Source organism: Denticeps clupeoides, chromosome 16 (genome assembly GCF_900700375.1).
Source record: "Denticeps clupeoides chromosome 16, fDenClu1.1, whole genome shotgun sequence".
In the NCBI taxonomy this organism is placed as follows: Eukaryota; Metazoa; Chordata; class Actinopteri; order Clupeiformes; family Denticipitidae; genus Denticeps; species Denticeps clupeoides.
In genome coordinates, this window is record NC_041722.1 from 7,846,019 (window position 1) to 8,134,376 (window position 288,358).

At 43.4% G+C, this 288,358-nt stretch overlaps 9 protein-coding genes and 3 non-coding genes across 27 annotated transcripts; 4 read left to right on the forward strand and 8 right to left on the reverse strand.

Annotated features, from left to right (window-relative positions):
* The first annotated feature begins 6,669 nt into the window (after nt 1-6,669).
* On the forward strand, nt 6,670-22,170 carry secisbp2l (SECIS binding protein 2-like). The gene is made up of 18 exons (XM_028957165.1): nt 6,670-6,847; nt 12,205-12,392; nt 12,982-13,306; nt 13,608-13,737; nt 14,151-14,380; nt 14,634-14,658; nt 14,778-14,881; nt 14,986-15,120; nt 15,846-15,935; nt 16,024-16,191; nt 16,279-16,420; nt 16,522-16,691; nt 16,905-17,037; nt 17,128-17,290; nt 17,874-18,094; nt 18,457-18,611; nt 19,208-19,427; nt 19,534-22,170. The coding sequence occupies exons 1-18, from the start codon at nt 6,827-6,829 to the stop codon at nt 20,151-20,153; spliced, it is 3,240 nt and encodes a 1,079-aa protein (XP_028812998.1). The 5' UTR covers nt 6,670-6,826; the 3' UTR covers nt 20,154-22,170.
* Nucleotides 22,171-23,917: 1,747 nt separating this feature from the next.
* Nucleotides 23,918-32,325, forward strand: LOC114766021 (SHC-transforming protein 4-like). Of its 2 annotated transcripts, XM_028956614.1 has the most exons (12): nt 23,918-23,989; nt 24,192-24,723; nt 26,196-26,266; nt 27,824-27,887; nt 28,137-28,256; nt 28,464-28,517; nt 29,682-29,733; nt 29,819-29,945; nt 30,503-30,671; nt 30,760-30,832; nt 30,962-31,230; nt 31,452-32,325. In XM_028956614.1, exons 2-12 carry the CDS (start codon nt 24,250-24,252, stop codon nt 31,578-31,580), a joined length of 1,602 nt encoding a protein of 533 aa, XP_028812447.1. In that variant the 5' UTR covers nt 23,918-23,989; nt 24,192-24,249; the 3' UTR covers nt 31,581-32,325. The 2 variants fall into 2 exon arrangements, with proteins under 2 accessions (XP_028812447.1, XP_028812448.1); XM_028956615.1 differs by lacking the exon at nt 28,464-28,517.
* An 11,958-nt stretch (nt 32,326-44,283) lies between these two features.
* On the forward strand, nt 44,284-97,804 carry fbn1 (fibrillin 1). 3 transcript variants are annotated; one of them, XM_028955676.1, is made up of 66 exons: nt 44,284-44,348; nt 44,471-44,698; nt 46,191-46,273; nt 47,093-47,191; nt 47,882-47,977; nt 48,172-48,267; nt 52,362-52,559; nt 56,013-56,138; nt 56,824-56,949; nt 58,451-58,603; nt 58,736-58,939; nt 59,137-59,277; nt 59,419-59,538; nt 60,094-60,219; nt 60,500-60,622; nt 61,055-61,177; nt 61,583-61,735; nt 62,430-62,483; nt 62,595-62,720; nt 62,888-63,013; nt 63,109-63,228; nt 63,435-63,572; nt 63,720-63,770; nt 63,913-64,038; nt 64,345-64,572; nt 65,105-65,230; nt 65,374-65,502; nt 66,242-66,367; nt 68,310-68,435; nt 68,513-68,635; nt 69,076-69,201; nt 69,482-69,607; nt 74,735-74,857; nt 75,481-75,603; nt 75,679-75,804; nt 76,619-76,741; nt 77,438-77,560; nt 77,758-77,925; nt 78,070-78,138; nt 78,271-78,396; nt 78,914-79,036; nt 79,737-79,895; nt 79,984-80,055; nt 80,132-80,257; nt 80,592-80,714; nt 82,835-82,960; nt 83,061-83,177; nt 83,306-83,431; nt 84,126-84,245; nt 85,038-85,157; nt 86,683-86,835; nt 87,342-87,404; nt 87,505-87,630; nt 87,874-87,993; nt 88,097-88,219; nt 89,134-89,265; nt 89,518-89,643; nt 89,739-89,945; nt 90,050-90,175; nt 90,316-90,438; nt 91,659-91,775; nt 92,292-92,420; nt 92,648-92,767; nt 92,948-93,179; nt 93,657-93,837; nt 96,527-97,804. In XM_028955676.1, the coding sequence occupies exons 2-66, from the start codon at nt 44,532-44,534 to the stop codon at nt 96,911-96,913; spliced, it is 8,643 nt and encodes a 2,880-aa protein (XP_028811509.1). In that variant the 5' UTR covers nt 44,284-44,348; nt 44,471-44,531; the 3' UTR covers nt 96,914-97,804. The 3 variants fall into 3 exon arrangements, with proteins under 3 accessions (XP_028811509.1, XP_028811508.1, XP_028811510.1); XM_028955675.1 differs by having other exon boundaries at nt 44,310-44,698; XM_028955677.1 differs by lacking the exons at nt 44,284-44,348; nt 44,471-44,698; nt 46,191-46,273; ... (7 more) ...; nt 58,736-58,939; nt 59,137-59,277 and having other exon boundaries at nt 60,505-60,622.
* Nucleotides 94,499-94,554, reverse strand: LOC114766468 (U7 small nuclear RNA). The gene has a single exon (XR_003742800.1). It is a non-coding gene; the product is annotated as a U7 small nuclear RNA (small nuclear RNA).
* On the reverse strand, nt 94,941-94,994 carry LOC114766469 (U7 small nuclear RNA). Its single transcript, XR_003742801.1, has one exon. It is a non-coding gene; the product is annotated as a U7 small nuclear RNA (small nuclear RNA).
* Nucleotides 96,271-96,326, reverse strand: LOC114766467 (U7 small nuclear RNA). The gene has a single exon (XR_003742799.1). It is a non-coding gene; the product is annotated as a U7 small nuclear RNA (small nuclear RNA).
* Nucleotides 97,805-99,286: 1,482 nt separating the features above from the next.
* dut (deoxyuridine triphosphatase) lies at nt 99,287-103,132 on the reverse strand. Of its 3 annotated transcripts, XM_028955681.1 has the most exons (8): nt 102,831-102,950; nt 102,074-102,231; nt 101,237-101,393; nt 100,966-101,057; nt 100,836-100,880; nt 100,649-100,723; nt 100,190-100,260; nt 99,287-99,811 (listed from the first exon to the last, which is right to left on the reverse strand). In XM_028955681.1, the coding sequence occupies exons 2-8, from the start codon at nt 102,183-102,185 to the stop codon at nt 99,755-99,757; spliced, it is 609 nt and encodes a 202-aa protein (XP_028811514.1). In that variant the 5' UTR covers nt 102,186-102,231; nt 102,831-102,950; the 3' UTR covers nt 99,287-99,754. The 3 variants fall into 3 exon arrangements, with proteins under 3 accessions (XP_028811514.1, XP_028811512.1, XP_028811513.1); XM_028955679.1 differs by lacking the exon at nt 102,074-102,231 and having other exon boundaries at nt 102,831-103,132; XM_028955680.1 differs by lacking the exon at nt 102,831-102,950 and having other exon boundaries at nt 102,074-102,816.
* A 567-nt stretch (nt 103,133-103,699) lies between these two features.
* On the reverse strand, nt 103,700-114,400 carry slc12a1 (solute carrier family 12 member 1). The gene is made up of 26 exons (XM_028955856.1): nt 113,939-114,400; nt 112,880-113,017; nt 112,626-112,701; nt 111,629-111,724; nt 111,402-111,541; nt 111,200-111,310; nt 110,962-111,073; nt 110,488-110,615; nt 109,872-109,956; nt 109,501-109,652; nt 109,261-109,368; nt 109,038-109,161; nt 108,433-108,534; nt 108,188-108,343; nt 108,017-108,116; nt 107,833-107,944; nt 107,567-107,707; nt 107,347-107,453; nt 107,163-107,245; nt 106,060-106,179; nt 105,505-105,633; nt 104,853-104,964; nt 104,688-104,774; nt 104,463-104,598; nt 104,158-104,225; nt 103,700-104,064 (listed from the first exon to the last, which is right to left on the reverse strand). Exons 1-26 carry the CDS (start codon nt 114,206-114,208, stop codon nt 103,929-103,931), a joined length of 3,129 nt encoding a protein of 1,042 aa, XP_028811689.1. The 5' UTR covers nt 114,209-114,400; the 3' UTR covers nt 103,700-103,928.
* A 1,537-nt stretch (nt 114,401-115,937) lies between these two features.
* On the reverse strand, nt 115,938-119,030 carry ctxn2 (cortexin 2). Of its 3 annotated transcripts, none has more exons than XM_028956864.1 (2): nt 118,144-119,030; nt 115,938-117,461 (listed from the first exon to the last, which is right to left on the reverse strand). In XM_028956864.1, exon 2 carries the CDS (start codon nt 117,393-117,395, stop codon nt 117,150-117,152), a length of 246 nt encoding a protein of 81 aa, XP_028812697.1. In that variant the 5' UTR covers nt 117,396-117,461; nt 118,144-119,030; the 3' UTR covers nt 115,938-117,149. The 3 variants fall into 3 exon arrangements, with proteins under 3 accessions (XP_028812697.1, XP_028812698.1, XP_028812699.1); XM_028956865.1 differs by lacking the exon at nt 118,144-119,030 and adding an exon at nt 117,896-118,117; XM_028956866.1 differs by lacking the exon at nt 118,144-119,030 and adding an exon at nt 117,673-117,838.
* Nucleotides 119,031-120,286: 1,256 nt separating this feature from the next.
* On the forward strand, nt 120,287-127,529 carry myef2 (myelin expression factor 2). Of its 2 annotated transcripts, XM_028957019.1 has the most exons (17): nt 120,287-120,483; nt 121,093-121,298; nt 121,953-122,005; nt 122,820-122,827; nt 122,908-123,001; nt 123,081-123,272; nt 123,413-123,566; nt 123,686-123,735; nt 123,893-123,953; nt 124,026-124,121; nt 124,304-124,345; nt 124,485-124,574; nt 124,643-124,738; nt 126,551-126,619; nt 126,731-126,909; nt 126,990-127,041; nt 127,123-127,529. In XM_028957019.1, the coding sequence occupies exons 1-17, from the start codon at nt 120,374-120,376 to the stop codon at nt 127,284-127,286; spliced, it is 1,716 nt and encodes a 571-aa protein (XP_028812852.1). In that variant the 5' UTR covers nt 120,287-120,373; the 3' UTR covers nt 127,287-127,529. The 2 variants fall into 2 exon arrangements, with proteins under 2 accessions (XP_028812852.1, XP_028812853.1); XM_028957020.1 differs by lacking the exon at nt 126,551-126,619.
* Nucleotides 127,530-127,948: 419 nt separating this feature from the next.
* On the reverse strand, nt 127,949-131,383 carry slc24a5 (solute carrier family 24 member 5). The gene is made up of 9 exons (XM_028956742.1): nt 131,126-131,383; nt 130,834-131,013; nt 130,670-130,753; nt 130,416-130,519; nt 130,238-130,338; nt 129,905-130,170; nt 129,625-129,828; nt 129,151-129,252; nt 127,949-128,385 (listed from the first exon to the last, which is right to left on the reverse strand). Exons 1-9 carry the CDS (start codon nt 131,283-131,285, stop codon nt 128,063-128,065), a joined length of 1,524 nt encoding a protein of 507 aa, XP_028812575.1. The 5' UTR covers nt 131,286-131,383; the 3' UTR covers nt 127,949-128,062.
* Nucleotides 131,384-144,250: 12,867 nt separating this feature from the next.
* Nucleotides 144,251-205,849, reverse strand: sema6d (semaphorin 6D). Of its 8 annotated transcripts, XM_028956406.1 has the most exons (21): nt 205,619-205,844; nt 187,882-187,956; nt 173,357-173,386; nt 154,871-155,033; nt 154,165-154,276; nt 153,942-154,002; nt 153,762-153,824; nt 153,566-153,667; nt 153,374-153,464; nt 152,989-153,108; nt 152,561-152,649; nt 151,779-151,996; nt 151,555-151,686; nt 151,318-151,473; nt 151,065-151,238; nt 150,822-150,962; nt 150,631-150,708; nt 150,493-150,551; nt 149,665-149,721; nt 148,912-149,079; nt 144,251-147,857 (listed from the first exon to the last, which is right to left on the reverse strand). In XM_028956406.1, exons 4-21 carry the CDS (start codon nt 154,980-154,982, stop codon nt 146,560-146,562), a joined length of 3,231 nt encoding a protein of 1,076 aa, XP_028812239.1. In that variant the 5' UTR covers nt 154,983-155,033; nt 173,357-173,386; nt 187,882-187,956; nt 205,619-205,844; the 3' UTR covers nt 144,251-146,559. The 8 variants fall into 8 exon arrangements, with proteins under 8 accessions (XP_028812239.1, XP_028812242.1, XP_028812243.1 ...); XM_028956409.1 differs by lacking the exon at nt 149,665-149,721; XM_028956410.1 differs by lacking the exon at nt 148,912-149,079.
* Nucleotides 205,850-288,358: the final 82,509 nt, after the last annotated feature.

The window sequence follows — 288,358 nt, forward strand, 5'->3', positions numbered from 1 at the left end:
TTGGGCACAGAAGTAAAAGGTTTTAGTGATTATAGCCCTTTCTATAATTCAACCATAGAAATTTAAACATCAATTTGTTAATTGATTCACACTAAATCTGGGTGATTCTATTTGTATCTTTATTTTGTCTGTTTCCTAAGCAGAAATACTGCAGCCTGGTTTTATTAACCACACACCCCTGCGTCAGAGTAAAATCATAAAAATATTCTGTTTTTACTGTTTACTTTGGGCAGCTGCTGTGCTTTTTTAAACTTTGTACCAAAGACCTAAAAAACAAAAATTTTATTTCAAAAATCATCACAGACAGAAATATTAAAGAAACGTGCCACACAGACACTGGAACGGAGACAGCTCAAACCTGAGCTGCAGACATTATATGCTCCACCTGCACTGGATTGGCCCGCCAGTGTCACATCTGGGGTGGTAAAACTATCAGTGCACCGGGGTCAAGGTAAACTGGATTGCAGCCAGTCCTGTCAGGGCGCCACACGCCATGGAACTCACACGCGCAGACACACGCAATGCTTATATAGATTATGTATGCGTGTGTGTTTCTATGTGCAAGTTAATTCTTGGCATGTGCAAATATCTTGGGAGTTCAGCTCCAAAGGGTGTATAAAAAATAACCCACAGACAACCCACAAAAACTCAAAATGTCTTGTCACGCATCCTCTACAAGTTAAGAGGTCTGAGTGTAAGTGCAGACGGCATATGAGGAGATGACCCACAGCAAGTCCTGGCAAGGCTCCTAGGAGGCAGCACCCTTTCCGTGAGTACTTTATTAGAGAAACACATTTTGGGGAGCATAAAATCAAGCGGCATGCTGCTAAAAGTGCACAAGATCGCTCTCGCCAAATGCCAAGCTGGAGACCTATGAAAATCTCTGGTAATGTTTAAGTAACTGTCAGAAACAGGATTACACAGACTGTATTATGGTCATGAAGCTCAGCATAAAACATTTTTTGGCAAACCAAAATTAAACGACTGATAAAGCTTTGTGTACATTTATGACAGGGGAGTAATATTAATGTTTTTGCATTTGTGAAATGAATCAGCAATAAGTCTGAAGCTTCTTAGTGCTGTTTACAACTTGCTTCTCTGCAGTTAAAACTTAAGTATGGCAATTGATCCCAATGGTCCGCGTATTTATCACTTCGAACATGGTAATGCCACAGTGTTTTTTTTGTATGGCATTAGCCTCAGTATAAGTCCAGATGAATTAATACCTTCTGAGAGCTCTAGACATTGTGGATTTAGTTTGCGAGAGTTACAGACAAACAGCAGCATGATATTTTAGATCACTCCACCCAAGAACAGACATTGTTCCAGCATCTTCATCTTTTTTTATGGCAAAAAAACTGAGGAGATGACACAGGGCATCACTGTTCTCCTATGGGCAGGCTGACCCAACCTGGTCCTGCGTCTAATACTGCGACATTGCTTGTCTCCATAGTCGGATTGTTTGTCACACTGGCAGCTCCGTCTCCCTCCGGCCTCAGCTGCTCTGGAGGAATGATCCAACAGACCTAATACAGGTTAACACCACCAGTTGCCCCTCCTCCTGGGTCAATAATGAATAGATCATATAATAAATCACACAGAAAACAAAAAACCCAACAATATTTTCAAGCATATGTTATGTTCTGAACTGCTAAAAAGCCTTACACCAAAACCTTCAAACACCCCCAGTGATGGTAACAGCCATACACCTTGTTGGGCAGTGGTGGCCTAGCGGTTAAGGAAGCGGCCCCGTAATCAGAAGGTTGCCGGTTCGAATCCCGATCTGCCAAGGTGCCACTGAGGTGCCACTGAGCAAAGCACCGTCCCCACACACTGCTCCCCGGGCGCCTGTCATTGCTGCCCACTGCTCACTCAGGGTGACTGGTTAAATGCAGAGGGCAAATTTCACTGTGGGCACCATGTGCTATGCTGCTGTGTATCACATGTGACAATCACTTCACTTTATTATTATTACACTGTTAATAATCAGGGAAACTTGGTTGTGACACCCAGCAGCATCATGCAGCTTCATAAGGCCACCTGCTTACTGTGCGAGCACCACGACTAACTCTGTGACAAATGCGAACCTAAAGAAAAAAGTCAGCACAGAAGTAATGGAATAAAAATATATGACTATATTACTTTGAAAATTGTCATCTAATGGATTTATTGCAGAGTAGCGGAGGTGACTGACACAGAGCATCACTGTTCTTGTGTTTTGTAATATCAATTCCGAACCTGAACAGGTTAATCATAACCATGTGACATGTTATATATAATACAAATATAATACTGTAATGAAATAATGATTGTTGTATAGTATATAACTATAATGTGCTCATTCCTGAGAATGCTATCTCTTTATAGATATATGCTGATCAGAGCACTGGCCAGTCACAAATATGTCACAAAATCTTTGGGTCTAATGCATTATAAACCGAAACCAAGTTTATGTTTGTAAACCCAAAAGTCTTATTTGACTATTGCAACATTTACAAGCACCCCTTTGCCCCGATTTACTGCTGTTGCAGCGCTGCCCCTAGCCTGTAGGCCTTTGTAGGTCCTACCTGGAACTAATGTGGATCTAGTTAGAGGTACTTGAAGCAAATGTAAGAATTTATGTGACTATAAATCGTAGCTGGAAATATCTAGGTCACTGACTAAATATCTAGGTCAATTTTGTGTCATCTTCATACTGACTGACTGACTCACTCATTCACTATGCATACATTTTTATGGATGTATTTTTATTGTACCAAACTTTTATTTAACTCAGTTTTCCTGATAGGACGATAAGCAACAGAGATCTGCTGATGAGCTGTGTTTCATGGTGTCTGAAAAGATTTCTCTGATATTTGTAGTTGTTTCTTTTTGGTGTATATAGATAAGAATCAGTTTATTATTCATTTGGGGTACAAACACCAGCTTTTGGACTCTTACTTCTTGCACCTGTAACTTCTTTTAAATGTCTTGTGCAAACATATTTTTGTTACATAATGTTGGACACACATGTTTTTGTTAAATAATCCCAGTGTAAGATCTTAAATTGTAACCATTAACTGGAACAGATTAGAGCTGAAAAGACAAAGCGTCCAGCATTCGAGCATGGCTGCCGAAGAGTTAAATATCACTTTAAACTAAACCTGATCTGAATTGTCTGAGTCAATTTTGACTCTGAGCTATGTCACGCAATGTTTCATAACCTCTTTCACTGCTTATAAAATATTATTAAAGTTTAGGAAAACATACATTACATCTCAGTCAATGGAGAATGTGTACAAATGAAGAATTCACGGAAACAAGAATTAATACAGATTGAATTTCTTTCAATGTTATATATTTTGTTAAGAAAATTATTTTGTTAATTTGTTGAAATTTGTGATAAAGAATGCTGGCTCAAGGAGTTTGTGACAAAAACTGAAGATTTCAAAAGTGATATGTTAGTGCCATCTATGGGAAATAGCATGTAACTGCACTGTGGAACAATACAAACAATAATATTCTGTGTATCCATAATCCTTCATTAGCACTTTCCGCAGCACTCGGATCATAAATATGTTGTAAAGCTGAATTATTTTTCTAATCATAATGAAAATGGAGCCATAAAAGACAATATAAAAAAATATAATTATAGAAATGTCTATTTGAGGAAATGAACTGTTACTGATTGCAGCTTTTTCTTGAATTTTATGACTCTGTGGTGGCCTCAGCCATCTTTTATGGTGTGGTCTGCTGGGGAGGTAGCATCTCTGCTGTGGACAGGAAGAGACTGAACAGGCTGATCCAGAGGGCCAGCCCTGTTCTGGGTGGCTGAGCTATCATCCTTGCTGGACAACATCTCCCAACAGCCCTGAGCAGCTCCTTCAGTGGCAGGCTGTGGCACCCACGATGTGGGACGGAGAGATTCAGAAGGTCTTTCCTGCCAACCACTGTCAGGCTCTACAACAGCTAACCACACATAGAGAGGCTACATAACAAACACACACACACAGTACACCACTTCCATTTTCCTTATGTGCAGTATGTGTATATATACCCACTCTGTACATATGTACAATTTCACAAATATATCTATTTTTATGTATATACTGATTTTTTTTAGTTTTACAACTCACATTCCCTGTTTTTCTTTCCTAGGACTATTATTTGCTTATTTGTACATTGAACTTTTTTGCTGTGACAATGTAAATTTCCCACTAGTGGGACTAATAAAGGATCATCTTATCTGACCTAACTCGATAGCACGCCTGGTTACGGTGTCAGGAATATTCAGGAATATTCCCAGCCCAGTTGCTCATGATGTTGATCAGGTTTCGGTGTCTCTTGCGGTTTGATTCCCCCCCTGTAATTTTTGTTTCCTTGCATGACGTGTGTTTTCTCACGACAGTCGCCCCATTTTTAGGAAAGAATGGATTGTTTAGTTTGACCAGCCCATTATTTCAGGAATGTTTTGAATACATCCCAATCTATGGGTTATTTTCTTCCCAACGCCTACCAGAGAGGTGACATCACAAAAACAACACTGAAAATGTGACAAAAGTTTAAAAAAAAAAAGGGTCATTCAGGAAGCAGGAAAAAGGGCGTCTGTCCTGTAGCAGATTTTTCTAACTGTCAAATGGTTTTATGCATTATAGATGGTGCAAATAAAACGAAGACAATCAAGCGACTTTTTGAATCTGATGGTCAGAAAGAGGAGGGGCCAAATGGACACCAATCGACAAAAGAAAGGAAGGGATGTGTCAGGTCACGAGAGGTCGCTTTGCTGATGCCTTTTCTAAAACCACCTTCACTGAAAGACCCCACAGGATGAAAGCTGCATAAACATGTTGGCTAAAAATGCTTCATGGGACAGTGGTGGCCTAGTGGTTAAGGAAGCGGCCCCGTAATCAGAAGGTTGCTGGTTCGAATCCCGATCTGCCAAGGTACCACTGAGGTGCCACTGAGCAAAGCACCGTCCCCACACACTGCTCCCCGGGCGCTTGTCATGGCTGCCCACTGCTCACTCAGGGTGATGGGTTAAATGCAGAGGACAAATTTCACTGTGTGCACTGTGTGCTGTGCTGCTGTGTATCACGTGTGACAATCACTTCACTTTCACTTTTCTCTGACTACCTCTCTGTTTCTCGAAATATTGTGCTAACCTTGAGGTCATTCCAGTTTGCCAGAAATTGCCACAAAAAATGTTTCAGTTTAGGCCAATGACCTACTCATAAACTTTTTTTTGAAGATCAATCACATTCACACACATACTTGTGCTGTAAGCCATAATCAGACTTTGCAGATTTATTATACTTATATTCTATAGAATTACATACTATCATTAACACATTGACCCAGACACACAAATTCATTAGCATGTAAATCTATGAAAGTAGAAGGAAACTGAATTTTAAGTTGTGGTGATAGTTTTCTGAACACACACTCCATGGCCATATCAGCATCATTCTAGATTTCAGCTATAAAAAAACAATGCAGGGAGTGTCCTGGACTGCAATTCAGATTGTGTCTCCATGTCACCTGATATGTAGGACTCAGCACAGGGACACGTGGAATGGGGACAGCTGCCTGTCCGAATGCATTGTGGCCATGTGGCTGCAGTTGTCCCCAGTCAGGCCAATGGCACAACTGTTGGCCATAATCAACAACGTCTGACCAACAGAGGCTGGTCTCGGAGTACAAAATAAGGCCAACAGGCCAACTGTGTCACCCAGCGTCCAAACATTGGCCACATGAACTTCGGTGGTGTCCTGTTCTCCGGTGTACACAATCCCCATCGCCAATAACAATAACAACAATAGAAAAAAACCCTCTGTTTGGAGCCCACTGCAATGTCCCCACTTCATCCAGTTGTTACCTAGATACCTGCTGGTGCAGCCACTGTGGAAATAAAACATGCTGCTTTCTGCGGCATGACTGCAGAGTTTCTGTGCAAATACACTCCCTGCGGTGAGAAGGACAAGAAATCTCGAGGAAATGTTCTGAAGCAAAGAAGTAAACGGAAATACTTTGTTATTAACTGGGCAGTATGCTGATACAGGAAATTGGTAGTGCTGTTTGCCATTCAACCGCACATTTGATCTCCTCTTCCTGAACGTGTTTTGAATCTCATTGTGAGACACAATATGCAGCTTTTATCATGATTAACAATAATGCATCATTAATATATTTTTTTTCAGACAGACTTTGTTCCGATGACATTTTAGTGAAGCCTCTCAGCAAGCTCCGGAGAGACTAATTTCTTGAAAAACGGCATTCCACTTAATTCGAAAAGTCCTGGAGAAACTGGGAAGCATGGCATTTCCTTGTTGCATGGTTTTATTAAAATCTGTTAAACGAAATCTAATTTTCCTGGGGAAAAAATTACACTTTTTTTGTATACCATAAGGTCAATTAGGCCAAAAAAATGTTAACATCTTCTTTTATATATTAATTGATATTTCATAAAAAAAACTGGCGATTGGGTTTAACCACATGAATGAAACTTTGTAATCTTGAGTTCATTAATAGCCAAATCTTCAGAACTTTGACATTTTTTGGGCGTTTTACGCGACGTTTATAGTCGTGAAGACAAAAACGAAAACGAGTTGTTGTGCGTCCAATTTGCATACAAATGAAACGCGTTTCTTTTGACGCCCCGCGGCCTCCGTACCAGATGACTCCCGCGTTGACGTTGCCCAGTAGCCGTGCACAGACAGCCCAGCGCAGGGCGGCCAGCGACGGGGAGACCTGGAGCCTGTCGAGCGTGCGGACGGGGTGTGTTTCACAATGGAAGAATAACACGGCGACGCGTGACCAATGCGGCTCCACACGGGCGCCTGGGAGCGAGATGGACGCCGGCGGTAACAAGGTAAACAAGGCGCTCCCCGCTCCTGTCGATGCGCGCAGTTCGGGTGACGGGAGGGTAGGCCCGAAACTACGCGAAGAAATGTGACGGAGACGAGCCGATCTCGCCCCCCCAGACAGTCGTGTGCTGCGACTGTGCCACTGAGGTGGCGCGTAAATGTCCCCCCTGTCGCTCTTCCAGCGTGACATCGACGCTAAGTCGTCGGGCGGCTTAAGGGCTTAGCTAGATCGCCAGGCTAACGCTAGCATGCTGCATATTTCCTGACGGATCTTCCGCCGTATCGCCTGCTTTTCTGTCATTCCGTGTGGGCCAGCCGCCCTGATTAATTCTCTCGTTGCGGTTTTTTTTGGTGACCCTGTCGGACAGCCAGCTCGATCATTTATGGCACGAACCAAAACAAATGCCGCCTTCTCTTTTCTTTCCATGTTGTGTGTGTGTGTGTGTGTGTGTGTTTTCTGTTGTTGTAAAACTAGTAAAGAAACAGTATGTAGTGAGATACACTTCAACCGTAAATTCCTGTAGTATTAAAAACTGCGAGCTTCTGTATACCGACATTGGTGGATCGATCACAAGTTTATTGTCATGTAGATCATTTTTTTGCTGTATATTTCTGTATACTTGTACTTCAGGACAGGAGCTAGTAATGGGTCCGTCACCTGTAGTAACCCAGCAGTGAGCATCGTCGCCTCTGTGCCATTGGCAGCCCGGTTACTGGCAGAGTTCACCATCTGGTTTTTCTGCATTTGTAGAATTCCATCTCGGCGACAAAACATTTACCTGCTTTGTTCTTAAGTGACGAGAAGGGGGGACGAGAAATGTACGAAAACCCTTGGAATGTTCATGTTGTAGGTTGTTGTCTTGCTTGTTTTAAACGATGACCCTGAAATTCGGACAGTTTCTGCGCTACTCTACTGTACCAGCACAACAACAGAGCTTCTGTCTTCCAAGAAAGTTGAGATAATGATGGTCAGACAAAGGAGTGAAAGGACAATCAGCCGGAGCGCCCGCCCTCTGTTCCCCATCGGTGTCAGCCCAGCCCAGCCCAGCTCCTGCACATCTGGGCTCTGACTTCAGTGACAATCACCCCTTTGCTCCTAGGCAGAGATGTCCTCCCCGGAACAGACTCTCAACAATCAAAAGTTCTAACGCACGGCCTGACCGAGCAGTGAGGGCAGATCAAAGGCTTTGTTCTGTAGGCGCGCGCACCTTCGGTTTCTTTAATTGTTCGCTTCTCTGCATGCCCCACATACACACAAAAAAAACGAATCTTGCTTTTGCGCGACATTATGTAATTAGCTTATCCTCGGTGGCTGTCCTTACACCACTTAGCTCTTCACTTAATCCACTAACAACCTTGTATAAGGACCCTGTGATGTTCATATAAATGACACTTTCATTCAGGACTGGGATGGCGTGAGGAGTTTGTGCTGAGATGAATATACATTTTGAGTGACGTCCAACAGCCTGATCGACCTTGGGGCCAAACGGCACAGTGGACGAGAAGCGTGCGGCCTACACGCGGCGGCACTTGCGAACAATGGCAGCCTGTTTGTGCTCTGCATTGCGGATCCATTATGCATTCACATTAAGAACAGGAGAAAAAAAGTCTTTTTGTGCTTTTTGAACTTGGTCAACTCGAACGTAGGTTGAGCTGGTGCTGGGGTTGCTGTAGAGTTTGGCCGCAGCAGCCCTGCAGTTGAGTTTTTGTTGATAGGTAAGGCTCACTGTTTTGCTTTCACCACACCCCATTTGGCATCTTTTTGGTTTCGCTTGTGTTCATTTTAGGGGCGAAAAGTGTTTTTTGAGCAGTCACATTTTCATTTTATTTTCTCGTGTTACTCTTGTCATCATTTGAGGCCTGGTTGTCAACCAGAAATGCATGTTGCTAAAAAAAAAAAATGGCCTAAAATAAAATCACATCACATGGCCTGAAAACAGTGATGTATGTCATTTGTGTTTTTACCGAGCAGTCACATGCTGCATGGTGATTCTTACATAGCTGTGGAATGGAACACGGAAACTGCGCTCAGCCACACTGACCAGGAAGGAGAGTCTCTGAAACTGATCAAATGTTATTGGGTATTGGTTCAAAACTGACTAAAATTGCTTTGCTGTTTTTTTTTTTGAACATGCGTACATAGTACCTTACCAAACATGCACACAGTGCTTTTATTCAAGAATTCTCATTCTCATTAATAGAACAGACCATAACTTGCAGTGGTGGACGAAGTACACAGGTTAAAATTTTACTCCAGTAAAAGTAATTGTCCTCCATTTAAATTTCTACTTGAGTAAAATACAAAAGTATTTGCCTTCAAATGTACTTAAGTACAGTGATTTATTGTGGCTCTAATGTCTTCAATTTACTGGTTAAATCAATAAACTTCTAGTATCAATTTTAGTGAAATGCCATTAATTACTCTGCCACTGATAACTATTAAAATGATCATATATGTACCTTTACGACATTTATCAGATGCCCTTATTCAGAACGTCTTACAATAAGCATTGACAGGGACTGTCACCCTGGAGACACTCAGGGTTAAATGTCTTGTTCAGGAACTGTGGCTTTATATTTAAAATGTCTTTGGAAGCTGAATCTGTGAAAACTGTAGGACTGAATGCTTAGTACTGAGTGAGTTTTAAATGGATTTTTTTTTCCATCCACTACTGTATTTACAATATCATTGTTTTGGGTTATCATTATACCATATAACTGCTTGAATTGTATAATATTGGATTTGTCACTTCCCCGTCTAGGGGTTGGGAAACGTGACTATGAAGGTGGCAGTAGCCTAGTGGGTAACACACTCGTATATGAACCAGAAGACCCAGGTTCAAATCCCCATTGTGTCCCTGAGCAAGACACTTAACCCTAAGTGTCTCCAGGGGGACTGTCCCTGGAGACTCTGGATAAGGGTGTCTGATAAATGCCGTAAATGTAAGGAGAGGGATGTGTGAGGCAGGAATACACACATACCAGGCTGAAGTGAAAAATTGATTTACAGTGGGTCGTGACCAACCAACCAAAACCTAGAGTGCTGTACATAACACACACACACACACACACAAGGAGATACTATATACAGTTCACACGAAAAAGCACAACACTGACTACACTAACACTCTAGCTTTTCTCCAACACTCCCAAACTCTCCTCTCTGTCCTCCTCCGGCTCCGCAACAAGGGCCCCGTCTGGTGGCTGGAGTTGTCCTTAAATGCTCTTGTCCAATGAGTTGATTGGCAGACTGATGAGGGAATAGATAGGTGGAACCATCAATCCCAAACTCCATGCAACACACAGCCTGAAAGGGAAACACACAGCAAACACCGAGCACCCGACCACTCTACGGCCCAAGGGACATAACAGATTACAGATGTGGTCTATGCATGTGAAAAGACTGTACATACGATCATCTAAATCTATTTTGACTTGGTAATGCAGCACACAAAAAAATACACAAAGCAACTCCAGAGTCTGTGCGAAATAAAAAAGGTTTTGGTTTTGTTTGGTGGAGCTGGGTACGCGCAGTCGTCTCATGTGCAGTTTACAGCCACTCAATGCACGATGTAACAGATAGGTATCAAACTCACGACCCGTGGGCCACATCCAGCCCGGCGCGTACAATTACACCCGACTTGTGAGATCATTTAATATAGATCTATTATTATGGCCTGTCTAGCTAACTTTGTTGAGAAACTAGCCATTACAAAATTTACATCTTGTACCTCTACCTGTTTCCTTGGATTAAATGGTGAAATCTTGTAAAATGAAATCGTATGGGGCTGAGGCAGGCACAGAAGGCATTTGAAAATGAAAGAGTCTGTAATCCGATTGGTGTGCTTATCCTTCGTATCCTTCTGAGGCATTGTGAGTAAACAGTAAGATTTTTGACATTGAAATGTAAATTTGTGAAGAGTAAATGTAAAAAGGATATGCACAAAAATCTACTTAATTATAGTAACGAATTACATTAATTTAGTTACTTTCCAACACTGTTAACCTGAGATTAAATTGAACTGAGTCGGTTTCAGAAAGTTATCATTTTTTTTTTTTTTTGGCTTCTTTACTGCCTGTTTCTTGCAATCACTAATTTGATACTGAACCCTGGCCAATGGTGTCCAGTCTTATCCAGAAAAGACCAGGATTTAATTAGTTTACCAATTAGTGGCTTGGTTTGCCTTAGTACTTGAACATTTGACCTAGTAGCAGGATTCTTACAATCAGTAATTTCAGAGAACATAAGATCTTGAAAATTTGCCTTTGAGTAATTGAAAAGTCATGGAAATGCTTCTGTAAAAATGTGTAAGAACCCGGTAGTTTCCAGAAACGTGCGTGCACTCTGGCCTTATGTTGATAAGATTGAACAGCCTTGTTCTAGGTTAAATGTTCTGGCTCACTGCAGCACATCTTTTTTTCTAGAACTGGTCCAGCTACCCTATTACTTCATCTATGTACAGGAGGAAGAAAATAATGGTAGTGACTTGCCCAATTGTGCACTTAATATATTACATTCTCATTATTTTCTCGTTTTTTTTGTATTGTTGAAGGAATGGTAGTTTCCTTGTGTCTAAAACACCAGAGTGCTTGTCACGTTTGTGTGTTTGTAGCCAAATTTTGTTCAGAGTGGAAGGATAGGTGTCATGTCGTCATTGTTCAACTTAACGGCAAGAAACAGACGTGACCGAGATTACGAGTAGTTACGTATGTTGGCTCTGCTTTCCGGTGGACCTGACAAGGTGCAGAGTTATGCCTCTGGTCTTTGAACTGTAATTGCCTTGTTACGTAAATTATTGTCCTGCTCTCGTTGACGTATGAAGGTGTCTGCTTATGAAAGTTATAATTTGACCTGGGTACATTTTCACTCGAGACCTATGCCATGCTTTGTGTGAGATTATCTCTCTGTGATTCCACGGAGCGCAGTCGTGTATTAATTGCCCAATGTAACATTTATAAAACGCAAGCGTCATTGTTCGGTTTATGTAGCACTGAAACTGCAGCATTATTATCTTCATTCATGGTGAAGTTGTTTCCATTCCAGATATCTGATCTTAGTCAACAAGATATAAAAATTGCCATTATATTTAAAAAGTGTCTTTTATTATGAGGCTAGATGTTTGAAAAGAAGGAATGTTTACTATATCCAGTCTCCTATCATGTGTGACCTCTTTTGCCACCTTCTGTGTCGTATCTGATGTCAAAGTTTATGCTTGTTCGCGAAAGGATGACGTGAACACACCATTCATTATGTGTCAGCTTCATATTTCTATTCTTATGTACTAAATAGCTGAAAGGATCTTTTTTTCTTTTGGGATCCAAATTGATAATTAAGGCTATTTTGAACATTGTGTTTTCTCAGGATGTGAAACTTTCTGCCGAAGTGGAACCATTCACACCCCAGAAGAAAGGTCTTGACACTGCCCTGGTGACGATGAGCCTTTCAGGAGAGGGAGGAGGCGGTGGTGGAGGAAGTGGGGTAGACCCTTCCCCCATACCTAGTTACCTAATCACCTGCTACCCCTTTGTCCAAGAAAATCAGCCCAACAGGTAAGGATTCAGATAAGATGGAGCATTTTAAGACATTGTGAATGGAAGTAGTCTAGTTAACACACACCACAACACCTGTGTAGATTTCCACTGGAAAGGAAAATCCCTATGCGGGTTTCCTTATGCCAACCCCCATTTGTATAGGAAACTTGTGGCGCTTTGACAATGTAACAATGGCTATTTGTGTCATCAGATTTATGCCAGAGTTTATGAGTTGCCTCACTCAAGTGAAAACCGAACGCCTGTCCTTCTCTGATGATGTTACATCCTGACTAGATCTGGCTTACCCTTTATTTCCTTCCCACTTTGAATAGCAGGAAATGGCCACTATAGAAAGTTGGCTGTAAAAGGCAAGTGTCTGGACTTTAATGAGAACAAGAGCAAAGACATTTGCTTTTTATTGTTGTTTAAAACATTTCCCGCCTCAACGATCATCTCGAATTATGTTGGATGTTTGGCCAATTTTCAAATGTACATTTTTAGGATTTATACTGACTTTGAATAGTGGAGCAGTAGGTTATTTTGGCCACGAAATTCGTGCATGTGCAAGCAAGCCTGTGTAAATGTACTGATTGTGTGTTTGTTACAGGCAGCTTCCCATGTACAACAGTGACATGCGATGGCAGCAGCCCAATCCCAGCCCTGGAGGTCCCTACCTGGCCTACCCCATCCTGTCCTCCCCACAGCCACCCGTTTCCAGCGACTACGCTTACTACCAGTTCATGCCGACCCCTTGCCCAACCATGATGGGCTTCTATCAGCCCTTTCCAGCAGCCTACGCTGGGCCGGTGCAGGCAGGTGTAATGAGTCCAGTCTCCACTGACTGCAGTGACCGCTCCCTGCCGCCAGGCCAGCCTTATGGAGTGGCCGGACAGAGAGGCAGGGGCCTGACCCGAGCTGCACCCTTGCAGAAGGTAAAAGTCTTTTAAGGGTACACTTTATGACAGCAGTCTTTGGCCTTTAATATGTTTGTGAACACACATAGTACCATCTAATTAGCAAAACAGTACTTTAAAGTAATTTGCCTTCACCTTGCATCTGCTGGAACAGTCCTGTGTTTTTTAGATATACAATAAAATAGTATTGCTGCACAGATAAAGAAAAAGTGGTTCATGTAAAATAATTTAAATTTGACAAAATAAAAGGATTTTATTCGCAGCAATTGCTGCATAGATCCATAGATTATTCTTCTTTTTTTTTTTTTGCTTATAACAGTCAGTGCTTCAGCCAGCGAGGACCAAAAAGCCTCCTACGAGAAGCGTTGCGGTCCAAAAAGAAGTGGGAGCTTCTGGGCCCGATGGCCGGTCAAGAACAGTGCTGCTGGTCGATGCTGCTCAGCAGACAGGTGAGATTTCTGTGCTTTAGTATGGTGACAACACAACACCGAAGTTAAGAACCAGCAGCTCCTAACCGGGCAATTCTGCTTCTGATAAATGTGTCATTTTGTGTTCTCTGTATCCTGGATGATACCGTTATTAATTAAATGCATAACGATTATATCGTTATGCATTTAATTAGAAATGCCGCCAATAAAACAGGCATTGCTGTGCTAGTTTAAGAACAAATGATGTATTTTTTGAATGTATTTGACTGTTTAGTGAGAACTATCTAGGACATGGCTCTATTCAGAACCAGTGTAAAGTTTTCAGGAAGGGGCAGGGTGCCAAACATGCAGTCAGGAAACCTTTGCTGGAATGCAGCTGTTCTGGCTTGGTGTGTGGTGGTGTTGACATGCGACTGCCTCCTCTACCACATCAGATTTTCCAGGTGAGATGTGCAACAGGTCCCTGTCGGACCGCACCAGCCCGCAGCCGTGGAAGAACAAAGCTCGGAGAAGGCGCACGTCGCACCCTGCTGAGTCATCCAGCGAGCATGGCACCAGTGAGGCCGACATCGATAGTGATAGTGGCTACTGCAGCCCCAAACACAACCAGGGTGCTGCCGGCGCTGTCACCACCTCACGACCCAGTGACCCTACAGCCCCATTGGTGTGCAAATCCGAGTCCTTATTTCTTTATTGTTATTTCTGACGATTAATTCTATTTATCTATCAATTTATTTAATAGGTCATGTCAAATGTGTGTAATTGAAGAAAGTATTGAAAGTATTTTTTATGTATCCCCAAAGAAAGTAACACAGTGTATTGCCATGTCATCTTTTCCCCACCCCTTGTGGTTAGTGACAGTGCTGTTTGTCATAGTTGGAATTTATGTACTCATTGAAGTTGTTTCCCTTTTACAGGCTGTTGAAGCTGGTGTGATGACAGGTAACGTGTTTTCATTCTTTCACATAGCTGTGCACAAACAAGCATGTTATACATACCGGGTCATCGATTTGTCAAAATAATTTCTGTAATATATTGCATATTGTTTTCTGTTTTGTTAGCTGTGAGCTGGGTGAATGTAGCCTCTCAAGCTACACAGAAACCTTGGACAGAGAGAACTTTCCATAGAACAGTAAAGCCACCTGAGCAGAGAAACTACATACAAGTAAGAGTCCTATAGAGTATGCTGGTATTTAATACCAGTTTTTAAATGTTATCAGTGGTATGATATTTTTATTTACTTTGTGCCTTCAACCGTTTTGTCCGCAGGACTCAGGTTTTCTTGGCCATAGCTTGGTTATTGGTGGCCCTGCTGACAGAACTGTGTGTGGTCCAAGGAGCACGATGGTGCTACACTCTCAGGTCCCTGCAACCAGTATTGCTCCAGAGCCCCTTTACTTTGAGGTAGAGTTTATGCCATAAACATTATAGGTGCCAACCTTCACTGGTCTCATGATTCAATTTGATTACAATTTTCAATGCCTCGATTGTGAATGCACAGTTTTCAACATTCCTTTACATGATGCAAGAGTTAAGGTCCACCCTTGTGGATGCTTTGATTTGCTGCATTAATAGAAAAATTGTTTGCGGTCAGTCCGCGCTCACATGATGAATGCCAGAAAGCACCTGGTTCAGACATCTACGGCATCAGCTAAGCGTGGACTGAATGCTGACAGTTTTTCTACTCATTGGAGCAAACCTAAAGCCGCTTTCAGGCCAAATCTGGCACGTGATTTGCTCGCCGCGAGGCTTGCACTGCACTTGCTTATCACAAAAAATTGTGTGGTCTTCTAAACTACCGGTAAGACAAAATAATGTTATGTTGTAGATCTCTGGACACTCAGAGACTGATAAGATCAGCTTTTCCTCCATTCCCGCTTTGTGTGTGTGTTTCGAAGTGGCAGAGCACATGATTTTTGGATTCTGCCGCAGCCAGAAAATCACCAAGCAAAGTTATTATGATATAATTGATTATGTTCTGCACTGCATCGATGCAGAATGGCCCACGTCTGCATGGCGATGCATTGATAAGAAGATTAATTTAAACACCCCTAATAAACATTCCTGCTAGATGATGTCAGTTATGATGAATGAATATGGTACAGTGATCCTGTTTGCTGGTTGTGAAGGATGAAGATGAGTTTCCTGAACTGTCTGCTGGAGGGACAGCTGCACGGAATAAACCAGAACAAATCCAGCCCAAACTGCCCAAAACACTGGTGAGTGTTGTAAGAAAGTTGCGTCCTGACAGATCGTCTGCTGTAACGAAAACGGACAAATAGAAATGCATCCTTTCCTCTGCCTCAGCTGGACAACCTGCCAGATAATTCACCAATCAGCATCGTTCAGACGCCCATACCAATCACCACATCCGTCCCAAAGAGAGCCAAGAGCCAGAGGAAGAAGGCTCTGGCTGCTGCCCTAGCTACAGCTCAGGAGTACTCCGAGATAAGCATGGAGCAGAAGAAACTGCAGGTGATATAAAAAGAACATCCTCTGGCTTGGACATTTGTGCTTACAGAGTGAAGTCTTGAATTAAGTCATGAATGTATCCACCTACAGGAGGCATTGACCAAGGCTGCAGGGAAAAAGAGCAAGACACCAGTACAGCTGGACTTAGGTGACATGCTGGCAGCATTGGAGAAGCAGCAACAGGCGATGAAGGCCAGGCAGCTCACCAACACAAAGCCTCTCTCCTACACAGGTACACATTCAATATCTGAGAACATGTGATGTTGACCAGAGAGTCTTTTGGGGTTGAAGTGTTGGAAGACTCATTATGCCTCCTTTTCTGCTTTCCATCAGTTGGCACCACAACCCCGTTTCACGGCAAGGAGTCGCCCAGCAAGACTGCTGTGCTGAAAGCACAGCCATACGCTGCCCCTCACAACATTCTGGACTCGACTGCCCCTCGGATTAAGAGGGGAAAGGAGCGTGAGATCCCCAAAGTTAAGAGACCAACAGCTTTGAAGAAGGTGAATTGACATTAATTAATGTTCTGGAGAAACCTAGAAACAACATATACATTAATCATGTGCAAATCTCCACAGTTAATTTCCCTCTGCCCTTTAGTTTTGTATACTCATATTTTAGCATTGCTAAGTAGTACAAATTGGTACCAGTCGGTGCTAACTGTGCTTTCAAGACATCTGTGTGCCAAATTCACCCCATATTGTGTTGATCATTAGATTATCCTGAAGGAGAGGGAGGTGAAGAAAGGCAAATTTTCTGTAGCCCAGGGTGGCACAGGTTCAGAGGAACAAGGGGATGATGAGCTTTACTTCACGGAAGACCTGTCTCGGGACGGGGTGTCCCAAGATGGTAAGAGCTTGCTAATGTGTTTTTTTTTTATTTTTTTTATGCAAAACATTTTTGGTGTGGGTGTAATTCTCTCAAATCTAAACTTTGCAGAGAATGGCCTGAGCATGCCCAGCGATGCCTCACTGTCACCAGCCAGTCAGAACTCGCCGTACAGCATCACGCCGGTTTCTCAAGGCTCCCCTGCCAGCTCAGGCATCGGAAGCCCCATGGCTTCTTCTGCCATCACCAAGATCCACAGCCGTAGATTTAGAGAGTGAGTGATGATATATATATATATATATATATCATAAACACCACACAAGAAATCATACATGTTTACAGCAGAACTGTTTTATTTTAATATAAACATTAGTTTGTGGTTTAGAATTGTCGCTTAACCATTTTGAAGATTGTTCCTGTGACTATCATTTTGCACTCACCAGAAAAGTCACCAAAATTCTTTGAATGCCTAAATTAAGTTTGTACCACGGAGGGGCATCGTTGCCAAAGTTTTTCCAAATGTTAATGGGTTCTTTTAAAGAAGCGCCATACAATGCTGAATTGTGCAGTGTATGGCTCAGATGCATGGCACATTCCCCCCTCATCAGCACAATGTATGCCACGCTTTCTAAATGCTGCTTTGTCTCCGGAAAGGGCCTGCTGCATGGAGCCTATTGTGTTTGCCAGCCCCAGTCTTACAGATCCTGCATTTTATCAATTGCAAAACTCCCACAGCCTCTATAGCAGTTGCCCTTTAGCTTTTGCTTAAGTTTAACAAGATCATTCAGACCTTCTGGTACATTCATGAAGTAGTAAAATCTCATCTGGATTATTAATTTATTTTTCAATACATGCAGGTATTGTAACCAAGTGCTGAATAAGGAGATTGATGAGAGTGTTACCCTCCTCCTGCAAGAGCTGGTTCGGTTTCAGGAACGCGTTTACCAGAAGGATCCTACAAAGGCCAAGGCCAAGCGTAGACTTGTCATGGGTCTTAGGGAGGTCACAAAGCACATGAAGCTCCATAAGATCAAGTGTGTCATCATCTCCCCCAACTGTGAGAAGATCCAGTCCAAAGGTAAGACTAAATGCTTTCTCTACTGTTCATATTTTTCATTCTTTTTTGCCTTTAGTCAAATTTTGATAGCAAGAAAGAAAGAAAGAATTCCTTCACAGTATAATACACTTATATCCCTGTATAACAGCAATGTATATGTTTTTATATATGTGTGTGTGTGTATATAAAATAAAGGTTTGACTGTAATTTTATATTCTGCTAGCACCTTATAATACTTTCCACAAGAGGGCAGTGTGGTCTTACTACAGAAAATGAAGAAATATGCACTAGACGCTGACTGATTTATAGACACTTGTCTATAAATTTAAAATTATTGTGAATGATTATGAAGACTTTAATGGCATGTTATTCTGTTGTAATAGGTGGCCTGGATGAAGCGCTGTATAATGTCATTGCAATGGCAAGAGAGCAGGAGATCCCATTTGTGTTTGCCCTGGGTCGGAAAGCACTCGGCCGTTGTGTCAACAAACTCGTCCCTGTTAGTGTGGTGGGAATTTTTAACTTCTCTGGAGCTGAGGTACGTTCATGTCTTTTATTATCAAGCACAGAGACACAATGTTCCTGTGTTCTAAATAATCTAAATGGATTTATACTTATAGGTCCCCGCACATGAAAATTTCACTTTGTGAGATTAGCCTGTCTATGGTCCTGCAGTGGCTAGAAATGGCGATTGGCGTGAAGTGTGCTTTGGCCAATCTGCTTGAATGTTCAGAGGGTGGCAGCTCAGACAGAATTTACCCCTTTATGTCATCACAAGGGGGGGAAAATCTGGGGAAAAAACGCAAACACAATTTCCTGTCTGCACCAAACATTGTGGTTGGTGAATGGTGTTGATGACGTCATTTCAGTGAATGTCCCCTCAACTTGTTTAGGCCACTCTCCTCCTTGTCCCGTTCTGACATGAAAACAGCATGTCCTGGGGAAATCTTATTGTGCGATAGGGTAAAAGTGGCTCTAATTCCGCACCACATCTGAATTTCGGAAAGAGACTTCAGATACCACAAAATGCAGGACCACAAAAATTTCATGCCAAGGGACCTTTTAATTCATACCTTACCAAAGGTATAAATGCGTTGCAGCATGTGTTTCTAAGAAGCTACTCTGTCTGCTTAGGCTTTGTTCAACAGACTGGTGTCTTTGACTGAAGAAGCCAGGAAAGCCTACAAGGACATGGTTTCAGCCCTGGAACAGGAGCAGGCGGAGGAGGCCCTAAAGAACGTGAAGAAGGTCTCTCACCACATGGGCCACTCCCGCAACCCCTCTGCTGCCAGCGCCATATCCTTCTGCAGTGTCATCTCAGAGCCCATCTCTGAGGTTAATGAGAAGGAATACGGTATGACCCGTTTTATTGTCTACTTAGAGGACCAATTTCACTATTGCTCTAATATATATGTGCAAGACTGATTTGACATTTTTTTTGTTTATGTAATTTTTCTTAGAAACCAACTGGCGAAACATGGTGGAGACCTCCGATGGATTGGAGCCCCCAGACAATGAGCCAAGCAGCAGAACGTGCGCCAACGTTGCTGTGTCCAAGAACAACGAGAAGCCCACCACTGTCCTGCAGGTGAGGCTTGGCCCTGTGTCTGTGTCCACAACGTCTCAGCTCAGTCGAGGAGGAGGACCATCAGAGGGTCCACGAGAGGAGGGGGTGAAGCCTGACGACCGCCTGGAATGGGCATCTCAACAGAGCACCGAGACCGGCTCCCTGGATGGCAGCTGCCGGGACCTGCTCAACTCTTCCATCACCAGCACCACTAGCACCTTGGTGCCAGGAATGCTGGAGGAAGCTAAGGAGTTAGACGAGGAAGAGGACGACTACACGCCTGAGCCCATCTCTGTGGAGGTTCCTCCTCTTAGCTGCAGTAGGATCGAGACCTGGGTCTCCACCACACTGGAGAATATGCAGTTGGGCAAAAGCCAGGAGAGTACAGAGGAGGAGGAAGAGGAGGTGGATGAGGATGGAGGACACAGTGACGATGAAGAGCTGGACTCCTCTGAGCTCACAGAGCCTGCGTTAGATGATAAGGAGCATCTTGAATCAAAGGATTTGGACTGATGGACTGATCTCCCATACCCCCCAAAGGAGGGTACACACACACACACCTCCTGTTTTCTCCCATCATCCCACCAGCAACTACAAAAGCAACGACTCCATCTCCACCAACCCGATCTCAGGAAATGGGCAGACATCGACCAGTCCACAGTACAAAACCAAACACGCACCACGGCTTACACACTCCCTCTTACACAACAGACGAGCCGAGTTCACAGGGACCTCATTGTTCCACACCTCCACCATACTTGAATTACCTTGTACTGACTGACGCTCCCGGCGATGTCTTTTCAAAGGGAAATACGTCCTTTCAGGCCTCTCCCGAGTGTCACACCAGATGCTTTTGAACGTGGCCCTAAAGGGATTTCTATGAAGGAGTTCTTGTTTACTGACTCAGAGGCTGAACTCTGTTTGATTGTCGTCTGTGCTCCTGTCTGTAGCTTTAAAAGGAGAATTAGTTCAGTGTGTAGTTTATTCGATTTGACAAATTTGATTCAATTATCCTCGGCAGGAGTAATCTTAATGAGTTGCTGGCCTAAATTATTTAAGTAATTTTTGGGAGACTCATTTATTTTAAATAACGTTGGTCAGCTTTGCCGAAGTCAGTGGCCCCATAAATCGTCTGATTTGTCCAATTCAGTTGAAATTGCACCGTGTTCTGTGGAAATGCCTAATTCACATTATTTCCTAATCTGTCCTCGTCACAGTGGTTCCAGGATGGTGACGTCTACTAAAATTTTAATACAACTACAAATCCTGATGTACATATATGTATAGAAGGTTCTAGTAGTCCTTAATCTGTTATATTTATCTTACTTGGACAGAATGCAGTTTGGGATTTTTTTAATTTTTTTCCTGTGTGGATTTGTTTTAAGCCGTTGATGAATTGTAGCCTTTTATTACTGGTTTGGTTCTACTTGGTACTGATACATTTTCATGTAAATGTGTTATACCCCTAACTATATAATAGTTAATTAATTATTTGTGTGCAGTGAAAATAAGAGATTAAATGGCACCCCTTTCTTTAATCCTGTCTTTGTCTCATGTTGAAATGAAACAGGAAGACTGGACAGAGCTGGCACTGCAGTTGCAGTTGCAGTTGCACCCACTCTTGACTGTTTCACAGCACGAGTGTAGCAGCAGTCCCAGCACCAGATCCACCCGTTATCCTCCTCAATGAAGACTGTCCTTTCAGAATAATTCACTTGACAGTTTTTTATTTTTGTGAATGAGTGCTCTTAGAAGTTTACCCCGACACGGAGTGAGCATGTTGTTAGATGTGCTTTCAGATCACATGTTGTCACTGTTGTATGCATAAAGACGTGGTTTGAGACCATTCTGCATATGTAATAATGACATCATAGTTGGTCAGCTTATTATCATTTTTTTTTTTTATTGTACTATAGAGTTTTCTGGATCAGAAATCATGGATACGTTGTAATGTTTATTCAGAAGAATTCATCTGATCAATCATCTAGTTGACCTTTGAGTGGGATCTTGTTTAACAAATGACAGCCTATATGCCGTTCCTTGATGTCTTGTATATACATTGTGGGAAGAAAATGTTTATTTGAGAACATCTCTTAAAAATCCATTTGATCTAATGCCCCCAAGTTTTAAGAGTATAGATGGAAAAATGGAACAATGAATTAATTTCACATTGAATTAATTAGACATACTGTATGTGTGCCAGTGACTAGTGAAGGTTTGTTTGATGAAAGGTACTGCGTGTTTCGGCTTTTTGTCAACTCTGCTCTTTTGTTACTGTGTGTCTGAAGAATAAGATAGCAAACGTGTTTCTTTGCACTATGTACATAATTAAAGAAAAAAAAAAACTCTTGTAACTAATGTGAAAAAATGGTTATATGAAGTAACTTTTCCCGTGTGTGACGTCTTTATATTAATATTTAAGAGTTTCTCTTTAAAGACTAGTATCATGTACATGCTTCTCTTACCATAACTGTATTTTAATTCGCCCTCTGACTCATCGTTATTAAAAATGTTGTTTAAGAACTCTTTCTATGGTTTCCTTTGGCCTCTTTCATTCTTTTTCGGGTACACATGGTGCTGTGAAGTCAACATTGTCCCTGCCGAGACGGGAGAGTGACGTTTTTCTCAGCTCAGGCGGACATGCAAATCGCTATTTACTTCCTCTGCCTCCCTTTTCCCTGCAGTTTTCTATTTGAATATCAGGCGAGCCCCCTGCCCGGGTGCGGTCGATCTGCTTGATCTATAATGGGCAGCTGGCTTCAGAAAAATCCAGATCGGGCCAGCTGAGGTTGGATGGCAATAATCAAGCATTTGCTTTTTGTCTGAGTTTGTGCACGTTGGTCTCATTCATAAAAATGTTGCTGATCAATCATGAATGCATCACCATTGTTCTTTGCACTCATCATGACAATTTTTAGTCCAGAGAATAGTATATTTTCGTATTATTTCAGAAAAGGTTCCTAATTTGAGGAAGTGGATGTGTAGGACATTGGAATTGGGAGATCATTTCTTGATATTCCATTAGGTGGTGTGTAATAGTTACAACTTTAGATGTGTTTAAATTTAGGAAGTAGAACAATTAAAGTGCCACAGGAATGTAAAATTGCATTTAGACTTGTGATTTAATGTGATTTAACATGTGTCTCATTGTACGAAATGACTTGTTCCACACCCTCTTCCCCCAGCCAAACCCTAATGTTAGGCGTGAGTGACAAATTCCAACCTGCTCGATATTTGCCACTCCCAAACAATCAATCTTTTTTAAAAGCCTGTATTGAACATTTTATGTGAGATGTAAATTAATCATAATTTCATTTCTTTGATCAACAAATAAAACGTGCATTAGTTCAGTTATACGTGAGCCTGCACCATGCAGGACAGGAGAGCCCTACAGAGGGTGGTTCAATCATCTGTACCAAGCTCCCTGACCTTCAATCAATCTACAGCAAGCGGTGCTGTACCAGGGCCAGGAAGATTGTGAAGGACCTCAGCCACCCCAACAATGGACTGTTCTCTCTGCTGCGATCAGGGAAGCGCTTCCGCTCCCTGAAGGCCAACACAGAGGAAAGAAGCTCTCAACCACAACACTACACAGGACAGAACACTAATACACTCCAACACTTTCAATCACTTCTGGACCCCAGAATTTTGCACAAATTTTCATTTTACTTTCACTTTACTTTACACATTTGCACACCTTTCACCCTACGTGTTACACATATTTTATGTTTCAAAACATAAAATTGAAATAATTGGTTATGTTTGCAATATTTGCATATTGGTTCCACTTGAATACTTGCCATATTTGCAATATTGAGGTCTATAGCAGTCGCAAAAGCACTTCACTGCATATCATACCGTGTATGACTGTGTACGTGACAAATAAAATGTGAATTTGAATTTGAATGTTACGCATGTGTAAAGTGTCCGAATTCCGCGGGGAAACGCCGCACCTGGCAACCCGCCGATGGCGCATGAGTCATTCGGTCGAGCGGGGAAAAGCTCGCGGGACCGTCAATCAATTACAGGCGCCGTCCCACCCATTCAGGCGCCGCTGGGCATGCGCAGTGCGAGGGGGCAGCTCATTCATTAAAAAAAAAGTTCATTCATGAAAACTGGCACCGCGGCGGCGCAGACGGGATACGGGAGACAGAGACGGATAGTTCCTCTGTCCACACGCAGGTACGGGCGCTCGGAGGAGGGCGCCAGAAGTGGGCTTGGGGATTTGCTGGGACCTTTTTCTTTCTTTTTTTTTTTTTTTTTTTTTTGCCATGATCGGACTGCTGTGGAACATTATCCTCATCCGCAGGGATGCAGCTAGATAACAGTCCTGGAAATGTCTTATGTAGGTAAGTGGGTGCTTTCTAGAATATTTAGATTAGATATCAGTCTATTATTAGTATAGATATTTTAAATGAGTTGCACTAGTAGCCATAGGAAACAATGATCGGCTGCGGAAAACTGCTCTTTTGAGTTGAAGTGGGGCGTATAGTGTGGAGTGAAAGTTGAAAAGAATTGAAATGTGCCACTATGTCGTGCCTTTCCCCCCAGGTCACCAAACTCTTGCTGAGCATTTGTGCCGGGCTCCCTCGCCTGGACCTCTCTGGATATGAGAGAACGTAAAGTTTGTGGCAACACAGGTCTCTTTGTACAGAAAGGCATGCTGTACCGGTCCAAGTACAGCCGACTCCGCAACGACTCCGTCACCTCGCTGGAGGACAGTCCACAGAGTGGGGTGTCCCTGAAGGTCGGCACCAAGGCCCCCGAGCCGCCCAAGAGCCTGGCACCTCTGGACGACCTGAGCCCTCCGGCACAGGAGACCTCGTCCATCTTGTGCGCCTTCATCCCCAGGATGGCCAACATGAAAATATCCAGCCCCGCTTCCCTGCTGGGACTGAGACTTACTGCCAGACAGACGCCACCGAATCCTGCCGGGCCGGGCTGTTGTGCCAGCGAGCATCACGGCATTTCCTGTCCCTTGGCACATAACACGGAGTGCTTGTCGTCCCGATGCAAGGTTGACATGGAGATTGAGTGGTGCCGACTGGCCAATCCGGAGTGTGGTGTGTCTTTCCAGATAAAGGTATCAGTAATGTTAATCTCTGCCGTCCTGTCCTTTGTGTGGCTCTAGTTGATGCATCACGTTGCGTGTAGTTGTGCACAGTTGCAATTTTAAGTCGTTTGAGTCAAGTTTGATTGCACTGCCCCTAAATAAAGACTAGTATGGTATTTAACTTCTTTGGAATATTGACTACTCATTGCACATCTGGGTTCAAATGTTTAGAGTTGTATTCTTTACATGCATAGCCAGAGCTTTAGAATTCATTGTAACAAATGCATAGTAACTTTTTTGTATTAATTGAGCTGCATTATTGATTGTACTGACGACTTTCCTGCACACCACCCTGCAATGCACCTTTTGTGTGTCTGCCTCTGCTTTTGCTGCTCCCCATTCGTTTCGGGAGGTGTCGAGCTTGTGAAGCCACACGCTCAGTGTGATGCTGAAAAGGTGTTTTTATGCAATCGGATCGCAAAGCCACGGGTTTATATAACTCGCGTGAGTGATAAGGCCCATTCATTCTCATTCATCGCCACCCCGGCTCCGGCTTTGAACTCTGATAAGCAAATTGCGTGCCGACACAAATTTCAACATGAGACAAAAGCCTGCGAGCTCGGCCGCAGGTCAAATGTGGACCCAGCGGGCGGAGATGTCCCCCTCCCTCGCCGAAAGTGCCATGACCCCCGGTCTGTTCACGGGGGAAGAGGAGAGCAAGGAGAAAGGGGAGAAGTGGAGGAAGGAGTGAGCGTACCCAGCACTCCCCCGCACTCACACCGCCACCCCCTCCCTCGCAGGCATGCAGCGCTTCCTGTGCTTGCAGGAATGACTCATCCTTCTCTCTTCCCTTCTCTCTCTCTCGCTCTCTCTCTCGCTCTCTTTCCTTCACTTTTCCACTTTGGATGGGGTACAATAACGCGTGGGGTCTGTCTATGAAGCACGCCTCCTGGATTGACAGAGGGAGTGGACAGGACATGGCGGGGACTGAGATAGTGGCTCAACTTCAGCTGTGACGGAGCATCGGTGAAAATGAAGATTTTATCGAATCTGGACCCAAATCGATCTGGTCAAACTGGTCCAATTTTACAGCCTCGCAGACTTGGACTCGCTCACTGTGGTGTGAGGCTGGCAGAGTGAGTCACCTGCCCCCTCCGAGTCCTCTGCTCCATCATCGGTGGAGGAGTATCAACACATTTCTACATCCTGCCCAGCCGCCCGAGTGGGCGGATTCGCTTCCTTACCGAAGCTGCCGTCTGCACCGACAAATGCACACTCGTACACTGAGCCTGCGGCAGATGCTCATTCTCACACTCGTCGCTCACCGCTCCTCCTCATTCACGCCAAGCGCCTTATTTGAAGAAAAAAAAAGAAACCTAATTAAACGAAATGCTCCCTTTTTGCACGTATCAAATGAACAAGTAAGGGACAACATGGTGAAGGTTCATGGTTGCACACGTCCTTCCATTCACACCGTGTGCATTATTGTGTTTGTTCCACAGTACATGGGCTGTCTGGAGGTGGTCCGGTCAATGAGGGCTTTGGACTTTGAGACGAGAACGCAAGTCACACGGTACGGTTCTCCGCAGCAGACAATGCAGGCCACAGGCGCTGAGACAGTGGCTGTCTTCTGTCCTCCGGTTCTCGGGGGGGACTAGAGGTTTGGTCACACCAATCGAGGCACAAACTCGTCTCCGGCTATTTTTCCTGTGTTTTTGTTTACTGCGAATGCTTCCTAGAAAAAAGAAGAACGAGATCTGAAAATTAGTGGTACGTTGTGCGGGTTTTTTTTTTTTTTTTTTTTTTTGAGCCGAGACACCATGGTTTGATTGCAGCAGCGCGGGGCTGGGACCAGCTCCTGGTCTGGCCAGAACAGAGCAACCTCTGTTCGTGTCACCGCCGCAGCTCAAAGAATAATGCACAAGAAAATTCAATTTGGCTGAATTTCCTCCTAATCATGTCTTGGATTTTAAAGAAGTTGAGAGATAGTCCGCCGATTGTAATTTTGTTTTCGGCTGGAAAATGCCAGTTTTGTTTTAGCCGTGACCAAAAGGAAACGAGGATGTTTTAGTTGACCCCTTTTGAGAGGGTTCTATATACCTAATTGCAAATTGTAATTAGTCCACAGTTTTGTGAGGATTAAGTGTGTATCCTGTCCACTCAAGCACCTTCAAACCGGCAGCTTATACAGATGTGGCAGCAGAATTGCGCTTTTCGAGTGTCGTGACTGCAAGAAAGTGGCGCATCACCTGACCTCGGCTTCTGCCGCGGAGGGAGGCGTGGGCGTCCTCGCCCTCTTCTGTCAGCGGATGTTAGCGAGCGATGGCTGGATGCGACCCCGGTGGCCTGAGTGGGCGCATCTTCGACAGAGAATCTCCAGCCTGCTATTGATTCCTTTGTTCGGCTCTCGGCCCTCGGCGCTCAGGGGCCCGAGACGTTTTGGCGATGCCGGCCTCATGCATATGCAGCCCATTCAGAAACTAACTGTGGATATTCCCTGCCTTCAGTGCTCTACGAAAACACATTTCTCTCCACTCCTTTCTTATTATTCTTATAATAAGTTGGAACCAGTCATTATTTATCCCTACAGGACAGACCTCATCCTCAGCTCCAGACACCAGAAACTTGTAGTGCAAGCATTATAGCACACCAATCTTATTAAAGTAACCCTTAAATGGTTATATTTGGTTAATTTAAAGGTTGTGGTGCATCATTACCACGAAGAGTGGTCTTCATTCTTGTTTGTGGTTGTGTGTGATGCAATAAATCACCACATAATAACTTCCAGGTTTTGCTTCCTGCGTGAGTCATTATCAATGCGAGAGCTATTACACAATAGTGGCTTTCGTGTGTCATCCTTTCTGTCAATGAAATCAGACATTAGAGCTGGATGATGGTCCCCTTGACCATGCTTCCTTTCAAAATTCACATTTTGCCACCAGAAAAAAATACACTGCACTTGCGGCTTGTGGTTAGTGTTTGAATGAGAGCATGTTCATCACTGGAGAAGGTCAGTGTGACAGCAGAGCGCTGGATAAATATCATATTCAGGCCAGAGTGGTTACATAATGTGTGTCAGCAGCATCACAGCGCTGATTTTTCATATCGCATCTGACCCTTGTTTTTTCAGGGAGGCCATATGCCGTCTGTGTGATAGTGTACAAAGGGACAAGTTAGCGGTGAAACGAAAAAGAGTAAGTATATACACACCCACACAGTCTATGCATAATGATTACATAGATTTTTCTTTCTTATGTCACATGACACATACAAAAAAATACCAGGACCACAAATACCAAGAGGTGTGTTCCTGTAATATTGCACCATTCCCATTTTCAGTTGCTGCATGTCTATATATTTGTAATACAACAAAAGTAATATGTGTGTTGTTTTATCTCACATTTTATTAAAAATAAACGTTTTTGTATTGCATATTTTAAAAGACGTACAACAAAAGCTTATCAAGTATCTTGGGGAAGAGTAACCTACAATTTTCCGGAAAGAGCATCAAGTTGAACATCACCACCAACAGTTTGGAATTAACATCTCTTGACTCTTTTCAGGTAAAGTACTTATTTCCTGGAGACAGTGCACTGTGAACATTGATGTCTTAAACATTATCCAATATTAAATATTATCAAATTATTAATATGACATAGTACCAACTGCAAATTGAACTGTAAATTGTTTTGAATGTAAATGTATTATATTTATTACATGGTTTAGAATTAAGTTTTTTTCACTTTATCTCTTTTTTATTTTCCATTTAGACTATTGCCCATCATCCCATGCAGTCTATCTCCTTTGCCTCTGGTGGAGATTCTGTTAGTATGAATCTTTATTTTATGAATGGCACTGATTAATTTTTACAAATGCATATATTTTCCTGTAAAGTGCTCGTTTTGATTACATTTTGAAATGTACTCAGATAAACAGAACAAGTTCAGTTGGGTTAATAAATATTTTCATCTGCAAATTCATCAGCAAGCATTATTTTCTTAAATTTACATTTACATTTAACAGTCCCCCTGGAGCAATTTAGGGTTAAGTGTCTTACTCAGGGACACAATGGTAGTAAGTAGGATTTGAACCTGGGTCTAGGTTCAAATGGGACACATAGGTGTGTCACCCACTAGGATACTACTAGGCTACTACCACCACAACACAATTATCTTTTAGGACCGTCTGTAAAAGCATTTGAAAGTAAAATGGTTCCAGTCTATTCAAGGGCCGTGTTTGGAGTCCTTATCAACTCAGTAAATTAGTTGTCAGTGCTGTGAGATATTAGGAAATCCTTATCTGGGCACCTGCTGTTTCCGTTTCTACCTTTCAGGATGCCTGGGCGCACCATGCGTGAGCGGCACTCACTCTGAACATCATAAAAATATTTTTAAAGCCACTTTCTGACGATAAGCCAGTGATTCATAAAGATTGTGTGCTGGAGCGTGTGATGTAATGCAGCGAGGGGAAATAGAGTGAGCTTGATACGCGCTCGCTGATTCAATTAATGTGACAGTCACTAGATCCACTTCCTGGTTCTCATCTTGTAATCAAAATGTGCTCCGCCACATGTGGTGCACTGTGTAATCAAATTACTTCTAATTACACGTTTGTGACCAGTTGTAAGGGGGAGATTGTTTCCTGTCTCACCACATGGTATAGAGTATTAACATTTATCTTACTAGCACTGGTGAGCGCATGGCCCCACTAAAATGTAGGCCATGTGCAGTGTTTTAACAGTCCCCCTCTTTGATTGAAGATATTGATTATTGACATCATGTAATACTGATAATGTTACATCAATGCAAAAATATTAGGTGTGACAGATTGCTTAATTTTTTTTTAAATGTAGCCATTGTTCACTTTTTACAATGCACTCTAATGGCTGTCTTAAACTAAGAGAAGCTGTATAGCCCGCATTATACCCTCCTGTATACACCTCATGTGTTCTTCACTATTGTTGTTTGTATGTTTTTGTCCCATTGTAGGACACAGCAGATTATGTCGCTTACGTTGCCAAAGATTCTGTGAACAAAAGAGGTGGGTATTTCAGTAGAACAACAGTTATTGATTGATTATAGCATTTGATCTCAATGAATTAACTGTCTGGCGTGTTGTTTTCTAGCTTGTCACATATTAGAGTGTCCGGAGGGTTTGGCGCAAGATGTGATCAACACAATAGGACAGGCCTTTGAAAAACGCTTCCGGCAGCTCCTAAGAAATCCTTTGTCCCTCATGGCTCCCAAGGAAAGGTCAGTATATTGTGAAGAGTGTTGCTCTAATTATCGGACTCGACCCTGATTAAGTCACCTTTATGACATCACATGCCGACGTAGCAGGGGTGACTCAGCTCTTGTAAGGGCCCGGCCCCCACCCATCCTCAGCAGAGTCTGTGCCGTCAGGAAACCCGTCAACCCTTCGACGATGGAAGTGGAAAGCATAAATGACACGCTGTTATTATGTGCCATTGGGTGCACTCATTTTGATTTGGTGCTGCTGAGTGTAACCACCATGAGTTCAGTTGTGAGTCATTTTTAGATTCCCTTTTTAAAAATTTGGATTTAGATGAAGGGACCATTTCATTTAATCATATTTCATTTCATATTGAGTATCACCGAATTCCCTCTAACCAAGGCCCTGTATTTCTGCTGTTACAATACAATACAAAAATATAATGATGATGATTTCATCTTTTTTTTTTTTCTGAGTAATTCCTTTCTTCTTATTTTGCCACATCCCCTGTGATCAAAATCACCTTTGCTCTGCTCTGTCATTCTATCGATTGCTTCCTGATGCGATATGGCCACAGGCAGGAAGAGGTTTGCTGTAGCCACGCTGCCGACAAATGCTGCGCTGTGGAGAGGGCAGAGAGCCACAACTACTACAACGAAATCCCAGGCAAGCCTCCACCCCGAGGAGGGCTACAGGACATGCGGCTCAGAGCGGAGGAGCTTCGGGAGGCTGAGGCGCAGGAGAGGGTAGGGCTCGTCCATCTCGCTTTTCATCAGCACCAGAGATGCCACTTCCTGGATGACTCATCCGCCCGTTGTTTGTGTTGGCTTGCAGACAGGCTCCCTGCTGCGAGCAGGCCAGTACGAAAACTGCCCGCTCTCACAGAGCCAGCTTGCGCCACCTGGAGGTGAGTTATGGGCCATGTTGCAAGCCAATGTAAAATACTTTGTATACATGTATCGGTTACTGTAAATCAGCATTAATTCATTGCTTTTTCCCAATAAAAATCCACGTTGGTTTATGTGAACTGTCTAAGATTCAGAGAACGCAGGGCACAAATCGTGTGAGGTTGAGGTGGAGGCAGGTGGAATCTCTATGCCAAGTACATCCGTGCCCATGCGCAAGCCCCTGGCAGAGGAGGCCTGGTACCACGGCAAACTGAGCCGGCAGGAAGCCGAGAGCCGCCTGGCAGACAGCGGTGACTTCCTGGTGCGGGAGAGCTGCTCCTCACCCGGCCAGTATGTGCTGAGTGGGCTGCAGGGGGACACTGCCAAGCACCTGCTGCTCGTGGACCCAGAGGGAATGGTGCGCTGCCTTATTCGCTCACTTATTACATATTGCCCATGATGCATTCGGCCATCTGTCCTGTGAATAATGCTTGGTCCGCCCACTTGCTCAATTCACCCTCTTTCTTCTTCTGCTGCACTTTTCTTCTGGTCCACCCTAAAATGACCTCATTGAATATTCTTCTTTATGTCACCCAGAGGAATTGGTACTAATATGCAACCTCTCTAACCTCCTTTAAGGTGAGAACGAAGGACCATGTGTTCCACAGTGTTGGACATCTTATTCGCTATCATATGGACAATCACCGGCCGATAGTTTCCTGTGGAAGTGAGTTATGTCTGAAACAGCCAGTCTTGCAGAACTACTGACACTGAGAAGTTATCTGCTCAGCTCTCATGGCTCTCGTATTTTGATAGTACATTTCCGGATATCTGTTTTGCATGGCCGTCATACTTCATACAGTGAATAGGAGCTTTGTTCTTCATTTTATGTGTGTGCAAAACATTGGACTTTAACAACAATGAGACTATTTAACTGTTATTGTCCCATAGTCTTAAAGCACAGAAGGATAAAAAGCTTCCTGCAATGTTTGTGTTGATAAAAACTTTTCTTTATATTGTTTTAGTTAGAAATTGTGCCTTGTTAGAAATAAAACTTAAATTAATGTTTCATTATTTTATTCTGCATAAGCTTAATTTCTGTGGATTTAGTCATTCATTCTGTGGTCTTTTTAGGAACACAACTTTTGCAATTGTGGACTTACATAAAACAGGCAGCTTGAAATGTATCATTCTGGAGTAGAAACTGAGTCCTGAAATATGCAAAGTGTTATGTAAATGTTTTTATGTTATGCTAATGTTTATAATACTTTGGAATATGCATGAGTGCAACATTTTGCAAATATTTTAAAGTGACCCAATTTTTTGTTGTTTAATTTTTATTTTTATTGGAATTAGACTTGTATGAAGTATTACTAATTAAGATTTTTCACAAATATTAAGAAATAAAGGATGTAACATAATATGTAACAGTAATTGTATTGTTTTTAAACATAAGTCATAAATTAAAATATTACTTTGAAATATACATCCTATATGTATGTATGTTAAAATAAACAGGGGTGCTTTATACAATGTCTTTGAAGTCTGAGAATTAATTAATGTAGTTCCAGTCCCTAACCACAAGATGACAGTGTTGTATTAAACTTGTCACCACAGTCCAAAAAGGATGTGATAGTAATGACTCAATGTAAATCTCAAAGGTAGGATCTGTTGGTTGTGGCAATTTGGTTTACATATCAATTTTATACCCCAGTGCTGTAAAACAGTGTTGTGTGCTCTCAGGAAAATCAAAGAAATCTCAGTTATGTGTCTTTGGGTGAATATGGTAAAGCTAATGTACTGCAATAAGTCTACAAACCACATCACTTAGCATGTCACTCATTTTGACAAAAGAGTGTACACGCCTGATGTGCTTCATTTGAAAAGGTTAACACAGTCAGGTTCACTATTCACATGTTCACAGATTCACTATTAACCTTACTGTACAGGAAGGGCTGGGACCTTGAGTGGGCTGCTTCCAGGAGAAACAAGATCTTCCTAAGCAGGTCATCCTGAAGTGAGATCAAATTTATCATAACATGAAGCACCACAGTCAAAGTTAAATATGCATTATAAAAGACTGAAAACACCACATTGCTTTGATTATGCTGCAACATTAATTAATTAATTAATAAAGTTTTTTATATATAATTTGTGGGAAGTCCAAATAATGTAACTATCAGATAGACTTTTCAGATAGACAGATAGATAGTTGTATCTCTGCAGATACACAATCCCACACATTTTAGAAGTCTCTGTGTGTGTGTGTTTTCGTAGTGCTCTTGACAGCATGACCGAGCCTTGATGAAACAATGGGCACTGCTCTAAGAGGCTGCAACAGTTCATGTACAACATTCCGGGGTGCAGGGAGAAGTGACCAAGATCATTAATAACATTCAGGAATTACACACTTCTGCCCAATCTGTTGCCTGTTGCTGAAGATCAAAAACAACTGGACGACTGTATTCTGTAGGTAGGGGTCATCAAATGCTGGAGCTGCTGAGAATGATGTGTGTTGCATTTCACTTCTCTCTGTTAGTCACCTCAGCGTGGCCTCTTACTCCTGATTCATGCATCTTGTTCAGGGCCTACAACTCAGTAGTCAGTCTACCTGGACCTGACCTTGATCTGATCAACTCAAGGTTCCACACCAGTTCGGCCAGGCATCCTGGGCAAAACAGGAATGTTTAACCCAGTCTGACCATTTGACGCCAGTTGAAAGTCAAGGATAGTAGACTCTCGAGGGGAGGGGAACCCATCTTTGATCAAAAATCTTACAATACATCTGCCCACAAAGCATTTTGGGTCTGAAAACCTAGAATTGTGGGTTTGGAGGATGCCATGGATGCCCAGCAAGCTGAAACCCAGCTCACTTCTCACTCTGGGACCTCACCTCTCAACCTGAGCATTGTGCACCCTAAAATTAATATAGAAGATCTTCTGGTGGCCCACCATGAGTGAAAACGTGAGAGACTTTGTATCAACCTGTCGGGTCTCCACTGCCCCCAAAGCATGACCATATGGTACAGCCAGGCATTCTGCTCTCTCTGTCAGGCCCTTATATCAGGCAGATAGATCAGTGAACCTCACTGAAAGCCCATAATCATTGTGATGTAGACTCAAACGAAGCAACTTGTTTTGTTTCCCTAAAGTTGCATCTAGGAAGCTGTGCAGCAAGGTCTTAGAATCAGCATCAGTCGTGGGGATGTGTCACCACCTATTGTACAGTGATTACTGAATTGCCCCTGACAATAGTATATGGACTGCATCTTTCTTTGCCAATGACAAAAGGTAATCTACGCCCTGGGGGTGCAGCACCATGGAGACCCAGAGGAGCTGCTTTCTGACCAAGGGCATTGGTTTGTTTGCATATTCTAGTGGGTGTCCTGGCAGAAGCTGGAGGTTACTGTTGGGGCCAACCTCCAGATACTACCCCTAGTTAGAAGGCCAGATGGAGCGCATCAACCAAAAATGGGAGGCTTACCTCAGAAGGTACACCTTAGCCAACCCCACAACATGGTCGCCTCCCCTGCTTTGGAAAAAAATCCATTTCATTCATCCTCATCCAGCCTCTACAGACGTGTTTTCTTTTCAGGACCAGTGCAGCTAACCTCACATCTTAATGCTGACCAGAAACAATCAGAAGGGTCCAGGAAGTCAGTGCGGTTGTGGAGATCTGGTGAAGGGTCTGACCTGCACTGAGCAACTGGCAGATGACAAAAGAACCTTGGTGTCCCCAAACACTGCTAATCCTAACCGTGCCAATAATACATCCATACCATTAATAGTCCTGTATCTCTGTGTGCTGCCAGAGTTGTTCCATCAAGTGTCATACGGAGGGCCTATATTATTCCAGTAGTAAAATATTGCAACCACATTCTCCTGGCAACCACAAATACGGATTTGCTGCCAAGCATGTTGCCAGTGTTATTAGAAATCATAAAACAGAACCGTTCAAATTAGATTATCATCCATACATTATGAGATAAATTCTCCACCGTGGCATGTCTATATTAAGATCATAATTTCAGGATTATTTTGTGACACCACAAAAGCTATAAATCTAAAACACCCTCAAATGTCACTTTAAAAACTAAGAGAAGCCAGTCTTATGTTAGCCATCAAGCACAGCGTACTTTGCCAGACCTTTTGTAAAAACAAACAGACAGTTAAACACAGCAGCATAAATGGTGCAATTTTACCAGCGCCTTGGGACAGCTATCACTCCAGGGATCAAACAACAGCCTAAAATGTGACACATTAGTAAAAGTATGTTGTTGACTCTTGGAACTGTGGTCTTGTGTCCCATGGAGGGATGCATTTGGAGAGATTGGAGTCACATAAATCTTTATGCCTTCACGGCAGTGTTTGTCAGATTGAGGTCAAAAAAGACTGAAGACTTGGGGTGAAAACAAATTTCCTGCAGCTGTAAACATAACATTGCTCCACTTCTCAGAGTTGAACTTGGGAGTCAAACTTTTCCACCATTCACTCATCTGAAACTGTTTAATCAATATTCAGCAAAATTTGATTTTAAGAACTGGTTTTAGTAACCACAGCGTGTTTAATATGCAACATTAGGGAGTAACAAGGTACATGCAGTGGTGTTACTGTAGTTGTACTGTATTCTGTTCTGTGTCATTATTGACAGATTAATTATAAATTTTTTTAAATACATTTTAATATTGTACATAGAATCTTGCTGATTTGTATAGTAATAGTATTACTCTTGCTTTGCTTGTCTTCTATGCAAAATATTCTCCTTTGCTATTTCCCTTCACATGTCATGACAAAGGAAGACGAGAAGGACCCAGGCACGGATTAGTACCACAAATTTTTTCTTTTACATCGGACAAACATAGGGCTCTACTTTGGGACTTGGAAACGCTTACGTATATACATATATATACAAGTACTAAATACTGCAAGTAGTGGGATGAATGAATTAATCAATGAATAAATTAAAGTAAATCTGTCATGTAATCATCAGTTTTTTTCTGGGGTATCTTCTGAGGTTGAGTCATGCTCCTGAAATGATTTGAGATTTTCTGCTTTTTGCCAAACTTCTGTTTATCTTTTTTAGACAGTGCAACTGTGCACGTTGGTGTGTTATCTGAACACATGGTGATTAATGCATATGTTCTGAAATATTTGACCATGTTGGGAATATAAAACATTAAGTTCACTTCACTCCTGGGTAGTCCATCCATTGGTGACACATGCTGCAAAGATTCATATATTAGCTGTCAACTGTCCTTATTCTCACATGTGTCTAAAGGCAGGATTCAATGAAAGTAATTTTGTACAGTAGTATTTCAGAAAGAACTTAGCAGGTAGCAGAGTTTATGTGGAACCCTGATGGACAGATGGTAGAAAACAGAACCATTTCAATATCTCAGTGCGGCTTACATCTGTCTTAACCACAGACTTTTTTCACCAACAAATGATCTTAGAATCCACTCACTCAGGCATCTCAGGCTGAATCAACACATTTCTGATTTAATCATCTGTGCAATACAATGCCACATCTTGATAAAATAGTTTTATATAGTTACCTTGGCAACATTGCAAATGCACACATGATTTTTGCTGATCAGAAACTGACCTAGTTTTGCTGAGGAAAAAGCTTGAGGGGCACACTCAGGAGCACAATATCCTTGAAGCCATGAGGTTGCCATTTCCTCTAGTCAGTCTTGCAGTGTGGGAAAGCACTGGGAATGTGCAATGAGAGCAGGTCCAGCCCAGCAGTGAACAGCACCACCGGTCCTCTCCCAAAATCTGGCCAGGAGAGAGAGGGAGACCAGCCAGCAGCAGAACACCACAATGTCCCCTGTGGGATTCCACACCCAAGCCAGTCATGTCCAGGTCATCTCAACAGCCCAGGGCCGTAACTTGCTCAGTCACATGCACTACATTGGGCCAGTATACCTAGAGTGGAGATTCCAAGCTCTGATTACTCTGGATTTATGAATTAGTTTCGTTAACTAAGCTTGTTTTCAGTCGTAAAACCACACAGTTGAACCAGGGTGTCTAGTGTGTGAAGTTTTTCTAGATTTATGGTCATTTAGCATATCCTGCTGATTGATTGTGATACGTAGAAATAAATTCAATACAATCCCAAAATTAGACCCTTTGTTTGTTTTTTTTTAATGAACAAAAAGCATTCAAACATTCAATAATATAATACACTGCACAATAAATGCAATATCATATTGGTAGTTTAGCTTAAAAAAATGACAAAAACCCATCTGTGGTTCATGTAGCAAGATTATGATGGATTTAAAGCAGGTCATGTCCAGGTTTAATAAATGTTAAATGTCTGCATGCCTTACTCATTTAAAGATTCATTGTTTAATTTATAATAGCTGGGTTGTTTTTTAGTTTGGAGTTTATGTTAGTCAAATTTCTAGTAGTTCAGGGTCATCATCTTGACAAAAACTATGCAAATTGTGTTGTTTACTGCTTCCTAAGAAGAAGAGGCATCACCACAGGCTTCTCTCTGTGTTTTGACTCTAATAGTAAGAACCAGTGGCCTTGATGAGCAGACATGTCTTATTTCTTTTAGAAATCCCACAAAGATAAATGAAATGAGAATTTGACAAAAGTTGTGAGATGTTTTTGTGCAGTTGTATACAGTGATGATGGCCTCCATCGCAGTCATGAAAAATCCCCCCTCCACATCATCAGATAGAGCCTGGAGCATTGGCTTGTTTTCGGGAAGTTTACCGGAGCCAGCTGCTTTCTCTTTAATCAATGTGGCGTCTGGACTCAAAAAAGCCAGTCCCCAGATTTTCTTCAGGATATTTGAACCCATTCAAGAATGGGACGTGAGTAGGTGTGTGAACCGAATATGTGTATGGGGTGTCAATGGGGCACTGCAAATGGTCTTGATTTGGGCAAAGAGAATGGCCACCTCATGCTCTTCTTCAGCTCTGCACACATGGCAGCGGTCGACACGGCAAATGGTGTGTTCTCAGCTGCAGGCATTTTGCTCCTTTTTGGAACTGGAAATTATTCCCCATGACCTGAAGAATTCTCTCCCCAAAAAACGCCCAGCGTACAGATATGTTTTGCTGCATCTGTTTCCACTCTACATCCCACAGGAAATGATGCGTTCAGATCTGTCATGCCTTACCTCAAACCATGAGTGTGCTTGGCACACCGAGGAACCTGCACTTGTGTGCATTGTTTTCAGCCCACAACAAACAAGCAAGAAGCAGCTCATTACTCACCCAAGTGAGCATCCTCTGAAGAAGATCTGCTGCTGTGATGGCGCCAACGGTCTGCTTGTACTGGTTTTGAGTGCTTCAGGTGTTTAGACATTACCTTAGACCCACCTCTCAGGAACTGCCATCCCTATGGTGGGATGTTGATTTCATTTTGCTGCCAGGAGGCATGATTTCATGCAGCAGGTTTACATCACAGGCAATTGTCAAGCGAAAACCCATTAGAATAAAGAAGAGGGTTCTTGGGGCTGCAGATTACAGCTCCATTGCAATGTGCAATGCTTTTCATGACCTCATACAGTAGGTCATTATTTTTCTTGGGCAAATGGTCTTGGGTGAGGCAGATTTGAGTCAGTAAGAGAATTACCTAATGCAAGTGTGCTAATGATGTGGGTGAGATGTTCTGAGTCCAAAAGGAAATACTGCTGCTTTATGTATATGTATCAACAGTGTTGGGAAGATTACTTTGGAAATGTAATTTGTTACTATTACAATTTTCCCTATTTAAAATGTAATAGTACAGTAACTATTCCAATCACTGTAATTGTAATGTAAACTAATTACATTTTATTTCTTTTTAATTTATTTTCTACATTATGAATGACTATTCTTAACTGTTAACAATTTTGAAATTTTGTGACCTGGCAGTGTTTACCTTATAATTTGTACTAAACATTGACTGCTGTCAAACTCCTTTCAATATATGAATTAACATTGTATTTGATCAATTTGATAAAGATTATAGACATGAAAGGATAGCCAATCAGAAGCATTAGAATATTATGACACTTTCATCTGTGGTGTCACGGTGGAGCCACACCTCATGGCGATTCCCGGAGCTCTGATTGCAGGCCACACCTCCTTGATAGTGTGGCTGCATCAGTGCTCTGAGTTCTGGTACTGAACCAAACCACTCGAGTGAAGGGAGATGTGTTTTGTTTTGAAGAAAGTCTTGGTTTGGGTCTTTGTTAGAGGTGGTGTGACTCTGGAGTATATATATAATGTATGTATGTATGTATGTGTGTATATGTGTGTGTGTGTGTGTGTGTGTGTATACACGTATATACACTCATTCAATGTGTTTTCTTTATTTTCATGATCATTTACGTTGGTAGATTCTCACTGAAGGCATCAAAACTATGAATGAACACATGTGGAGTTATGTACGTCACAAAAAAAAGTGAAATAACTGAAAACATGTTTTATATTCTAGTTTCTTCAAAAAATATTTGTTGCCTAGAAAAGAGAACAAATCCTATTACAAATCCTAGTCTTACAGCACTGGGGTAAAAGCAGTTCCTAAATCGCGCTGTACGATTTGTGTGTGTATTGTCTCCTGCCAGATGGCAGAAAAGTGAAATGGTGGTTACAGTCCTCCATTTGTTCATATGTATCAGTTTTTGCACCTACTTGGCAATATCATCTCGGCCCCTGCTAAATCAGCTGTTTACAGCAGGGCAAAAAACGGACTTAACCATGGAATCCAGTTGCTTGATGGATGAGTCAGAGCTCGTAGTTGTCTCCTAAAAAGTCTTTTCCACTTCGTCTTGAGTCTGGAACTTGATCTATTTTTAAAACCCACCTGTTCTTTCTGTCTTCCTAAAGTGGAAAAGCGGGAGCAGATGTGAAGTAAAATTTAGGGACATTTTTATTGTGCGTTAAAATGTTTAAAATAATTCTTGGACAAGGTTGTTTGTGACACTGATCCACCATGGACCATAATGAATTATCAAGTTGGTTTTGGAGCAGCACTGCTTTATACTATTTAAAAAGTTGCCTGTAGGTGCTCTGATAAAACTCAGGAGGGAAAAAATTTAGTTGACTGACAACAATTCGCCAAAAACAGTATGTTGACCACCATGATCAACCATGGACCATGATGAATTATCAAGTTGGTTTTAGAGCAGCACCGCTTGATACTATTTAAAAAGTTGTAGATTATCTGATAGTCCTCAGGAGGGAAAACTATTTAGTTGACTGAAAATAATTCTCCAAAAAAAACCTCCACTCTGTTTTACAAAAAATGTTAAATGTTAACAGACAAATAACTCTTTTCAATGTTGATATCATTCTTCATTTTATGCTAGTAACTACAATTTCTGAATACATTATTTATTAATTTTTGAGAACATTTACTTCATTTAAAAACAGTCAGCATGTCTCTGCAGCCTTACAGCCTGTTGTGCAGTATATACAATTTTTATACAAGTCACACATACATTTTCACAGAGACCCTTATTCACGATGACATGTTTACATTTTTTGCAACGCCAAACACCTTTTTAATTACAAACAATTTACAGTTCTCTCGTATTGATATGCAGTGTCATCTGTGCTCCATCTCATTTTCCTGAAGCATTTGGCAGGAATGTTGGCAGCCATCCTGTCACTAAAGACAGGAGGAAATGAAATAAGACATCCAATGTGGTGCCAAAGATAATAAATAGTGTGAGAAAGTTTGAGAAAAGCAACTGTGAGAATTAGGAGGAACACTAATCCCATTAATCTTAATCTCAGCAATTAGCATGACTTTTGTAAAAAGAGGATGGGGCTGCCATAATGTATCTTTTAAAACAGCATAGGCAGATTGTAAGTAGGTCACTTGTTTAGCTCTCCAACATCTGTTTTATTCATAGTGAATTATGAAAATTTTAGGAACAGGGAAAACTGTGCATGTCGGAGGCTATAAAACACACAGTAGTTGCTTTTTGTTTTGTCATACCATCTAACCATTCATAACACAATAAACAGAGAAAAGTGGTCTTTTAATTAAGCAAATTAAATAAAAAGTCAGATTATTGAAGCCATTAAACAACACTGTTGGCTCTGACATGCTCACAACACTTCATCCCTGTTATGAGAAATATGGAAAGAATGTTGCATAGCACTTACATTTACAGCATTTATCAGACGCCTTTATCCTGAGCGACTTATAATCAGTAGTTACTGGGACAGTCCCCCTGGAGACACTCAGGGTTTAGACTCAATGGTAGTAAGTGGGATTTGATCCTAGGTCTTCTAGTTCATAGGCGAGTGTCTTACCCACTTAGGCATTTCAACACAGGTAATTGTTATGAATAAAAGCCTTATGCCTTCAGAAATCCAGAAATCACATTCCTGGTTAGAGAAATACAGAATAAAACGCTCCACCCGCCCAAACAGCAGATTTGTTTGATTTTAATGCGCTCGTCATGAAGTTGTGGGAAATGGTTCGAATGTGGCTCAGCACCACTGCTGGTACCTCACTACTGTTTGCTCTGGACAGAGTTCGGAAACCTAATGCTATTCCCCTCATCTGGAGGGGAGAGAGGGAGAACTACTGGCCTTTCACCACACCAAGGCCTAGCTCAGAGGATCAGCTCTCACTAGTTGCAAAATGTGTTCTTTCATTGGATGGGTGTGCCCCACAAAAGAAAAAAAAAACTGTTAAAAATGACTTAAGTGAACAGATCACTGAACAACATAAAGTTGTAAAGCATTTTTATTTCCACCATTCCACCAGGTACAAAAAAAAATGAAGCTGAAGCAAAAGTTTGGGTACCCGACATGGTCAGTATCCATGGTCAGAGCCTAATACCGGTTATTGCCCCTTTGTTCTTGCAAAAGGCATGTAATTCTCCAATATTCTTTGGCTTGTAAGATATCTATGCATACATCTTCTGAATTTAAATGATGTTCAGGTCATATCAAAACCTTCAACTTGTAGCATTGTAGATATTGAGGTGTGTATTGTATCTCGTCATGGGACCTATCCTCAAACACATCCTTCCCTCTAGCAGCCGAAATTGTTCCTGTGCCATTGACAACAACACCTAAAACCTAAACATGATCCCTTTTTTGCTGGAGATGTGTACATCTCTGCAAATTTTAAACTTCAGGCGACTTTTTTTGTGTCTCATTAAAGAATTTCTTCTGCTGACTCGACCATGAATGTCACACTTACAGGTGTTCAGGTTTTGCATGCCACTCTAACCAAAGGTTCCCTAACATAAAATGTCCTTTGGTCAGACCCACACTAATCTTCTACCAGAATATTCAGGTTTCATCCATAAGCGCAATTTGTTATCCTATTTGTCACAATAATTTGTGGAATCCCAAAGGTTTCATTCATTATGAAGCAAGAAGCATTATGCCAACACCAACTATCCACTAATGTTCTGTCTCCTTCTTTTAAACAATGAACAACAAAAAAATGTAACAAATTAATTTCTGTCACTTTGTGATACACAGCTAGTACAGCACACGGGACCTAAGTGGCACCACGCAACTCTTCAGTTATGAGTCCGCTTCCTTATCCGCTAGGTCACCAAATATTTTTGGATATAACCATTTTTGAGACTATTTTCAGTGCTAACATGGTTTCACCTCCTTTTAGAAACACAGTGCATGAAATAAGGGAAAACCGGTAAGAAGAAATTGTCATCAATTTAACGTATAATTGTAGAAAAGCTAGCTATTTATTTAGCTAGTGAACTGATCTTTAGTTTCTTGGTTTTATGATTAAGTCACATTTTATTTTCAATATTATGAACAGCCGTTGAGTTCCATTCTGCAGACGTCTGGTGCCACTTTTCCTGGAAAATCATACATGATTGATGGTGCAGCATATGAAGCACTTAATGAGGTATAAGTGAATATCCTGATGTACATCCCGGGTCCTAGTGGGGATGCAACCAGTGAAGCCCTGCGCCTCTTGGGAAGGCTGTAGCCATTTTGAATTGTTAAATGAAATGGTCCAGCCTGCTGGTAATTACTCAAAATTTCTCCAGATCACATTACAAACTATTTAAATCCAGCATTTCATCTTTTTTTAGTGAGGGAACATGCAATTTTAAAGTGTGTTCCTTGGCTGCCTCTTAATGCAGCCTTTATAGATTTGTTACATCACATCTGGTGGCCAAACGCATCCTACCAAAGACCACAAATTGAGACGTACCCTAAGTCAACATAAATTTGCTGACACTTGAGAAAATGATCCAAAATCACGTTGTGATGTGCTTGTTTGTTCCGCTTTTCTGTTGGTGTTGACATCTTGATGTTCCCATGTTGCAGTCTGCCGTTGTTGATATGTGAAAGGTTTGTATTGTCACGAGCCAGAAATGACAGAAGCCATCACAATTGTAGTAAACAGTAGTTGGAAACCAACACCTATTTCCATTTGCCTTGAGGTTAAATGCATGGAATGATCAGACAGTTTCATACCGTTTGTAATGAGATTTGAGTTTTACTTTTTTCAGTAAGGACAGTGCTGGGGCAGTGGTATAATCTCATGCGGGTTGATCTGGACTACTTCTGGAGTAGTTGGAGAGGAAAAAAGTAATAAATTCTCATACACCGAACACTCCAAGTTCAATGTCAGATTCCAAATAGCGCCGGGGTGGTGAGTCGGTTCTACATCGTTCTACACAGCCGTCCCATCACTGCATGACTCAGGGTTCTGCTATGGGCCGTCAAAGTGAAAGCAGACAAGCAAAACGTGCCTTGGGACAAAGACAAGAGATGATGCTTTAAAGTCACTGGACAGGGCACACTGGTGCACAATGATTTGATAGTAGATCATTTTTCGATACTGATGTTTGTAGGTGTTTTTTTTTTAAACAAAAGGAATTTGAACATCTGCATTCGGTATTACAAATGATCTAAGTGCATCCGTCTGTCGCTGATGATTTTTGGGTATCGCGAGAACAGCGGAGAAAGGGGAGGGAGAGAGAGGGAGGGAGAGCCAGGGAGAGAGAGTGAGAGAGAGAGAGAGGGAGTGAGAGAGATGGGGGAGAGAGAGAGCGAGGGAGAGAGAGGGAGGGAGAGCGAGGGAGAGTGAGAGAGAGGGAGAGAGAGATGGGGGAGAGAGAGTGAGGGAGAGAGAGGGAGGGAGAGCGAGGGAGAGAGAGAGAGAGGGAGTGAGAGAGATGGGGGGAGAGAGAGGGAGGGAGGGAGAGAGAGAGGGCGAGAAATCGAGGGAGAGAGAGGGAGAGAGGGAGAGAGAGAGGGGGCGAAAGTTTCTCGGGAAAGTCGAGGGCTGGAGATGAGAGCGAGTTCAGCAGAGAGGCTGAGAAGGAGGGAAGGATTACCGTCCATCATCCCCGTGAATGGCCGGACCGCGTCTCTCCTCCATCACGCTTCCCGCCGCACTGGGTCCCGCCGGAGCTCAGAATGATTGACACCTGAACGGCGACGTCGTCAGATTGTCACGTTGCTATTTTCCTTCATCGCGTCTGTTTTTTTTTTTTTTTTTTTTGCAGATTTAAAACACACATTTTGGCGCATAATTCCCCCCCCCTTTAGTTCAGGATTTTCTCCGTTTGGAGAAAAGGTACCGGTTCTCCAGCTGACTAAAGTTACTCAAAGTTACTTTCTAGTTTAATGGGAGGAAACTGTGTTCCAGGTCCAGACGCAGCTCGGGGGCATTTCCTGTAAATAACTGTTGTCCCTCAGTCGCCAGACGCTCCAGGCTCCAGGCGCGACTCCCCTGCGGACCCAGCAGGACCCGGGCAGTATGTGGCAGGGGCGGCTGCTGAGCTTCGCCCTGGGACTTGTCGCGGTGCTGTCGCCTTTGGCCGAGTCCGCAGCGGGCGGCGGCGGGGACGGCAAGCCCGCCAGGCCCTCCGAGCCCCGGGCGAGCCGGGCGAAGCGGAGAGGGGGCGGCCAGGACGTCCTGAAGGGGTGAGGACGCGTCCCCTCCTTCCATTTAGAACCCGGACCTGGACATTTGCAGGAGTGCAGGATGGGCTGTCAGGCTGGCAGGAGAGTTTGGTAATTAAATACTTGGGGACAAGCAGCATTCCTGCAGCGCCGAAGCTGTTTTATAGCCAGGGGTCCGCAAAGGGTCCGAGGCGTTTTAGACCTCTTGTTATTAACACAACCGACGCCACGTTGGCTGCGATATTTATTCTCGTATAGAAATGAACTGTACGAAACCACGCAGGTATGTTTAGGGGCAAAGCCCACGGAGGTCTTGACAGTGGCGTTTTTGCCCCACTGTCCAATAGGTTGTGCTATTTCCTTTTCCCCTCTGTTTTACATTGAAGTCTGAACCGAGCTGTCACGATGGGTGAAAGTCACGGCTCGCCTCTTTATGTTATAAGAAATGTACCTTTTTTTTTTGTCCAATCTAAAATATGCATTTATAGTGATTTTTTATTTGGCCAATATGTTTCTTCAGGCTGGAAACGGCATAGGCATGTCACAAAAGATGGTAAGACGTTGCATCAGAGATATTAATGAGGGGCAAAGCCTTGCCATTACAGCTACGAAACAATCATTAGAATTGCCGATTTGCTTTTTTGTCTTTTGCAATGGTCCGCAGGTCTTTGAGACAGACAGACTTGCCATTACTTTGGCCTTTAATTCCCCCCACAGTCTCTTGGTTTTCACCATTTCTTGCCCACTTCAGCTGTATGTTTTGGAGTATTATCACTGACCAAGTCCAAATGTTTCTTTCTGTTAAACTTTCTCCAGAACTTTTATGTCATCCTCTTTTTGCACAATGTAGTTTACTTTGACAAGGCTGTCAAATCTTTCTCCCCCCATCATGCTTGACACTGTGGTGTTCTTGGCGTTGAATGCGTCTTCTTTCTTTCACCGGATGAAAGCTGCATCCCTGTGTTCAAACAACTTCATTTTCATCTCATCTGACCACAGAATTGATGACCAGAAGCTTTCTTCCTTGTCCAGCTGTGCTGTTGCACAGGCTACACTTTGTGCTTGTGTGTCTGCCTTTGGGAACACTTTTCGATTGCCATCCACGAAGGCCATGTTTGAGTTGGTGTTGGTACCAGAGTTGCTCAGTATGACCTTGGTAGTGATTCTTCGTGGCACTTTTGTACTGTGGCCAGTGGCACGTCTTTGCAGCCCACACACGCACATGCACAAACCAGATACTGAGCTTTGTGGTTTTAGCCATAACTTTAAGTAGGCTACTTGAATAGTTTTGGACATGGCATAGTTGAAAATTCTGTACATAGTAATAAACATCTCTGCCGCAATGTCTTACCATCTTTTGTTATTTGCTTATGCCATCTGCATTGATAATAAACCCCATGAAGGAATAAAAATGATCTATAAATGGCATGGGTATGAATACTTTTGTGCACACTGACATGTTTAATTCAGTGCAATGGCAATGGCTTTTCCTCTTGTTTATATTCCACCGCAGGCCAAATGTGTGTGGATCACGTTTCAACTCTTACTGTTGCCCGGGGTGGAAGACTCTTAGCGGGGGAAACCAGTGCATTGTTCGTAAGTCAGTTTATCTGATCTCTCTATTTGGTGTGATCTAATCACCTGTAATTATTCCTTTTAGTTTGATTTTTATGAATGGACCGATGGGATGGGACCGCAAGTTTGAATTCCAGCTGTGTCTTTGTTAGTCCTCTGGCTCGGTGCCTCTAAGAAAGAGATGTTTGGGGGTGGTTGGGGGGGGGGGGGGGGGGGGGGGCATTGCTACAGGTACTTCTGCTACCCCCTCCAGTAAAGAGTCCTAGGAAAGCTCATCTGATTTCAGATATTTCATAGGAGGCCTGTCATTTCCACGTATATGGATAATAACTGGGAAAAAAATACTCTTTACTCAACATTTGTGTGTACTTGTACTTGTTTGGGCTAAAAAGTCAAGTGTAAGCTCAAGCTCAAGTTTGGCTTTTGGTACAGGTCCTCTCTCCACACTATTTTCTTACTTTGAACGAACAGAAAGCGGCTATTTCCCACACGTGACGACTCAGGAAGCCTGCCCTTTTTCTGTGATTGCAGTCTGGCTGTCTGCCTTCTTTTGGACAGGGTCATGATATTGTTAACAGTTGAAACCAAGGAAGTTGGGTCACGCTCGACGTTTAGCCTGATTGATCTTAACGTTGCATTACCTTGCCAGCTCGAGTCCCTTGGGAAGCACATTGCAATGAGCACATTGCCATTCTCCTGCATTTCATGCGACGACCCAAACACCCTGGCCCAGGGCTGTGTCTCTTTTTGTGTGACATGTGATAAACAGCTGTCCCTCTTTGTTTAGACTGGCCTGAGCTGTCTCATTCGGCACGGCTTTGATGTGTTTGTTATCCTCAGCTATTTGCCGAAGCTCTTGTGGTGATGGGTTCTGCTCCAGGCCCAACATGTGCACCTGCCCCAATGGTCAGATTGCACCCTCCTGTGGCTCAAAATCAGGTAGTGCTGGTGAATTTATGTTTTCTGCATTAGCTTAAACTACATGTAAAATAAAATCTTTTTAGAAGGTCTAATGTCCTTGTCACTGTTAATGTTGATGGTTGAATGAAAATTCCCCATTTTGTTGCAATGGGCTTTTGTGTTTTTAGCACAACGTATTCTGATTGAAATAATATGCTTTTTTCCACCTGCTTCATGCATGATGTTATTTCCTGACCCTTCTGTGTGTCTCAGAGCCCACATTGCAGCTGTGTCGCCCATAAGTAGCTTGTTAAAACTCACTTAAAACATGACGTATCATGTAGCTTTCCTTAAACCGTCTGTGATTCACTTTGCACTCTCAGAACATAGTCACAAAGGCTCTCAAAACCAAACTGCCCCATCTGCATTGTGCAGAATGGGTGTGCTCTTTGGAAACGATCCACAGCCAACAAATGCTCCATGTCAAACTGGAGGCAACAGAGCAGTGATTTACACAGTGTGGTAATCTGTTTTTATACAATAAAATCTTCTCTAGCAAATATTTGGAGGGAACAATAGAAAAATATGTATATTAAAATAAATGCCACACTCGATTAGCATGTTATGTTCATTAATCAAGTGCTCTAAATGTACCTATGTGGAATGGCATTCTTGTTTGATTGCAGATCCCTTTGCCCCTAAAACCATCTCTTCTTAATGGTTCAATAGTTCAGAACTGCAACATCCGGTGCATGAATGGGGGAACCTGTATGGAGGATAGCTGTGCCTGCCACAAAGGCTTCAGTGGAGCTCACTGTGGACAACGTCAGTATTCACATTTTCATCTGTATGCATATTTTGGCAAACCTTTTGTGTTCCTCTGAACCTTTTGTCATGTGACACCATTTGCTGGTCAACATCAATACTTTGCTTTGTTTTCATTAAAGAGTCCGACACCAGCCACCCAGAAGCAGGGTGTTTCCTCCCTTAATGCCTTCTCTTTCTCTGTTTTCTTGCAGCTGTGTGTGAGAGTGGATGTCTGAATGGTGGGCGGTGTGTGGCTCCAAACCGCTGTGTCTGCACGTACGGTTTCACAGGCGCCCAGTGTGAACGAGGTAAAAGGCACCAACACCGCTCTTTTCTGCCTTCTCCAGACAACATACTTTTCTGTCATGTTTGCCATCAGTGCAGCATTTTGTTTGTACAAAATAAGAATTGCTTAGCTTCATCAGTCCATATAGACTTCAGGGAAGGAGATGTCATACTTTTGCTGCGTGATGTGGAAAATTAATCTATAAATGGCTCTCTTCAGTATGAACTTCTGCAGGGCGTGATGCTTTAAGACATGTTATAACATCTCCTAAGAAAAGATGTAAGAATGATGCATGCCAAGTGATCAAGCACAACTGGAATCGATAGCGTTTGGTGTTTTGGTGATTGAGCCTTGAGCCTCAAAGCCGCAGTCACTAAATTCGAGCTCACGAAATTATACATTTGCACGCTGAGCTGTTTCACTGATTGAGTTCACGGATTGTTTCCATTTAGTGGAGAAGTAACTATCCCTTCAGAAGGGGCTTTTCTTGGAAACCTTTCAATTTGGATCCTCATATATAGAGACCAACACAGAGCTGTTTCCCCAATAAGCCCCAAGTCTCATCGGAGAGGCAGTCACACTTATGTCAGTGGCTGGTACAAAGCATTTTGTTTCTGTCAAGGAAATGTTTGGTGGGCCCGCCGTCTTGATATTAGAACCACAGATTAGCTCTTCATTTTGTGCTCATGTGTGCGGCACAGTCATCTGTTTATCATGTTGTTTTTGTCCTTTGCATTTGGTAAGACTGTATTTTGGAATCGATCAGCCATTGAGGTCTTGTCCATCATTACAGAGAATATTTAACACAGATGTTTAGGATATTGTGATTACTGGAACAGATTGTGTGAAACAAGGCAATGTATTTCAAAGCCTAAATTTATGATAATATCTAAGAACACTTCAAAAATGTCGACAGCCTTCAAGTTAGACATAACAGTGTAATTACCAAAGACTTACTGACCAGATTTCCAGTCAGCTTGTAAAGCATTTAGTTTTGAGCTCACATGGCAGCTAGAAGATTTTCTTGGTCGCACGGATTTTAGTGCTAGACTGCGCTGGGTAAGTGGGGACAATCCAAGGCGCACGTGGAGCAAAGGGAATGAAGTCATGACTTGGACTCCGAACTGACTCAGTGTGCAGAAAAAGTTGGAAGTGTAACGAGAAATTGGTTGAGGAGTGTGGGTGTCAAGAGAGTGCAACCAAACCTCATTTCACTGGTAACCGCTTCATGTCCTCTAGGGATGGTGACTTCAACCTTTGTCCTTTTTACCTTCATGTAAGACACTTGCTTCAGACTTCTCTGCTAAGTACCACCCGGTTCTGGAGTTGTGTCAGGAGTGATGGAACAGGGAAAGATCTAAGCTGTGTTGGAGTATCAGCATTCTCGAAAGTGATTTAATAATTTGCAGAAAGAGATTAATACAAACGCTCAGTGGTTTATCAGCTTTCTTCACATATGACTGTTTGTTGACAACACTGGCATATTTATTATTATCTACACGCCTACAAGTGCAACCTTTTTGCCGTCGTGCCATTTTATTGTGAAAGTCAGTGAAATTAACATGATTGATTATGGATATCCGGGAATAAAAGCTCCCAAAATGTTCCCACCCAAAAACTCTGTAAACCCAAGACAATTACAGAGCAGGCTGGTGTATTAGCTCACCCAGCTCATAGCCAAGGAAGGCTTTGACATGCCTGAGCAGTGAAGGCAGTCCTGGAAAAAGAAGAAGAAAGGGTGGGCTTAAGTTGGAAAAATTGGAGGTGGGAAAAATGGTGGGTGACATTTTGGTATAAACACGTTTTCTGGTCTCTCTCCATTAAGAGAGGTGACCTAATTCATTGTGTGTCGTGTGCTTTTAATCCACGTTCTAATAAAATAGCAAAGAGAGGACTTGCAGTATGCAGTATAGAGACAATTTCTATAATAACAATAATAATAATAAAATAATAATGTCCAAAATGCTGACCTGTAAAAAGACTAAAAAGGTCATCATTTGCTTGAGTGATAGTGTATTAAAAATAAAACACATAATTTGAGGTTACTTCCAGTGTTTGCTCATTTGCCTTGCCTGTGCACAAGGCCTGCTGTGACCCGCCACAGGGGAGACTGCAGAGCTGTTTGCAGGCCGGATTGTTCCCAGATGTCTGCAGACACTGGGAGTATCCCACAGCTGTGCTTGGACGAACAGCAGGGCCGAACTCTGGAATGACACTAGAGTTTCCCTTAGCACAGAAACTCCCAGTCGGTATCTGAGAGCCCTAGGATTGAGCAGATCGAGCCTTGTCTTGGAATATAATCTCACCCACAGTTATACTTTGAATTGGTTTACTTGCACAGAAAAGGATTGCATGGTCAACCAGACCTGTAAAAGTACTTAAGAGGATACTTTATGGAGAAGGATGACCTAGAACACTTGATATGCCAGAAAGAGGATAGGGAGGGTGCACTTGGACAGAGGTGCACACGACACGTTATGCGCATTTACATTTACAGCATTTATCAGACGCCCTTATCCAGAGCGACTTACAATCAATAGTTACAGGGACAGTCCCCCTGGAGCAACTTAGGGTTAAGTGTCTTGCTCAGGGACACAATAGTAGTAAGTGGGATTCTTCTGGTTTATAGGCGAGTGTGTTACCCACTAGGCTACTACCACCCTTTTCTAGATGTGAGAATGGTGTGTGAGTGCAGTTACAAGGGAGCCTGATCATCATATGTACATAAGCTATAGGTAGGCTACTCGCATTTCCAACACAGCAATGCTTTATTGTTAATGAAATAATAATTTCTGGGTGCCAGTCTGGGAAATGATACTGAGACTAATGAAACCAAGACTGATATAAAGACCGTACTTGTTTTGGGGCACAACGGTGATATTCTGTTTTTTTTTTGGTCATAATGTTTTGGGGAAGCTTCTTTTCTCTCTGTTGAGAACATGCAGCACCAAAAGACTCAATGTTCCGTTTGTTTTAAACGAGGGTTCGGCTTGGAACAAGGCAGTTTTGTGCTCTTTCCTTCCTCACGGTGACCGTTGTCTGTTGTAAAAATGTGGGAATGATTTTTGTCTCTGGAGCGCTGCCAGTCACCATTTCGAGCAGCAAAGCGCTCACACTGGTGATATGGATCTCTCTCCAGTTTAGACTTCTTTCCAATGGCATGTTGGGCAGGGGCAGAAAAAGGATCCAAAAGTTGCGGGGCCAAACATCCCCGAATAACACCATATTAAATAGAGCAGTAAATCTGTCAAGATGAACTCTGACAGGTAAACTAAGGGTTAATGTGCATGAAAAAAGTAAAATATTACATTCTGTTACACATGTATGTGTATTTGTGTGATGTCAGCTGCAACGTGATTGCAACCTTATGCACATGACAGTAAAAGAGTTGGCAGTGTATTCCCATCAGTATGTTCCCTGTGTATTCCCATCAACATCCACGTCAAAAAAAGGTTGGAGGTTTTCACTGCTTTGTGGACATTTCCAGTACCTTTACCTCATCCTTCCGTATTAAAATTTGAAGTGGCTTCAGTGATGGCGTACTAGTGATGCATGGAAAAGAGGTTCAGAACAGAGGTCTTGAAATGGCAAAGTTAATGAAAAGTAGGTGACCCCACATTTGCTGATGCATACTGTACCGTTGTGAATTTGGCCAGTTTTATGGCTTCTTTAATCAGTGCAACTAATTTCAGCTCTACTTAGATCATTGCAAAGGGTTTTCTAGTAAACAAGGTTCATGTAAAGATACAGATTTGATTTAATGAACACAGCATCAAACACACAACTAAAAATTAGCCTACAGTTCACTTTTGGTGTGTTGCGTCTTTAAGCCTCTGAGAAGAAAATCACCCTTCCAAACCATTAGTCGCAAGTCTGCTTTTTCTTTGGCCCACCCTACCCATATCATTCACTTCAGTAAAACACACTAGCTCAGCTCACCTTCAAGTTCGCCAAGTCCTGATTAAAAAAGTACTGCCCAGACAATGCTCTCTCTATGCTCTGCAACGAAACCAGCACCTCTTCTCAAATGCCTTTGTGTCTGCATATGTGCGTATGTGTGTATAGTTGTATGTGTGTTTATGCCATTTATGCGTTTTTGTGTGTCTGCATATACAGATTACAGAACTGGGCCTTGCTTTGCCTCCATCAGTAACCAGATGTGCCAAGGCCAGCTGAGTGGGATTGTCTGCACTAAGACGCTGTGCTGTGCAACCGTGGGCCGTGCCTGGGGGCACCCATGTGAGATGTGCCCCGCCCAGCCCCACCCCTGTCGCCGCGGCTTCATTCCGAACCATCGGACGGGCGCTTGTCAAGGTAACCTGTCACGTTGATGTCCCCCTTTCCAAGGGATTAGCCATAATTGAGTTAAATTGGTTTCGGTCCCCCCTGTCTCAGGAATGCCGTCGGACGCGCAGTCTGAGAACGCTGTCAGAAGGGAGAATTTGCGCTTGGCTGCTTGTGCCAAGCAGAGGCACATTCATTAGGATGAGGCCGAGCTCTCCGGCCAGACTCTGTTGCCAGTACTGTTGAACAAATTGTGAGGTTGAGCTAGCATTGAAATGCTAGGTATCTGTAGTCTTTTGCTGACTTGCTTCCACTATTTGGCCATAGAATTGTGCAGCAAGATCCTACAGCTCCCATCGGCAGTACTAAAAATTAGGTGGGGCTATGCAATATTGAGAAACAGCACATTGTACTATTTTACTTTTTCTGCATCTAATGTTTTTTAGAACTTTTAGTACTTTGTTGACAACATTTAACACATTAAAACCTGATTTTAGAGCTATAGAAAATTACTTTATACTATACTTTTACTTTAAATACCTATTAAATATTAAAGGTCCCCTGACATGAACATTTTTTTACTTTTATATCAGTCTTAGCAGTCCACTAATACTGTATCCGAAGTTCAGCCTTGGTGCAGAAGTACAGTCACTTTTAGCCAGTCCCACAATGAGATTTGCTCAGGACGCACCGTTTCGGTGTGTCAATGAGAAGGGGATAAAGAGGAGAGCGGCCTATAGAAGTGAGGGGGCATTCATGGAAATGGCATTCACCAACTACAATGTGTGGTGCAGACAGGACGTTGTGTAACCTTTCCCCTTATGACAACAGGGGGCAGAAATCCAACTGTCTAAGCTGCCGCTCTATGAATGGTGAAGCAGAATGGCAGAAGCACTCTTCACACCTATTAAATTATGCCATATCCACTGCAGGACCATAGACAGACTAGAGGAACTCATATTCATTGTTTAGTAGTCTCACCACGTGATATTTTCATGATAGGGCACCTTTAAGAATGGTTTCTTTTGTATATCATTTCTTTTCATAACATGACTAATTCAGCCTAATTCTGACTACTGCATGTGAGAGATGAATCATCTGGTATTTGATGTGAAGCGCGTCTCAGTTGTCATGAAGACCTTTGCCTTTTAGCTTTTCTGAATGAGAACATGTGTCCATCAGTAGAATTCTCAGTGGAGCTTTTGTGGCCACTCCTGTATTTCACTGCTGAAAACTACACTGGAAGCACCTGCAGGTTGAGACATGCAACATGGATAAAAATATACAGGCTGGGTGACACAGATGTGTCCATGCTGCATCTCATCTCAGTCAAGTCAGAAAACTGGTTAATATAACATTGCAACTTTTACAGTGACACAAAGTAGTTGCAAAGTCACGTAATGCAACATACTTGACCCGAAGAGTTGCCAGTAAAGCACCTATTTCAACAACATCTTAAATGTTAACCATTGTTAGAAATGTTTATTGTTAAGGTGGTGGTTACAAAAAGCGAGAGTCCTGCCCTGTAAACAAGATAATATAAAATAAGATGATCCTTTATTAGTCCCACAAGTGAGAAATTTACAACAGTGTTAATTTGTCAGGATAAGACAAGTAATTTAGCCCACCTAATTGTCTAATATACCCACTATTGTAAGTGAAGTAACCACCTAAATATTTATCTTAAATGATCTGAATCATGAAAGGTATTTAAGATGGTATTGTTTAATATTTACCTGACATAAGCATTAAACAACACAAAATAATTCTTAAAATATGAATAGATTGACCTGATTGAAACACTCTACTTTTTGCATTTGTGCACCTAACTTTTCATTTAGATTTTTATGTGAATGAATAATGTAATTAAAAATAGAAGGAAATAAAAGCTCAAAATCTCTGTTATTCCTGAAAAGTAAAAAAAGCCAGATGAAAAACGATCACAAACTAAAAGTATTTTCTTGCATATTGGTATCAGCAGAAGATCTATTTTCATGACAAGTCCATTTGACAGATTGCCACTTCGGCTGCAGCTGACTGTAGGATGGGCTTTTTCTTTTCTTTGGAGGTCTCACTATCTTTGAGATTTTGGGCTCAGATTACTGTCTGTCTAAGGAAGCCCTCCTCTACCCCTGTTGTCATCAAGCTGATATTAAGAAGTAGTGCCTGCACACACTGTCCCTATTGTTCACTCAGTGCAAGTGCACCGCTGGCGAGCCCCACATAGCGTTCTAAAAACACCTGAGTGTTGGATGGTATCACGTCCACTTTGTCAGTTGTGTTCCAGTGAATGCCTTCTTTGCAGCGGTTGGCGCTCTGTCTTCTTTCTCCAGCTGTAAATTCCCAGATCGTCTGGTCGTCCGTGGGATATGTGGGAAATCCGGGGGACGTAGCTGCTCCCCTTCACACCGTGATTTACATCTTACTGTTTCACTCAGCATGTACCTTTTTTTTTGTATGCGAGTGCATGTGTGTCTGTTATTGTGTGTTTGAGTGAATTTGTCATGGTGTGTAAGCTTGTGAATGTATTTGTGTGTGCATGCTTGTGTGTATTTGTGTGTGACTGTACATTCCTGTCTCATGCACTGTGTCTATGTAGGTTATTTTTCCTCCCTGTGGCAGGCCTTGGGTTTAGTGCACTCGAGAGGCTGTGCGTCTCTCAGTGCAGAAAACAAATCATTAAAACACTCACCACTATCCCGGCTCTCACGCACATACCCATCGGCTACCCAAACATATACATACGTGTTCATGCATTACTTCATATGGGAGGACCCCATTTGGATGGGGAAATAGAATTGGATTACCTATAACTGAAGGCAACACTGAAGGGAGAGTGATGCTATTTTTCACACTAATTTTTGATGTTGTTTGTGGGAGCACTTTTGAGTTCAGTATTCATGAAAAACTTCTGTGCAGATTATAATGCTAATGTTGCTTATGTAAATATTTCTGTATAAGCATTGAAGTATTTTTTTTTCATTTGCACAGCTTCATTTTTGCACATTTGCACATCTTCAACAACACAACTAATATTTTACTAAAAATGTACTCATTACATATAATTTATGATTAAAAACATAAAGTAGTAATATTTGTTTATATTTGCATATTTGTAATAATGAGGTCAACAGCAGTCTCACAAGCATTTCACTGCATATCATATTGTGTATATGTGACAAATAAAAATTTGAATTTGATTTGAATTCATGTGCATGGGCCAGTTGTTGGAAATACTATTGGTGATTCATGGAATAAAGCACTTTTTTCTGGCAGTTGTCTTTAGGGAATCTACATAGAGATATAAATGTCACTGTAGATTTTTTTCACATTTTTGCTTGTGAATACAATCATAAAATTGTTTATTTGTCACAATTTTCTGTTTTGCCTCATTTTGCTTTTTGCCTCTGTGTATTGACTTCCTTGTGAACAAATGACTTGTAAATGCTGTTTTTCCGCTAAGGACTTGTTTTTCCTCTGCAGATGTGGATGAATGCCAGGCCATCCCTGGACTCTGTCAAGGAGGAAATTGTTTAAACACAATAGGATCTTTTGAGTGCAAATGCCCTGCTGGACACAAGTTTAGTGAAACCACACAGAAATGTGAAGGTAAATTGTCAGTCAAGGGATATGTGTGTCCGTATGCACACTGAAAAAAGTGAACACTTGCTAAACTTAAAAAAATTGTATTAATCTGTCACAACTAATATTTTTTTTAATGTGAAATACAGCAATGTGAACAAACCTGCTGTCAAAAGTGACATATTAAAGTAAAAAAAATTCTCATAAGCAGAAATTAGGCAACTTAGTTTAAAAGAGCAAACTAATATTTTTGTAACAGTTGTAATGAAAAGAAACACATTAAACAAACAACAGCTACAGTTTACGTTTTCAGTGCATCCATACACTGTAAAAAGTATACACAGGCTTCTAAGTAATCTGTCACACCAAATATTTTAGCATTGCAGTTTTGCCAGTGTTCACTTTTTTCAGTGCATTATGTCATAGTTAATATTTAAAACCAAACCTAGCAAACAGACCAATTTCCCATCCATATTAAAGTTCATTATACTATAGCCACAACTGGTGTACAAGTTATTAAGAGAAAAGCAATGTCTGGTAAACTGTGTGTCCACTCTTAAACAGCTCTTAATTATCCTGTCATAGCATTTTATATGCAATGTTATTAATGAGCTATGCATTACACTCTAGAGAACAAACACTATGCTACTACACTGTGCAGAATTGTAATATAAAGCATACCATGTGATCCTGTGCTTGTCTCTTCTGGTAGACATTGATGAGTGTAGCACCATCCCTGGTTTGTGCCGGGGAGGTGAATGCTCCAACACTATTGGCAGCTACTTCTGCCGATGTCCGCAAGGCTTCGACACAGCTATTGATGGATCCCAATGCATAGGTAAGCGCTGTCCATTGTCTCGTCTGTAGTGGCATGTTATATACTTCATAAAAAATATGAAGGAATGGAGACTAGTTAAATGTGAATTTTGGCAATTTGTTGACCAGTAGTCTAATAATATCCTGAAGAGGAATTTCTATTCAAGAGTAGCACTTGCAAGCCTGAAAATGGACAAGTTTTCTTGTACTCTTAATATACTATGAACGCTTAATTTGCTCCATTTAAATTATCAACCAATCTCATTCAGTATGGCAAGGGAAGGGAAAGACTCGGTTTGGCCCACGGCATTCCAGTTGTTTGGAGCAGTAAGTGAGTTGGCTTTGCAGTTGTGGAGGAGGCGAATGTCGAGAAGAGGGCTTGAAATCTGTCCAAAAAACTCCCAGCAGTCTGAATTTAGGTCAGTAGTCGCTCGCTCATAATTCTGCAACAATGAGCTGCTTTCTAGCACGGGGGAGCGAAGGCGTGGGGGGAGGGAGCACAAGGCGCAGCGTCATGCTGGGCGTACCTGCATGTCTCTGTCTCCATCTCTCCACTCATTAGGGCTGGGGCTGACTGCAACCTTTTCTCCGCAGGGGGAGGCTAAGTGCTGCCTTTCTCCCCAGTTCTGGCACTCTGGGTCCCATGCAGGTGACAAATGGTTTCGTGGCCTAGGTTTATGTAAATTGTTGCACGTTGTCATTCATTATGTAATTCCTGAAAATAATTATGGGCTACATTTATTAATACTAAAAAAAAGTCTGGCTGGATGGGAGATGTCTGTATTGTAAAAATAAAGTAAGCAACTGGCTTGTTAAGTTTTCATTTTTTGCATTGTGGACAAGGGACAAGTTTTGGTTCCACGTCTGCTCAGATCTTCTTGCGTCATTGTTAGTGTAGCGAAAAGCCTGTTATTTCACTCTTCTGGGTTCCTTGTCATGGAAGTAGTCATAGTGGGAAATTGAGGAAAGATGGAGGCAAAAATGCACACCAGCTGTTTTGCGCAAATGCAAACAACCTCTTCTGACCATTTTCATATATGGGTTCTACCTCATTATTCAATGTTTAGTTGTTTTCATTTGTTTGGACCCAACATACATCAGCCATGTTGTGGGTGTATGGTGATGAACATCTGTACAAGGTGCATCTTCAGAGTCTACATATGAATGTGGAGCTTCGCTTGAATACCTCTCTAATCAGGCTAGACTGGTCTCTACAGAGGTCTAAGATATCAGCACAGCGGAAGAGAATGGGTCACAGAAGCTCGACTGATGTACACACACCAGCCCCATCCATCCAGGAGGATGTTTGTCCCCAAGGAATGTCCGCTACGAAGCGATCCCTTTTTCCCCAAGTTGTGTACTGATGTTAAAACTTGCATGCAGGAATGTTTAGATGCCTCCTTTCAGCTTGTTTGACATGTCTGGAGGAGTTTATGTGTGGTAAATGAGAGCAACTGTACGTAGGTTAAGTTAAAGTGACCCATTTGCACATTCAGTGCTGGTGATTCTGTTTTTCTTGGCAGATGCCCGTGGAGGATTCTGCTATGCTAATATCCAAAATGGCCACTGCACTAACCCCAACTCCCAGACTATGACCAAGTTCCAGTGCTGCTGTGACAGTGGCCGGTGTTGGTCCAGCTCGGCCATTCCTGAAATGTGCCCCATTCGTGGGACAGGTTTGCATTTAATTGATTAAAATAGTTCAACTATTTATTTTATACATTACATATTTATCTGAGTGACTTTTATCTAAATGATTTGATGATCAGAGTCTAGAGCAATTACTGATACCAGGTTTCTCCTCCCAGATGAGTACCAGCGCCTTTGCAGCCAAGTTCACATTACTGCTCCGTTCCGTCCAGTTGGGCCAATTGGGCCAGGTGATCCTGATGGGCCAGGTCGACCGGTTCAACCAGTCGCACCTATTCGACCACTTCAACCAGTTCAACCGGTTCAGCCAGTTCAGCCGGTCCAGCCAATTCAACCGGTTCGACCAGTGATAGATCCCTTTGGTCAGTACCACTTGACGTGTCGGTGCTCATGATTTATTGCAACATAAATGAGAAACAAAGCAGTGCAGGTCATCTTCTCAGTTCAGGGAGTTTATGAACACAGCACCATCAGTTAATGACCTCAGTTGAACTTTGATTAATTGAATCTTTGTCAGATCAATAATTAACATATTAGCAATAACTAGCCTATTTTTTAGTTGTGGTCCCGCAGAACATCACCAACATGTGTGAGGCTTTCCGAAACCTGTGCATCAATGGACGCTGTGTTCCAATACCTGGAAGCTACCGCTGTGACTGTTACATGGGCTTTCACTTGGACACACGTGGGGAGTGCATTGGTGAGTGGAGTAGATTTTGCTTGCACACCATAATGCATTTGAAGTCTCTGTATTGCTTCTTTTAAAATGCTTGTGGCATGAAGAGTGTGATAATTGCCCCTGTAAGGCTGTGCGTGCAGCTGTCTTTTCTCTGCCTTGCAGATGATGATGAGTGTGAGAGGACGCCGTGTCGTCATGGTGAGTGTGTGAATACCGCGGGCTCATACTTCTGCCAGTGCCCTCCAGGCTTCCAGAGCACTTCCACCAGGACAGAGTGCAAAGGTACCTTAATGTTGACAAATGAACAGTACATTTACACCTAACACATTGCCACACACTCGCCTATGAACCAGAAGACCCAGGTTCAAATCCCGCTTACTACCGTTGTGTCCCTGAGCAAGACACTTAACCCTAAGTTGCTCCAGGGAGACTGTCCCCTGAAACTACTGATTGTAAGTCGCTCTGGATAAGGGCGTCTGATAAATGCCGTAAATGTAAATGTAAATGCACATTGCCACCTGGGGCAGTGGTGGCCTGGTGGTTAAGGAAGTGGACCCCGTAATCAGAAGATTGCCGGTTCGAATCCCGATCCACCAAGGTGCCACTGAGATGCCACTGAGCAAAGCACCATCCCCACACACTGCTCCCTGGGCGCCTGTCATGGCTGCCCACTGCTCACCAAGGGCAATTAAAAGCAGAGAACACATTTCATTGTGGCATTGTGTGCTGTGCTGTGTTTCACAATGACAATCACTTCACTTTCCCTTTACTTAAAATGACACATAGTGGCACATTATACATGGCAAGCCATACTATAACCCATGATCTGTTGCACAGATTTGGATGAGTGTGTGGCTAATGGTCGCATCTGTAACAATGGCCGATGTGTGAACACTGAGGGTAGTTTCCACTGCGTTTGCAACGCTGGATTTGAGATTTCCACAGATGGGAAGAACTGTCAAGGTCAGTGAACTTCATCAGCTACACCTTCTGTACACCTTTTATAATTGCTGTTCCTGACCCAGGTCGGCGGTTGTAAAATTTTACTGTTTCATTAAGATGACAGAACAAATATATATTACCATTACTAGAGGACAAATTCAGTGTACTTATCAAGTAATAAAGCACATGTTTTTATTTGAGCATTGGGGATTTGTATTTAATTTGCATTGTTGATGACATTAAATCATGTCCAAGAGTAATGGTAGATGGAAACATTCCCACATGGCTTCTTTTTTCTCAGATCAGGATGAGTGCCTCATCAGGAACATGTGCCTCAATGGCATGTGCATAAATGAAGATGGCAGTTTCAAGTGCATCTGCAAGCCTGGCTTCTACCTGGATCCTACTGGCCGCTTCTGCCTTGGTGTGCTGTCTTCATTACCAGGCATTCAAGGCTGCAGGCTTGATGAACAGGCTCATTAATGATATGTATAGTCTAGGGAAAGGCGGAAACCTCCCCCTTGTCTGCATTAGCGTAAACTGATCTCTCAGCCCACTGAGTTCAGTCATAATACCAAAACAAAGCATATCATGTTTGGATTCCTTTATCAGACGTCTCATAGCACGCAGCTTTTGCCATATTAAGAGTTCATTGGCCTAAATCTCAAAAATTATTTTTGTTGGAAAGATATTTAATATGCTTTTTCCAAAATGCATAAAAGGGCTCCCACAGGGTAATACTAAATGACACTTCTTCACTAATACTAATGACACTATCTTTCTGTAGAATGCAAGTATTAGAATGAACATGTGAAATGTCTCTTTTTTTATGTACTTCACTCTTTTGGTGCATTAGACATAAACGAGTGTGAGACCCCGGGTATGTGCATGAACGGCCGCTGTGTGAACACAGAAGGTTCCTTCAAGTGTGAGTGCTTGCCTGGCCTTGCCGTGGGTCTAGATGGTCGTGTCTGTGTAGGTGAGTGGTGTTAAAATTTGGTGAAAGTGCCGTCATAAGGTCCTGTTCAAATTAAGCTTTTCTTTATGTTAGATGTGGCTGGGACACTTGATGTCATACTATTGTAATACAGTACATCAGTGTCAGGCTTTTCAAAATATATATTCATGCCATCCAGTTGTTTTCATTCTGCTTGTTCCAGAAAGTGTTGAAATGCTGCCATGCTGTGTCATTTGTGCATGGCCGATAAGTTTTTATCATGTGTAAGATTTCATCAACGCATGGCTTTCTTTATCCCACAGACAGGAACTGCAATTTAGTTTTCCTGTCTTTGTTTACATTGATCAAGAGGTCTCTCTCTCTCTCTTTCTCTCTGTCTCTCTTGCTCTGTTTTCCTCTCTCTATTCTTTCCTATTTGGCAACCAGACACGCATATGCGCAGCACATGTTATGGGGGTTACAAGCGAGGACAGTGTGTAAAGCCCTTCTTTGGTGCCGTCACCAAGTCCGAATGCTGCTGTGCCGACCAGGATTATGCCTTCGGTGAGCCGTGCCAGCCATGCCCACCACTGAATTCAGGTACGGCCTCTTGAGTAGCCATGATGTTAAATAAGTAATAAAAGATACAATGAATAAAGTTGTTTCATATTAGAGCATACCTATAATGTCAAGTCATACAAATGGAGACTGTTCGCTTATATAAAGTTTTAAAAAAGCCACTGGTCTAGAAAAACGTACATGTATTTTGGCTTGCAGTGGCATGGAAATGCCAGAACCCCCCCCAAAAAAAAAAAAAAACATTTTTTAGGGCAAGTTCATGTGAGCCAGGGTGTGCACAGTTTGTTTTGTGATTTAAATCTTGGTGCCACTTTGGTCTGTTTATAATTTGTCTTCTGGATTTAGTTTGGATATTTTGTATTTCTTAGTGTGATTTCTTGTTTTTCCTGTGTGAAAAGTCTTTTGGTCCTGAAAGGTTGAACATAACGATGTGAAAAGTGTTCAGCTGATGGCTTTTTAAGATGTCCGCTGTGGCAAATGTTTTAAAAGAGTTCCTCGTTAGTTTTCCCCATTAAAGTTTCAATATTAAAAAAAGCCTTACCACATTAAGCCAACCGTGTGCTATACATGAAGCTCAAATGACAGCACAAAAATGCATAATAACATGGTATATAATAACCTTCTCAGAGATTTGTGGATTTTTGCTCAAGTCATATTTTTATGGCATTACTGGCTGTGGGATTGAGTGAGGCTGCTGTGTGTGTTTGTCTTTTAGCTGAGTTTCAGGCTCTGTGCAGTCATGGCCCTGGATCTACTACCGATGGAAGGGGTATGGCATGCAAAAAATGTTTCATTTACCAAAAAAGAAATGGAGCAAACTTTTCAACCAGACACAATACAGTGTATTTTTAAAGAGAAACATGATTACACCTGTTTCCAGATATCAACGAGTGTGCACTGAATCCTGACATTTGCCCAAATGGGGTATGTGAGAATGTGCTCAGGACTTACAAATGCAACTGCAATACTGGATTTGAAGTGGATTCCACAGGCAAAAATTGCATTGGTAGGTGCCCTTGTTTTGGATGCATTCCAGTACGTAATTACTGTACTTTGCAAACAATAAGCCCTGGTTTAAAGACAAATATATCTGCATTACTTGATGGATTTATATTGAATGGTACTTTGTGTGCTGTTGTTGCGCTGTAGCTCTAATCAGTCACCTCCCTCCAGATATCGATGAGTGCATTGTGAGTGGTCATCTGTGTGATAATGGCCTCTGCAGAAACACTCCGGGTAGCTTCACCTGCCACTGCCCCAAGGGCTTTGTCTTCAACTCAGACAGCGATGTGTGTGAAGGTACGGTACGCCTTCTCTGGACTTGTTGATCATACACAATCGTCTGGCATAACAGGATTGTTTGATTCCCTTGAGTGATTGATTTCTCGTTGCAGACGTTAATGAGTGTGACTCAAGCCCCTGTGTGAATGGCGAGTGCAAGAACAATCCGGGGTCTTTCTCGTGTGAGTGCTCACCAGGCAGTACTCTGGACAGTTCTGGACTGCAGTGTGTGGGTATGTGAGCATGGAAAGGAATGGCAAAACAAAACAGTAATGGGGGAAAAAATGTCAGTATGTATCTGTGAAATCGCTCACACTGTCAAACAGTTGGAAAAGCACTTTTGAATATTCTGAATATGTGGATTTCTTAAACTACCACGAAATTGCTATCCTGTTATTCAGCCGAATTAGTCTGTAATTTCCTTTCGCCACCTTGACAGAGACCAGCAAAGGGACATGCTGGCTCAAAGTAATCAATGGCCACTGCGAGGTCAACATCAATGGAGCCACTCTGAAGTCCCACTGTTGCGCCACGCTTGGGGCAGCTTGGGGAAGTCCCTGTTCCAGGTGTGAGCCAGGTGAGGAGGGTAATCAATGGACAGTGACTTGTAATATGCAGCACGTGTAACTGGAGTAAAAGTTGTGCTGTTCTGCAAAAAGGATATAAATGTAGACACGTAAGTAGTCTGCCATCATAATGAGTGGCACCTGCCTCTGCATTTCAGATCCTTTCTGTTCAAAGGGATATGCCAGAGTTAAGGGGTCAGTGTGTGAAGGTGAGATTGGCTCTGTGCAAGACATTACATACTATCTTAGTAGGTTTCCATGTTGTATATTTAAAACTAAAGGAATATTTTTTAGGACTAACATACTTGCAAATGTTCAGATTGTGCTGCTGACCCTTGTTTCTGTTGATAGATGTGAATGAATGTGAAGTGTTTCCTGGCGTTTGCATCAACGGAAAGTGTGTAAATACAGTGGGATCTTTTATTTGTCAGTGCCCCACTGGAATGACTGTGGATGCTTCTGGTAGAACGTGCATTGGTAAGTGCCTTTCTTGGCTCATGCGTCACACAGTTTCAGGAACAGTTTATCATCAGACACATGATTAAAAATGGTGTTCTTGTCCATTGAAAGTAATTTGTGGTACAATCACATCAATGTCTGCATTCCATCAGCTACTCAGTCAGATTAAACAGAGTGTAATGGATTCCAAATGCCTCGAAAACATAGAAACAGAAATGTTTTAATCATGTAATCTATGTAATGTAAATTCCATATAGTTAATGACATGTTATGAAGTCATTCCCCTGAGTGTGTTTGGCCTGATGCCGGCTTTGTTTTGATCAGATCTGCGCACAGAGCAGTGCTTCTTGTCCCATGACGATGAACGCTGTGGAGCCCCCATTTCTGGGAGACACCGTGTGGATGCCTGCTGCTGCTCGGTGGGCATGGCTTGGGGCCCAGAGTGTGACGATTGCCCTGAAAAGGGCACCCCAGAGTTCACTCTGCTCTGTCCAAGGGGCCCCGGTTTCTCACACAGAGGGGACTTCATCAACGGGAAGCCCTTTCTCAAAGGTTTACAGTATTATACTGACTGAATACTGAAAAAAATGGGATTACTGGGAGTTATAGGGAATAAAACTTTTTTAAAAGTATGATATTATAACTTATCATGGTATACTGTGTTAGTTAAGGCTACTGAGACGGTGTATTTTATGTCTTCAATGCAAAGACCACCATTAGGCTATGTTTTAAATGACTTTAATGATGCAATGTCAAGTTCACAATCAAATGTGAACATATTGAAATTTGTGCATTTATGGTCACCTTAACTTGATAAATGCCATAAATGTCAACTTTTCACAGAATAAAATTGAAAAATACATAAATAAAGTTATAGGTCAAATTTCTAATATGGTTATTTCACCATAATCCTGTGCTGCTTATCTCCACATCTGCTATTGATACAGAGTAGCAATAGTACAAAAACATATGATATAACTGCTATATGATAAACATATGAGTGAAATTAGCCAGTTGCACTGCTGTGTGGTGAACCTTGGCAGGATAATGCACTGAAATGCTCCCTTGCTGTCTTGTTCCTCAGATATAAATGAATGCAAGATGATCCACAGCCTGTGCACCAACGGACGCTGCCGAAACACGGTTGGCAGTTTTCGCTGTAAGTGTGATAATGGCTTTGCCTTGGACTCGGACGAAAGGAATTGTACAGGTGAGTCATATTCAGGACTTCCATCCAGCATGGCAATTTCCTGGAGACTCCGGTCTTCTGAGAGCGCCACAGAACCCTCTTAAATCCTGCAAGTCTTGGTGTCCCCCTGTGTGGAATCTGGGTTTGATGTGAACTATGTGCAGATATCGACGAGTGCCGGATCTCCCCTGACGTCTGCGGCCACGGCACCTGTGTGAACACCGCAGGAGACTTTGAGTGCGAGTGCTTTGAGGGCTACGAGAGCGGCTTCATGATGATGAAGAACTGCATGGGTGAGTGGACGTCTTTCAGCCAAGTCTCCTGCGCCGAGGGTTTTTATGTGTAGCCCCCCATTACTACATCAGGTCTATGTCAACCCAATGTAAACACTGAGCCCTAACTAGGTGACTCTGTGGTGCTCCCATGCAGAGAGTTTCATTCACGTGGTATATCCACAAATCTTTGAACAGGATGAGGGCGCAGTCTGCCAGCCACCCATCTTTATGCACCACAGTGTAATTTAAACGCTGTTTTTTTCCCCCCCCACTTTTTTAAAACTCGAAATGAACAAGTCGACAAAATGATTGGCCCAGCTCATAATAGAACTTGTGCTTGGAAGGCTGCTTGGGCAATTTCCTTGAAAGGGTCTGCGCAGCGTGTTGAATCAGCTTTATGGGAATCACAGTCGTGCACTTAAAAGCCCTCCCTGTATTCTCAGCTGCGACGGAGCAGAGCGCTGCTCCCTGCCAGGTCTCCCCTTCCATTAGAGAAACACGCCAGCGTTTAGTGGCCCTCCTCAACTATTTTTACACACAATTATCCCTCCTCACATCCTGCCATCTGTGGAAATGTTTGTTGATTCATCTCTCTCCTCTGTTTCGGTATTAATTTAGATTTTTTTTTTTGTTCACCAGTCTCCATTCCTGCTGAATTCACAACTTCATTCGGGGAGCCAGTGATACAGTTAAAGTGATAGGGAGATACGGACAGGAGACAGAACTCAGCTGTTTGTGTCTGTCCTTCCTTCTGCAGACATTGACGAGTGTGAACGGAACCCTCTGCTGTGCCGTGGTGGGGACTGTGTGAACACTGAAGGCAGTTTCCACTGTGAGTGTCCGGATGGCCACACTGTTGCCACCGATGGCTCCGCCTGTCTAGGTGAGTGGTGTCTATTAAGCTGGTTGTGAGCCAGATGTAAAGTTTCATCATCGCAGCTTCAGGACTCAATAGGATTTGCCAGCTTCATTTTCAAGTTTCAAAAACATATGTTCTTGCCAATCAAGTAAGAACCCATCAAGCACAGCAGTACTGGGCTATATAACTGTCATGATTTTCATTTATATGTACCACTGTTTATGAAAGTGCATGATAGCTTTGAATTGATTCAAGCTCTGACACTATTTTAGAAATGTTGATGCTTTCGTCTCCTGCTGTATTGTATATGGCTTTATACAGAAACAGAATTTAAAAATACTAAACACAGTAACATGAACAACTAGATGCTATACATTTAAACACATTCATTTAGGACTTTATATTCCCTAAGTCTCTAATTAGGAGCGATTTCCGCTAATCATGGAGTCTGGCTAAATTAAATGAGACGTTCTGACCCCAGTGTCACACAGTGTGAAGTAGTCCATGTGTTGGTCTGAGTGGGTGTGTGGTCTCCCTGCTCTGCTTGACGAATGTGTTAATAGGGATTTGTGATAACAGAGAAATGCAGTCTTTTTTTCCTGGGGTGGCTGTGATGTCTGGTGTCTGGGGGTGTAGGCTGTGTGAAAGTGTCTGCTTGTCTGTGTGTATGTGTGTGGTTTATCTTTATTGAAGGGTGTGTTGAGGGTGAGGTGAAGGCTCTCTGTGTGACAGCTGTAGGACAGTGTACAGTACACTATGTCCTGACAGTTCCTATTACTTCACTACTGGGCATTTTGCTGTCATGACGTACAACAAAGCATATTGTTGAGTTATCCACTCAGAACCTATTTTTCAGCCATGCCAAGTTTTCTTTGTGTAATAACCATTAACATAAACATGCTTTAGTTTATACTACTGTTTCAAGTAGATTTTTACAATTTTGCTGTGCTGTGGTTGACTCTACTTTGCCTTGTTTTGCTTTTTGGGTTGTCTGTGCCAGAATTGACATTACTCTGCTCTGTTGTGCTCTGCATACCTATGCTGTGATAAGTGTTGTTATGCTGTGTTGCACTGTCTTGAGCTGTGCTTTACTTTCCTGTGTTGTCTAATTGTTTTGTGTGAGTTGCTGTTGTGCTGGGATGTGATGTGTTGTGTTCATTGTGCTTTGCCTGGCATTTTTTGTTTTTGCCCGGACTGTGTTGGGCTGTGCTTTACTTTCCTGGATTGTGTTATTGTTTTGTGTGAGTTGCTGTTGTGCTGGGATGTAATGTGTTGTGTTCGTTGTGCTTTGCCTGGCATTTTTTGCTTTTGCCCGGACTGTGTTGGGCTGTGCTGTACCTTTCTGTATTGTTTAATTTTTTTGTGTGTGTTGCTGTTGTGCTGGGATGTGATGTGTTCACTGTGCTTCTCCTGGCATTTTTTGTTTTTGCCCACTGTGTTGGGCTGTGCTGTACTTTCCTGTATTGTATTGTATAATTGTTTTTTGTGTGTGTGTTGCTGTTGTGCTGGGCTGTGTAGTGTTGCCCTGCATGGCGCTCTGTTGCGCTTCATGCTCCGTAACGGCAGATGGAAAGCACTCATTTCCAGTTAAGTCCTTCACCATGTCCTCTCCCACATGAAAAGATAAATACACACTGCCGAAAAGCAGCACCCAGCTGTATCCAATCACATTAATGCCTCCATAAGAGCATGGCTCTCATGACTTCCACTCGGTGTCTTAGCAAGCAAGTTTGTGCCAGTGATCTGAATATAATGGGGTGATTATATTTTCTGAAGTGAAATATTCATCATTTTGTCTGGAACCCATGTGTGTGAAGGCCTTTGTGGTTGACTTCATAGATGTTAATTATTTGTGTTGTGAATGTTTTTAAAGCACTGTTGTAAGGCAGAATCATGAGAACAGGGACGCAGAAAAGATTGTGATTTTATTAATGTTATTTGCTCTTTCTTTATTTTCCCTTCATAGATATTAATGAGTGCGAACTGAGTGACAAACTGTGCAGAAATGGCCGGTGTGTGAACATGATTGGACGCTACCAGTGTGCCTGTAACACAGGATACAAATCCACAGAAGATGGGTTGTCTTGTACAGGTGAGAAAAGTACATTGCACAGTGTAATTTTATTACAAAACGTTCATTTTTCACAATCGAAACTTTTTTTTGGACAGACATTGATGAGTGCACCATCCAAAACGGTGGCTGTGAAACGTTCTGCACCAACTCAGAGGGCAGCTATGAGTGCAGCTGCCACACTGGCTATGCCCTCATGCCTGACCAGCGGAGCTGTACTGGTAAGGTCCTCTTCCACTCGTCCAGGATCAGCTGCTTGCTCTAGACAGAGCTGCAGCCTCCTGTGCAGCTTCTGCGTGGGAAAAACCTGAAGGAGGGCTGTATGAACTCATCCTCTTGATTGTCTGTGGTTTGTGGGTATAAAATGGGCTGATTTGATAAAGGTCTCATGACTTGACAGTCTGCCCAATACCCTAGTCCTCACGCTGGTTAAACAAAACAGTTGTGTCTCAAGAACTAGAAGCACAAATTCAAATGTCTTCCACTAAATCAAAGGCATTGCTATGTTTCTCAGTAACTGTGGTGGTGCTGCAAATAGAGCCCGATTATCAAATCCAATTAAAAAGCTTTTGTTGCACCACACAAATTGGATGAACTAGGGCACACATGGAAAGCTGTGTTCCCACCATTTCATTTCTGTGTTCTTTTTTTGTCCCTGCAGACATTGATGAGTGCGAGGACAAGCCAGACATATGCGATGGAGGTCAATGTGCAAACATCCCTGGTGAATACCAGTGCTTGTGCTTTGACGGGTTCATGTCCTCTGAAGATATGAAGACTTGCCTGGGTGAATATGGCTCTTCATTTTATTTTGGTTTATTCATCCATTTACTGCCATTTTTATTATTACCAGAATTAATGCAATGTAAGTAGTTTGTGGGCCATCTTAAAAATGCTTGTTGGTTGGGAATGTCATATTTCAAAGAAACCCGACAAAAGCCACTGGCAGGATTTAAAGCAGTCCCTACTCTGGCTCAGCTCAACCCAGCTGGTCCTTTTTTGGTTAGAATAAATAGCTGTTATTTTTAGGTTGTGAAACGTTTCTCCCTGCTCGCCATGTTTTAAAGATGTCGACGAGTGTGCTCTCAACCCAAACATCTGCCTGAGCGGGAGCTGCGAGAATACCAAAGGCTCCTTCATCTGTCACTGCGATATGGGCTACTCAGTTCGGAAAGGCACCACTGGCTGCACAGGTAATATTTACACCTGATCAGAGTGAGAAAGAACCTATATGTACACATTTTTTTGAAGATGACAGCTTAGGTGTGTAGATGTAAACTTTCAAAAGTTGCAGTTTTGCTCAAAACTAAAGCAACATAGTTGAAATCGCAAAATGACTGTTTCCGTTTGGTGAAGTTATGCGACAAAAATGTTTCTATTCTCTTGTAATAGTTTGTACTTCCTGCTCTCAGTGGAGGCGGACGCATCAATTTTTCTCTCCCTCCCTCCCCTGTTTTCCTGCGTGCTCCTTCGTTGCGTCTATAGTTTCAGTCCTTGAGAAACTCTCCCAGCCCCTGCTCTCCGGAGGGTGAGGGCTTCATACCCCCAGCATGGACGGGCGGGTCTGTTGACCAGCGCCTCCAGTGGCTGCAGGACCAGATGGCTGTTTGTTTATGCTGGAATAGCCCCACCTTCTCATTCCCCTCCTCTGTTGCGAGTAACTTTTTTTGTTGTGTAGTATGTGCTTATGTTGCCGAAGTGTTTTTTTTTTTTAGTTCCTACAATGTACTCCCTACTGGAGCACAGTCTATGCGATGTTTTTATTCTCCTTATCATCAGAACCCTCTAGGTTTATTTCTATTGCCAAAATCATACTTGATGTCATTATTTCTAATAGAATGCAACACCGCCATGTTATTTAAGCTGTTTGGAAAGGCAATCCTATTATAGGTTGCAGGGACAACATATATGGAATTTCCTGGAGGTTACAGAGGAACTGTGAGTTCAGAATCACAGGATGAGCCACTTGTCCTTGTCGTGCCCAAGGGAGCCAAATTAGTCTTTATTTAGAATCTTTGCTGTGTCCATGTTTGTAGTTTGCAGGTTCATGGACACATGACTACAGTTTAAGGTCAGACATCACAGAGCTGAAGGGGTTTAAAAGGTTAACCTTGACAGAGGAACAACACAACATGCAGACTTCAATATTTGTGTAGGTCATTGTAATTGTGAAATGTTATTAGGAGGAGGAACGTAAATTGAATTAGGAGCTGGTCGCTGTTGGTATGAAAGCTATCTTTCTTGTGAGCGACTGAAGCTGTGGATTGGGACAGAGATCTTCTGCTAAGGAATGCGTTGCTAAGAAATAAGCAAGATGCCATGCAGGGTGAAACACTCAGTGAGTCAAGAGGAGGCTGCCTTTAATTTAAAAGGCAGGAATTGTGAAGCTGTGAGGTAACAACAAATATTGTTAGCCAATTTCATGTACCTTGACTGCTTTATTTTGTTTCATTCATTGTGCTTCAACCTCATAATATACAGCTTTGCGTTGAATGATTGAAGCTCATTCACAACATCACTTGAATGGAGATGAAGCCCCAGACCTGTCTTGACTTACTGTAGCTTGGAGTGTTTCAGAAGGAGAAGAAGCTGACATTAGGATGAAATGGCTGACCAGATCCGGCCCAGGCTTTTGGCTTCTTTTCCCAGGCTCCCGTGAGCTGAGGGCCTGAGAGCTGTTGCTGTGGACTGTGAGCTCATAGACATCTCGTGTAAGATTGTTTGGAGATTGCCACATGCGTCAAATTACACGTTATTTGTTCCTTTGTTATCCTTTCATTAACTTTATTTAAACATTACGTTATAGCTTGGTCATTTCAATAAAAAAAGACGAGCACAAAACAAATAGATTTGGTCTATCAGCAGGAATGGGAGTTTTTTTCTGGAACTTCTATCACATCATTCATGTTTTTAGTGAAATTTTAATGGCCGCGTGAGGATGTTGGAGGTCATGAGAGTGAAAGCCCTCAGGGCTCCGAACATGGCATGCCATTAGTGATAAGTAAGCAAAAAAAAAGAAAAAAGCCTGAATCAAAGAGATGAATGGACATCTGCTGGAGTTCCTGCTCTGTGACCAGCCACATCTACCAGATGTCAGGGTGTAGATATGTGCCATGTTTCACTATGTGGCTGTTTATATGTGAACGCATGTGCATGGGACACTGGTGCAGATGTTTTAGCTGAAAGCTAAAACTCCAGCGGGTGAGATCACTTTTATTCATTTGAAAGGAAGTGGAGCAGAATCACCCAGCACGGGGGCTAATGGGGTCTTGACCCGCAGAAAGAGAAAGTCGCACCGAGCAGAGAGCAGCAGACGCTGGGCTTGGATGACGGCTGGCTGTTTGGCAGACAGACGGCGAAGAAAGTCCATAAGACAATCGTCATGGGATCGCGCGTGAAGCTAGCGGGAGAGCGAGCGGGGGATTCACGTGCATGCGACGTCTTGGCTGCCAACTGGAGGCCTCTCTGGGTTTTATTAGCGCGCCGTCTGAATGACTCAGCTGGCCTGTCATCACCGATTGTTTCCAGTGTGACAAACAAACAAGTGGGTCCAAATCATGAAACAACCTTGGGAGAATCCTCCACGCCTGCTTTCGGGCTCTGAGAGCATTCCTGTCCCACACAGATGCTTCTTTTTTCTTCTTCTTGTTTTCAGCAAAGCATATTGCAGAAAACCTGGAGGAAAAACACACACCATGTTCTGATTTGCTCAGCTGGAATTTAGACCTTTCAGTGGAATTTACAGTCCTACCAAAGCAAGCGAAGAAGTCAGGAATGTTAAAAGTGCAAGCAGCACATGGGATATTAATTTTTTTTTTAAATAAATAACATTTGTTACCGCCTAAACGCTCTTATTTCCCAGAATGGACTGATGTGCCACATTTTCCTTCCTTGTGGAGAACTCTACCAGACCATTAGCCTGTTACCTGATGTTATGCTTGCCACCTTCCCTCTGAGAAAGTGTGCTTTAACATATTCCACATCTGTCGCAAAACATTGCATTCATAGCGGTCCGTGCGGAAAAGTAACTGGTATCGCAAGACGGGAGTGATCATAAACACGTGGAGTGTTTTCAGAGGCACGCGCATTCTTGGCTTTTCAGTTTTAGGACCTTTAATGAGATTCCGTGAGAGTCTCCACGTTGCCTTTCAACGTGCTTTGTAGAGAGCTATATCAGAAAGCGCTAGATTTTTATTTCAGCTCCTCGTTATTTTACTGGGCCTTTTGTCACACATCAGTTAAGCATGACTATAAATGCGTTCCACTTGAAAATATTTTGAAACAAAGACGTTGAGGGCTGGGCCGCGGTTTGACCATATTATCTGGAATTTTCCTCCTGTCTCTGGCTTGATACAGCTATAAATGATCAGCCCTCAGGAATAATTTCCTCATTTTTTCGCCCTCACTGCTGCACACATAAAGATGGGGTGGGAACCTCAGGGATTTACAAGCTTAGGAGTGGCCCTCCTTTATGAAATCAGCCGCTTAGGGGACGTCTTTGTGGTTCCTGCGGGATGTCCACTGCGTGTGACAGCCTGGTCCAAAATCACAGGGCGGTCTGAAGTCATATCTCCTCCTTGCATTAAAGATAAACCATTTCTTTCCACCTCCATATGTAACCATCCATGGCAACAGCAGCTTGCAATTGCCCCTAGACCCCAAATCGCACCGTGCAACTGTGACACAGATCTCCTCCTCCTTGATTTAAGCTTCTGCTTGCATTTTTACTGGTGGAGTTTTCTACATTCTTGGCACGTTGCAGTTGTTTTCATGAGGTTTTTTTTTCCCTGCTTACTTTCAAAGGTTCACAGGAAGTATCTCTGATCTTTTCAATAATATCAAGGCGTCCTGTAATCACTTTTTAATGTCAGCCCTTACGTATATTTTTTTTTTGGGGGGGTGACCTCAAATTAAAAAGAGCGAAATTAGGCACGCTCCTCTCTACTTAGAAACTGAAGTGATTATGAAGCCCTGCTCTCCTTTATTGGAGAGCCTTGAGTGACTAATTTGCAAAAATGAAGCGCAGAAGTAGACGGGCACTCTGAGAAATCTGAAATCTTGGTGTGGCAGCTCAAGGCTTCCACCCATTCTTTTTGCATGAAGCCTGCATCTACAGTTACAGCAGGCCGTCAGCCAGGTATTGTTTCTCTCGAAAGTTTCCAGATGCTGGAAATCAATATGCGTCTTTGCGTTCCTTTCCCAGAGCTTTCTCTGTAAAACTTCAATAGCTGCTTTGGGTTGAAATGCATGTGAAATACTTGGCAGAGCAACTGACGTGGACTAGTCGGAATAATAGTCTGGCATAATGGAATCAAAGAAAACAATAAAATACACATGAACCAAGTGTGAAAAAATTATGTTTCGTAACTGAATTGTGCAGCAGAAGGATCTTCTTGAATAGGAATATAATAATAAAATAATTTGCCTTGAGGTGGTTTATATGTCTAAGCAGGTTCTCACCTGTACAGAGAATGTGGTTTTGGAATGTGGGGGATTGTGGATAAGCTCTTAGAAGGGATAGACCATATTCAGAAAAGCCCATCTAACAATGAACCTCAGCAAGTTTCCCCTAGTGTATAAATATATTGAATTTCTATAATGTTTATATCCTTCTATCAACATATTTAATATTGATCTAATTATCACATCTTCCACTAGCCAGTGTTTAATAGAAAGTCATTAGTGTGGGCATGCCATTCTCCAATAGCATTTTCAGTAGATGAAGTTTCCAGCCAGAGGCTCGGGCCGGAAAATATATCAGCTATTAGCATTAACTGCAGACTCCAAATCAACACAATTGGATTCTGCCAGTGTTTGTCTATACTCACTTTCATGACTGTCTTATTAACTGAAGATTTTTCACGTTTTTTACATTTTCCACCCTGCATCTTTCTTATTGACCTTTTACATCTTCTAAAGCTAAATACAGATTTACAAAAAATACTGACCAATTAGGACCCGGGTGGCTGAATTCCACAGAGGACCTAATGCGTCTCTGGGTATTCCGTGTCTTGGCCACTCCAGGAAACTGCTCCAGTTGGAAATATGTTTGTTGTGTGCTTCAGGGATTAGATTTGCTCTATTTAATCACATCTTTGGTCAGGGGCCTTGATCGCAAGCCAAGAGAAACCATTTTTTTTATCCTTGTTGCACGCTGCCCTTTAATTTTTTTTGTTACTGGAATATAGAATTGCCAGTAAAAAAATTATCTCAGATAAACTGACCTCAGATGTCACATGGTCCACATTCCTGAAGCCATTAGTGGCATGACAAATGTGACTCAAATGTTTGACTGTGTTTTTTTCTGCTTTTTTTCACAGACATTAATGAGTGTGAGATTGGTGCCCACAACTGTGACAGACATGCTACCTGCACTAACACAGCAGGCAGCTTTAAATGCAGCTGTGCACCTGGTTGGATTGGCAATGGTGTGAAATGCACAGGTAAGGCTCATACTTCACAGTTTTATGCATCACCTTAAGCTATACCCATGAAGGTAGATAAGTAAACAAAGACATGAGTACGGCCACGGCCAGACAAAAATACACATCCTCATTCATGTCTTTGCTGATCTTCACAGTTATGATGTTGATCCTACTCAAAGCACAGTACATTCATGAAAAAACAAGCTTCTTCTTTGATGTTTGCTAATGGTTGATAAATCAGTGTAGAGGTGCTTTACTGCCACCATCTGGACTGGAGTGTGGAATGGGAGATTAGAAGAGTTCATAATTATTATGCATTATTATTATGTTTATCTAGATTATCAACACTGCAGTCTATACATTAATAACTTGTGGAGAATAAATAGATTCACTTGACCATTTCTCAACCCGAAGAATTAGGTCAAATTTACAAAATTGTATTCTATACAAGTTGATCATACATGTACCAGATTTGAAACATGGAAACTACATGCTATAGCATGTTGCATGAAATGTTACAAATACCTGTAAGGGAAGTCTACTATTGTTCTATTGTGTTGTTCATGATGGAAACATCCGAAGGATGTGAAATTGTGCATGGAAACTGAACTAGTGGAGAATGCGGCATATTTATGTTTCAGATTTGGACGAGTGCTCAAACGGTACCCACACATGCAGCTACAATGCAGACTGCATGAACACCATGGGCTCCTACCGCTGCGTCTGCAAGGAGGGCTATTCTGGGGACGGTTTCTACTGCTCAGGTCCTTGTGACTCCTCGCTGGCCTGATCACTTTAGGACATCAGTGCAGTACCTAACCCATGATTCTCTCTTGCAGATGAGGATGAGTGTGCTGAAAATGTGAATCTGTGTGAGAGTGGGCACTGTCTGAACTTGCCAGGCGGGTATCGGTGTGAGTGTGACATGGGTTTCATCACAACTCCTGACGGCAAAGCCTGTGAGGGTAAGGAGATGGACACAGGAATGTCAGTGTACCAGATTATATTACATTCAGCATTTTGTAGGCATGTAGCTCTCACCAGAACTTGTATTTAAAATAAACCTAATTCTCTGTTCCTTGATTTATGAATTTAACAAAACCACTGATTTGCACATGTATAATATAACAAATATATTTTTTATGCTGTCTTTTTTTAACTGCTTCAGGTGTAGTAAATTTTAAATAAAATATTATTTAAATAAATTGCTGAAAAGAATGCTGTGAAGATCTTTCATATAAAACAGATTTTGGCAGCTGCAGCTAAGTTTAGGTTTTTGGAAATCCATTAAGCAGGTTTCAGCACTTCTTTTGCAATAATAAGCTAGTAATCGAAACTTATCAGCCTTTGGTGTACATGTGTGTTTGTAGGTAGCATGATTTTGTCACAATATTCTAGATAGATGGATAAATTTTTCATTATTTATTGTGTAGTTCAGAATTCAAAAGAAAACTTTTATATATGTGTGCCAATTTCTATACCTTACTTCTGAAAATGATGAGCAGAAAACCGGAATTGAGGGGAAATAAAAAGTCTATTACGTTTCTCCAGTTTTGGTTACAGTATAAATGTTTAAATCGTGCTAATAATGTACTTTTGGGTGGTGCACAGTGAATTCCTCTCTGTACAATGTCTGTCAGTGTGACCATGAACCTGCCCCAGAACTGTCACTCTGGTGTGAAGTTCACACATCCACGGTTTCCTGCGTTCTGCTCATTTTTCCTTCTGCCTCATGATCTGTTAATCTTCAACAGCTGGGCTTCCTCTGTCTCCCCGCAGACATAGACGAGTGCACCTTCGCAGATATCTGTGTCAATGGAAGGTGCCAGAACATTCCAGGTCTTTTCAGATGCCAGTGTCACATTGGCTACGAACTGGACCGAAGTGGAGGCAATTGCACAGGTGGATGACCTCAGCTCTTATCAAAACAGAGGAACACCGTGAAGACGTGATTCGTTTTTAGTCTGGGATGTATTCATTTCTGACAAAGGGATAGTCATAAAAAAATAATTACTGCTTTAGGGGCATTTGTGTTAGACGTTTTAAGGGCCACCGAGGACTGAGCAGACTGAGCAGTGTGATCTCCGTAATGAAGTGCTAATGACTGACTTCGTGCTCATGATGAACACTGTTCTACGTTTGTGTTAATGGGCGACACGCCAGCGCTCCAGCTCCACACCAGGGGAGTCTGCTCCTGCATGCAGGGGAGTCGGCTCCCCTCGCACGCGGCACATGGAAAGAGTGATCGCAGTCAAGCGCTCCACCACTGTGCTGTCAGGGAGAATGAGCCCTCACATAAATAACAAGAGTCGTTGCACTATAAAACACCACAATCCCACATACAGCCAGCTGCGGTCATGAGTTACAATATGTTGCTGATATTCACACACAAACACAACAGAAATCCCGACAGGCCGACTGTATTATTAAAACAAGTCGCCTGGACCTTGTTGTGCATCGGATTACATTTTACAGTGGCAGTTACGATGGGCGTGTGGTTTTACTGTAGCCAAACTGAGGCTACATGCTATGGCTACATGTCTGCACCTACAAACACAGCAAAGCTGGCTTACCGACCTTATTCGTCTTATTTGACAGATGTCAATGAATGTGCTGATCCCACGCACTGCATCAATGGAATATGCGTCAACACGGCTGGTAGCTACATCTGCAACTGTCTGCCAGACTTCCAGCTCAACCCAACGGGCGTCGGCTGTGTAGGTGAGCTTCACTTGGTTGTCCTCCATCATCGATGGCCCTTTGCTCCAGCTGTGCTTTATGGTTCACTTAATGCATTTATTTTTCGAAAGGTCACTTAAGCAAATTATTGTCAAATTAAGATCATAAAAGATGATCATAGCCAGTCCAGCCAAAAGTGTAGCTCGATCAGTTTCATTTGTGCTCTGGCATGCCTCTAGACATTCGAGCTGGCAGCTGCTACCTGGATGTGAGATCTCGCGGCGATGCTTCCGAAGACCTGGACTGCTCCAATGAAATTGGACACGAGGTGTCTAAGGCCTCCTGCTGCTGTTCGTTGGGTCAGGCCTGGGGGACACCCTGTGAGCTTTGTCCCTCTGTTAACTCATGTAAGTCACACAGCCGTTCAGCATAAATATAAAGAACACTTGCACTGCTTTCTTTCTATAAGCTTGATTAAAAGCATGAAACTGAATAGCTGATGTCTGACTGGCTTAAAGACTTTTTGGGGGTGATGGTGTGACCTTTTTCAGCGGATTATAAAATGCTCTGCCCTGGAGGAGAAGGTTTTCGGCCCAATCCTATCACCGTAATCCTGGAGGGTATGTCACACTGCCATATAAAACAAACCTATCCAAAATGGCATTTTTGGACATTTTAGGCTGATTTAGTTTGTGTACCATGGTGAATGTCATTGTTAACTTTCTGTCTTCTCTTTGTCCTTCCTATTCCAGACATCAATGAATGTATAGAGCTTCCTGGCTTGTGCCAAGGAGGAAATTGCATCAATACATTCGGGAGCTTTCAGTGTGAATGCCCGCGGGGCTTCGCACTGAACGAGGACACCAGAGTCTGTGAAGGTACAGGAAGAGAAAAAATCTCTCCCTTCAGGACAGGATCCTGAAATATTTTATGCAGAAAGGAAATTCAGACCAGGCATGTGGCTTCCTAGGACAAAAAGGACAAAAAAACAACAACAAATGGCTGCAGTGCAATATTTTTTGTTTGGATTATTTGTTTGTTTGGTTCTGTGCTTTCATGCATTTGAGCATAATCTCCTCCAGAAGTCATGTGCAGCAGTCACAGCTCTCTTGTGTTGTGGTCTATTTCATCCTCAGGACACAGAACACTTTGTAGCACAGGGTCCCACTGAGACCCTGTTCATGACGTTGCACAGGAACATGTGCTTAATGGCATTTTAACTGAGCCTATGTCCATTGGTGTCTGATTGTGTCTGGAATCTGCAAGCATCAATATATTTTTTAGAGAAGCTTCTTTGTTCTACTAGAAGATGGATTTTTCTCTCAACTCTCTACCTCTACTCGCTCAGTATGTTTCCTAATGAAATGTCCCCTTCTGTCTCCTGTCCTGTTTCAGATGTGGATGAATGCGAGCGTCCGGGGATCTGTGGTCCAGGCCGATGCTATAATACCATTGGCAATTACACCTGCATCTGTCCAGCAGATTACATGCAAGTCAATGGTGGAAATAACTGCATGGGTATGCCTACATCTTTTAAAGGATACTTGCAATAATAATTTGCTGAAAGCAAAACATAATTGTTATATTTAATGGGTGTAGTCAACATAAAATAATTCAATGCAAAATATAATAGAGAATCTTCTAACGAAGCATAATATCTGTGTTTGATTAATCAGTGCAGTTATGCATTAGGGCACTATTTTCAAACACATTCTAAGTGCAGCGCTATATGCTGACCTTGGGACTTGTTCTCTAGATTAGAGGCATCCTCAGGATTTATATAAATAGATTAAACAAGAAAGAAGCATGGTAGTTATCTGTATCTTGAATAAGACAAATCTAACTAATTGGGGTGTAATTATTTCTGTCACCTAGAACACATACTTTAATGATGCTTTTTAAAATGGGAGGAGCATAATGATTTACAGCTCTCACACACACTTCTTCTGGCTCATTTAAACCTGCGCCATCCACATGTTGCATGCACACACATCTGTATGTAAATCATGAGGACAACTTTGACCTTGTACTTGCACTTTTGATAATATATTTTGGTTTTAGTATTCATTTTAGCACAGTAAAATCATAATGATATAGTGTATCTTGGAAAATTATATTTTAAAATATAGCCTTTGTTAGCACAGGGTAAATCTTTTGGTTTTGTAGGTCAGGATAATTAATTATAAGTAATGACTACTGGTTTGCCCTTCACCATCAGATATGAGACGGAGCTTTTGCTACAGGAACTATTACTCAGACAACGCTACTTGTGATGGAGAGTTCAACTTCAATGTGACCAAAAAGATGTGCTGCTGTTCCTACAACATTGGCCGGGGCTGGAACAAGCCCTGTGAACAGTGTCCCGTTCCCAGCACTGGTACTTAGCAAAGCCTGTAAACATATCATGACTTCATCAAAAACCTGTCTGGTAATTACCTTGATTTTTAATATTGTTTTTGCTTCAGATGAATTTGCCATCCTTTGTGGTAGTGAGAGGCCAGGATATTATATTGATATTTACACCGGGCTGGTTGTAGGTAAGTGAAACCAAATAGAGGCTGAAGCCAGTTCTGGGTTTCTCACTCATTAATAACAACTTTTCCACTGTTGTAGATATTGATGAGTGCAGGGAGATTCCTGGGGTGTGTGAGAATGGGGTGTGTATCAACATGATTGGCAGCTTCAGGTGTGAGTGTCCCGTGGGATTTGTCTACAATGACAAGCTTCTCATCTGCGAAGGTTAGTGTCTGGTGTTTTTTTGCCTCTTGAAGACGGCACTTTCTACATCAACTCGGCTTTATTAAAATAACTTTAGCTGCATTCTAATGTTCTGAAGAAAGGAGGCTGGAGCAAAGCTGAAGATATTGGATAAATGAGTAATTAGAATGTATTAAAATGTATACAAATATTAAAATATGTCATTGTGTAAAACAGTAATTCCTTTTGTGATGAATCCACCCTGTCCTGATCCAATAATATTACAGTTTGTTGAAAATGGACACTCATGATACCGCTTACAAACCCCGTGGTCTTTGAGATGACTTCTGATGTGTGAGTGCTGTGCTTTATGCAGATATTGATGAATGTCAGAATGGGCCGATATGCCAGCAGAATGCGGTTTGTCTGAACTTGGCTGGGAGCTACCGCTGTGATTGTAAACCTGGTTACCGCTTCACTTCCACCGGACAGTGCCTGGGTAAGTGTTTATCAGCTAGCTAGTATGAGTGTCTGAGAGGTTTTTTTTATACTGTGTTATTAGAAAACAAGGCCATTCAACTATAGATGAAAGTGATACTGAAGTGATTGCAATGTAATGCACAGCAAACACAGCACATGGTGCATGCAACAAAATGTGTCTTCTGCATTTAACCCATCACCCTTAGCCATGAAACGTGCCTGGGGAGCACCCGATATAATAATATAATATTATAATATATATTATAAGTCCACTTCCTTACCTGCTAGGACAACACTGCCCCTTACTGCAGTTTTGCATGTTCAGTGAATACACCCCAAAAATAAAAGGGATATATGAACTCATGAGCACAAAGAGTTGATATTCGTAAAAATATTTGTGACGCAGGGTTAGCTTGATGGCGACTTTCAATTCTCAGTTTGTTAAACAGGAAAACTGTTTAGAACTCACAGAGCTTTGTTTCGGAGCAGTCACATGGCTAAAGGGTCCATTTTGTCACATTTACATTTACATTTAAGCCATTTTGCAGACACTCTTATCCAGAGCAACCTACAACGTGCTTTCAAGTTACCATCGATGAAGTGATCAGTTCTGGTTCATTAGGACCCTCAACTATGAATACAATATTTTTATTAATTCTTGGTGTGGATTCTGTACATAAGTTAGACAATAAGAAGGTTACAAGTTAATCTAAATATTCTCTAAAGAGGAAGGTCTTGAGCTCCCATTTGAAAATACTCAGTGACTGAGCTGTTCTGACCTCAAGGGGAAGTTCATTCCACCACCGAGGGTCCAAGCTGGAGAAGAGTCTAGATGAGTGTCTTCCTTTTACCTTTAGCAATGGAGGGACCAGGCGAGCAGTACAGGAGGTTCGGAGTATATGAGGTGCAGTGTGAGGTGTAATAAGGGCTGTGAGGTAGGATGGTGCTACTCCATGTTTGGCTTTGTAGGCCAGCATCAGTATTTTGAATCTGATGTGTGCAGCTACTGGGAGCCAGTGGAGGGAACGTAGCAGAGGGGTGGTGAGGGAGAACTTGGGAGGGAGAAGGTTGAAGATCAGTCGTGCTGCTGCATTTTGTATGAGTTGTAGAGGTCGGTTGGTGCATAGTGGTAGACCAGCTAGAAGGGAGTTACAGTAGTCAAGTCGTGAGATTCCCCTCCAATCGCACCAGGGTTCCTAATTTTTTTCCCACACGTGTTCACTTTTTGGTCCTGCGCAGGTGCCATGATACATTTCAGTAACAACTTTGTCACCGCTGTTATGTTAATAAAGAGAGTCACTTTCACAAATCATTTCCAAAAAGCATCCCCAAATTATTTTGACGTTTAAATTATAAATATGTTCAAGTAATGTTTCCTGAAATATAAAAACTATGCATTCTGACATTGATGGTTATGCATGTTTCTTTCTGGGCACAGTACATTTTGCCTACCTAAACATTTAACTGTAGAGGATTATTATAGTGCCTTGTTTAAGATTTTCCGCATAAAATTTATGTAAACAACTGTTCTGCATTTATGAACAAGCACTTTACGTGTGCTAAAACTGCTAACTGTTAACAGGTTTATCCCAATGCGAATAAAGAAACAACTAGTGAGTAGTGAGGTCTGCAGTATATTCATTTAATATTGCTGCCTGTTTCATGAGGCTCATCTTTTTAGCAGTTGTCCTGCTGTATGACTGATTATGTGAATTGAACCCCAAAGAGTAACAGTTCGGAGGTACAGCTTTTCATGAAAGGAAACATGAGCGATGCTGGATGCTGGCAGGAGCTATTTTGAGGGCTGGACCAGGATAATCCATCATGAGGGTTCGGCCGCGCTCGTTGTGGATCCAGCACTGTTATGGGGGCTTTGCGCAAAGGCACACACAGGATGACTCAGGGTCTGGGAATGCTTAGCTCTCCGGCTTCCCACCAGTTCGGCTGGGCTTGTGTTTGTGCAGTGGCACAGCCTGCTGTGGGTGTGTACTGCCAAAAGTCAGAGAGAATGAGGATGATGGTGGTGACTGATGAGAATGGCGATGAAGAAGAGAAAGAAAGTGCTGTTGTACTCATCGTGTTGATGATGTCCTGCTCTTGTGAAGCCATAAACTTCTTTCTCCTTCTCTTTTTGCACAGACCGTAATGAGTGTAATGAAACTCCCAATATCTGCAGACCAGGGACCTGTGTCGACACACTGGGCAGCTATCGCTGCATTTGCCCCAATGGATTCAAGGCCACTCTAGACGAATCAATGTGTATAGGTATAAATTGCTGCATCTTTTTCTTTGAGAAGACCTTTTTCAGTGGTATACCTTAAAGAATGTACCTTGAAAGTGGGATTGTCTGTGTATTTTTCACTAGACGTGGATGAATGCGAGAGGCAACCGTGTGGAAATGGGACTTGTAAGAACACAGTGGGCTCCTACAACTGCATCTGTTACCCTGGTTTCCAGCTTTCCCACAACGATGATTGTATCGGTAAGCGTGGCACTTCATCACACTTTATACTGTGCCAGTTAAGACGAACAAAAGAAAGACATGACATCACATGACCTATATTCACTGCACAGTTACTGTAACAGGAGTCTTGATGTTTACTGTTTCAGATACGGACGAGTGCAGCACACAGCGAGGACTGTGTCGTAACGGAGATTGCATAAACACTGTGGGCTCTTTCACATGCACATGCATTGAGGGCTATGAGCTCTCACCCGATGGAAGGGTGTGTGTTGGTAAGGAAACAACACATGTGCCTCACTCCAAATCAGCATGACAAAGCTCCCTCATAAAGAAGGGACGGGCATTTTAAAGAATTTCTATAGGCCTGTCATGTAGCCAATATGCCAAAACTTTTGCATAAGTTCTATTCATATAAAAATATTTTAATGAGTAGCATGTGTCCAATATTAAAAAATGCAAATGTGAGTTATTCTCTGGGTGATCTACTAACAGTATGCAAATGAATGGCAATATGTAAATTAATCATATGCAATTCAGTAATGAATAGCCAGGCAAGTTAAAGTATATTCACAAATATGCAGACCTAATGATTGCCTGGGTGTCGCATCATTTAACACATTTAATTAAGATAGTTTGTAGTTATTTTTATTGTCTTTGATTTCCATAAGCAAATTATGAATAAAGTGCCTAGGCACTTTATACATTCTGATAACATCTTCCCTCTGCCATTTCAAACATAAGTGGTAAAAATTCCTTCTCTTATGCCTCATGTCTCTGCATCACCGCAGCTATTGCAGCAATTTCAAGCAACAGAATAAAAAAATGGCAAATTCATATGCAGTTAAGTTCATCGTGCCTTTCAAGTTTTCAGTGTAGTTTTTGATTGGAACGAAATACGTTTTATCCAAATGTTTTTCACAGATGATGATTAGATGATTAAAAAAGATACCGTGTGTTATTTTTCAGACATCAACGAGTGCCTTGTCAACCCTGGAACATGCAGTCCTGGAACGTGCCAGAATTTAGATGGCGACTACAGATGCCTGTGTCCTAAAGGATACCAACTCACTAACAAGAGGTGTGAAGGTACAGATACACACAAAATGTTTTAATTTATGAACACATTTAAAGAAAATATCAAACATGCATTAAAACTTTCTGTGTACTTATATGTCTTTGTGTCTGTAGAATATATGTTGTGAATCAGTCTGAATAGTCCTGACATTAATTGCAGGAAACCACTGTTGTCTGGTTTTATAATGGAATTTGTTTGCCATAATGTTTGGTTGATTTCCAGATATTAATCTGGCATGTAATTTTAAATGGATTTATTTTCAGCTTTTGATGTTAACTGAAATGGAATGAAACAGATCTGAAAATACTTGAACATTTATTTCAGCTGTGAAGAGAAATCTTGTGACTCTCTTACAAATGTGATTTGACATTTGCTGACAGACCTAAAGTTTAATATATTAACTGCAGGCACTCAAATTTGCACTGCACCTGTTCACACAGAGCCTAGATCCAAAGTGCTGTGGTTTGTAATGCTCAGGGCAGATCAAACTACTACAAAGCGTTCACAGATGAGCCTGCTCAGCTTGACAGGAAGCCCAATGAAGCAATGAAATAAATATATGAAAAATGAAAGCCTCCTGGGAGGATTATATTTGTTTATCAAAAACTGCAGATGAGCTAACACAAGCATTTCACTGTAAAAATGTCACAATAGTAATGGTGTCTTTCTTGCTTTTCTGTTTTGTAAATTATCCTGTGGACAACTGTGTTGAATTCTTTTCAGATCATCAACTGTAATATGGGTTCAGAGATCTTTATCATTATTAAACCCTCAGACTTTTTTTGTTCTGTGTCTTGTGGTAGACACTGATGAGTGCACAGAGGATGCATGCGTCCTTGGTACGTGTGTTAACACCCTGGGCAGTTTCAAGTGTGAGTGTCCAAACGGCTTCCAGCTTTCCTCTAATGGACTCCGATGTCTGGGTGAGTTCTGAAAAGGTTTTTTTCTTTTGACACCAAATGCATTTGCTGCTGCCTTGAGACATTTACATTTACATTTGCAGCATTTATCAGACGCCCTTATCCAGAGCAACTTACAATCAGTAGTTACAGGGACAGTCTTCCTGGAGCAACTTAAGGTTAAGTGTCTTGCTCAGGGAAGTGGGATTTGAACCTTGGTCTTCTGGTTCATTGGCAACTGTGTTACCCACTAGGCTACTACTACCAAAACCAAAAGCATAAGCAAGCATTAAGATGCATTCATCCTGATTGTTAGCATACAAACAAACATATTTTGTTTTAATGTGTTGATGGAATACAAATTTGCATACAAAACATGGTTCGAACACCTTCTCAGTTCTAAGAACTGAATGCAGATATATAAATTATGCCAGGCTACCTGTATCAGAGTGACCTAATTTTTTTCTTTATTTTCATAGCAGTTGTTCATATACAGTTAAAGAACTAGCTAAAACCACAATTAGTTCCAACCTGGCACTGTGAATAAGTGGGAGAAATCCTATTGAAATTAACCCTCTAACACATTGTTCAAATCAGTGGTTTATAACTCAATCAAATGAGCCACCTCCAAAAATATGTGTCTCTCTAAGTACCACCTTGATGTCCTGCATAAAATACAATAGTATTGACTTGTGTTCAATATACTTATTATTTACTGTTATCCACTGCAATACTGTATATTCAAACACAGTATATAAAGTAGTGGGGGTCCTGCTATACTGTGTTACCAGCATAGTTAAAAATGCTGTTCTCAGAACAGAAGAATGCATATTTAAGTGTTTTAAGTGCTATGTTTCCAAAAAGTTATGCTGGAGGCTCAACATAAGGCCCCTCATGCTTTAGTGGTCATCACAAGGTCATCCATGATGACAGCTATGTTATTCATGTAATCTTCTGTAGAGAAGGAACATGTTAGGGCGTTCCTCAGTGCAAATGCTGACGACATCAGTTTGAAAGAAAACGAAAAATTCCCTCTCACATTCTCTATGGGAAATAGCCTAAAGGTGTACAGAAATCAGAAACAGGCCTTGGTAATAAATTTACTTACACACAAACGTTCTTTTGTTCTGTTCTTTTGACTGCTTTGTGGCCTCTTTGGACATCAGTCTGTTGTGGTTGCATATGGAAATTATGGGCAGGGGCTGCTTCATATGTGTTCATAAGTTCTAATTCATAATACAAAAAAGACAAAGTTCATCGGGAGAGCACAAGGTGCTCTCATCACTTTCTTCCAGAGATTTTTTGGTCAGGTGGGTGTATGTTCTATAAGGGCCAGATGGATTATTTGTGCTAAGTGAGGGAAAGCCAGTACAAACATTCTGGAGACCACATCTCTGCCGTCAGATTTTCATTAGCAGCTGAGGTGAAAGAAAAACAGGTCTCTCAATGGTATTTGGTGAATAAGTGCAGCTCTATAAATGCAGTAAATCCAAATGAGGCTAAAATCTAATGTCTAATGTTTCTTAACCTCTCCACTCTGTTATTTTAGATATGCGTGTGCATTACTGCTACAGAGATTTTGTGGATGGAACCTGCAGGTCACCCAAAACCCTCAATACCACAAAGATGCAGTGCTGCTGCAGCATGATGCCAGGCCAGGGCTGGGGGAACCCCTGTGAGATCTGCCCAAGGAAGGATGAAGGTAGAGAGCCTACTGCACACTTCTCACTATACTTCTCTGTACCCTCAATATAGCAACCAGAAGAAAACACGGTTACAGTGACCTAAGCTCTCGTTAATAATAGACATACCTGACAAGTATAAAAAGAAAATCACGTGTGCATTTTTCAGTATATTCACAGAATGTTAAGTTTTAATGATAAATGCAATCAAGCCCAATTGGCACTGCGAGTTTTCCAATTTGTGAAAGATGGATTTTGAGGCATTTTTTAACCCTGGTACTGGGAATAATGCACTCATTTTTGTCTGACATTTTGTATTCTGTAGTCAGTTTTGTATAACTACAGTCATAATTGTTGAAAATGACTGAAAATATTTAGATTTACTTCTATGCTCAACAGGATTTGACAATACAGCTTATTATGCTTCTTTTAGAATGGTCACTGGAACCTTAACTGCACATGCTTTGTACATTCTGTCAGTTGTGTTTATGTAGAAAGCTTGCATTGCATTGTGATTTTTTTCCAGATGCTTTCACTAAGCTGTGTCCATACCTTGGCAGAGAAAATGGGATGGATGGCAACCCTATTGGTAAGTTAGACTGGATTTCAATTGGACATTTACATTCTTCTGTGGTGACAGCACAATCCGGCAGTGACTGGTGGCTTTATTTAATCATATTTTGGGACAGATATTGATGAGTGCACAGCTGACCCTACCCTCTGCAAGAATGGACAGTGCATCAACACAGATGGAAGTTTCCGTTGCGAGTGCCCGTTTGGCTTCAGCCTAGACTACACTGGAACTACCTGTCAAGGTGAGCATCTGTGACCTTAGTCTCCTCTCTCAAATGCTCATCTGCACCAAAAAATACAGACAGATTATCTTTCTGCTGCTCTCTTACTGTGCAAAATATCAAGAAACTGTATTATACAGAGTTGTGGAATGTATACATAACAAGTTGCTAGTTGCTGCTCATCCTCTTCTGAAGAAAACATCTGTGGAACACTGAGATGAGGTCAATGTAACAGAAAGTATAATCTGCTGTATTTTCCCCTAGATACTGATGAATGTGATTTAGGAAGTCCATGTGGCAATGGGACCTGTACTAACACCATCGGCGGTTTTGAGTGCAGCTGCAGTGACGGCTTTGAGCCAGGACCCATGATAACATGTGAAGGTAGGTTATTAGATCATTTGTCAGACATAGCTATTTCCCTCCCACTCTCGATAGTTGGGTGTGACATATACATAGATATGATAAATTATTTCTGTCCATGCAGATGTGAACGAGTGTACCCAGAATCCTCTCCTCTGTGCCTTCCGCTGTGTGAACACATTTGGCTCCTATGAGTGTAGGTGCCCGAGTGGCTACATCCTCAGAGAGGACCGCAGAATGTGCAAAGGTGAGGTCAACTTTCAGTGTGGCACTGGATAACTGAATTCAGGTAGGAGTGTTAGTAGGAGTTTAGGTACGAATTCAGGCAGGAATCCTCAACAGGGTAGTTGTGGTAGGGAAATGGACCCATAATCGGAAGGGTGCCTGTTCGAATCCTGAGCCGCCACTGAGTTACACTTGATCAAGGCAGCCCACTGCTCACTAAGAGTGATGGTCACATGAGGACACATTTAGTTACTTACAATCAGTAGTTACAGGGACAGTCTCCCTGGAGCGACATAGGGTTAAGTGTCTTGCTCAGGGACACAATGGTAGTAAGTGGGATTTGAACCTGGGTCTTCTGGTTCATAGGCGAGTGTGTTATCCACTAGGCTACTACCACCCCATGATATGTGTAGATATGTGCACAACCATGCTGAAATCATTGAGTTATTAAAACCAAAAAATATCTATTTAGGATATTCATGGAATGTACTGAAGCCTTGTTTAAAAGAAGAACAACTCATGTTGACAGTATGTGGTTTAAATATTATTCTTGATGTAAATCTAATTTTGAGTTACATAACAGCAGACCATTTATGAGGTGGAAAATCAAGCTGGGTTACAGCAGACTCTAAAGTGCAATAGACAAGAACCTTTCCAAGTATAAACTCTGAGCAGGCTGGATCTCTCAGTCTCTTGGGCTATATGATTAATGTATTTACATTACTTTTATAAACAGAGATTTAGCTCCCTTTTCAGACTCACGGCAGGGTGGAGCACTGACATAAGAGTGGATTACATTACTCTCAGCCTTCACTGAGTGTGTGACATAATGCTTTCAAATCCTAATTGCATAAGAAGAGTTCATAGCCTTTGAATTTGAAAAAGCCACACACGAACTACAGCATCCTAACTACAACATTCTTGTCAACGTTTCAGACCATAATGAATGCGAGGATGGTATTGATGACTGTGCAACGCGTGGAATGATGTGCAAGAATCTGATAGGCACATTCATGTGCATCTGCCCTCCCGGACAAGTGCGGCATCCCAATGGAGAGGCTTGCATCGGTGAGAGACCCTCAGCAAGGAGAAAAACATTTCCTAATGAAACTCTGTAACTAGATGCTTCCTCGTCACTTATGCTTTCTACAACCCATTCAAAAATGTTCATCATTACTTCAAGATATATTATTCAGGATCTTAGAAATCCTTGAATTGTGATTCCAAATATTTCCTTTGTTGTCTTGTGCCTCATTTGACACTCTTGTTACTGAACACAGGCTAAAAAGCTATTCTTTTTTTTGCCGTTTCTGTACCCAGATTTGAATGAGTGTAGCACTAAACCAGGCATTTGTAAGAATGGACGCTGTGAGAACACTGTGGGCAGTTACCGCTGTAAGTGCGATGAGGGCTTTGTTCCCAGCTCCACCCAAACAGAGTGTCTAGGTAAGATTAATGTTTGTTCAATTTGATGTGCGTAGTATTGGTTAACATGTTCCATAGACTCATAGAATCTAAATTAATTTTTACTCTGCTTGAAGACAACAGACAAGGTTTCTGCTTCACTGAGGTCCTTCAGACGCTGTGTCAGATGACCTCCAGTAGCCGCAACAGTGTCACCAAGTCTGAATGCTGCTGTGATGGCGGCCGCGGGTGGGGACCCAACTGTGAACTTTGCCCTCTGCCAGGCACCACCCAATATAAGAAGATGTGCCCACGTGGCCCTGGCTACACAACTGATGGCAGTGGTACAGATTGCCTTTGATTTGAATTAGAATGTGATACGACCAATACTGATGCATTAAGGGGGTGTTTAGAGGAGGCAGCTATTGATTTTTTTCCCTTTGTTTAGACATTGACGAATGCCGTGTTATGGGCAATTTGTGCAAGAATGGGCAGTGCGTGAACACCTTGGGGTCCTACAAATGTATATGCAAACCTGGATACACAACTGATATCACAGGAACTGTATGTGTTGGTAAGTTATAGTACTGTAAGTTAACCGGGACATAGTGTAATCTACTTGGTGGGCTTGCAATATAAATGTTAACTTTGTGAAGCCATGACTTCTGTAAAGATTGTACATTGAGTTTTTTTCCTCATGAAATGCCCTCACAGACGTTGATGAGTGTGCACAAGCCCCGAAGCCCTGCAACTTCATCTGTAAGAACACAGAAGGTGGATACTTATGCTCCTGTCCTCGAGGATACATCCTACAAGAAGATGGAAAGAGTTGCAAAGGTGATGCCCTCATCTTTACAGGACAAAGTTGAATAGATTAAATGTTTTCATTACATTTTTCCATAGAACATTTGACCATGTCACATTTTCTTATGTTTTTTATTTGTAGAAGGTTATTTGAAGTTAAGATAAAGGGAAGTGAAGTGAAATTAAATTAAATGAAGTCACACAGCGAAATGTGTCCACTGCTTTTAACTATCACCATTAAAGAGCAGTGGGCAGCCATGACAGGCACCCCGGGAGCAGTGTGTCGGGACGGTACTTTGCTCAGTGGCACCTCAGTGGTACCTTGGCGGTTACAATTACGGGTCCACTTCCTTACCCGTTAGGCCACTGCCCCAATTTGCACTGAACATGAAACAGCTCATGGTTAACAAACTACAGACAAAAAGTTAATTACTTTTTTATTGAAAGGTCACCTGCCATTTCCTTACAACTGATACCAAACCAAAGAGCCATTTCATGTTTTCTTCTTCTCCATTGGCCAAGATTTTTGTTTGGTATATTGAGGTTGTGATCCATCTCATCCTGCCAGAAATGCTCTTTCCCTGGTTGGCGTTTCCTCATAAACAAACTTTAGCCCGCAAACGTGCATGGCGGTCATTATTTTGTCATCCTTTACCCTTATTTAGAACTGCAGATTTGAATCTCTGTTTCTGGAGGCCAGTTCATCCGCAGGTCATTGACTCTTTGTTGTTGGGGTAATATACAATTAACAATGTGCCTCCAAACAAATAGAAATATGTACACACACACATGCATTCAGTGAATAGCATGGACTAAATGCTGGCTGGAAAACTGGGTTTTACCTTTAGCTTAATCTTATTCTGTCTTCTTTTTGTCTGGGGGCTGTTTCAGATGAGAATAATACCATATTCTTTCATAAATTGCATACAACAATCTCTACTCTTACAGATTATTTTTGTAACTTTTAGCTGCAGCACCGCTCTGTTCCCTGTTCATTTTGTAAATGTGATATTTCAACTGCACATGTAATAATTTTTACCTCGCTGTTTACTTAGACCACTAAACCTGCAAAAACTCTGCATAAGACTGAATTTTTGGCTGATGTTATATAATGTAACTGTTGTGAAGAATTACAAGTCTGTAATTTGACAGCCAGCTAGATGATGATGACAGGTTGAATGGTATCGGTTTTAACCAAAAGCATTTTCAGATGCTGACCGTTCTAATTCTCATGTTTTCTCTCTTTTCCTCAGACTTGGACGAGTGCTCCACCAAACAGCACAACTGCCAGTTCTTGTGTGTCAACACCATTGGAGGCTTCACTTGCAAATGTCCCCCGGGATTCACACAGCACCACACTGCTTGCATAGGTGATACGAGCACACACACTTGCAACACAGCTGCCAAGATGTAAAATGTTGCTCTATATCTTTTATTATTTTTGTGTGTTTAATGTCTTAAAAATCAAATTAATCTTGAAAGTTTATAGCCACACTTATCAATTAATTGTTGTGGAACATTTTGTGAACTAGTTGCTATGGATACAATCATGCTTGCAATGACCTCAGTTGTGAGCGGTTGAAATATGGTGAACTATAGTCCAGTTCACAGTCTATTAATAGCTCAGTGGCCAAAAAGTACACAGAAAACTAATTGTCTGAGTGCATTCCCGTTAAACTCATTTGTCTGAAACTCATTCTACTGGATGAATGCAATAACTAATGCCTTGAAGTCCATTGCCTAATAGCTTTAAAACATGCCTTTCTTTGTAAAGTGTGGGAATGTTGTAGTCCCACACTCATATACAACATTATGGGTGTTTTGGGTTTTTTTTTAACACCTACTGATCAAGAATGCCAATATAATTGAGTGTCCTTTTTTGACAGATAATAATGAGTGTGCCTCTGAACCTGGTCTTTGTGGCTCCAATGGCATCTGCCAGAACAGCCCGGGAAGCTTTAACTGCGAGTGCCAGCGTGGCTTCTCTCTGGACCAAAATGGACAGAGCTGTGAAGGTCAGCAAAATATATTTGGAACAATATACTGGAACTTAAAATGTATACATAGTATTACTATGATCACGCGGTCATTGTTTATAATCTGGCTAGTAGTAGCCTAGTGGGTAACACACCTTGAGCAAGATGTGTCCCTAAGTTGCTCCGGGGGGGGGGCTGTCCCTGTAACTGTGGGCATCTGATAAATGCTGTAAATGTAATGTAAATGTAAATGATTGAATTGGCAGACATGGATGAATGTGAAGGGAGTCACAGGTGCCAACATGGCTGTCAGAACCTTGTGGGTGGATACCGGTGCAGCTGTCCACAAGGCTACCTTCAACATTACCAGTGGAATCAGTGTGTGGGTGAGGAGTTATAATTGTGTATGTTTACAGAGACTTCAAATAATAGCTCCACTTCATATCTCAAACATTACATATGCATGTCTAAGTTTATCTAAGGACTGCTGCAGGGATATAATGTCAATGTGTGAAACTGTTAAATTGTTAAAAAACGTTTTTTTTTTTTCCTGCTATGGTTTATAGACGAGAATGAGTGCCAGAACAGTCAGATCTGTGGTGGGGCATCGTGCCACAACACTCTGGGGAGCTACCGCTGCCTGTGCCCAACGGGCTTCAACTACGAGCAGCTGAGTGGTGGTTGCCAAGATATCAACGAATGCAGCTCCTCCCAGAACCCCTGCACATTTGGATGCGCCAACACCGATGGAGGCTACCTGTGTGGATGCCCTCCTGGATACTTTAGAGCAGGACAAGGGTAAATATCAAAATGATCACATGCATAATAATTACAAACAGTATGTAACATAGCTTAAAATGCAGAATGCAGATTGGTGGGTTTTTTACATACTCACTAAAAACTCTGTTTAGCTTCTGCAATTTAATTAGAAGATGCCAGCATCCTGCATATTATTATGCTACATGTTCCATTAACAATAAGTCAAATCCCACTTACTACCATTGTGTCCCTAAGCAAGACACTAAGTTGCTTCAGTCCTTTTCTGATTGTAAATCGCTGTGGATTAAGGGCATCTGATAAATTATGTAAATGTAAAAAGCAATAAGCTTTGCAGTCAGTACAATTTTAGTTAATACAGCCAATACAGTAATACTGTCAATATTCCTGTGTTTGGTTTGCCCCGGATGTTCATGTACTTTGTAACTTTTCAGCTTTGTAGATCAACAATGTACATGCTTCATTGGTGATGTGGTTAAAAATGTGGCTGTGCTCCAGGCACTGTGTATCCGGTGTTGGCTTTGGCAGTGGAGCCTCATCAAGTCAGGGAGGAGAAGGGGATGACAACTCTCTGTCTCCGGAAGCCTGCTATGAATGCAAGATCAATGGCTATCCCAGGAAAGGCAGGAAACGCAGGAGCACAAATGGTACTCTGGATGAAACCCTGGGTGACTCACAGGTAATACAGAAATTAAGAAAAATAAACTACTAAAGAAACAGGATATTTCGCTCAGTAGGATATTATCCAAGTGAAAATAACCTCCTATCAAAAGAATTTGTAATAGCAAAATTGTAATAATGTCTTTATACTATATTTTAGATTAAGGGTAAGTGCAATTATTTAGTACCCAATACTTGGGTAATCTGTTATTTTTGCACAAAAAGGGTGGGCATCTATTTATAAAATGCCTACTGGACAAATACAAAAAAGCGATTATTCCGTTGAAGTGAACAGTTACAGGGCAGGACTAGTGGTGTACTGCTAATGTCCACAACTACGGTGGGAAGTGTCTGCATAAAGTGGGTGGAGTCTATGTTAATTAGTTGTGTTTTGTTGCTGTGATTATGCAGCAGTGTTAACTTGTTCCAGATTCACTGTTCAATATAATAACTAGAAGTAATACATAAAGTAAATAACATAAAGTAAATAACATCTACTACAAACAATCAGATCAGTACGATAGTATCCAAGTTGAAATAACCTCAGACACAAATATTTGAAAAATGTATAACATCAAAATATAATCATCAATTTTACAATATTTTAGACTAAGTATAAGTGCAATTATTTGATACTAAATAATTATGTAATTTCTTAATGTTGCTTTTGAACATAAAGGGTGGGCATCTATTTATAAGATGCCTGCTGGACAAATACAAAAAAGCGATTATTCTGTTGAAGTGAACAGTTACAGGGCAGGACTAGTGGTGTACTGCTAATGTCCACAACTACGGTGGGAAGTGTCTGCATAAAGTGGGTGGAGTCTATGTTAATTAGTTGTGTTTTGTTGCTGTGATTATGCAGCAGTGTTTACTTGTTCTAGATTCACTGTTCAATATAATAACTAGAAGTAATACATAAAGTAAATAACATCTACTACAAACAAATCAGATCAGTACGATAGTATCCAAGTTGAAATAACCTCAGACACAAATATTTGAAAAATGTATAACATCAAAATACAATCATCTATTTATACAATATTTTAGACTAAGTATAAGTGCAATTATTTGATACTAAATAATTATGTAATTTCTTAATGTTGCTTTTGAACATAAAGGGTGGGCATCTATTTATAAGATGCCTGCTGGACAAATACAAAAAAGCGATTATTCAGTTGAAGTGAACAGTTACAGGGCAGGACTAGTGGTGTACTGCTAATGTCCACAACTACGGTGGGAACTGTCTGCACTAAGTGGGTGGAGCCTATGTTAATTAGTTGTGTTTTGTTGCTGTGATTATGCAGCAGTGTTTACTTGTTTTAGATTCACTGTTCAATATAATAACTAGAAGTAATACATAAAGTAAATAACATAAAGTAAATAACATCTACTACAAACAATCAGATCAGTACGATAGTATCCAAGTTGAAATAACCTCCTACACAAATATTTGAAAAATGTATAACATCAAAATACAATCATCTATTTATACTATATTTTAGACTAAGTATAAGTGCAATTATTTGATACTAAATAATTATGTAATGTGTTAATGTTGCTTTTGAACATAAAGGGTGGGCATCTATTTATAAAATGCCTGCTGGACAATTACAAAAAAGCGATTATTCAGTTGAAGTGAACAGTTACAGGGCAGGACTAGTGGTGTATAACAAAGCAATGTGTGTTGGGACTATGTAAATGATTGTAGTTGCATTTACTTGTTTAGGTCGGTCATGTCACAGTTCATTCAATAAAGCAAATTCTTTCCCCAAGCATTCAGAGCTCTCATCACCAGAACACTGTTAAACTCAACAACAATACACTTCCAGCCTTATGCACCTGATTTTTGCACATCTCTGCTCATTTTGCATGTTTGTCTTGTCTTGAGTGTCCTGTTTGAAATATCCAACATATCCACTTACAAGCATCCTACATGATGTTGGCCCATTCTACCTGTTCATTGTACAGAAAAGAGATCTGTACAGTATTTAAGTTTTAGTTAGTATAGTTTAGTTTAGTGTGTATATGGTAGTAGCCTAGTGGATAGTAGTAGGATGGTTGTGGCCTAGTGGGTAACACACCCAGGCTCAAATCCCACTTTTTACTGTTGTACTGACAATAAACCAATCTTGAATCTTGAATGAGCATAGATTCCCTACATTTTAACTTTTCATCAAAAGCACCTTTTTGCTTTTAAACAATAGCAGCAGCCTGTCCTTATTTTATAATGCCTCCATATACTTTTACTTTACTTTATTTAGCAGACGCTTTTATCCAAAGCAACTTACAAGAGGAAGACACCAGCAATTGTCATTTGATTTCTATAGCATATTGAGTTTACAAACTAAGAGCCCTGATAAGGCTCAACTTGACCATGGTATCCCCATAATCAGAAATTTTCTGGTTGTTAACAAAGAAAATCTGTTATTTTTACTTTTGAACAAAAAAGGAGGGCATCTTTTTATAAAATGCCTACTAGACAAATACAAAAAAGCGATTATTCCATTGCAATGAGTAGTTACAGGGCAGGACTAGTGGTTTAGTGCTAATGTTGACAACTACGGTGGACAGTGTGTGTATGGAGTGGGTGGATATTAATAGCTATGTTAATTAGTTGTCAAGGAATTGTACTACTTAATTTACTCTTAGTACTGCCTCTTTTTAAAACATTTTGCAAACATTTAAACTGTTCTTTTAACCAACAGAATGACAGTGAAGAACCAGTCAGCCTGGCCAGCCTGGACACTGATGACACCCTCCTCGTCAAACTGAACATCAGCGAATTGAAATCCAAGGAGCACATTTTGGAGTTCATCCCGGCACTGTCCACCCTCACCAATCACATACGCTACAGTATTGACTTCGGCAATGAGGAGGGCCTCTTCAGAATCCACCAGAAAGAGGGAATAAGCTATCTCCATTTAGCCACGAAGAAAGCAGTGTTCCCGGGCGCATACTTCTTACAAGTCAGCAGTGTGCCCGTGTACAGAAAGAAGGAACTGGCTCGGATGGAAGACATGAATGACAAAGACTACCTCACGGGACAGCTGGGGGACACACTGAAAATGAAAGTACAGATTGTCCTTCATTAACGTGGACAACTGAATGGCTTACAACCAAAGCAAAATAAAAGGGGGACTACTGCATTATAATTCCCAAAGATGATTCCATTTATCATAGGTAGTTTCTTAGCATCTCAATAAGATTTGCCACCACTTGACAGTTAAAGTGACTGAAATGGACCCCACCCCCCCACGAAACCACTTTGAACAAAATTTGAATGTCTTCAAAAAACATTTCTGAATTATATGTCATATTGGACGACAATCAACGGGATATATAAACTACAGGAAGGCATCGATGTTGAGAAGTTTCACAACTTGGCTGACATCAGAAGGGTATTCTGTGAAAGTCTGAGCTTGAAGGACTACAATATTGCGCTTTGTCCCATCTTCTCTACTGACTAGATTGTCCTTAATCATATTTACTGGTGCTAGCAACAAGTCAGAGTAGATTTATGAATGCACTGTAACTCGCCACGAGTGCAGTGGCCATAATTCAATTTGGCCAATGTCTGACTATTTCAACTGTCTTCTGCAGCTCAATAGCCTTTCTGTCCTCAGTATATGCCTATACTATGTGTAAATTAAGTGTGTTTATACTGTAATCATGCCACTCTTTAATCTCAGAAGCATTTGTAAACTAGGTGAAGCCCTAAATTGAAATAGGGTTTCCTTGTGGTGCTTATAATGACCAGCTGTTTTTTAAACTGTGTACACCGCTCCAGTGATGCAATATCTGTGACTTCGAAATGATGCACTGAGGTCCTCACGGCCACACACATTTGCGCAAGTACAATCAGTGCTGTCGTCCTCCATAACGACGATACCATCTTTTTAAAAGTACCAGTTTCTGTTCTGTTCACTTCGGCGAGGGTTTGGGAGTTCACAATAAACAAACAAAAATATCCTGGTTTTAAGGGCTTCAGTCGTGGATCCCTAAGTGAATCATCTTGTAGTTAAACAGTTTAATGCCACTAAATGGATTGGGACATTCAGTGGAATGTAAATGAATAGAGAAGTCAGGGAAAAGTAATGATGATCATTTATTTTCATGTTTGGTTAATAATAGAATCATAAATGCTAATATACACAGCTCAAAAATGGAACACTTTTAAACAACACAGTATAACTCCAATTCAATCACACATTTGTGAAATCAAACTGTCCACTTAGGAAGGAACGCTGACAATCAATTTCACATGCTGCTGTGCAAATGGAATAGACAACAGATGGAAATTACAGGCAGTTAGCAAGACGTCCCCAATAAAGGAGTGACCACTTCTCAGTTGATATGCTTTATGGCTGATGTGTCGGTCACTTTTGAATACTGGCGGTGCTAAGCATGAGATAGAGTCTACAACCCACACAAGTGGTTCAGGTAGTGCAGCTCATCCAGGATGGCACATCAATGTGAGCTGTGGCAAGAACGTTTGCTGTGTCTGTCAGCGTAGTGTCCAGAGCATGGAGGCCCAACCAGGAGATGAGGAGGCACAACCCAGCAGCAGGACCGCTACCTCCGCCTTTGTGCAAGGAGGAACTGGAGGAGCACTGCCAGAGTTCTGCAAAATGACCTCCAGCAGGCTACAAATGTGCATGCGTCTGCTCAATCGGTCAGAGACTCCATGAAGGTGGTATGAGGGCCCGACGTCCACAGGTGGGGGTTGTGGTTACAGCCCAACATCGTGCAGCACGTTTGCCGTTTGCCAGGGAACAAGATGGGCAAATTCACCACCGGTGCCCTGTGCTCTTCACAGATGAAAGCAGGTTCACACCGAGCACATGTGATAGAGAACATTCTGCTGCCTGCAACATCCTCCAGCACGACTGGTTTGGCAGTAATGGTGTGGGTGTCATCTCACCCACACACACACTTTGACTTGGTTTAAGGACATTACATCAAAATTGGATGAGCCTGTAGTATGTTTTTCTACTCTACTTTTGAGTGTGACTCCAAATTGCCATTGATTAATTTTTGTGTTATTTTTGTCAGCACTTTCAACCATGTTAAGAATAAGAATATTACATTCAGTCAGATCTAGGATGTCTTAATTTGGGGTCCCATTTTTGAGCAGTGTATATGAGCAGTGTACACATGACTGGTGTACAACCAGTCATGAAGTGCCAATGATTTGCTTATTTCCCCCCACTTATTTAACTTCATTATTCATGTTAACTAGGTAGCTTGCATTAACACAAGCAATTTGCTAATTTATGATTATAGCCTGGAGGACAAACTGCATTTTCAAAGTTATGAAATAATTAATGGTCAGATGAGATGACAGAACTGCTTAACATGACTATGTTATGTGAATGGCTCTCAACAAAAACTTAATCATATCTGTAGAATATGATACACGACAGGCAAATTTGGATTACAATAAAAATAAGTCCAAGAAACTTAAATTAGTTCAGTTGAATTAATTTAATATTGACCAAAAACAAAAAACAATCATCACAAAAAGTAGGAGATTGATTCTTTAAAAGAACATCCATCCTTATAACTACGACACTAGAGCACCTCCCAGCGGCAGAAACCTACATGGCATACAGAAACAAACCCTGTACGAGGAAAGGATGGAAGGAAGAATAAGTTTCACATTACAGGATATTCACTGCTGGATTCCTCCAGGTAGCTTATAAAAACTATAATAATTGGTACAAAACTAGACTAATTCCAACTGCATCCTTAAAACGGTCTTATGTGTGAACTTACGAATGTAACTCAGTTGGACAAAAGCACATTACTGGTAGTGATGGAGCTGTTTCACAAATACAAGCACCTATAACGTGCGATTGAAACCAAAATATAACAATATAAAACGTTTTTATTACACAATACAGTAAATCACATTCAAATTTAATTTTTTAGGTTTAATTTCTTCCTGTTGAACCAAAGCCTCCATCTCCCCGTGTCGTCTCATCTAGGGTCTGCAAAAAACAAACAAAAAAAGTTATATATATAATTTTTTTTTTCTCAAGGTCAACATCTTATGTTAAGATCAATCTGGTTAACACATTCCATGGACAGGGCTGTGATGAAAATGTTTTTAATATCAAAAGTGCTTTTCCAAGAGCCTCGCTATAGTTCTGCCTTAAGGAGAAGTCCCATGGAAATTTGCCAGATGATTGAAATGTTGCATTAGATGCTCAACTCTTGCAAATGTTTTCCATTCGAAGACATAAAAACAATATTTTAGACTAAGTATAAGTGCAATTATTTGGTACCCAATAATTGTGTAATCTGTTAATATTGCTTTTGAACAAAGTCTGATGCCCCTATGCAACAAATAAATCCAGCGAGATTACCTCTAACTGCAGCAGGTCTGGGTAACAGATTCTCTCACAGATCAGCTGGGCAACTCTGTCTCCTTTTTTCACTGAAAACCAGAAACATTCCATTTAAAAACCACATTAACACATCACAAAGACAGACATACACACTAGGGCTGTGCGATATGCCATTTCAAATGCTGAATTCAAGTGTGAAATTGCTCAATGTAAACAGACTTACACATGTAGCTTGACCCCAGCCGAAAGGCACTATATTAATGTATATTAAATAATTCCCCATCTTTCTATTTGGAACCTATTCCACATACAATCAATAGTTCAGCGAGAGCCTTAAAATCGGAAGAGTGGCTGAACAGAAGACTGAAGAACCAATGTGTGTGTGTAGGTTGAGAGATATACATGACTTTGAAAGTGGAGAGTTTCAGGTTTTCGTTTGATTAAGAGAAAATCCAGCAAATATCTGGAGGCACATACCTTCAAATGTTTCTTTGCTGAAGTTGAACAGCACAACCCCAACATTTCCTCTGTAGTCCTCATCAACAACACCAGCTTCAGAAAAATACAAGGCCCAGAAACTCAATTTAAAGACTGAAATATTAAAAATAATAATAACAAGCAGGGAAGGAAAGAGAAGGAAAAAAAAAAAAAACAAAAACCTCACCTCCCACATCTATGAAGTATTTAGCAGCCAGTCCAGACCGTGGTGCTATACAAATATAACCGATATGATTATTTATAATCCAAAAATAAAACAGGTAAGTTACTGCAGCACTAGTGAGCCGAATGCGTACCGACTCTTCCGTAGCAGCCTGCCGGAATGGCGATCTGAATATCAGTCTTCACAATGACTTTATCCAGCGACGCGACGCTGTAGTCGTAGGCGCTTTTCAACAACAGAAAAAGAAAACTAATTTTAATAGCACGCTTTAACAGCAGCAGAAGCAATTCAAATCTTTACAAATACGAAATAGAATGAATGAATGAATGCAGAGACACGTGGAAACACGAGTATTTTTGGCGCCAAATAAAAGGCACAAAAACGATAATAACCACAGAACCCACCTGTAGAGGTCATAACCTGCCGCTTTCGCGGAGCCTCTTGTCGGAACTGTTGCGTTTTCGGACAATTTTGCAAACTTCAGCACAGGTTTGGACTCCTGGTCAGCAGCTCCTTCATATTTCCCCCTCTTCACTGGGGACACGGCTGAAGCGTCGGTGACTTCGGAACAAGGCATATTTGAAACGTTAAAACGTTTTTTAAAAATGCAGACAAAGGACTGTTAATGAGGTAAAAAAAAATAACTATCGTCTAAAACTACGACAGCGGCCGCGAGTCAGCAAGTTGTTCGCGGCTTTTCAAAGGAACCCGCCAAATGAAACTCCGCCTACTGCGGTGAGGGAGAAATTTCAACAAAACTACCTGCTTTTTTTACTGAACTCTGACAGAATGCTGAAAAATACTCAAGTTTGTGTTGTGTTGAGTCGAAAATACAAATACATAAAATAACAGTTATTACATTATTTCGAGAATACAAGCTCGGCCCATATCGCGTAAAATCTCGCGATAACGAAAGCATGCCATTCGGACTACCGAGACAAATGTTGCCAGGTACGCTAGTTATAAGAGATATTGTTTTTCTTCTTCTTCATAAAAGCTACTTGCATTTTGACAAACACGGGTGGGTTTTTAATAATTATCTAAGTATTTCTGATTGTTAATCAGCCAAGCTATGCCAAAATATATATGACGAGCCTTTTGCACCGGCTTATGGCTTATGGTCCAGTAACACCTGGCAACACTGAAATGGGCAAGTAAACATTCTCCGATTATATTGAAACTACAGTGTGGATGTAAAATGGATCTTTAACATGTATAAGACATTGGAACAGCCACAGTACCGTCTTTACTCGAGGAGCCACGATTCCCGGAGAGGTTCAAGCGAGGCGTGGCTCTAACAAAAAAGGAGCAGCTCCGAATGTAATGTCTTGTCCGTGTCAGTATTTGGGCCATTTTTCCATTGTTTCCTGCCGGTCATGAGCAGCCGGGCGAACGCATCCTACAATACCCGAATAATCCGTAAGACAGTAAATCCACCGCGACCTCCTTACACATTTCCCGCGCTCGGCTTTTTATAGCGGTCAGCCATCTTGGCTAAGCATGTCGTTTGCGCTGGAATTATTGCTGAAGCGTTGCTGGCTAACTATAAAACAACTACTACAACTATTGGCTGGTAGTAGCCTACTGGAAACAGAAGACCCAGGTTCAAATCCCACTTACTACCATTGTGTCCCTGAGCAAGACACTGTAACTACTGGCCCTGTAACTACTGATTGTAAGTCGCTCGGGGAAAATGCTGTAAATGTAAAGTACTGCATTTAAACTAGTGGTGGGCATAGATACAATATTTAATCTAGATTAATCTAGGAATTAATCTAGATTAAAATGGCTCATTTGAATTCTGCCGAAGGCATTCAGAATATGTGTGCTACCCAAACAATAAAACAAAGTCTTTGAGAGACTGAGGTTAAAGGCAGGTGGCGCATTTGACAAGGGGCTCATCTCCTGTTTCCAAAATGCATCACAAACTGCTTGAGAAAGCTGTTCTACTATGATAATTGGTGATTAAATAAATTATGTTCAATAAGATGTACTTGCCTCGGTTGCACTCAAACAGAGTATTTTGACGACGACTCATCCCCTGCACTACATCAGCACTTGGCCCGGCATCCTCCGCATTAGGATGCTTTGCGTTTAGGTGGTACTTGAAACTGGAAGAACTCCCACAGTAAACGAATTCCGCTTTGCACAAGGTGCAAACAACCTTAGTCTTGTCAAAGTTTCCATTGGGAAGCTTCTTAAAAAGAAATTTCCCCTGAAGCAAACCCGGCGGCTTCATAGCTGCATCCATGTTACCACGTCACGTTTGATGTGGTCATTTCACAGTTCGACGACTCGTTCTCGCCCCCTACAGTGCAATTCGGCTAGGTATACATCCGCGCTAAAATATCATCATAGCTTGTGAATAGATTAATGGCGATATTTTTTTTATCGCCCGATAAGAGTCTCGCGTTAACGCCGATGACGGCCCACCACTAGTTTAAACCGAACACATGCGCCCGAGCTGTTCTCGTGAGACAGACACGCGTGTTGCTGCGCAAGCGTAATGAACGAACTTTAAAACGTAAAGATATGAGAAAGAAAACCCACTTTGCATCCCACCGCAAATGCTACGGACAGTGAGTTTGTTCAGGGGTTTTGCTACTGCTTGACGTGACTGGAAGGTTTGTTTTTTTCGCCTCGGGAAATAAAGCAACCGGCAGCATTTTTGTATTTTTTTTTATTGTCTTTAAATTATAAAGTTAAAACAAGGCTACATTTACAAACTGTATTGTGACAAATTCTGGACAAAGTTCAACAACACAGAGAAAAAATGGAAATGGAACAAAAATATTACCTATTATATATATATATATATATATATATATATATATATATATATATATATTTGTAATTTTCTAAGGTGCAGTAAATTGGTCCTGGAAACATGGGGGGTGAAGCTCTAAATGTAGTTACTGTGAGTGTTCTATATCTTATTATGTAACTTTGAAAATAGTCGAATGAATGAATATTACATATTCATCTTAATTCCCTGTCAGATCTCCTTTGCAACTCCTGAAAGCGCCGGAAGGGGGCAGTGGTGCGCAACATGTAACTGTGATCCATTTGCCGTAAGGGTGGGGTCTGCATTGTGATTTAGGAGTAGAACGTCAGCACGCTCTTGTGGTTTCCCCTGATGAGAAGGGTTGGTGGGAGGTTCTTGGTCAGTATGTCCAGCCATGCCATGTACAGGTGGTCCGGCACAGACTCCTTGCGGGCAATGGGCATGCTCCTGTGGGAGATAAACACAGCACCATTGACCTTGCCGTTTGGAGAGAAATTCTCCAAGATCTTCGGCCTTAGCTTGTGTTGTCAATGCACTTACACAATGATGAGTTTGGCTGCTCGGGAGCTTTCTTGAAGTAGCTCATTCAGTCGGATCTGAAGGTTTGTCTGTAGAGAGGAAGTCAGCTCGCTGGAATAATTAACCATTCCCAGAGTCTTGCACAGCCCTAACTACACCCGCGACTCTGTGCCAAACAAACTGGTTTTGACCTTTTTCCCGGAGTAATTCACAATGGGAGCAATTAAAAAGGCTTAAGCACTGTTTAGCCTATTTTCGCTTGCTGCAAACAATTTACCCAACCCATGGATATTACATTTTATTTTATTCTTAATGACTAGCTTCACCTTCTCTTCAAATGTCTCCAATTCGGCGTCACTGATCTTCCAGGGACTGTCTTTCCTGAGAGACTCTGCTTGTGCCATCTCCTTGGTGCCCTCATGCAGACGGAATGGCTCAATCATGTCCTCGAAGACCTTCATGCTGATAAGCCATTAAAACACAACTTATTTAGCACGCAATGAGGGATATGCAACTCAGAGCCAGACAATCCAGAAACAAAATACATTTACCTCTCTGAACTTGGTCTGACACTAACGTCAGAAACAACACTGATTTCTGCATATTTAATCCTGAATTTCTTCAGGAGCGACTCCATTCTAGATGACAGAGCACAATTATTACATATACAGTGTGGTTTTGTCATGCAGTGTAACCGTATGTGTACTATGGCTTACTCTTCTTTGTCTTGCTGAATGCGGCCTGGCTGCCCTGCAATAAAGACTCTTAATTTGCAGTCTTTCCACTTCTTGCGTGTTGTGAGGATGTACGGGAGCAGCAGAGTCAGTCCTGCCAGAAAAAGAACGTTTGTTAAAGTCTATTAAGTCAGCTGTCATAGAAAACAACCCTTCACGTGAAACAATGAAATGTCTTCAAGTCCAATCTGTTAAAAAAAAAAACAACATATACATTAATGGCACTGTGCAAAATTGTAGACAGTAGTGAAAGTCTAAAAATGTAAAACGCACAAATAATAATGATTAAAAGGTGAAAGTGGCAATAATGTTCATGTTGATATGTAGAGGTGCGCTAGAAGAACTGGGTGTCAGTCTCTCCCAACTCTGTAATCTAATGAATAATCTCCTACAAGCAAAAGCCTTCAGATGGAGAACAACATTGTATTGCTGTTTAGTCTCTTTCTCTAGAAACATAATGTCGTTGTTTAATGGAAATAAGAAATTCTGCCAAAATTTACAGTTAAGGCAAATCTATATCTGATCAATGTTTTACATAAGGTTGCAGATTAGATAAAAGTAGTTCTGTTTTGACCAGTCTGTACCTGTGCTTTTTACACAGTATTGTATGTGGACGCAGTATTCATAGAATTACCTCCATCATCAAACAGCCACCACACATCAATGGTGCCTTTGCCTATTTTCTTCTGAAACTGTGTGCTGGCATCCACCAGCCTCTGATTCACCTTCGCCATTTCTGCAGATTGTGGAAGCGTAGCAGGACCTGACAGAAGAAAAGTGCAGGTCAAGCCTTCAAGAAAAGGACGGAATGGTTCTCCTCTGAAAGTGGCTTGGACATGTCATTATTCTTTAATTTCTGTGCTTCTGATACACAACCGGGCATCCTTGAATTTCTGGTCCTAAGACACCAAAAGGTTACTTGATTATTGGATTACACCTCAGGCATTTTTAGGGAACATTGGATTGGATTTTATTTTGAGGGTAGGGATCACAACGTGTGTGCAGCCCTTGGGTTCATTTGTTAAACGTCTTTTTCAGAGCGCTCAAATTTTCTTGAAAGGGTTTTGAAAATAAATGACTATGCACATTCGGACGTGGAGGACAAAAAGGATGAGAAAATAATGGCGTTATAATGGCCCTGCACTCGACATTATTATTGTACTTTACTGCATGAGATCAGTTGTTGTACCTTTAGTTGTGAGCACTTGCTTTGATGATTTCCTGGATAATCTGAAAAGGCCTTTGCCTCCTTCTCGGAGGTCTTCGCTCTCAGCCTGCTGCTCCATGGTTAGTAGTCTCTCCATTTCCTCTGGGGATGGACAGGGCAAGTTCAATATTGCATGAATCTCATTTTGGGGGTGGGGTCATGCATACTAAGTAAATGCACAATCAGCGATTCGGCATTATTTCAGCATAACTTGAAATGTAAATGAGGACTTTGCATGAAACCCTAGGCAACCCCCGAGTATAAAGGATGACCCGACTGGTTTCATAATGATGCTTTATTGTTTGTGAGATAGTTTATCAAATGAAGTGATTTTTGAACTACAGATTCTAGTGTTTATCATGATTGGTTAATTTATAACATTAGCACATGTCAATCTCAAACCGGCAGAGCTTCAAAACAACTCCATCCCTTAAGGGTTTAAAGGTTTAAATGTTTCATATACAGGCAGATCTATTATCTTGGTTCTGACCAGGTACCACTGGAATAGGGGAGGAATAAATCAGAATCACTTTTTTAATCATGAAGGAAATTGCTTATTTTGCTTAAAATTGCTTAATTTATTCTCTGGTGAACATCACATTACATATAGAGGGTGATCAGCTTCAGTTGAAAGTCCTTCAGTACGTCAAGCTTTTAGGGTGGCGACCTGTGTTTTGATTCATGGTTAATTATGCAGAAATTTCTGTATGCCTTTATGAATTTATTGTCCAGCTGATTCACTATTCTTTCAAAACTGTTTTCATGAACTGTTTTTTTTATAATTGCCAATACTATGCAGTATTTTAACAAATCAAACAATATTATTCTAAAATATTAATAGCTATATTAATTGATTCATATCTTTACAGATGGGTGTCTCAATTGTACTTGGGTACTGTTCCAACTGTACCTGACTGTTTATGAGTTGTGGAAAATATATGCTGCTTATAGATATTTCTGATTTTGTGGAATTAGCAGCTTGAATCCAGCAATGTCTGGAAGCAGCCACCATGGTTTTTAATGCAGAGAGGGGTGATGATGGAGCACACACAACATCTTTGAATACTTAGAGAACGTCAGCTTACCATTGGCCTTGATGACATGGGATATGTCAAGTCCCTGGCTGATTCTCAACACCACAGTGCCGTACTCAAAGTCAAAAGCGTCGCTGCAAGAAGTGTAAAGAAAAGAACCGGCGCATTCAACACCCTGCCTCTTGCTATGCTCATGCCGCTCCATTTCTGTTTGAGAGTGAGGGGCAGAACTCACTGGAGGATGCCAACGTAGCCCTGAATGGCTGCTGCGCCTGCAGCTCTCCAGTCCCTCTTGAATCCGATCATCAGTGTGTTGGGCTTGAGACGACCAAGGCCAGCAGCCTGTTATGTCAAGCAAACGGACAACGTCATCGGCCTTGTTTTCAGAACCCATAAGAAGGTCTGCTGATCAGCAGAACCCTGCGGTCATGGGGTGGTTTTAAATCCTCACTCACTTGCAGGAAGCTTAAGGATCCGTTGCGTAAGCTGTCGCTGGCCACAGCGGCGTAGAAAGCCTTCCGCTTGTTGCTCCTGAGCCACGCCTGGTGTGATTCCAGGTTGGTGTTGAGTTCCTGTAGTTTATCTGTTCGTGATCCCTGGTGAGCAGAGAGAGGTTGAACTTCATGTCATAAAATTGTCGGCAGATTGACTATTTCACCCCTAATTTAAAGATGTCATAATTCATTTGACTAAAAATAAACAAGTGTTTATTAACTCTTACTATAAAAATTTCACAAGTAATACAGAGTCCGTAGTTCTTTGTCAAGGAATGGGCCAAGTCCAAGAGAGCTGGTCTGGTTTTGGGTGCTCCAGTGAGAACGATGCACTGTGGCCTGGACACAAATGGCGAGTATTAGCAGTGCGCCTGGCGCCCAGGGAATCCTGTTACACTGTGGCCTTCTCACCGGAAGTTCTTGACGTGCTCGTCGACTCCGGACAGCACGAGCGTGTTGTTCACGGCGCTAATGAACGTGACTGCTTGTGTTGAGGAGCCCCAGTTCACATCTGTGGGAGTACAACGGCAAGTGAGTCCGGCGCAGAAGACCCAGTGTACGTGGGACGTGTGCTGCTTTTACCTGGCTTCTTCACTGTCACATAGATGTAGAGGAGGAGCTCTATGCCATAGGTCAACAGTGCCGCCCACCAGTTAATGACAAACATGACGACACAGCACAGCAGAGCACCAAACAGCGACAGCCACATGTTGTAGTATTTGTATGCAGGTCGCCATCCTTAAGAAACACAGGAAGCCGGGTTGGCTCATTGTTAAACAACTTTCTTGCACCTTATGGTTTATACTAGAACAAGAGTGCATAGAAACCTGGTGACTTTGCGTAGGAGGCGTGGAAGCAGGAGAAATTGATGAGGGCGTAGGAGGCCAAAAAAAAGTTGGATATGATGGGAGCGATTGTGTTCAGTTCAGCTACAGGAATAAAAAAATAAAATAAATAATGTCAACACAAATAACATGAAGAGGCGTTCTGTTTAAGTGAAAGTATTGGCCCAAATCTAAGAAAATATAAGAGCACAGTACTATCCAGTAAGCGTGGGGCTTGTTTGCTAGTGTAAAGTCAAAGATGTCCACAGGATTGAACTAAATTAAAGCCATAAAGAAACATGCTCTTCAATGATGTTTGCCCATGTAACATACTGATGGACACTTTATTAAAGATCGTCTGGGTGGCATAAGTAATTACAAACCAACCAACAAGGTACTTTTGTTTTTTACCAAGCGGTTCTCTCGTGTAACTATTTCCTTATGTCTTACCCCACACGCCATCCATGCTTAGTATTTGGTACCTTCGTTTTTTTTCCTGTCTAGACCCTCAAAGTAAGATAACACTACTTTCTTTATTTTTATTTATTGTTCACAGGCCAATCTGGTAAAAAGTTATTTTTGTGTGTAGTTGTGCTAGTTATAGACACCTATCAGAATGAATGCCACTGCGATGATGAAGGTGAGCACGTAGCCACGAATGGGCTCGTTGTTTTTGCCATGCCCCTTGGCAAAGAATTTCAGGCCTTGGTAGATGTTGTCCTTGCACAGCGCCTGTAAGATGAATATTGGAGAAATTAATTATTAACAGCAGATGGCATCAACCCATTTTAATATCCATGGGGCATGGATGGAGAAGGAAGAGCCCCTGACCTGAAAAACTTTGGGCGCGCTAACAAGAGAGGCCAGTGCAGAGGAGAGAGTGGCTGAAAATGTTCCTGCGATGATGAGGGGTCCAAACCCTGACACCATGGTCATTACCTAAAAGCCATTTAAGATGATCAGTAGCATGAATTTATTCCATAAAGTGTGCCTCTGATACAGCTCTTCCGTGCACCAGAAAAGCACTAATACATTTTGGAAAATGTCCTGGATGAGTATACAGCGAATTACCTGGAAATTATTCATTAGACCAAAGCTGCATTTCTTTGTTGCACAGGCTGAAAAGTCATAGCCGAAATCACATGCTGCAGAGAAGTTGCAGCTCATCCCTTCAACTATGGTGTCATTCAGGTTGCCTGTGGCATCACGAACAACTGTGGCCGCTGAAAAGGATGGGGGGCAGGAAGCATTTGATTTAAATGTAAAAAGTCGTTGCAGGTCTTATATTACAGGCACAAGTGTAGCATTTGGTGATGAATTGGTATGATGTAACGTCCCCGATTAGGAGCTGAACTCAACTCATTATAATATTTACATTTTGCTCTGGATTATTTTTCAGACGGTTTATGTGAGGAGTAATTAACCAAAGTTTTATTACTTACTGACACAGAGGGCCACGCCCAAGTATGTTATTCCAGTAATAAAAATAGCGAGCAGTGTTCCCTTGGGGAGAGCAGCTTGTGGATCCTGAGTAAATGAGAGTTAGCATTAATGATGACTCACACTTTGCAAATCTTTTTTTTTTTTTTGAAAGATCAATTGTTCCCTTAGCAAAGTTGGTAATAATTCATCCTGAGTTGTCAGCAAAATGGGTGGTAGTAGCCTAGTGGGTAACACACTTGCCTATGAACCAGAAGACCCGGGTTCGAATCCCACTTACTACCATTGTGTCCTTGAGCAAGACACTTAACCCTAAGTTGCTCCAGGGAGACTGTCCCTGCAACTACTGATTGTAAGTCGCTCTGGATAAGGGCGTCTGATAAATGCTGTAAATGTAAATGTAAATGTAAATTTACAATAATATACTGTAATAAACTGATCTCTTAATCTAGAACTTGCACCATATGAAGAACCTTATGGTTGTGCAGTCTGATCAAACATCATTAATATATAACAACTATATTTGCATACAGAACACAATAGAAATTGAGTCTTTATTTCAATTAAGGTAAAAAAAAAGATTGTAATTTTTGCCTGTAGAGGCTATAATGACTGTACCTTCAAATCACCAGAGATATTCGCACCAGCCAGGATACCAGTGGCAGCAGGGAAGAAGATGGCAAAGACAGAAAAGAACGTCTCTCCATCTCGAAATTCAGGCAGGAAGTTTTCAGAAATTATGGATTCTGCACATAAAGCAGACAAGACAATCTGTGATAATGATTACAGTGGCCTACCATTATTATTGCGTAATTACATGTTTCATGATCTAAAAGAACATGACACATCAGAGCTTGAATACTATCTAGGCACATAACCTCTTAATTAGAGAGGATCATTTTATGTTTTTGTAAACATGAATTTGGGAAGTGTGTCTAAATATCTTTTACAGATCTTTTATATGATCCAGTGTTTTCTTGTGTTAACATGATTTATTTTTGTCTGTGTTTATATTTTTCAAAAACTTAACCCTACACAATATCTTTATTAACAGTATATTATTGTAGAATGATACATCTTCAGTTATCTCACCATGATAATTGAAAAAACCTTTGGAATTTTTGTCCTTAGTGGCAGGGATGACTGTGCCAATAAATACATTTGCAATGGCCACCAGCAGAATGATCAGCAAGAAGATCTGGGCCTGGGGTTTAAAGACATTTTTATTAAAATTGCTGCTTGAAATATTTACTGTATGTGTATGACAGTGTTTTTCATGTCACTTATGGGAATGAACCAGTCTGAAATTGGCCTATTTCTCCCATCTTACCTTGGCTTCCCACTCCATCCCAGCTACTGAAATGCCCAGGAGCAAGACGACTGTAATGCACCCAACGATCCTGATATCATTCTGTTGGTCCACCATGATGGCATTATTCTCCTGTGAATGGGACACCCACAGATTGTAATAATGCCGAAATATTTTGCAGTTACAGTCATTTGCGGTCTTATTTGAATGATGGTAGCTTTACCTCAAGAAGGTCCACCACTGTCTCAGCGAATCCAACCACGTACATGGCCACAGCTACTGCATTAGCGAATGCAAATATGAGACCAATGGAGCCTCCAAACTCTGGTCCCAGACTTCGTGAGATCAGGTAGTATGCGCCTCCTATGATTATAAAAGCCAATGCCATCATTAGTCGATCAGTAGTCCCATGCTAACCATGACTGTCTTCATTTGATTGGATGAGCTTACCTCCTCTGACCACTCCATTGGTGCAGATTGCAGACATGGACAGACAAGTGACAGATGTCACCACTATGCTCAACAAGACAATAACCACCCCCAGCCCTGGAACAATGACATGGCGTCTCGTTCAAACTTGTGCTCGTTAAAGCAGAGAAAAGAAGCATTGCTTAATTTGTCATTTTAATAGAGGGATTCAAGTTAAGAGCCACCAATGAGATCATCCTGCAATAATTTTCCACCACTTTAGGTCACCTATAACACCTTGAAAAAAAAAAAAGGAAAGCTACTATGAGTCTGAAATGGCTTATTTGGAAGATTAATTGTGCTCTGGGACCTCGGGCCATAGCTGACTTCAAGGCTTGAGTTTTTCTACCCGGAGCCTGGGGGCTTGTAGTTGTCGTTAGTTACGGACCATAAAGAATATGACCGCCCATCTGTGTGTCAGGAGTGGACGCGCATAAGTAAAGCAGAAGGACTCTGATGGACAAAATTTAAAAAGTTGTGCGTCTGGACCTCTGCTCACCTTCTTTTCACACTCGTAAAGTGCCCCCTTTAAAACCAGGACTATATGCATCCGGCACACACCTTCTGTTAATCGACCTGGAGCAGAAGGACGCGTGGAATGGCAAATAATTAGCTCAACCAGAGTCCCACTGTTTGGCGTTTGCATATCATTCTCGGATCTCTCGTCCCCTGCAGTAACCTGTTCCGGTCGGCACACAGTCCCTCTCCCCGGGAACGTCTGCTCCCCAGCGCATAGCTGAGCACCCTAATCTCCTCTCCTCAGCCTTCAGCTGCGCTCTCCACATTATCTCAGCCCTGCTTTGCCAATCGTCAGAGATCCAGGTTGAGATTTGGATGTCATTAATATGATTTATTTGCATGCATAGACTCTCTTCTGTTTATATGTGCAGTGTACACAGCAGAGGACTTTCCTTTCGGACTTGATAAGGTTCTCCGAAGTGTTCACACCGAAGGTGAAAATGTGAGAAGACCTACTCACCAGCGCCAGCTTGACCAAACACCCACGACAGGCGAATGAAGAGCATAACACCCCAGATGTTTAACATGCATCTTACCTGCAGAGACAAGAATGCATTCAGAATGTTGATCTGTACTTATTAGAAAAGCTGCATGTCGTCTGTTCCAGTTTCACATTTCAGCAAATTACAAATTTGTATGAAACATTCTTTGAATTTCTATTTGTGTATTTGTGATCACAGGATAAAATGAACATTTGCAGACCCTCACACTCACCAGAACACCTTTTATCCAGCCAAACTTAACAAATCCACCCTTTTCCTCTGGAGGCAAAACAGACTCTGCATCGTCTGTTGGCATGCCATCACTGTCATCTCTGTCATCCACTGTGTCATCAATTGAAAGTCCACCATTCTTTTCAAACAGAAAAAGAGAACATTAAATGCAGAACAGTAACGTCCAATGTTCTCGGGTACATCAGGACCCACTCTGACCGCAACTATATGGTTGGAAGTCATGAAACTTGTTCTTGAAGATGAATATAATGTTTTCTGTAACATTGCCAGTTTGGATAATTTGTCCTTCACTGTTAGTACTAGAGAACAAGAACAATCGGGCAAAATCCAATTTCAATTTCTTTTCTTTTTTTAGTCCTTTTTTTTTTTTTTACAGACACGGATTGCTTCAACTGCAAATAATCAAGTGGCTTCTTTGGAATGACTGGCCTGCATCCCCACTGATTTAGTGCAACTTTTCAGCCTTCGTTTGCATTAATTATGCTATTTAGAGTAAACGAATCGATGTTTTTTCCTCCAGGGGATCATTATTAATAAAAGCAAGTGTTTCCAGCCAGCTCCCACATTAGAATTTCAACAGGCTTGGCTATTGATCTCACCTTAACCACTAAGCACGTACAGGCTGCACTAAGACACTTCATATTTCACTGCATTCATTAGGTTTTCTCTATAAAGCTGCAAATAAGCATGGCACTTAAAAGTCCAGTCCAAGGTCCCCAAACTATTGGCCACTGGTAAAGTAGATGCACAGGCACACGGTAAGCAAAAATGTATAAACTTAAAGCTCTAGCAGCACTGAAGAATGAGTCCTATATCACAGAGCTATATTTCTGTATTAACAATATGTTGGCATGAATTGCACACTCAAGGAATAAACTTGGTGGTTGCTGCTGGATTAGGTAAGATAAGAAGATAATAGAAATCACATATATAATATAAAGGTAATAATAGAAATATGCAATTGAAAATCCACTTATTTTGGAACTGTAATTAGGAGTGACGCTCCTAGCTCTGTGGCAGGGCTGAGGTTGACACTCACCTTTTGGAACATGTCATGCAGCTCCTGCAACGAGGGCCTGATTGCTCGGTGACCGCTGACACTGCCCGCGTTCCGGTAGAAGTCGATGTTTGGTGCCCGGTCGAGTGTGTTGTGCCCGAAGGCACTGACCACTGATGGCCTCAGGTCTCTGTGCTCAGCATTGGAATAGCCGTTGCCAGAGAACCCATCGTCATAATGTGGAGGGTCATCTTTGGATGCCTCAAATACAGGGTTCACATGTTCACCTCTGACCGATGCGTAGTGCTCCATCTGGAAGATGCAGACGGGCTTCTTCTCTAGCTGCTTGCCAGCAAGTGGATCTACAAAAACCTTTTGAATCTAGCACCAGATCCTGACCGCAATCTTACAGCAGTATCGTTTCCTAGTAAACCGCTCAATTCCTCAGCATCGTGATGTAGGCACCTTTATTCCACATGCACTCTCATCCAGGTAGCTCTGACCTGTAGACATCTGTTTATATAGCCTCTGTGCATTCTCTCCATCTGAGAAATCATTGGCTTCACAGGAGGAACTACCTTTTTTTTTTGGCAGAAAAAAAATTGAGCAAAGGGTGTCAAAAATGTCCTTGCTCCATCAACGAGGGCACAGAGAAGATTAAAGATTAACTCTGCCATAAACACCTAGGCGAGATAAACACGTATAAAGCTTGAGCCAAGGAGTATTGATTATTAATAGTATTGACTGAAGTACAAAAGATAAGGTACACGATGTCCTGAAACTCCCCAAACATCTGTTGAACTTTATTGAGCTTTAATGATCACAGTTCTGGGATGATGACCAGGCACTTGTCCAAATAAATCATGGTTATTATTTCACAGATGGAAACAATGTGATGACTAGTATAATTTCCAGTTTATACTGGTATAAGCACCAGATACTATACATCACATTGGGAAAGGCCTATCGAGAATATCCACCATTATCAGACGTCATCAGGTGCCGAGTGCGGTACAGTATGTGTGAATACTTCACCAAAAGTGCAAATAACTGGTAAGTCATGTGAAACGTTAGGTGTTGCAGAAAGTTAATATGCAGCCACAAATATCGGGAACATGCTCAAGGCATTTCTCGAAGCCGCTTGACCTTTCTGCTCACCTGTTAAAGAGGCATTGGAGGAGTTCTGATTTGTTAACCAATAAATCACCACGTTTTTTTTATACAGCTGATGAATAAAAAAAAATTGTCCTCTAACTGACATTCGATTTTCTAATGGACGTATGTCTGTGCTTGTTTGTATATATATGTGTACATAAATTAAGAATGGAATTTAGATTGAGTGTTGCGCATATGTAATATTGTTGAGCTCAGTAATCGTTATCTGTAGTAATTCCTTTCTTATAACTCACAGTGCTTCAGCATCCATGCATCATCATTATAAACTTTCAGGATGGAGTGGCACAATACCCGCAGCACACTCGAGGACAGACATTTTAGATGGCCACTGCATGAAACCAGACAACGGGGGCAGCAGACAGCGTGCGCCCTGTGAGTGACAGGCCCCGGCTGAAGGCACTACAAAGCGTTTTGTTATCAGCCTGTCTGCCAGCCTGTCGCTGTCTGCAGAGCTGACCCAGTGGCTGCAGGCTCAGGTGATGGGAGTGTTGCGATGGAAAACCCGCATCGCTCTCCGCTCTGGCATTCATCGTCGCTGGAATGAAATTGGAATGAAATTAATTGTTGCGGTTGCATGCGTTGCATGAAATTGATCATTAATGATTAATCAGCCGCTGAATAATGAGTTCAAAACAAGCCTTTGTTGTCCTCTTCGCTCATTTCACCCTCATTCCTTCTCACATTATAACAAATTAAAATGCGACTCTGAAATTTCACCAAATAAATATCTAAATAAAACAGCTATATATATATATATATATATATATATATATATATATATATATATGTGTGTGTGTGTGTGTGTGTGTGTGTGTGTGTGTGTGCGCATATATAGTTTTTAAAAATAAATAAATTAAGAAATACATAAAGTCACTGATATTTTATTCTACAGGATGTTTACAAATCCATGGCTGAGCACTTAAATCTACAGACTCGACAGAAGAGAGAAGTGGTCAGTCACATGCCACACAGGGTACAAACAACACACACAGCACCCCATAACAGTTCCGTTACTAACCCTAACATCTGAACGATCTCTTAATTAATGAAGGCACATAAACCCATTGAAGGTCACAGTAAGGCAAATTCACAGCACTAGGGACATCTGTAATGAACTGCACTGCACACTTTGGACTGGATTTATTGAAGGGTTTGGCGTGAATCTTGTGGTCTTGTGTCAGACCTTTTTTTTTTTTTTTTGAAAAAAATAAATAGAAAATGTTGTGGGTGTGTGTGTGTGTGTGTGTGCACGCGCATGTGTGGGTGTGTGTTTGGGGGGGGGAGTGGGTTGCTGTAAATGAATGTCAGTCCATTATGATTGTCTGTCATATGTCTGTAACACCTTGGCAGTTTAATTTGCCGTTGAACAGTCATTTTCCAAATGTTAGGGGTTGGGAGAACGGGAATAAACAAAAACCAAAAGATATCTGCGTTGCATGTAATGCTTTTGCAACCCAGGATTTAAAAAAAAAAATTCTGTCAACTGCTACATCTAAATAAGACAACATTTTTTTTTTTTTTGCTTCGAAATGCTAGGACCATGACAGCGTTCCACATTACTGCACATCACATCACTGTCTGCTAGGCTGAGGAAAAACCCACTGTTACAAAAATGGACACTAAGAAAATGTGTTGTTCACCGTCCACGGCAGCTACCTGCAAACAGAACGTTCCGTGGTCAACATTAAAGGAACAGATTGCACTTGGAATGTTTACAACATGTAGACCCTGTCTGCAGTGGTGTGCCGAGCAGTACAGCCACGTGTGCAAATTGTGTAGCATCGCTAACTCGTTCATTCCTCCATTGTCTAGTCCAGAAATCACTTCTTTTGGTTTCCCTGAGACCTCCATTCCGTAACTGGTTTGTGTTGCAACGCTTGCAAACCCCACTTTTGGGTCCCAGAATGAAAATTAAACGGCACCATGGTGTTTCCAGACTGCAATGCTTGTCCACGCTCACCATCTCGAGCACATTTGTATCCAGGATGTTCCGGCGCAGCGTCTGCTTGTCTGGGCTTGGTTAAAGGGCGAGGGGCAGAATGAAAATGATGTCAGGGCGGCTGAGCAGGGCGTTGGCTCAGGTCAGGGCGTACTCAAAGGTCCCCTTTTCCAGACCCTCTATGCCGTCCCCCCAGTTCGAGGATGGCATGCTGCTGTACGGGTCCAGTAAGATTTTGAAGCATCGCACGATAAGGAGCCCCAAGAACACCAGCAGCATCCCCACAAACGCGAACGCCGTCTTTTGCTCCAGGCTCAGAGGATAACCCATGATTTCATTCCCGTTCATAGCGGCCAGAGAGTGGTTGAAGTGGAGGCTACTCATTGTAACAGTCAGGCTCCATCATCTTGTGATGGATAACATCAGGCTTGGCGGAGTCTGCATGTCACCCTAAAAGAGAATTCCGAAGAGAGACGCGTCTTGTAAATTGCAGTAATTTGCATAGCAAATTGTGGACATACAGTCTACAGCACGGGGATATTTGCCGTCTACACAATAATTACGTAATACAACTGTGATGCGTTAAATACAAAAAACAGGCGATTATTTGCAATTTCATGCACATGTCACTGTCTCTCATCCTGATTTTTTTTTATTTTACCTGTAATCATAATGCATGAGCTGAAAGATCACGGCATTCAAGAAAGATTCCAAGCCCCACATTAAAAATGTAGCGGCGGCGATGGGCATTTTCTGAATCAACACAACATTCCCTGTCCCTCAAGCAAGACACCGTCCCTCTCGTCTCACTACGGTAGCCAGGACTCAACGCTGGAAATAATCAAAGTATGTCAGAAAAGAACAAAAAAAAAAAAACGTTGTACCTGTTGCATGCGTACGCCTGTCTGCTACATGCATGCTGTCATCGAGACAGGCTGAAGGCGTGATGAGAAAAACGATGGCTGGAATGAGCTAGAAGGAATGGTTGTAGGGTGTCCGGGAAGCTCACAGGGGAATATTTCAGGGTATCCGTGTTGCTGAGCCGGCTTCGGCAGAGCAGCAGGTGGTGGCAACAGAGACGGACAGATGCAGCGTTTCCGGAAAGCAGAGAGGAAGATTGCATGCCACTCACCTTCATTTTGGCCACATTTCCATTAACCTGTTGCTCGTCATTCCATCGGGGAGCGCCGGTGCCGTGGGGGGGACAGACACTCGAGATACACAAGCTCTCTCATTAGTTGCAGGAGACCAGCCTCCAATTCAACTATATGGTCACTCTGTCTCTGTGCCTTTCGAGGGGGCTGCAGGAGGTAAAAAAGACGAAGGAGGGGAAGAAAGGAAGGTGTTGCGTGGTGTCTTCAGCACATCAGCCGCAGATGCCTTAATGTCAGAAATCCCAGCCTGCGCTTCTTCTGAGGGACGCTCGGTTTCTCACAGGCTGCCTCATCTTCATTATCATTCAGTCTCTCTATCTCTGCCTGCAAAAGCACGCAGGCAGAGCACACACGCACGCACACACACACACACACACACACACACACACACACGCACTCACACTCTCGGCATGGCAACCACTTGTTAGTCTCCACCAGCCAGGATTCATGAATGCTCGCACCACCCTTGGCTCCGTCACGGCAGCCCACTGCTACGGTGAAGCTATTTCCTCCCTTGTTTATTTCCAAAATGACTGCCCCTAAAAATGCGACAGGCACGTTATGTCATGGCCAGCCAGCGGACTGCTGCCGTCTTGCCTGTTACTGACCTGGCACACGTACTGGACTCTCAATATCCACCCAGCTCTGTATCTAAACTGTCACTGTTCGCTGCCTTAAAATGAAATTAGACTTTCCATTTAAGCACTCAGTACTACGTTTGGCCCCACAGAATTTTAAAGCAGCAGTACCTTCTTCTTAAAGAGACCCTTACACTTGTTGAGTCCCTGGTTAGCCAAACAGTCTTGCATGAAGGATAATAATAAAATATTCACCTTTTTTTTCAACTGTTTTGCACAGAAACATTCTGAAATCATTTTCCGCATGCTTTATATGTGAATGCATGGTACTGATGAAAGTGAAGTGATTGTCAATGTGATACACTGCAACACAGCACACAGTGACACAACAAAGTGTGTCCTCTGCTTTTAACCATCACACTTGGTGAGCAGTGGGCAGTCATGACAGGCAGAGCAGTGTGTGGGAATGGTACTTTGTGGGGTGCATGGGGTGGTAGTAGCCTAGCAGGTAACACACTCGCCTATGAACCAGAAGACCTGGGTTCAAATCCCACTTACTACCATTGTGTCCCTGAGCAAGACACTTAACCCTAAGTTGCTCCAGGGAGACTATCCCTGTAACTACTGATTGTAAGTTGCTCTGGATAAGGGCGTCTGATAAATGCTGTAAATGTAAATGTAAATGTACTTTGCTCAGTGGCACCTTGGCGGCTTGGGGTTCGAACCGGCAACCTTCTTATTACGGGGCTTATTCCTTAACTGCTAGGCAACCACTGCCCCTTGAACTGATACAAACTGATATTTATTCATGAATAGAGAAAAAGTTATCAAAAGGCAATTTCAGCAATGTCACATAATGGTGAATCAAGCAAAAACAAGATACCTGGCTTGAATCTTACCACCTCGATAACCAGTTGGATTAACTTTTCTTTTTTTTCTTCAGATTGATGGATGAAATCTTTTCGTTCTAAAGAACCTGATGTGTTGCTCGATAAATGAAATAACATTTCAGCTGGAACCTTTCCCAGCACACCATTACAGAAATGCTGTGGGTAATAGTTATTGACTCAGACAAATGCGGTTCAGTCAATTAGATCCATGCTGAGACATCATTATTATTATTTAATCACCAAAGTGCTGCCTTTTTGGTAAGTACTGGATCCCTTTAATGACAATTTTACAGTGCATGGTGGTTGGTTTGAGTAATTGTGTATTTACTCGATTATACAATGTATTGTAATTTGTTGCACAAGTGAAAAATAGTGATCCAGATTAGCAATGGCACTTCCAGGATCAATACTGCTCACTACTAAAGCACGTTATAGGTTCAATTATAAAATCTGTGACAGATGAAGAAAATAAGAAAACAAATAGAACGTGAGCATTGGACATGTAGATAGCTGCACGTGTATTTGTAACATCAGTAAAAGCTTCTCGTGGGGATGATAGTGTTCATGGATTCGGATCGTGAATAATACTCACAGCGGCGCGAACCCGCTCCCTGCACGCCCGCCTCCCGCCAAGTCTCGCTCCGTCTCGCGATAAGAGGGACGCGCGGCGAGCTGCGTCGCCGATTTTGAACTGCGCAGCGAGATCGGGCATTGTCGGCACTTGTCACGAAGTCTCGGTCATGGATGAAATCAAAGTGGAACCGGAGGAGACCCTGGAGGACGACGGGCCCGTTGTCGGCACAGAAACGGAAGACGAGCCCGTGGAGGAGAACACCAATGGCGTTAAAACGTAAAAGTGTCATTCTTGTTCGCTACGTGTTTGGGGTGTAGCCGTCGTAGCATGTTTGCTAATCTAGCTAAAATGGAGACGATTTTGGTCACAGCAAGCGTTCTTTGTCTAATGTGCAGTACTAATTGATCCTACAATTATTGTATAAGAGTTTCCTTTTTTTGCACAAATCTGCGATTGATAGTTGCTCTAGCTTTTATATTGAGATGTGTTAGCTATGCTAAGCACTAAATGCTAATACGAAATAGAGGAGCTGCCATCCCAAAGGCTTTCATTTACACACAAACGAGTCATAATAAAGCAGTTCCTTTGCTGTATCACCCTCACGTTCCCATTTTGCAGCTAACAGAAGCGTGTGTGCGCCTGTGACTGAAATCTCATTCATACCCGCTAGCCTGCTAAAGTCGGCCATTGTTGGCTCTGCGCACCCCCAGTCGCAGTGTCTGTCGCCAAGATGCTTTTATACATTTCAGTAGAAATAATATACAGTATGAAACGCATTTTCTAGTTATATATAAGGATTTTGCGAGTTAATTAACATGTTATGTGACAGATGTGTTTTGCATTTTTCATCTGTTTTTGTTTTCTTCCCTTTTCCATCTCCTACAGTGAAGCTGAAGAGGTGCAGGAAGAGAAGCAGGAGACTAAAGAAAAGACATCTGGAGGCAGGAAGTCCAACCGGTTTCATCCCTACTCTAAAGACAGGCACTCCAGCTCCGGAGACAAGAAGGGCGCGCACAGAAACCGGGTGTTCATTAGCAATATCCCTTACGATATGAAGTGGCAGGCGATTAAAGATCTAATGCGAGAGAAAGGTAAACCATCTAGAGGTTTAACAATCCACAAACCAGCTCTCTCTCTTTTAGGACCCCCCCCCCACAAATCCAGTGTTTTATGATGATGTAGCTGGAAAAAGAGATTGTATTTCTTGGTGGGATTTTTCCCTTATTCTTCCTGGCAGGACTTTTATTCAGTTGTGGTGTGAATTTACCCGACAAAGATGTTTTTGGTATAGATCTTAGTTTCTGACATTTGGCAGCTCCAAAAATGTAACCTCATGTGCTAGTATCATAGACCAATTAATTGTGTTGTATCTGTTGTAAGGTGACAACGATGACCAAATGAATAATAATTGTTGCCTGGAACTCATAGTCTCTGAAGGCTTGGAAGGGTAGACGTTCACCTTACACACAGTGTCATGACTTGTGGGGAACTTGAATGTTGCTCTGTTATTCTTTGTCAATGGCTGATGGGTGTTTCAGTAACTGATTGGTACAGCATGGTGGTCTTTGTTGGAATGTTGGTCTTGGTTGATTTTGTATTGATTTTATCATTATTATTAATTTTTTTTCTCCCTTATGGGGTTTTTCAACTTGTAGCGTCGTACCAAGGCCGACTGTGAAGAGACTACTGGTTTTCTGAAATGCATTGTTTTCTTTGGTATTTCCCCCTTTGTATGTCTCATGTAGTTGGTGAGGTTACATACGTGGAGCTCTTTAAGGATGCTGAAGGAAAGTCAAGGGTAAGTGATGTGGACGACTTGCTGCACGAGGTTTTAAGTACCCTCCGCAGTTTCATTTTTGTGTTCTCTCTGGCAAAGACATCTCAGGTGTTTTTATATCTGAATTGCTGCTAAACTTGGAAAGGAATTGTGGTTGGAGCCCGTCACTGTTGGCTGTTGACCTTTGGTTTGTTGGTGATTTTATTTATTTATTTTTCTGGAAAATCATCCTGAATTTATTACTGTAAATGCACAAGTTAATTGTGTAGCATTTTCAATTGGTAGCTTTAAAGTTTGGCAGTTTCAATTTGTTCAAAGGTTAAAACAGTGATGTGATTTTTGTTAGCAGGTGCTTTTTAATGATTTATACTCCAATTTCAAAATTGTGTTTAGCCTGATTCTATGTGAAGGGCACCACCCCCCCACCCAACACACACACACTCAGCTTGCTTCCTCTTGTAACTCAGCACCCTGTGCAGTCCTATCCTTCTGTGATCTTTCCCAATTTTTACAAATTAATAATTTGCTAATTTAAATGTTAATAATTTAATTCATTGTGCAAATTGCAAGTGTAATTGTCTTCATAAAAACATATGTTTTTCACTATTCACCTTCAGACTTTATCCATTTCATATCTTATTTTTGGTTTTCTTTATAATAGACAAGTTATTGTCTTATAATGAATTGGAGAGGCAAACCTGTCCAGTCAATATTACGGATCACCATAGCAATGTGTATTTCTTTTGTTTTTTTTGCTGTAATCGCTAACTGTTTGCCTTGCCTTCCCTTGAATGCGGTGCTGTTGAAAATTGGATCCTTCTCATTTGGCCTACAGGGTTGCGGGTAAGATATTGGAAATACTGAGCTGCAGACAATCTCACTCGTGTTTGGAAAAAATAATAATTTTTCCCCCTCTCATTCAGTGTTGTTGAATTTAAAGATGAGGAATTTGTGAAGAAAGCAATAGAAGTCATGAACAAGCATGATTTGAATGGCAGACCTCTGAATATCAAGGAGGTAAGGGTCGTGAAATGAATTAGTTTGCTGGAAAACTTTGCAGCGTTCAGTGGAATTAATGTCCTCATTGACTTCCCAGGACCCTGATGGCGAGCATGCTCGGAGAGTACTACAGCGCTCCGGAGGAATGTACTCTGGAGGACGAGGTCAGGATGTAGGTCCGGGAGTGATGAACCTTCCCCCTTCCATTGCTAATAACCCCAACATTCCACAAGAGATAATAAACTTCCTTCAGTCTGGAAGACTTGGCTCTACCGTCTTTGTTGCCAATGTGAGTTTTTTTTTTTTTTTTTTTTATTATCCCCCCCCCCTATTCTTCTTCTCTCTTCCCCCCACCTAATTTAACTATCCAGTGACTGATAGGATTTGTGTGAATGTGCTTTTAATGGATATTTTGCATTCTGCACACAGCTTGATTTCAAAGTGGGCTGGAAAAAACTAAAAGAGGTTTTTGGTATGGCTGGAACTGTGAAAAGGGCTGATGTCAAGGAGGACAAAGATGGAAAGAGTCGAGGAATGGGGACCGTTACCTTTGAGCAACCTCTGGAAGCTGTCCAGGCTATTTGTATCCTTCAGATACACTCACAGAACCTATTTCTCTCTCTGTCATGATGATGGATTGAATACAGATGCGTGCTTGATCCCACTCTATATTAGTGCAGTTTCCTCAACCGTGGTGTTAAGCTATGTTCAATGGTCAGATGCTGTTCGATAGGCCCATGCATGTCAAAATGGTAAGGATGTTTTGGACTTTCCTACTGATTTATAATTAATATTAAGTGAACTAAAGTTTGTCATTTCAATGTATACACTGCTTCTAAATGTTTTAAAGGAGTTTTCTCAAGTATTCTAGAAATGTCTCATCACAAGTAACAAATACATTTTTTGCAGGATGATAAATCTCTTCCACCTGATGACTTCCGTCCTGCTGAAAAATCTCCACAGTTACCAAGTGAGATTCAATCACATTTGAAATCGTAACATTTGTAAACGGAATGACTTAATAATGTGAATGTCTTCACAGGGGGTCTTGGAGGCATTGGAATGGGTCTTGGTCCTGGTGGACAACCAATTAATGCCAATCGGCTGAGTGGGGGAATGAGCTCCATGGCTCCTGGAGGTTTGCAATATTAATGTTTTATCAGTGATCAAAAGAGCATTTATTCCCATATAAATGAACAAATTATTGTTTGTTTTATTTATTGGTGTGTGTTTATTCATTATTTATTGCTTAATTATTAATGTAAATATTATTGATATTTGCTGTAATTGTTGAGATGGAGTTTTAATTTGCTTTTGTAGCTTTGGATGGGCCTGGATATGGTGGCATGAACCGAATGGGAGGTACGATTGTATTAATTATTTCCCTCATCTCAATCTTGTCCCTAATAATTTCTTTAAATGTGTTTGCATTGTAAATGAAAGGATTGTGTGTTTGATCAGCCATCCTGTATTGCATCTCATCTTTATCTGCTCCCATTAGGAATGAGTGGTGGTTTCTGTAGCATGGATAGCATGAGCAGCATGGGTGGCTTTGGAGGTCGAGACATGGGCCCCATGGGGAGAATGGGAGGTATGCTAGTGGTCAACATTTTGAGTTTGTGTGTTGCGTGCACATGTTGTAATTTTTTCTTTTGGCAGACCTGTACCGGTCTGGAATGGGGGGCATGGAGCGTGATTTTGGAAGAAATGACATGTCCATGAGCCGTCCTTTTGGTGACTGTTTTGGAGGGTTAGGTGAGTTTTATATAATACACACAGTACCTCTCAAAAGTTTGGATGCGTCTTCTCATTCAAAATACATCTAAACTATGAAGAAACACAGATTTATGTACTTAACCAAAAAGGGTGTTGTACAAATCAGAATATGCTATATATTTTAGATTCTTTAAAGTAGCCACCTTTTCCTTTTAAGACTGCTTGGCACACTCTTGGAATTTTCTCATTCATCCTCATGAGGTCGTCACCTGGAATGCTTTCCCAGCAGCCTTGAAGGAGTTGGGGTTAACACTAACCCAACTCATTCCAAACAGTCTCAGTTGGGTTTAAGTCAGGTGACTGTGGAGGCCTGCTTCTCTGATGCAACATTCAATCACTCTTACCTGGTCGAATAGGCCTGGCATAGCCTGTTGGGAAAAACTAGAAGGGCTGGCATGTCGCTGCAGAATGCTGTGGTTTCTATGATGCTTAAGTGTACCTTAAGTATACTACCAGACTTCCTCCTCCATGCTTCATGGTTGGAACCACACGTGTGGAAATAGTTTGTTCCCCTTACAAAGACACAGCAGGTGAAAACCGATATCTCATATTTGGACTGGTCAGACTCGTCCATTCCTTGTGTTTCTTGGCCCATGCAACACTCCCCAGAAGTGGTTTCTTTGCAGCAATTTGACCATGAAGGCCCGACTCACACAACCTCATCTGTACAGTTGAAGTTGAGATGTGTCTGCTTCATTTGTATGGGCTGTTTTTGAGGCTGACAAGTCTGATGTCCTTTGTGTCCACAGTAGAGGTAATTCCTGCTCTTCCTTTCCAGTTTAATCAAAGCGATGGAGGGGCTGGTAGTAGCCTAGTGGGTAACACACGCTCCTATTAACCAGAAGACCCAGGTCCAAACCCCACTTACTACCATTGAGCAAGACACTTAACCTTAAATTGCTCCAGGGGGACTGTCCCTGTAACTACTGATTTGTAAGTCGCTCTGACTAAGGGCGTCTGATAAATACTGTAAATGTAAAATTTAAATGTCTTTGCAACTGCTTCTGAGGACATTTTTCAAAGTTCTTGAAAGTTTTATTTAGTGAACTTAAAATCTGGAAGTAATAATGGGCTGTCATTTCTTTTTACTTTGTACCAACCCTACCTCTGCACAACACAACTGATTGTCTTGAACACGTTAAGAAGGAAAGGAATTCATTCTGGACTACACATATCTGTTAACTGAGAACTAGTTGACTCGCTCATGAAGCTGATTTAGAGAATGCCAAGAGCGTGCGAAGGTGAATAATATAAAATGTAAAACATTCCAGTTCAACAGTTGTTGTCTACATGTATTTCTTCGTAGTTTGGAGGTCATCAGTATTTATTTACAATGTAAAAAATGAGCATGAGAAGGTGTGTCCAAACCTCTGACTGATGCTGCGTGTGTTTACTGAGCACTTGATTCCATGGTGATCTGTGTAGGGCTTTCAAAGGTTTTGTCTCCAAAAGCTTGTTCAAATTCTGATTGCCTTTAGATGAAACATTCAGTGTAGCCTAAAGGAGAAGTTCAGACTGCCACAAATACTCATCACAGGCTTGATCCATTTCCACTCAGGAATTGCTGGGAATGCAGCTGGTTTGTGTTCCCCATCTGGGGAATATTTTGGGGAGGCGGGAAATCAGTTGGCTACATTTCCAGCTCTTCCACCATCAAAATTCACTTGCATGAAATCCACAGGCAATGAATGTAAATGCACGTCTTTCCTACCCCACCTCTCCTCCACGCGTGAGCTTGTGCGAGTGGATTTGCAGTGCCGTTGTGTCATTGTCTCCCATTCTTTCCATCAGGAGGAGGGATGGGAGGCTTTGGAGGAGGCATGGGGAATTCAGGCATGGGTCCAATGGGGTCTGGATTAGGTACATTATCCTCACATGACTAACCTTTCAGAACCCATTTGCCCTCCATCTGTTGTGGGTTTGGCTACTTTTTGTCTGAGCTAATAATGGTCGTCCCTGATTGCTTTTTAGGGGGTGGCATGGGGAATATTGGCATGGACCGCATGAGCTCCAGCTTTGACCGGATGGGTGGAGGCATGGAAATGAACCGTGGCTTTGGGGGCTATGGAGGTGGTTCTGGTCACATGGGTGGTGGAATGTCGGACCGAGGGTCCGGATCAAAGGCAGGATGCCAGATATTTGTGCGGAATGTAAGTACTCTGCAAGTGTCCTGTCTGCATTATTGTCATTCAAGACTTGCCATTATTATTAATCATGTTCTCATTTTCAGCTCTCGTATGACCTTACATGGCAGAAGCTGAAGGAGAAATTCGGTCACTGTGGTGAGCACTTCAGTTGTACGATGGATTGCAAGGTTAGTCGTAGAGAGAATTAGGCTTTGATCATTTTCTTTTGTCTTTCAGGTCAAGTGATGTTTGCTGAAATAAAGATGGAGAATGGCAAGTCAAAAGGATGCGGCACGGTCCGTTTTGACTGCCCAGAAAGTGCAGAAAAGGCGTGCAGGCTTATGAATGGCACCAAAATCAATGGAAGAGAAGTTGACGTTCGTATTGACAGAATTGCCTAGACTGTAGTTACTAAAGCCCATCGCCTTCTGCATTGTTTTTTTTGTTATTTTTAAAAAAAATACTTTTCCATAAATCTTTGCTGTTGTACAACAGGCTCACTGAAATCACCAGCCTCAGTAACTGGATGTGTATAAGGATTATGTACCATAAATTTTATTTTTCCTTTTTTTTGGTAAGCCCTTTTTAGATTTGTGTTTTCACCAGTTTATTTGAATGCTGAAATAAACTTTTTAATTTTTAAAGTGTGTGAATTCATGTTTGCTTTGGAATTCATGTTGCTTCACCAATGGCGGTGAAGTCTTCTCTATTGGTTGAAACTGGTAACTCGCCAGCAAGTAAACGGTGTGGTAGCTGCTGTCTTAACTGGGTTGATGGCAGCGGAAATGTCGCTGAAACAGGTCACACTTGCAGCGTCTTGTCATTGGGCTGCTTTCAAATGACCAGCAATAATCTAAATAAGTTGTTCTGTCCTCGTGAGTAAATGCTGCTATTTGCGGTGCTTTGCATACTTGTCGGCTATGCTTACTTTGTACTATGTGATAGTGGCCACTGGCTGTGGCAATTAAACGGGATTCGTTCCCATCATTCAGAAGCTGCTACTCACCTCAGTGTGGTAGGGGATTTGGGGGGAAAAGTCTTATTTTGGGAACAGACGAAGGAGCAGCTTTGCTTTTACATTTTTTATTTGATTTCCATTCTATGATCAAGGGTTTTTTTTGGTTTTTTTACACCTAACTGAGATGGTCCACTTCAACCAAGAATGTTTGGCAAGAGGTCAGTCGCTGCATAATTGAATAGGATTGTTCCCAATGATCCCCAATTCATAGAGGATGGACAGTGTTGCGAACAAGATGTAAAAGACCAGGCAGACGACTCCAAGCTTCCAGTCCAGTCTCCATCGGTTGGCGTGCACAGCCACGAACAGCAGGACGATGGAGAGCAGCAGCGCTGAGGCGGTAAACACCAGACCCGTGCTGTTCACCTCCACCGGTGACGTGGTGTCCACAAATGCCGTTTTGATGAACCAAGGCAGACCCAGGCACAGCATATCGAACACGTTGGATCCCACGATGTTCGACATCGCCATGTCTGCTTTACCTAAACCGGTAACACACGCAACACACAAACTCAAAATGTTGACCACCTCCCATTCTCCCCATGGGGCCCATGTCTCAAATGAGATGAATGAGATTTGATAACTTCAGCACCTCACTGGTATTGCACCGGGGCCGTGGGAAAACTTTGTCTCATCGCACTTTGTACGTGTATAAATCTGCTGATGACAATAAAGTAACCTCCATGGCCCCAAGTGGTCAGCTGGTACCCCCATAGAACCCCAACGGACGTCAGCAACATGTACAGCCATTCGTATGGATGCACCTTAATAAAATGGGAATGGTTGGTGATATTAACGTCCTGTTTGTGGCACAGTAGTATATGTGAGGGGGCAAACTTTTCAAGGTGACCATAGTGGCCATTTTGAAGTTGTCCATTGGATCCAACTTTTGTTTTTTCAATGGGAAGAGGGTCATGTGACACGTCAAATTTGTTGGTAATTTCACAAGAAAAACAATGTTACTTTATTCTTTCATGAGTTATTTACAAGTTTCTGACCAACCATGTCACCAACCATTCCCCTTTTATTAAGGTGTCTCCATATAAATGGCCCACCCTGTACACTCATCTCACTGGCTGTATCTCACACGTCGCTAGAACTGAGGCATGAACAGCCCGGGGGAATCCGGTGCTGACCGGAGGAGGAAGGGTTGTTCCGTACTGTTCTACTGAGTACTGTCCGCTTCCTTACCCGCTAGGCCACTACTTTGTATTGATTGATTGATTGCTTGCTTGGTTGACTCTTACCTTCTCTGGCCACTATGACGCTGGCTATTGTGTCCGGAATGCTTGTCCCAGCAGCCAGCAGAGTGAGGCCCATTACTGTGTCCGGAATAGACAGAGTTTGTCCTGGGAAGAGAAAAGAAAAGTCTTCCCTCGTAACGTGACCCCCTGTAGACATGCCCTGAATGTAAGCGGGATGCTTCAGTGCACCTGGGCGGGAACGGCAGCGTCTCGCATAATGCCGACATTCTCCCTCCGTTCCCATGTGAGGCTTTTATGGTGACTAGCGGGATAATAATCCTATTATGCTCCACTACATCCACTGGCATCACATGGTTTCTCATGGCAACCCAAAGGGCAAAGTAGACCTTAATCCCGAGCCAGTGGGGAGTTGTGTCCGCCTTGGGATGGGGATGATGCTAATCCCCGCAGGACATGGAATTCCAGGAATGTGCGAGCCAAACATGTGACTGTGTTCGGCCTGGGAACGCGCCTTACCTACTACGGTGACCATCCAGACCAGTATGTACGTGAAGGCCGAGATCCACACGGCGGACATGAAGAAGGTCACCATGTACCACTTCCTCCAGAAGCGCCTCTTGCAGTCGGGCACGGTCAGGAAGAGCAGCAGGATCAGCGGGAGCGACAGCACCCACAGGATCCTCCTGCAGTCGTTCTCCGGCACGGAAAACACGTTTTGCTCTGGAGAGAGAGAGAGAGAGAGAGCTTTTAAATTGGGAAAGGAGGGGTCGGCGAGTGCGCCGGCGTGACCTCGTACCGTCCCTGGCGTCGCTTAACCCGTGGAGGCTGAGGGACAGCTGGGAGAAGCGGGACTCGTCCTGGAACACGCCGCTGTCGGTCCGGGAGCGGGCCGCGGCGCCGTCCCACGCCAGCAGCGGCTGCTCGGAGCGCTCCTCGTCGCCCTTGGCCAGGCAGGCGCAGCACGGGCTGACCCGGCGCATCACGTACTCGCTGAGGCGGACGTCGAAGCACAGCGCCACGACGTACAGGCCGTACACGGCGAGCAGGCAGGCCGCGTCGTACCTGCGCAAAGCCGTTTACTCATCACAGCCAACACGAACATGAACATGCATGAGGGCGCGGCGCTCACCAGTAGACCTTGTTGTCCGAGATGATGGCGATCACGGCGGCCACGCTCACCGCGTACGCCACGCAGTCCCTGAACAGGGGCCAGCAGGTCAGCCTGCCCGCCTGCGGGGAGAGAACACGGGTCGGTGGCGGCAAGAAACGGCCGAGCGAGCGCCGGGTTCGAGGGCAAACGCACGCACCACTGGGGCCAACAGGCCGCACGCCGCGCAGATCCCCAGCAGGTTGTACACCGCCGATCCCACGATGGTGCTCACGCCGATGTCTCCTCGGGTCACGAAGACGCCTGGGGGGAAGGAATTAGAGCACCCCCTCTTCACCAGACGCCCGTATCCATAGTTACAGGGACAGTCCCCCCCTCCTGGAGACACTCAGGGTCTCGCTCAGGGACACCATGGTTACTACCACCCTTGGTCCACTGCATAGCTGTAGTTACCTAGAAAGGCGGTGACGAGTTCTGGGGCCGAGCTTCCGGCTGCCATGAAGGTCGCGCCGGCGACGTCCTGCGACAGGCCCAGGCCTGCGGACGGAGGGGGACACGGCGTCGCCGCTTACAAACGTGTCGCCTGCGTGGGGGGTGCGGGTGGTGGCGGTACGTACGCTCGCTGATGACCTCGAGCGACGGGAGGAAGTACTCGTCGCACACGGTGGACACGGCCAGCAGCATGTACAGCACGACCATGAGGTAGATGACGATGCCGCCGTCCCTGCGCTCCTGCTCCGTGAAAAATCCCTCCGGGAACTCCGACGAGGCTCCCGAGACGCACTCGGTCTCGTTTTCTGCGATCAAAATAATAATAATAATAATAATAATAGTAGGACTAAAAAACTCCCATAAACAGTTATAGTTGTTAATTATAGTTATTGTTACCAGTGTAGGAACTGCACGTACCAGCATCCCGACGCACTCTGGACGGCTCCTGGGGCTCGAAAGCTTTAGAAACGTGGAAAACGAAGTTCACGCAGCAAAAGACGAGCAGCCCCACGGCAAAAGCGCAGAGTAAAAGCTCCCGCCGCTTCTTCCTGCGCGGGGCTCCGGCTTTATTCATCATCCGTACTGCGCGCCGCGCATGGAGTCATGGGGCTGTGGAGGAGGCTGGCCTGCTGCTGGCAGCACCGGGAGGAACCGGCAGAACTTCCCTCACATCATTTATACCGCGGACTGGAGATCACGGGACGCCTGCGTGCCTTTTTTTTTTTTTTGGATGCAGCACGAACAGGCCCCGTGCCCTCACGGGTACCGCATCATACCCGGCGGGCGTAAAGAAGACCCCCCATCAGCAGCAAGTGCTGATGTTGATTAAGGCCATTTAAAGACAATTGTCCTTTTTTATTTTATTTTTTGGTGAAGTGAACAGAATTCGAATTTTTGGCCTCGGGGTTGCCGACCATAAACATGCGATACGTGATCGGCGAAAATCAGCTTTGCGTATGCATAATGCAAATGAAACGACGTTATAATGTGATGAATGGTTAGGTCTTGTTTTAGATTTATTCATATTAAGAATACTGCGCCCGGTTTGCAGGTGCGCGCTTCTGCGCACAGCGACCTCTTGTGTCGGAATCAGGAAGCGCAGGTTTACATTTACATTTGCGGCATTTATCAGACGCCCTTATCCAGAGTTACAACTTACAACCAGTAGTTACAGGGACAGTCCCCCCCTGGAGACACTCAGGGTTAAGTGTCTTGCTCAGGGACACAATGGCAGTAAGTGGGATTTGAACCTGGGTCTTCTAGTGGGTAATGATTAAATGATTGAGGTTTTGGGGTTTGGAAGATAAGATTTAAGGCTCATTTTTCATATGTACTCTACTAGCTGGATGCACCTACTCTGTGGTGGTTGTGGAGACTAAAGGCAAGAAACATGTTTAGTAGCAGGAGAGAATGAAGTACGTTTAAGGAATCTGCTTTCTCCGTGCTTTGGAGGGCCTCAAATGTAAAACTTTACATTTGCAGCATTTATCAGACGCCCTTATTCAGAGCAACTTACAATCAGTAGTTACAGGGACAGTCCCCCCCTGGAGCAACTCAGGGTTAAGTGTCTTGCTCAGGGACACAATGGTAGTAAGTGGGGTTTGAACCTGGGTCTTCTGGTTCATAGGCGAGTGTGTTACCCACTAGGCTACTACCAGCCTAAAAACGTTTTGCCTTGTGTGCTACTTTATTGGATTATTACATAACCTCAAGTGTGTTAGTTCGTAGTCCTTGTGTCTTCAGTTTTGTTCTATAATGTAAACAACCTACAACTGTGTATGTATTTATGAGTATTTATGAGTAAATATATATATGTGTGTGTTTGTGTGTGTGTATTGTATTATATTTCAGCTTTTTAGTGAATGTAAGTGGTATTGCCAGTGGCTCCCAACTGATTCAACAGGTGGCAGTATATGTCCATGTGTGACGGCAAGTGTCCTCGCTTCTCTCCGCTTGGTGCTTGGGACTCATGCTTCATTGATAAAATCTGCTGCTGCATTAGTGTCACCATAATACAGTCATGAAGTAAAAGACAGAATAGTGTGAAATTGTCTTTACAAAGCCTGCCATCGCTACTTTTTGCTATTTTTCAGCACTTGGCCATGCATCTGATTCTTTTTTTTTCGGTGTGGAAAACCATACATTGCTGTCCTGCATCTTATTGAATCCACATGTCCATATTTCTTTTTTTTTTTTTTTCTCCACCCTTGTATCAAAATGCAGAGGAGCTGCACACAAGGCCCTGGAGGGGAGAGACAGGAACACGCTAGCTTAAATTTCATCTTCGCATAGCTCGCCAGACCCCCCCACCCCCCAACAAGGCTTACTACGTTGCAGAAATGTTCTCTTTTACCAGATATCCCAGCTGACTGGTATTTCTTGAACAACTGGTGGAGCTCAAACTTTAGTTCTTCCACATCCAGTTTACATTTAACATCAAATGACTTTTTGTGACAACATATAACTAAAATACAAACATGAGACAATTGGTTGCTCTTTGTATGCATAATTTTTTTTACTAAATTAGATTAAGTTTACCTTTATTGGCATTGTACAGGTACCACAGTTTTGCTATTTGTAGAGTAAAACTCAGAGGTAATATGTACAATATTATAAATCATAATCATATAATCATATACATGATTAATATTTATATATAGACTTTATGTATATATATATATAGAGAGAGAGACATATATACACACACACATATATATATTATATATACACACACACACACACACACACACACACACACACATATTTTATATATATATATATATATCCATCCAACACACACACACACGTATGTATACACTTTATATTTAGTGGTACATAGATGACTATATGTATGAACAGTTAAGGGACACCATGGGACACACCTGTGTAGGTGTGGCACTGACAAGACTGTAATAATTATAGTATATATATTTAGCAGTTTAGTGCTCAAACAAATGCTTAAATCAGAACCTCAGCACAACAAGATGGATCTAAAGGTCGGATTCAATTAAAAAACATGTTGAACATTGAGCCTCATTAGTTTTTGATGGTTGTTAGGCAGGAGACCCAGGACCCAGGAATAACACGCCGTCAGTCCAGACACAACTTCTGGAAGTGAGAGAGCCAGTAATTACCTCTTGGTAGGGGGTAACACTCTTCACATCCCTCCCACTTGGCGTTTCTATTCAGAGGTTGTAGTGGCTCTTTGGAGGTGTCAGAGGCAAAATTCTGTCACCGAGGTCCCAAAGGCCACTAGATATTAAAGTCTGCCAATTAATTAGCTGGGAAATGTCGGAGAGGAATATTTTACCTCTCCTCAGACTCCCAGTGAAGAGACCTCTCGACATTTTTGGACATCCAGGGTTGTCTTCATTGTGAAGATGCTATGCGGTGGTAATATCTGCAGACTGTAAGCCTGCAATGGGCTGAAAAGCAACATGCTCCATTCTGAAAGCGAACACTGAATGGCTGAAGCTACATGGGCCAATTAGTTTCCTTCTATTCATCCGAATGGACATTTCAGGCCTGTGCCTGCCAAGCTTTCATACTGTATTGCATTCTGGTTATGCGTGGAGGGCCACGAGCCTGAAGAGTGGACTGGAAGGGGGAAAGAGTGCCCCACCGTGGGAAGGCTTCATTAACAGAATGTTGTCATCGCTGGCTGGAACACGTTGTTTATTTACAAATGAAGTAAAGTTCATGGTGTCCAACATGCTGGGCAAATCTTCTCATGCTTCTTAGGCCATAGAGAAGCATGAGATGCAGTGATGGTCCCAATACGGCCTTACAGAACAACCCTGATCTTTAGACTTTTATTATAACATTTACATTTAAGGCATTTGATCAGTTCTTGTTCACTATAATCTTTCAGTATGCAGAACAGGATATTTGGCTTTAGCTGCTTGGCAGGAACACGCCATCTCGGTGTTAACAGGTTGATCAGTTGGAACTAAATGAGTTCAGCAGTCTGTAGTTATATTTGTTAACATAATTAACATCATGCTACTTATAAAGCTTGGATTTTGGGTAAATTGAAGCTCATATGTTACCACAAGTGCAATAAAGACATAAACAAATGGCAATGCCCTGTCAAAAATGTCCAAAAAGTGTTTTTAAATACGAAGAAATTAAATTAGGATAAGGAACCAGGTCCTGCAGCTGTCACACGATGTCACTCCAGCCGAGCACAAGTTGTGGTGGTGCCATCTCCTGGGGACCAGCCTTAATGGCAGGTACTTAACCGTGGCTCTCATCTACAGTATATTCAAAGGCTTTTTCAGCGTCTTTCAGACTAATCGAACACAGCACGACTGTACGTGTACCGGCCCTGACGTACCAGCAAAGGATTTGGAGCTCTTATTTAAAAAGGAGCAGTATAGCGAAATGTTTGTCACCAGCTGGAGTTGATCTTGTGAGCGCTGATCCTCTTAAGAAGCAGTATTAGCGCACAGGCTGCCTTGTTGTCGTGTCCTTTCAGAGGTCAGGATCGAAAGATCAGCACAGGCCCTCCAGACTGTAGCAACATTATGTTGCATTAGCATCTTGTCATGTTGCATTAACTTTCATTAGTGCCTCGATGCGACAACAATCCTGCCTTTGTTTTGTGCACTTTGTAAGTCATTTCCTTGAGAAATGGTTCTCTGGTCGTTGAAAAGTGATATAAACGGGTGTGAGGCGGCCATTTGTGGAGCATGTACGTGTGAGGGAGAGTCATGTTTCAGAGAGCTGTGACAGGACATATACAAAAAAAAAATAAAAATGTCGCCACATGCGCAAAATGTGATGGTGCCGGTAAACAAATGCAGCAGCCGACGCCCTTGAAGCAGCCGACGCCGGTTTCACCATCTCGCACTCAGCGAGTTTCCCATGGAAGCGCTTGAAAACATCTTGCCTGGCTGTCAGTACTGTACGAAGCGCCGTTCGCTCCCGCCTGGCAAACAATCGGTGTGTCGCCCCTGCTGTCTCCGGCTGGTAATTAATTGCACGTTTTCTTAATTGCTGTTTGTGAGCATAGTGAACGTGCTCAGGGAGAGGCTGTTGCTCCGAGCCGGAGGGTTCGCCATATGTCCGATTACTCCGGCGCCGGCTGTCCACGCCGCCTCGGCCAAGCAGGTTTAAATCCTGCAGGAATCCGCTGGCCAGTGCAATTCAACGTACTGATTAGTCCGTGCGCTCGGGTGCCTGATGGATTCCTCCTTATAGTGGAGGCTCGCGGGCGGAGGACGGGCGGAATTGCATTTGTTTTGAGCCGCTGCGTATAATCAGGAGGTAGATTACTGTGAAATGTCATCATTGCCTTTCCGCGCTCGACGCACAGAAATTCCGCGGATCGATCTGCTATCGAGCCCGTATCTGAGGAGGGAAAGGAAAAATCCCGGACGTAATGAAACGAGGCCCTGTTGATGTTGCCCATTTAAAGAAATTAAGACAGACTGTGAAGGTCTTTTGTCACATTTCCTGATTGGGCTGCCGTGGGGGTCGGGCCTGACAAAGCCTCTGACCTGAATGGGCCCTGTGGGTGAATGGAAGGTGACCTGTCACTGTGGACTTTTGTATGGACTTCGGGGGCTGGATGCTCCCTGAGCTGTCTCAAGCTGAATAGCCCAGGACGGCAGGGAACTGCAGACGCAACCAAAGCTGCTGAAATCGTCCACGCTGTTTGTATAGTGAGGCCGGAGAGCTGTGGGTAGTTGGGGGTGGATGCAGCACTCAGGACATTGTGTCCTTTATGGTCAATAAGTCCAGGCTTTGTTTTGCCACATTGTGGATGTGTAGGCCTTTTGAAGCTATATGTCCTGGAAAGTTTTTTTTCTCTACAGCCTTTCTAAATCACATGGCCAGTGTGCTGAGTCAGCTGTCCCACCAGAGACCACCTAAACAAAGTGACCATCTGTCAGTATTGGATGCTGAGAGAGTCATTTGATGATGGTGTTGGGGAAGGAACTGAACTAACTTATTAATTGAATGGGACACTAGTATAGGACTTCATATTAAACGATAAAAATACACTTGTATCACCAGTTATATTTTATACTACTCATTACTGCAACATATTATCCAATATTTAAGTCAAATGTATAATTGTAATATATTTAAATGTTAATGATGTGTTTTAAAAAAGTACTGTATTCAGAATACTTTAAGATTACATTTTTAAAAGCGTGTTTAAAGTTGCGTGTCATCATCATTTCTGTCATTTTATTGCATGTAATAAACATTGAAGTGCATGATGCAGAAAAGCACCCTTGTAAACATACGTGGGTTATATTACAATTTAACTTTGAATTAACTGCGCCCAAAATATGGGACACCCCAGACAAAATTACACAGTTGGCAACCTGAATATTAGAATTGACTTGAATACAATATAGTCATTAATATTTTTTTGACAATAAACCACATATGCATAAAAACATTTGAAACAGTTTTTAAAATTACTCGTATTTGTTTTAAATACCACCATGTAAAATTCATATACATTTATATTCTCGTCTGAATAATAAAGAGACTGTAGTTTGTACTCATTCAGCAAATGCTTACATACATATTATTTCTTTTGTTCATAAAAACAACGACTGTTTTGTTTGAAGGCAAATAATAGTGTGCATTGTTCCGCCATTACATATGAAGAGGCATGGGTAGTTGGACAGAGAAGGTCTCCTTTGTTGCAGCAGAGAAATGGATATGTGGGTCTGGGCTTGAGGTAGCACCATTTCTGGTGCCTGAAAAGATGAGCTTGTCTCAAGGACAACCTGATACTTGCCTAGCATTTGTGTACACACATGAAAATCCAATTTATAAAATGTTTGGAAGCGTGGGGACATGTCTGCTTTCTTTGGGTTTATCATCCGTGTTTATTCCTCTGTTTGGATTTGGGTTTCTAAGAGTTTTAGGCCCAAAGAATGGATTTCACACACACACACACACACACACACACACACACACAGACAGCCAGTGACCCCCACTGAGTCAAAGATTTAGTTTATGAGCAGCTGAACGATTCGGCCCGTCACCATACAACCGTGGTAAATCAAGTGAAACGGCGACAACAATGCCGACCAACGCAAGCTGGTCAGCGTCAAGCTGCACGGAACAGGAGATCAATTCAGGTAAATAGAGAAATCTGCTCCCTCCCACCCGTCCTGCAGCCACAGGTCCGAGCACGCAGGGCTCGCAGGCAACCACCGGCACGCCAAACTCCTCCAAATTGCTTTATGTAGGCAACCATTATACACGCCTCTCAATTTGCAGCCATTCAGTGCGGGAGCGCGGCTCCTAACTCCTACTAATTCTACCGAAATCCCATCCCCGATTACCGCAGCTGCAAATCGCACCCCCCATTTACCCCCATTTTTCCTCTCCTATACGTCCGGTCTTTGAAAAGACGGGCTCCGGCCTGGTACGATTTACCCTTCCAATCACATCTCTTCACAGCTCTTTGTCTTGGTCTTGATCCGTGCGTCTATTCTGTTATTTATATCCCCTCCGGCTGAAGGGGTCGTAAATTCGTCCACATGGCAGCTCTCTGCGCTCCCTCCCCCCTGCTGGCTTTCCACCTCGCTGGGCTCAAGTAGGCCCGTGGCCTGCCGCGATCAAAGGCCCGTTATTCAAATCCGTGACCTTCTGACACCGGTGGGCTTCAGCCTAGCCCTGCGCAGTGACCTGACGTTTCATCACACCGTCCGCCGTCCTGCATTCTACATTCGCCGGTTTTTGCAGAATAAAAGCAGTCGTTTTAGTCTTGGCTCATGAAAACAGTGACTTGCATTACTAAAACCCAATAGATGGGTTTTGGGGCAGTGGGGGCCTAGCGGTTAAGGAAGCGGCCCCATAATCAGAAGGTTGCCGGTCCGCCAAGGTGCCACTGAGCAAAGCAGCGTCCCCACACACTGATCCCCGGGCGCCTGTCATGGCCGCCCACTGCTCACCAAGGGTGATGGTTAAAAGCAGAGGACACATTTCGTTGTGTCACCGTGTGCTGTGCTGCACACATTGAGAGAAGGCTAGTCTGTTCCAGTCATCTTTTCCTGCATATTAAAGTCAAAAAACAGAAACCAGTGAACACGCAGCAAGAAATTCAAGATCTGTTCCAATCCCCAGCACTTTAATAATCATGCTGCTGGTTAGGGTGGATTTGTTTGCACGCAGTAGCAGACGCGGCATCACCGAATCGCACGTCCAATTGGAGATTCGGACAGGCAGTTAATCGCTGCTCCGCGCCCTGTCCGGAAACGAGCGTTTCGTCAGCAATCAGGCAGAACAGGACAAGCGAGTCCAGGTCCTGCCAGATATAGCAGGGCCGGGCAGGCGGAGCTTGGAGGGGTCAGGAGATGCTTCGCATTTCTCGTGTTGCTTCATCCAAGGCATGAAAGGGCCCAGTGATGAGGGCCGGGTGAAAGTCGGGCCAGCCCCTCATCTCGTGATGCCCTATGATGGACCGTATGATGTTTTTGTCCGTGTGTGTGTTTCTAGTTTGGATGCAGTGTTTACGTAACACTTCTGCGGTCTTCAGAATTGGTTTTTTATTCCGCGTATTAGCCGGGATAAGATCACTTTAATGACTTACAGTGCAGTAAAATGCCAGGTTCCATCCCCTCAAACCCAAAGCCGTATTTATCTCATTTAGCCATCTGCGATCGTTATTAGATTTGAACGTGCAAATATTTACCATCGTGCTCGGATTTCTGCTGGGCTGGTATTAGATATCAGAAATCATTTGCATTTTGTTTGATGTGCAGAAAGAAAAGCGCGGAAATATAATGATCTGATTAGCACCGGGCCAGTAAATATTTGTCCGTAATGCACTTGGACTTTGAGAGGACCACCGCTGGACGTTGTCCAGGATTCGGTGGATGATAAAGAGGCCCAGAGTATGGCAGGCGTGGAACTTGGCTGGTCCTCTCCATATAAACCCTTCCTGATGTCGCAGCCAATCAGACGCTAACAGGACTTGTGATTAAGAGTGGATGCTCCGTCTGTGAAAGAATGGCTCTAATTTCTTCTTCTCGCAGGGGTTGATGGGCCTCTTCGGAGAGGAAAGGCCGCTCGGCACAAAGGCCCGAGAGGCTGAACTCTCCCCCGCCGACTCCCCAGTGAAAGAGCTCTCCTCAGGCGGCCTTTTAATAAGCCCAATCTCAGCCTGCCCCCGCCCCCCCGACCCCCCAGCGCCGCTCACTGTCACTTCTGCTGGGGTTCAGATCCACCGCGGTCTTTTGAAGCGCTCCCTCCGTCGCCAGGCTCGTCCGCAAACCATTTCGCCGCGTGGGAGCCCAAGCGCTAAAAGTCATGAGATGGAAGCACGTACACTCGACGTGACGTGCTCGTTTTTCCACCGGGCGGGAGCGAACGCGGCTTTTCCTTGCCGCGTGGCGGTCCGTCGGTGCCCGCCTTCCTCCTTCACGAGCAGAAAGGACAGTGTTTGTCCGGCGGGCGCGGCGAGGGGAGCTCATCTCCAGCGCGGCGCAGTCATTACGCATCGATCAGTGCCGAGTGCCTCTGTAAGCAGGGCCCTTTGTCTGTTCGCCTCTGTCTGCCGCGCCCGCCATCAGTCTCATGGCTTCACTCAACAGAGGCTGTTGGTGAGCTTGGGGGGAGACACGCATCTACGACGTATTTATCCAGTCACCACTATTACAAACAGCTGAATTATTATATAGAATTATGTTCCTTCATAACCTGACGTGATATAAGTCACTTTTTCGAAATGGATCTAAGCGCATTGGCTCGGTATCTTTATTCCAAAGAAGAGGAACTAACTACACATTCTTGGCATGTAATTATTTATTTCAACCAGAACACCATCATGGATGATGTTTTTATAAATTGAGATAAAATGGGAGGAGCCTTCTCACTGAGGCTACTTCCTCATTCTGGATTATTTAAACCCAGGACCATTAATTCATCACATGCACAGAAGATTGTGGTGTTGTCAGGACTGGCTCCAGGTGAGGTTGCCAGTCTGTAACTCCGCCCCCTCTGCAGGGACGCCATTTTCGTGGACTCTGTGCATGAGTTTCTGTTGTCAACCAGTTTTGTGTTTTTGAGTTCTGGCAACCGCCACACGCCTGCGGGCAAGTTTATGTTCTCCCCTTCGTTTCACCGTTTTTTCGCCCACCGAGCCGCGCTTATTTGTGTTTATTTATTATTATTAATAAATCCTTGTTTCCCGCCTCTGCGCTTCCCTGAAAAATGGCGTCCCTGCAGAAGGGGCGGAGTTACGCTGTCAGTATTGACCCCAGCTGGCAACCTCGCCTGGAGCCAATCCTGACCGATATATATTAACGTTTGAAACGGCCTTTATTTCTCACTTGTTGTCAAATGACGGCGCGCTATCGCTGCATGGGCTTCATGGCTGCACATTTACTGCCAGCAATAAATGACGTTGCTGAATTAAAAAGCAGGTTGATGAAAGAGTTGAGTTGCTGTTGGATATTCCTGGCTGGCAAAGCTAAATAAGGACAAACATGAAGTGAACATCTCCAATAAAACGCCCGTGACAAAGAGTGTTCTTGCCGCCACAAAACCAGCGTTTGATCCTGTTGCTCATCTTTGACTTACTGAAGCGCACGCTGTAATTTGGTGTTTATTGGCCTGCCCGAGCAGATGCGCACTTAGCAATTTGTCTCGTTTCGTTGCCTAAGGAAAGCCGGAGGTTTTTCTTGTCTTTTTTTTCCTCTCCGCCGAGCGCCGCACGGCGAGAACGAGAGAAAGCGGCTGCGTGCGAGGCCAATGACGAGGTGGGTTGGCGTGTAATGGCCTGGGTGCTTTCCCGCGCCCCACCCCGCCTTGGGGTGGCCCCAGGTGGCCCCGAGTCACGGCCGTACGTGCCGCCGCACGCATGCCTCGCCCGCTACAAAGCCGGCGCGGGCCTTCTCACGAGAACTGACAGCTAAGCACCTAAACCTGCGACGACAGGCAGAGAGACGGCGGCTAAAAATAAAGATTGGGTCTTTTCACCTCTGCCGTCAGTCCCTGCGGAGGGTAATTGTTTGTTGCTCGATGCTACGTCAGCAGTAATGGAGGAGCCCTCCGAAAGCTCCGCTATTTCTCAAGCTCAACAGCTTGTCACGAATGCATGAAGAAAGTGAGAACGTGAACGTGCATCGAGGGTAACTTGAGATTATTTTTCCGCTGATTGACGGCACCCTTTAGAAAACCTTTTTTTGGGGCATATAATGCGTGTAGCTGTCAAAACGCATGGCAGTTCCTGTCAAGGTCAAACTCACTGGATGCGAAATTCTAATTACGTTTTAAGTTCGTGAGCAAAAAAACCCCGACTGTGAAGAGGGTCGTGTGCCTTGCAGCCTCAGTCTGGCAAATCCACTCATCGTGAAGCGAAGATGCACCTCAGAAGTTGCTTCTCTTCTTCTTTACTTGCGCTTTACTGCACTCAGGTGAACATGACATTTGTCTGGTTGAGAAAATGGAGGCGTGTGACTGACACGAGTCGGTCGCGACGGTAAACCCGGTTTTCTGGAGGACGTGCGGCGCTTGTGCTGTTGGCAGTGTGGCGAGGGGAGCTAAATTTACACGCTTACATAAATCCGAGTCTCCCGCACTCCCCGGGCCCGTTTATTTCTTCCTGCCACGTTAACGAAGCTCCGCTGCTCCGATCACTTCCTCGAATTGGTTCCGTTGAGCTCGGTTGCGCCGGCCCCTACATTTACATTTACAGCATGTATCAGATGCCCTTATCCAGAGCGACTTACAATCAGTAGTTACAGGGACAGCCCCCCCTGGAGCAACTTAGGGTTAAATTTTAAGGTCTTGCTCAGGGACACAATGGTAGTAAGTGGGATTTGAACCTGGGTCTTCTGGGTCTTCTGGTTCATAGGCGAGTGTGTTACCCGCTAGGCTACTACCACCCTAAAAAACATCCACTAATCTGGTTTTCATTCAAAATCCTCCAACATTTGCGCTCTGCGTGCATGCGAGTAATTATCGTTGTAAGCGGAGTTTACAATATAATCTGTTATTGACAAAATGTACATCAAGCTGCTTTACTCCTACTGTTGAACATGTGAAGGTGCCTCTTTGGATTTTGGCAAAGTGCTCTTCAGCCACCTTTCCACAAGTGGCTCCCCAAATGGCGATTGCATATTTCACCGCCCAGATACTCTGGGAGGGGTGGGGGCAGCAAATTTCATGATCCTCAGTTTCCAGCGTAATTGCTACCGCAGAAACCTTCGAAACTTTCTCAGGAACGGAGCTGCAGCTTTCTGGTTACGTTGGACAAAGACGCCGCCCCTTCTTTTTGGCCGGAAGAGTGGTAATTTCATTATTTCTGCTCATATCACTGCTTCTTGGCATCCATTTACTCTACTTGAACTGGTGAAGGTTTGTTTGAATGCAGCCCCCCCCCCCCTTCTTAACACCCTATTCAGCGGTTGAAACACATTAACATAGTAAAAGCAGCGAGTCGAGGACAAACGTTTGAATGGAGGATGCACTTCTCGGTTTGTTTGGCCTGCCTCTTGGTATTGATCCAGCTATCTGCAAGAAGGTGGTCGATGAAGCCTGCTTTTGAATCAAGACGTCCCCGTTCCCTAGTCCCTTCAGAAGGCCAGTGACAAGCATTGGGAATGTGCCACCATTGTGCAAGAAGAGGAGGGGTGACGGCCGGTTTACCCTAGGGTGCGATTTTTCAATGCAGGCTGGAAAATGCAAACGAAGGGCCACTTGTGCCAACACAAAGGCAACCTGATCAAACATGGCACCAGTTCAACCAGCATAAACAATATAGCATCTATATGTGGCTTGAGACGAAACCATTTGTAACAACGTAGTCCGGAAAAGGAACTCGCGTAGAGAATTAGAATAACCTTTAAAACGTACTCCCATGCAGGCTGTTTACACCGCCATCGCCGAGGCGGCCGTGACCTGTTGATGAACGGCCTGCTCACGAACATGACATTTTAAATGTGGAACAGTGAGAAACGTTCCCATGCGGAGTGGAAACCATGAGAATCAACCCAGATAAGCTCACAGGCCTCCGAGCCGGTTCAGAAGAAATGTCATTCTCCAGTGGACAGTGTAATTACCGCAGGTTTCGGTGAATCATGGCCGACTTTCACATACCCGATCTTAATCGGCACGCCGGCCCTCGGAGCAGCTGCAGAGCGCAGCCAGATGTTCGCCACTACGGCTACAAACGGCTCTGGAAACTTTCCCAACACTATCTGGACTGGCCTGAAACTTCAAAACAAAGACGAGGTCTAAAAATAGCCCCCATCCTTCACATAGCCCTTATGGCCAGGCCACCATATGCCTCTCCTGTGATTCATGCTCTGCGAGTATGCGTTTAAAAAGCTCTAATGAAATGATTTGGCGTGACTGCGACGTGTGACCAGTCCACTTCCAACACGCTCATCGGTCTGTGCAGTAATATTTATTTCAACTATACATGCCGTGTTAAAAAAAAAAACCTTAAAACAATGAACGTAATTATGTACACATTCACAGTACAACTTTACAATATATCTACACGTTAAAATACTCTGTAGAACATACAGCTTGGATTCCGACGGCCCAATTTGCACAGAATTGGAAAAAAAATGGTTTATTTTGCACACAGACTGAAATGTAAAGGCTTCGATTGCAACAGAAAACCGATTCATATTGCAATATACAAGGCAGCTTATTATGAAAAAACATTGAGGATGGAAAACATGTGCAGCTCTCAATTAGTACAAAAACCTCATTAATAGCAGACAATGACATCCAACCAAACAGACAGGCAATTATTGAAATACAATCATTTCTTGTAAACAAAAGGTAACTTTGGGCTCATACAGGCTACTGACACCTCATTCTGAATATACTGAAATGCAAAAATATTGAAATGATACAGTTTGCTCTGGAGAATAAAACACTGAGAAATTGTTGCCTCACCCCGCATCATTGCGAGTGTTCCATTGTTCTCATGTTGATTAAACCTTTTCGAGAGTTTGTATATAGAACCTGTCACAGTACATTCACTGCATGGCACCATACTTCTGCTTTTCTGGTCGCTTGCCTGTGATTTCCGCACGCTAACATGGAATGTTTGACTCCTGTCTCCAGAAAACTGCATTTTGTAGATTTAGCATAGACCTTTATCCATTTTCCCCTGCTTTCCAATACTGAAATTCAATTTCTTCAATGATATGAAATGTTTAGAACCATCTGACCACTGCTCAGAATTGTTTTGTTCATTGCATAAGGCACAGATTTGGGTAAACTTGCCTAAAATATTATAAACATTTATATATAGTTATATTTACAACATTGTCATTACCGGCATGACACCTCAGGACACATTGGTAGATGTTTGCAGTGATTGTACAATAATTCTTAAATTGGTATAGAGCTACAAATGGTTTGTGTCTAATAAGTACAGTAATGGCTCTTTACAGCCAGTACCAATGCAGTTTCTCGCTTCTTGAGAACACAAAGAGACAAACACTAGTGACAGACATGCGTTCACAGTGAGGACAACTTTGTAGCTCGTCACGAATAAAACTCAAATATCTCACATAGTCCAGCACGTTTCTTGCCAATTCATTTTTTCATAATGCATTTTTCCATTTGTAATAATTTATGGTAATTACCATAGCTGCAGTAAATACCTACATATTTAGTGAATATTGGAATATTTATAAAGGACAAAGTTTGTGGCAACCATGTCCTAACTTGGTATCATTTCCAGTTTAATGGTTCAACAGTTTAAGGCCAGATCTACAAAATTCTGTTGCATATGCAGTATACTTCCTGGCATTCTCCAAACCAGTGACATTGACCCATAATACGATAGCAAGATTTTATATCACCTTAATTCCGGTGTATGTAAGGCCCACAGTGATGATGCACAACTTTGCATTCTGTCAGCATTAGTGAAGCTACCATTCGGTGGCTTCACACAGGAAACTGTTATATATAAAAAAAAAAAAAACCCACAGAGCCAATACACAAGAGTCCAAATTACAAATACAACAAAACAAAACCAAATGATAGCAGCAAGGTGTTAAGTATTTCTCCCAGTGAGTTAAAAAAAAAAAAATCTGTTGTCCAAGTAGGCACCCTGGACATTAAATCACAGAAACACAGGAGCTCTGTAAATGAAAGTCTGTAGTTTTAAGTACGGACATGTCTGATATTAATGGGATTTTTTTTTTTTATGAAATGAATGAGCAGGTCTTGTTTTCAGACGACTGGCTGCACGAGGAACTGAATGCATCCTTTTGTCTACGTGCTGGGTACTGTCTACATAGCCCAGAGGGAACATACTGTGCACTATTAAACATTAGTTTTCTCTTTCCCTCCTACATGCCTGCATACCCCATGTATCTCCTATGCTTACTTTGATCTTTCTCCAGCTGTATACGTTATGTCTCTCACTTTCTGAGAAGTTCACATTTAATGGGAAGACAGTGCTTGGTGGCAATGAATAAATGAAACCCATTCTTCAAGTATTCTCATGTGTCAGGAACCTCGAACTGCCAGGACAGCTTGTTGCATGAGGTGGGCCACCAAGGGGTTGGGTTCTGCCAGCTGGCCCCCATTTCATACGAGCACCACAGAAGTCTTGCCCGTTCCTGGCTCCAAAGGGCTTGAAATGCAAGGCTCTCCAGCAGCCTGTCACCTGTCACTTGAATTTTGTACCATGTGAAGCAGAAATGACAACTGGTGGACGTGCCTGAAGTAGCGTCTTTGGCCACTTGTGTGTTCCTTTTTTTGTTCTGGACGCGTACAAAGCGCTCACCATGGGGACACTATGGTGCCCCTCCCATGGCTTCTCCTTCACCCCAAATTTCCATTTATGGAGTAAAACAAACCACATTATGGGGTCAATGGTTGTCTTTATTTTTATTTTTTTAGTAGCTGTATTTGTTCACCACCCTCATTTGCGTAGTCTGTGGCACAAAGCCATTGGGTTTAGGGGGAACGTCCGGCTTTAACGAAGGTGTCCTCTTAAGTCCTGTGCGTGGCAATGAGCCATGTCCACTGTAGCTGCTTTGTCGGGACACCGAGGGCTGCAGATGCATGCCCATGTGCATCCCATGCGAGTCCAGCCTGGACGGCGGTGTGGGGGGCATATACCCACCCCTGTTCATGCTGGGCTGCCTCGACACAGGCACTCCATTGGGAGAATGCAGGTTTTTGGGCATGGATGAAATGGAATGCCTCTGCGAAGAGCTCCGGTGGTACGCCCTCTGCCTCTCCAGAGTGTTCATTGGCCCCGTGGGTGTGGTGGGGGTGGTGGGCACGTCTACCCTCTTTGTGGGGCTGTTCCTTGGCAGGGAGGAGGAGGGGGAGTACAGGGACGCCTCCCGGCTGGGGACTTTGGGCGGGATCTCAGTCATACTCACCATGGGGTCCAACATCAAATGCTGCCTAGACTTCTGTGGCATGTCCGCAAGGATGGCCTTGGGCGGGCCGCTGTTCTCGTTCAGGTGCTTGAGGAGGTCGTTCAACGTGTTGCGGGCATCGACTGAGCGGCGGTGTTCCTTCCGGCCAGACTTGGAACCGGGAACATCTGTGTTTTGTATCTTCTCGGAATGAGGCACGTCCGCAGCGAAAGATCCCTGGTGCTCGTGAGTGGCATTGGGGAGCACGACGGCACTGGGAATGTGCGCGTTGCCAGCAGAAGAGTGGGGCGGGGGGCTGGAGGGGAAGTACTGATTGCTTTTGGCAGGGGCTTCCTTATGGGAGCCGTTCAGTTTGCCATGGGCTCTCTCCCACTGATTCTTTATAGGCTGCAGGCCCTTCTGCTGGAGGACTGGAGTCGACTCTGGGGTGGGAAGAGCTGCAAGCTCTGGAGGCTGACTGCTGAGGATCATTGTCTTTGTGTCCCCAGTAGGAGGCATGTCGTTGCCATTGCTCAGCAGGTTAGTGTAGAGTTTTGGAGAGTCAATATTGTGCTGGTATTCCTTAACTGGGCTGTCAAAAAGGCCATTAAGTTTAGCAAAGCTGCCCATTGAGTCAGTGCAGGACTGGGCAGACTCGGCATCCTTGTGGATCTTCCTTGGCTTCCGTAAAAAGGCATCCCGGTAACAGTAGACCACCATCCCAGCAATAAATGCTCCCAACAGGAAAGCAGCAAACACGCAGGTGATCAAAATGTTCATGTGGACCATCTGGTTGGAGTCTCCTGACTGAATCTCCCACACACCTGAAAAAAAAAAAAAAAACAGCACTTGGTATAAGAACACAGGGGCAGAATATTGGCAATCATCACAAGCCCGTGTCAGTTTTTGGTGGTCTTGAAATGCATGAATTCTCCACCTTTCCCTCCCCCAAAAGAATTCTGTCCAATTGTATTCACGAACTTTATTCCTTTGCAGGAATAAACCATAACAGGTTATTTGGTATTTTACACTGCCATTTTATTGTCTGTATTACATTTTATGATATTTACAGCGATATAATTCCCCCCCCCAAAAGATGAGTGTAGGTGCTTCACCAGAGCAGATGTTAGTTTTGACCAGTTGTATTTTAAACATGCTTTTTAGTGTAGATTGTTTTAGTTAAGAGTTTTTCCCTGTTCCAAGTTATGGTTTTATACTCAGTAAGGAAAAAAGTAAAGTTCACCCCCTACTGAGCAGCATTTCAAAGTTCAAGGATTTGTTAGTTACCACAGACGCAGGAGGAGTTAGTCATCAGCATTGTAATGCTAGGAAATAAACAGGTTGGGTTAATAAGGCCCTTGGCGGTATCAGAATGTCCTGAGTTGTAATGCCATGGCAGCAAAGAAACAAAAGAATATATGGTTAAACGAAAGGAAAAAAGAAAGAAATTACAACAAAGAAGAATTCTATGTACAAAAAAAAAAAGAAAGATATTCAGAACAAAAAGGTTAGAGCATAATGTACATAAATCATAGAAACATATAAGAAATAGATGGAAGAAACTGCCATATTAGCTGATGGAAGTCCTGCATAGCTGCTTTAGGTGCTGTAGATAAGCTTTATGTAAAGTGGTGAGTTATGGAATGTCACTGAATTCACATGAAGCCTCTACGGCGCACATGGTTTTCTTTGGCGCACAGCGATATGCGGTGCAAATGTTCCATGACCGGCTATTGTGGTGCATGGTTCAGCCATTCAATGTGGCTAGAGTTGCAAGCTCTCGGGGACCCTGGCCCGCTGTCAGCGGGGGCTCAGTAATGGCAGCTATTAGTCAGGATTCCATTCAGCGGTACAGAGTGCTCCCTGTTAAGGCCTTACCCTCCGGGACACCTGGGAATGAGTCAATAGAATGGGAAGGAGCTGGGTCATCCGGGATCACAGATTTCCTTGAACCAAAAAGTTCAGGTTTCTGTGTGGCAATGATTTTGGGTGAGTCTATGGGGCCAGAAACCACTGGCGTGACTGACGGTGATGACAACTCCATGTCTGTGGTGACAAACAAATTGTTAACAACGGGATCAGACAGTGGGCAAAGCAAACTGTTAACAACGCATTAGTAAGTATGGCACATGATTCCCTGGTTAGTAATGTACACTTTTATAAAAAGCAAGATTTAATACATTGCATTAAAACAGACACGTGCTTTTATTAAATTGTACTACTTCAATAAGAGGAATTATTCCGGTGGCTGAGTGACAACTGGTATTGAAAGCCAATTGTAATTAGCAACGTGCTCCTTTAGCTCAGACACAATATATTTTGAAAGGGGAAAAGGATCAGAGTTTTCATCTGAAGATGGAGAGAGAATGTAATGAGGCAGGGTGCGTGGCATCCATGCAGAGAGTGAAAACGGGAAGCCAGGTGACAAAAAAGGCTTGGTAAGTCAGGTGGAGCGCAGAGGGCTGGGTGTCTTGTGTCTCGGGGCGAATGTGGTGATGGGGTGGTGAAGGATGAAGAGCTGGGTGTCAAGACAGATGAAAGGCCAGCAGCGGAGGAGGAGAAGAGAGGGGCTGGATTATGCTGAACTCAGGGGGGATAAAAATCAATCGAGTAAAAGGAAAAAAAACTAACCAGAAGTTGGGTCGCCATATGATTTGTAATCTGGCACAGATGTAGTAGCCAAAAATTCTACAGGAATTAAAGGAACAAGAAATCAGCACAAAAATAATCTAAATGATAAAAGACAAAAATAACAGGCCTGGACACCATGGGCAGTATTTTCAACGTGCCGCTTAGCATAGAACCGTGTGCTAGGCACGGCGCTTGTTCGCAAGTTCAAGGTCAGGGGCATCCTCAGGCTTGATATAAATACATAAAACAAGAAAGAACGGCTTGGTGGTCATCAGTATCTCAGAAAGAAAAGAAACTAACCAGCTAGCCTTTTTGTGTAATTCATTCCGACACCCAGTACACGATCTAATGAGGTTCAACAGAGTTTAAAAAGCGGGAGCTTGATGATTGACCCAAATTCAGAACGATAACTCAAAATGTCACATGAGCAAACATCATTAAAGATTCTGTTTCTTTCCTGTTTGATCTACTTATTTATGTAAATCCCTAGAATGCCTTTGACCTTACGCTAGCCTGAAAATACTGCCCATAGGCGTGTAATCGTCAAATAATAAGGGGAAAAAGGTCTTCCTCCCAGTATACACAGGTGAAAAAGTAGGAATGAGAGACAGAAATCTCTGTAATGGGCATCAGCTCTCATCTCACAGGTCGGCCTGTTGTCCCTGGCGCCAGCACTGTCTCGTGTGCTTATGTACGGTTGGGTGCCATTAGTAAAATGTGGTTGTTAAGGTGTGTATTACGGTGTGTGACGGGTTACTAGTGTGATGTCTGCGAGGTGATGGGGTTTCTGGGGATGGGGCGTGTTTCTGGGGCGTGTTATGGCCTCACCGTGACAGTCACCGAGTTGTGCGGTGTTGCCGAATTCCACGTCTTGTTCGTAGCCTGCGCTGTAACAGACAGACGGGAGAGTTGAGAATGTTCTCAGTCGCCGCTGATCGCCGCTCAACGCCTCGCATGGACACTTACTGTGAGCCAGGAAGCACCTTCTCGCACGAAGCGTACGACGTCCAGCCGCAGTACGGGTCCCGCGAAGCGATGCAAGACCTGGATTACATGACAACTGATTAACCCAACAGGAAATTTACCGCTGTGCCGCATTAAACATTAAACATCGGCGCTCATCGTGGCAGAATTTGCCCCAGAGGCTCCAGTCTTACTTCTGACAGGAGCTGTGGCGCTCGCAGCGGCTCAGTGGGATGCGGACCACGCAGCTGGAGAAAGCCACATAGAGTGTGTGAGAGTCCTTGTCCAGGTGGAACGAGAGAATCCGCCGGTCATCCTCGTTGCTCGATAAGCACCTGGCAGGAATTCGAGAATTAGCGCACAATGATGGGTTTCCGTTGCCTTTAAAGCCGATGTAGTGGTTGACTAATCAGGTGTGGAAAAAATGGCCATCATACTTTGCCTGGTTGAAGACGTCGATCTCCTCCAGCAGCACGCTGTCATTGAGGGACAACGGAGACGTCTTGGCAAGGACCTTGAGGACAACCCCAGCTTCTGAGCCGATGAAGACAACGGTGTAGTTCTTGTGGGGTCCTGCTGAGTTGTCAACTGCTAAAGCTGTCAGCCTGTACCTGCAGAAAACGCATATTTAATGTGAAATATAAATGTATGCGCCCTGATTCGGAGCAAAGCCTCGACAAGGGTGCCGACCTCACTCGGGTCTTGGTGAACCAGGGTTCATCTCCAATGGAAGGCACTGCTGCATCCATGAGGGGATGGGACTTGATGAACTGGAGAGTTTCGTCTGGGAACTCGATTGAGGACTTGAGCGCCTCTGCGGGACCATGTCCTGCACAGCAGCCAGGCCTGGAAGGTGAGAGAAAAGGAGGAACGTTGTGAGCCTGGAGGAGACGAGGATAGTATTCGTATGGTCTTTGGACAACCCACCTGGGCTTAGGCAACTTCTCCTCAGGAAAAGGAGTCCACACTGAATCGGGCGTTTTCTGCTCCTTGAATCTCCCCCTGAAGACCTTCTCGATGTCTGCCATTGTAAATGCGCAGACCGCCGAGCCCGGAATGCTGTTTGTATGGAGGGGGGGGGGGGGGAGAAATGGCATCGGTGAGCCAAGACGCGCGGCCCCCACAAATGGGGTTACGGCCGAGCCGCTTACCTGTTCAGCTGGGTGGTGAACACCCCCACAACAGAAGGGACGCCGTTGACGTCCACGATGTCTGTGATGGACTGGAGAACGTCGAAATAGAAGAAGGACTCGCCCGGCACCGAGCAGTTCAAGCGAGCCTTGACAAATGAGGTCCAGTGCTTTTCCAGCACTCTCTGGGAGCCGCCGACGTCATTCTTGCATATGCGTGCCACCCGGGAATACACAGCCTTGGAGGAGAAAGGGCTTCAGATTCAGCATCGGGAAAACACTTCCAGCGTCTGAATAATACATCTGCCCCACGCGGCGGCCATCGCGGACGCGGGAAAAGGGGCTTCTTCTGCCCAGAGGCAACGAACCGGCTCCAGTCCGGCCCGAGCTTTTAAAAGGGGATTCTTTTCCGAGATCTGGAACTGAGAACACGTTCGCTTGCTAATAGGGGAACGCGTTCGACTAACGGGCTTGCGGGCTCGAAATCAGCCGAGTGTTACGAGCTTAATAATTTACCAGGGCAAATCTCCACCAGAGCGCAGGTGTCATCCTGGGCATTAGGGGCGGTGAAATATTTATTAAACCTGGCGGTGAAGGGAGGGCACTTTAAAGCCCGGCTGAATGATGTACGATATTGGTAAATGTAAACCCGGCTCCAGGGGGGTTAAGTGCTCGCTTGGCACCTCGGGGGAACAATCGGTAGATCCGTACACTCGCTGTGGCTAATATGGTACAAAATAAATCTTGGCGAGGACGCTCCTGAGAACATTCCCGTTGAAAAAGACCACGTTGTATACATGTACCTTTCCCAGGTTGTTGTGCTCGGCGGCGATTTCTCTGAAGAAAAAGTACACGTAGTTCCCATATTCCACCGCATGTAGGAAGTGTGGCTCTGGAAGGGAAGGGAGAAAAAAAAAAAAAAGTTTGCACGTTGTCACCAATGACCCCGGCTAAATTTTTGATGCAGCGTCGACTGATGCTCAAAGTGTCTCAGTTTTGACCCAGATTGGTGGACAGGACTGCCGCAACTGCGAGTTTGCTTTATGAAGCAAAAGAAAAAAGCCCTAGTTATTGTATGCAATGTTTGAAAGCATAGGACCAAAGCAAAAGCTTAAGCTAACCGCATCGCGGCCACTCAGCATGAATGTTTTATCCTCTGCTCTGGGTGGCCAGTGACGTGCGTGTGTTTCCAGGACGTTGCAGGGTTGATGTTTTGAACGTGCACTCTTACCTTTTAGCCACTTGGAGTCATATTTGATGGTCCTGAGGGCAGAGCCATCGCCCATGCTCCGATAGATGACTGCGTCGCTTGCCAGGAAGTCCGCCACAGTGGCAGAATACAGCTTTCCGTCTGAAAAGAGACCATTTACACTCCTGTATTACCCAGACACACCAGGAAAACTGTTTCTGTTTTTTAACTGATCTGGACAGGAGTCATGTTGTTATGGACAGTAGCTATTTCACATAATACTAGGTTTATTAAAAAAAAAAAAGAAAAAAAGATGATGATTAATGTCTCTGATGAGGCCTGGCACTCACGATGCCCTTTAATTCCCCCCAGGACTTGAAAGAGCCATTAATCATTCTGCCTTATTATTTGGAGTGGTCTTTCATACCGGCAAAGAGGGCAACATTGGTCTGCTTGGCATCGAAAGGGCACCGGGCCAGACCGCTGATTTCTTCCCCATCAAATTCCAGGTTGTCCAGCTGAATTTGAAGACGGGAATAACGTCAGGTCCACAACGTCCGTTGTCAAGGCGGAAAAAATATATACCTGGAAACCTTCTCCAGAGCAACAGGCCGCTTACCCTGTAATATCGGCACATTGGGTTGAAACCATTTGTGCCGCAGATGAACACCAGGTCGTCGTTTCTAGGGACAAGCACCTTGATGAAGTTGTGGCACTCATCCTGAAATGGCATGAGAGAGAGAGAAGGGATTCAGCCACGAGTGCTGATCGGAAACACGGAACATATTCAAACATCAGGCATTGCCATGACTTACCCTGTGCTTTCCCTTCATGGCACAAGTTTCTCTGTCTGCTTGTCCTGATCGCCATGTTAATTTCTGCAATTTTACGGATGTTATATGTATTTTACAGGTTTATTTAAATGAATATAGAGATGTTATTACTGCAGTTAATAAATGTATGAGCAGTATATTAAACTGAATGATGCGACTTACCCGGTATGGTATGATTTCATTCCTGTATGATTCCCTAAGGCTGACCAAATACACCTGGTCTCTATTGAGAGAGAAATGAAGGGCTGGGTTTAGAGGGGAAAAATGAGCACCAATTGCCGCCAAAAAGTAATGATGCGGCAGACACACCTCAGTCCTCAAATCAATACCGCCCGGATACATTACACTGTAGACATTCCCTGGTCCAATACAGTTAAAGATTTACCTGCCAGCGATGAAGAGCGTGTCTTGGATTTTGGTCATCAGCTGGAAGTCCAGCCTGTGCTGAGATTCATTGCCTGAAGGGCGGCCCCTGAACACCGGGTACTGCCGTGAATCTGAGGAGGGGACGGGATATGCAGCTTTAGTCGGGATTACTCGGACCATGCTATTGATGGGAGATATTGATTAACTGTATATCTGTCACGTCTAATGGCATTCACCAAATCCCCCAGTAATGGAATGGAATACTAAAGCTACAACGCACACTGCTATTGCTGCGTCTGCGCTTTTCACATGCTGACTTTCCTGTTCCACCCAGGGTGGTAGTGGCCTAGTGGGTAACACACTCGCCCATGAACCAGAAGACCCAGGTTCAAATCCCACTTATTACCTTTGTGTCCCTGAGCAGGGCACTTAACCCTATGTTGCTCCAGGGGGGGACTGTCCCTGTAACTACTGGTAAGTCGCTCTGTATAAGGGTGTCTGATAAATGCTGTAAATGTGTGTAAATGCTGTGTTCACATTCACTTCACTATGAAATTCATTTGTAAAAAACAATATTCATCACGACTGGTAGTAGATATGATATCTACTTTGCATGTCTTTATAATAATATAATGGTATTAATTTAAGCAAACAATACTATTTCTGGAAATCGATGTCCACTAATGACAAGTAATTTTTTTTATTGTATTTGTTTGACTACTTACAGTGGTAGTCCACGGTGTCCATGGGGATGTTGTCTTCAGGAAAACTGACAGCCTGGAGTCCCGTTGCTACCAGCAGAACCAGAGTAATGGGAAGCAATGCTCTCCCACCCATGGTCGACACAGAAAGCGAACCCCTCCTGTTTGGCAGAAATGGCGATGTTACCTGCGACACAGAGAAACAGAACACCAGAAAGGTGAAGTCACGTGCTACCAGCTTAATGCACTGTGGCAGCTTTCGTATTATCAATCGGCCAAAGCTGTAACAAATCCCACAGTTCCCATAACGCTGCGCTGTTCTGCGACTTTCAGCCGCCGCTACATCCGCTCCTCGCAGGATGGTCAGATTATTGGGCGGCAGGGTGCTTCAAAGACAGCCGGAGTATTAGACTAAGCCCACGCCGTTTGGCACAAAGGGCCACAAATGAGCTTTCCCTGGGCTCTCTGTTGTTTCTGTCAAGTTGATCTCTTTATTACAGATATTATATTTAAAAAAAAAAGAATAATAGAATGGGAGCGGCAGAACTATCCGGAGAGGTGCAGAGCTGAGCGTGCCGGCCACTTCACGCGTCCACGCCGGCAAAACGCCGCGAGCCGGGGTCACGTCCTGGGGTGACGCCGTTTACGGGCAAGACGTGTACGTGCATAATAACGCTGTCCGGTCAAATATTTATCAGGCAAACTAATAATTTATGTGGATGGAGCATGCACGTTTATAAAGTATTCACATCGAGGCAACAACACAGGCAGCGAGATGGATTACCCAGCCACACGTGGCGAGCAGGGACAGGGGGACGGGGGACGTCGCCCACACACACACACACACAGTATCGACGCCATTTCAATTATCCAGCAGGCACACCTGCTCCGACTGCCAATATGGCCAATAATCCGAGCGAAGGGGGGAAAAACGGAAACAGGGCTGATTAGCCCCCGCCCGATGCACGCCGGCCTTTCAATTAAAAAAAAAGCCAGACGTGGACCCCCCACCCCCCCCCCCCCCCCCCCCCCCCCCCCCCCTCCACCCTTAAATTACTTCGGTTGATTGAGAAATTAAAGGTTGTAACGTTTCAGCAATAAGGGGATTTCAAAGGTCACATGGGTCGATACGACCAAAAGAAGATGGTAGAACATGATCGAAAGTATTTCCACACGACCAGTGATCCGGGATCTAAAACCGCTGAACATCCTGCATACACTCAACATTGTTAAAGGAACGGCGGCCACGTGTGCAACGTCGTTCCCCGGCCATGCTCCCCCGTAGCACCGTACGCGGCCAGAGAAACCTAATGCAAAACAGGACGAGCAAAAGACGAGGACAAGCAAAGTTCAGCGATCTAAAATTACTTTTCAGGCCACGGCCAGCACAACATGTTTTCCATTGAGTGTCTCCGCACGGTTTCTTATTCGTGCCCTCCGGTGTACGAACCTCGGCGACTCCCAGGACACGAGCGGGCCGCTAGTCACGCAAAACATCACCATTTAGCATCTCCCCCTCCTCGCTCACCCTGTTATTACAGGGTTTTTTCCCAGCGTCCTACAGCCACGCACTCGCTCTGTTGATGTTGTTGGCCGTGTTTCATGGTGCGTTCTGAAAAACCAGGAACGGGGGGGTGACGTTGGCTCGCTTTTTGTTGGTAGCTTTTTTTTTTTTTTTTTTTTGCAGGTTCGCCTGCGTAGACAAATTCTGCCCTGCAGTGAAGTCTTACATGAGATTGGAGCAATAAAAAAAAAAACAGAGAACAATGCAAACAGGTGTCCTTCAGTCCTTCCATCCACAAAAACATCTTGTTTCACCGCGCCAGACGGGTTCTAACCAAAAGCAGAGATCTTGGGGAAGGTGCTTACACTGGACAGACAATATCTCCATTTTGTACAAATCTGGCCTTTTATAGAGCTGGTCTCTGCGGTGACGCTCCCGTGACAGTAGGACACGGCCCTTAAACGTTGACGTGGGGATTAGGACGGAGAAGTCCGAGCCTGTTGCTGCTGGTGAGGATCCTGGCTGTGCCAATAAAAGCTGCCCCACCCCTCTTACCTTCGTGAGAAGGGTGAAACGGGAGAGGCCTGGCAAAGTCAGCCGTAGCTCAGCTTTAATTCCCCCACAAAGACCGCTCTGCTGCAGGTGTGGCGCGGAACAATGGCGGCTCAGGGCCCTGGAAGGCCGGACGGCGACAATGGAGGCTTCCCCTCCCCGCGCCCAGGGTTAACCTGAGCTACCCCGTCCCGGACGCGCGCTCGCTGGTGTGGAAGGGAGCCGCTTCAGTCGCCAGCTGTGATGTTAACAGGCCAACGGGAAATTAGAACGCTGCGGCGGCCGGGTTGCTGGTAGGCGAAATTGTGGCTTATCAAGAAGAAACGAACACACGCGGCCAAAAATCTGATTTAGAAACGATGTATTTAAAATCCATTGCTTACAATCTGCAAAATCGTCCAACAATTCCACCCTACAAAACAGTCAAGCATTGCTGTTTTATTATTATGGTACAAAAACGTTTTACATTTATTAGAATTGTGGATTCTAATGAAAGTGAACAATATGCGTTTTCCGAGCAGCTCAGAATCGCCATGCTGTAGTATCGCAGAATTAAACCATGGGCTTTACCCATCGATTCGGATGAAAGCACTTAAAGATCAATACCCCCATACGTTGCAATACTGAAATACTCAAATCAATACCATCAAACGTGGAAAGATTCATTCTGTCCATCCGGGCGTAGGACGGGGGTAGCCTTTCGCTGCTGACCCAGCCACAAGGTGAATCATTCTGCTGACACGGCATCACGCATCTGTCATTCAGTAGACCAGGATGTTACACGTGTTACGACTTTCCCCCATACAATCTCGAGTCGAGGCCCGTAAATAAGGACTAGAGGCTATAAGCCGGACACAGTGCGTCTTATTAAACTGGACGATGGGCGCAGGACCACCCCGCCCAGAAACACGACCGGGCCAGGCGACAGCAGAAGTGTCGCGGCCGGTAATGGGCTCGGCGCTCGCATCGATCCTGTCGCTAATGCGCGACCGCGGGCCGATCAGCGCGACTTAACCTCCCCGACTGCGGCCAGGAGACGCTGATGGGTTCATAAAAATTGAATAATTTTTGTTAGAAATGTTTTTTTTTTAAATAAAACGACAAATAAGTTGTGCTTGCATGCTTGAACATTGTACAGATATTGCACAAGTTGAACATTGCACAAATTCTGTACTATTTTGCCACCGACTACTCCGCGCTCGGGGCGTAATATAATATAATTGTCTGTATAAGTTTCCCTCCGTTTCTCGCCCTTTCACTGTTGCATCTGCATTAAAATGGCCATTTAAATGGGAGGGTGTGACGCTTTTCTTCTCCCCCCCCTCATTCGTAAAGCAATAAAACCGGAGCCTACCTGGTGTTCTCCCAACAAACACCCGAGACAAAAGCAGATCTCCGTCATCCGAACCACCACAACAACAAAAAAGTATTTCCTATACTGTTAATCCACGTGGGGGGAAAAAAGGATCGAGGCCGTAATTCCCATCCACTCGTGTCTTTGTCCAGCCGTGGAAGAATAATAATAATGATAATAATAATCCCGAGGAAACGTGTCGTACTCCCGGACAGCCGTCCTCGGGCCCGGCTCGGAGCTCCCAGATCTTCAAAGCTCGGCGTCACCGCCCCGACTCACACGGACATTAACTTTATAAAATCCGGAGAATAAAAAAAAAACAACGCGCGTAAAACGCGACGCTGCCGCCTCCCAGACGCTCCGCGCACAGAAATAGATCATAGCAGAAGGAGACTATTTCTGCACTTCACTCGCCGCTGGGATGAAGAGTCGCGTCGGGAATATTTCTCCCAAACATTCCCGAAACTGAAGCAAACTCACCTCATCTGAGCGCGCGCTTTTTGTTCTATTTGTCTCCCGCTCCGTTTACGCCGCGTATATATTACTATATATATATATATATTTTTTTTTTTTAAAAAAGAAGACGAAAAAGAGGAGTAGTAGAAGTCCGACCGATGTCCAGTGCGGGCTCGGGGAAAAACAAACTGGCGCACGGCGAGCGGCGTAATTGGAGCCGCCCCCTCCCCGCCAGAGAGAGGCCCGCTCTCGGCCAATCAGACGCGCCGCGGCCGAGGCTGGCCACGCCCCCTCCGCCTCCTCCGCCGTGCGCGCCTGGATGTGGATTTTGGCCGCTCTCCCCGGCTCCCCCCGCCCCTCTCTTTCTCTCCGGCTTTAGAAAGCGGGCCCCACATCTTTCGGTGACCCCGCGGTGCCCCACTCCACTCCGGCCCATCCCCCCCGCCGGCGGTAAGCGGGCTGTTAAATCTCGGCGCAGGGAGAAAGTAGATCTGATCTGCAGAGCAGCCACCTTTCGGAATTAACTCCAGCCACCTAAGTTAATGGCATTACCAGTCTTAACTTTTTTTTTTTTTTTTTTTTTTTACAGTTGCACGCTGTAAATACAATTCCGGCCGATGGAGAAGGAAATATTTCCTGCAAGTTTGTCCCGTTAACCTAGTTTGTCAGTGGAAATCACATCAGGTTCTCATGTGTCGGCTGCTGAAGGCCGGCCAGGCATGATGGGGCGATGGCCGGCATGAAATTATATACTTCTTGGCCAGACCTGTCCAAACACTTCGCTGCGTTCAGGCTTCACTGCTGCAAGGTTTTTCAAAGTCGCCTCAGTAAATAAGAATAAACAAGAAATTGCTGCTGCCAAATCATATTTCGCTTAATTTAGACAAACAATGTTTGCTGCCAGGCCTACTCTTATATGCACAACTGTCTAAAAGTATTATTATCCCATTAATGGGAAGTCCAATTTATTGTATTTGTAATTGAATGCTACTTTTGAATGGTGGTGTCCACCCACTCTGAACGCTGTCTTCCATGATGGATGCTTATTTCATGGTCGGGTCAAATGTGCCTATTATACACACTAAGTGTGGAACACCGAAATACAGTGGCACGCACTACGTTCTCACAAGACAAACGAGGTCCTTTTTGCGCCCGCAAAGATTGCCTTCTTGCACCTCATTAGGAAAACAACTTAACAGATGTGGGGACACTCCCACACGGCGTCCCCCATTATTGATCGCCACTTAGCACATTTGCATCTCGGGGCTTCACAGGACACTTTGGTACCTGCGCCTGGGTCGACGTCCTCCAATGTTTTACGGCGGCACGAAGACAAATTTAAATCCTCGTGGAGTTAAAAGCCGAGCCCGCCGTTGACACGTCCGCTGCGACGTCTCATTTCTTTTTTTTCTCTTGAAATCAGCCATTTAAACATCCAGCTAGTTGATCTAATTCTGATCTGAAGTGTGGGGATGGACGGGTGACATGAGAGCCAGGCTCCAGGGTTGAAGGTCCTACATAGGGCTTCATAGGGGTGACCTTGGGGGGTCTACAAGGCCTTAATGGAAGGCAAGAGTGCTGCGCCACGCCCTGATTTACAGCAAGGAATGTCACTGCAGATGGCCCAGGGACGGGGATCTTAGCGGCTCTGTGTGTGCATGTGTGTGACAAATGGCCTGGAGGGCAACAGCATGCCAGGAACGACCTCTTAATCAGTTAGATGAGGCCGCGGAGGAGCCACTTCGTCCGGCTCCCCCCAAATGGACATCTAAAGGCAGCGCGGTGTTTTACTCGTGGTTTAAACCATCTGCAACGATGGCACGCCTTAAAATAACAAACAGTACATGCATTTTGTCTTTTGCATTCACTGCCACAACACGACATAGGCATGCTCTCACATTGATTCAATAGGAAATGACTCAAAACAATTGCGAAAGCGTAAACTGCATCAGGCGGCCATCGTCTCCTGCCGCTCGCCTTCTCGGCCCTCATTAATCTTACCTGGGAACAAAAACGATCACATTCCGAATTTACCCACTTCACAATGAGTCGTCTTTGAGCTTGGGTTGTCATGGAAATGGTTCGCTCAGGCCCTTAAAAACTAGCGTGAGCCGAGGGCGTGATGATCCCTCGGATCTGGGCTTGTGGCTCGGGGTTTAATGCTGTTCATTCACGGCTGCCAAGACCAGGTCCAGACAAGTCTCGACTCCTACCTCAGTCAGGGAAAGCGCTCACGCTTATTCTCCCTTTTTAACCCTGCGCGCTCAAACACACACACAAGCAGGAGGTTTAGCTCTGTTTACACAGGTTTTAAGCATGTAGGAGCCTAGTGGGTAAGACACCTGCCTACGAACCAGAGGACAACAAAGACCCAGGTTCAAACCCCACTTACTACCATTGTGTCCCGAGCAAGACACTTAACCCTGAGTGTCTCCGGGGGGACTGTCCCTGCCACTACTGAAGTTGCTCTGGATAAGGGCGTCGGCCAAATGCCATAAATGTGAAGAACAGCTCCACTTTTTCAGCGGCTAAAGAAATGCTGGTGTTATTATGCCATAGGTGTCCACCGGATATATTCAATAATGCAGCAGCATGGGTTCGCCTCTCTGGTGGTAAAGTCATTTCGGCTGCCACTGAGCAGCTACCGATCAATTGCTCAGTTGCTCCTGTCTCTGAAATATTGTTACTTCTCTCATTCTGGTTGGGGAAAAAAAAAAAACTAGTTTTACAGACTTGCCTATAAAGATATTTTACGACCACCATCATAATATTATGATCATATAAATGACATGATGCATGCATGACAATGGTTAGATTTACTGCTATAACTTTATCCTTTGATTACAGAGAAATAAATCGCCGCTTTTATTTCAGAAAAGGGGGTGCATATAATGTGGACCACGCGGGGTTCCTTGGAAATTGCTGTTGGCACGCACATTAATTTAGCACGTTCTTGCCATACACTGTAATAATCATATTCATAGCAAGTGCTGCGGGCGGTTCTCATAGATAAATGAACGCGGGGAATGAGCCGAATACTTTATTGAGGAACACACGTGAAATTTTTGGATCATTAATTATTAACGATTGCCATTCCAAGTTACGTCTCCATGCTTTTCATTCGTGGTGTGCTGGCAGGTCTGGATTTGTGGGAATTTTCGTCTCCTCTTTGTGGAATGCTGCAGCGCAGATAGCCATCATCACACTCGGCCAGATAATGTTACGACGGCACTGTTACAAACCTCTTAACTCATCAGAGGCGAGACGCTGCGCTCTGCTTCAAAGGCTGCTATTTACACAGTGTGGGGGAACTTCTCAATATTCTGAATGCGACAGTCATATTAATTCACAGATGGAGGATGGAAAAAACCCTCTACGGCACTTACGTAATAACGCAATTTAATGTATGCGCAGACTGATAGATTTGGGATTTTAGAGAGCTGCAGATATTGATTGCTGAAAGGTTATTTCCTCTGACACATAATAAATATGTCTGAAAATCAATCAAGAATAATACATTTGTATAAAAGTAGCTTGGAGGTAGCATCTTAGAGGGTAACCACAAAGTCACAGGTTCAAACCCCACTTACTACCATTGTGTCCCTGAGCAAGACACTTAACCCTGAGTCTCTCCAGGGGGGGACTGTCCCTGTAACTACTGATTGTAAGTCGCTCTGGATAAGGGCGTCTGATAAAAGCTTTAAATGTAAATGTAAAAGGGCCAGACCTTGTTGTTTGATTTGTGTTACACGAATGCTTTGTCTCAGATCTTGTTCCCCTCTGGAAAGCCCCACAGTCAGACACAGACAGGTGTTGTGCAGAGATGTGCTGACTGTATCCCCAGCAGCTGTGCATGGGACCAGGCTGGGGGTTTGTTCCACATTCTCAGACTCGCCTTCCGGACCCACTCTCAGACATCTGTTTGGTGGCATGCTGATGCTCCGTACCCCGTTCACGAAGGCCTCCTGGGTAAAGTCCCAATCTTGGCCGTGACCCCCCCCCATCTCAACGACCCATTCAGAACACAGACTGTCACCTCCCCTGCTGTAGATAAGGGACTTTTTACAGCTAATTTAAAGACAATCTTCTGAGACAACAACTTTAGCCAAGGACTTGCTGTCCTTGCAAGAGAAAACTGTCATTAAATAAAGCCCAAAATTACAGTGTTTTGTCAGAGGGATGCATTTTAACAATATGTGCAATTTATAAAAAGTAATAGCTGGTGTGTGCAGCCCAGGCAGTTGCAGCAACGTTGAATTTTTGGTAAAACCCATGGTTTTATATGTAAAAAACAATGACCAGGTGCCTCAAATGTTAACGGCTTAGGCTGCATTGTCCGGGTAATGGCCAGGAAGTCCTGAGCTCTGGGATTAACATTCACAGTCTTCTGGAATTGGAATGTCAATAGCTCCAGCTCTCTGGCCAGGTGTCAACGACGGGCGAAAAAAAAAAAAAGCTACTAGCAACAAGAATAAATGTGTTAGAAACTATAAATTATTCAGCACATACAATGGGGTAAGAAAACAAAAGGCCTCAGCGATTTATTTCTCATAGCACTGTTATAACCGCTCAGCCTAAAGCAAAATGGAGTGTTGTTCTGTACAATGACACACAGGGATCATGTCCTACAGATGGGTAATTGTGATTTTTATTACGCTAATTCCGACTGAGCCTCGGCCAGCTGCGGTAGGTAATCTACAATAGGATTTTCTATTAGACATGCAGAGGCAGGTTTTATTACCAGGTTCCTAATTAACAAAGACCAAGAGGGAAATCTATGAAAGTGGAAGCTAGGTTAAATATGTCCATGTTTTCCCTATGCAATGACAGAAACCTTCCAACCTTCCATTTGAGACACATGGAAGCCTCAATGGCTCTGGTAACCCAGAAATTTGTGTTCTGTTTGTGGTAATGTGAACAAGTGGACGCTGGTGGTAAAAAAAAAAATGCAGGAGGTGGTTCTTCAACTGAGACTTCAATATTTGATTTCCTAACCCCATCATTCTAATGAACACTGAGATCATGACCTAAATCTTTGTGTACACGTTTACTTCAAGACATTTAAAAATGAGGTCAGTGAGTTTTCCAGAAATGCATTTTTTTCCTTCACTCTCCCCCATTTATATTCCCTAAATCTCCCTCATCATCAACTTGTGTGCATTAGCTCTGTCCATGACAGCAGTGCAATTGGCCTGGAAATGAAGTTATGCTCGTGGTCACCATGCTTCTCCCGAGCACAGCTGTAATTGTTTCCCCTCGGGTCTTTGTTGACTGGCGGCATCGTTCTTGGGAAGAGCGTATATATTGAGATGCCGGGGTAGTCGGGGATGCAGAATGTGATTAGCGCTTCCACTTCACTGCTGCTTTGTGGGTGAGGTATCAAATGCCATTTGAAATGCATTTGTCAGGGCCTGCAGAAAAAGGAACATGACTTTTTCAACCCAATTCGTGGCTTGGTAAAACAAAAAAAGTATAGACGCCTAATTAAATTGTATTCAGAAACGTATTTAACTCCAAACATCTTGTTTAAGTGTATGTATGCAGCATAGTACAACACAGTGTATACATTGGGCACATTTTCATTCTGTTGGTGTACCCCTAAAGAGCTACACACCCAACAATGGCGTCCAGTGCAGTGGAAACACCTTCTGCTGTTTACCCTCCCTTAGGATAAACCAGCGGAGTAGCTTAGCTCAGTGGCTGCCTTTCTCCCCCAGTTGCGGACATGCAGCTTCTTGCATGTTAACTAAAGTCTTAATGCTTGTTTTCACTCTCAGTTTTGTCTTTGGCTAATCACTCCATAATGAGCCAACTCCCTCCATTACGATTCCCCAGCAGTCGGCTTTATTTTTCTTCTCCCTATGACGTACACTGAAAAAAAAAAGGAATGAAGGAAGGAACGAAAAAAAAAAAAATGCAATGAATATTAAGTTGATGAAGAATGGAGAATATGAGCTGGGTGTTCGTGCTGTGGCAGTAGCTCCAGGGTGTTAATTTTATCTTCTATTGTGCTGCCGTGCAGCTCTTCCAGACTAAGTGGAGTCATTTACAAGAGGTTAGAGTGGGTATTGGTGGCGCTGTCTTCTGATAAGGCCTGACCCGTCCCCCAATCTGAAACATCCGTAAAAGGCAACTTCAATGAAGGCCAGACCATCTGTTAGACTTTTCTGAAAGAAACAAAATGCTGTTTTCTTCTCCACCTAAGCATTTTTTGCTCTTGGTTTTATGATGTTTTGCTTTCCTGGGGATGGTGTGGTAATAGATTTCAGTCTGAAGCCTTCAGTGCGACGTCTGTCATTGTTGTGGTCGTCAAAAGTAAATCTCGTCTTCTATTATGTGGCGAGGGCGCCCTTCAGAAGTGACTGTGATTTGGCCTGAAGAGGGGCGGAGCTATCTATATACCACATCACATCCATTTACACAAATCACTCAAGCAATGTAATCATGCCAAGGGTTAACCCTGCGTTTCCATAAAAAAAAAGACCTTTGCATCAAATTTGAAGCATGAAGCATGAGCTTCTTGCAACTTGTTTTTCATCATTCATTCAAGGAAGTTATTTTGGGGGATTCAGCACAAGCCAGCTGAGGGGCTTTGATCCGATTTGTGCAGATGTCCTAAAAAAAAAAAAATCTGAACAATTAAAAATGCATTTTTTTTGTATGGGTTGAGGCATGCATTCAAAGCTTTGATTTCCAACATTGCCCAAGAATATGATAAAGTTCCATTTCCCCTCCCCGAGAGTGTGTTGAAATAATGAGGGCTGATGTCAAGCCACGCAGAACGGAGGAGTGCGTTTTCTTTCCAAAGCTACGTGCTAAAGCTCAGGGCCAAAAGCGAGACAGGTAATGAGTCTTGCATGCGTGTGTCTGTGACTCAGAGCCACGGCAGCGGTACCGGGAGGTGCTTTATGAAGTAACTCGACCCTGAGTCCAGCCCTGCTTTTTTTTTTTCTTATGGCTGACATTTGGGGTTGAGAAAGATCTACGCGCAGAGCGTCGTTACAAAAGCGTAACGAGTTGCAGCGATAGCGTAGCGGCAGCACGTGGCGCAGACACACCTGCCCGTGACTCACAGTGTCCACCTGTGTGTGTGTGAAAGGCCTCGTGCTTACAGTAAGTGTTGTAAGCGTGTCTGTGTGTTTGCCCGGGGAGGACTTTCCCCCGCGGGGCCATTCGATGAGGCTGGCGGGCCTTCAGTCGTGTGGGGCCTGAAAGCCGGGGTCCTTTCTCCGGGGCGGACGATTGTTCGTGGCCGGCCTAATGCAGCTCTGATTGCTCTGGAGGATGGAACACAGCCTCTCTTGTGCTCTTTGTTCTAAAGAGAGTGCGGGCTTCCCGCTACTTCTACACTGCTGCCTACAGGCAAGCCACAGAGTAATTACCCAATTTACCAGAGATTACACTACCTTCCCATGCCTTTTTCTCAACCTTCCAACCAAGGCATTGATGCTATTATCCTCCATAAATTGTTATGGCAGTTCATGTAATCGAGACAGCAATGCAGCCTTTTGAAATATGTTATATTAGGGCTGTGTTAATTGCCGTGATGAATTTACGCACATTGGTCCTTGTCTGTGATGTTTGACCTAAAACGACCCCTACTTAAGATGGAGTTATTTTATTATCAAAACCTTGACCAGATCGTCCCCTGTCACCATCTGAGCCCCTGTCCCACATTTGTCTCTGTTCGAGTTGTAAATATGCAAGCTTTGCAAACTTAAATCATTACATAATGTGTGATTAATTAAAAGAAATCGGATACACTTGTATCAAAGTAACTAAGACGGGACAACAGAGTTGGTTTCAGCCGTTTGGGTTTTAACGGGGCTATTCTCAGGCGCTTCAGCATTTGCCGCGCCATTGATCGCCTCCGTGAAAGAAACGGCATTTTAAAGTGCGGACAACAGAGGACGTCGGAAATGTAGGGGATGTTTTGCCTGCAGATCAGTTGCGCGGCTCTTTGTGCGCTGAAAGAAAGAGAAAACCAGTGTGTCCGAGGCCCGGGTCTCCTCCGGGTGGACGTGCTCAATGAGGAAGGACGGCGCATAGGCCCGGCCGCTCACGCTTGCATGGACACACAATGCTTCCCACTCTAATGGGAGCTGACACCCTGACATCCTTTACTGAGCTCTTTATTTCGGGCCTCGTTGTGTTTGCGGGACGGAGGGACCGCGGTCCAGGGGCAGCTCTTGGATGGACACTGCTTGGCTCCCCAAGAGTTTTTTAACCCCCAAAAACAAAGTCACTTTCATTAGCATTCAAATAGAAGAGTGGCGGGGCCCCATCTTTTATGGACTGTTTGCTCATGGCGCATTGAAGCCCTCCTTCCAAAGCTGTTCTCCTCCCCCGGCTTGTTCACTTGCTCACACACACACACACACACACACACACACAGTCGGATGGCTCCGTATGGGAATTTCCGTTTTGTTTCGTGGGCTTTTCTTTATCTCGCGGGGGAGGGGGTTGTTTTTTAATATGTCTTGTTTTGTCGGAGGTCAGAGAGCAACACAGAGAGGTCTCGCGCTGTTGAAGCCATCTGGTCGCTGGCCATGCATCTCACCACCGGGCTGACTGGGCTCCGTGGTAATGACACTGTAATTAAACGTCGGACTCGAGCGCTCAGGAGCGGAGGAGAGGGGCACAAAATGAATCCTTCGCATGCAAACAGGCCCCATTTCTTCTGCGCAGCTGTAAACTCAGGCCAAGTCGGCGTGAGCCTTTTTTTTTCTTCTTCGGTTTTTGGGTTTTTCTTGTTAAGAAGTCTCACACGGTGTGGAAGCTAAGAAGTCTGCTGTGAAGTGTGGTGGGTTGCTGTGGCGTGGGGGGATGGGATTTTTGGCCAACGGCGAGCCTGGAGGGCCACATGGGATCAATCACTGTTTGGCAGGCCTGCAGCTGAGGACCAGATCCCTTTTCTCGGCCCCGCGTTGTGTTTGGATTTCAGTACGTCCTCTGCAACATCTAGCGAAGATCTGATTTGACACCGGGAAAGGAAACAAAAACAGAGCACTCCATGCTCAGCGCCATTCATGTCGGCCACGAAGGTTTATGGAATGAATTAGCACGGACTGTATCATTTCCAAACATTTTAGGGTCAGGAGAATATTGTGGTTCCCAGCTGGTTATAAAAATTCTCTGGTTTTAAGGACCTGATAAGACTCCATGAATAATTTACTTTCTGCCTGACTGTAATAAATGGGAGTGGAGGGCGGGCCGAGCTCTTGTATCGCCCCCCTGTTATAAAGTGAATCTTCTCTCTCTCTCTCTCTCTCTCTTGCACACACTAACAGTAGTGCTGATGAGCAGAGTAAAGTCGATATTGATCAAGCCGGCGGAATCATCTTTAAGGTAGTTTCTTCACTCTGGTCTAAACTCTGAGGAGTTTAAGTGGAGCTCTTTCTGCTCTGAAGTAACTGCTTCAGACGAGACTCGTCTGACCCCTGGTCAACGCTTCACTTTTGTGTCAAGTTGTGCTGTTTTTTTTCTTCTTTTCTAGTCTACTTTGAATCTCCAGATATTTACGGATCTTATCTGGAAAACAGGTCCACTAGAGAATATTTATGGCTTTATTACGCCCACTACAGTCATATGTTATGCATTGTATCTAATCCGACGCAGCCTCTTGACATCTTGACTGCAGAACGTTCTCGTTTTGAGGCTGGCGATGTAGCTGACCTGAGCAATGGCAGAGTGTGGGCGTGTTGATCAAATCCCCAAGAGCCTTTAAAAGTTCTGCCACACCACTTCCGTTTCCAGGGGGAACGGGTGAGTCAGATGGATGGAGGCTGTGCAGATGTGCAGTGCCAACTCTTCCGCAAAAACTGGTGTGGTACCACATCCCATGCGAATCTCCCAGTGTATCACTGTTAATATGAACCAGATGGAGAAGATGTGGCTCGCGTGCTCCTATTCCCGAGAAGCTGGTCTCCAGCCAAGCCTCACATGAGCCTGTGTCTTTCCCTCCTCATTTATCTGTTACAAGCATAATATGCATTTTACACTCAATCTCTTTAAAAGGAGAAACTAATTACCATTTTTGTTGGAGGGTTATTATTTTGCCCACCCAGAACAGTAATGTTTTTATAAAAAGAGTTTAAAGTGGGAGGAGCCAGATGATTGACAACTCTCACGCACGCCACTGCCTCATTCTGTATGATTTAAACCGTTAATACGTCACATGCACAAACATCATTAAAGATCATGTTTCTTTCTTGTTTTGTCTATTTATTTATGCAACATAGTTACATACTTTGAAATGTCATTCCAAAGTTTGAGGGTTCTACCTCCACCACAAATTACTTGCATACCTGATATCTCTTTTTTTTTTTTCCCGTTTAGCAATGACACTAGACATGGCCATGAAAAACTCAACTCATCAGTACGACCCGCTGTTGTCCCCTTCTGCCTTCACCACACTCAGCTGTGTCCAAACAGACAGCCGTGAGCTTGGACAAGTGCAGCCCATAAAGAGTTCATCCATCACCGCCCCAAGAGACTGCCTGGACCCCAGGGCCGACAGGCCTGACCAGGCTGGCAGGAGCCCGCAAGAAGCAGTTAGAGCGCTGGGCAGTGGCTTGGTGTCAGATGCTGCTAACAAGCTCACAGTTGCTCTGGGGCATTATTCTAATTGGTGTTGTATAGGCTGTGTCAGACACCAAAGATCCTTTATTAGGCTGCTTTGGCCAAAGGAACTAATGCTCTTGCCTCTTTGAGTAATTGTTCAAAATGTTGTATTAAATTCTTTTATTTCGTTCAAGCGAGTGTCTCTGTTCTAAGACAAACTGGTTTATGCAATTAGGTGGACAGACTCTGATTTATGACCTGTGATTTTCTAAGAAAGGTACCAGAGAATGATATGATTGAGGTTTTGTATTGCACAGGCCAGACTTAACCTCGCATTTACTTTTACATTTACATTCACGGCATTTATTAGATGCCATTATCCAGTTACAGGGACAGTCCCCCTGAAGACACTCAGGGACACAATGGTGGTAAGTGGGGTAAGTGGACCTTTGACTTTGTGGCTACCCATCAAGACATTTAATTTGAGATGTGATGCACAAAATTGTTGTATAAAGATTTTGAACCTTTTTGAATAATTCACACAATAAATGTGGGGACCAGACTGGTGTCCATATTTTTAGCAGAACGCTGAACTTATGTAATGTCTTTTATGTAATCGTCAAGTCCAGTAGTGTATTTTTGTGTCTTACTCTTTATCTAGCTACGACTCCACAGAAACAGCAACAGTCCAAGCCTATCATGTGCTATAAAGAGTAAAACTTTACAGCCCAAAAGCATTTGGTCTTTAAATGCAAATAGGAAGAGAACATGACAAACAGAAAAGGATGGCGTGGGTTTTTGTGTGGCGTCTCAGCCCAGCCTTTCATGCAGTTACTTATGGGTACTAATGGGATCAATGGTGACAAGCGCAATTACCATGGTTGCCTGTGTCGTAATTACAGTGCAATTGCAGCAGTGAAGCACCCACTGTAGGCCCGACAGAGATGCCTTGTGCTGCTTCAGAAGCCTGGGCTGCTTGGCTCTAATGATATGTGTTATTTATAACTCACTTTGACTGAGGAAGCCCTCAATTTACCTCCATCAAATCTTTTCACGTCCACGTGATTTGGTAAATATTGAGGGCAGAATCTGGATTTGGCCTGAGGCATCGTTATGCTGTTTGTTTAATAATAATTTAATATGTTAGTTTAATAATTCAACTGGCAACAAGTATGTCATCAGTTGGATATCAACTAGATATCAAGATGTTCAGGTGATGATTGTGATGATGTCACCATTGATCCCATCAGTAAATAGATTATTCATTTAACACTTCTGTACATCACAAACACTTGCCAAAGAATGCAACATGTTTGGCAAAATTTCAAAACAATGATATTACATGTCTGATTTAAAATATTGATATCAAATTCACAATGACACAAACTACAGACTTAATCCAAGTATTGCTTGAGTGCAAGAAAACAGTCCCCAAAGTCAAACTGATCCTATGACAACTCATAATCATGACTCTATATTTTATCATATGTCATCTGAAGTCTATTTTACTCTCCTGAAACAATTTTTTATGACTGCTGGACTAGTAAAATGGCTATTTATTTTATTTTAATAGAGTGTGCTATCACTTCCTTTTTAATTCAACATATGAGGAGGAAGAGATTTAAAAGCCAATATGAATGAGCGACACCATAAAACATTTAATATGGACCTTATAAATCCAGCCCACAGTCAAGTTGTACCTGTCCCCAGTCTGGAGTGAAGTCACCTTGATAGTCACACAGACCATATCCTCCCCAGAGATCAGAGACTGTGAAGGGAGAGGTACTCCCCTTTCAGAACTGTCCTTGATAAAGGGTTTCTGGGGAGTTTAAGGAAGCCACTTTTTAAAACCATCAAATATTAGACCTTGCATCGTGGTCATCAACTACATTTGTCCTGAGAGTTTAGACACTATGTGGGCCAGATGCTCTTCTAAAATAATACAAATATTTTAAAAATTATTAATATATATTATTATATTTTATCTGATATATACATTTTCTTTTCAATACATTTCTGTTAATTGTTAATGTTGCCAAATTGACAATTGTCAAATATTTTTGGTTTGTTATTTATGAGTAATTTCCGGCAGGTTTTGATATGGATGACGTGGGCTGTTGCCTAGGGCGGCATTGTGAATGGAAAAATAATAATTTTTCAGGGCTGATCCTGAGCCTGAACTTTTTTCCATGCTAGTGGCAACATACTTTTAACACATAACTTATTGGCCTTTATGCCCAGATATATTTCTTTTTCATTTTCATTCAGATAAATATAAAAAGCATGATATATAAAAACTCTGATCATCATTATTGTCAAGCGGGGTCCATGGGTATGCTCCCCTGTGAGGTTTCTTTTTTAAGTAGACCCTTAAATGATAAATTGTTATGAATTTTGAGAAAATAAATGAACAATATTCAGGCATGAGACGTACAAACCCAGTACAAGCCTATATTTTCAACAGCCACTGTGTGCAGGGCACCTGAGATCTTGAGACCCTGTGCCTGGTAGGCGTGTTGAGTAATCCATCCCTGCCTTTAACTAGTCACGTGTCTGTCCAACTATTGCCTGTATAGCATACAGAGACTAAGATATTACAGCCATACCAAGAAAGTTCAGTATGTGGCATTTATATTACTACAAAGTAAACTGGATTGATTATTTGCCATTGACTGAAGGACACTAAAAAACTAAAGCGCAGGGCACCATACAGCGTACGTCAACCCGGAAGTGCACAGCGCATAGTGACCGCAAATTACTGACAGATTGAATGCTTGTTTCATTTGATTTATTGGGTCTGCAGTATTTTTAAGACCTTTAAACTCCGGATTTAAGGATTACTGGTCATTTTTAATTATATTTAAAACCTAAATTTTGGGAAAATATATATTTTTGAAGGATCGGAGAAAACCCTGCCCCCTCCCCTCCTCCTTCTCCTCCGGAGGCTCAGACCTTGCAGGCCACCGATGCGGTAAATAAGGTCTCGTGCGTATCGATCACACACGCACATCACTCACGCGCGCAGGAATCGACATTGATTAATGTTGACTTGAAAAGACTCGCTGTCCAGTACGTAAAAATATTTACAATTTGCTAAGACGTGTAACGCAATTACAGTAACTCTGCTGCCAGCTGATCTGGGAACAGCTGGCTGCCCCACACACGTAACATTCATATTACATTGCAGACTCTAAACCCACTTCGAGATTCGGAAAAGCGTGAGGTGAACGGAGGGAGGCAACAGAATCCTGGGCCCGAAGAGGAAGCATCTTACTTTCTCCTTCTTGATTTTGTTTTACCTCGTTTACCTCTTATCCAGAAATTGAGTGTGATCTCATCGTGAGCAAAGCGCAGACTGAAAAGTAATGAGACTCGCAACAGTCTAGGACTGATGCCCTCTATTGCAATCATTTGTGACAGAATGATGAGTGTCTTCATCACATTGGTAATTGAATAGAGCAGTGTTTAATTGGCCTGGGCTCGGGGAGCGCTTGCCGCATATCTGACACTCCGCCGCTGATGCACTATGACTCAATTACCTTGAGTCGGGCTGCTTGGGCCAGGAGGCACGCTATTAGAAGTAAAGTGGAATTGTGAGTTCAAGAGCCAAGGCACGCTTTTCATGTGTGATAAAAAAGTTTCATGTGACATGAAATGTTTTTTATTATACATGTGCATGTAATTATTACCATCTGATTAATACATGTCATCTAGCCCCACCAAACTGTCCCTTTAAGAGACACTTAAGGGTTAAAGAGGCACTAAGGACACTTTGGTATGAATGTGATTCCTTTCTTTTCTTGCATACCAGCAGCTTTCAGGCCCGTAAATAGGATTAAATTCTACTTTCAAACCTGATACAAAAAGCACAGGAGTCTGCTAGAGATCATCTGAACAGTGAGGAAGTGACGTAAGGGGCTTCTGAGTAGCGAACGCCTGCCAGTGAAAGTTGGCCGGGCACATAGCGATGACCGAAGCGTTTCAAAGCCCTGCAACACTTGGAAAGCTTGGATGCAAAGTGCTTTTCTGCATCGTAATGCAGGCTGAGAGAGGAGCAGAGATGGAAAAAGGGTGCACTCACCTCCCGTGGTGGGCCGCACACTCTGGCAACCTGAAATAGGACAGAGATTGCTTTAGATTGACACGCTTCTTGCATGCAGATTCATGGTGAGAAAGACATTTTCATTTTCAGTTGTTCAAAGTAGGTAGGTCAAGCTTCACACAACATCATCACGTGATCACAAAGACCGAAAAACACTGGTGAACCATGGATAGCTTGTGCTACCTTAACAAAACAATACATTAAAAAAAGCTCTTTTGGAAGCAGGCACAGCTACGGTGCCTGCCACCAAACACCTAACACCACCGCGTGTTCGGGAAAAACAATGCCCCTTTCTTAATTCAACACAGCGGCCCTGAAGCCCGAGGATTGTCTCAGAATTATCCATTACATCTTTGTGCAACCTGTCCAGTGCATGGTACCACACCATTCAATATGGAAAAGAGAGGTCTTTCATCTGTCCCTGACCCCATCACTCCGTCCCTAGAAATAGGAGACGAGACCCCCCCCCCCCCCTTGTTGTCAAAGCGTTCTTTGAGTATTGTATTCGAGCTCAGTCATAGGTCATTAAGAAAGCACAGAGCTTTAAGCCGAGGACCTTACGTTACATACGTTTGGTAAGGGATCTAAAGAGGCTTTGCAGCTTTCAAATGGCTGGTTTTAAATTCAGCCCGCTGCCCGAGATGATTTTATCTCTTTCGGTTTTGCACTTGCTGTGCTCATATGCTGACATTTGCGTTGTTTAAAATTAGCCATTGCTTGCCTTGAGCTGCAAAGCAGGCTCAACCAAAATCTGTTCTTTTAGTTGCCTTTAATCACGACATGATGAAACGTCTGTCCATTGTGCTCATTATTATACTTTCAGGTGAGTCTCCTTCAAGAAAGCGATTTTATCAGGTTGTGCATCTGCCCTGCTCCGTGACAGGCCTTAACTCATTTAACTCCAGTCTCTCAGCTCTTTATTCTGCCATCAGAATAACAAGGTGATTGGCCCTGCATAATGGCCCTGATGTCCTCCGCACAAACTGCTGAAAGAACAAGGGCGAGTGGCGGACAAAGAGCCTGAACGGCTCCGGAGCAATCGAAAGGACGGATCAACCTTCGCTTCTCCACGTGCTGCCAAATTTTCACCTTTAATTATTCATGACGAGGATCTGTCCCAAACGCATCAGCGCCCAGCCGTGTCATTGTCTAGACACGGGTGTGTCACCGGCGCGCCAGCGCCACCACTCCTCCGGAAGGTCAGTGCGGGAGACGGCCTGCTCACCATTTCTTTCAAACACCTCACATCCGGAGGTGGAGGCGTGTCCAATGGTCCCATTTTATGGCATTTTATAGGCATAACAGTCTTCATACATTTACCCACCGGCCAGAACCCACGGAATCCGGACTTGCTAATGGAGCAGTGGCCGCCGTACGCCGTGCGCGCCACCCTGACCTTTATTTGCCTCCCGCGCTTGTTTACGCGTTTTGTCTTTGGTGGGCGTGAAAATGTCTGTTCGCATATCATCACTCACTGAACGCACGGGACCTGCATCCTTGACGCAATATTTGCAGTCCTGTCCTACCCGCCCCCCCCGTTGACAGTACTTCCTGCCATTCATATCATTACTCTGTGACCCTTTATCGCCTGCTCTAATCAGACGTATTGGGCCGCGAGGGGCGGGGTGATAGATGGAGGCTGTTGTTGGATGGTCAATGCTAACGGCGTTAGGTGTTTGAGATTTCACTCGGGGCTGGGAGCATCGCTCTGGAATTGTTTCGTTGCACTAATGCGTACCAGCATCGTCTGGCATTTATTTGTGTGTCCGATAATCTATCTCTGATGGCACAGTGTGTGTGTTCGTGTATTTATGAGCATGCACAGGCAGCACACATCGCAAGTACACACACACACACACACACACACACACACACATCCGAGCAGATGTTTAACCTTGTTTTCCCCTTGAAAGGCAGGATTTTGTGAGTCTCCAGTCTGCACTGGCTGCATGGTGCAGCCTATTCCCCCGGTCCCTGCTTGTTAATTAGAGGGCCGCGCTTCGCATGCCAGTTTAATGAATTCCGAGTTATGTTCAACTGCATGATGTAAATATTTGCCCACTTTCCTCTGCCCTGATGCCAAGCATAATTATTTCAATGCTGGAAAACATCGGTACATAAACATGAGTAATCCTTATTTTATGTTCCCTCCAGAAATAGCTTTCACAGCCGCCGTTGCTGCTCACGAGTACTCTAGGAAAAACGCTGTACCCAAAACTTTACATTGTCTTCTCTTGTCTGTGGTCCTTTATTATGTTGTTCATTCTCAGTTTGGCTCTCTTTTGGACTTGTACAATTGTGTACAATTGTGTACAATTCTACTCTACATTCTCTCCTATTACTTCCGTTGGATCTGCTATATGTATGAGTTCTCTGCATTCAGTAGTTTATTAATTCTATTCGGCATGCTTTCTGTATTTATAGCCCATTTGATTTGTTTTTTTGTATGTCTTAATCACGTTAGAATATTACTGTTCAAGTCATGTGAATTAGTTATTAGGGAGTTAGAGGACTAATACTGGTAAACACTTTTTCATTACTTTTGTGATGGCTCGATAATGCCGACACACAAGACCACAAAGTCCCAGGTTCAGAGCCCACTTACTACCATTGTGTCCCTGAGCAAGACACTTAACCCTGAGTTTCTCCGGCGGGACTGTCCCTGTAACTACTGATTGTAATTCGCTCTGGATAAGAGCGTCTGAAAAATGCCTTCAAAGCATCAGCATTCCATTAGACAGTTTGCTAGCTAGATATGTCTCTTTCGCGGATGCCAGAATTTACAGAACAGCTTGGTGTCCTCATTTAAATATTTCAGGGATTTATAACACAAAGGAGACGCAGATTCATTTATTACGGAACCACACTGTTGCAGAGCTAAGGATCACCACCGGCACCTGCCTCTGCAGTGATCATTTTGCTTCAGATACAACTTTCTTTCATTCACAATCTGCTGTTCCTGGTCATTAGTGAGTAACATTAGTCAGTAACACATAATTACCAGTCTGAGAGGAGTCGATGCCGAGCGTCAGGTACTGGCACTAAATCGAATTCTGGCTCTGATGGTTCAAACGTGATGAAGCATAAATTTTCCAACACCTAATTCTAATTTTCATGGTTTTTAAAGTTTCAAAACCTTGAAATTTCAAACAATTGTAACTTTCTCACACATACAAAAACGTATGTGATTTGCATAATGCCATTTTCTGTTATATGGTGAGAGTATAAATCATTATCATTGCTCATGAAGTGTCTTGAGGCTGAAAAACGGTAAAGGACTCTTCATGCTCAGTCCATTGCTTGCTGTTTGTGTTGGTGTAGGGTGGTAGTAGCCTAGTGGGTAACACGCTCGCCTGTGAACCAGAAGACCCAGGTTCAAACCCCGCTTACTACGCTCTGGTAAATACTGTAAATGTAAAAGAACAGATGAGACGTGGGTTACTGAGACACGCTGCTAACTCTGGATCTTCCCGGAAACTGGTGAACCCAGGTAAGGTGGCCTCAACTGAACTGCGTGAGGAAGACAACCATAAGCCTTCTAAAAACATTGAACTATCTGAGTGTGGACCTCACTTGAAGATGACGAGGAGAAAAAAAAAAACTGTTTATTTTCCCCAAGGCATCGTTCTTTTATAATCCATGTGCATGTGGGCTATTGTTAGGTGATAACATTATATTAGGTGGAGCTCACGATCCCCCGTGGGGAACGGCGAAATAAGTATTAAAAATGCGCGCGTACATTAAGACAGGTCCATGGATTATATATCCCACAGTTCGGGTTTCTTCAGATCTGAATAGGGCATTGACTCTCTGACTCATCATATAATGGGCCCTGACTAAACCCAGCGCAGAGCCGTCGCTTTGTTTTCTCCTGCTCGCCCGCCTGCAGGAAAGACACGAGCCGCTCTTCTCATTTGGGAACAAACAGCGTCCCACCACTTGCCGCGTTTTCAATTTAACGGTTTTCTCCATCCGGCTCACGGAGACGCCCGTCAGATTATGCAAGGGCATAAATATAGTCTTAAAGCCCAAGGAAACGAGCGGAATCGGCACGGATTACCACCTCATGCATATTTGAACAAGATGCTAATCGTCATTGATTGAGCCGTACGAACAGCACCATGCAGTTGCATTAAATAAGGAGGAGTGCTAACTGGCGGCACGGACTCATTAGAGGCGACTTTGCCAGAATTCTTCTGTCGTACACGTCACGATTATGCACGTAGGCTTGTATGGGTAAATCCCCGAATAAGCACTACTGGCACACCATCACTTCTGACTCCCCACGTACTGAGTCAGTCCGTCCCGGACGTGACGCGCTTTTATTTCGTATACGAATCATGTGGACTCATGTGTCTGTCTGTCATGTGACCCCTGATGTGGTTGAGCAGATTGACACGTTGCATTAGCGTCAGGGGTGAGCTGGATACAGCTCTCATAAACCGCATATGAAAGAAATCCGGCGGTTGCCGAGCAAAACCTTCCAGGACTTTCAGCCAAGAGTCAGAAAGCAATGAGACATACACCTTTACCCCCGGATTTGGTTTCCTTGCTTTCCTTCAAACATCAGCCGTGTGGCTTCAGTCATCATTATTACATATTAGGTCTGCTTACAAGACTGAACTGCTGATGAGAACTTGATGATCATTAATTTTTGTGTGAAGCCATTTCACGGTTTAAATAAACATAAAAAAAAGGGGGGATTTTTTTTTCCATCATTCTTGATGAGTCGTCGCAGACATATTTTTCAAAAACTCCAAACGTACTGCGCCCCTCTCCTGGCACCCCGGTTAATCCCCTCCACTTCTCTAATGAGAGTGAATCCTTTTAAACGCACCAGTAATTAAAGCCGAGTTCTCGGAGGGGATAAAACAGGCTCCTCCTTTTGAGGATGCTGGTGCTGGAGACGACTTTTGTGTTCTAACCTGTCCTAAATGGATGGTGACAGCTCCCATTACACAGGCTCCTCTCTGTTGTGGGAATACAGCTCAATATTTGGCCCAAGTTGTGTGCCGTGTTGTACATCGTGTTAATTGGGAGTTAAATGTGTTTTGGTAGCATTGCAGGAGATGCCATATATTATGTGACTATTATCACTACTGTGCTTTTATCTCTTTCTCTTTTTCATTATCAAAGCATTAAAAGACCATTTATCATTTTGTTTGTCTTCTTTTATTCAACCAAAGCTATTTCGACCCCTCAGCTACCAGTAGCATTTGTTCGTTTATCTGATGGTCTTATTCAAAAGGAGCTCCATTCACAAATTACATCCTCGGGCAGCATAAGGTTAAGTGTGATGCTCAAGGACACAATGCTAGTAGCAGGATTTGATTAGGACCTGGATCATGTGATTATGTGTCTGTTCACCATGATCCATGATCCATCTTGTTGTTTTCCTCCTGTCTATTTGGGATTTTACAATATGGAATAATTCCGCAGAGGTCAGATGAAGAAGGTGACAGCCATGACCTTTGGTAAAGTGTTTTTAATTAGCACAGCCAGTGTCCGAGGTGCCATATGGCCTGAGCACAAGTGCTGGGATCTCGGTTCGAGATGTTGACCTGTTGACAGTATGGATGGAATGGGGTCTTCACACGCCGCGTATACGTACGCTTGCCCAGGCGAGCTTACCAACACAGGTTCACTCATAACAAAGCTCCCCCTGGGCTTATTTGCAAAATGGGTGAGGTGCAGTACATGTAAAGCAGAGCAGGCAAAACACCCAGCATGCACTGCATAGACTGGGTAATGTTATTATCTCAAAGCGCATCCTTTAAAAAAGCTATACTATTTGGAAGCTGCAGTGGAATTGATGGCCATTCTGGAGTCTGAAAGTAAAAAATCAGATGCAAGATTTTGATTCAGCCATGCAGTGGGTCTAATGACTAAATTCATTAGACCCATTTGTTGGTGGAAACAAAATGAATTCACTGAACCTGAGTCTGTGATTCCCGTGACCTTCTAAGATAGTTTGATGTGATTAATATTCTGTATGTAATTGTTACCAGGCATATATGCATGCACAGATATGTACAGCATTTCCCCAGAGAAATTCCATAATTAATTATATATATATATATACACACACACACACACACACACACACACACACATATACATTCATACATACATACATACACACACACATATATATATATATATATATATATATATATATATATACACACACACACATATATATACACACACACACACACACACACACATATATATATATATATATATATATATAAAAAACAACAACAACAAAAAAAATATATATATATATTTTATAAAGCTTGCTGAGCCATGACATGACACTGATCCGATAAACTTCCACAATCAGAAATCTGGACATTCTGGGATGTTTAATCCAGAAAATGCCCTCATGCATTTTGATATAATACAAAAATGTGCATTTACAAAATGTGTATACAAAATGTATATTTCAGCTTTCTTCTTCTTCAATCAAACAGCAAATCACAGTGTTTTATCTTTATAAACAATTTCTCTGAATATAATCTAAAAGTCATCAGTCATCTTGTCCTACCTACTGCTGTACCCTCTGAAGGATACTGCTTAATGGAGGTGAGTCCAAAAGCTTTGATTAGATTATCTAATTGTATCTTTATTCCCCGATGTGTTGTAACCAATTTGCTTTTCTGTGACACAATTACTTGGCTTCCTTTTGCAGGCCGGAAGTAAAAATGCTTGTGGCATCTGTTTGTGCCCCAAAATACCGATTCTTCCATTTCTTTCCTTTACACAGATAAAAACAACAACTTCTGGTTGTAAGTGTCTCAACCTTTTTGGATTTTAAAATATTTTCATGTAAACATGCCTGGGATTATTAGAGATTACAGGCAGCCATAATGAGGTGAAGTCGGCATGGCAGATGTTGTCACCGGAAGGCAGTGATGGATCACTGTGCATTGGAGAAAGACGTTGAATATGATTGCTGGAGGCTTTGAGAATGGCTCTGAGTACGCTGTGTCTCTGTATTACAGCCTCTTACTGATAACCCTGGATCAGAGAATTGTCACTTATTTATGTCAGTCCTGATGACCTGCTGTTTCTGCCTCTTACACATGTAAAGAATGTCTGCCAGAAGCCATTTTAAATGATATTGAACCATAACAAAGTGCAGCACTATGATGGGTGGCTATATCTACATTGGTTGCTTCGTCTGAGCTTTCAGGGCAGTCTGAGCAGTCAGAGCTTAGTGCATTTTCATTGTTAATGTCTTTACTCATGATTTTTTCCCAGACTTGAAAAATTTGAAATTTTTAATTGTATTGTCTGGACAGATTGGTTTTGATAATCATTTAACTGCTGCAGACGGATGTTTTGAAGTAGAAACATTTATTTGCTGAGCAAATTCCTCCCTGGAATAAAAGAAATACCCATTTCCCAAAGTATGCTTTCTTATTTTCTCTTCGGGAAGAAGAATTAAATAAGAAGTATTGTCTATGTCATGGATGGTAACCGTGGAAATTGGCATAATTGTACATTTGTACTTGCCATATATCTAGCAATCAGAGGAAGCCATGCAAAATAAATAGATTCCTTTAAACAAGCCGCATGGCAACAAGGTCCAAGCCGCACTGTTCTGCCAGGATTTTAATTATTTTTTATGATGGAAAATAAAATGAATTTCAGATCATTTGAGCGCATGAATCGTCCGTGTTGGTAAAAGTGAGATAATTACAGCCCCCCTCTCCCTCCCCACTATTAGAAGCAGACACAAACGGGTTAGCATTAATTCCACCAATTCATTTCCTGCTATTTCTCTCTTACCGGTAAATGAATGTCGGGGTCACCAGCACAGCAGAGGAGGGTCAGTCCTGAGTGCATTATCCCAAGGTCTGAAAACAGAGCTGTCATTATGGCGGCCTGTGGGTATCCATCAGTCTGGATTTGCTGCGGGGACCCCTTTAATTCTGATTACAGGAAGCAGAAATTAGCTTTGGGGACCCACGCGAGAGTGTCGGGAGGCAACAATGCCATCTGTCTCGGGCATCCATTACGGCACGCACCTCGTTTTATTAACACGCTGTTAGATGCTTCACTTTTACGCTGCGGCACGCTGGACTGCATCCAAATTCTGGCCATCAAACGTTAGTGCCTGCTGTTAATCGCTTTGCCCTGAACGGAGCTATAATTATGTCTGTTTAGGAGACTCTTTTGGGGGTGCGGTGGTTCCAGTGATGCCACTGGCAGCAAGCCTTTGGAAACGAAACGTGGTGAGGGGGCTCATGTCAAAAATGCCTGTGTCTCAAGACTGGAGTCAAAGTAAAACCTTTGGCTCTTCTCCGTCTCCACCCAAAAGTGGATGAAAAGACCAGAGCCCAATTAGCCGGACCAGTTAAGTACTGAGCTCAGACAAGAAGCTCCGGTTGCACATTTGGGGGATTTGGCGTGTCCACTTGGACAAAACAAAGCCAATGAAACTCATGTGTAACCAGCAGGTTGTGTCTTGCTCCCACTGCCCACCGCCCAGGCCCGGTCTGACTGATGGGTCAAGGATCAGTCCAGACCCCGAGGGTCCCCTGACTGCAGAGCTAAGAGCATTATCTGGCCTCCTCCTGCACAGTGCCTGTGCTTTCCTTGGCCCGATCCCTGCCTAGCTCTTATGAAAACAGCGGCTGGTATCCTGAGTGGAAATGTAATACCCCTCCATCCCCCCGCGTCTGCGGCTCACCTTCATTGTTTGGCCTGAAGACTCCTAAACGAGTGCATAAAAAAAAAAGTAGTCTGGAAGTTCGCAGCATCGACTTGAACCTGAAATGAAGAATCTCACGAAAAAAATAACAACTATTAACCAGACGCAAGAAACATAAAGCATTCCCACCTCTGTATATTTTGTAGGAATCAGTTTTGCAGCCACTGTATTCCCTTTCTGACGATCCTTTTTCTAAACTGCCGTTTTGAGTGGCAACGGCATCGGTGGAGCAACAAAAGCTGTTATTGTCGTGCAGGAAATGTTTCTATTAATAATGTAAGAAACTAGAAAAGGGTCCTGGTCGGTGGCGCAGAAAGTCACAGTAGATGTTCGCCCACCCTCTGTTGTTTAGAGGGTATCCAGGGGGCTTGCGAGCGACCGGCGGAGCCAAATTTAGGAGGCATCCTGTTACGCGGGATCTGCGCGGCTACGGTGTGGTTTTGACCAGGGCATTGTTTTCCGCGACGGTCTTCTGCCTGGATGGAGAGGACAAGGGTCACGTATTATCCTGCTGCGCCCACATAGCGGCCCCAGTGTTTTCCTCCCCCGCCCCGGAAAAAAGAAAATGCTGCATCAATTATTTTTCCTCCTAAGGGCCCCTGGCCTATCGTCTAATCCGGGACGCTTCCAATAATTCACCAGTGAGCTGGCCGCCCAGGAAATGACACGGGACACCTAAGAGCACACAGGGTCTCCCTTTATTCACCATTCATATTGAACATGGAATGAAATGCAGTGGAAATAGGACGACTGCTAGAAGAAAGTGATGTGATTGTCACATGTGATACACAGCAGCACAGCACAAGTGAAATTTGTCCTCTGCATTTAACCCATCACCCTGAGTGAGCAGTGGGCAGCCATGACAGGCTCTCGGGGAGCAGTGTGCGGGGACGGTGCTTTGCTCAGTGGCACCTCGGCGGAACAGGATTTGAACCGGCAACCTTCTGATTACGAGGCCACTTCGTGCTAGTTTATCTGCAGTCAGCGATGTTCGCTTTTGGGATTTGACGTTGATGCATGATCACCACGTACATTATGCTGGTCGTCAGATGCGTAGGTACTTCTGTTATAGTGGTTTTTAGTCCACAGTCCCTAATACAGGATTCAGGGGGAGGTCTGAGCAGGGGAATGCGCGTGTCTGGAATCCCCATCAGCGCAGGCGCACAGATGAAAATCCAGTTCAAAGACTGAAGGTTGTTTCATTCCGCCGCACTGACGGTGCAGCCTGATCAAAGTTGAGTGGTGGGTTAAAAATCACTCTTTTTTTTTTGTTGTCACTCTCTATTTGTCTCTGTGTTTGATCTACACCCCCAGCTGCCCGTCTGATGCGGCAGTTGAGTGGAGCATATTGAGTAATTGATTCAATTACAATGGGAAAGGAATTGAATTGGGACAAGATAAAAGACTGTTGACTTCATGAACAGGGCGTTATCTATTTGTGCTGTGTCGTGGATTCTATTCTTCTTGACGTTACTCTAAACTCTCAAGTGTGGCAGATTTTCACAAAGAGACGACAACCTCACTTCTGATTATAGAAAGTTCAATTATGCAGCTCTTCATCCCTTTGAAAGGTTTACCCATATACACCGAGGGAGAAATAAATTTTTTAAACCAAGTATCTTCAAATTTTCAATGTTGTCATGTCACCCAATCAAATTGCTTCTGGTCAACAATTATAAAAATAAAGAAAAAAAGAGTTTATAGTTTGCGAGTTGACGGAATTCTGAGGAAAGTGGTGGCCTAGCAGCTAAGGAAGCCAACTCTTATCAAGGCTGTGGGTTCAAATCCCAAATCGCCATGGTGCCCTTGAGCAGGGTATCGTCCCCACATACTGCTCCCCAGGCACTGAAGGTGACGGGTTAAAAAGCACAGGACACACTTTGTTGTGTGCACTATGTGCCGTGTGGTGTATCACAATGATCTAAAACAATCACTTTCACTCATGTAAATGACACTGACCGCACCAGACAGCTGAGATCAATCCAAAAAAGAAGAAATATCATAATGATGCTGAAAAGCTAGAGAGAATGTGACTGTGTCAGCAGTAGTGTTAAGACTCTCCCTCTTGCTTTCTTCTACTGTATACTGTAGATAAAAACAATACTCCACAGATTTGACTTTCGGACCTGTTTATTCTGCTGTGGCATCGTTTCGCTTGTAATCCAGAGAGATAATAAAAGATTGCTATGCAAATGCGTTGATGTGTGCTGCTTATTTATACAGTTAAAGTACCTTCGCTTAATTTCCAAGCCTTTGATTTAATTTCTAGAGCACAAAGACCATTTTTCAGCCGTACTACAGAATTTTTAGTGGCCTCCTCCCCACACCAGCAAGGTCAGCTGTGCTCACATACACAAATAATGATCTTGGAAGACTAAAGCTAAAATAAAATAATGAGTTCATGAATGAATAAATGCACATCAGAGACGATTGTGAATAACAAGCTTTTGTAAACCTGGCCTTCATTAAGAAAAGTTGCTCCTTCTCCAGTGCCGTTTGTGTTTGTGCTCTGACGAACAAGGTCTTCTGGTCCGAGCGCCGGCAGAGACCGACACCCAGCTGAGGAAGCTGCTCCAGGCCGATCATTGGGGCATATCACCGCCCCACTAAAACACCCCCACGGAGGGACTTTCTCCATCTCCAATGGAAAACACGCGCTCTGTTTACCTAAACCCAACACCGTTTGGACTCGCAAAGTGGGCAGAGACACGGGACGATTTTTACTCTAAATCACATTCATTGTAAGTGGGAAACGGGTGAATCGAAGTTCACGGCTGCTGCGAGGAGGGAAAATTTATTGTTGTAAGAGGGCAGGAGGTAATAAAGCAGACGACTATGGGGACTTTGGAGTTTAAACCTTGCCGAACCTATTTTTTACTGATGTGCAGAGGTCAAAATGTGGTAATTAAGTATGAAGGACTTTGAAATGTTTTGATTTGGTTCCTGCAGATCCAGAGCTGGAGGCCTGACACTGGGGGTTGCTCTTTACTTCTAAAGGTTATTGGATGAGTCCCTGTTACTCAAACATTTTTACTACATTGCTTATTCATTTATTCTGATTATTTTTTACAACGAATCCATGCGATAACAATGCTGTTTTCTTCCAGATCCTTTGGAGTGAATGCATTAGGACAGGGAAGAATAAAAACCCTCTAACAAACGTAACAACCTTGTTTGCTTTGCGGCCCTTTGCTGATGGAACGAGCCTAAACACCACGTTCCCTGAGTGAGTTTGGGTCTGGCGGGGGAGTCTATTTTTCAGCATAATTATGAATATCCATCATGGTGAAAGGGCAAATGGACGGGGTCCCAGGCTTTAGCATCTCCCGGGCCCTTCACCCGCAGCCCCACAATCAATGCTAATAACGCTCCTGCCGTGGAGCACTTAACCGAGCAGCAAGCCATCGCTGTTAATCTGGAAGGAAGCTCCGTGGCCCTTCCATCTAATGAACTCCGACTGAAAGGCCTAGAAAAAAAAAAAAAAGTTTGCCATAACCACACTAAAGCCAGTCCTGCCGAATAAAAGCTAAAGAGGCAGCTAGGTAATGACTTACATTAGGTTCATTTGGCAGATACGGCTCTTCTGGAAGGTAGCAAGCGAGTTGATCCCCGGGCTAGCGTTATCTGGGCGTCCAAAAAACGTTTGTGAAGCTGCGCCGGTCTGTGTCGGTTTGTCTGTCCGGGTATGAATGAGCCTTGCTATATGGCCATGGTGCCTGTTGCATGCTCAACAGATCCATTTCACTCTCGTTGTGTGTCTTCTCATCATGGAGCAGCACGGCACGCCGGCCAGGAAAATGCACGCGGCGTTTAAAAACACGCTCAGCCTGAACGGCCCCGGTTCCGGCCTCGTTCTTCGATATTGAGTTACCCCGAGTTTGCGAAGTGAATCAGAGACGCCAGGCGTCTACTGTAATAAGTGCCCCGTGCCATTGAGGGCGTGTGGCGAACACAATGCTAGCAGGGCCCTTTGATGCTGATACGTCTTCGCAGTGTGTGCTCATGCTCGGCCCCTTATTTCACCGATGAATGCGTTTACATCAAGTTACCTCTGCCCGTGTCTGCAGATATACCCCAGATCCAATAACGGGCCGCATTAATGCGAGACAATTACCGGGCTTAACGACGGCGTCATTATGGAAGCCGATCGAGTATGAATATGAAGTGTGTGTGTGTGTGTGTGTGTGTGGGGCAGGGGCTGGACCGGTGCTGCCACCTCGGCAGATGTAGGTTTCCGGTAGAACTTGCGGCGCGGCTTCACTTTAAGTTTGGTAACGGCCTGTGTGTTTACCTGACAGTACGTTCAGCTGTTTATTACTTTAATATCATGTTTATTGCGAAGATCCTGACACTGACTTGCCCTTGAACAAGAGATGATGGGACTTCAACTAGCACAGCAATTATGATGCTGTTTCACGGCAAATATTATCTTCCGGCAGCACTTCAGCTGTCTGTAATGCAGATTATGGTTAATAGCCTTCTTTCATCGTGCAGCATAGATAAACAAACAGCGGAAATCATATAATGATGCCGGCATTGCTATGGACCTGTGCGCTCTCATTCGCTGTGGTGGACACACAAGACTAATCATCCACGCTGCTATGGCACAATGAAAACGGGAGAATAGAAGCTGAAAAGTCTTTCATGTGCCATACATCTTTTATGAGAGTCATTATTGGCGAACAGTCCGGGTCCATAGGCCACCATCTGGAGGACGGAGGTGGTTTATCAAAACAAAATTGCCAAAATGAAATCTTGATTAAGTTCATTAGACGGCCCACATCTAATTTGTGAGACCATTCATGGAGTTTTCCCATGAGCGCTGTGGTCAGGGAGAGTTTAATTAGATGGAAATGGGGAAGAAGGGGCACCTGGATGAAGGGGAACAAGATAGGTACATTACAGCCAGCGAGTTCACCGGACGATGGTGAATGGCACTAGGCCCTCTCCGCTTTGAAGTGAGTGCATAAGAGACGAAAAAAGAGAAAGAAAAAAAACTACACGTGGTTAATCTGTATAGCAGGAAACCCCAGAGAGGGACCCTGACGATTATAACAGAAGCGGTGCACACAGGCCGCCACTGATGGTGGCTTTCAAAGCCAGTTGCGAGCCTTCTGTTTTATTCGCTCAGCGCTGGCAAACATGTTAACTTGTAGAAGGTGAATCTGAGGTTAAACTTGTCAGTGGAAAGCAGTAATGTCACCTTCTGATTCTTTTGTCTCCAAACACAATCCCTAGAAAGTCTAGTCATTTAGATTTGTCCTCAGATTTGATAGAAAACAATTGTTTTAACCATTAAAATAACTTCTAAATGATCAAATGTTGTAAATGTCTGTTAATGGTGGAATATCTGCATACAAGTCAGCAGCAAGTAGTCTCGAGTTACAATGGAACGCCATGTTCACTAATGCAAGTCTGCATTTTAAAAGGTAAGAATTACCTCAACAAAGCCACATCAAGAAGGACGAAGGTCTCTCATTCTGTAATCGCTGCAAATAGTCAAAAGTAAAAACTCGAAAAAAAAGTATAATTTCAAACAAAATCAAACAAGTGGTTTGTCAATGATTATTTCTTATTCGTTTTGTTATGTTTCATCTTTCATCTTTCATCATCCGTTTTCATGTAATAAATTTCACGTGAAAGACAGTAAGTGCAGTTGCTCAGTTTCATTCACAAGATAAAGGGAACTTTTGTCCACAGTTTTATCCTTTGTTTTGAACGCTATGATTATGTTTTTCTTGAATAGTTTCCCCTCATGCATAGATTTTGTGCTGCGTCTTACCTTCTATACCACTGCAGTTATGTTCTCATCTCATGTGGCTGTGGTTGACATCGCTAAGGTCTGCGTCCAAGAATCCTAGAAAAAAAACAAAAAAAGTTATATCTATCTGCTCTCACATCTTATAAATGTTATGACAGTAATGTAAAAAAAAACACATATCATATATCCTTCCTGTTTAGATATGGTAGCAATCAGAAGAGACTGGCTAAGTTGGCACGTCTGCTTGGGAAAGCTTTCTCGGTCCCGGAACTTTTTACACAGACTATATCGTCTGTCAAACGTCTCTCCAAACTAATCTTCGGACACGTGACCCAGTTCAATCTAGCAATGTACATAAAGCGCGTCCCAGAAGAGCTGGCATATACTTGAAGATTAATGAACCCAATTTGCAGGAGTGACCTTTTTTACTGCCAAACTGTGTAGACGCTAAGCCTCTTAATACAGGCCTTTTCAAAATGTTGTTATAGAACAGCCCTTACGATAAGGGGGAGGTGGGGGGCAAATTAACCATATCAGAACGTTGAAGGCACTGGGATTAAAGTCGGTTGAGGCAACCAGCACTTCAGACCACTTCAAAGGACTTTTAATGGAGAGCAGGACGTGGTCTGATCGGGTTAACCCACACCAGTTGGACTACTGGGAAATCTGCGGCCCTCACTCCAAACGCTGAACTTTTTATTTTAGCAGAGTGAAATGTAATTCTGGTTCATGTTGGGCTAGTTTCAGACCACTGCCGTCGCAGAATTCGTACAAAATTATGTGCTAAGAGTGTCCTAAGCCGAATCGAAGCTTCTTAGAATTTAATGCGCCAAAATGTAATTTGCCTTTAAACATGGCATTAACTGCTCCTTCTCTTCTGTTTCACAAGGCGTATTTATTCTAACAAGACAAGCCAGATTACTCTGAAGGGAGCCGCAACGCACTGGAGTCACATGCTGTGAGCGGAATGTCTTAAATCAGACGGGTAATTTGGGATTACTAGTGACATGCGAGGGCAAATCAGAAAAGCGCAGGGAGAGATTGTAGATGACGTTCCTCTACAGATTGGCTATCATGCTGTTTATGTGACCTGGTGCCATTTAGGCAATTGAGGAGAAAAAATGTCTTTTGGTGGACAGAATTTAAATGATTAGGGTGTTTTAGAAAAAAAAAAAAGTTTGGCACAAGAAATTGGCTCACCCTCTGATATTTATATATATTCACACACACACACACACACACACACACACACACACACACACACACACACACACACACACACACACACACACACACACACACACTCATATAAATATATATGCTGTATAAAACCATTTTGTGAGCAAATGCATCAACAATACAGTCACACACACACACACACATATAAAATAAAAGTATGGCTATATTGTCTTGGCAGGATGAACACTTTATTGCAACCATCAGGAAACATTTCCCTCTTCCCCAACGTCAACACATTTCCACCTCACTCTGAAGAACACACCCAGCCACAATTAATGTCACCCTTTTGCTAGATATTTTATGTGAAGTATAGACACAAATGTTTCAACACAACACGCATTTCTAGGATTAATTGGGGGTAAATGTGTTTGAAAAACAAAGACATAAAACAGATGAAGAAGGGGTCAAATGTCAAAGGCATTAGTCTCCTGGCCCCCTCCATAGGTTCTGCTAGTTAATAATAATGTGTTGCATAGCAACTCATGAGGCAAAGAAGGATTTTGCCTGAAGAATTATGGGCTGTGAGTTAGAAGAATGAGGGTTATTGTCAAGTCACACACACACACACACACACACACACACCACAAAGATAGCTCCAAGTAATTCCAGCAACTTTTGGAATCCATAAAACATCAGTAAAATCAGAACGTAGTCAGCAGGCGAGGTTCATCGACGCGTGATAGCGAGGAGCCCTACAGCGGCGCAGAATTAGCGTACTGCTGAAAGGGTTCTCTGCGAGCGGCGTGGCGGTGACGCTGCCGGCCGCTCCTTCGCAGCGGGCTCGGATTGCGCGGGGGGGTAGGGGTGGGGAAAGGGACCCTTCTCCGCGCCGGAGCCCTCTGACGTCCTGTTTGCACACAGCTAAATTTCGGTGACAATTTCACAGCTCCCCTTTCACAGGCTAATGAAAAGAGGCAGATTCCATCCTGGTTACTCAACCCGCAAGCCAGGGGAGGTGTGTGAGTGTCTGTGAGTGAGTGGGGCACCATCATGGGAAAATCCAAACCTTTGGCATCTACTGAGGGGACATTCAAATGGATACCTCTGGCCGGCGGGCACTGGCCCTTCGCAAACACAAGGCGTAATGGGTGTGAAATCTACACACAGGCTGCACTCCGCGTCCACCAGATTAGAGAGGAGACGCTCATTCAGAGCTTTCAGAGGGGCCGCCGAGGGTTCCTGGGGACCTTCGCCCTCCGCCGCACCCCGCCTGCGGGCCTCGCTCTCCGTCCGCCAGGTGCCGCGTGTAGAGATGCCCCCTTCCAAACCGGCGCGGTTACGAGCCGCCGCGACGGGGCCAAGGTGCCCAGCACGCCAGCCAAAGAGCGGAACCTCCAATGGGTCGGACGTAATGCTGCTCTGTGCAACTCCCCGTTTAGGGCCGCTTTAAACGCGATAAAATAAATCCCAGCTTGGGGCTTAGCCGCGTCATACACTTTAATATACATTAAAGACTGCACACACACTTTTAATAATAGTACAACTTTGGAACAACTAAGGAAATGCTAAAAAAAAGTATATATATATATATTTTTTTTTAATAAAATCAAAAGTGATTTTTAATGAAGGAAATCTCAGCGCAGGAAACACAAATCTCTTTGAAGTCGCAATAAAGGTATTTTTTTTTTTTTATCGAGAGTTACTTTTGTTGGATTGAGTCTCGTTACACAGGGGAAGCGAATCTTAACAAAGCACTGAGCATACAATAGCGGAGTTAACGTTACTGTTCCAGGGGACAAAGGAGAAACAGTGACCTCTGAAACGTGTTTTGGACGTGGGGAGCTTAGCCATTGTGCCGCCGCTGCATAGCTTCACTGTTTGCGAGTGACGCCGTTTGCATGTGTCCTTTCATGCCGCGGTACCCATTATTCTGAAAGCGGCGTATTGATCGTTCTTTAACAACGAAAAAAAAAAAAAAACATCAAACAGGGTCCACAGCTGGGATAGTGTGGGCATCTTTGGTACAGTAGCACCAGCCTTTGTTCCCACTCTCCACTGGCTGAAGCGCCGCACCGTCTATTTGATTCGGAGCCAGCCTTGGCGTTAGTGGCGAAGGATCCGTTTCCCACCGCTAAACAAAAGGTAGTGATGGCCTAAGCAGCGAGACGACTGAGAGCAGAGAGGGGGGAAAAAAGGACGGGGGACGGCACTCAGTCTGCGGGAACTAATAAGCGGCTCGTTTGGCAAAAGACGCCGTTTTTTTTTTTTTTTTTTGGCGGATGAAAGAGGAGGAAATGTAAGGCTGGACTCTCAGGGAGGTTCCAAGGTCTTAGCCACTGTCACGACTACTGTATGACTGCCGGTCAGTCCATTATCCACACAAGTGCTCTGCATCTCAATGGCCCATTGACTCCAGTCTGGGACAAACAACGGGGTAAAAAAAAAAAAAGAAGCAGGCACCTGAAAGACTACTGGCAGCCCTGCCCTTCAGATTCACATTCCCGTGGAGTTCATTAGCCAGGAATAACAAACGCTGCTCCTGTCACTTTTCAAGTTGCTTCAATTGTCTGTCGCTCACCCTTAGAAATAAAGTGTTACTCCCATGTAGTACAGGTCTAATAAAAAAATAAAAATAAAAATCAGTCCCTCAGCCGGCGGTCGTAGGCCAGACAACCGGGTTATAAAAACGGTAGGTCAAACAGAAGATGCATATTATTATCATGTATTAGCTGAAAAGGTTTTACGTGCAGACTTTGCGGTGCAGTGAATGATGTGTTGAGGGTGCGGAGGATCTTCTGTCAGGGCCACCTGGAAGACCTCAGCCTCCGGAGTGCATTAAGCTCCTCGCCCTTCATCTTTCTGTTCGTTCAAATCGGTCGTTTATGAGAGCGTGCGTCTAATTGCCTCCCCTGAGCTTAGCTCCATCACATGCCACTCATGCAAGCTCTACCCCTCGTCTGAGGACCCTGACATCAAAAACGTCCACGGTGGTACCCAATCTCCATATTTGCCAGGCAACGTTCACCAAAACACCAAAGAGTTTTAAGAGGACAGTAAATGAAGGCGGTAAGGGGCAAAATGTTAAAAATTCCCTTTTAGTTAGGGTTTCCACATCCCTCTGGAGAGTTCTGCTGGTTGAAGATGTTGACTATAATTGGTGACTTAAGCACTGGTAAGCCATGTGCCAAACTCATCCATTAGCTGCATCGGTGCTCACAATATGCTAATAACTTCCTCCACAGGCCATCGGCATTGCCGAGGACACAGATACGAGTGTTTCAGCAGGGCCGAGAACGCGTGCCGTAGAATGAAATTTGGATTTGTAGGCAGGGAGTTTGTAGGCAGGGGGTAGTGTGCCTCTGAAAAACCTAAGAAAATCCAAGGTTGAATGGAGCTTTCAGTGTGGGCCATAAAAATTCTGCACAGGCCGTTCTGTAATGCAGTATTGATCCCTGAGTTATATCGGGGGTGTCATTTTGAACAGTAAACCCAGTGGTCAGAATTCTTTGAATCAATTCTCTGTCATTTTAAGTAATACAGACCTTTATTTTGTCTTTTGTCATGAATTGTGGACCCCTGGGGCTGCGACGAATGAAGGCAAATAATTCCATATTATTATGTTTCATTCATATTGACATTTACACTTGCACATATAGGCAAACAAAATGCAAATCAGAATGCATTAGTAAAGGAATGGCTCGTTGCTAAATACATTTGACTAAATATATTGTGCACATCATTTTGTATTCATGTCTTTTATTGTGTCAAGGATATTTCAATCTAGCCTTAAGCAGTGGCTCTGGAGACCTCAGGACAGCTTCCTTTTGAACAAAGCCGTTACATATGCAGACAATCCGAATCCCACTAATTTGCATTTCACTCTGTTATGAAAACATAAGATTTTTATCAGAATTTGTTTGAATATGAAAATGCAGATAGGCTCCATCGCTGATGCCCTTGGCACACTCCATTAAGGTCGAATATTGCTTACTGTAAATATCCAGGGCGCAGCATGGAGTGGAGTTTTTACATTTCACAAAGAAGACGCTTTAGTCTCAGTATAATTTGGAAATGTTAATCTGTGTTTTTATCCATCATAAATAAACAATGGCCTTTGAATGCAACCTCTATGCTCAGTTTACCTCGCCTTTCAGTGTTTTTCAGTACAGACGTCCGTGTAGTTACCGCCTCCCACTCTTCCAAATAGACAGAGGCTTATTAAAACCATATGCCATCTCCACAATTGGTAAATCGAACATGCATTATACATGGGCTTCAATGCATGCTACCAAAATGTGCCAGCTTGCTTTGATCTAGATGAAGGATTTCCAAAAATAACTAATCGTAATTCATCCTCACAGCCCCTATTCAGCCTCCTCTGCGTGATTTTATGCATGGTTTTATTTTCTTTATGGTTGGCCGTGAGAGTTGGGGGCTTCAGTGGGAACTGCATTGAAACCTACTGGAACGAGTCGGCAGCCTCCTCCTCCTCTTTGGCTGCACGATGGTCCGAGTTTAAGCCGCCTTGATAATTCTGTCTCCCTTGCAGTTTAAGGAAGCCCGACTAAATCTGCTACTTCCACTCGTAATGCCAAATGTGTAGCCAGGATTCAAGAAGCGTGAATAAAGCTTCACAGAATCCATTAGGAAAATGAGAGATATAATCAAGTTATTACAGTGAAGAGGGGAACAAAGTAACTAATGGGGTCTAATAAGGGTTGATTATGGAAATGAAAGGTGAAACGCTCTGGGTGTTTTAGAAGCTGTTGATTATGAGCTCAGAACGTGGAAAGAAAAGCCCCCTTTTCTGAACAGAATTCCCTTCCCGTTCCTGAATGAAATGTGGGCTAATTGAAAACTGCACGTCCCAATACTGTTTCATTATTAAAACTGTTGCAGTGAAATGAAACAGGAGCTGTATTGAGGATGCTATGTACCCATGCCCTCTGGTCTATTTTCCTTCAACGATAAGGACTGTGACAAGCAGTCAAGAGTCAGTGATAGACAGTATCAAAGTAAATGTAATTAGATTGTCCATTTGAGGGGACTTTCTACTTCAGAGCTCTTCAGAACACTAGTTCCTTTCATAGTGAATCTGATTTAGACATTTTGCGAACCTGCTTCTGTTTCTATTACATAGAATTATTTTAATACTCTTCTTTTAAACAATTTCCATTAAACTTATAAATAAGCTGCAAATAAATCTTAAAATTAAACTTAACTTGTCTTCAGATCCAAATGAATTTTTTTTGATGGCTTTTTTTTTTGTGTCATTAATGTCAGTCTGTTAAATTAAATGATTATTAAAAAAAAAGGCATCGTACATCACAGTAGATGAATCGTTTTCCTCAAATGGAAGTTTAAAGAGCAGACGTCTGCTTTTACAGGAGTAACTTTATACCCTGGGAATCTCTACTTTGTCCACCACTCTCAAGAAGTAATTCAAACCACCGGTTGAAAGGAAACATTCTGTATTTAATCAGTTATATATGCCCCTAATAGAGGATGCAGAAATTGCTGAATGTGGAGTTGTCATTTCTGTCATGATCCGTTCTGGCAGGGGCCAATCAGGTCCGGAGTTTAATGTTAGCCTTGTGTTATTATGTTTCCTTATTGTGTTCACCTGTATATAATTGTATAAAGCTGCCCTGTTCGTGTCTGTTTGGTGATGTTTCCCTTGTCCTGTCTACTATGTATTAAACCCGTTTCGCGACGTCGAGCGTATGCGTCCTCCTTCCTCGCCATGTCCAGCCATCGTGACAATTTCCTATAGCCTTACTGACCTCAGCACTTCTTCCGGAAGGGCAGCGGTAACAACATGGCGGCAGTAGCGGCTCTTCTCTGGGAGTGTGGGATGGTTTATCATTTATTTACCACTAATGCACTGGTGCCTCAGGAAGTGAAGTTCAAGTGCAGTGTCTACAGACAAAGGCTTTACTCTCAGCCATATGCCTAGGTTTCTGCTGTCCTCATAGCGCTAGGTCACATTCATTTATTTATATAATGCCTGTTTATTCCGTTGCCACCTGGTGGCAGTGCCATGCTAAAAAGCACTTGATTTCAGCGACAAATAATAAGCGATTCACATCTTTTACCTGAATTCCGGTCCACATAGTCAATAGTCATTGGTTTCCTTCAGTGCCTTGGCAAACATATCAAAACAAATGTCATTTCCATCTAAATTTAGAATCCATCCAGATGGAAAATATTTGCAAAAACATCATTGTGCAATTATTTTCGTTCCCGCATGTTGGGTGCACATTAAGCAATTCGTTGTAATTACTGGATCATTAACATTTTGCGATAGACTTTCTTTCAGCAGTATTGACTCATTTAAGAGCCTTCGGTCAATTTGATTAGTCGGACCCGTCATACTCCCTTGACTGATGAGTATTGGTTGTGTAGCGGCTGGCTGACGGCACACGCTGGTCTTGTATAGCAGAGGCACCTCGTCCGACTCCATTAAAAATGCTGGAGAAAACAAACATCTCCATCTTGCGTTCATGAAAACCTATCTGAACGTGAAAATGCCACGCTGAGGAGAAAACAACCGTGTTCATTGTTCTGTCACAGCTCCTCAGAATAAAAATTGGCCACGCCAAATCACGTTACCCCCAACGCACGCCGCTTTTCTTGCCTCGCTGTTTATGTACGCAGCGCATATTCTCAGCCTTGCGAGAAACGAACGAGCCACAGGGCATCAGGTCTACGCGGTTAATCTGAAGAAGATAAGCAATCGGGGGGAATACATTACGTTATTTGCCTGGTCCTGTTTTCTCGGCTTTGTGAGCAGAAGTGATTTTTTTCTTTTTCTCTGATTGCGCCTTTGCACGCCATCTGAAGGAAATGTTAACGTGCGACTCGGCCGACCCGCGAACGCGAGTGCGACTCGCTCATTACTGTGGAAGTGTACACTAGATTATCTGCCTCGCAGCCAGCACTTTTACGTCCGACAATATTTCACCCCGGCTGCGGAAGAGGCATTTTACGGCTCGGTACATCATCGGGCTCGTCCTGGAGACGATTTAGAAGATGTGCGCTTCTCTGAACACACCTTCCTGTTGGGAGAAATGTTTCGTCCTAGGCTACTGGTGCCAAGATCAATGTTAGGGGATTGGGAAGCGGTGATTTTATTAGGTGTGCAGATTCGTCAAGACTATCCACTAATTACAGGCTCTCCGTGGGCTTAAGTGACTTAGCGAGTCTAACAGTTTGCTACCTTCTGGGCATCATCGCCTTACAAATCCTAATAAAAGCAGTGACGTCATGCTCAAGCATGGCGGTTCCTCCTGGAGGCCCAGCGACAGGAGAAGCAGCGTCCAACTGCAGTCGCGTGGCCTCGGCTGCCGGGCCAAGTGATCAGATTTACTTAGCGCGCTAATGCAATTACTGCCCCTGTAATTTACAATGGCTAACGGGAGTCGTGTGATTAGTAGCAAGATACCGTTTGGACCCGTGGTCGGCGTCCGTGTCAAAATGTCCCTTTGAATTCATTTCTTCCATTTTTCCCCCCCTCTCTGGTGCCCACCATCTGTCTGTGACTTCAAGGCTGTGGTCCGGGATAACGGCCTCGTCTCCTGTTTGGAGACGAGAGGAATCAGTCAGCTGGCTGACCCTGAGCAAATGAGATTATTCCTGTTTTTCCGTGGCTGTGTGTCCACGGAAACATCCGGCAAGGCCTGGGAGCGGCAGGCGTGCGGGTAGTACAAACAACCCCTGGCCCCCAGCCGTCGGCACAGGCCGGTCCTGATTGCTGATCTTGAGATTTGCGGCGAGCTCAGAGATCAGCTGGAGTCGGAGGTTACCGACCGCGTCAGCTCGGCCCGGGTCCTCGGGATTTGCCGGGCTCAGGACGTAGTAATTAAAAACGCCAGGAAGCCAAAGTGTTAATAAAGATGGCGTGTTGGCGGCCGCTGCGGTTTTGTTTGTGTGTCAGCGGCTCGCCGTTCTCACGGGAAGGGACGGCTGCTCCGCTGGGGACAGACACCTGTCTCCAGTGTGGGGCTGAGGTCACCAACGGGAGTGTGAGAGCCTCAGGTCGGGTCTGTCACTTGACCGGCCGTGAACTAGCACACCAGACAAGGGTCACTTTTTCATGACAGAAGCCAAATGAAGCATTTGAAGTATGCCGTTTGGGGGGGGGTCATAGGTCACTTCCCTTTGGGGGACAGTTTAATTTAATAGCTACAATTTGAGAATGGGGCCAATCTATATATGAAATATTCTGGCAGAAAAACTATTATATATTTTCCTTACAGGATCCATAACAGCAGAGTGCTAGTTCCAGTCCCAGACCGGAGCCATTTCCACATTTTGGTTCTTTCCACACATTTGTTAAATAAACATGTGCTGTTGAACATTGAGGTAATGGTGTTTCAAATTTGCCAAAAGTATTAGTTGAGTTTAAAATGACTGCAGTCTGCCTGGAATCAGGTGTCAGCAGGTGTCCTGGGCCAAAGTGTTTGATCTTTGGCCTGCGAGTGGCTCACTGACCCAGCCATCACCTCCAGAATATTAAGCGGCCCTCTGGCCTCCTGCTGGCCCAGACTCCCACGATGCACTGAGCTGGACATCAGCAGTACCTGTCGCTTTCTATGAGCCTCAGCCCCCTTTCATTTATTTTTTTTATCGGCAGGAGGCGGGCTCATGCAGAGTGTGTGATGCCTTTGCTATGATTTATTATTGTTCACTCAAGCATAGTAAATATGTAGATTTTTTTTTACATTTTAATTAAGCTGACACAGATGGATTGTGAATGCAAGAGTTTGTCAAGGTTTGTCACGTTGGTCAACATCCAGCACACGTCTGAGAGGATTGTAGCACTTAAGAGCATTGACAACTGACAGAAATCTACTGGGCTTTATGTAGTGTCATTTTCTAGTTATATAGGGCACACAAGGGCACGGCTTGTGGTTTGTATGCCTTCTGTGAGCCCAAAAACAGCATTTGAATGAATATTATTAAATGCTGCCCACTGGCTTTTCAACATGCGTGTCAAATTCAGTGGCGTAGTTCCCAGCTGAATATCAGCGTGATCTCAGCAGCGCCCACGCATGGCAGTGCACCCGATTGGCGGGACGTGGCTCCATGCAACTAGTAATAGCCGTAGTAAGACTAGTCGCACTATTGCATATATCCTCTTGTGTCGTTAAGTGAATATTGTCACAAAGAATATTTTGCTGTATTGCATCAAGTCTTCTCTTAATTCACAAAGGTGTTTAAATTTGCCCATAAGTCAGCAATTGTGTGAATTCACACAGTTTCTTTTAAGCAGCTTATTGGCAGCGGGTGGCAGCGGTGGCCTAGCGGCTAAGGAAACAGGCCTGTAGTCAGAAGGTTGCCGGTTCGAGTCCCGATCCGCCAAGGTGCCACTGAGGTGCCACTGAGCAAAGCCCCGCCCCCACACACTGCTCACTGGGCGCCTGTCATGGCTGCACACTGCTCAGCAAGGGTGATGTGTCGCTGTGTGCACCGTGTACTATGCCATGCGTCACAATCCCTCACTTTCTTTTAAAAGAAGAAAGGGAAGCATCTTTCACAAAGCTGTGGGTTCCCTGCAGGATGTAAATCTGCCTTTGGGTGTGGGTATCGGTGGAAATGTTTTTTTTTTTTTTTTTTTGGTTGCTCAGGGCCTAGTGGTACCACCGCTGCCTATGCCAGCCAACCACATCCTCAGCTCCGCCTCCTCCAGGAGGAACTGCACAGTATTCTCTTTCTGTCCAGATCGCCGAAAATAGGTCGACTCGTTTCACGTATAAAAAATGCAGGCCATTGGCAGGCCGTGCAGGTTATGTATAAATAAAAAAGGCCACGCCGCGGTTTCCTGCACACCAGCAGGGCCCTTACACAAGCAGCAGTGGGAGGTGCACGCGGCCCCTTTCAAGACACTGTGTGGCTTTTGGACGGCGTTCACCCGCTTCCCTTTAGTGCAGAGCGACGGAGGGACGCGGACGAGGCCGAGCCTCCGAACCGCGGGGTTCCCGTCTCCAGCGGTCACGGCCCGTGTTTATTTTGTCATTTCATTTGTCGCTCAGTTTCGGAACACCGAGCGTAGGAAGACGCCTGAAACCCACTGTGCCGCTAGGAGTGCTGGCAAAAGATCAGACGGCGCCGGCGTGGACGGCGAGTTAAAAGGTGGGTGGCGGCGAGGGGGTCCACTCGTTCCTGCCCACTCCGGCTCTGGAAGGCGTTCGGCGAGACTCCCTCTGACTGCGGTCAGCAGCTACACACTCAAAAGCAGCACTAATTACTCACAGTTGGCAGCCACTCTTGCGAGGGGTTCTGGACGCCACTTCCCCCGGCTTCACGGCAAAAATACAACAGAATGCTGTTGTTTTTCTGCCCAGCGAAACTTCTGCTCTAAGTGCTTTTAAGATAAAAAATTTTTTTTGCAGGTTTGAGTGAACACAGCACCGACAACTCTTTGAAGGAGTGCTACTTAAATTGAATATTTCGTCTTTTGAATCGCCTCCATCAAATGGCTTTTGGAGCCATAATTACGCATAATATTCAGTATAATTGGCATTTCTCAATGAGCTTTACTGTATTATTCACATTCAATCACCGCTCAAATGACCTATGAATGTGAAGTTGAATTTGGGAGCGTGATTATTCTTTGTAAAGTATTTAATCATACACTTGTTAATGGCCTGTTGCTTGCTGATAGCATCATTATTCTCTCTGCATTTTAAAAAACTTTTTTTTTTTTTTAAAGAAGTGATTTTATCAGTCATTACCTAAGAATGCGCTCCAATCCATTGTGACTAATGACTTCACTCAACGACAGAAAGTCATGGACCAAGAAGGCCCTTGTACTGAAGTGGTGCTTCAATCCATTTGACATTATTGAAGTTAATAATTTTGCTCCTTTCAACCGAGTAGAAAGAGAAAATGTGTTGCCAGCCTATCTGAATGGGCCTTTTTTGTTAGTTCTAAGAACTAAGTTAGTCCTTAAAAGCGCTGTCCCCTGTCGTGAAGTACACCCAGGATAAAGCAGGCCTCTGATTGGTCCAGATTTAAGCTCAATTAGAGCCAGACTGCACCCAACAGCTGCGTGCCACCCTGACCTGCACCTGCTACTCAGACAAAAGGTCACAGCATCCCAGCCAGGGCAATTTCTTCCCCGTCGGCTGGCTCCAGCACTTGACGCTGCCACATGTCTGGGCTGGGGGGGGGTCAGAAGAGGCATGGTGTGCTGGTGGTGGAGGTGGGGCTTAGGTGGGGTTTGCCTGTAGGTCAATCGGGACCTCTGTTCAAAGAGAATCTTAATTAGGTTTCCTCTTAGCACTTCTGACAAGACCTCCTTGTACAAACAGCCCCTCGACGGGTTGGCAAGTCAGGTAAACACGGCAGCCGGGAGGTCATTACTCGCCGGCAGACGCGAGGAGACGGGAGGCGGAGAGCTGCCTCGCTCCATTCTGCGCCCGCCGCCCCGCTGTTTGCTCGGCCAGGCCCCCGCGTTGCCTAGCTGCGTTGCGTTTCCCGCGCCCATCCGCCTCTAATGATGAGGGACTGCTGCTGCTGATTATGAGGAGCGAGGGCTCCCTACCGCGCCACGTGTCCCTCCAATTACGGCGCATGGCTTCGTCCCCATGCTTGTTACTGGGCAAGGAGGCCAAGGTCACGGAGAGTTGTTATGGCGCCCGAGTAACAACTCGCTAGTTTTTTTTTTCAGGGGCAAGAAGGCCCAATTAAATCCCGTCTTGCTTTCCCAGCATATTTCTCCATACAGTGACCGTTAAGCTCATTAGATGTTTGTTGGTGAGCGGCGAGCGCCGAGCCGGCAGGGAGTCCGGAGCCGCAGCGGTCAGGCCGGGGTCATACGGCCAGCCATGACAGATCTAAAATGAACACTCTTGCAACCCGGAGCTCACTGGCGGCCAAGCCAGAGGCCATCCTCACGCTGCATTACAGTACTGCAACACACACCCTTGGCTGCCTTCCCGAAGGAAGTAACGTGGGAGATTTCTGTGGTGAGAGAACAATCGTGCACGGAGATAAACACGTTACGTCGCAAACAGCCAATTAGGATTGACACCGATTCGGAAGGCAAGAGTAATACATCTCGCCAAAACCGGCTGCCTGGCTGTAGGAAGTAGGAGTAGGAAGTGCTGTGCTCGGTAATATTCTACAACTCTGGAGCCTCCTTCTATAAATTAGGGCTTATAACGTTATAAATGGATTAGGCGGCGTTACATTTATTACGGTTTACTTTTGCCCGCTTTCTGGGAAATGGGTCTTTTGGGGACGAGCGGACGGCAAATGGGGGGAAACGGCTGCACACCTCCTCGCCGGTCCATGGTGTTTCCCCGGCAGAGGCCCGGCTCCTGGAAACCCGACTCCCGTCTCCGGGCCTCGCGCTCGCCAGAGAATTAGCCGCCACTATCCGACTACAAGGCGCATTAGCCCGGAGTTGGAGCTCACGGGCGAGTTGTGACAGGACGGGTCAGCTCCTCACTTGACACGGAGAGGGGCCTGGCGGAGTGTGGCGCAGGCGCGCCGGGCTAAACGCCCCAGGTGGAAGAGGACACCTACGGGAGGAAGTGTGTGTGTGTGTGTGTGTGAAGCAGGCCACACACGATATATCCCCAGTCCTAATCCCTTCCCTGCACCGCGCCTCCTCTCCCCCGAGATTAATTAGAAGATAATCAGAAAGAACAAGTGTTCCGCTGCACCGCCGCCAATTACCATTGCGCCCTTTTCCTTTTGTCTTTAGCAGTGGATTACTTTGCTTTTTCACTTTGATGATGGTTGATTTTATATATTTATTAATGCCGCATGCTCACATGCCATTCTGCAGACCAGCTTTCCATGCCGCCACTTTACGCCACTTAGTAAACAAGGACGGTACACGAAGCAGAACGTCATAATGTTTACGCCGTTAAATAATTCACTGGCTTTCAATGGTATTTCTATCCAATTATTTATTTACGTTTTCCCCTATTACGAACATTAACAGCATACTGGGGTTCATTAACAGCCCAGACTACGGGGCGGTATTACATTTGACACAAATCATTTTTATTACATGTGTTCACACCAACAGTGGCATTGTGTGCAGACGGTCATCAATATTTGATTAAGGCGTGTTTTATTAACGGTTCTCAACCATAAAGGGGGATTTTATGTGCCTTAGAAATAGAGAGAGATTGTGATTATGTGTCTGAGGCTTTAAACAGGACTCCATATGCGTTTTGTCTGTCATAACCAGCTGGCACCCATTTCAGTTCCAGCACAGGAGGACACAATTAAGCATCTGTGTGTGTGTGTGTGTGTGTGTGTGTGTGTGCCGGAGTGTTAGGGAGAAAGAGCCTGCTGACACCATAAATTAAATATTAGCATTGCTCTTATGCTAGCACGAGCATTTAGCGCAAGGTTTCAGGCCCGTTCGTACCGCGCTGCCACGCCCTTCATTGGCGACTAAACTCCATTTCAATAATGCATCACCCTCCCTCCCTCCCGCCACTGTCTAATTTCAACATCCTTATCTACGTTAATGACTATTTTATTGTTCCCATATTCTCCCAATGTGTCTTATTGTCACTTTTATTCTAATGTTACTTTTTAATTTACAGTCTCAACTATTACTACAACTAATCATTCTATTATTACTAATGTTTATTATGACTATAATTTGCTGTTTTTCCTGACGTCTCTACCTCTCACTAACAAGTATTTCCATTTTGGCAAGATAGATGAAACTGTCTCAGATGTCTCTCGTTCTTCCCGTACTGGCAGCACTGGTGGGGCAGATCTCACACCTTCAAGGTTGTGGGTTTGAATCCTGACTCCGGTTTTGTGCGAGCTTCCTCTTGGTGGCCTGTGTGTGTCAGGAGGGGCTCTGGACATATTCAGTGTTTTAAGGAGAATGAGAAGTTTAATGTAGTGTTGATTTTCCGTGAAAAATTGGGACTGTGTTGTGTCTCGCGGCATGTTTACTTCTTACATCTGAACCCTGCTTTACACCTGCACCCACGGACCGGCTCGGGTCGCTGTGTTTGGGAACATCTTGCTACGAGACTGAAAGAATGCAGAGTTGTATTTAGTCATTTTTTGCAGAGGCTATTTTGGTACGGCAGGAATGCTTTGCGAAACATAATTTCCCATTCAGAGGTGTACAGAAAAGTCATAAAAGGGTGCACAGCATGAAGAATATCTTATTTAACTGGGATATTAAGTAATATGATATGGTAATAGTAAGATGTTGCGGTCAAAGTTGACTGTTGCTGAACTTCGCCCTCCGCATGTTGTGATGCATTGACATGCGACCAATAGAAACAAGGCATCACAGCGGGCTCTGAAACCAAGATGGTGGGGAGGCTGATCACAGCAGTGACCATACGTTGTTTTAATTCAACCGTATTCTGACTGCGACACTTCAAGGAAAAGCGTACGTGCTACGTGCTGGGCGGGGGAGCGGATGTCGGCTTCGACGGGCCAGAGAAGCGAACCTCAAAAAGCCACGTACATGCTGTTTGTTTAGCAATTACAATGACATTAGGATTTACATTTATGGCACTTATCAGACGCCCTTATCCAAAGCGACTTACAATCAGTAGCTACAGGGACAGTCCCCCCCTGGAGACACTCAGGGTTAAGTGTCTTGCTCAGGGACACTTTACTTTATTTGGCAGACGCTTTTATCCAAAGCGACTTACAATGGGAAGACACCAGCAATTCTCGTTCGATTTCTATAGAAATGGTACACAATGGTAGTAAGTGGGATTTGAACCTGGGTCTCCTGGTTCATAGGCGAGTGTGTTACCCACTAGGCTACTACCACCCTGACACCCTGATTTATACTCGATGGTCACGGTATCATCATTATTACATCACGCGTGTTAGACCGTCCTCTTTAAAGAGGACCTGTTTACATCGGTTCCACCTTGAAAAAGCACCATTTGTCTCAGCAGGACTCGTAAGACTTTAAATTAGCCTGAACAAGATGGTTATTGACGGATAATTAAAAGCAACTCTGTTGGAGACGAAGATTGATGTGCCAAGTGAGATCTTAGATGCGGAATGACCAAAAAAGCAGCACCCCACGCGCCCAAAACGAGAGGCAGAACTGAACAAAAAAAACACTACAGACAATTTGCAGGTGGATCAATGGAGGTCCTACGTGAAAACCAGATGCCATTAGGAGCTTGCTGGAAGGCTCCGGCCAAGTCCTCTGATGGAACAAATTGGGAGAACGAGTAAGCTGCTGAAGGAGTGACTGTTTTGGCCCAAGGGAAGAGAAATAGATTAGAGCGCCTGCGGCAAAAAGAGCTGCCTAAGGAGAAATATGGAGTTTCAGACAAAAAAAAAAAAGGGTACAGAGACAGCATTTCAATAAACACAAGCTGGGCTCACAAGACAAACGGCTTTTACCCTCAAACTATTTTAACGATTCAGCAAACGTGGCTTGTTCAAACGAAACGGTAAAATGGCGTTTCAATGCTCGCTAGTGTAAAGTGAGGCGTCCTCGTGATTCACGCGACTGGACAACGCAAGGAAGATGTTTGAAAGTTAGGGCCCGTGGCTCTTTAGATGACACCGCAGGCGAATTCTAAACTTTTGCGTAGACCACCCTCGCCGTCCCCAGCCCTCCTCAGCTGGTTGAAATTCTGCGAGAACAGTTGTCGGCGTTTCCGTCTTCCCTCGCAAATCATCTCCGCATCGAGCAACAGACCAGGATAAAGTGGCAGTGCCTGAGCACCATGGGAATAAAACGCACGCTGGCTTTGAAAAGCGGCCTTTCATGGGCACCCCCCTCCGCAACAGATACGCTTCCCGGGGAGAGGATCCGAGATCGCACTCGAGACGGGGCACAGAGCGCCGTGCCACCTTCCAAGGGCCCCCTCACGCCACGCCGCCCGCGAGGGAATTGGATTCGGCGTTCCACTCCCGATTCCACTTCATCTCGGCCGTAGTGTTCGGCAACTCGCCGCCATGTATAATTCATGGAGGGTGCCTGGGCGGGGTCCCTGGAGCCGGCCAAGCCTTGCCAGTGGAACAAAGGGCGACTTGGGGGGACGCGGCGTCTCCTGCTGATGAAGGGGACAGGAGTGAAACGCATCCAAAGAAAACGAGCGAGCAGAATGACCCCCCGACGCCCACCAATCACACAAGCAGCGCCCCAGTTTCCAGTCCGGAACTTCTCGGCTCTTCTCGTACTTCTCCGCTGACGATAAGCACCGGCCGGCGGACAGCTACCGAGGCCGGACACGACGCCGCCCGTTGGGGATTTAATAACTTTCTCCACGGAGCCGGTTCGCGGAAACAATGACGGTGGGGGGACAAAAGCGGAGCGTGAAATGTAATATTGTGGCGCACATGGGCACGCGCCCGTGTTCCCATATTTGCCCATTAAATATTCACGTTATCGAATTTCGGCTCCGCGACGAGGAACAGGGACCGACACATATAAACCCGTGCAGAGATAAGCAAATTACTCCCCCGTACAACGCAGACGACGCCACGTAATTATGCATATTGATGCAAAAAGAAAAACTGTCCCCCCGACAACAGGCGCCATCGGCCGAGTCGGTGGGCAAAACTGAAAAAGCTCGGATAGGAACAGAAGACGCGGACTTACTTTGGTCTGCTGTGGAGTGTGCGCGGAGGGCAGGGGGGGGCAGGCGGATCCGGACGGGCCGCACTTTCCTGCCGCGGAGCGGGTCGCTTGGCGAGCTGCTGCTCCGAGTCTCCCGCTCGACTCCCGCTCGGCTCCCGCTCGACTCCCGATCGACTCCCGCTCTGCGCTGACGGAGCGAGACTCTGCCCATTTCTTAAACTCCGGGGAGTTCGGTAGAGCGCACACACACACACACACACACACACACACACACACACACACACACACACACAAATACGCGCACCACCTTACCATGGAACCCAAATTACAGCCGGGCCGTTTAGCGGTTGTAACATAATGCCCCCCCCATCCTCCTTTCTCTCTGTTTTCTGCCCTCTCCAGCCTGAATGGCTGCTGGGACGTTAATAGCGGAGCATTCGCGCTCTGAGCTGGCAGGGAATTTCTGTGCTCGGTGCTGATAAGGCGTTTCGGCTCGAAATAATACCGATCACTTGCTCCCGGGGCTCTTTGTGTGCGAGTCGCAACAAGGCAGTGGAGCTGGCAGGATCTCGATGCCAAAGATTACTTTTCTCTCTCTTTTTTTTTTTTATTTGGTTACAAAAAAACATCTCCAAATACAAACACCCCCCCCACACACACACAATAAATAAAAGAAAGTGAATTTGTAGATTTGTCAAACACAATTACCCCGAGCAATTCCGCAGCTATTCCGAGCATCTCGGCTCCTGATAGGCTGATAGGAGGAGATGATAATTAGTGCATAATGACGCCAGGTGTGTGATTTGCATTGTGTTGCTGGAAGGCCATTACTGGGAATAGGAGGCGTGGGGCAAGTGGCATTGTGCGTTCGGCTCAGAGGCCCAGAGGGGCCGGGGTAGACAATCGCTCATTCGTTCCCCGTGTACGGTTGGAAAGGAGGCAGCAGAATGGCGCCCGGGTTGGGGAGCCGGCGTGGCTTCCTGACAGGCGTCTTGTTTCCTTCTTCTACAGCTGCGGGGGTCCAAAAGCTGGGAATTTGTTGAGTTTTGAAAGGCGTCCATCTATTCAAGTTAAAGTCTAAACCTGCAGACCCGCCGTACGAACATACATGATGCTTTGCCGGCTGTGGGGTAACAAAAGGGCAAATACGGGCTAATCGAACCCCCATAGAATATCGACCGGACGGGTCGCACCGGATTCCACAGGGCTGCATTCCATCCCTGGAGCGGCATTCAACCAGAGCGTGGAGGGGAGCTCCCGCCGGAGCCATAAAGTTCATTAGTCATGGAGAGATTGACTGTTTGCATGCACATGTTAGGGCACTGCTGGGCGCTGGGCCATCATAACAATAATTATCTGCTACAGAGACTCATTATTATCCGGCCCCGTGTATTATGCACACAATCTTGCTCTATTGCTCTGCCGTGCGCTCGGAATTTTGATATTTTCTCCTGCGGGATGCGAAAGAAAGCCATGCAGGTGATTTGCATATCTGAATCTCCAATGCAAAATGGAGGGGGCGGGATGAAGCGCAATGGACTGAGTTTTTTTTTTTTCTGCCTAAGTCTTCCTCAAGCTGACACATCCACGACGCTATTGCTTAAGCCGCTTCTCTCTCTGAGCTCTGGAGCCAGACCTCAGATGCTGTGGCCCCTCGAAACGCATTTTCGACAAGCGGCAGCGGCGCAGGGCTGCGGCGTGGCGCGTGTTGTTGGTGACTCCCACTGTGAGTTACGGCCATTTGCCTCTCCTGCCACTCTGCATGCATTACCACCCCGCAGCCTGCCCACCTCCCAATAGTTCTGGCCTAATAGAAAGGTGTAAATCACTCACACATTCCAGTAAACAGTCGGGTCCAGTGCTCCGGCGAAGGACGGCAGTTAGCAGCAGCCCGACGGATGATAAGTCCTCTGATTGTGAAAGTAAATGCGGCCATCTTTCAATCTGATGGTATCATTTAGCATGACTGGGTTACCAAGCGACTGGTTTTTGCATCAGAAGTGCACTTTACATTATCTAGATTAATAGACACCCCGAGCTCCTCATTTATATCTCCCACCCACATACTGAAAGATTCAAAACACCACACAAGTGCTTTCCGTACAGCATTATGGTATTTTAATGATGATGAGATCTACGCTCCATTCGTAAAAAGTGTGCCGACTTTGGAGTGGGCGATTTGTTACGTTTACCTGTCAGAAATATGTATTATATGGGGCTGATACAGAAGCGCGGTCTCTCTCACATGGCTCTGTGATAAAGAGGCCGAATCAACACCCCACAAATGCCCGCACTGTTCCTTCTTGACCTTTTGAATATGTAAATGCGGGAGGTCAACGAGTCCCCCAGCCGCTTTAGTCACAGTGAGCTGTTAATGCCGAGGAGGGACGCTGTTTACATCAGGGTCGTAAAAGGCTGTTCCCAGGTTAGAAGAGCGCCAACAATCCGTGGACACAGAAGAGTCCGACTTTTATCACTTGACATGTTTTGTCATTTTATGTATTTCTTGTGTAAGTACTATACAGGGAGTGCAGAATTATTAGGCAAGTTGTATTTTTTAGGAATAATTTTATTGTTGAACAACAACCATGTTCTCAATGAACCCAAAAAAACTCATTAAAATCAAAGCTGAAAGTTTTTGGAAGTAGTTTTTAGTTTGTTTTTATTTTTTAGCTATTTTAGGGGGATATCTGTGTGTGCAGGTGACTATTACTGTGCATAATTATTAGGCAACTTAACAAAAAACAAATATATACCCATTTCAATTATTTATTTTTACCAGTGAAACCAATATAACATCTCCACATTCACAAATATACATTTCTGACATTCAAAAACAAAACAAAAACAAATCAGCGACCAATATAGCCACCTTTCTTTGCAAGGACACTCAAAAGCCTGCCATCCATGGATTCTGTCAGTGTTTTGATCTGTTCACCATCAACATTGCGTGCAGCAGCAACCACAGCCTCCCAGACACTGTTCAGAGAGGTGTACTGTTTTCCCTCCTTGTAAATCTCACATTTGATGATGGACCACAGGTTCTCAATGGGGTTCAGATCAGGTGAACAAGGAGGCCATGTCATTATTTTTTCTTCTTTTATACCCTTTCTTGCCAGCCACGCTGTGGAGTACTTGGACGCGTGTGATGGAGCATTGTCCTGCATGAAAATCATGTTTTTCTTGAAGGATGCAGACTTCTTCCTGTCCAGAAACTGGCAGTAGGACTGGGAGTTAAGCTTGATTCCATCCTCAACCCGAAAAGGCCCCACAAGCTCATCTTTGATGATACCAGCCCAAACCAGTACTCCACCTCCACCTTGCTGGCGTCTGAGTCGGACTGGAGCTCTCTGCCCTTTACCCATCCATCTGGCCCATCAAGACTCACTCTCATTTCATCAGTCCATAAAACCTTAGAAAAATCAGTCTTGAGATATTTCTTGGCCCAGTCTTGACGTTTCAGCTTGTGTGTCTTGTTCAGTGGTGGTCGTCTTTCAGCCTTTCTTACCTTGGCCATGTCTCTGAGTATTGCACACCTTGTGCTTTTGGGCACTCCAGTGATGTTGCAGCTCTGAAATATGGCCAAACTGGTGGCAAGTGGCATCTTGGCAGCTGCACGCTTGACTTTTCTCAGTTCATGGGCAGTTATTTGCACCTTGGTTTTTCCACACGCTTCTTGCGACCCTGTTGACTATTTTGAATGAAACGCTTGATTGTTCGATGATCACGCTTTGCAATTTTAAGAGTGCTGCATCCCACTGCAAGATATCTCACTATTTTTTACTTTTCTGAGCCTGTCAAGTCCTTCTTTTGACCCATTTTGCCAAAGGAAAGGAAGTTGCCTAATAATTATGCCCACCTGATATAGGGTGTCCCTATATCACCCCTTCTCATTACAGAGATGCACATCACCTAATATGCTTAATTGGTAGTAGAAGTTCAAGTGTCCACGTCAATGTAGCCGCATCTTCCCGCAGCCGCTTCTCTGTATTTCAACAGGTCTTAATCGTCCCCACTCAACGAGCCTTTTTAATTATAATAATTTGTGCCAGTCACATCTACACACACCATAAAAGATTGTGTTTCTTTCTTGTTTTAATCTATTTATTTTCATTTTTAACCTGATACTAATGAACAAGCCTCATGCTTAATGCATTTCACCATACTTGATGCAAGTTCAAAAATAGTGCGAAATCCAAATATCATATATTTTAATTTGGGACTTTTCCCAAATCGTATGGATCATCAATTTTTACACATGCATCATGTATATTCTGTGCCCTTTAAATTGTTGTGATGATAATATAGTTTGTAATGTAATGTGTTTCATTTGATAAAAGAGATGTTCAATATCTTTACGCCCAATTGCATACATTTCCATATATGTAAGTACTATTTTTTTTTTTTTTAAGTCTACATTTTCCCTTAATTCACACCCAAAGGAGTGAAAGTGTTAAGACAGCATCATACATTTTCTGTAAGAACAATTAGTCTCTCTTCTGAGAGTGTGAATTATGCTTGATTAGATTTTGATTTCTGCCTCTGTTAATTCAGGTCAGGGAAGGCACATTATAATTCTCTTCCTGCTTCCCGTGTGAGCGCACGGGTTCCTGCTTCCCGTACAGCGTTAGGTTGAAACACCGTAACTGTTTCTGTTCAAACAGGGTGCATGACCAAAAGTCCTCAAAGTCAACTGAATTTGGGGACTCTCGACTGATTTGCTGACACTTCACAACACCTCCCCACCACTCTTAAGCATTTTCACCCCATGAACCCCGTGGAGCTCACACTCGAGGTGGTAATATCAGGGCGGGGGTTTTCCTTTTCAGCCTGCAAATGGAGCCGTCCCGTGCACTTATACTCCAACAATGATACCATCAATCAATATTTTTTTACTGTGCGAATGGTGCTACCCACTCGCTAAAACGTCCCCTTAATCTTAATTCCCCTGTTGCAGAATATGGATGTGGCTGTAATTTCATTATGCTCTCTGAAAGATTAAGTGGGCAATTAAGATTCTGAGCAGCCCACAAGATGTTAAGACCTGCAGTGGCATTCATTTTCATGTTTTCTTCTGACAGCCTTCTCTAGATTAAACGGCTGTATAATGGTGGTGTCCAAATCTTACCTGATCTTTATTCATGGGTGGGTGAACAGACATGGGCTCCAGTGTCTCCTAATAAGATATTTAATGCTTAAACTGTTTTATTCTACTGGTGATCATTAGCTATAAATTGTTAGTTTTTACATGTTCTGAATGAGACAGAAATCAACGTATTCATTTGAATTGTAGAACAATTGTACTGAAGTCTATGCTTTCAAAAGCATTTCAAAGCAGTCTTCTCATTCTTACAAATAATTCACATAAAAAAACATACAGCTTTTCTAGCATAAAATGGCCTGATGCTGGATTTTTAATATCTGTCCCCGGCCCTGTGTGATCTTTTTTTCATGAGCACTGAAACAGCCAGTCTATTCGCTGCCGTTATAATAGAAGTGCAGGTCAAGCAAGGGCCATCTTTCATTTCTCTTATCACCTGCTCTGACACATGCTGTATCAATTCCCTGCTGGACACCCGGAATGGTCACAGCTCTTAAAATATGACTTTCAATTCAGATACCCCTACCGCAGACATGAAAAATGTGTGAGGCGGCTGTGTCTTCAGCGTTATACTCGCAGCCAATCTCAGGCCGATAAGCACGTACCTGCTCTGCCGGCAGTGGAGTGAGATGGATGTTACGTTGGAGCACAAGCATGAAACATATTTTAACCCTCCTATTGTGATGAAAAGTTACATCCATTTTGTCACGAGTCAGATTGATCCGCATATTTTAAAATACAGACAAAATGACAACTATAACCCATATCACAATATCGAGAGGTGGGACTTTTTGGATGAAAGTGAGATGTCAAATGAAAGCTTTAGTTTAAATAATTTTAAAATTGTGAAACAAAAAGCTAACCACACAAACTTTTTTAATTATTAAATAATAAAATACTATCTGTTCATGTGCCATACAATGGTCTTTTTTGGTTTTTACTTTCCTGCAAAGTTGGCAAAATGTCACCTACACCCATATGGTTGTCATACCTTAACATTAATTAATCATATTTACATGCTCTTAAATGGCATCATTCCAACATTAACATAATTTCAGTCAAAATCCTCTCCTTCTCTCCATACGTCAAGTGTGTGCTTTCTGCTAATGTATTTTCTGCACTTTGTGCAACCAGTAATTGTTGTACTGTTTGGTTAAAGTAGACAGACCAGGCATTACTGATCATGCTTATATCGATCTGTCATGCTTATTTTGCAGAATCTTTCTCCACAGGTCACAACAACATCAAAAGATTTGGTGTTATGTCTCTTGTAATGGGTCAATATTACTCACAACTTCATATTTGTGTACATTATCTATAAAGACCTTCCAACATTAGCAGCTGGGTCTCCAATGAGGAGAAAACCCTCAGACAATTTCAGGCAAAGACAAGTCAGGGAACCCTTATTTAATAAAACTCATAAGTGAAAATGGTTCAAATTCACCCACAGCATGATGTGTGTTTATTAACTGTATATATATATTTTTTTAATTTACTGCCTTACAGATGAGGCCAAAATTATTACCCTCCTTATGATAACATTCTTGATTTCTCCATGAAAATGTTCATTAACAACAAGTGTTTGTTATTTTGGAAACAAATACTCTATCAATATCAATGTTCACTCATTTAATTAGGGTATTTTATTGATATTTTTTTGGTTTCCTTGAGCAACTGTTGGACTAATTTCGATATATGCTTTTGGCCATTGTCTTGTTTGAAAACCTAAGCCTAGACTATGAGCAGATTTTTGCATATTCTCCCTCAAAATGTCAACAATATTCTTTTTTATGATGCCATGCACCAGAAAAAGGCTCCCTGTGCCTGAGGCTGCAAAACAGGCCCACAGCACGATGCTCCCACCAATTATTAACGAACCATGGGAGTTGTGTTCCTCTCCCTCTCTTCACCAAACAGAAGCAACATCCATTCACAAGCAAACCTCAGTCGGGCTTGGATGTGCCACTCTTTGACTCAGAAGGGATCCTTCTGAAACGATGTGCCCTGAAGCCCACCATGATGAATAGCCCTCACAACTCTGTTCCTTGAGACTGGCCAGGTAAGCAATACCTGGTAATATGATAATATCACCATATTTGATATTAAGCAATCTTAAATATGTATTTTATATTACAAAACGTACCAAAAACTACAGTCACTGGTGAATGTTTGATTATATCAAGTTTCACCAAAGCTCTAAACACTGGGAAGAAAATGATCCATGATTCCTGGGGGGGCTAATAATTTTGGCCTCAATTGAATTTTCACCGTGGCCAAAATAAATAGCACAGGTTCAAAGACAGATCATCTTCTGATTGTTTAAAGATCATAACATCTCATTTTTTTCAAAAAGAATATAAAGGAAAAGACTACATCAATGTTATGCCTTCAATATCAGTTCTGTGGCAGTCCAGAGAACCACAAGAATCAAACCTCTCTGCATTACATAGAAGTCAAAAGGAAAAAAATTAACACACCATTCATCCACCCATTTAAGCACTGATTTTCTACGTCAGGGATATAATGAGCAGATCCAAACCACAGCAAACAGGCAGGAATAACCTCTCACCAGGACCCCAGTTCATCTGAGGATGAGCACCCCTTCCATTCCACCAAAGCTCCTTCAGAGTCACTCTACCTGCAGGCCTTTGGACTCTGGGTTGGCACAACACCAACCAGTGATAGACCAGGATTTACCAGTTAGAACATGTATGCTTTATTGCAAATGATCTGTTTTTTTAAACTATGTGTATTGATTCTGATTGATAATGTTATGATTCTGATGACTTGTTTTCGGCTTTCATTACTTTTTACTGTACTGCTGCCTTTAAATCTGCTTCAGTATAATGTACACAGCATTATTGTTGGGACAGGTCCAGAAATGTCTGGCGAATGACCAGACCAAACATGGCTTGATTTGGGTTCGAACTGCACACCCTCTCTCTCCACAGGATACACTAATTGTATATCATGGAGAGTATTTGCCTCCTCATCAGTGGCTGACGCATCACGTGTTCAAGTTCTTGCCGTCGTGCTCATGTTTTAACAGGACTCTCACGGAAACCACTGTCATCTGCTGACATTAGCAGTCCTTTAGTTTGACAGGCCAAAGAAGAAGTGCAATCTTCTGTTTTGTCAAAACGGTGCTGTGAAGTGTTCAGCACAACGCTGCAGAAAATAGGAGAGCGGGGGAAAAAAAACACATACAAAGTCGCGAAAACTCTGAGCATGTTAAAAAAAAAAAAGCCGACAACACCACGATTCTGGCAAAATGTCATCAAATTCATATTTGACAAGTCTGACAAGTCTGATCTGGGTGGGTGTCCTGCTTCTACCTGTTACTTGAGGCAGCCTGATTCCCACGAAACGTCGCCAGCATTAAGAAACGCTGCAGTGGATTGAGCCTTTTGCCCAAATTCATCTGCTGGATTCACGTTCGAGCCTCATTTGGATATTAAGCAGTCCGCCTGCACCGTGGTGTTTCACTCTTGCCAGAACTCATCACGGCTAACAGCTTGATGAGGCCGTGGGCTGTGCCTCTTCCCACTTCCCGCTCATGCTATAATTTGGTCTCGCCAGTCCTCCAAGACATTGTCGGAATTTAAAAACAGCTCCGACTCCACGTCTCAGGCTAGTTCCGCCACCCTGATGAACAGGATGTCTGGTAGGCGGCACTTTACCTCAAGTAAGGCAGGTGGCCATTCACAGAAACCTTTACAGACACACAGACGCTGTGACTGTGTGTTATGGTTATCATATTACCCTCATAAGCACATGGAAATATTTAAAAGCACTAAGGTGAGTTGTAAACGAATCATATGACATATAAATCATATGTTGCAGGATATATATAATTTCATGTCATAACAATGAAATAAATCTTCATTACGTCTACATATTCCGTGGATTTATTATAACAGTTTCTTTTTGCTTGGCGCCATAATCAAATCTGGAAGGTGGAGTTTATTTTTCTTCTGTGCATCATGAAACCATGCTCTCACCATTCAACAGAAGCATAATTACCATCTAATTCCCTTTGTTGCTACAGAAGACAAACCGTTGCTGTTTTTATCATCTGCTATCCTATGATAATTTTTCTTATTTCTAATTTCTAATTATTTTGCCAGAATTCCTTCCATAGGTTGATTTGGTTTGTCTCATTCCTCTCTTTGCATCGGCTGTTGAAAGTCAAGGTCATTTGGAGACTTCATGAAGGAGTTCTCATCTTGAAGAAGTCTTGTGGGTGCATCTGAAACGTTAATTCCGGTTGAATTTTACTCTGTCTTGCATTCCCGGTTTTGGATTATTGTAATCCGGGGTTTATAAAAATCACTCCTTTTTGCGCAGCCTGTCTCTCCGTTTTAACTAGTTGGCCCCCCAGCTGTGTCTCCAATTTAAATGAGAGGTGATAATCTGTAGCAACTGAAAATGGATCTTTTGGAGGGAGGATGCTTCAATGGCACTGGCTAATCATGCTGCCTTGTATGCAAACTATGGCGCTTCAGGACTGCATGTGCCATTTAGCATTATAAACGCACCCTGCTGGCGTCTTTGAAAGGCTGGTGAAAACTTCACAGCTGTAATGACCCAAGTTAGCGTGCTCCTAAATCCTCGTATCATTTCTTCCTTGAGCTCATGACCAATGCTGACAGCCACAATCTCATACGGCACACAAACCTCCAGGAACCAGCAGCCGGTTGAGTGCCCTCAGAAATTTAAATTTCAGATGATGCACCATTCCTAATGGTCACTGCGTCGTCTCATTAAGCATGAGTTGCTGTGATCACACAGGCAAATGCTGGATTACAGATTAGTTTTGCCAGCATTTGGCTACTGTCATGAATATGTGAACATGCGGTAAGTCCATATCTTCCTGTCAGGTTTCGGTCCGGAATGGGATATTAGGTTCCAATCGGAGTTTCGTGTTCGTCATGTGTTCCCTTGATTCTTGATTGTTTTCGCCTGTGTATGCATGTTTAAAGCTGCCCTGTTTGTGTCTGTTCTTTGTTGGGTCGGTTAGTAATGTTTATCCTGCTGAATGCTTTGTGTAATAAAACTTGTGAGTTGTGTGTGTGTGTGTCCTGCTTCCTCACCATGTCTGACCACCATGACACTTCTACATTAAAGTGATTGTTTTTATTATCGTGATGGACAGGAAGAGCATTTACATTTACGGCCTTTATCAGACGCCCTTATCCAGAGCGACTTACAATCAGTAGTTACAGGGACAGTCCCCCCTGGAGCAACTTAGGGTTAAGTGTCTTACTCAGGGACAAAATGGTAGTAAGTTGGATTTGAACCTGGGTCTTCTGGTTCATGGGCATGTGTGTTTCCCACCAGACTACTATCAGCACACAGTGAACACAACGAAATACGTCCTCTACCCATCAGCATTTTGGTAGCATTTTGGTGGCTGCATTTCGGACTAAATAATTAAAAAAATTGACTATATCGAAGTATGAAAGAAACTGCTAAACAGGAAAATTGGCTTGATATCATTTTGCTTTCAGAAACGCATATAAGCAAAAGTCTGCAAACAATATTGATGATAATGTATTTAGAAAACAATATAAGAATTTTGAAGTCTCAACATTAAAAAACAGGTCCATGGAATATGTCTCAAATAACAACATGTGTATTTTGTGCCATGCCTTGTATAAATAATTTGCCTAATTAAATATTAATGATCATTTAGATTTTATGCCGAAGTAATCAAATGTAAAATCCATTAAAATCCATTATAGGCCCAACCCTATACCAGAAGTTCACTGTTACTGTTCAAATACAGTACAAATCCTGTAATCCAGTTCTACTTGTCTATTGTGGTGGTTGATGTATTTTCGGTGTGAGAACCTCCCCCTCCCGCTGTAGCACTTGACATGCACTTTGCTGTGAGCGCAAGTGATTGGTTGTCAGTATTTTCTGTGAATGTGACCATGCCTCTAGATTTATCTACCCTGGCAATTAAACTAATACACAGATTCCGACCGAAAAAAGGTAGGACAAACTCACACAGTCATGCAGTAGATCACAGGTATGCAAATCGGCAGGAAGTAAAAATACATATGTATAAATATACAGATCTACTGTATACTGTTACCATGCTGTCGCTTACAAGCACACACAGTATTATTCTGCATTTCTCTGACCTTTTCCCAAAGAAATGTCAGCAGCGCTACAATTTACTCCTGAAAGCCTCCAGCACGCATTGTGAGGCTGTCAGACAGGGCTCTGGGTACCACGAAGGGAATGATAATTTCCTTGGTTAAAAATGGAACAGGCAAGCCTGAGATATATTTGTTATGTGTTTCTTTAGAAACAATTGCTTTTACGCCGCTGTTTCCTAAGGAGGCACAGTCCCAGCAAGGCAGCATAAATACGCCATTGTTGGTAATTACCAAAGCTGTTTTTTTTTTTTTAACAGGCGTGCTCCACCGAAGATGACCTGAGATCTGAGGATTTGCAGCAAAACTTTCAGTGTTAACATAAGCGTTTGCACATTAATTGCCTTGTTGGTTGTCTTCATGATTATTTTGGGCCTTGTTGAACCTCCCACACGGCTGTTGTCCTCCACTGGCCCCTGCAGTATGCATATTGGTTGCTTCTTACCTGCACCTTTGCAAAATGAAATACTCTGTGACCTATGGAGAAATTCCTCTGAGCCGTGAGGGGATTTAGGAAACAGCAGCAGGAAGATAAACCCACAAAATAAGCTGCTATAATATATGGAACATTTTCTGAAGGTTGTGTGACCCGATTTTTCAACAAGATGAGACTGAAAATGTTCATGCTCTCTCTCCCCCTCATCACCTTGACTCTCAGTAAACCACTTCCTGCTATGTGCTCAGCTTCTTGGGGTTTAAGGTTGTAATCTAGATGATCAGAAGAACGGGGGATGTATAAACTTTCCATTCCATTCCATTCAGTTCTTTTGAAGGGTGCTGATATCAATGTCGACTGAATAATATTAAAATGTGTTTTTCATGAAAGTGTGTATGTCAATATGTTGATATAAATCGTGTCGCACCACCAATCATACACCATAGAAAACCATCAGTATCTGAGTTTAGGGGAGATGGAACAAAAAAGAGATGGAACAAAAAAATGTATTTAATGTATTTAAATACATTAATGTTGCTCATACACTCTCCAGAAACACTGCAGCATATAGAATGCATGGATGGTGTTGATAATCTAATCCAAGTAAATTCCTTGCTGAGTGAGGATACAGAAACTGCTAATATTTCGGTATCAAATGCCAATGCCAAAGCCCTTGTCAACTCAGCAAGACCAACTACTGTCATGTCAGCTTTGTTAATAAAAGTGTTTAATGTCCTGAACCCATGTCGTTGACCACAACATTTCATTGCTGACACTTTGGAAAACCAAACAGGGAAAGGAATTTACTCCCTCCCGCTTTACTCCCTCTGCATTCAGGTCAGTTTCTCATTACAAGAGCGGGAGAAGCCTCGAGTGTAAACCCGTCCTCCATCACCTGCCTGCTGTTTCATGTCCCAGCTCATTCTTTATCCCGGTGTACATTGCATAAAGGGATGCTTCTGTAAGGAAATGCTAACTGACTCTGTGCTAATGGACCGCCAATAGAAGTTTGTGCGCATAGGTGCGTGATCAGGACCCAGCACACTGAGGCATCACATTGCTTCTCTGGAGAAGCTGGAAAAGCCACAACTGAAGAAAACAATGATTGTAGTATAAAAGCTATTATTTAGTTTATTATGGTAAAAGGCTGAAGTGTGAGTTCAGTGCTTTAACTGTAATATTTTAATTACAAAATTATTCATTGTTTGATCCTATTCAGTCATATACATATATGTTGCATAATACATCTGAAATACTGTTATCTAATTATCCAATCTTATCATATGTGTTAATGAAATGCTCATGTGACATTTCATTACAGTTTCAACAGCTACTAAAGTGAAGTTATTGTCACATGTGATACACAGCAGCACAGCACATGATGCACACAGTGAAATTTGTCCTCTGCATTTAACCCATCACCCTGAGTGAGCAGTGGGCAGCCATGACAGACGCCCGGGGAGCAGTGTGTGGGGACGGTGCTTTGCTCCGTGGCACGTCAGTGGCACCCTGGCGGATCGGGATTCAAACCGGCAACCTTCTGATTACGGGGCCGCTTCCTTAACCACTAGGCCACCACTTCCCCTCCCACCACTACACCACTACTGTATTCAAATACAAGAGTTCATGAATACACGTATCAACTAATGAAGTGTAATTGTTTCATTATGGTTTGCATGTCATTCCCATCTTCCACTAACAATTTGGAAATCTGTATCAGAGATGAGACAACTTTGTCTGCAGTGACTTGTCTTACATGCTACATGAATATTTAACAGTATGCAGCATGCCCCTGCTATACAATTACCTTTGCTTCTGCATTGGTGCACTTTGGTGCATCAATCCTGCATTCAGAACAGGAGACCATTTATATTCAGTGCTGCTCTTTTTTTGTCGTTTCTTCATGGTAATTGTGAGTTGTGCATTAGACTGCCAAATAAGAAAGTCTCAGTCCCTTTCCTCATCAAGGGTACCATATGAGCTTTATTACTGACCCCTGACAGAGCTGATCATTTGCATTTTAACGAAGGCGTATAAGGCACGCTAATGACATGCCTCAGCATAGTGGACTGTGCTGTATACTGGTATCTCTGGGTATCCAGTGCAACCGTATGTCCTCTGGTGAGACAGATTACGCAGCAAGTACAGCCAGCTGGGTCCTGACTTCTAAATCACATTTAACCCAGAGTTTCCACTGCAGATTAAATACAGATGTGGTTTCAAATGTAGGTTATGATAAGCCATTGTTGAATAAAATGAACATACATGCACAAACATACACCAACATACAAAAATATATCAAATTTTATGTATTTCTCCACAGACTGTAAGGTTGAGTAATAGGACAATAATATTGCCCTTTGGCAAAAGTAATATCCAATACCCACCCAACCATCTGACACCCATTAGTTTTTCTATTAGAGCACATTGCAGTATAATATTGCATCTGCTCATCCTTGAGGTTAATTTCGTGTGGGATGTGTATTAGGGGGCATTTGGCATTTCAGCAAATTCACCACGAACTGAACTGCCGTCTATCAAATTACCATTTGATTATCCGTGACCTGCCCAAATTTACCCTGGATTATGAAAAATGCGAGAGAGTGAGTCTGTGGAGCGCAGGCCACTAGTAAAAAATGATTACCATAATAATAATAATAATTTGAAGTTAATTGCGAACATTGTTGAGCAGGACATGTTTATTCACTGGTTCAGATGATTGCACACGGGCCAGCACATTCTCATATCGGACCTTGTTTGATGCTGTTTATTGTATACAGTCAGATAAAGGATCAAACGCCTCCACGCCCCCCTCCCCTAACTGTTTGTAGAACACTTGGTTATCACTTCTTAATGTTAACGTAATTGGAGGCACGCTTTTTTATTTCTTGCTTTGGAAGTTGCATTCATTAACTTGGCAGCGTCGCTGAAGTTCCTTTGCCTCCCAAACCCAACTCGGACCAAATGTATTCAGCATTCGGCGCAATTTGTTTGGGTCTGGTGAGGTTTTTGATCCAGGACGTTTGATTTTTTTTACAGGTGGAAAGAGAACACGAACTAAAAAAGTTGTATGGTAGACCTTGGTTTAGAAATAATCACATATGGCTCCACCCCTCCCCCTCAGAACTGAACATGTAAGTGTTTGTGTAAGTAAGTAAGAGTTTAAATTCGTCAAAGGATGCTAGAAGGCTGGTGTTTCTAAATATGGACATCAGATGATACTGATCTCCCTCAGGCTCCTTAAGATGGTGAAAGCGTTCCCGAAACAGAAACTTTCTTCTCTTGAATGACTTCATCATGCATCTTTGTATTCAGGGGCTGATGCAGATGAGGCTAAGTGGTGCAGATGCAGCAGTGCTGCCTCAGAATTTTTTCTCTCCCCAAGACAGAAGATCATTAGCTTTTCACTTTCTATGAGCCGGAGATGTGTGGTTGTGACTGATTAGCGATGTTTAAATTTACGCTTTGCAGATGCGTTTAATTTCATCCCTTCATGTGTGTGGTGTGCTATAGAAATTACAACAAAAAAAAAATAACACGAATGCGCCAACACAGCACCTAACCCATTTTAACTGTTGACTCAGCACTTCAGAAAGGCGGGGCGAGGTCGAGTAACCTTCCTAATCCCCCACCTTCAGAGGGCTGCAAGAGGTTGCTGGTCTTGCTGCAGCTTCAAGGAGCATGCACCCATGGTGGGCTGGCTGTAAGCGATCACACGCAAGCTGTCAGACGGGGGCATGCCAAGAAAAGACCTGGTGCCAAGTCTCAGCGGGGACACTATCTGATGCATCTGGTGTCCCCGGTGCCATGCAGCTATCACAACTCCCAGGGCTTTATTTAGCCTTTTCCAACCGCACCCCGGTGACAGATCAATGAGATTTGGAAGTTTTATTCACTTTCTTTCCCCTGCTGCCAAGGGAGTCTAGGTTGACCAGTTTCTGCGGCACAACCTCGGCCAGGTAACTTAAGGCTTAAGGAGAAAGTGAGGTCACCGCAGTCTTCAAATGAGTGAGTTGCCGTGGCTGTGCATGGCACCGCAACTGATGCAGCAGGAGGCTTTGGAAGAAGGGATTTTTCGCAGCTCTGCTTTAAAGTGCATGATCTTTCTTTCACCAAATCTCCACCCTGTGGTAAAGAAAGCCATGTCCTATTTTGATTCTTCCAGTGGGCTGGACTTAAATCATCTTTCAAAGCACATTCTGACATGTATGGTTCATCTAGTAAAAGGACCAAAAAAAATAGTGAAATCTTATTGGTTCAGCTTTGGTTTTGTAAGACTTTGCTTCCTGTAAGGATGAGATAATCCCATCTCCCACCACCCATCACCCTCTATATGTCACCTTCACCACCTTCTATATTGGGACTTTTGAGAGCAATTCTGACCAACTGCATCACTGTCTGGTTTGGGAACTGCACCGCATCGGACCGCAAGACCCTACAGCGGATAGTGAGGACAGCTGAGAAGATCATCGGCGTCTTTCTTCCCTCCATAACGGATATTTACCACACACGCTGCATCAGGAAAGCCACCAGCACTGTGAAGGACTCTACACACCCCTCACATGCACTCTTCCCCCTCCTACCATCCAGAGAAAGGTACCGAAGCGTTTGGAAGCCTTTGGAGTCTGCAACAGCTTCATCCCGCAGTCCATCAGACACCTGAACATTCAGGGACTTTCCACTCTGGACTGACACGGGGGCAGGGTGGTAGCCTAGTGAGTAACACACTCGCCTATGAACCAGAAGACCCAGCTTCAAATCACACTTACTACCATTGTGTCCCTGAGCAAGACACTTACCCCTGAGTGTCTCCTGGGGGACTGTCCCTGTAACTACTGATTGTAAGTCGTTCTGGATAAATGCTGTACATGTAAATGAAATGTAAATGACACACACACACACACACACACACACACACACACACACACACACACACACACACACACATTCACACTTGCACGACCTCTGTTATATTGTAATATTATTTACAACTGCACTGTTCAATTTTGCACAGCAGTATTTGCACTATTTTACTTTGCACATTTATTATTCATTTCACTATTTTAGCGCTGTGTGTCTCATGGTTGTCTACATGTTTTTGTTAAATGTTAATCTTGCACTGCCTGTGACCCCTGTTTGCACTTTTTGTAACTGTTCGTCTTTGTTGCACACGTGCGCATTACGTCAGTATGTACATTTGTTTAATTGTTACATGTAGCACCAGGTTCCGGACAAAAGTTTCGTTTCACTACGTACTTCTTCTTCAGGAATGGTCTTAAAACCTGAACGTTCCCTCTGTCACTTAAGAGCTCACCTAAAGCCTCAAGAAGCCAGGCCACACATTGCATGCCAGTGGGAATTCCGGCAATCGGAGCCGGGGAGGAACCCGGGTTATGCGGCTTGTAAATTCCTCAGCACCTGCGGCTTTTTACGTTTTTAGCCTCGGCCACTCGTTGCCCTCAACCAGCTATTTCTGTTCGCCTTGAAACGCTGTTGTCCAGCATGGACTTCGCCACACGAAGGAGCACACCGCTAATTGCACACAAAATGGGAAATGTGCAAGTCTCGGGACCTTTTCCCAGTAAAAGTGTGAGGCGGTGCCACTCTGCCCACATCCCTGGGATGTTTACAAGTGAATGCAAGAGAAGAGTGTGAAACGAAGGACAGAAACAGTGCCGAGCTAAAAGAGACAGGACGATCATGTAAACCCTTTAGAACGAAGCACGAATTAACCCTGCAACACACTTTATTATCTCCATGTCTCTGGCTGAAATCAATGTTATTGGCAGGTTGCAGTGACGCTCTCTTGGCAAATCAAGCTGTTGGCTGAGGCGTGAAGTGTAAGATTGTGATCGGCCCGGCGTGGCACTGAGATTCGTGGATGGCGCTTGGCGGCTGGGATGCTGGGGATTCACGCTTCGCTTCCAGGCGGCGTCCGCGGCACCGATAACCCCATTGTTCTGAGCCCTGACCTCACAGCTACCCAGCGCTCAGGCTTCGGGAGCAGACCATCAACTGGCATTAACTTTCTTCTTTTTAGAAAACAATGATGGCTTTTTTAATTGTGCAGACCTGGGAATGGCTGCTGACGCCCCGTTGAAACTTTCTGAAAAGAAGCATGTCAGGTTAATGCTTAATAAGACAGCTTTTTACGGCAGGAGTCACAGTATTCTGTTCCTAATGGTGGCCAATTAATCCCGCATTACCGGACATCGAGCAAATTACTTAATGTAGTCAACCAATTATTCCATATTATGAAAAGTAGTCGTGGTGCAATCCATTGTTTAATGTAGAACAAAGTGCACCGGCTGACAGCTACACTGAAAAGACAATTAGCCACTTTTTTCTCCATTTTAAGGTTGGTATGTGTGGTCCTACTCCAAAAGTTGTTCCAAACTGCTCTCCTTTTTTAACCACTGTTATTTTGTAAGACATTGAACACATTTAATTGTGTAATGTAATTAATTATTATTGGTTTTTTTTTATTTAAATTTTCAGATAAAATAATAATTCAAGTATTTGAAAACACAAAAATGTATAGGTGCTGTTTTCAAGCTGGTGATAAGACAAGAGATACTGTACATATTGAGTGTGGGGCATGTATGGTACAGCTTTCTCAGGATTTACATAAATATATATTGACATTATAAAGAAGACAAGCTGGCTACCCTTTTGTCGGTGTGTAATTATTATGTCCCCCAGTACACGATTTTTAATGACATATTTTTAAACAGAGATTAAAATGGGAGGAGCTCGATGACAAGGCCGGGTCAACTACCTCATTCTGGATGATTTAAACCTGTGCCCATCAATATGTCACATGCAGAAACATCATTAAAGGTCTAGTTTTAGTTGTTCATTTAAGTAAATCCTGAATATCTTGGCTTAGTGCATCCTAGGTTACCTTCCAGTGGTCTATCAATTAATGAAGTGGACCCGTAATCAGAAGGTTGCTGGTTTGAATTCCTGAACCCCTAAGGTGCCATTGAGGTGCCACTGATTAAACCACCGTCCCCACACACTGCTCCCCGGGCGCCTGTAATGGCTGCCCGCTGCCCGCTGCTCAAGCAGAGGAAACATTTTGTTTTGTCACCGTGTGCTGTGCTGCAGTGTTTCACAATGACAATCACTTCACTTTCACTTCCTTATTTCTGAATGCATACCACACCGTTCGTAAATGTCTTCTTGAGGTACCATCTTACTTACAACGACTTGAATGTAATATCCTATTCTTAGTTATTGTACAGACTTGTGTTCTGTTTCACTGCTACACCAAATGCATGACCATATAGAAACTAATCAGAGTTCAATGTTTTAACCAAGCTTTCAGCACTTTTGTTTTCAGCAACAAATCATCCTCTTCCTCTTCGTCTGTTGGGGACTTGTGATCACTGCTAACCCGGATGGCTTTCTTGCAATCAGCAAGAACATGTTGCCCTGATTGAGATCAGGTCTGTTTTACATGCACCCTGAGATTACTGAGTGTTCTGCCTCAACGTTACTGTTCCCCGGAGTACACCTTCATGCATGTGCATGATTTCTGTTGTTGGGACGGATTTACAGTTCTTCGCTGTCGGAGATGGGCTCGTCAGTGGAGTGTCATTTCGGTCTCCTTTAATATGAAAAGTGCCGGGAGGCCTGAAAACAGATTAAAACACACCAGCTTTGGCTTTGTCTTTTTGTCAAAATGACCTTGCACAACAGTGGGTGAGATCAAATCGTAGAAGTTTGAGATTGACTGTGTGCCAGCCAGAGGTGTGCGACCTGGCTGAGAATTTCATTTCTCATAGAGCAGCAAAAAATGATTTATGGAGGGCATCACATCGGCATGTCAGTCGCTATTATCATTATCCACTGTCTTACACCACGCTCACTCAAGAACAGAGTCATTCAGGCTCATGATTCATGTCTTAAGTGTCATTCTTATGACTCTGTATAAACTATAATTCGTTTAAAAAATGCAGATTTTATAGGACTCATGAAGAGCGCATAACTATTTGCATAGTTTTTTCAAGTCTTTACCAAAACTTTTTGCTTTTCCTTTTTCCAATGATCTGAATTATGTTCAAGTATATGTTGCACATTAATGTAGGACAATGGGCGATCTGCATTCACCTTCATTAGTAAAGACAGGACATTGATAACATCTTTAATCCTTTTTATGGCATGAACACTTTCGATATTCATGGTCCATCTGGCTGCAGCCTCTGTATACTGGAGGAAGGACATTTTTGTTGTCGGCGGTTCTGTTAATCCTCACTGCCGTTATTTTGCACAGTCAAGAACGTTACTTGTGCCGTTGCTGACATGCTGTCACGCCGCTCCGGTTCTGCAGATAGCAGGAAGAACAGTCCAAGGTACCAGACGCACTGTCAGCAGCACTGCTATCTGGCTCCTATACTGTCCACGTTTCTGATTTGTGTTCCACTTAAAAATTTTAAGTGGCATGTTCCTTAATTTTAAGTGATACAGGAAGTCTCCTTGAGACAAGCATTCAGATCCAAGACAAATTCTTTTGAGCAAATATGTTATGCATTTTTCCTTTGTGTAGTGATTCATTTGTGGAATTATATGCTCATTTTAATACAGCAGTAATGTGGTCTGTAACTCTTGAGCTGGAGTTCCTATTGATCCAATCCTCTTTACCGAGGGTTCAGGATGTTAAGAAGTTGGTCATATAGATCGGGCGATCATGTGATACATTGACATGTCTAACCTTTGCCTGGGATACGAACATACATTAATTAGCATTAAACTAATAATTTATCTCATTGAGGTGCTAACAACCCTAATAAGAGCATATAATTAGTGACTGTTCACAAGATATATGGTTAGCAGTTAAGGTACTGTACTATAGTGGCTGGACAGTTATAATGTAGAGGGTGTAGTAGCCTAGTGGGTAACACACTTGCCTATGAACCCTGGTTCAAATCCCACTTACTACCATTGTGTCCCTGAGCAAGACACTTAACCCTAAGTTGCTCTGGGGGGGATGTCTCTGTAACTTGTAAGTCGCTCTGGATAAGGGCGTCTGATAAATGCTGTAAATATAAATGTAATTATCGACTGTTCACAAGATATATGGTTAACAGTTAAGGTATTGTACTATAGTGGCTGGACAGTTGTAATGTAGAGGGTGTAGTAGCCTAGTGGGTAACACACTTGCCTATGAACCCTGGGGGGAGGTATGTCTGATAAATTCTGTAAATATAAATGTAATTACCGACTGTTCACAAGATATATGGTTAACAGTTAAGGTATTGTACTATAGTGGATAGACAGTTGTAATGTTTAATGAAATAAAATAAATATACCCAATACAGTAAAAGTTTTTGCTTAATAAGGAATTATTTAAAAATTGCAGTTGCAGTAATACATTTAGTTTTAAATCTGCACTGCAAGGTTTAGAAGGTATCTTCCGCAGGAAAAAAAAATTATGAAAAGTGCGCGTTATACATACTCATATAAAAATGCTTCGTGCTGAATAGATACAAGTCATCAGACTTTAAGAGTGAGCGTTGGTGAGATCCGTGTGAAAATAATCATTCATATAATGCTTCCAAAATTGTGCGGTAGGATAATAGGTTTGGCTTCAGCGAATGTGTTAAATGGCACCTGTAATGAATCAGCCATCTTCTGCAGGAAGCCATAGAAGGCCCCGTCTCAGCGGCACGCTGTACTTCTCTAATATATGGCCGTATAGAAATGCTATTTTGTAGGATGAGAGCCAGTTTCCCGGTGAGGGACTGGATTATTTTCAGATGTCTCTAGCCACCGCTGACTTCCTGTAGGGACTGGATGGTGGGAAGAAACAATTAGCGCAGGGGGCACAAAGAACACATGCTTACGGATGCTGCTCACGCGGTGCAATGTGGGATAACAGATCCTGTACTGTTGCAGACCTTGGGGACTGGGCTTCTTCAAGAGGCCATCTTTTTTTTTTCAGTCCCGAAATCCGTAGTTTGCCAAACGCCAACCAAACCATAGCGTGAAATGTAACGCTCCTCGCTGCTTTTCGCGGAATGAAGCGCTGGAACAGACATTCGTCTTCTGAGTGGAAAGGCGTTCAGTGGAACAGATTAATCACTGCACTCTGTGTCACTGGGTTGGAATTAACAACTAGAAGGAAAAAAGATCCCTGAAGACATCTCCCTGTGACTGGTGGCGTCTGCCGTGTGCTGCAAGTGTTGCGGAAACTGGAAAAATAAAAAAAAAGTGCGGCGAGAATAAATAACAACCCCTGCCCGCGGCACGCGTGCTCTTTTTAAATTGGCTCCGGGCGTGCAGATTTAGTGTCACTTGTGTCATTTATGTATATACTTAAATCACCCAGCCGTGTGTTCGATAGGCAAACCCCCCCCCCCCCCCCCCCCCCCCCAGCTTGAAGTGGCCTGCTCTCCTGACTGCGATACACACACACACACGCACACACACACGGCTCTTCCCCGGCTTTTGTTTACTGTGCTGTGGGTGTCCGTGCACGGAGGAGGTCCCTCTAGACGCCCCCCGTGGGTCCCGGTGCTCGGCGGTTCCTCCCTGGCCCGCAGGTAAACAACGTTTCTGATCCGAAGCCGAGGACTGCAGTGCACACGCGAGCCGCCAACAGCAGGCCACCCATCCCTCGTGCCAGACCATGTATACTGCGCCCATCATTGCCCGTGGCAGCATGACCGAGAGCTTGTCAAGCCGGGCCGGCGCATGGGGGGCAGTGACACAGTGGTCCAAGACGAGATGCTGATGGCTTCTCCACACGGACGAATCCCTTAAGTGCTTTTTTTGTGTTTTTTGGCTGGGGTGTCTGAATCCGAAGATTTAGGTCTGTGAGAGGTTCTCCCCTCTGGCCGTTTGTATGAGAAAACATGCGTGGATAGCAGATGCGCGACACACGTCAATCCCCTTGCCCAGATTCCTCATTAGCATCTGGTACTTTTAGGCAACACGTCAGACAACACATGTCTCTTTAATGCGACAAAATGTTGCCAAGAACTCTTGATATATGCATGAAATATGACGTGTTGGTATTGTATAGTGTTATGATGTAATCATCTGGGGATGAAAACAGGATTACAGTCCTGAGAGGAGGAAAAAAAAACTCACATCCCCTCCAAAACAAGCCTTGCCAGGCCGCGGTGCTGATCAGCTGTCAGCTAAGACACTTCCTGTCTGGTCGGGTTTATTGTACAGTACACAACAGTGTTGGATTTTAGTGTTTTATTGGCATTGTTTTCCTCCTTCTGTCCATGGATTCGTGGAGGTTGACAGTACCCCCCACTCTGGATAAAATATGCACCTGCACTCTTCAGGAAGTGCACATATTGCAGCAGCAACTGTAATAACGCTACGGCTGCCTTCGATTGTCACCAACTATCACCAATTTTCAGTTTACCATCAGTTTACCTTCTGTTGTTCAAGGCAAGTTCCAGTTTTGCATCCCGCCCAGTGACAGCGCCAGAACAGGCGTGCACAATGCTGGGGATTTTAACACTTTTTTTGCGGTGTTGTCGTCCTGCTTGCTTGTTATAAACCAGAACATATTCTGGACCAATAAGTTCTTCATCAACAGACCACAGACTCAAAGAGATTGCCAGGATTTGTATCCATCCATCATTGCCGTCATTGGAGACCTCCAGAGCTGTACCCTCAATATATAAAATAGCCTGCAGTTTGCGAAAGTGCCTGTTACAGTGAATAGCTCAGTGAGCAGAAGATAAACTGATCACCGAAAGGCAAAGTTGAACTTGGTGTATAATTTTTGTGTGGTGCAACTGAAGCAAAATGTAAAAAAATGGTGGACGTCTCAGGTACTTCTTACCTATTAGCTTATTGAACAATGATTAAAAATCATCAATAGGAAAGTCAGGTGATGTACCTGAAGTTGTATGAATTCACTGAGCCCTCAAACTTAAAATCATAGTCCCTAAACGTAACTGAAAATCTACAGATAGGTCCTCTGAGTAAGATGTATTTTGTGAATACAATTTTATGAAAATAAAAATGTAATCTTGCGTAAAATATTAAAGAAATGTGTCATGTTCAATTAACCTATGTCTTCACAGTAACATACATTTAACATGCATCATATTGGATGAATGACTGAATCAATTCATGACACACTCTAAACTAATGTCTTCGGACACTGTGATAACCTGTCCATATTCCCTGTCTCATTTCACACAGTGTTGCACACACTTCACAACAGGTTGAAATATTTCTCTCGGGTTAAGCTTTGACCTTCATGCGACCACCATCTTTATATGTTCACAGCAAAGAGTTCATGCTGTCAATAATGCCCGAGCACCTCATCTCCTCCTGCTGCTTCCAGGCGTGCCCTCAAAAAAACGAGAGTCTCCCTTCCCTCAGTCTCACAGACATGAGCAACAGAGCCACACCTCACACTACATTAACTCTGGCAAATGATATAGATCACCCCCTGAATGGACTCTTCACACTGCTGCCATCGGGGCACTGACACAGAACATGAAATTGTAGGAACTGAGGCTGGTACCTTCTGCCGTATAAACTTGCAAAAAAAATATGGCATGTGCTCAGAATGCATGTGACGTAATGGCAGGCGTGGAATTAAATCCTCCCAAATGTAACCTTCAAGAGAGTTGTCCATCATCAGGCTTGTCCCATTTATAAAAACATAAAAATTATAAAATTATTTTTGAAAAAATATTACACAACCAACAAAAGGTGGTTGGATTCTCTTCTTGAATATACGCATAACTACCAATCTGTTAATTGTAGTTTTATCTGTTTATGTAAATGCCTGACCTCATTACACTCAACACCAGTTTGACGGGGATCAAGTCAAAGTAAACTCTGCTATACACTCTACAGGTATACAGAGAAACAAGACAACATGACTCCAGCCTTCACAGTACACAGAGCAAATAGGAACTATTTAAAAAAAAAAATACAGAAAAAAGGAAATATACAAGAAATTATGAACACACAATTTAGCATTAGACAGTTGCGTTTTTGGCGGACAAGATTGTCCATGTATCGTCCCAAGTGAAGTGAAAAGTACAGTTGTGCCCTGTGTTTCGTGTTCGATGGTCAGATGGTCCTGTTGTTGTTTCCCATAACGCGAATCTATCCATGCGAGTGGAAAACTCTCCACCTGCAACGGCACCTGCACCAAACACATTTACTTTAATCCGTTTTGATTCATCTGCCATAAAGAATGAACTTCCAGTACAGCGGCTGATGCAAAGCTCCGTGGCAGAACAGGGGCTGGTTGAGGAGGGGCAGGTGGGCCCCGTCCTCCTTGACTGAGTGGATGAAGAGTGGCACATCTGTTGGCAGTCACAGAAGACAGCACACGTCTCCTGGGCGCGGGGGGCATCCTGACCTGTGAGCGAGCGCAGCCTCTCTGGCACAGCAGAGCTTCCTGCTGGGCCCGCTGGCACCCGCTCGCTCCCCACGAGACCCGCGTTTGATGGACACATCTGGCACTGGAGCTTGTGACCGCTGGGCCTGGGTGAAGCACTGGCCATTTCCATCGTCCCTTCTTCTCTGTCAGGGCCTCCTCTGCCACTTTCTCCATGACATCCTGCTGCACAAATACATATTTCTGTAATATCTGCACTGTTTGCTTTTTAATTTTTTATTCATTTCTTTTACTTCCTTTTTTTCTCCATCCACTGTATGGAAGGTTTCATTCCGTAGCCTGTGATTATAAATAAATAATGTACTATTACTTATATGCAAAGCAAAACCCATTCGTTTGTGCTCATGCACAACTCACGTCGTTCTGTAAACAAAGCTGAAAAATCCATACAATGGTTATATTTTTAAATATTTGATGGATTTTGTACTACTGTCTTCTTTGCTAGATGCATGGTGGAGCTGCCCTTTGTGTGTTAGAGGTGACTGTTGTCACCATATGCCGCAGGCTTGAAGTGGTTATTTCAGTTGTACTTTGAATTAAATGGTGCAATGTTTTCTACAGCCTTTAGAATTCATAATATACCAGGTGTGTGGCACACATATTTTTATATATGTGTATTTATAGGTGTGTGTGGCACACATATTTTTATGTGTGTGTGTGTGTGTGTGTGTGTGTGTGTGTGTGTGTGTGTGTGTGTGTGTATATATATATATATATATATATATATATATATATCACACTAGTATCTTCTAGACCTAGAAAGTGTTCAAAATTAAATAAATTAATACAACATAGAAACACATTTTGATATACAGCTCAGGGGCAGTGATGGCCTAGCGGTTAAGGAAGTGGCCCCGCAATCAGAAGGTTGCCACTTCCTTAACCTTATCCACCAAGGTGCCACTGAGGTGACACTAAGCAAAGCACCATTCTCACACACTGTGTGCACCATGTGTTTTGTTGTGTGCACCATTTGCTGTGCTTTCATTTTACTTTACTTTCATTTTTGTGAAATATCCGTTTTATATTCTGCTATATAAATCTGCTTATTGTGAAATGGTAATTATTTTTAACCCCCTAACAGGGGGTTGTTTGATTGGCTGCTCCTTCGCTCAAACATAAGCAATAGCACATGAAATGTCAATGTAGGGCTTTTGCTGCAATGAGTTTCTATGCAATTAGATTGTGTGACGTCCCGTGGCAGACTATGGGTGTTTTCTGTTGTGTTTGTGTGTGTCTCTCTCTTTCTATCTCTGTAATGTTGCAGGGGGGCTCCTCATCATCAGCCATGATTGGACTCCTCCCACTTCCTGCCATGATTGGTGGGCTGTAATCAGGAAGAGGATTCAAAATGGTGGCTGCTTTGGTGACGAAGAAGAGAGTTGGTGAAAAGAGGAGGAGAGTGTTTGCTGAAGAGAGGACTTTGTTGGTGAAGATAGACTGTTGGTGTGAGAGAAGAATGTTGTTGGTGAAGTGAAGGATTAGGACGAGAAGATAAGACGTAGACTGCCCAGACCTGTTTTGTGTTTCTGTTATTGTTTAAATGTCTTTGTTTGTAATAAAAGATTAGCATTAAGTGTTGTTGCGTCGTTTTGGAGTTTATACTCCTATGTCCCATTTGTTATGTCCCTGACCCTAGACCGGGGACGTAACAAATTGGTAAACATTAAATTTTTAAAATCCCAATAACACACCCAATAAGAGAATCAAATCCTGTAGGATAAGATGATAAAATCCTGTATAATCCTGCAGGCTGTAAATCTTGGTCCGAGCCAGGTCGGATTCGTACTCTGTCATCTTAGTCGGGCTGGGGTCAGGTCAGGTCTGGTCAAGTCCAGCTCATGCGGGAAATGAACTTCGTCAGGTCATGTGTTTTAATAGTTGTGAGAGAGATACGAAAATCGATGCTGAAGAGCTGAAATGGAGGCAAGCCTCTGATGATTCTTTTTTTGAACTCCTTTAAATGCACACGGAACTACCTGTGGGCGGAGCTAGTCGTCTGCCTGTCCAAGCTCCTGTGGTTCTTTTTATTATTTCCTTCTGTCTTACATATAAACCAGTAATGTTTGGTATGTGTAATGAGGTGGAACTGAGGTGATGTAAGCCAAATAAATAGAGAGAAACCCCAGCAGCAGATGGGACTCCCTTCTCCTCGTTCTTCACCAGAATTTCCCCAGTACACGCCGGCTGTATGGAAGTGGTGCAGGAAAGTCATTTATTTAAATGCACCACACGGCATAACAGTCGGTTCACGCTTGGCCTAGGTAGGGACTAACTTTTTAGAGCTCTAATATAGACTCTGTATATCCTGCTGTGTAAAACAAGGAGAGTATGAACACAAACCTACAACTGTTGTTTAGTCTTTTGAACTTGGACACAGGGGGGAAAAACGTAAAACTAAATGTATGTAAATTATCCCTCTCTATTTCATCTGCTCCAATAAACAGAACTGAACTATGTTCATGCCAATCCGCCGTCCTCCACATGTTGTTGCTAGCTATGATAGATGATAAAGGACCAGCCAATAGGCATTCAGGTCCAACCCACTGGGAATGATTGACAGACGAAGTCATTCTGCTGAAAGACGGCATTTTGAAACAAAAGGCTGATTTCTGAAAAAAGGACGTTTTGGAATAAAAGGCCACTGAAATAATATGTGTTGTTGGATAAAAATAATGACCATGAAATAATATTTCAGAATGATATATAAAATAATGCATATCAAAATGTGTTTAATTATTTCATAATTCTATCATTCTCTTCTATGTTCATTTTTTTTGTTCATCATGTTATATTTATTTATTTAATTTCGGACATTTTGGCGTTCCATAAGATACCAGTGCCACTAATCTTGAAATGTCAGCAACGTTTTGAGTCTGTTAAATAGCAAACCTACCCTCACACCCCAGTGCTTTATCTATTAAACTGAAGATTAATTGTAGGTCAAAAAGCATAGCGCTCAAGTGCATTGCCGAAAAACAAAATCATTTATATTGTAATAATTTAATTAAACTTTCTGCTCAAGCGTATAATACAGCGGTTGAAAAAGCTACGTTAGAATTACCTCTCTTCACTAATGTTTTATGAGAAACAGGAATCAATATCTATCTCTGTCTCTTGCTTAGATGAAAAAAAGGACAATTTTCTTGTAATGCATCGTTTTTATTACTTGTATTTATCATCCTGGGAGGATGCGACAGCGGAAGCATGTTCTCACACACACACACACACACACACGCAAGTCAGGCGGACTTCAACAAACAAAGCAGAGCGGTTGTGCCGTGTCCGTGCATCTAAGAATAGGGGGAGTTAACATTTTCTTTTGTGTGCACAGCATATTTCTGCCAATCTGTTTCCGTTCTCCCCTGCAGACTTCCTTGACACCCTTTTTAATTTTTGATGAATTCTATAATAGTTTTTTTGCCAAATGTATTGCAGCGCTGCCCTTTGTGTGACTGCGGCGACTGTCGTGTTGGGGAGCCACCATATGTTGCAGGTTTGGAAATGAAATTGGCTCCGTCTGAAACTCTGGAGAGAAAGGGGGACGGAATGTTTTTGACCAATAACCAGAGAGGGGGAGGAAGAAAGCGGGCGAACCTCCTTGCCGTGCTTCATCTCTTCCCACAAAAGAGGGTATTAAAGAAACACCTGTGGTTTGAGCGATGAGATCCAGAAATTCCCCCTCCCTCCGGATCCCGCTTCTCCCAGAGTGCCCTGGGGCATAATCTCTTCCTCAGACAAAGAAAGGGAAAGGGAAGCTGATATTTAATAGAGTCGGAGATTCAATACTCTGTTTTTACGCTCAGAGAGGTTTTCTGAACTGCTCCAATTTGAATCCTTATTTCTTGGGCTTGAAATGAGTTCGGCAATCAAAGCGATCAGCATCCATCAACAGTCCATCAGCATAGCTGGGGTGTAAGATAGATGCCAGTGAGGGCGGGATGGCCGATTTTCTTATGCTGTTGCTGAGCTCTGTGTGTTGCAGGGACGTTATATTTACTTCACGTGACACGTCATTAAACCGCTACATCATACTGGCACCAGAAAACCACAGGCAGATGCATATTTATAGATTTTAATATTTGAAAAATGTTTCTGGGGGCTGGTCTTCAATATTCCTGCAACAGTGACTACAGTAAATGGTGTGGTGTCTTGTCTGATTACCTCCACCGCAAGGACACTCTCCGTGGGAGGCAGAGGGTGTGTATCCGGACTAAAGAAATGACCGGATCAGCCCTCCCCGCCCCTTTCCCCCCCCCCGCTGATTGCTGTGACCTTTGGTTTGTCCTCGCGTTGGTCAGGAGCCCCGTCCTGAGCCGGCGGGGCCATGCGGTGCTGGAACACGTCCAGACCAGAAGCGAAACCTCTGCATCAGCAGCGACCTCTGGACCACGGGGCTGCTTTCTCATGCACAGCAGCTCCTCAGACAGCCCGTGCCCCTTAAAACAGAGAATCTGTGAAATCGTAGGGACGGTTCAAGCCTCAGTCCTCATTCCTACCTCACTCTGCGTTCACACGAAATCATTAACAAACGCAAAGTGTCGTTCCTTCCACCCGGGAAATCCAATTAGGATGAACTGAGGACAGCGCTGTTTGATTAGAATTTGTTTCTGTGATCACGGACAGGAATGATAATGGTGTTGTTGTGGACAAAACAGAGCACTTTATTGGCCCTTCTTTTCAAGCGCCACCCTTTGACGCAGGTACCCAAGGTGGGGACAAAGCCGACATGCCTTCGTAATGATGTTGGCAGTGAGAACAGAAAGGCACAGAAATTGAAGCGACGGAAGGAATGGCTTCCCCTTTTCTTTTATTTTCGTACTCTGGAGAGAAGAAAAGAGAAGCTGTCCAGTCTGGGAGGAAGGATAATGATCCCATCAGCACAACTGATGGTCTGAAGGACAGAGCAGCATGTCTGCTGAAGGCACTGAAGAGGCATTATCAGAGACATACATGTACTGGGTGTCTGTTCCGGGTCCCTGCCATGTCTCATTATGGACAATGGAGCGCACAGTAGCGATGTATTTTCTTCAAAGGAGGCATGCAAACTGTGTGTCTTTTATTGCTACTCAACCACATTCAAGTTCCCCCTTTTTTTTATTTATTTGTGTTCCATTGTCCCTCACATTTCCATTGCCAACCATTGGAATCTGTCCCAAAGGTACTGCCAAATCATTCTGTTCTGCAAGACCAGAGCAAAGTGGACAGCTGCAATCGATGCAAAGATTGTCACTCATTTTCTACAAATGCTAACAAGTGCCTTCAACCATAAAAATGTCACGGCGCATATTTTATTCAGGTCTGTTTTCAGTTCAGTTTGAAGAGCAACATGGGTGCATTTGTATTGCTCGCTTTCCCCTTCTGTGCAAAACTTTGCAGTGTTCTGGCGGGATTTTTTTTTGCGAAACTGTCTGTGACATGAGAGGCTTTAAATAGCCTTTAAACCTCATTAAAGTTTGTATTCTGGGTGTCTTTAATATAACAATAGAAAGGGTGGGACAGGGTGGGTAGTTTGTTCTTCCTCTCTAAGACACTGTTTACCAGCGAGCTGTCCTTTCTTGCATGAATCTGTTTATTTCTGTAAGTCCTCCAGACATTGATCTGACATTAGCATTACATTGCCCTTAAATGACAGGTAGTCCCATGCCTGTTTGCAAGCGATCCTATGGACAGCGTGATGTCATGTGACCCCCATAGTCATTGGATGATGACATCCATTCATGAAGTTTTACGACTTCCGCGCGCCCCCCAAAGGTCCACAGCGTGTGCTGTAAACCTAATAAATGATAACGTACCCAGAGGACACAACACAATGGACTATGTGTGCGTCTTCCAGCCATCAGGCTGTGTACAAACAAAACTGCTGTAGAGGAATGTTGGAGCCTTTCCCAACTCGTCCTCAAGTGCTAAAATAATACCAAGAATGGACAAAAGGCAAGATTTAATACTGTGTGTAAACCGTGTCGTAAAACACATTTATTCTTTGTTTAGTGTAGCTTCAGGGTCTAGTTTATGTGCCCAAAAAAAAAAACTGTGAGCAGATCTGCAAGTCATTTTCTTTCCGTCTCTTTTTCGGCCCGCTGTGGTGACCGCCAGAGGCTCCGGGGTTTGTATCAAACATACAGGCCTTTGCTTTGCTCCCAGGGTCACCAGGGCTTCGGGAGGAGATGAATTTCCTCGCCCCCCCCCCGCTTGGCTTGCTGGCCACGCTGTCCATACACATCCAAGGCTCGGCCAGCCGCGGTCAACTCGTGGCTCGTTCTCATTCCCTCAACGTCAGATGAGGCGGCTTGTGGTCTTTCTCCGGACCAGAAATGGACTGCAGCTAATTCCTCCCTACCATTTCCCCAGGGGTCTGTGTCAATCAAAATTAAAGTGCGAGGATGATCAAGATGGCACCAATGACAAATGTGTCAAACTTGTGTTGGTTTAATTTTTGCTGAATAAAAATATATATGGCTTGCCCAGGGGACGGTGTCACGGTGGCTTGGCGATTAGTGACGTGACCTCGCTTTTGTGCGTGTGGAGTTTGCATGCTCGTCCCGTCTTTCCTCCGGGTTCTCCAGTTTCCCCCTACCATCCATTAATTCAGTCCTAAGGCGTGCGCTCAAGATGACTTGATGACTCTGCACCGTGTGTAAGTGTGAGTGAATGATGTGTGTGCAGATTGTGTGAGTGAATAAGGGTGTGCGGATGTGTCCCGCCCTGTTCCCAGTGTCCCAGATGGGATCCAGCAGCAGCAACCCTGAGTAGGACTAAGCGATAATGAAAAGTGAGTGAGGGAGTGGACTTAACCAGTTGAAAGGTCTGAATATTATATATGGAGGTGGACACTACTATGTGCATTTTCAAACCGCTAAGCATGGGGCTTGTTGACTAGTGTAAAGGCATCCAGAACGTACATAAACCAACTGGGTGGTAGTAGCCTAGTGGGTAATACACTCGCCTGTGAACCAGAAGACCCAGGTTCAAATCCCACTTACTACCATTGTGTCCCTGAGCAAGACACTTAACCCTAAGTTGCTCCAGGGGGACTGTCCCTGTAACTACTGTAAATGCTGTAAATGTAAATGTAAACTAAAAAACATGATCTGTACTGATGTTTGTGTATCAGTCATCAAGCCCCTCCCATTTCAAAGATGTTGTGGGTGATATATAATAAATTACACACCAACAAAAAGGGTACTTCTCTTCTTCAAGATACAGATAATTACCGAGCGGCTCTCTGTTGTTTTAAATGTTTACGGAAAACCTGCAAAAACTAGTGAACAAGCCCCACGCTGTAGAACCAGTTTGAAAAGAGGACCCTGTAGTCCAGACGCTGCCATGCACAGTTTTTACTATTTGAATTCGTATATGCGAGCCCTGCATCAATGGCCAGTTTCTGTCCATCTGATATTTTTAGGTGAAGGGCCGTGTAAAATCCCATCACCACTTCCGACAGAAGTCTCCCAGTGATGTGTCGAGAATGGCGCCACACCTCAAGTACTGTGTAGGCTTAGTGAATTTAGCCGCTTCTTAGATGCCCATGACTCTTGAAGGCATTTAAATGAAATAAAGTACTTCAGACCCGAGACTCCGCGTCTATCCCTCAGCCCGTTCGTCAGGCTCGGATCCAGCCAGTTCCGTTTGCTGCTGCTGGGGCGTCGGGCGGTGCTGTCTGCTGATAGGTGCTCGCGCTCTGGGGGGACGACTAAGACAAATCCCCTGTGCACTTGTGCATTCATCCAGTGCGCCTGCCCGGGACAGCCAGTCAATCAAAATGTGATGAGGTTTAATCAGACCTTAGACAGATCAATTAGTTATTTTCCACCAGAGACAAACGATGACACAGGCTGCTGTGCATTGGCATCTATTGAAATAAGGGATGGTCCCCCTTCTCTGCCGACTGTTGTGGTTTTCGTGGGTGTTCGTTTTGCCCCGCAGCTTTTGAGCGTTCATTTTTCCTTGGAAATTATGTTATTCTCCCGCTGATCGTACGTGAAAAATGGGATGTGAACAATGGCTTTGAGAAATGGGGGGGTTTACTGTGGGCAGATTTATGTGTAGCTGGCCAGAGCCGTAATGTATGTATCGTGCAGGAGATCAGAGCCAGAACCAATGCTGTGTTTGTAATAAATATAAGCTTTAGACAGTTGTTGGGCTGCTGTGTGCTCCTGAAGGGCTTCTTGCTGCCTCGGTCTGCAGAGGTCATCTGGAGGGCATGCCTGTAACTAGCAAACAGGAATCGCAAAAATCATTAGTAGCCGTCCTAAATGTCACGTTGCGCTGAAATACAAGTGCTGTGCACTGCCAGTTGTGTGTGGTACGCTTAGCGACAGCTCTCCGCTGATTTACGATAGTCTTCTTGCATTGGCCATCTGGTATTATTTTTAGTTGTGGTACAGTCTAGAAGCTTGTCAGTGGTCCAATTCTCTGGTGGTCGACGCCCTGAAAGATTTACCCAAACCAGCCGGTACCATTGTTGGCTGCCAGGATTTGAGGTGGGCAGCTTAGCCTCGAGCCCCATGTTTTTCATGCCCCCAAGTGAAAAATGACCATTAATTAAAGCGTTCTTGTCTTTATAGGATCCAGCTCTTGGTGGGGTCATCGGGGGAAAATCTGGACGGTGCTATTGCAGTGGCGCGCCAGACGTTGCCCCACTTGGTATGCATGCAGCAGGTTAAGCAGATGGAATGTAGTGGTTGTAAAAAAGAAGAATATGATAATAAAATCCCTGAACTGGGATGATAATGGCCACAGCGAGAGTGGAGAATGTTCCAGCAACAACCTGTTCGTCATACACCGGCTGGCTGACATCACCTCATCTGTGTGGGACAGCCCACCGGGTGATATGGAACAACAACATCATTTTGCATTTCTCAGTCATGAAAATGCAACCTTTTGATATTTACTCAAGCTGCCCTGAGGAAAATACACATACAGTAATTTGCAGGTACGTGCAGGTTATTTTTGCAATCCAGTACAGTTCATCCCCCCTTATAATAAGTATGTGTGTGTGTGTGTGTGTGTGTGTGTATATATATACAAGTACAATTTTCTTAAAATCAGCTTTGCACTGCATCACTATTAACCTGCCACATCATGCCCCACTCTTTTTTTTCTATTCTGAATGTCTTAGCAGAACTCTGATTAAAATAATTACTGTAATCAAATTTTTGTGATTATTTTGTTTAGTTTTAGGTTTAATTAGGATTTTTTTATTTAATTAGAAATTGGAGCTTACAATAACGTTTTGTGGTCAGATGTAAGTGGCAGCCTAAGAAACAAGGTAATCTCACCTCCCATCTTTGACTTTTTTTAATTAGTTTAATTTCTATATTTTTGTATGGCTTACGACATGCTGAATAAAAAAAACAAAAACCTACACAACCACGTCTTGTAGCATCATCATCATAAGCACAGTAGATAAGTGAACATGATAAGTAAAATTAATTAATAAGGAGAAGTTATCCGATATTAAAGAGTAACAATTCTGATGGATGATATAGCCTTTGCAAAGATATATGTATATGGATTTTCTGACACCCTTTATATTTGAGATTGGGTCCAGATGTTAGGACAATACAAAAGCTCAGCTTTGACAGTAAATTCTGCCCCCCCTCCAAGTGCCTCTGTTCCCCTGCATGTCATCCTGTAAAGTCCCCCATGTTCCAAGAAAACCGTATTTACCACCCACACACACACACACACACACACACACACACACACACAAAAGCTCACTTCCACTCAGCTACCATGCTGGAGATTCCCACTTGATATCCGTCTTAGTGTGAGCTTCAAAGGTACCCCTGTCAAGCCCAGAGCCTCTGGCCTCTAACTGTCATGAGAGATGGATATCGTAAAAACAATGTACGGTTTTTCTTATGTCAGATCCTGTCTGCATAAATATAAACGGACGTTGTCAGTGTAAAACGGAAATGCTGCCTGTGCTGCAGGTCTTGGAATATGGACCTCATGGATATGATTTTTTTTTTTCAATAATTCTAAACAGTAGTGGAGTAAAAAGTGAGTGTAAAATGCGTGTACTTTCCCAATACGTCCTGTGTAGTATCATTCATGAGCACCTTGATGCCAGATGTTACGTAGGACTGATATTTCATCTCTCCTCTGACAAACAGAATAGAAACTTCCAAAATTAGGCATGATTCATGTTGAGGGTGTGGGCAAAGTTCATTTTTCTTTGACTGCCACAGAGCACAGGGTTGCCGCTGTTGATGAATGATAGGGAAAGTGTTCTTCGGTGATGAGAATTGCTAATGTAATTGTAATGTCGACCTCAATAAGCTGTATGAGAATGCAGAATATGACAATTTTAGTCCATAAATCTATGCCACGTATTTATTTAGCATGATATCTGAAGGTTTATTTTTGTGGGTGAAATGCTAAATTAAGATCTATTATTTTTGCCATGCTAGATATGGCAAAATAAATGAAATATTACAGTGCAAGGATTAACAATTTAAAGAATATCAGACTTTAGTCTTATTAGGTTATTTCAGAATGGATTCTTGCAAATGCATATGTTCATGGAAGTGTGAATAGAATATGTTGTACCAAACATGTATACCAAAAATTCATGTTCTTGGAATGTTGTTGTTTAAAATTGATCATCATTGCATGTTCAATAATGTAGCATAATGAAGTACTTTTATAATAATGCATTTTAGCAAATGTTGGTGTTTTCATCTTCTGCAGTTTTTTATTCTGATGTAAAGTGGTAAAACAGATAGTACATTTACAATTCACAGAGATATTCTCTCTCGACTGCAGACTTTCAGTCTGTGAAAACCCATTCAGATGCTTCCATCTGGTCACCAACCATAAACTCTGCTGGAATTATGCAAGCAGGGCGAACTGGAATTTTCTGCTCCAGGACCACAGCATCAAAACCCCCCGTTTATTTGAAACACGCTTATTTAGCACTCAGGTCTAATAACTCTGTGTTATACTCCATCTGCAGGGTGAAACCGCATCAAAAATTTAATCCACTGTGGGGAGAGGGAACTGAACCATCCATCTATGTCAACGAGGAGATGTGCAAGTAATTGACAGTTGGAAAATGGATAAAAGGCGACAGGATGGTGAAGATGCTTTTCCTTTGTTGTCCATTGGCACGGTGAAATGTTGAGTTCTCAGAGCCAGTTGTCTCCTGGTTGGTTGGCCGTGTGATTCTGCTGCTCGTGGAGTGAGAATGAAGCCGTGCAGATCAAAATCTCTCTGAAAGGTTTTGCACTGTTATCTCACTCTCTCTGCATTGGCAGACAGGCCAGATTGCCCTTCAGATTGGGTAATGAAGCTACTTTATCAAATCCTTTTTATATGGCATTTGTCTCACACTTCATCGTCCACCAGAGACGCAGAGGCTGAAGACAAATACACAATGTCTGCAGACGCCCAGTATCACAATTTTTTAAAAAAGCGGTCATATGTTAGAATTATTATGTTTTAGTATTATCATCTGGGCTCCACTTCATAGCCTTGTGAAGTGACCTGACTGTGTGGTTTCCATCAGACCAGTACCTGAGGAGCCATATGGGTTCAGATTCTGAGACCAGCAGCACCCTGTGCCTGCCAGTTGCTGTAGAACTGGGGAACGGCATTAGCAGATGATGCATTAGGGTAGGGTGGCAGAGAGCCCTCCCCTTCTGCCCTCGGGGCATATTCTTTCAGCTAATTAACCTGGAGAGGGTTCCCAGCAGATTGGGTTCAGGGGAGGGGGTGTAAAAAAGGCTCAGAGACAGATCATTGGAGGTGGGGGAATAGTTATCTGCTATGCAAATTTGGTTCCTTCTCCCCCGGCGTTGCCGCGGCACCCACCCCAGCTTCTGCTGATGCGTAGCCCCCATTCATCGCCTAACTGCTTTTTATGTGCTGACAGCCAGCAGGGGAGCGCCGCTCCAGTGCAGGTGCATTGGCAGACTCCACAGGAGAGTCACACAAATGTGACTTTGGAAAAAAGGTTGGGTCCCCAGCCAGAAACCAGGGGGCTGGCAGGATCCACTAGTCTTGACAAGGAGATCTTGGGGTTGAGAGATGACTCCAGCCTGAGTGTTTGAACATGTGGCCAGGATCCCGTTTGCTTTTAATGGGGTGTTAAAAAGCCTGTACTATTTTTACAATGTTATGAAAATGTAATCCTTTTTTTAAAACATTAAGTACTGAACATTATGTTCAGTATTGTCACATCAATGATGTGTCATTACTTAAAATGGGAGGAACCCATTCATGCATAATGTCAATCATGCAGGGTTGACATTATGCACTTTACTTCCCCATTATGGACAATTTAAAGTGCACTGATATGTCTAGAATGCCCCAAATCCCACCCAACTGCCAAAACGTCATGATAAGTATTTAAATGCCGAATTAAAAATTGAGTTTCTCAATAACCATTCTCTATGAGCAATTCTTTAATAAAAAAAATAGATGCTGCTTTATTTGGCAACACATAGTGCCAGGTCATGCCTCCTCCCTTCCTCCTGTCGTCCTCTTTGTTTTTGTTGCTCATGATACTAACATGTGATCTAATGACCTCCATAATCAAGCCAGGATCATGTCTACTACCAAACCAAGGTTTCTGATTTATAAATCTCTGAATATGATGCTTGCAGAGATCACCAGCACTACGTCTTACAGTACAACCGGAAAGTATTCACAGCACATCACTTTTTCCATATTTTGTAATGTTACAGCCTTATTCCAAAATGGATTTTTTTTGTATACATTTAAAAATAAATAAAAAAAAATTAGAATTTTTTTTTGTATAAATTTAAAAATAAACACAGAGGGAACACTGAGAAAAAAGATGAGCTGTGAATACTTTCTGGATGCACTGTAGTGAGTGTTCAAGGTTGGTATCTTCTTAATGCACAGTACAAAATTATTCAAAAAGAAAATTCAAGCATTCATTTAATCACATTTATTTTTAAGCCAGGATTATTTGTCACAAAGTGGCAATACAGCTTTCCATTAAAAACCATTATCAGATGTTTTCTTGGCCGTACAGAAGGCAGACAGATTGCCGCCGCCAATCTTTTTTTCAAATTTGACTGAAAAATGGGATAACTAAGGGTGTGTGCGCACTCAGTTGTAGTGGGGGCAGCAGTAAGCAGATGGCCTCCATGAGGAGGAGAAATCCACTGTAACATCGGAGGAGTCTGGAGTGTATGGGGAAAGGGGGGCCTTTGCTTCTTGCCCATGGAAGGCTGCAGCCTGCTGCCTGTGGGTTGGCTGCCAGAGAAGAGGGAGCCTCATCGGCGAAAACGAAATGGGCATGAGAGGGGGGGTGAGGGTTAGTTCAAGCCTGGCCTTCTCTCCCTCACTCCCCAAGGAGCCATCTTTTAAATTCTGACCCTCTGTTTTCTCTTTTGAGGGCAAATCGTATTCTTGCTTTTCAAAAAAAAGAAGAGAAACTCACAACATCATCCCGAACATCTAGCGTTGCCAGGTTTGAGAGCACAGATACGGTTCCCTTGCAAATGCAAGGGGAAAAATGGGGTTTCTGTGTGCCTGGGCCTTCCACAGTGTCAGTAGATGAATGATGCTATTAGCGCTGCCAAGTCTGAACTTTTCTTCTTCATCTCTATTCCTTTTTGTATGTTTCTTCTCAATTCATGTGGGCTTACTCTCAAATTCTTCTGGGACCTGGCCGCAAGACTCATTCCAGAATAGACTAATCACTTCCCAGATCCTCTTGTCTTCTCATCTTCTTATGCAGTGCCGTGCCAGCGCTGGAGCAAAAAGACGGAGGCCGTTTCATGAGCGGCTTCTGAAGTTTACATTTAATTGGCTTTGTAAATGGGCAATAGTGCAAAAAACATAAAACTGAATATCTGTATCAACAAGCTTGTTCTTTGGAAATGAAACAGTCCCTAAAACAAAGTAGATGTTGATTCACCTTGGATTTTTGTTTTCAAAAAATTTCAGTGTGTCTTCACACTGCTGAGTGATAATTGTTTAATAAATCATGATACATTTTGTACTTTGTAGTAAACCTTTCCTAAATTCTAATGGCTTAGACATAAAAGGATGACACCTGTTGAATACCTGGGGCAGTGGTGGCCTAGTGGTTAAGGAAGCGGCCCCGTAATCAGAAGGTTGCCGGTTCGAATCCCGAGCCGCCAAGGTGCCACTGAGGTGCCACTGAGCAAAGCACCGTCCCCACACACTGCTCCCTGGGCGCCTGTCATGGCTGCCCACTGCTCACTCAGGGTGATGGGTTAAATGCAGAGGACAAATTTCACTGTGTGCACCGTGTGCTGTGCTGCTGTGTATCACATGTGACTTCACTTTACTTTACTTATAAAAAGCCTCATTAAAAAGCATTCTTATTGGAAAATTCAGTACTAGCAGCAATTCTAATTTCAGCATTTATTAAATTCTGGAAATGGGAAATAGTTTCAGCTTTACAGAAGGAAACAGAAATTTAAGATGTCAGACATTATGTTCCACATATCAATCCCCAGAGTGTATTCATAAGCCGTGAAATACACAGTCCTGTTGTCCGTTTGAAAAGGCACGAGGACAAACTATTTACAGATGTAAAGACACCTTTTTTTTTTTTTCTTTACACAGGCAGCCGAGGACCAGCATATGTGCAGCATCCATCTCTGCTGCCGGTGGCCCATGCCGGCTCTTCCAGCCTGCTTACCTCCGGCTCATACCTGCAAATTAGCATGGAGGCATCAGGCAGCGACAGCCTGCCCCAGCATTCCTCTTGAGGCTCCACACGAGGGAGGACTGCGAGATGTCACCCTGTACCCTGCCACCCGTTCTGACATCTCGCTACCTCTCGTGCTCACTGAATGGGGTGATGGGGGAAAGACCATAATGGATCATTTTCCTGCTCCCTCTCTAATAGTGTTGTATGAGTCAACAAAGACATCTGACATTTGCGATGAAGTTGGGATAAAATTCAGGAATTATGTAAACAAAATGCAATTCTGTGATCTATTCTTTTTCATCATAACTATAAATGTTTTTGGGTGACAGCAAAAACTGCAAAATGAGCAAGAAACTAAAATATACTTATGTATATACTCTATTTTTTGGTGATGCAATTCCAATTTGAATAATAAGTAGGAATAAAACCACTGTCTTAATGCGGTCTGTGAAATTGCACATACAGTTTGACATTTGTGTTCTGTTTCAGAGGTCGACCCCATGAAAAAAAAATCCCAAAATCAAATGCGGAAGCATCGTTAGTCTGCTGGCACCTCTGCCTGTCATTGTGTGACAGCAGGGTGATCAATTGAGCTCTTTCGGGATCAGCCGCTGTGTTTACTTTTTGCTTTTAGGCTTACCCTCGCACAAAGAGGCAGCCGGGTGACCTTGTGGATCCAGTTTCAAGGGCACTGCACTATCGATCGCCCCACTGATGCGGTCAATATCAAGGTATAGACTGTTGTATAGACAAGATTAGCAATCTGATGGAGCGTCCTGAAACAACCGCAGTCTGCATTTCTGGTGGTAATTAAACCAATAGTTCATTAATGGCTTCCATAAAAGAAGGGAATGGGAACATCTCTGGCGTTTCCATTTCAGCATACATTGTATGTCATGATTCAGTACAGTTACTTTAAACATTAAACAAGTATGCGGCGATGTATCCACATTTTACGTCAAGCCAAGCATTTAATTATACCCAACATCTGATGTAGATATACAGGGTTTGAATGAAACAGAATTCAAATAACATATACATATTCAGAATGCAAAGATTTTGTAAAGATGTTGTATTTTGTACTCATGGTACTCATGTTACATTTTTCAATGCAGTATTTTAAATAATAATAATAATAATGGTAATAATATACAGTACAGGCCAAAAGTTTGAGGTGAGCTGGAGCGCAGAGTGAAGGCAAAGGGGCCAACAAGTGCTAAACACCTCTGGGAACTCCTTCAAGACTGTTGGAAAACCATTTCAGGTGACGACCTCTTGAAGCTCATCGAGAGAATGCCAAGAGTGCAAAGCAGTAATCAGAGCAAAGAAACTAGAATATAAAACATGTTTTCAGTTATTTCACCTTTTTTATTTCACCTTTTTAAGTACAAACACATAAAGAAAACACATTGAATGAGAAGGTGTGTCCAAACATTTGGCCTGTACTGTATGCTGCAATATAAACACATGAAATCTCAATTGCAGATATGGATGTCAGTCACTTGATTCCTGTTGATATTTGATTCTTGTTGCTGAGGATGTCAGTAACGCATTATGCCTGGATGTCCGATATTTTAGACTTGTTAGTTCAATATATAACCATTTTGACTGTGACTGTGAAAGTGAAGTGATTGTCACATGTGTTACACAGCAGCACAGCACACGGTGCACACAGTGAAATTTGTCCTCTGCATTTAACCCATCACCCTGAGTGAGCAGTGTGTGGGGACGGTGCTTTGCTCAGTGGAACCTCAGTGGCACCTTGGTGGATCGGAATTCGAACTGGCAACCTTCTGATTAGGGGGGCGCTTCCTTAACCGCTAGGCCACCACTGCCCCACTCTTAATCATAAGGCTATTAATCATAAGGTGATATGATTGCAGTCAAATGTGGATGTGGGCATCTGTGGTTGACAAATGAATCATCCAAAAGTATGGCAAAAGATGAACAAATAGTGATACAGCACAGATGTTGTTCTCATGCATTTCAGTAATGTATTTTAAATGTATTGTAAAAGTATTCATTTTACATTTATGCTAATGTATTCAGTATTCAGCCATCAAGTATTTTGCCCTGTATACGTGCATGAGTGTGTGTGTGTGTGATGTAAGACAGGACCCATTGTTTAGCTGCCATGTATCTTATCTGAGTCATTACTTATTACAGGTCATCGCTGTGGTTTTATGACCTGTAATTACGTGAGTTCTGTGTCATCTAAATTACGCTGCATCTTATTCATTTGCGGGCCTGGGCCGTTGGTACAAAGGGGCACTTTGGTGATGATCATGTTCAACAGTGGAGTGCACTGACCTTTTCCTATTGGCACAGCATATGATGAGCATAACACTCGCTTTCTCTCATCAGCAGCCCACCTTGGCTCAGACAATCACCATGGATACCTCCCTCGGATCTGCTCCGTGGGACTCACAAGTTAGCTGTCTCTTTTTCAAAGGTGAGAGGCGCTTGCAGGGCTCGCTTCCTCCTTAGGCTTCCATTAGCCAAAGAAAAGCTCGGCGTGTGAGAGAGATACTTTGGCCATTTAAGTCTTCCTGTCTCTTGGAGCAACCGTAGGCATTTCAGTCTCTCACACGTGCAAGTAGGTGCCCCCTGTCGATCTCGGCAGCGCTGTACCGCGGTTTGCCGAGTTGACAGTCGGACCATGCTCATTGGAAGGCAGTGCGACCTCCTCTCGGTTCCCACATCTGAATGCTTCCTCCGTCAGTTGAACTTGTTCTACTTTAAGAGCACTTCTTGCAGAAAAAAAAATTCTGATGGAGGGAGGGCACTAACAGGACACAGTTTCGGATAGTTGGTTTTTACGGCGCTCTTCCTGAGCACTCTTTAAAACAATAACACACTCTTTTAACTTTCCGGCAATGTCTTGCCTAACATCTTGGGAGCCGTAAAATTTTTTTTTGTCCTGGAGCAAATTCTTTGAACAATCTGTCTCTCCGCTGTGCAAAGTTACACCTGCTTTTAGATCTTTCTAAATGATTCTAGCTGTGGGCCAGATAAAATTCTCTTTGATTTTGTATGGAGGGGCTGCGCTAATTTCCCAACGGAGGGCGCATTTCTCTTGCACCGTTATTAGGATGTTAGCGTCCTTGCACAGTTGATTAGTGGGATGTCTTCCTGTGCCTCGGCTGGTCTGGCGGTGTCGAAGGGGAGCGAAGAACAATCGGGAAACCTTGAGCCTTTGGAGCAGGCGCTACTGTATTAGCAGTTCCGGCACACTTGCCTGATTGAGTGAAACGGGGCAGCGGGCAAAGACTCTGCCAGGCCATGCCAGGGTGCTCAAAAAGGGATCCTTGATCTGGGATGCAAAAAAAACTAAGAGCTTTGCAGTGAAAGAGAAACGCTGGCACCTCGTTCCATGAGGACAGTGCTGTGCATTCACATTTCTGTTGAGTATAAAAGCACATAATAACTGTGTGGTGCGGCGGGAGCGATTTGTGGGGTACTTGGCATCTGTACTGTTGAATCGCTCAGCACTAAATGAAGTTGAGTGCTGGGGAAGTTGCAAAACGGCAGAAGAGAGGACATTTGCAGCGGTGCCTTGATGGATGGCAGCTGATGCGGGCGGGCGTTGAGGTTCACTGAGATAAGAATATTCCATATGAGCGCATCATGGTGCTTTACTTCCAAATCATTTATACAGGCAATCAGAAATGCGTATGCGATGCACGGAACATGCTGCACCATCTCATCTGCTTTTTTTCCAAAAATATATAAAAATATAGTAGTTGTTCACATGGTCATTCGATTTGTACAGTGTTGCCATTATATTCTTGGCTCCTGCTCACTTCTGACGGATTCCAGTAAACATCTTTGCTGTGTCTGTAAACGCACTCATTATGTGTTGGTCCTGAATCTATTTCTATGCTACTTGGTAAGATGCTGATAACAATTATTTTTTTTCCTACATTGTACTTGAGAGACACCATCTACCGGAATCAAATTCCTTGTATGTGCTTGCACTTACTTGGCCAATAGATACGATTCTGATCTGATTCTGATACATTTCCTAAGGACTATAATAACTGTAAAGCTTGGGGAATGTTCATATCAACTGAAAGGCACCCGGGGCAGTGGTTGACCTAGCGATAAAGGAAGCGGCCCTGTATTCAGAAGGTTGCCGTTTCGAATCCCAACCTGCCAAGGTGTCACTTAGGTGCCACTGAGCAAAGCACCGTCCCCACACACTGCTCCCCGGGCACCTGTCATGGCTGCCCACTGCTCACCAAGGGTGATGGTTAAAAGCAGAGGACACATTTTGTTGTGTCTCCGTGTGCTGTGCTGCAGTGTTTCACGATGACAATCACTTCACTTTTACTTTCAACTTATGTCACATTAAATTGGAGGGGCACAGCAATGATTGACAGCTCTCATCCTGATCCTACTTCCATTTACATTTACATTTACATTGAAAGCATTTGGAGCAACTTGCATCATGCTTCCATGTTACCATCAATGAAGTGATCAATTCTGGTTCACTAGGACCCTCAACTATTAATGTACATGAATGTACATGAGCGGGAGAGTTGGTTGTCTATTGTTACTCCAAGGTTGCGGGCTGTTTTAGAAGGAGAGAGCTGTGAGTTGTCCAGGTAAATGGCAAGATCTGCACTGAATATTAGTTCAATTCTGGTGGGATTGAGTTTGAGTTGATGGGCTGCCATTCAAGATGAGATGTCATGCAGAGATTTTGGAAGCAGCATGTAGATCTGAGGGAGGAAAAAAGAAGAGGAGTTGTGTGTCTTCGGCATAGCAGTGGTAGGATAACCCATATGAGGAAATGACCAAGAGATCTCGTATAGAGGGTGAAAAAGAGAGGACCTATTACTGAGCCTTGAGGGACACCAGTGGAGAGTCTATGTGAGTCGGAGGTGGATCCTTTCCAAGTCACTTGGTAAGATTGCTCATCAAGGTAGGCAGCAAACCACTGCCATGCTGAGCCCCGAATTCCAAGCCTCTTCAGGATAGACAAGAGAGTCTTAAATGTTTAACTGTGTCAAATGCTGCAGAGAGGTAGAAGATGCCAGAAGGGCAGTTTCAGTAGAATGAGATGTTCTGAAGGCAAACTGGTTAGGATCCATAAGGTTGTTCTTGTGACAGACAAAGTGATAGCTGATTGTTGACACAGTGCTCAAGGATTTTAGAAAGAAATGAGTTGAGAGAAACTGGTCGGTAATTGTTGATTTCTGTAGGATCAGCGATGGGTTTCTTTAGTATTGGAAGAACCCTGGCTGTTTTAAAGGCAGATGGTACATGGCCGGATGCGATTGAGCTGTTTATGATGTACAAACCGGATTCCAAAAAAGTTGGGACACTAAACAAATTGTGAATAAAAACTGAATGCAATGACGTGAAGATGGCAAATGTCAATATTTTATTTGTAATAGAACTTAGATGAAAGATCAAACGTTTAATCTGAGTAAATGTATCATTTTAAAGGAAAAATGTTGATTTTGAATTTCACGTTGTCAACAAATCCCAAAAAAGTTGGGACAAGTAGCAATAAGAGGCTGGAAAAAGTAAATTTGAGCATAACGAAGAGCTGGAATAACAATGAACACTAATTAGGTCAATTGGCAACATGATTGGGTATAAAAAGAGCTTCTCAGAGTAGCAGTGTCTCTCAGAAGCCAAGCTGGGTAGAGGATCACCAATTCCCACAATGTTGCGCAGAAAGATAGTGGAGCAATATCAGAAAGGTGTTACCCAGCGAAAAATTGCAAAGACTTTGCATCTATCAACATCATCAACTGTGCATAACATCATCCGAAGATTCAGAGAATCTGGAACAATCTCTGTGCGTAAGGGTCAAGGCCATAAAAACCATACTGTATGCCCGTGATCTCCGGGCCCTTAAACGACACTGCACCACAACCAGGAATGCTACTGTAAAGGAAATCACAGAATGGGCTCAGGAATACTTCCAGAAACCATTGTCAGTTAACACAATCCATCGTGCCATCTGCCATTGCCAGCTGAAACTCACTGGGCCAGGGATCATTTAAAATGGAGTGTGGCAAAATGGAAAACTGTTCTGTGGTCAGACGAGTCACGATTCGAAGTTCTTTTTGGAAATCTGGGACGCCATGTCACCCGGACCAAAGAGGACAAGGATAACCCAAGTTGTTATGAACACTCAGTTCAGAAGCCTGCATCTCTGATGGTATAGGGTTGCATGAGTGCGTGTGGCATGGGCAGCTTGCATGTCTGGAAAGGCAGAAAAATATATTCAGGTTCTAGAACAACATATGCTGCCATCCAGACGTCATCTCATTCAAGGAAGGCCCTGCATTTTTCAACAAGATAATGCCAGACCACAACCTGCATCAATCACAACATAATGGCTGCGTAGGAGAAGGATCCTGTTACTGAAATGGCCAGTCTGCAGTCCAGATCTTTTACCTATAGAGAACATTTGGCGCATCATAAAGAGGAAGGTGCGACAAAAGAAGGCCCAAGACGATCGAACAGTTAGAGGCCTGTATTACACAACAATGGGAGAGCATTCCTATTTCTAAACTTGAGAAACTGGTCTTCTCGGTCCACAGACGTATGTTGAGTGTTGTAAGAAGAAGGGGAGATGCCACACAGTGCTGAAAATGGTCTTGTCCCAACTTTTTGGGGATTTGTTGACACCATGAAATTCTGAAACATATTTCCCTGAAAATGATACATTTTCTCAGTTTAAACTTTTGTTCCGTGATTTATGTTCCATTCTGAATTAAATATTTGAAGTTGGCACCTCCACATCATTACATTCAGTTTTTATTCACGATTTGCATAGTGTCCCAACTTTTTTGGAATCCGGTTTGTAAGAAATGAAAGGGATGAGGTCAGGAGAGATGGTTTGGAGCATTGCAGAAGGGATTGGATCTAGTGGACAGGTGGTTGGATTGCCTATAGATATAATCTGAATGATTTCATCTGATGTTATCTTAGAAAACTGATTTAGAGCAGTTGTAGAATCTACCCTGGAGAATAGAGTAGGTTTTGTTCAATCTTCCCTGTGAAGAAGTTGGCAAAATCATCAGCAGTTAGGGAAGATGGGGCAGGGGCAGTCGGCGTGTTCCACTACTACAACACTACATAGGACAGAACACTAATACACTCCTGCACTTTCCAACAACTTCTGGACTCTATCTCCCCAGTCATTTGCACAGCTTCACTTTACACATTTGCACATTTGCATACCTTCACCATACTCATTATGTTACATATAATTTATGTTTAAAAACATAAATTTGTAATTCTTGTTTATATTTGCAATATTTGCATATTTGTAACACTTGAATACTTGCAATATTTGTAATATTGAGGTCAATAGAAGTTGCACAAGCATTTCACTGCATATCATACCGTGTATGACTGTGTACGTGACAAATAAAATTTCAATTTGATTTGAATTTGTTCTGGACAATTGGATCTCTCCCCTCACCCCCATCTTGATTGCTTCAGCATATTGGGATCCTCAATACCCCTTATCGACATCAGACTCAAAACTGCCCAGTCTGGTAACCCTGGAAATCTTGTTCCCTTCCTGCTGCTTTCCCTTTAGTTTTATTTTTTGTTCACCGTGCTGTCAACAGACGTCACACAGATGCCACCAAACCAAACACACAGGCAGATAATCAGAGCTTTTATTCAAAAATCCTGATTGACATTCGTCAACGTCCCCCACACAGTGCATCTTAGAAAGCGTGGTGTAAATGTCCTCCATCGCATGATATAATATTCTATTATCCTGAGCCCAATGTCTGTCAGTCTGGGGGTAAAACTTTCATTTGATTTATTCCAGCAGTAGGGTTTTTTCTCTCAGAGGGATGAAACCAAGTCCCCCCCGGTTCCGTGCTCGGAGGACTGCTTCAAATGTCTTTGCTTTTTTTTTTTTATCAAACGCATCCAGGTGGAGGCTGACACAACCTTACCAAGGAAGCAGTTTTATAAAAAGACGCTTGATTTGCTGATGGTGAGTGTTTTCATTCTTCTCCTCCATGAAGACCAACTCTCTAGAAACATCAGCAGCATCCCCGCCTCCCATCCTCCGTAAAATCAATTTGAAGGTGTTGTTTCCTTTGCAACACGCGTGTTGTTTGGCACCCGGTCTCAGATGTTGACGTCCCCGATGGCAGCCGCAGGGTTTGAGGTTTAGGTGTTAAAGTCGAAATGGTTCTGTTTACATTTTCGAATGACATAAAAACAACGTTCCGCTGAGGTCAACGTAGGGCTGTTTCCGATACAGGAAACTGTCGAAACGTATGAGCAACTCTGCCCGCCTGTCAGTCTGCCCGCCAATCTTCAGGACCCAGCTGCTTACTAAGAGACGTGAGCTGCAACCTGCCACTGGTCCCGTCTTGCGAAAAACGGTACCGGACGAAACTGGAAATCATCGACATCTCAGTGTCTCGGCGGCGTATTTTTTTCCCCGTAACCTGAGAACGGAGGGTGCGAGCCAATCAGCGGCAGGTCAGCGATCTGTTGAAGCTGAAGGCGCTTCCACTGCCGCGTACTTCTCAGCATCTTGCAAAGTAGGACTGAATCGCAGAACGCAATTATCATGTCCGGCTCGGTGACTTGGTGTGCTCGAATCGCACAATTTGCGCCGACCTTTAGCAGTGGAGTGTAAAAAATGGATTCCGGGCGTTTTAATATCTGTTCATTTGCACCGGTTGCTTGTTAGATTGCACACATTTAATGCTGCTGGTAACCCAGTGAAAGGCCACTTGACCATCATTGTCCTTGTAATATTGCAACCTCTTTCTGCCCCAGAGAATCGATTTGAGGGTTGCATGGGACAATAATGCCGCCCCAGGAAGAATGGAGAAACAGAGGATACGGGTGAAAAGAAGGGTTTTCTTGACAGGGTCCTTAATCATAGCCTAGCCGGGGTAGAACAGTTTGGCTCAGTGACCACTGCCTCAAACAAGGGGGCCTGACCTGAAGAATTACAGAGTAGCTCACAGCAAATTGAAACCATAAATGGATCTATTTTATTGGCCCACGCTGGCTTGTACTGGAGTAATGAAGACAAAGGCATCTGTCACTGTTGCTGCTTGCCCAGTAATTAATAAAATACCATGAGAGGAGAGCAGAAGGTTAAATTATGCATTGGAGCATTTAAAATGTACCTCACATTTTCATGTGGTGTTGTCCCCCCCCTCCCCTGTTTACAATTACAAGAGGTGCAAGGATTTTATCATGAGTCTGTTCTCGGTCAGACCAGATATCTGAATCATTAATTGCTTATATGTCAGCATATAAACATATAAAGGGTGGTAGTTGCCTAGTGGGTAACACTATGAACCAGAAGACCCAGGTTCAAATCCCACTTACTACCATTGTGTCCCAGAGCAAGACACTTAACCCTAAGTTGCTCCAGGGGGGGACTGTCCCTGTAACTACTAATTGTAAGTCGCTCTGGATAAGGGCGTCTGATAAATGCCGTAAATGTAAATAAACGAACTTCAATGTAATGTCTGTATATTTGTCTATATCTTATTCCAGTATATGGGCTATTATTGGTCCTGCTATTTTGCAGGTTTTTTGGGGAGGTGGAGGCAGATTAAAATGTCTGATTTCATAACAAGTTGACTGTGAAAACTGAAATGTCATTGTGATACACAGTGAGCACAGCACATGGTGCACACAACAAAATGTGTTGTCTGCATTTAACCCCATAACCCAGTTTGGTACCTTGCTCAAAGGGGACCTTAGTGGAACTTTGGCAGTTGAGGATTTGAACCTGCATGCAGCCCTAATGCTGTAATATTTCAATGGAGGAAATCAAATCACAGTAACATGGAATATAGACAGCAGCTAAATGCACAATGGATGTCATACTCATGACTTAGCAGCTTGATAGTAAAGTCATTCAGCCCATTGTGCTCTGGTCCAAGTGAGGTCCTCGTTCAGCCTGGTGCATGTGGTTTTGTTCATATTTAATGTTCAAATCATGTTACACAGTGTGCATTTAAGTTGGTTAACGGCACCTTCCCATCCAGAAACATCATTTTTTTCACAGGAGACGTCAATTACTGGGCAAAAGAGGTGCAGTGATTGGAGAAAAATTGCAGTGTAATAGTACGCATTTAAGAGGAAGTGTGAGAACACACACACACACACACCAATGACATCACTCTTTCATAACATAGACAGGTCAGAATCTCCTCTGGCCAGCGTTTACTTGGCACTCAGAAGGAATGAAGGTAAACATTTGCTCACGCCGCCCCTCACACGCTCGCCAGCTACTGTTCACTAAAGGGCTCCGCGGGACTTCAATGTGAAGTAGTGACAAATGAGTAGTTTTGACCACTGTGTGCCTGTGTGTGGATGCGACAACTCAGAAATAGGCTTCTCAGAAATAGGTTTGGTTATTTATACAGTTGCTTGGTGTGGTATTTTTGCATATGATCTTTAAAAAATAAGTAGCTGCGAATAAAATGCAGAACGCACTTGGCATATATTTGCAGGCCAATAAAAGGACTAGGGACAGGTTCTCTGTGGCTTGCCCTGCTCATATTTTATTGAAAAGCTCTGTCAAGACTGACTTTTTCTTTTACTGGGAATGGTTCTGCCAGAGCAAACTCTGCAAGCTGATCCTTTTACATCTCCACAGTAAGTAAACAGATCTGTCAGCGCACGCCACAGATGTCTGGATGTGTGTGTGTCTGTGTGTGCCGCACAGAAGGCTGGTGTAAGTGCGGCGGGAGAGCAGGAGAGGCCGGCCTCGGGTTGGGGCTGGAAAGCGTCTTCGGCGCTATCTGTCCCAGACGGCGGTGACATAGTGCAGAGGAGCTGTCAGACAGGCTGCAGATCATTGCCACTCGGTGCCGGGGTCACCGCAGCCCATCTCTGCTATTGGCGAATCCTCTCGTGCCTCCCAGCAACAGGACTCTGCTGCCGTCAGAAGGAGAAGGGGGCTGTCAGGGGCCGTCTTGACTTACTTTTTCCTCAGAGCCTTTCAGACACATCGAGACGTAGCAAACAAACAGAGAAATATTAAATCCATTATTTGTTATGATATGTCTGCACGCAATCGAGCTGTGGCATCAAATGTGTGCCACAAAAGGAAAGGGAAGTGATTGTCACATGTGATACACAGCAGCACAGCACATGGTGCACACAGTGAAATTTGTCCTCTGCATTTATCCCATCACCCTGAGTGAGCAGTGGGCAGCCATGACAGGCGCCCGGGGAGCAGTGTGTGGGGACGGTGCTTTGCTCAGTGGCACCTCAGTGGCACCTTGGCGGGTCGGGATTCGAACCGGCAACCTTCTGATTACAGGGCTGCTTCCTTAACCGCTAGGCCACCGCTGCCTCATGTCAGAAGTGGGACAAGATGTTACTTCTGATTTTTTGTTTGTTTACCATCATGTTCACACACTTTTATTCCTTATGTACAACTCTCGTTCATTTGTAGACACGGTTTTAATGTATTAACAGCCGCACAATAAATCAGTTCAGTAGGCCATGATTCATTTTTTAATTACGCTGTATTATTATCATGCAAGGCAGATATCATTCTCTCAGGGTTTATATTTATACATAACTGAGCCATCTAATAGTAGTAGTGCCTCATCATAATGAGTCTTCGGAATAAAAGCTTGTTTTGTTGTCCAGGATTTCTCTGATAACCGCCTGTTCTGCTAAGCATTACTGTCATTTTTCTTGCTCCATGCTATTGTTGCCATGCGCTCTTCTGCTTAATGGAGAATACCAAGGCAAATCTACTTCCGCAGCTAATAAAATCAGCAAAGGGAAGTGCTATAATGATATGAAGAGGCCATATCTCTCCCAAATCCAATTATGCAGTGGAATTTGGAGATGTGATGCCCATGCTGTGTTTTTAATGTCTAAATTTGCACAAGCACAACCTGCATCATTCTGAGGGGGGTAATGATGACAGCAACATGCCATGAAACAACACAGGGCTGTTTAACAAATGGTACCTTCCGGATGACGTGGCCACGTCTAGGCGAACACAGATTAGTTCTTGGCTGCCCCTGGGTACAGCGTTTAGCAGTGACTGGAACATCCAAGCCATTTCCTTTAATCAGCCTTGCACTGGGCCTGTGTTCTCTCTCTCTCTCTCTCTCTCTCTCTCTCTCTCCCTCTCTTCATTGCTGTGTGGCTAAACGCTGCGTGAGGGGCAGATGGAAGACTGCTCTCCTCTTTTGTCACTGTGTGACTTTCTTTTGTTCTCTGTTTTCCTGAAAAATTCATGGGCTGCTCTCAGTTAATTTCCAGAAATGTCATAGTATGAAGAAGACCATTATAAGAATTCATGGGTGTATTTTATTCATACTCTACTATAAAGATGCTCTACTACCACTATAAATTACGACTGCTTTAAAGCATTTAACTAGTATAAAACAGCTGATTATAAGAGACCCATCACATATCTTGCACTCACAATATGTGCAGATGCAATGAAGTTCACTCACTCACACGTACCTGCTCACTTTCAACAAACCTCTTAATCCGCGCTAGGGTCATGGGCCCTGTCCCGGATCACCGGGCATCAAATTGAACAAGTATAAGAAATGAGTTGTGGCCAAATACTAATTAAAAAACTCAGTATTTAGTGAATTTATTTTGGTTTATTCAGGGTGTTTTTTCTGTTGCTCGCTGCCTGTTATGCCATAACTTCCCCCTGTGAAATCTCATATGAGCTGCATGGCAGCTGACACATAGCCTTCAGACAACAAGTATTTAATTTTTTTTACCCCTTACCGGTACCCCTCCATGCCACTTCAATGTAGACATGATGAAACCCCCTCACTCTCTCACTTTTTACTTTTAAACTTCTTGACCCACCCACTGCACCTTCATCTCAGTTATGTGCCTCATTCGTTACAAAAAAAGTTGTGTTGTGCAGGGGATAAACAAAACTGTGGAGTGTTGTGCATTCAAAAACATTATTTTAAAGGAAAATTACAAAGAGGAAGCAGAAACAGCCATTAGTCTGAAAAATGGGCAGCGAGTGAAACTATTTTGTGCGGCAGATGGATAAGCAGCAGGTGCCATGGTGTGAAGGGACCTCAACTCCCATCATGAACGTTCCGGAATGATGCCTCCTGACAGGGAGGGGAATTAATGTGTCGGCAAATATACTTCCTATCCATTAGCAAAGCCTTAATTTCTGCATATTCTGACTCAACTTGAGTTCTCATGCCAAGATAAGCCAAAAAAAAAAAAAAAAAGGGTAAGTAAATGTAGCAGCGTAGCTAAATCACACTGTCTGGCTCCTCATCCAGGGGGGATCCCAAAAACAAGGTGTCACTTTTTTTTATGACAATGCCTGTTTTTCTCCATTCTTCTGGTATTTTATTAAAGCGATCAGATAATTGCATGTATAAGTAATACAGATGCAGGTGTCTGGAATCCGTCAGAAGTTCGAGCCCACAGGGGGAATTAACGCTGATGAATCGAATTTCCGCAACCAAATTACTGAAGACAAACAAATGAGGGGTGTGTGCAGCAGCAGATAACACACCTTCGCAGAGACCCCTCCACCACCGAGTGTCGGAGAGCGGCCAGGTTTCCTGCTAGCTCATCACCCCTCCTCCTGCCAGGGCAGGTACCTGCGTAGGAATTCCATTACTGCAACCCCAACTCAGTCAAAGGTTCATTAGGACATACCAGTTTTGTCCTGGCAATTTGTATCAGCCTCACTGCCCATTCCTCAGCACCATTTCCTATTAAGAACATTTCCTATTTTGAGGAAGATCAGCATGGCCCTGGAGAAATTTCAATGTTCACACACAATCCATCCTTCACATATGGGGACACCGACACAAGCTCCTTTGAGAATCAGCACTCCTCAGCAAGTTACAGAACTTTGATGAGAAAGGCCTGCAGCCTGGTCACGTTTCTTCCTGCCTGTATTATTTTTAAAGCACCTCTAAGCGTATAATGGCCAGTATCAGATCAGAAGCCCCATGCATGGCTGCCTGTCCTTTATTCTCAATTTCTCAATTGAATGTTTCACCGACACTGAATGCGTGATCAGAGTCCGGCTTCTGTATTGCAGAGTTTATTTAATGAACTCAGGCACTGAAGTATGTCAAAGTCGTAATGAGAATTCTCTTATCAGCGGCATCCTCTGACACGTGTGATCAAGCACCCATGGTGAGACTGGCTTAAAAAATGTACTTATTATTAGGACTGTCAATTAATCAATTGCACATTTTGTAGCAATTGATTAATTCTTAAGAATGAAGTTGGCTGTAATGCATATTTAAAAGTGTAGCAGTATGGGAAAGAGGAAGGGAGCGACTGGAAGATGATCTGGTCATTATCTTTAATAAAATAAAAATAATAAAAAATATATAAAAAATAATATTTAGATGAAAATACTTTGAACTGCATGTCACATGGCACTGTGTACATTTAAATAATTTTTTTTATCTGATCGTGTATGATTTACACTGCCTGTGTGCCTGAAGAAAATGTGTCCAGATGCAGGTGAATCATCTCAGTTGTCCCTAAATCTTTATCTCCATCTTTAGTGACTGACTCTGGCCATGCAAATGGCACACAGGAAGCTGCATTAATTTATTTTAATGTGTAAAATATATGTATTAATTAATCATAGCAATTAACATGTTCGTTTTTGACAGCCATATTTCTGTTTAAACATTCAACAGCTTCTTGAAAAATATGAACAAACGTTGCCAAATTAATCACTATAGCTGCCAAATGAATTCAATATGCAAACAAAATAAAGTTCTGCGAACTTAATCCTCGCCACTGCCCTGTCCCTGCAGTGTGTGGGCTTGTGTTTGGGTGATCTGTTGCCGATCACGGTTGTGCTGCACTTATTCAGAACGTTTCATGAGCTTCAGACAGAAGGCCATACATCATAGTAAGATGCTGCAAAAGTCAAGTGAAACATGTTTCGTGATGAAGCTCTAAATGAAACAGGACAAACGAATACTGGGCGTTATACATCATTTCGTTTTTGGATGCTGCATTGATCTGCGAGCAGAACAGGATATTCATGCAGAAAACAAGGAAAGTAAGCAGGTCGGTTCAAAAACTGAAAGTAACTTGTTATCAACTCGCCTCTCCTGGTGCACTGGCGGCCTAGCGGGTAAGGAACCCAGGCGCCTTTAATAGCTGCCTACTGCTCACCAAGGGTGATGGTTAAAAGCAGAGGACACTTTTTATTGTGTCACCGTGTGCTGTGCTGCAGTGTATCACAATGACAATCACTTCACTTTCTTTCACAGTTAAACCGCAACTTGGATTAATGAAAACACCTACATTTTCATTAGTTCAACACCTCCCTGATCATTTATCTTCCCCCCCGCAATTTAAAGGTAATTAGGATGTCCATGAATGCGACCTACATTGGCCTCTCTCAGAGACGAGACTTTTGGGGTCTTGTTTAATAATTTTTTTTTTTATTAAATCCTAATGAAAATGTATTAGCCTTCACCCATACATTTAACCAATCCAAGAGATAATGGCACACATTAACTTTCAATAGTTTAGTAGTTGACCCACAGGCTGAAGCTCAAATTCTGGCACAGAATGTTGCAAAGAAAGGAGTTACAAACATTTATCAATGCTAATTTCTCCAGATAACAAACTGTGGCATGTCGTGGGCGGATATGGTGTGGAAAGTTCTGGATATCTAGTGACAGCCGTACGTCTGTTCATTTATTTAGTTTATTATTTAGAATAATTTGTTAATGTAATTACGACTGACTTGTTGAGTATGGTGTTTTGATGTCTGGCTTTGTTTGTGAGAAGTCTTGATGTCTGGCTTTGTTTTGTGAGAACACATATATCAGCCGATATATATGTTCCACTATGAGGTTAGTAGGTCAGTTTGTTTTTTTATTTCAATTGTTTGAGTTTTTTTTTTGTCCCTTTATAAGATTTGATATTTTGTGAGCTTTTTTTTTTTTTTTAGAAAAAACATGTTTTCTTGCCTGCCTGATCAACCCCTCATCGGGATTTTCAGATGGTTCTTGCTAGTAGTACTTTACTTCACCTTTACTTCATTTTCAACCTTCGTGCGGTGTTCACATTTTTGTGGGTTTATTTGTGGGGGTTTACAGTGCAAAGTAACTTAAAATGTGTCATTTGTTCATCACACAAAATGAGCCAAAGTCAAAAATCACCTGTTTAAAGGATACAAATTTGCATTATTTTTTCATTTAGTAAACACATAAAGGAAGAGACCAGAACACCAGACAAAGGTTAAGAAAATCAACCCCATTATTGAAACCACTTTTTTCCCATGAATTCCCGATTTCCCAGGCAAAAGCAGACAAGAGCCTCTCATCAAGAGCCAATCTGCTGAACAGCTATATATGGAACTATCATTAATATTCACAGCCCATGCTAACTGTATAGTGGATTAAAACTTCCATTTATCACAGGCTTTTGAAAGGGGGGCCTATGGACGTCTTCAACCTGAAATGGCCCGGAGGACAGAAACATCTGAATGTTAATGAGCGTGCGCCAGCATATGCATGCGCCAGCAGTCGACGGTGCAGCATGAGCTGTGGAGGGATATTCCAGCTGGTCATGTGCGCTGCGTAGTCCTCGTGGAACATTTTGTCTTGCTCCTCGTCAAGTAACTGTGTTTCTGCTTTGGGTTTTATGGTGCGTTGGGCTTGGTTGTACTGAGCTGCTGAAGAGCTGGGGAGCCTGGGAAGAGCCACATTTTGTTGTCGGACAACACTCGCCTCTCAGGCCGCTTGTTTGTTGTCGGGTACTCGTCCCCCAGGTGGTTTGCTTTAGTCTGAATAGAGAAAATGGCCTAACAAACACGGCCAGAACCCTCTTAGTGTTTCTGCCGGATCTGTGGGCCCGATGCCCATCCCGTGGGATTCTCCCATTGATCCGGTTGGATGTATGTGGTCGCCAGCGATTTTAGCACTGTCCGTATCCTTTCTCTCTCTCTCTCTCTCTCTGATGCCCCATCTTTTGCTTTCTTCTGCAGCACTCAGCGTTAACATTGACCCCACCGACTAAAAACTGTGGGCTTAAAATGGTACAGATTGATTCTTGCTGCAATTTTCATGGCCACGGCAGTTTCCTGGGTCGGAACAAATGTTCTGACAAGCAGAGCAGAGCTGGAGAAAAGGAAATTCTTACCTTCAGACAGACAAACAACGGGGCCCATTGAGTCTGAAGGCAAAGAGGAGACAAGAACAATGCTAGTTCTTCAGAGAGGCACCTATGCAGAGAAGGCCCAGACAATGGCGAGGGAGGGAGGGGGGGGTTGCAGATGAATTCGTAATTGGCCCCTTCAGAATCAGAACTGCCTGTCACCCCACTGGCACAGAACACACATTCACTCATGTCCTTGTCAGGGAGCTGTCAAGTGTGGCATCGGTCAACCCCCGGCTTCACTTTGTGCACGTCGCTCTTTCATTAGCAAAATCAATATTCACACATAATGAGTTCTTTTCCATCAAAGTACAGGCGGTGCACTTTTTTTTTTTTTGTCTCACAGGAGAAAATCAACAGCTAATGTGCTTTCCAGTAGCACCCATGTGAAGCCTCAGCAGTTCCCGCGGTGCATCCAGAATGCAAATGGGTGAAAGATTTTTATTTATTTTTGGGGATGCACATCCTCCTTGAAGATGCCTCTCAGCAGATGTGATGGGTGATTGATACTGTCACCTTGGTACAGTTTCTGCAGCACCGTCGTGAGAAAATGTGGGGTTTGGGAATTCTAAACAGGAGGAGGTGTGAATGTCAAAGACTCGGGGGTTGGTTGGTTGGTTGGTGTGTGTGTGTGTGTGTGTGTGTGTGTGTGTGTGAAGCAGCTTATAAAAGCACCCAATAAATCAAAAGGTACCAGGCTAAGTGTTGCACAAGGCATGAAAAATCTAAAGGAATAATGCACATCTGCTATCGCACTTAGTTCCTCCTGAGCATTTATTGACTTCAGTGGCTCATTTATTACTAATAGCTTTATCAATTAGCTTTAAGTGAGAAAATGAAGGTCATTACAAAAAATGGTTTCTTCTAAAGAATTCATATCAAATAAATGCACATTTCATTTTTTTTTTTTTAACAGGATTTAGATAATACGCAGTGGTCTGGTACAATGTACTTAATACAATGCTGGCTGGCTGTCAGCTACTTCATCAGCTTTCACTAACCTCCCTTTTTCAAAATGAATGCTGGAGAGCTTCTGGCTGGAGATATGCTACTGTACGTGCTGTTTATATTAGGATACCCGGACCAGCCCCATTTAGTTTCATTGAAGTTTCATTGCTTAGTTCCCTCTATAGTGACATCAATACAGCTGGCTGATTAAAGCTGTGTCATTATCTGTTTGTTTTTTTTTATTTAGCTCCATAGAAGAATCCAGACTGCTGCTGAATGTCAACAAGCTCTCGCCGTCACATTATCTGTCTACATTTGTTCTGCTCCAATTAAAAATGAAAGATTTTTTTCAGAGCAGAACTGATTTTTTTCATGGTAGGGATGCACTGTATTGTCAGAATGGTGTTTGACTGAATATTTGGAGTAATGAGGTTCAAATAAAAAGGACGGTTTGGGTAGTTAGTACCTAACCAAGATCTGTGAATCCTGTAGACGTGCTTCATGCGTCAGGAACAAGCAGCGGTCGATGCACGGGGATCAGGCAAAGACAAACTCACCAAAATACAGAAGGACAAGTCAAGAAACAGACGGCCATGCATCCTGATCAGGCATCTTGCTTACATGGCTGGCCACGCCTTCTGGGAGGGAGATGTGACTGATTTTTTATCAATACTTTTAAATGTGCTTTGTATCTATGTTTATATTTGTGAGCCTAATTTTCATTTATTCCACTTAACTGTTAACGGGCCGAAGATGAGGTGTCTCTAGTGTCTCTATGCATTTTTGTCTGATAATAAAATTTTAAATCTAAAAGGCAGCCCAACCAGAACAAATATTGTGTAATTATTTTGTAATTTGTGTTTAATTTACGATTTCAATATAGTTAATGTAAGTTAGCCTTAATAATTAGCACTTACCAAACTCACCAGATCTCTAATTATATTTTGGCATCTTCTGTATGTTGAGGCTCGACCTGTTTGAGGAAACTCATTTTGGATTTATCCTTACTACTTACTACAGGTTAGTAGGTCAGCTGAAACCTGGAATATCACTGGAAGGGTTGAATTTATGGTCACGTGATCCACACCACAACCTTGCATATGGACGTCCATTAAGAGGAAATCCTTCAATAATGTTTTAAAGCACTTCCCCCGGCGGATGAGTCACGCCGCGCCTGGTAATCAATTCTCATCACCAAAGCCTCGCCGCCTGTCTCCCTGGCCGCGAAGACTCGGCACAGAGCACAACGAGGAGAACAGATGGAGCTGCTAGTTTGGATTTATTGTTGCATTGCCGACTTCACTGCCTCCATAGTAACCGAGCCTGATTCCACTCAAAGCACACGTTCCACCACCAGGCGAATCCCTTACTGCCCGGTGAGCTAACAGAGCAAGCGGTGTGCAAACATGGGAGGCTGTCTTTTGGCTTTGTGAACTGCAGCGTGCCGGAGCTGTGTGAGCATTTATGAACCACACGGAGTTTATTGGAAATTATTTCCTTCAACCAACTGTGTAGAAATTAGAGCGAAACTGTTCCAAATAAATACATTCAAGCGCAATGTGTTTACAGTGAAAGTGGGAATAGGAAATGCGATGAAATGGCCTCCTTAGCAGGCAATGAAGTCATGGTATGCTGAGCCAGAGTTAAATACTCGTTTTAAGAAAACATGGTTGTTCCCACGTGTGGCCTGTCCATGTGCTGACGTGTATTTCCACCTTGTCCGGCCTCTCGTTGCGGTGCAACAGGGTGGTAGTAGCCATGTGGGTAACACACTCGCCTATGAACCAGAATCCCACTTACTACCATTGTGTCCCTGAGCAACACACTTAACTCTGAGTGTCTCCAGGGGGGACTGTCCCTGTAACTACTGATTGTAAGTCACTCTGGATAAGAGCGTCTGATAAATGCCGTAAATGTAAATGTAAAATGCAACTACAGACGGACATGCGCGGACTTTAAACGGGGCCTCCAGAATAACATGTGCGCTGACATCAGGATAATGGGACTCCCGGGCCATTCGGCCCTCGCCGCGTAGCCCTGACCTCTCGGCGCGACCCTGCCTGTTGCCGGGGGACAGGTCTGTTGACCTGGCGCACGCTGATAAATACCACTGGGTACCAGCGTGGAGGGGGTTCTCCTCTAGCACCCCCCCCTACTACACGCTGCCTGGCCTCTCTCTGACAGGCCCATCCATCAGCTGTCCAGCCGGTCCCGTTGTCAGGAAGACCAGGGGAATGAGGGAGAATGTGTGGAGAGAGCCACACCGCTGTGACGACAGCATGGGCGCAGAGCAATTAGCCCTTCCTGTCTGGAGCAAGTGGCCCTCGCGCTGCGTAAGCTCGCCTGCTTGTTTGTCTGGGCGGTAATTGTGCTGCTTCGGCTCTCTGCTCCATTGAGCCTCTTGGTCAGAGCGAGAGAGAAGAAATAAGCACTTTTGGTTCATGGGAAGGTGCGACTCCTTTAAATAAGCAGACCATTTAAAGGCTTTTTAACTATTTAACAGGGCATGCAACGCTTAGACTTTCCTTTGCTCTCATGTCAGCCTGACTTTTGGCAGAAGTGTTGCTGGAAGTCACGTTGTCAAGAACTGACTGTATTAAAGTCAAACCCAACAGCTCTGGGAGACCAAACCCTTCTCGAGAGAAAAGGAAATATTTGTCAGAAAATGTTAATTATCTCGATATTTTCACTTTTACAATTTTAATGAAAGATTTATCTCTGTCTAATCTTCTGTTTAAAAAAACACATTTAGTAGTCATGGAAATAAGAATTTCTTTTGCTGTAGATATTTTCAAATTCTTCTTTCATCGGCAAATATTTATGCTCGGTAATTCTTATAAATGTGGTGAAACTCGTTTAGTCTTTTTCACTTGAAAGTGGCATGGTGTTAGATGTGACAGCATCAAATAGCCTTTCTGAATACCAGATGAGCTGATTTTTCACCTAAACAAGTCATGCTGCTGGGGTGTTTAGTACCTGTCTAGGGATGGTTTGAAGCCAAAGTCATCCCAGGGGTGAATTAAACAGATTATTATTTTTTTTAATCTGGGATTGAATAAAGTATAGGACAGAGATATGTACGTTTGTGTATGAAAATCGAGTCGCAGGCGTAGGCTGTCAATATGACTTACCCAAGGGGACACGGCAGCAAAGACATCTTTTATTCATTCTAATTAGTGCAAGACTAAATTAACTTTCCCCATAATTCTGCACTGAGATGCACATCATTAATATGGACACAGACAGTCATACACTCACACAGATGTGCATGAACACACACACATACACACACACATAAACCACCGCTTCAGCTGAAGATGCTGCACATGCTGACAAATTGAAACAAAAGACAAAGCTGAACAAAGAGAGACCGGGGGGGAGGAAAGAAGGGGGGGGGGGGCGGCATTAATTAATTCTGAAACATTCAGATAGCAACGTTTTCCAGATTATCACATGCATTTACAAATGGGGGCATTAGTGGTGTTCCAAAATCAAATCAGCCTTTACTTCATTCTGGAGCCCCGCGCAGCGGTGTGTCCAGGTGGACGGCTCCCCCACATGCAGGGCCTTTTAAATGTCAGGCCCGGCCTGTCACGCTGAGTGGATGGAAACTTAATGAGGCTGCCAGAGTGGAGGGACAACTGGAATCAATACAGGGCCCATTTCCATGCTGTCTCGCTGCAGAGCGCCCAGGCTCCCAGTTCAGCCATCGCTCAGTCTCAACAGTGGCAGCACATCCCAGCGCAGGGCGCAGGCGCGCCGGATACATCTGCACTGGCTGCGGCGCGCCTCGCTGGAAGCAGTAAGAAGTGCACAGATGAAGATGTACATCATCTGCGGCAGTTCGACATTTTTATTGTTTTTTTTTTTTTTAAACAGACTGTGACATTTAAGACAGAGGATTAAGACACGGTGTGTCCTGGTTCTTTAAGCCTCAACAGTACAAATCTGTGGACATAGCAATAATTTACAGACAGTCAGTCATTGGACAGGTGTTCCTTTGAAGTGATACGATTCCCATCCGGCTAAATGTCAAGCCAGTGATAGGGGTCAGTGGGGTGGAGGCGGCCATAGATCCCGTAGATGACTCTCTCCAGTCTTCCAGTGTGTTTAGTCAATTATGGCCCATCATTTCCAGCTTCTCTGCCAGCATCACAGCCTATCCTCATCCCAGTAACCTCTGGGACTCAGATGGCTCTATCAGCACAGCCACTTGAGAGTGGCAGTAATGGATGTGGAGGGATTGTTTTGTCCTTCCTTTTCATGTCCCCTGTGACATGGGCCTCTGGACAGGCCTGTTGTGTGAGTCAAAAGACAGGATGAGACTCTTTTTAATGAAAAACCCACAAACCATAAACATATTAGGGTTTTCGATCCATTAAAACTATTTTAATAATTAATCACACAAGACCAAGCTTGCTATAAGGCATATATAAAACCATGAGTGTGAGTGTTTCTTTTTTTTTTTTTTTAATAAAACACCCTGTAGACTATGACAGTAAGTAAAATGAAAATATGATTTACTACAATTTCTTACAATAGTTCAGTTGGGCAACTTTGCATTTAAAAAATATTCACTCAATCTCATCACAGGTCACTGACATTGACATTGACCAACGTGTATATGCTCTTAATACATGCTGTATTAACTACTATAACTACTATATTTATAAAATACTACTATATATATATATAAAAGTAAAAGCTGAATATAGGGTTTCATTTCTCGAAAGCCTTATGTAATGGCAGTGTTCTCTAAAACAGTTTAGATAAGGGATTCAAACTTATCAAAGCTTTTCGATAATATTGGATTATGCAACCCATCTGAGATCTTTTGATGTTTTTTATTCCCAAATGCGTTTCTCACACTGAACACTTGCTATCAGGTCCACGAGAGTCATGTGGGCTCCTCTAATTAAGTGCTGAAGATGATGAGCTGGAGGGTTTGGTGGAGGCTGTCTCACACCTCATGACTGATGTTTTTTCTTTCAGCTCGGAAAAAATATGACACAACATAACCATCTCCCCAAGACGTTGCCTCCCTTGTGCAAGGATTGCTTTATGCTGTTTCCCCAACTAATTCAATCTGATTTAAATAAAATGCCCAAAATGACATGAATTATTGATTAAAAGCATGAAATTGAGGGAGTCGATGATACAGATCATACCCTACAGTGTGTGTGTGTGTGTGTGTGTGTGTGTGTGCGTGTGTGTGCTCTTTTAATTAACATTAGATTTACAGTTTGCTGATTATTATACAAGACAATATATAATGTTGTTTTGCCCCCCCCAAAAATGACATTTTAGAAAAGACTTCAGAAAGCTAGAAAAGCAAAAAGCATAATGTGCTTGGATTGGATATAATGACATTATATAAAAAAGAAATGCTCTTAATTATGATTTAAAAATTTTTAAAACTAATCTATTTGGATCATTATAAAATGAGTATTTATACTATTGCATTTTGAACTAGAATGCTTTTCAGTGCAGTATATATTGTAATCTTTATAAGTTTAGCTAATGCTGTGACCAGAGGCTTGGAGGCACAACAAAAGGCACAGGAAGATTATATGCTTTTCATCAGACTGTTGTTCGGTAACATGACAAAGATTTGATATTAACATCATATATTTCATCTGTTTGTCCTTTACACGTCCAATAAAAGAAATGATTTATGTACCAAATTTTCAGTGGTTGTGTAAAACTACACCATCTGTTGGTTTTCTGAAACAAATGCAGCATGGCAGTGAATGGAAGCAGAGAATAAATTTATTCGCTTATAGATGTCAAGTTGCTGTTTTGTGTGCTTGTTACATTTCATTCCAGTCTGAGTCGCAGGGGATCTCAGCGGCTGATTTTTTTCAAAACGCAAGATCACAGGCCGTGTCGGTCCACATAATAACACACATACGAAAAGCACTCCACAGTACACTTGCTCGTTTCCGAGGACGTAAGTTTTCTGCTCTGTTCCTTTGCACACAGCCTGATGAAGTGTCAAGAGGGGCCGATCGCATCACGAGAGATGAGTAGCTCGTAATGAATTAACGGACTCATTTTTATAAAGCAATTAACTTGCAACGGGAGGTGCACACCATCCATTAGTCCAGACCCTGGATAAACAGACCTAATTTGTCTTCGACGCTCTAATGAATGCCCACCCTCACACCCGCCACCCCCCCCCCGGGCCGCCACTCGCTTGAGACCCCTTCAGCCACTACCTGCCGCGTTCTTGGAAGGCTCCGGCCCCATCCACCCCCTGGGCGTATGTCTTTTTAGGCTGTGCAGTGCATAAGCTGGGCCAAGCACTTCACTGGAGCAGTTCACAGCGTCTCTGTTCCTTCACCACATGTCACCTCATGTGACAAAGCTGAAACCAGACTGGTGGCAGACGCCCGTGTTTCTTACAGTGTGCTCTTGCTGTTATATAATGCCAATATTTGGTATATTCCCAATAATTATGGTATTTAGGCTCCACGATCTTCCTATTGTTAGCCTCCAGTACTGCTTGCCTGGTCCCTCCATCTCTGAAGGTAAAAGGAAGATACTCATCTAGACTCTTCTCCGTCTTGGCCCCTCGGTGGTGGAATGAACTTCCCCTGGAGGTCAGAACAGCTCAGTCACTGAGCACCTTCACACGGCAGCTCAAGACCTTCCTCTTTAAAGAATATTTAGATTAACTTGTAACTTTCTTATTGTCGAACTTGTGTACAAAATCTACAACAGAGTGAATAAAATAGATGTATTCATAGCTGAGGGTCCTAGTGAACCGGAATTGATCTCTTCATCGATGGTAACTTGAATGCACGTTGTAAGTCGTTCTGGATAAGGGCGTCTGCCAAATGCCGTAAATGTAAATGTAAATGTTTGTGACCAGGAATTTTTCACCGAGAGAATTTGGCTGAAGGACGGAAAGAACAAATATCCAGTGCATTAATCACACGTCTGTCCAGATTTAGTCTCTCTGCAAACTTTGGACAGATTACGGTAATTAATGCATTTCTCCAGAACTATCACAGTCCCTTGACGTTTCTGTTTTGACAACAGTGTGACGTGTCTGGGCTGGTTTTCAGGAGACGATATCTGCACTGAGGAACACCTGACTTCGCTCAGGGAGAGCTATGCCGATGAAATGGAGAAAATGAAATGCATAAATAAAAACCTTCTATTCTCAGTGATGGCAGTTGGGTGCGGGAATGAAGCGTCAACCAGACAGACAATTTCTTTTCAAATCTTCAGTAGAAGGCTTAATCACGAGCATGCCTAAGCATGCCTGGTTATCTAATCAATCGTTTTACACAGTACACAGTAAAAATAAATCGATTCAGTGTTGAAAATGTGCAGCAGGATAATCTCATAGCATCTCCTAAATGTTAAATATGTCTGGAAAATGACAGAAGCATCTCACTGAATCGCTGCTGTCACAGCTGATAAAAAAGGCCAATGCAAACCAATCTGGCGTTTTACCAAAGTTTGTCCTGCTGCTGTGTACAGTTGGTGATACAGTTGTGTTAAATTCATATAGATTCATATCTGCACCATCCACATGTCCTGGAAATAGATTTCAAGCAACAAAAAGGGAGCAGAAGGTTCGGCTCACAGACACAGTGTTTTAATAAATGGGCCCCCACACAGACACATAAAAGCAGGACATGCATACATGACAGAACTTGGATGGGACATGTCAAGCATACATAAATTCTAGCAGGTGACAAAGCAAACACTAAACTCCGGTCAGTTCGGACATGTGACAGTTACAGATACAATTAAAGTTTTAATACAATATTTTTTGACTTCTGAGACCACTAGGATGGGGTTAGAGGGCTGCTTTTTTTTTTTTTTTAAGTTTTGCTGCACCCTGCATGCATCAGCATCTTCAATTTATTCAAAGTCTACGGCTTAATTTCTTGTGGCCATTGATTTCGAGCTCTTCCACAAGACAATGTAAAAGCCTATTGATTCCCACTTTTGCGCTGCGCTGCGCCTCTCCTCTCCCACGAGCCACGCTAAACGGGGTGGTGTGTGTGGGAGAGCAGGGAGGGATGGGCAAGTGTGGTGCTCTACACTGAAGTCAGTGTTCTGCCCCGCCTCGGAGGAAGCCAAATGCAAATGTGCAACAACTCCATTTCAGGCCTCGCACAATGGGAGTTCTGAGTAACGAAAATGAAGCTTCTCCTTCGGTCATCACAGGGTCAGGACCGCTGATGAGAAAGTTGGAGAGCTTATTTATTGATTTAGGTTCACCTTGCAGCAATGGGGATCTTGAACTTTTTTATATGAGCTCTCGGGCTCTCGCTCGGTTGTTTTGTTCTGCTGGCGAATGAAAAGCACTCCTCATTGCAGGAGCACCGGGAGAAAGACTGCTGTCCTGTGTATTAAGGTGATAATGGGGATGGTTATGCATGGACGAAGAGGGAGTTGTTCTCTCCTGACTGGTCTGCCCGTACTCTCACGCGCCTGTGCGGACTGTACGGCAGGTATGTGTCTGTTTGATAAAGAGCTTATCTGCCCGCTTCCAGCGTTACAGCGATTCTGACCTTCACTCTGGGCTAATTGGCTCTTCATGCAGCTTGTGGATGTCTGATAGGCAGAGCGAAATGGGCACGGCTCTCTCTCCACAATTAGGACACTTAACCCACCCAATTCTTCTCACACTCGCACAGTTTCGGCAGGTTGTCCTTGTTCTCCAACAGTTTGGCAGAGAATTGACTGTGCCTGCTTTTCAGCTGAATTATCAACTGTAATTATTATAACTTCATTATATATAGTACTGTGCACTTTAGGCAGAAAAGTTTTCTGATTCTGATAAAGATTTTTCCTCCTCCCAACAGCAAATCTGAATTTGTTCAGGAAGGGACTACCAAATAGTCTAAAACACAAATTATGAAAGCTATGAAAGTGGCAATAATTTATTTTGATTGAGAAAAACTTGCTGTCTAGAGATGTGCTAGAATAACTCAGGGTTGGTCTCTTCCAACTCTGGAAACCAATGATTAATCTCATGGAAGCAAAAGTCTACAGATATTGTACTGCTACTCGAAGAATAGGATCTTTTTCCTTACGTTATGTCATTGTTTAATGAAAGTAAGGAAATTCTGCAATAAACAGTTTAGGTAAATCAATATTTAATCAATGTTTCACACATTGGGTCCTGTGAGACCACATTATCTTCCTCCATACAAGAAATCACATTATTGACTCCCTTAACATGCATTAATGCAAGCAATTTAATGATTGTCTTTTTCACTTGCTTTTAGACTTGGTTTACACAGTACATTTTTCAATTTCACATGCATGTAATATATAAAAATATATAATAAAGTCATCTAAAATGATGTCTTGGCCATATTATATTCTAAAACATATTATCACATTCACTTGCCCCAAAGTCAAATTAATGTGACATTCAGAGAGGTAAGGATGCCAACCCTGCGCAACCCTGTCTGCAGGATTTATGAAAGGTGACACACAACCCCTGATTTAAAAGATGACAGTTGACCAGTGTGAAATCATTTTCACATGTATTTATAGAAATATGAACACCTGTAACAAGCTCTTGCAAAGGTCTCTCCTTGAAATAAGGTGAAATGTTTGATCCTTACGTCGGCACACTTATGTCTATTTGAAATCTAGAATATTTTTACAGGTTCAAACGCTCAACTTTCTGGTTAACTTCCTGTTAAATTCTATTAACTTCCCCTTCTCTTCAGGTTATTTATTTAAGTAGGGTGTCTATTAGAGTTCCAAAATTCCAGCAGAAATACTCATCAGATCTTCCGCCCCAGTTTTCTGTGCTAAGCGAAGAATTTTGGGGCTTGTTCACCAGTGTCAGACATCCTCGAGATTGACATAAATATATAGAAGCACTTGACGGTTGTCTGTCAACTAACTATGAGAGGGGCCCGATGATTGACGGCTCTCATATAATACTTTCACATTCTAGAATCTAGATGATTTTAAACATGTGCAAACATAAGATTATCCTTTATTAAGATAAGATGATCCTTTATTAGTCCCACAAATTTACATTATTATTTACATTAAAGATTGTGTTTCTTTCTTGTTTATTTATTCTTGTGTTGTAGGGCATTAACATAGGGCATTAATTCTTGTGTCAGAGGATGTTTTTTTTCCGTCTCACTGTATGGGCTTTTTTTTTGCAAATAACTTGCTCCAAGATGTAAGGTGGTTGGACATCTTACTAATCACCTAAAGACGTAGAACTGTGAGCGACCCCTCCCAGTGGCACGCTCAGCTGAAGCACTGCATGATGCGGAACCGTCCTGTTGCCCTCCATAGATCTGGAACGGCAGTAGGGTAAACTGATGGTGTAAGGTGGGGTAAAAACTTCCCCTGTTTCCTCCATCTGCCACAGGGACCTGGCCAATGTGTATTATTTCCCCCAAACGCACCTAAGCGGGCTATGTAATAGTAAATGACAACCAGAGATGCTTGTGTTTTTATATTATTATTATTTTAATCATTTCATATTATCACACATTGGTGGCCTAGTGGGTAAGGAACCAGACATGTAATCAGAAAGCGCCCCGAGTGCCTGTCATGACTGCCCACTGCTCACTAGGGGTGATGGTTAAAAGCAGTGGACACATTCCGTTGTGTCACAGTGTGCTGTGTTGCAGTGTTTCACAATGACAATCACTTCACTTTCACAATATATGTTAGACTAGCAATAACCATGTAGTGCTTGATGTGTAGCGCTGCACTTAGAGCAACATTCTTTTTTTAACCCACACTTTCTGACTATTGACCACTGAACATTTTCTTCCTCTGGCAGAAAGATTTGATTTGGTGTTTTTGTTCTATTGTCTCTTTAAGTGCTTGGCGAATAAATAACCCAGTCAGCTTCCATTGAAGAGGGCAGGACCATCAGATTAACAAAAAAAAGGCTTCTGTCACATCCGCACTGAAGCGCCCGACGAAGCCTTCATCCTGAATTCAAACGGAATTAAACAGGACATTATTTCGTTTGTTTAATGACTCTGTGCAAAACCAAATGTCAAAATGTTAATTAGGTGCCGTCCCTATTAAAAAGAGAAATGATCAAAGTTAATAAGGCAACGCCTCTTCTTTCCTCTGTTCTGTGCTAACAAAGTCATCGCCAGCAATATGCATCCTCAAATGTTAAATTATTAAGCCTCACCTCGGGCAGTTGTCTGTTTATGCTCATACAAAATGTTCTGACACAACCTGCGTTTCAATGAGCTTGTTAATTTTTTGATTACAAGTCTTGCTCTGTGTGTGTGTGTGTGTGTGTGTGTGTGTGTGTGTGTGTGTGTGTGTGTACATTTGAATCAGAACTGTTTCAATCAAACTACAGGACAGTAAAACAGCAGACCTGTTTACTCTCATCTGAATTTCAAGTTTGCAGGGTGATTAGCATATCGTCTTGCATACTGTGGATCTTGATGCATGGCACTAATACATCACCGCTTCCCCATTGTGGAGATTTCATTGTGCGCGCTACCAGCAAAACATATGTTTCATTAGCATACTCAGTGATAATTCAGATGCCCCTGAAATCTTGAATATATTTTAGTGATGCATGCTTATCTCCAAATTCTAATGTTTTTTTAATTGCCACACACTTTATGGATGTCTTTTACATCTCTCAGATGTACTCCACAAAGTTCATTATTGCCTTACAATTGTTATTTGTCCAATTTTTTTATTTTGTTCCAGAGGAACAGATGACTTCAGATTATCTAATGAGCTGAGATTATTTATGTTTGTGCAACAGCATTCATGCACAAATTTTCAACTCTAATGACAGTCTGGGACAGTCTGTGGGGCTTTGGCCACGACACTGGCTGCTTTTCCGAAGAATGAGTCTCTTTAACTGGCTGGCCATATGCAACATGCCGTCGGTATTCATGAATAACGCTCCCTCAGGCGTCAATGACAGGTTTCATGTTGAATTTTCTGCAATAAGGTTTGTTTGTGGGGCAGAGGTGACCTAGCGGTTAAGGAAGCGGACCCGTAATAGGAAGGTTGCCGGTTCGAATCCTGAGAAAAGCACCGTCCCCACCCACTGCTCCCCGGGTGCCTGTCATGGCAGCACACTGATCACTAAGGGTTATAAGCAGAGGACACATTTCGTTGTGCTGCAGTGTTTCACAATGACAATCACTTCACCTTCACTTGTACGGTGACTTTTTCAGAACTATTCAGAATGCAACTAATTTGTAAAAATATGAGCAATCCATCCCTGTGATTGCTTGGATTGGAGGAGGGACCGGTGAGGGTGCAATCTTATTTGTTGCCATGGACACATCCATGACTAGTGTTCTTCCCTTGTTTAATTTTTCAGGTCAAATGATCGCGCACATGAATGCATTATGACATACATTCAGAGGCAAACAGAGCATGTTAAAATGTGAGCCTCACAAGTTAATGTAGTCATGTCTCTATGGAATACATTCAGCAGGTAAAAACTGTACTGTGGCTAATTCTCAAAAACATGATGATAATTTTAGCAATGTAAATACATTGGGGAACATAAGTATTTTATACGCTGTGATTTTTCATGTTTTCTCGCTTAGAAAAGAATGGTAAGATTGGTAAGTTTCATTGAATCTAAAAAAATTATTTTGAATTATTAGACCTGTTAATTGGTCTTTAAGAAGCTCTCCATCCTCAACTCGTTACCTCTATTAATTTCATGCGTTTGAACTTGTTACCTGTATAAATGGTACTGTATAAACCGAGTGACTGTATAAATCACTCAATCAATCAGGCTTCAACCTCTCTACTATGAGCAAGACCAAATAGCTGTCTAATGACACCAGGGACAAAATTGTAGACCTGCACAAAGTTGGGATGGTCTACAGGACAATGGGCAGAGAGCTTGGTGAGAAGTCGACAACTGTTGCCACAATTATTAGAAAATGGAAGAAACTGTCAGTCTCCGTCTGACTGGGGCTTCATGCAAGATCTCACCTCCAATGATCATAAAAGAAGAGAGGGCTCAGCCCAGAATTACGCAGGAGGACCTGGTCAATGACCTGAAGAGAGCTGGGACCACAGTAAGAAAGGTCACCATCAGTAACACATCATGCCATCATGGACTAAAACCCTGCGGCACATGCAAGGTCCCCCTACTCAAGCCAGCACTCGTCCAGGCTCAACGGAAGTATGCCAAAGACCATCTGGATGATCCAGAGGAGACATGGGAGAAGGTCATGTGGTCAGATGAGACTAAAATAGAACTTCCTGTTATGAATTAAAAATGTCCTAGACTTGCCTACCCAGTCTCCAAACCTGAACCCAGCAGAAAATCTGAGGAGGAAGCTGAAGCTGAAAAATCCAGAGAAGATCTGTATGGAGGAGTGGGACAAAATCCAGGTTTGCAGTGCGTGCAAACCTGGTCAAGAACTATAGGAAATGTTTGACGCCTATTACATTCAGTTTTATTATTGTATCAAATACTTATTTTATGCAATAAAATGAAAAATACAATGTGAATTTCTGGATTTCTTTTGTCTCTCACAGTTGATACCAACTGTGGGAAGTAGGAAAATATCAAATACTTATTTTCACCGCTAATTTTATGGGAACATCTTAATGCTTTCTTAATTTTTTTGTTTTTCAAAAAAATGTGTCATTATTTGCAATATTAACTGTGTTATTGACATGTGACATGTTGACATTTAATATAAAACATTGCATGATGACTACTCCCTATGACTGTGCCTGCCTACCACCATCATTACCATAACACCCTCCCTCCTAGGCCTCTGTTGCCAGGCTTCACAACCTGAATAATTTAGAACTCCTGTAAATCTCGCAGATTCCTCTACCACCACCTCCACTGCCTCACCATATGTTTCAGTTTCATATAGATATGTTCTTATCTTTTAGAATGAATGGCACATGGCTTGTTTAATAGACGTGATGCTGCAAATCAGGATTTAGATATAGAGCTAACTGTGGAAACGATGCATCCTCCTCATCAGATTCGTTGCTGCCAGGCCTGTACAGTGTGGGAAGGACTTGGGAAGGAGCTGTCGGAAATGGAGCTGTGTTGACAGAGAGGGATGGAGATTGAGAGCAGCTGTGCTTCAGGAAGCCGCTCGGCATGGGCACAGTCCTCGCACCTGACCGGCAGGAAATTAAAGCATCACCTGGGCCAGGACTCACCTGCGCTCGGCCTTGCTTCAGCCCTGCAGGAGGAGGAGAGCCAACGGTCACCAACCCCCCCTGCTCCTCATCTTCTTCCACATCCAACTCGTGTGAAACGCCTCTGCAGCACAGCCTGCCACCGCCTTCACCAACTCACTGCGTCATCAACGATAAAACAGACACTAAAGATAGGAGCTCCGCTGCTTTCGGTGTTGGCTCAGCAGTTTTTCTCGGTGTTTGCAGCGCTGCCGCAGACAAATTCATCGCATTTTCCGTCATTTAATGGAAGGGAGCTCAGAGAGGTGCTCAGTGCTGCAGAGCACGCTCGGTGGGTGAGGAAGGCAGCCCGATGCCAGCTCATTGGTCACAGCCAGACGTGGTGTCCGGCGCTGGAGACCAGCCATCTTCCCCACACCGATTCAAACTGTTCGGCCAGCTGAAGCTAAAACACAGAGGGGCTCAGGACAGAAATCGGACATTATCATGCCTGTCAATTCACACTAGTGTTAAAAACAGACACACTTTTCTTTTAATAATTATTTGAAATATGTATAAAACACTGTCCTTTTCGGTCTATAGTCACAATTTTCAAGATGGAACAAAGAGAACACAATGTTTTATCATGTTTGTGAATTGTGCTGGGATTAAATGACCAAGAATGAGCATGTGTGGTAATTGTCAGTCATTAGACTCCGCCCATTAAACTGCTTTTGTTAAAGCAAAATCATTCTGGGTGACAGAAAGAACTACACATCAACAGTAATGGTAGTTAGTCGCTCTTCTCTTCTATTATCTATGCTAATCCTCAGGACGCCTTTGACATGCGCATATATCAATTTCATCTCATAAATGTAACAATAATAACATGCTGAAGAGCAGCCAGCCTGGGTTTGATGTAACCATGACCTGACACCGCAAACTAAAAATAATCGAATAGCAAGGCCATACATTGTCCCAGCCTCACTGACAGCGAGCCCACACACACATTTTGTTCGGAATTTCAGCAACAGCGGCTGGTTACTCACCCACCTCCGAGGAGCTGCCTACAAAAGGCAACAATGAAAACGGCTGAAAGATCGCTCAGCCCGTCTGCTGTCTCGATTGTGATTCGTTTGTGTTACTCCTCCGCATCGTGACAATGCAGCCAGTCACAATGAGCTTTATGGTGTGATATGGCAGCTAATTAACTCATTTTTTTTGTCATTCATTTATTTATCTGTCATGTGGCACTATCAGACATTCCATTCACCATCCGCCAGTTTCTAAGACCTGCTAATCTTTAGAAAGTTAACAACAGGTTATAACTGAAGTTTAGATTACGTTTTGTCCTTGTACTTAAAAACCACAAAACCACAGTGATTTTTTTCCCTTGAAATGTGTGTGTGCACACATGTGTTTCCATGAACCTAGGTAATATGATGTTCCTCAACACAGCTGGTGAGATGGTATTAGACACTGAGCTTGGGGCTTCTTTGGAGCTTATTTATGTTTTATCAAAGTCTCCACTCTTGGTGTCTGGGCCCTGAGTGGCCGCAACCTGCTGTCACACTGACCTGAGGTCTGGGGGGAGAGGGAAGGCAAAAAAGAAAGAGTGATGTGCGCAGAGTGCCGCTGAGGAGAGCAGAGGTCATCTTTGTAGAGAATACCGACCCCCCCTGCCAACAGGAGCGTCAGCAAGGTCGTCCTGGAGAAAGAGAAAGAAAAGGACCGTAATCTGGAATAGAGGAATGAGGAGGAAACGAAAGGGGAGGAGGCAAAGACAGAAATAGTTCCAATTAAGATCAATCACCAAGATAAAGCAAACAGCGGCACGTCGTACGGGCTGACACCACCCGATGGGCCGGTCTGTAATTAATGCAGAGACGCTGGGCGAGGCCGAAGGTCACCATGGCGACAGTGGTCATCGCTCCCCTGGCGACGGAGACCAGGGGGCTCGCGGAGATCCGGCTCAACGCGGAAGGCTGGTGATCGATGGAGGAACTTTGCAGGGCGATGTCTAAACGCCTCTCCCACAGGCTCGCTCTGTCTGTTGCCACTGGATACTAATGTTGTTTCTGCTCCAGGCAAGGACACCGGGGCGGATCGAAAAAGCCTCAGTGCTCTCTCTCCCGTCCCTCCTTCCCCTTCCCCGCCAAAATAAGAATACCAAAGAACAAGAACACCAGAGCAAGGAGTAAAAAGTGCGACTTGAACTTCTGCAGCTGTGGTTTTGTAGTTAAGAGCATTTTGCTATAAAGAGCGACATTAGTGCTCTAACAGCATCTAAACTGATGTGCTTATCTTGTAGCATGTGGTGCTGGGTAATGTATTCCTGCAGCCAATGAATTATTAAGCATAACGCCTCGACGAACTCTGAGCGTTTACTTAATAGGCAATTATGTTTTATGTTGCTGAAAACCTCACAGACTGTGATCTTCGCTGTGGATCATCGTCTCCCTCGGCCCAGCGGTGCTTCGCTCTGCTCGTGTTTCTCCATCGGTGGTGTCCATTGAAAGGCCTCCCCATTCATCAGCGCATTTGCAGTGAAACTGTTGGCATGCGCCCGCTCACCGGGTGGGAAGCGTTGCTTGACCATCTGAGCCACATCGCAATCCGTTCTAGGCGCTCTCCAGTCGCTCCTCCCCCCTCGGTGGCCTCCTTGCTGCGTGCACAGCGTCCTCACCTTGAGAGGTGTTACATTTCACACCATCCCAGAACGGCCTCTGCATGCTCCTCAGAAGCCACTTTGTACTGTTTCGTTAGCCACAGATGGGAATCGCTGGCTGTGGAACATCTGAAAAGATGCTCAGTTCCAACCCTTTATTATCAAAGAACAAAAGTTTAGATATTTTGACTTTTACTATTATTCTTTATGATTGACAAGTTAGTATTACTCATGTTACAGATATCAACAATGTTAGTTGGAAATTTGAGCGACATACTGAAAATGTACAGGGTGGGTCATTTATATGGATACACCTTAATAAAATGGGAATGGTTGGTGATATTAACGTCCTGTTTGTGCCACATTAGTATATGTGAGGGGGCAAACTTTTCAAGATGGGTGGTGACCATAGTGGCCATTTTGAAGTCGGACATCTTGGATCCAACTTTTGTTTTTTCAATAGGAAGAGGGTCATGTGACACATCAAATGGTTTTAATGTAACTTTATTCTTTCATGAGTTATTTACAAGTTTCTGACCACTTATAAAATGTGTTCAATGTCACCAACCATTCCCATTTTATTAAGGTGTATCCATACAAATGGCCCATCCTGTAGAATTAAGCCTATTCTGTTCAGGAACATGGCGCGATGTATTTTTTTCTGCCTCTCTTCACTTGGCATCTGTCCTCTACTTGTTAGAGAGGCAAGTGTCTTGGCAAACAAAAGTCGCTCTAATGCTGTCCTTACATTAGTCGCATTAGCACAGGGTCCCGCTGGCACGACTCAAACCGAACACTGTTTTTACCGCAGACCACCAACCGCCACCACGGGGCGTTTCTGAACTACAATCCCAAATGTCTTACAGTCGCATTCCAGCGTGTCTTTGAAATGCAGCATGGCACACTGATTTCCCCTCAGGCCAGTCCTGCAGATGCGAGGAGAACAGGGACTTCTCCTCCACCAGAAAGAGCCTGAAGCCGCCCTGGACTACAGAACACATGGCAGTAAATAAACAATAAGTAATGAAAGATTAAACTTATTCAGATTTGTTTCTGAATAAAACTGGCTTTACAGATCGTCACCCTCCCTGCTGGGTGTTCTGCATGGAGAGAATGGATGCTGTTGTTGGCATTGAGCTTGAGATGTGACTGCCACAGCACAAGGGGCCAAAAACAGCTAAAAAATGTTCAAAGTGTTGATTACATTTTACTTGATAAACTATTGATCGCTGTGGTGGGCTGGCGTCCCGCCCTGCACCCAGTTTAATTCAGTAACAACCTCATTTGAATCCCCGGCGTCTTCTTACCTCCATGGCTGCTTTGTTCACTTTTGTCATTATAAAAAGCTGCTTCATAACATGAAAAGCTGCTTCGTTAACATGAGAGAATGAAAAGAAAGTGTTCAGCAAGAAAGAAAGTGTCCTCATTGTCTAACTTAAGGGGGTTGAGAGAAGCAGAGAATGTTCAACTTTTTTTTGCCTTGTTTCTTATATTTTTTACGTTTGTTACATAACTTCAAGTGCATTATTTCATAGTTCTGTGTCTTCAGTTTTGTTCTGTAATTGAGCAGGGGCATCCAAACGGTTGACTAGTAGTGTTGGTGTCTTACATCTACTCCAACCAGACCGACGTTTTAACGGAGCTCATACTGATCTTTTTCAATATGTTAGATGATTTGACACAAAAAAAGATTCAATGTGAAATAACAACAACAGCAACATTTATATTTCATTTAGCCCAAAATCGTATGACTCAATGAGCTATAACAAAGCTATAAGATGAACGATTGAATTGTTCCTACAGAGTGTATGCAGTACATGTACTGAGAAAAAGCAAAAAACAGTTTATGTTTCGTTGTGGAAATACACTGTTTTTTTTTTTATAGTTTTTCTTCTCCAGCACTGTAGACGCATCAGATTCTGTAAGGTTGAAATAATTACGACTCTTTCTCATTGTCAGCGATGATACTGAGAGAATGACTTTGCCTCCATCTTTATAAAGTCTGCCGTGTTTTTGCCCCCGATTTTCTTCTTGAGAATGTCTTTGTTTAGTCTCTTTTCTGCCTGCTTGTTGTTTTCACCTTCTGACGTTGTCTTATAGTATTACGGTCTGTTTCGATTTCTTACTGAAAATCCTCTATCCGAACAGTCCTCAGCGAAAAAAACAAAAGCAGACCATCAAAGGCCTTCAAACTAAACAGCTCCAGACATGGAGGGGACTATTTTCAAACCGCTGCGAAGCGCAGCACTACATGCTAAACGTGGGCTTTGTTCAATAGCGTAAGGTCAGGGGCGTCCTCAGGGTTTCCATGAAGAGACAGCCCGAGCAAGACGTCTGTGTCCTGAAGGAAACAAACCGGCTACTCTTTGCTGGTGTGTAATTTTTGGAAGCAAGGATGCCTCGATCTCGCACAAGCAAACAAGCCCCACACCCAGTGCCACGCTTAGCACCAGTCTGATGGGGCAGTGGTGGCCTAGCGGTTAAGGAAGCGGCCCCGTAATCAGAAGGTTGCCGGTTCTAATCCCGATCTGCCAAGGTGCCACTGAGGTGCCACTGAGCAAAGCACTGTCCCCACACACTGCTCCCCGGGCGCCTGTCATGGCTGCCCACTGCCCACTCAGGGTGATGGGTTAAATGCAGAGGACAAATTTCACTGTGTGCACCGTGTGCTGTGCTGCTGTGTATCACAATGACAATCACTTCACTTTAAAACCGCGTCCAAAGTCTGACGAGGGACGGAGCCGTTGTTGTCCCCAGTGCCACCCGAGTTCCGGCGCAGACCCCAAGAGTTTTGCCGATGGCGCCCACAACCCCACGCACGTCTCACTGCTCTCGACTTGCTTTCGCCATCCTTCCCAACGTGGCACCCCTGCCGAGGGGAGCCAGTCTTCAGGGATAATGAGGCGTGCACTGCAGGCCATTAAAAACGTAAGTGATTCTTTGGGAAGCCGCGGTGGCGCCGACGCCTCTCTGTCAGTTTGATAAATACGCGGCGGGTAGATCCCGTCAGATGGAACGTCTCACTTCTCCAGATAGGGGTATCGACGTCGGCTGAATTCTGTTTACATGAGCGCGGGGAGTTGCATCCACTGCTCTGCCGGACACCGACTCGGGCCCAGGAGGCCCGGAGACGCGCGACAGAAAAGGCTCCTGAAAGGTAGAGGAGCAGCGCAGGGAATTTTGACGTGAGCTGGCGCTGACAAGGCTGGATATCCGAGTTGCGTTCTGTTTCCCACCGCTGACTTTGCCCTTGACTCCCGTCAAAAAGCTGATTTGTTCGGGTCACCGCTGAAAACCTCCGCAGGCTTTAAGAGAAACTTCCCGCCAAGTCTGTTTTTAAGTCTTGTTATGTGCAGCTCATTTCACATGAATTCGAAGACAGACTCTTTTGAAAAGGAGCAATTCACGGTCTAACGAGTGGCATTTTCTAAAAAGAATATGTTAATGGTGCCACTTCATTCTCCTTTTTAATGTTCCAGCAAGGTTTTAGGCACGGAGCTTTTGTGCACTTTTCCTGAATTTTCTCCTTTTTCCTTGAATTAAACTATTCCTGGTTTTCTATTTGGAGACATATATTGCCAGTAGGTGACTCTGTCCCTTTTGTGTCCAGTCCAGCTGTCACTGATCTCCAGGGGGGAAGCGCTCTTTGAACACGTCCTTTTGTTCGTTTGAAAGGAGATGCAACAGAGCTTTCAAGGGCAGGCGGCCAATGAGTAACGCTGTTGTAATGTCTACCATTACGTAACAGAATCACTTAAAAAGTCAGTGGTTAAAAATGACTTCCTTATCATTAAACACAAACAGCAAGGGCTCATCATAATGTTTGCAGTATACAAGCTAAATGTAAAGTATGCAATATTACTTCATAATTAGTTCATTTGCAGGGACCGTGTATTTGAAAAATGAAGTCATTTTAGAAACCTTATTATCATTATAATATTATTTTATGAGCCGTTTTCACAATTATTAGCTCACCAGTGAGAAAGCTTGAATTATGACATGTTTATGTTAAAGTCTATCAGCATGTTTGGTAATGGAAGCGGTTGTGAGTATTACCAGAACAAAGCTTGTGATTGTGGTGTCAGCTGTCCAGCCCTCAAACAAGTGGTATTGTGAGCAAAGGGAGGAGACAGGATATTGCACTCCTGACAGAAGGGGCGGAGGATAATTACACACCAACACAAAAGGGATGGGTAGGTAGTTTCTTCTCTCTAAGATACAGTTAACTAATAAGCAGTTTTACTTCAAGAAATGCTGAAAACATATGTGATAGACAGTCCTCATGTGCCATGTCAATTAAAAACCTATGCAAATTGGCCCATAGAATGTAACTCAAACACCTCAATAAATGTACATAGTTTTTATACATATAGGGTATGTGGTAGTTTAAAAATCTCTTTTTTGTGAGACTGCTGTTGTAAGACGAATGTACAGGATGCATGATATACAGAACCCATTCACCCAGACAGTTATAGATTCTTGTATAATAACACTTCAGTTTCTGAAAAAGTTGAACAAGACTTATAAATAAACTCCATCTGGAGAGATGATAAAATGATATTATCCGAGCAGCGATATCATTAATTAGTCCTGCATGTGGTCTCGTGCTCAGCATCCCTCTCTGTGAGCTTATTTATTTTCTATTCTCCCCTCGCTCATAAATCTCCAGATTCCTTGAGTGATTAAAATGGCACCGGCATTGCTGTCAGGAGCCTGTTGTAGCCTGCCTTCTCCAGCCAGCCCAGCTCTCCCAGCCCATGTACCCGACACCGTCGATATGGCTCCGGCAATCAACATCTGCTTTCAGCAGCACACCAAATTAACAGTTTTGCCAAGTCTACACTGATGACAGAATTCTTGATAATGCTCTAATCCTAAGATTAGTGGAAAGCAGCTTTTAAAATAACACTCACACTCTCAATAATCTGCTGCAATAATGTTAAACAAATATGGAATGAAAGCGCATTTCCACTCATGTCATTAATGCAAACAACCCCAAAAGCTCTGTCATCGAATATCAATACAATGTCTTTCTGTGATAGGTGACAATATCTGCAGTAGTTGGTGTCATGGCAGTGGCGAGGGAACATTATTACGTCCTCGTCATGGTGGCATGAAACAAGGCAGGTGGAAGGATGGACGCAAACGCACGACTACTACAAAGGGGGATTTAATACACTACACAACATGACGTACAAGGACCTGACAAGGACAGCACACAACAGGCAACCACTTATAACAACAACACAAGTGCAAACAATCCGGAACCTCGGGCCACCGGAGACGTGGATGGAGACAGAGAGAGAGCATGTGCCTTAATACAGTAAAGCAATGACTGCGATGAAGTTATTAAAAAACGGAAAGGAAAGGGGGATTACCACCTCGGTGTAATTAGCCTGCTCGGCCCAGGAACCTCATTAGCCTGGCAATTGAAGACCAACATAATTATTATTTTCTCTCAGACACCTTGCATTTCTTTTGCACTAAAATTTTAGATTTAATGTTTGAATCATGGGTAAGAAAAATAATTTTATGTTATATATGATTTCCCTACTGGAGAAACATTTGCAACAGAGAGGTCACAGAAAGATGAATAATTCATCAGCAAGAGTCATGTCCGATCTACAGTAATAAGTGGAATATGCAGTTTTTCCCCCCTCTGTATTTGTCCTGTGTGTTGATGCAGAAAAATGAGATCTAAATGTGTTTTTTCCCTCTATTTCTTCTGATTTTCCTCATTTTGGTACATGCCTGCACATTGGCTCCCCACCAGTCAGGACTGGCTCCCCAGGGCTCACAGATGGCACCGTGTGATTGCCAGATTCCCTCCCTGTGCTCTCCAACCCCGAGTCAAGGGCTGGCGTCCCGCAGGTGCCCCATTGCCAGGTATGCCACGCTGCCCGCTATTTCCCACATTCTGCCTAGCTCTGATCTCAGCGGTCCGGTCACAATGAATTGGCGGCTGTGGCGCAGCCAAAACAAAATGCATGCCATCATGCCCATCTTTCATGGTTACACACATTTTGGAGATTTGGGTTGCTGCTTCTAGTACTGCATTTGCCTGTGAAGATGGATGATTCAAGATGCCCATTTTAATGATGCAGATGGACATGATGTTTGTATCTATTAGGTTTTTAAAGCTTTTAATTTTTTTCTTTGACATAAAGAACAACAATTGCAAATGTGGGAGGTATCACTACTAATAAAACATCATTGTATCATTATTTCAGAGTTGTAAAATACAGGCTGCAGCTCATGGCGTTTATCAGGTTCTGACCTAATGTCCACTGCTGGCCAGATATGATTTAGATGTGGGACCATTTTCAGCACAGCAGATGTTGGTGTTGGGGTGGTTGCGGGTGGGGTGTGGTGGTGTGTATTAGGCCAAGAAGCGGCAGATTTTTTTTAGCCACATCAGTCACAGCTGGAAAGGGAGTGGTCCGTCACCCAAAGACTCCTGCCACCAGCTGTCCAGTGGTCTGATATTAATTTACTAACAGGCAATAAAGTGAGTAATATGGACAGAGGAACAGCAGGCCTGTGGTCTCTGCCTACAAATAAACAGGGCAGGTTTTTAATAAAGATTGTGTGTGTGTGTGTGTGTGTGTCTTGTGCAAGTTCACAGTGAAGAAGATCTAGTTCAAAGTTCAGGTCATACACAATTCCAAAAGTTAACCAGTTCTCATTAACTTTTTTGTTTAAATAAATGAGACGCGAGTCTTTTTTTTGGTTTATATGCAAATAAGTGTAGATATAAACCTTTTAAACAACTATTAGCATTGTCAAAATAAATCATTATTTTTAAAAAATATTCCCTTCCTTTACTGAATCCCTGTAATTTACTATAGGCATACATTATTAGAGTCTTCTGTTGAGATGTTTCAAAGGATTCAAACAGCGCATTTAATACATTCAATGCTGAAAATGGTTAACAAGAATGATGTGATATTAAAATGGAAGAAGATTTTTTTTTGTCCTTCAGTCCTTTATGTTGATAACATAAAATGAGTGTTGACAGCATGAAGAGTCCGTTCTGATTCTTTCTTTATTCTCATATGTTCAGTCGGTACCACATGGGGAGGATTTCCCTGCTGGGTCTCCGGAACATAGCCCCGGTAATGATTCTCCATGGTAAGACCCATCCTTGTCTTTTGTTCCTTGACGTTCTTCATGTCGATATGTGGCTCTCAGAGGCATCTGAGGTTACTGCTTTCCGCCGCCGCCGTCTGCTGACGCATTTCTGCTTTTCTTTCCCTCTCTTACAGACTTTCAATGTGGAACTCACGGATGAAGAAAAGACCCACCAGGAAGGCATAGAGTAATCCGTTTATCTCGTACGGAGCAGCAGACGCATTCACCCATCAAGGGCCAGTCAGCAGGGAGCACCTTTGCTTTATCCACGGTGTTGGAAGCAGGTGACTGTTGTCAGGAATTGTCCCTGGCACCGGAAAGCCGCGCAAAACTTATGACGAAGAACGAGAAGTAGGGCAATAAAAGTAACCCAGTTGCCTAGCCAGGCAGTACTTATTCCAGAGCTTTTAATGCGGCGGCCAATAAAAAATGCATTGGATGCATACAGGGGGCAACCTGGCATGCCCAATATCCTGACTGTCCCCTTCCAGAATGCTACTGAACACCCTGAAAGTGTGGCCTCCACACTTTACTAAAGCACACCAGGTTGGATGCTTCATGGTCACTATCAAGTGATCTCAACCACGCCATCAGGTAAAACCTGTAAACCCAGTTACATTTTTACGCTTATTTATTATAGTAGGGTGGTAGGAGCCTAGTTGGTAACACAATCACCTATGAATCAGAAGACCCAGGTCCAAATCCTACTTACTACCATTGTGTGCCTGAGCAAGACACTTAACCCTGAGTGTCTCCAGGGGGGACTGTCCCTGTAACTACTGATTGTAAGTTGCGTCTGATAAATGCTGTAAATGTAAAATGTAAATGTAAAATGTATTTGTTCTTTCAGTAGCTGCATGAGATAGCCTTCATGGGAAATCTCCACAGTATATTTCAAGGAGTGAGAACCATTTTGGCAGGTGACAATTTGCCATCTTTACAAGAGAGCAAAACAAAAAAATTACATAAAATCACATTTTGTGTGTTGATTTTTTTAC

Bases quoted from the DNA above. Each gene is read 5' to 3' on its own strand.
- sema6d (XM_028956406.1), bottom strand. From the start codon at position 154,982: ATGGGTGGGAGAGCATTGCTTCCCATTACTCTGGTTCTGCTGGTAGCA. The intron at 153,109-153,373 runs GTATGAAAGACC...GTCTCTTTTCAG, and splicing joins CAATGTTGCCCTCTTTGCCG to ACGGAAAGCTGTATTCTGCC. The intron at 151,474-151,554 runs GTGGGTTGTCCA...CTCACCTTCCAG, and splicing joins GAGAAGTTGCCTAAGCCCAG to GCCTGGCTGCTGTGCAGGAC.
- fbn1 (XM_028955676.1), top strand. From the start codon at position 44,532: ATGTGGCAGGGGCGGCTGCTGAGCTTCGCCCTGGGACTTGTCGCGGTG. The intron at 48,268-52,361 runs GTAAAAGGCACC...CTGCATATACAG, and splicing joins AGGCGCCCAGTGTGAACGAG to ATTACAGAACTGGGCCTTGC. The intron at 80,258-80,591 runs GTTAGTGTCTGG...TGCTTTATGCAG, and splicing joins CAAGCTTCTCATCTGCGAAG to ATATTGATGAATGTCAGAAT.
- ctxn2 (XM_028956864.1), bottom strand. From the start codon at position 117,395: ATGAGTAGCCTCCACTTCAACCACTCTCTGGCCGCTATGAACGGGAAT.
- slc24a5 (XM_028956742.1), bottom strand. From the start codon at position 131,285: ATGATGAATAAAGCCGGAGCCCCGCGCAGGAAGAAGCGGCGGGAGCTT. The intron at 130,339-130,415 runs GTGCGTGCGTTT...CTCTCCCCGCAG, and splicing joins GCGGCCTGTTGGCCCCAGTG to GCGGGCAGGCTGACCTGCTG. The intron at 130,171-130,237 runs GTGAGCGCCGCG...GGCTTTGCGCAG, and splicing joins TCGGACAACAAGGTCTACTG to GTACGACGCGGCCTGCCTGC.
- slc12a1 (XM_028955856.1), bottom strand. From the start codon at position 114,208: ATGGAGCACTACGCATCGGTCAGAGGTGAACATGTGAACCCTGTATTT. The intron at 104,775-104,852 runs GTAAGCCATAGT...TCTGTCATCTAG, and splicing joins ATTCAGCAAGACAAAGAAGA to AATGGAGTCGCTCCTGAAGA. The intron at 104,226-104,462 runs GTGAAGCTAGTC...TCCTCTCTACAG, and splicing joins TGGAGACATTTGAAGAGAAG to ACAAACCTTCAGATCCGACT.
- secisbp2l (XM_028957165.1), top strand. From the start codon at position 6,827: ATGGACGCCGGCGGTAACAAG. The intron at 14,381-14,633 runs GTGTGCAAATCC...TCCCTTTTACAG, and splicing joins GTGACCCTACAGCCCCATTG to GCTGTTGAAGCTGGTGTGAT. The intron at 15,936-16,023 runs GTGAGTGTTGTA...CCTCTGCCTCAG, and splicing joins CCAAACTGCCCAAAACACTG to CTGGACAACCTGCCAGATAA.
- LOC114766021 (XM_028956614.1), top strand. From the start codon at position 24,250: ATGAGAGAACGTAAAGTTTGTGGCAACACAGGTCTCTTTGTACAGAAA. The intron at 27,888-28,136 runs GTAAGTATATAC...ATATTTTAAAAG, and splicing joins TAGCGGTGAAACGAAAAAGA to ACGTACAACAAAAGCTTATC. The intron at 28,257-28,463 runs GTAAAGTACTTA...TTTTCCATTTAG, and splicing joins CATCTCTTGACTCTTTTCAG to ACTATTGCCCATCATCCCAT.
- dut (XM_028955679.1), bottom strand. From the start codon at position 103,083: ATGGATGCAGCTATGAAGCCGCCGGGTTTGCTTCAGGGGAAATTTCTT. The intron at 101,394-102,830 runs GCAAGTACATCT...CTTGTTCCGAAG, and splicing joins TCTGTTTGAGTGCAACCGAG to TCACCGACGCTTCAGCCGTG. The intron at 99,812-100,189 runs GTAATCTCGCTG...TGTTTTTTGCAG, and splicing joins CAGACCTGCTGCAGTTAGAG to ACCCTAGATGAGACGACACG.
- myef2 (XM_028957019.1), top strand. From the start codon at position 120,374: ATGGATGAAATCAAAGTGGAACCGGAGGAGACCCTGGAGGACGACGGG. The intron at 120,484-121,092 runs GTAAAAGTGTCA...CATCTCCTACAG, and splicing joins AACACCAATGGCGTTAAAAC to TGAAGCTGAAGAGGTGCAGG. The intron at 124,739-126,550 runs GTGAGTTTTATA...TCTTTCCATCAG, and splicing joins TGACTGTTTTGGAGGGTTAG to GAGGAGGGATGGGAGGCTTT.